This window comes from Rhipicephalus microplus, chromosome 4 (genome assembly GCF_043290135.1).
Source record: "Rhipicephalus microplus isolate Deutch F79 chromosome 4, USDA_Rmic, whole genome shotgun sequence".
NCBI lineage: Eukaryota > Metazoa > Arthropoda > Arachnida > Ixodida > Ixodidae > Rhipicephalus > Rhipicephalus microplus.
The window spans coordinates 85,815,383-86,103,740 of record NC_134703.1 but is presented as its reverse complement, the minus strand read 5'-3'; the positions used below and the strand labels follow the sequence as shown (position 1 = coordinate 86,103,740).

Below are 288,358 nucleotides of genomic sequence, written 5' to 3'. Positions count from 1 at the left end.
GCTGCATAGGATTCGTGGTTTCACGGTAAAATCCTGCGCAAACCTTCATGTGTGATGAGGAAAACTTGAAGTTAGGGTAGTTTAGCAGTTTGATCACTGTATAGTAGTTAAAGAGTTAGATTGATAAAAGAGTTTCATTCATACGCGCAGAGGGTGAGCTCAGCCTGTCGGATTTCTTGTGTGCATTGCTGAGACTACATTTTATTTTTATTTCTGCCCTATATCCTGGTTTCCTCAAGAATATCTGCAACCTAGGGTGCAATAATAGGACGGCAACGAATTTCAAATAACAAACCGTAAAGACGACAAGTCAAAAGAAATTTAATCTATCAGGGGTTAGTGCTACGGTTACGCGAAATCAAGTTTTACAAACTACTGTCTTCCAACGTAAATAATATAGCCTGCTATAAAGAAAACTACGAAAAAATTGGCCTGAATCTACATGTTACACTGTAAATGTCGTCGAAAGACGATAGTCGTGCGTCTGGAGAGAGTGACCAAAACGTTTATTTGATGTCCCGCGCAAGAAAATTGGTGAATCGTATTCTGAAGGCGCTGCGTTAGAGTGCCTCGAGCGTGAAACGGAGGCGAACAAACGCATCTAGGCACGTTAGACACGAGCGCCATCTTGCAGTTTTCTTGGAAAAGGTAGGCGTGCGTGACCGCGAAGAAAGATGCGTGCCAGTCACGAAGGTGATAAGGTGTAGAATGCAAAGCGACGGGCAGGTGCCACAACCGTGCTGTCGTGGCAATGCGTTGGAAACACCTTCTTGAGCATCGCGTTGCACTGTCAGCGTAGCGCGATAAACGCTCCAGTACTTAGTGTGTGCATCTTCTAGTATAAAGGCAGACATACAAATCATAGAGATGTTGTTATGGCGCCTCAGATATGCGCAATATTTGCTTTTTTATTGACAATCGCACAAATATGAACGCTAAACTTTGAGCATTATTGGTGGTTGCTGCGGATGATGTTCGCCGTTTGGTTCCGTTTGAGGTATCGTTAGGACAAACAAACAGACAAATGTACAGACAGACAGACCAAAATTTTTTCGTCTAAGGTCCCCAAAAAAGACTATCATCCTTAAAAACCAGCATGTCATGTGGTGTATCGGAATATTAAAATTAAAGCAGCTACGCACTAGTGACGAGAAAGCTGACACAGCAGGGTAGGTGGTGGCGTTTCTTTCCTCCTTTCCTTCATTCTTATCCTCAATTCGCTTTACCGCACTTTGATGAACTATAATTCATATGTGGGGTTTGACGTCCAAAAATCACCATATGCTTATGAGAGATGCCGTAGTGGAGGGCTCCAGAAATTTCGACCACCTCGGATTTTTTACCGTGTGCCCACATCAGAGCACACGGGTCTACAACATTTCCGCCTCCATCGGAAATGCGGCCGCCGCATCCGGCATTCAATCCCGCGACCTGCAGGTCCGCAGCCGAGTACCTTAGCCACTAGACCACCACAGTGGTGCTTTTCTGCACTTTACTATGCAACTCTGTTGTATGATTTACTTTCTCCTCTCAGCCCCTCCTTTTCATCCTCCTTATAATTCCTTTCATTTGCCATCCCGCATTATACTGTGATATATCACAATATAATAAACTAAACCATACTATACTAAATGGTTAGGGGAGCATGGCCAATCATTTCATGGGATTTAGGAGTTATTGATCAATTGTCGAATAGCTATTGAGTAATTACCAGAGCACGTTTGTCATGCATCGTTTAGTCTGGGTAAGATTATTGAAATATTTTGTAGAGCTTATATGTTAGTGATCGCTTATGAATAAGCAATAGACTGATTGCCAATTAGCTCTCCCTAGGCATGGAGAGCTATATATGTTTGAGTAAGACTTCTTGTTGGTCGAGCTGGTTATCTTCAAAGGGCACATGATAGCGCAAACTTGGAAAACACAGATCTGAGAAGAGAAATATGGAGAAAGCACAAAAGTCGGGTGCCTTTCTGCTCCCCCCCCCCATCTTCTTGTTTCCAATTAGTGTTTTCCGAGATTGCGCTACTATGTGCGCTGTATATGTTTGGAGCTGCTTGGCACATATTTGCTTTCAGTGGCACATACCCGCCCAAGCAAAGGTGGTGTTCTTGGATGAACTATGGGCCGGTATAAATAACTCCACTAGTAAATATTGTAGCAGCGCCCGAAATTACAATGCCCATTTTTGACAAACAACTTCAGTACTCATAATTCATGTTCCCGGGAATTTTTCTCAAAGTTGCCCACTCACAAGCAGTGAACAAAACAGCTTTTGATAGGTAACTTCATAGACCAGTGAAAGGTGAGCAAGAGAAAAGAAGAATAGTTTTAGTGAACGACAAATGAAAATCTATATAACAGGCCACTAGTATGTGGTTGCTAAAAATAGCTTATGCTTCAAATATAGCAGGCAAGCTGAAAGAAATTATGGTGATCGTGTTTGTACTAGAGTCACGAAAATCAAGATAATGCATTTTAGCAGAATTACTTGCTTTCGGTATGGCTATTGTTATACAACGGGTACTCTGACGGGTGTGAGCCAATCCAGTCGCATCTTCACATAGATCCTGCGACTGGTTGTTCCAGCATAATATGGTCCAGCTGCTTGGCCGATTTTCCCGTGACCCATATATAAGAAGTCTGTTCTTCGCCCTTTAAAAGGCAGTTGTAGTTTTGAACGGGACAACAACTGATATAGTGTGTGTGTATTCACATGAGGCGTACAATTTATATTGTTATGAATACATTGCCGTGCTCACAGATGGAAACACGAAAATTTAGAGATTAGTATTTGCGTCTTTCGTTGCCATCATGTTGTGTAATTTTTACATTTTTACGACATTAACCCTTACATAAGAGCCAGCATTGCCTTCAGCAGCCTGCACCATCATTCAGAAAAAATAGTCTCTTGCCCTAAACAATTTCGTGACAAAGTATATGTGCCAATCATAATGTGGGACATCTTATTAGCGAGGCTTGCTTCCAGATAGGAGAACGCAATTACAAAAGATAAGTGTTGTGAAACATTATTCGCGGTGAAATTATGCGGTTATATCGAGTAATCCCCCATACCATTGGTGTCTTTAGAAGTTTCCATGTTATGTTTTATTCCGCGAGTACTTTTTCTTACATACATAAATGACATATCTGACGTAGTTGACTCTAATTAGATTGTTCGCTGATTACTGTGTTCTGTAAAAAATAGTGACATGCTAACAAAATCAGGCTGATCAAATATTTGCATTACCGCATTTTAGTGAGTGGTGTACTCGGTCGTCAAAACACCTACGTGTGACAAGAAAAAGCAGCCATTCACGTTTACCTACGACGTTCAAAGAATGCCAGTACAGGAAGTAAAAGATATAAATACCTAGGAATAACCATTGTAAACAAAGTTTCTTGGTCCAAACATGTGGCAAATGCATGAGCATCAGCTTCTGGTAAGCTTGGTTTTCTGGGACACTAATCAAAAAAGCCGCTCCTAAATTAAAAATGCTCTCGTTCAAAGCGTATACTTTGCCTAAAATTTAGTATCCAAAGTGGCTTGAGACCCTTTTTAGAAAAAAATTCAGACTTGAAATGGCTCAAAGACACGCTGCACGTGTTATTTTCAATAAGTTTATATCAATGGGTCTTCCCACAAAATAATGAAAGACAACGACATCCCTGCGCTTGAAGAACGCTGCAGAATGGCACACATGAAATTTCGGAATTCAATTTATAACTGTAAGCTGAATAACCTTGCTGATAAACACATACAACCATTCTGTCCTCGCGCATGTAAGCATTGACAATGTATAACCTTCTCCCATACTCAAAATGAAATCTTTCAAAATTCCTTTTTTTCCCGAACAATTATTCAGTAAAATAGCTCACCACTTTATGTCATTTCATCTGTTGACTTCAAGAAACGTTGTTCGGAGCATCACAACCGCATTATAAGTGCACCTTTTCAGTACTTCGAGTGCTTATTATAATGTCTATATTCTTTCCTCGTTCAACTTTCCTTTTTCGGATTATACGTGCTCAGTAATTGTAATAGTTCAGTCGTTTCGATGTGTATCAATTGGTCTGTGTGTATGGTAATATTGCTTTTCTTCGTGGTTTCAGACATCACATCATTTCTGCCTTTGTTTATTCTTATATATACGTTTTATATATCTTTTTGTTATTTTTGTTGTATCCCACATTTTGTATTATTGCAAACTTTTTTATTTCGATGTTTTTTCTTGTGTTTGCATATACTATTTATTTTAATGTTCTGCGCCTGTCTGATCTTCAGTGACCACAATATTTTCTAAGTAAAACAAAATAAAAATAAATACTACTGGTCGACATGTAATGCACTGTGTGCGTGTGTGTACATTTGTAAGTAGACACGTCTATAGATGTGGCATATCTACGTAAAATTAAGGCACTAAATATTCTACCCATTTCACAAATTACGCTAAGTAATAATATGGCCCTACCGAAATAATGTGGTCCGAGCCAACCACAATGCTGAATGATGGCCTCCATCGGTCAATATCAGATTAGACTACCTGGTCAAACACTATGCTGTTGACAGAAACCATTGTTGACAGGTCATTTTGTAAGCTGTTTTTAAGAATTCCAATCTCGCAATTAACCCAAGGTTTGCGCTTATTCTGAGTATCGATAGCAAAAAAAGCATTCCGTAAACGCTGTTGCATTCTAAACGGGAACAACGTATCAAACACTATGTGTATTGACTGTCGTGTGTGCGCATATCGTTAAGTCCTCCTCAACACCGTGCTGTAAGCCAACGCTCAAAACAAACATGACGCTTTCTTGCTGTAGCCTTATATTTTTATGCGCCTGATAAACCACACGTCTTTCTTGCAGTCACACTTCGTTGTTTTTTTCGCTTGGTCACCATAGCAAAACGTATTCAGTATAACTTGTAACAAAGGGAAACATTGTGGTGAACAAGACTCATCCGGTTTGCAACTAAGACTGTCTCTCATGATATCAAGGGGACACGCTAAGCATTGAGGGAACTACAACAAAACTAGTTCATTAATCCATATTCTTAAAGCCAGTGAAGATGATTTTGTCAAGTGACAAGTACGCTATACGATTAAAATACAGTTCGCCAATTGTGGTAACTGGCTGTGAGAACCTTCTCACAGCTAATTGTCACAAAACTCGATCGTCATTGTATTCTCTGATGTCTAGCCGATTTCTACACGTCAAAAGCTTGCTGTCGAAAAAGAAACAAAAATGAAACCTCACAGGGTCTCAACCTCACAGTCGACTCAACTCAAAAACATGAGTCATGATTTGATTTTTTTTGCTTCTCAGTCGATGTGTTGATCCTACTCTACCAGCCTCCAAGGTTTACGGCTTCTTACCATGGTTACAAAATCACGGTAAGGGGCAGTAAACCCTGCAATGTTGCAAATCTTGCAATGTCTCCATGACTGGAGGCGTTGCAAGATTTCTGCACCTTATATTCTTTTGCGCTAGCTTTATGATCAGCCCACGTTTGACCAAGTGACAATGTCATGCGATGGCGGCATCACGTCACGTGATGGGAACGTCATAACGACGTCACATAGTGAGGTCTAACGCAGCGTATTACCACGTGGTGATTGGAAACAAGTTGTGAATGACCTACCATCGTATTCACAAACGCTCCTTTACTCGACTTTCACTCTTCACTTGACAGAGTTGAGCACTGCGCTACCACTCGGCTTAAAATGACGCTGCGCTACTGAAGAATCGTAGCATACTATCGCAGATATGCAGTGGCTTGCCGTACCTAGAGATGGCGCTCCCATCGGCTTTCTCAAGTGAAGGCGAAGCGTTGAGTGAAGGGAGGTTCTAAAATACGGGGGTTAGTACTCTTCCGCGGCCTACATGTTTACCTGTGAGCCATGAGACGAAGCTACACTTTCCAATGGGTAATTTGGATGCGAATTTTAACTTCAGAAATAGCCGTGTTCAATAATTAAAAGAAAAATATTCTTGCGCGACCACTGAAATTCTACTTTTCAGTAATATAAATATAGGATCTTGCCTGGTTCAATATGTATAAGCACTGTCTCTCTCAGCAAAGCTTCCAATGCATATGTAGTTTCAACATCTTTGGCTCTTTAGCTGCGACTTATTTCAGTGAACTAGAGTGCTCGGGTTATCGGCCTTAATCCCATCGCGCAATACCAATAATGAAACATTTTGGCCACGTATTTACCAGAAGAATTAAAAGTAGGTAAAAAAAGAAGACATGGGCACCATGCTCCTCGAGATCAGTGCAGAGGGATCAAAAAGTAAGCCGAGCGCAAGCGCTGTAGCGAGACAAATCTAAACTTCCCCGGCTTCTTTTGTCAGTCCAGTAGGGAAGGAGGATTTAGGATTCAATTTTGGCTAACCTCCGCTGCTTTTTCATACGCGCCAGCTGGTACAGCCATGATCAATTTACTGCTTATCTTCGCCCCCAGAAACTTGAGTGACCCTTTGTCAGTTTATTAGGACAAAAATTGAGTACGCTTCTATGATTGAAGAACATGATGCCAAAAGAAACTTTTAAAAACTTGGAATTCATTGGGAAAAAAACAATACAATTGTTTATCAGAAAATAATGAATTCAGACTCCAGCACTGCATTTATACTGAGAAATAATATAGACTTATCGAAAAGTAGAAGAAAAATGTTGGCTGCAGTTTCTCTCAAATAGTCTCGATCGTAAGATACCCTAAATGCATCATCAACATTCGTGTAGCGCTTGACAAGCAAATCCACTCCCTGCCTCTACTCTAGTTATCTGTCACATGTTTTTGCAAACACTGTCACTTTTCGAAACTTATCTTTCCTAATTGATTGATTGAATGTTATGATGGGTTTAACGTCCCAAAACCACCATATGATTTTGAGCGACGTTGTAGTGAAGGGCTTCGGAAATTTCGACCACCTGGAGTTCGACATGTGCCCAAATCTGGGCACTGTTGTGAAAGACGGCGACGCCAACACGGTCCCGAAGGCGCCACTGCTTCCAACTCCGCCGGGAAGGTCACCAGCCGTTTGGTAGCGTATGTTTCTCAGCTCGCGACTGCTTCTGCGCAGAGCTGATAAGACGAGCGGACGAGACGACGGTGAGTTAAACAAGGTTTATGTACAGCATATATACAGAGGCGTTACAAATTCGGCACTGGGGCCGACAGAGACTCGAAGAGCCGAACTCTCCTCTCTAACACATAGGTCTGCTCTCCAACGGGTCCGCTCTGACACACATGTCAGCTTTCACCTAGGACCGCCCGATCGCGACGCACCGCAGGGCTTCTTTTACATGCCGGGTCCAACCAAAATGTCCAATCAGAAGCGCCGCTGGTCGTCATGGCAGATTCCTCCAATGGGGTCGCCGCTGGGCCGCGTCAGACCCCCAGACATGAAGACGCCAGTTGTTTACTCGGCGGGCTCGCTTGCACGTGCGCTGACTCACTGCACGTGGCGACAGAAAGGCGCCGTGGCGTGCTGACGCCGTTGAGTTGTTGATCGCGTCAGGCGGGCTCGCGGCTGGCCTTGACACAGATTGCCTTTTTCAGAGGCACAGCCGTTCGCGGTGGACTCGCAGGCATAACAGCACACGGGCCTGCAGCAGTTTTGCCTCCATCGAAAGTGAAGCCACCACAGCCGGGATTCGATCCCGTGATCTGCGTGCCAGCAGCTAAGTACCTTATGCACGAGACCACCATAGCCGGGCGTCCTCTTTTGTAAGACAGCAGCTCAAACGAAGAAGTGAACTGAAGCGTTGCCGAAATGCCTGCGGCAAATTTTAGTGCCCTGTATAATATCTTTCTATAAATAATCTTCTCTTTCGACGGCTGTTAGCCTTGCTTGCGTTGTTAACGAGATGTTACCCTTTTTCATGTGACGTATAAAACTGAGTGAAAGTTGTGACAAGCGTAAAAAAATGAAAGAAAGAAAAAAACGAAAGGAAACTTTTCAGACATGTTGATTATATAAACAGCGCCGCCCGACACTCGGTTGTTCACGCATGCATCACAGTTCCAGGAAATATAAAGTCGAATCATTTTCTCAGTCATGGATGCAGCGGAGTTTTAGGAAATAATTCTGTATAGTACATCAATTCTGCAACTTCGGACACTCCCATGTTTTTATTGTTTAACTTTTTCTCTTTTTATTTCCTTCGGTACCTTTCTTTCCTCTCGATTTCGCTGCAGGATAGCAAACCAGAACGTTTTCTTCTGTCTAACAGGCCTGCCTATTACTAACCTTTCTCCCCTACTACTCTCTTTTCAGTTTACTTAGCAAAACGGCGATGCATTCCTTTCTGCACCACAGATTGAGAACCAGCTATGTAATGAAAAAAAGAACAGTTTATCAATAGCATAAAGATGCCCTTGTACTAATACGCACCGGTAAAAAGCTCATCAAGAATAAATTTATGCGAATGCAACAAATATTTATTTCGTCATGGGGGCTTTAAAAGAAATGGCCAAGAAAGTTCCCAGGTACGCCTGTTCACAACTGCACATTTGTTCGAAGATACCCTTCGACGTGTTCAGCATTGAAATATTATTAGTGTTGGCTCTAAAACTGTTATCGCCAGGGTAACTACAGAGTGAAACCTAATTAAATAATTCAAGTGCTTAAATAATATTCTGAGTGCTCCTCAATGTAGCGGCCAAAAAACACTGCTCATTCCATTCCGCTTTCGCGAAAGACGCCACTTCAAGTGGATAGGTTGAACAATTTTGTACACATGTTGCCAAAGGCTACGATTGTTTGGAAGCGGAAACAATGTGCTTAATGGGAATGGATACGGTGGAACACGGTCATTTTCCTAGACGCAGTTAAAGTGATTACGTTTTATGTACGATAGTGCAACAGCGGTTTAGTACTCGCCCTGAAGGAGCTACATTGAGCCCACTTTACTGAAAGCCTGTGCCTAGCGTACTTATCCTAAAACTTGCTGCAGCCCAGCTGTCACGCAATAACGTTTCCGCCCGTAATGAAGCAAGTTTCGCGAACCACCTCCTCAAAAGAGCAGAGCCTGTCAACATTCTTGGAATTGTTTTTTTATTTCTTTGGTATATATTAAAACTAAAGGTTTTATGAGATCACAGGAGCACCACTACCATCTTCGCTGCCACTACCACCACCGTTGACCGTGACCACTATGGTGCGATACAAAAAAACGAAATAAGAAAACATATACAGGATAGAATGGGGTTCGATACTGGGTCCTACTCATGCATGGTAGCCCAATATTGCACCGCAAAGTCACACTGGTGCTCAAAACATCTCTGCACGAAACACCTATGCAAGTGTCATGTCAGAAAGGAAGCATGTAGAGATACGTTATATAGCATGGTACAAGCGTAAAATAACAACCAGGCGTTACAGATTAAGAAATGTGTAACCAGATGTTACAAGGATGAATTGCTTAACGAGTGGGTCGTTGAATGCTTGCAACTTACTACAAATGGCTCAGGCATAATTCTAAATCATCATGAGCCACCACGTCATTCATGGCGTAGTAGATAGCTCGTACGGGCATTTGTATTAGCAGCCACAAGATAAATCATGGTGCTGTTTCTGTCGTATTTTGCCCAGTAACGTTTGTTATTTCTTGCATGCACATTTGGAATATCCAGCGTAATGCCACAAAAATTGATTATTGTGTTTTGTCGCTGGTTTCATTGGGTGCTTGACGTACTTTTGTGGTCTTCTCTTGTTTCTTTTTTGATTAGGTGAGCGTAATAAAATTGATTTTCCAGTAGCTATACATCTGCCTTTAACGGTTTTGTTCTCCGATCCCGAAGCACGACGAATTTTTATGTTTACTTATGTCGTGTTTCAACGCGACAGCGTTAGAGAGTTTGTGTCGCAGAAATCCCGCCGTCGGCGTCGGCACCATTGGGTGTGAGCTTAAGAGCAAGTTACAGAGATCGCCGTGGGAGGCCGCTACTTGTCCACGCGTGCGCGCGCGCATTGAGAAGCTGCGCATTCAAAAAAAAGTTCTCAAGGTCACGCGGCGCGGGTGACGTAGTTTCTTTGCCCTTGCCATCCCTCCCTGCTTAGCTTCCAGCGCTTTCGTCGGGACGAGAGAAGAGACAATGCAATTGCAGCATGCGACAAGTCTTTGTAACTCCACTCGCACAAGACGGATTCTTAAAATTTTTGCGGCGTTGAATTTGTGAGGTAATAAGATCTTGTAGTGAAATCATTCCATGATTACTTAAAAAGTGTTTCAGGGCCCTTTTAACGCATTTTGTTTGACAGGTGTTACGACGAAAACGAGCCCATTAGGCCATTTGAAGGCACATTCGGGAGGCGTCAAACTACGTCAAAAAAGGCCGGGATAGTGCAGCCATCACCGCTAAAAACACACACAAATTTTCAAACAGCTGTAAAAATGGACAACTATGTCCATCTAGCTCAAAACATATCATGCCTTTCCAGAGGCATTGATCAAGCAAACAGCAAACGCTAGATAATGTGCTGGTATCTGTGAGGCATTCTGAGACTCTTTATGGCCTCCTAGATGGTGAGCGAGTGGCGTATATCTTGGAGGCCATGCAACTCTTGCTTTATATCAAAAACCTGTATGCACCATTCGCAGGCGCGCGCTGGTACAATCTAATGTGTGCGTGTGTGTGTACGTGCGTGTGTATATATGTAACAAAATATAATAATAAGTATTCACTTAGTGGTTGAAGGCCGCACTAGGGGCCGGATTTCGCTATCGCGTACTCTTACCCCTAGTTCACACTGAAACATCCGCTTTCTACAGCGACCGAAATTATCCTGTCGCCAAAACGCAGCGTCGTTTCTCCAAGAACTCTGATATTATAGAAGAAGTTTACAAGGGCTATTTCGTTATTTGTTAGAATCTCTCGCTGTAATATTGTTCTATTAGTATGACAGGTGTTTCAATGATCGACTTGACGAATTATAAAAAAGGTGTGGCGTTAATTTTTCAAGCAATTGATTTATTTTATGAAGCGAATTCAAGACTACTTGAGGAACTGTTGTACTGCTTCTTTAGTGGAACGTCTCGCACACCCCTTCCCTATGCAGCGAAGAAAACCAGATGCTTGCTTTCCGGTCAATCTTGCTGCTTTTCTTCATATATCTCTCTTTCGTACACCACTTGGAAAGCCCGTTCAATTTAAAGAGAAACAGCTTATAGCATAAAAAAAATCTAGTCTTCGTACAATTTATCTGCAGTGAAAAGATGTCATATTACTTTAACTTCATGCGGTCATCGTAGTGACCCTGTTTGAGTAAAATCGTGCAGTTTTTCAATCAATACGTCAACAGGAGTAGTATCGCGTACACAATAAATACCAGTTGTGATAATTAAGGATTCTGTCAATTACTCATAAAGCGCAAGGGCTTCGGTTGTCATCTGGCGTCAGAAAGGTTCTTCAACTGGAACCAAAAAGATATATGATTGCACTTTAGCTGACAGCTAAATATTCTGCCGTGCCCAAAGGCTGTATATATTAGTCACGCTCAGAGGGGACTTCGTAATGCCACACCTTGCGGAGACGTCTGGATTAACCTTTGTTCAACCTTGTCTGGGTGTGATTGTCTGTCGTGTTGTGCCTCGCCACCAATCCTGCATCACATCCCGTCGGGTTGCAGTAACAATTAAGGCCGAATAGCTTCAATCGCTAAGAACAGAAGTAAAGCACAGAAAGCTTTTTGGAGCAATGGGAGGCGTTCTTTACTTGTCGAAACCGGAGGTGTAACTAGCGCCTCTGAACTACGTTTGGCTGGCAGCACAAGTCAGTACATAATTGTACATGGGGCCCCACTTGTCTGGCTTATAAACCCCTTCTTTTTCCCTCAGTAAAAGTTATTATTGTTTTTTTTTTCTGATGGAACAAGTTTGTAGATGAAGTCTAATATATCACTCAAAGCTTAATAATATCAGCTAGAAATTCACTGTGGAAGATTTGACAATTAGACCCGCATACATGAAGGGGTCTCTGAATAATATATCTGCACGTTTTCGCGATGAAAGATCACTGTTTTGTTGAGAAACTTTAAAAGAAGACGGGAATTATGCATTCATACTTCTCCATGCGTCTAAACTTCGAGTCATAAAAAGTCTACTGCAATACGAAAACACAAGAGCATAACCCCCAATGAGCGAAGAAGACGCAGAAATGGTTTTAAAAAAAGAGAGTGAGTACCATAGCCAAGCTCTTTTAGGCAACAAAACAAACCAGTCACCCCTATAACATTGTGATCTTTCGGATTTTCTGATTATGCACTCTCTTTTTTTCACTTTATTCCTGTTACTATCTATCATCTAGCCCAATGACCATTACTATAGGTATAAGGCGCTTCCTTTGCCCGAAAAAAATGCTGTGCGTGTTATTGTTAATTTCGTTCACCTGTCACAACAGCGACTTTCTGAGTCATGAAGCAGTTCAGAGAACCTATATCATAAGCCCGTGTAAGCCTAACTACAATTGCCAATCAATATGTACAAACACTACGTCCAAATGCCCCTTCTCCCCGAGATCACGTGCGTATAAGAAGAGAGCCACGGGAGGAATTGAAGGTAACCTCTGGAAAAATCTTCCCTCACATAGACGACACCAGCAACTCGGCTGCCACCGCTTCCTTTTCCATTAGGGAGGAAACCCGATAACCTTGTGCTCACGTGATAGATCTGGTACTGTGACAAAGAACTCCGCAGCCGGCTCAAGTTGCCGGCTGCTACATTATCAGAATGCGGTACAGGTTGAGAGCTGCCTTCACCCTGACAGAAACCAGCGTAAACGCTGATGATGAATTATTATCAGCTCTGTTCACGAACACCCCATCTCAAGAGTGATGTCACAAACAGCAATGCGTTGCTAATATAAGCCAGGTATGCTGCAATAATCAGGATATGTGGTAAAATGCCAGAAAGGTGTGTTTAGGAGTCAGCAAGACTTCATAAATATGAGGCGAAGCAATGTAACTTGTGAGATCAGTTAGCACTTATAGCTTTATTAAATGCTAGAAATACCTGACCCGGCAACGACATAACCTCTAAATACTCCATGCAGGCCCGTGAATCAAGGAACTCTGTCTTATCAGCCGAAGGTTCCTACTCTAAGTGCGGAAAGAAATGCATGCATGTGTAAAGTGAGCTCATATTGAGCTCTCTCATGAAGACAATCATTTATCTCTTTATTAATTTTTTCATCCCACAGTAACTTGCGCAACTTTTATAAAGAAAATAAGCATGATATAAAAGAGCGCGTAGTAGCATTAAAAAGTTTTGCCTGATCCATCCCCCCTGCAATAAGCTTCTGCACCGATCGCTCGTCGACTTTACGAGCCCATCAACAGGTCGGCACCCGCGACCTATAAAACTAACAGAACTGAAGGCTTCGTCGCTGCGAGCAGGGGCCGATAATGATCGAAAGGGGTACTGAGCCATGGCGTAGCTTAAGCAGTGTTTAATGTCAGGACAATGATTGCTAACCCGTTGTGTGATCCCAGCATTTCTCTCTTATGAAGCTATGCTCACTTCGTGTTCGCGACCGTACTCGGCTCATGTACGGATTCAAAATATTATGGTCACGTTACAGGGGCCGAATACATGGTGCCGCAGGGGTCATATTAGGTGCATCGCACGAGAATTCCTGGTACTTTTCAAGTAGGCAGATAGGAGTATGTGCAAAGCGAACAGCAATAAGGTAAACTTCGCCAATTTTAGAGGTGAAGCTTCTTATGGCGTGGCTTGTGCGTTCCTCGTTGTAGTGCGTAACCAAAGGTGCACATACCTGAAAGAGCGGTCCTTAGAATGTCTACTGGATGACGGCATTTGTATATGATGAATACATGGTGAAAATATGTGAGATGGTTGTACATGGAGCGTACACTAAACAGACGGACGGACGGATGGACAGTTACACAGAGGGACGGCCGCACGAACAGACGCACGGACGATGGACAGACCGACAGACGAACGAACGAGCGAACGGACAGATGGAAGAACGGACGTACGAATGGATACATGGACGGACGCATGGGCGGGCGGATGGAAGCATGGACGGACTGACGAACGTTTCAAACCAATCATCATCATTCACTTCGTGGATACGCCGTTATTTTTTTCCTGAAAGTGTAAATAGCAAAAATCTAATTTTGTTCTCGAAAAAATTTACTCTTGTTTGATTCTGTAAATGATATCAAATTACCATGGGAGAAAAGGCAATGCACAATACATTAGGATGTATCTACAGTACTCAAATGTGGGTATACAAGGTAGAGCTCTGTGCAAGTTAGTGACCATTCCGGGTCGTCTTCTTCCTTACTGTGTTCCTCTTAATCTTAATTCCCATCCCCTCGTAGCAATATCAGGCGGCCTCCTCATCTGTGTTTCAAAGCTGGGCATGTAACCTGGGACTCTATAACATGAAGCATGAGGTGGCAGCATAACATTGTCAGTCTGCTCAAAAGCCTATCACTTGCATGAGTTCATCAAACGAGGCCATCGTTTTGCTGAACTATCATATTGCTGATATTTTGTTCATTGTGTAGTGGCCTCGGCTAATTTCATTAGCCATTTCTGCACTTCTTTAGTGACAGCCTCTACAGCTATATATAGACAATTATATGTACTTCTGTCGCACATATCTTTATACAATGACTTCATGCCAAAAGTGCGAGCCCTAACAACATTCATAAGCTGAGAAGATTGTGTTTATTTCGTGCCACTGGAACCTCAAAGGCTTACCAATAATCCCACAACCTGTCACCAGCTTTCACATTCTCACACACCCCGGTCACATCATTCGGAACTGAACAAAAAGTTTCACGCGGAAAAGAAGTCACACATTTCCCGCAAGAATCAAGCAATCTATACGACAGCAACGAATTTTAACGTTATATGAACAGAGGCTGGCCGCTAACTCTTTTGGATCCGATATCACGTAACTCTACAAAACACTGGTGTATAGGGCTGCTACAGAGACACTTTTCGCGCACTGTCTTCGGGTGGAGAGAGCAGCACTTATAAGGAAATTGTAGCCGCCATTAGATGGGTGTCACAAGGTAGCGCGCGTGCCAGAGATAGTGATCGTGGCTGTAAAATCATGGTTCACGGTTGCTGCTTGAACACCTCCCACCCTAACGCCTTTTCATGCACAATATAGACGGGTGACTCCTTTCCTCTCTATTCGATCATTCAACAGCTCGTCTAACAGACCGGGGAATCTTATTGCATGCGCCCTCCGAGCCACGCAGATGCGTCGGCTTGTTTCATCTCTGCTTCAGCTGCGTTTGTCACCTCACTCGCGCACTATTGCTCGCAGTAAAACGTACAATGTGCTCGGGGATTGTATCAATTTGTACATTATATAAGACATGACGGCGACGGCAAAAAATGGTCGAGGCTGTTGATACCATTGCTATCGAAATATAAAAAAAAGCTATAGGCAACGCGCTCCAGGTGACGAATATGCTAAATGGGCATTCTTTTCGTTCCTTTTAAACACCAAACTCAGCCACTGATCAGGCGAAAATAGCTCTCACCGGAATAACTGACCTTCTTGCCTAACTTTCTATGAAGAATACGATGAAGACTATAACGTAATCATAATTCATGTCCTTCTGTGAGAACATGGTTTATTTTAGCTAGACCACTCAGCCCTCTCCTTATAGCACAAGGCCGGCTGTCCAAAGTATCCGCACATTCTTCATGTTCATACGCGTTTCTCTCTGGGGCTTTAGTGAATGTTTAGTTATGGCTGCTATCGAGGGCTTTCACGGCTGATTCACAGCCTGAAATGGACTGGGTGATGATATCCATATGTCATCACAATGATCTTATTAGGATAAGCAAGCAGCCCCGCTGTGGTGGTCTAGTGGCTAAAGTACTCGGCTGCTGACCCACAGGTCACTGGATCGAATGCCGGTTGCGGCAGCTGCATTTTCGATGGAGGCGAAAATGCCATAGGCCCATGTGCTCAGATTTAGATGCACGTTAAAGAACTCCAGGTGGTCGAACTTTGCAGATCCCTCCACTACGGCGTCTGTCAATCATAAGGTGGTTTTAGGACGCTAAACCCCACATGTCAATCATCCAGGATAAGCAAGCATGATTCAGACCTCTGGAATGCGATCAACTGAAGAGTATAAGAAAGGGTTTGGCTCGTTACATATTCAGGACGCCACCGCTCAGCCTTGTTTGTAATGTGCAAATAATATGCTATATGTAATGGGCGATGTCGCAATAAGAATTCGTATCACTGAAATATTGTGGGTAGTTACTTGAAATTGTTCTTTACATATTTAGTTTTTTTAATTTTCAATTACAATAAATATGTCACAGGGATCATTACCGGAATGCGAGTAAATTCATACATGAAATAGAAATTAGAGACAAAGTCAACAGAACAGGCACGGAACATATAAAGAAAAAATTTGCATATCTAGAGGAAAATTCGCAATATTTACACACAGCTAAAATCACGCTGGCTTCAAGTAGGTGTGGTAAGAAAGACTTGTTTTCTTCAGTGATCCTTTTCCCTTACGTAGGCAGCCTTCTCTTGTGTAACGTTGAATGCACGTTCGACAATGCCGTATCCCTCTACACATGACCCGCGTCGATGTTGACCACTGGTCAAGCCTTTGCGCTCTCCCACGCTGTATTTCTCTTGATCAGCTGCTAGATGAGACAACTCATTCGCACTGACGTCCTCGCTTCCGGCCTGTCAATGACTGGCTTCTATGTGTCCGTCTCAAATGCCCTGACCCAACCCTGTCTAGTTGGTGATTGCCTTATTGCAATGTCCGGAGGCTCACTTCCGATGCTAGGGAAGACTTCGCACACGAAGCTCCGAAGCAAAAACAAAAAGACAGAGAGGAAGCAAGAAAGAAACGAGCAGACAAACACAAAGCCCAATAAACAAGCTTATTCCAGCAGTGTTGCTTAAAAGGAAGAGAAGCGTGAAAAAGTAGCTATAGTAAAAGGATGAGAAGCGCGCGGGAGTTACGTAGCAGTGGTATTGAATAACACACTTACAAGTCCCTCGTAGCTTCAACCTATGTCGTGTGAATATAATACGTGTAATAAATTTCGATTTGCCTGAATTTCGATTCTTGTCATGCATTGTAATATTCTTTCCTATAGAGAGTAGCTTGAACAAATGGCCCTGTATCTGCATGTTTCACTGCAAATATCGTCGAAAGACAATTGTCTTGCGTCTGGAGAGAGTTGTCAAAACGTTGATTTGATGTTCTGCGCAAGAAAATAGGTAAATGGCTTACTGGAGGCGCTGTGTTAGAGTGCCTCAAGCATGCAGTGGAGGCAAAAGAGCGCATCAAGTCACGTCACACGTGAGACATGAGCGCTATCTGGCAGTTATCTTAGGAAATGAAGCGCGCGCGCCTTGCGCACCCGTCTCGGAGGTGATAAGGTGTAGAATGCATGGCGACGGGTAGATGCCGCCACCATGTCGTCTTTACAAAGCGTTGGAAGCACTTGCCTTTTCGTGCAAGCGTTGCCTTATCAGTGCAACGTGATAAACGCTACCGTCCTTATAATTACTTATGTTTGCTTTTTCTAGTAAGAGACACACAGAATATTCACGTGTAGTTAAGATGTCTCAGATATGCGCAATAATTGCTTTTAAAGACGATAGTCTTTCTTGGGGAACTTGGACGCAAAGGTTTTGTCTGTCTGTCTGTCTGTCTGTCTGTCTGTCTGTCTGTCTGTATGTATGTATGTATGTATGTATGTCTGTACAATTGTCTGTTTTTCCACTCTAAATGGCACCGGGTATTTGAAACGGCCGACCCTGTCCAAAGCACCCACCAATGTTGCTCAAAATTTAGCTCTCACTTGTGCAATCGTCAATTAACAAACAATTATTACGCATGTCTTGGGCACCGTAACAACGCGTATATATTCTGCATGTGCATCTTTTACTAGAAAAGGCATACATAAGTAATTTTAGGGACAGTAGCGCTTATCACGCTGCGCTGATCATGCAACGCTTGCACTAAAAGGCGAGTGTTACCAACCATTTGCTAAGACGAGACAGTGGTGGCACCTACCCGTCGCTTGGCGTTCAACACCTTATCACCTCTGAGACGGGCGCATACACCCGTCTCAGAGCCACGCGCTCCGTTTTCCAAGAAAAGTTCCAGATGGCAGTCATGTCTCATGTGTGACGTGACTTGATGCGCTCGTTTGCATCCGCTGCTCGCTCGAGGCACTCTAACGCAGCTTCTCAAGAGTACTATTCACCAATTTTTGCGCAGAACATCAAGTAAATTTTTCACTTTCTCCACACGCAAGACTATCGTCTTTCGATGACATTTGCAGATTAAAATGCAGATACGGGGCTAATTTTTTAAATTGACCATCACACAAGTATTCTTGAGCAGCATTGGTGGGCGCTGCGGATGGGGTCGGTCGTTTAAGGTATCGTTTGGCCACTTTGGTGCCGTTTAGGTTACCGTTAGGGCGGACAAACAGACAATTGTACAGACAGACAAATAAGCAGACAGACAGACCAAAATTTTTGCTTCGAAGGTCGCAAAGAAAAACTGTCGGCTTTAATACTATAATGACCCGTTGTGCAGATGAGGTTTGACGTCATCCGGCTGTGGTTCCATCTCAAAAAACACACAGTGAATTGTTGAACACAATGTGCTGGCTTACACAATAACTGTGAGACAGGAAAGGTGGCCAACATAACTGAAGCTGAGTTTTTGCTGAAGAAGACAAACAAATGGGGTGAGTTCGTGACGTTAAATGATAAAAATATGAAACAGTGATTATTTTAACGCAAGGCAAAATAAGCGTGACACACATACACACACTCCTGGACTTGTTGAACTTGTACTGTGTATAAACGCCACGTATGAATTAGTTGGTCATTTGAGGATCAGAGGGATGGAAGTGACACATGCCATGTCCCGTGGAAATCTTCGCAAGCCTACCCTGTGGGGGCCATATTCACTGAAGCAAACTGAATTACTTGCTCTGGTGCGTTTCGCCAGGCGCGCAAGACTAGATGACATGCGTTGTAGCCGCAAGATTTAAACTGATCCACCTAACTTCAAGACGAGATGCTAGGCAACCCTGACTAGTCATGCTCAAACCGAACCTTACTAAGAAGAACACATCATTTATTTTGCATATAGAAATATCACGTATTTTTGCAATATTATAAGGTGAAATGAAATGGCGCGCTATCGCATGCTTGCAAGTAACATAGAGTTTCCTAAAGTTACCTAGAGGGGCTCTGGCGCTGCGATCGTTCAGCGACCATGGGAATGATGGGTAGTACACACATTTGTCTAGACTTCGTACTTTCAGGCAGCGAATCGTACTTGCGGCTTCGTTTATTGCTGTGTTGCGGTTTTGTTTTGAAAAAAAAATTCAGCCCTTTTGAACTTCGTGACCCGATTTGGAAAGGTAAGTCTGAAAGAATAAAATGGTGAAGCGTAGCCGCTGAGCATTTGCTAATATTTGTTTCGTAAGAAAACAGCTCAAAGCCACACGAACAAACACAAAGCCAAAATCAGGCCAGAAGTACGAAGATGAGACAAATGTGTGTATTACCCATCATTCGAATGCTCGCTGAAGCGCCGTGCATTGAAGCTCCCATAGACACTAGCGCCAGAGTTCCGTCTAGTATTTATTAGGAAACTCTATGGCAAGTGACATGTGTCTTAACTGCACAGATACCTATTATCAAATGGCCCTACTGCCAGAGATGTGGATTGTTAGTTTAATACTCGGTGCAAACACACAAACCAAACCATCATCACCACCAAGAAACAGAAACAGAAATGAACCTAGGAGAGCTAGTGGCGCCGACGACACATCTGTTCTACGAACAACTCCTAGCACGCATTGGCCGACACAGCATTCCTGTCGACAGTGCCGGCGGTAATCCCCAGATGTAATCCCTGGTGCCACGCTGATGTGCAATCTAAAGGGATCACTGACAGGCGCTGGGAAACAAAACGTTCGCAGCTAACAGTGTTGTTATACAGCCATGCTCTTCTGTTTCCCTTTTAAAACACCGTGGTCCTGTCATCCGATGCAGAACGACGCAACGAACGTTCATTTTGTTGCGGCAGTGGAAGGACGCGTGGTACGCAAGGATGATGACTTGTCTGACGTAAAAAAGAATAAACCGACGTTGTAGACAATTAAGTAAAAACAATGAACAGCTTCTTTTGGTAGTTGCAAACTTCTCTGTAGGTGTATGAGAGCGAGGATAATGCCCGTGCATATGTGCCGCAAGATACATGACGCACAGAGTGTGACAGTATGCCGTCATTGGGATTCAAAAAAACATGTCATAGTGCATGCAATAGTAGGCACGTAACTAAAGAATGAAGATTTTCATAAGCTTCGAGTTCTTTATTTTCATGGCTTATAGTCCTGAGCAGTGGTGTCGCCACTCGGTTGAGATCAACAACAAAAAAGCTTTAGCGTATTTGCGTCTATAAATGAGGAACATGTGTTGCAAAAATTACGATGGCGATAACTGCACCACTCATAGGCTCTAAACTTTGCCTTCATGGTCTTGCCGCAATCAGTCAGCACTGCTGTAACGCTAATAACGAGGTAGCGGTCACGTCCTAAACGTCAAAAGCAAGTCGAATTCTGGCTTTAGTCAGGTTACAACTTCTTGGATATTATAGGCGCGCCCATGGACGGATTTGGCAAACCTCATGCTCTCTTAAGAACAATCCCGGCACAGGAGAGAAGAATAACCGTTTGTCGGTGGGGGAAGTATTCAGCCTAATGTTGCATAGGCTGTTGTGAAGCAAGGCTTTAACCTGGGCTCTGTCGATGGCAGTACCTGTAGTCTGGAGAGACGTTTATCACAAAAATGATATCTGCGCAAACATGACAAACAATCTAAGTTACTGGCAACTTTTCACATTGATTTACGAAAACAGAACAGAGCTGCAGCGCAGCAGAGAAAGAGGCATTGGCTGTTGTTCTAGAAATAAGGTACTTTTGATCTCACACCGAAGGCACACCATTAAATCTATTTACTGATTATCAAGCGTTTGCCCATTGGCCAAGCGTTTCTCAACCAAAATAAAAAGTATTGCCCACTGGAGCAGTGAAATGCAGCCGCTTGACTTTAGAGTTTCTACATACAAAACGATTGGAATAATCAAATGCTGATGCGCTTACTCGGCATCCAGTAATATGTGGCTGTGGAAAAGAGGAAAGTGCGAACTTACTCAAACTGCGGGAAGGTACAAAGTAATTCACGTCAATATAGAAAGACATTTACGTGTGTTTCAGCTACTTTGTAACAAAGATTCTTGAATTTCACCGTGACACAGTGAAAATAAGACATACGGACACAGCTTAGTGAGACTATACAGGCGCTACTTATAGAAGGTATTGTCTTTAAGTTTCACTTGCGAGTGTCTCTGTGTCCTATTTGTGCACTTCCAGAATGAATTCACACTAACTAGTTTAGCTTTTCTTACTACAAAAAGTTCTTGAGCTGTACCACGACAGTCATCATTCAAGGAGACACGGCAAGTTTGGGGAACCTACTACGAATTAGGGAAAAGGTTTACTTGGCAACACAAAACAAAGAATGCTGATAAACACATCATTTTTCTTGAATTAGCTTTTTCTTCATTTTTGGCGTCCCACCTTTTTGTTTTTTTTAATTGCCTTTAAATACCTTGCGCCTTTTGGTGTTGCTGGTTCTCTCACTTTCTTTTCTTTCTTTATTCTCGGGGGGTTCAGCTCTTCCATAACTGTCAGCGCAACGAGGCTAAATACAAGTAGAAAACAAACAATATGATACTCCCACTTCATGAAAATGTGCCATTCTAGGCAGTTTACGTGACTGTATCGCACTAAAAAAAGTGGAGCCATGGGGAAAGCGTAGCCTTTCTCAGTGTACATTGATTATTGTCTCATGTTTCATAGCTCACGATTCGGAGAGAAAGAATACAAAAACTGTCAGCGCTACTATATAGGAATGTTTAAAAGACTGAAATGCATTATGTCTGACAAGGGACCAGCGTGAACGAGTCAAGAACTAGCAAAGCGGGCCCAAGAAAATAATATTCTTCTGAAGTTTATACTGCTCCATGCCATCCCTCAGTCAAAGGGCTCGCAGAACAAGTCATGCCGATAGACAAAAGTATATGAGCATGTAGCCTGGACTCCCAACGGTGTGTGAATGTTGCGTACAAGGAGCAGTGTCACATCAAAATAGAATCGGTGCAAGTGCTTTTAGAATGCAGTGCTCGGGATGCCGCCTTCAGTGAGATTGCGTATCTGCCTACAGAAGGCACACCAGGAATAAATGAAAAAAAAATCATTTTGATGAGACCAAGAACACTGCAGAGAGTCAGAGAAAACACAGGGGTTACTTAGACAATTGTTTGACCAGTGCCATAAGAGTATGCTCGACAATGATGACATAGGTGCTCTGGTTTGACACAGCCAGGCCATGGTGGTCACAGGACAAAACGTTTGGAACCATTCAGAGTGACCAACACGGCTGCAAAAGACGGAATATCTAACTACATCTGCCACACGACAGAATATGGCGTCTAGTAAATTGCAGCCATCAGCAATGTAATTCTGTATATCAAGCGGAAGGGTAAAACAAAGCGAGAGAGAGTGAAGGAACCCGAATACGACGAATAACTGGCTTGGCGTGAACCTGGGGGAGGCGAAAGAGGAAGAATAAACTCTTCTGTCAGTGTCAATGTTGAAGTGTTGCATGTGTCAGGGACTGATATATTGTGAAGGCAACAAGCTCTCTTATCCTCCACTTTAAAGTATGGAGAAAAAGTAGCAAAGCATACATGAACGCGCTGGTCAGGCGGGTAGTTGCTGCCAATATCAACGCAAGTTCTATTGGTGGAACGCATAGGCTCCAGTGACATTCACTGTTCAACGATTCTTTCACTCCCTCAAGCTTCCATTATCTCCTCAACTTCTTGTCGTGTCAAGATTTAATTGCCTTGAGTGCTTAGGCTTTCTGGATAAAAGACGACACCTCGTTTTATGACTGCCTTATTTCACCTCGCATAATTTGTAGTCGTTCTCTGAGACATAGAAATAACGTTGAACTACTGGCGGTTTCCGCAGAAATACTCAATAAAGAGGACGAATACCAAGACGCATTTCCGTACAAGTCAATATAGTTACGTCACAAGATTCTTATTTTTTCTTGATCATATTTTTTACTTCACTTATCGGTGAGGACTTTAAGCCAAGTCAAGGATTTTTTCACCGTGTTTGTCGCTTAAATGTCTCCATGTATGAATTAATTAGTTGCTTTTATTTACCAGAGTACATCTTAGGAGCTTAGTGTGTCAAGACGTATGTATGTCAGTAAACAGACAAACGAGCAAACAAACAGACAAATAAATAAAAATAAACAAATAACTTATTAAATATTATAATATAGAGGAATACGCAGATGTGTTCTTCATTCGTTCTTGCAGGCGGATGAGGTTCAGCGGGAGTGCGGAGCATCCTTCGCACTGAAAGCAGGGGATGTAGAAGCGACGACTGAAGAAATACCCCCGAGGAGAGCAGAGCTCTCATCGGTGCATGTAAAGTGATTCGGCTGAAAGAAATGCGTTGCTTCGTTTTATTTTCTCTTAGTATCGCTGTTCAACCTAACGAATAACAAGTTGACGCCATCCTGCAATGCCTAATTGTTTTCGCTCTGTCTACCCAGCAGTGCATTAGTTTTCAAAGTTTTTTTTCTTTTCTTGATTGTTATTTTTAGCCTAAATGGATGGGCTCGCTGCTCGTTTTTGTTCATCTTGTGCTTCGTTTTTTTTTACACACTCTTTGTGTCGGAGATTCATATCTTCATTTTTCTATAAACAGACACACGTAACTTCCCAATGTCTGTATTTGCATTTCTTTTATCCGGGGCACTTGATTCTTCATGTTGGTTTTAGGAGGAGGTAGTTAACTGATGATATTGTGGTACTGAAGATGAGCCCCATATATAAGTAACAAGACCCCACTGCACTCTCCAAAACACAGCGCTGGTCAGCCAATCAAAGGGTTTCATTCGTGTTGAAAGAACAGTTTTCTCATCATGATTACTTCATTTGTTAAGATTCTGCACCATAACTGCAGGCGAACAGAAGCGAATGAGATTGCTGTCTTTGTTGATGAACCTATATGAATTGGTGTTACAACATATTTCTTTTTTTGTTGAACAATATCAGCCTTCCCAGGTGCTAAACAGTAAAAAGATACTGATAAATGTTTGTTATGTCTTATTCTTGCGAATATGTAGTTACATATTAAGACGCTTCCCTGCCAGCACTACCCAATCTGTCTGCTCTTTGTAATGCTACTACTTATTTACTCGCCAGCTGCCCTTCTTGCAGTTGCGAAGAAATGTTTGTCGTGACTGAATTATCGGACATTCATTTTCTTAAGTAAAAATACAATTAATTGTATGAAAATGACGAACGGTAATTTGGAACTTTCCGCCACGGCCCTTCATCGCAACACAAGCCTCACCATCATAAAAAACGAGCGTGCAGATTAATCGTAATGACTAAATTGTCTTATATCAGAGAAATATTCACTACTTCTTGCAACATTATTAAAAGTAAAAATGATTGACAATGAACACTACTTCAAATTTTCAGGCAAGTGCTGACTGGCGCGACATCGTTTCTAACGGTGACATCCCTGGTTGCTTACGGAGCAAAACATTCAAACTGTGAAAGGAAAACGTGGTGGAGATGGCGCCGACCGTCAGAATTCAAAGAAGGGGCTTTAGAAAAGATGGATCACGTGCGAAAGATAAATGGGCTTTTGCGAGGACACATAAAAAAAGCGGTACAGCTTGCGCTAGATTTGGATGATCGAGAAGAAGGTGCGAAGGACTACTGCCGATGAAGAGAGAGAGCTGCTTGCAAACAAAGCTGCATCAAAAGTACCGGTTAGAGAGGGAGATCTGTGTGTCTGCATCAAGGCACAGGCGACTCGCCGTATTGTTGTGTCGGCGTCGGCGCTCGCTTTTCCAAAACTACAGCTCACGCAGATGCCACAGGCAAGTCGCAAAAAGGCCCTTTCCTAGAACGCGTGCGACGCTGTAGAAAGGCTGACTCCTCATACCAGTGAGCTCGAAGGATGCTAGACTAATGACCCCGACATCCCATGGAAAGCGAAATCAAAAATCCATTAGGCAGTATTTCTCTTCTTAGAGCATCCCTGACTGCACGCGCACCCAACTCTTCAATCCTCTGTCTGTATTCTTCCCCATACCGTCAGCTACAGTCGTTCCTTGAATCGGCCACCGACCCCTGCTGGCCAGAGCACCCATCCCGCCACCCTCCTTGAACACGGATTTCTGTTATTCTCTTGGTTCGATGTATAACCCAACCCCCACTCTGTCGCGCCACGCTGTCTTGAACGAGCGCTTACCGGAGAGTGATGTACGTCTTCCTGTTTCGTGACCCACGCTCAGCTTTTTAAATTGCAAAGCTTAGAACAACGTGTACGCCAAGCTTTTTGTTTATATTTCGACATTTGCAACGCCTTCCTGCAATTTTAGCGAGCCGCACGGTTTCATGAACACGCGGCTATTATTTGTAACACGCTTTTATAATACTTTGTGTCCTACTAAAAGTAAACCTTCATGTCCAGAAACCTCTCCTTATTTCATACGTATGATCTCGTTACCGTACGGACCAGCTGCCTAACTCCTGGCTCTCTTATAGTAGTTTTTTTCTTCTAACCGTTGTCACGAAAAATGTTGATGCTGTGCGTTTTTTTAAAAGCACTGTGTTTTGTGAGTGCAAATAGATTGCTTGCTCGGAATAGTAAAATCAACTGATTGTTTCAATTTTGCGTGGTGCTTCGGACGCCCCTCAGTAAAGTATGCGTCAATGTGATTTACTTATCTATCATAGTTCCGGAGTTTGAAGTTTATTGCTAATAAATGCTTTGGGTTAAATGCCAAAACAGTTCAGAAAAAGGCAGTCAGTGCTTAAAAACCTTGTATTAGTTTTTCAAGTAGTGCATGCACTCAATTGCAATTATTTAAACTTTCCCCTCAAAAAAAAAGACTAGTAGCTCCAATACTCAATTATCATTATCACATGAAAAAAATGGCGTTTCGTAAGGTGACAATGAAGATGCTGTCATATAAAAAATTGCTCAGCCATATGTTCAATGAAGAAACAGGATGACAAAGTGACGTGAAGTCCTGAAAGTTAGGTGCGGGACGCTTCTATGCAAACATTGAAAGTGCTACTTGCAACCTCTCTGCTCTTACCCCTTCCTCTTGATATGCGTTTACTATATTTTGTTCTGAGCTCACACTTGAAGCAGTGAGGAAAAGCCAGCAGAAAACCCTCGTGAGGTAAAGTTAGTATAGGAGGTAGATAATTGACTTGTTGTTGAGGTTGAAGGTATTCGGTTGCTGCAAAGCGCAGAGCGAGCTCCCGTGTTCTGCGAACGGTACGTGGAAGACCCGCGCATGGGAAAGAAAGATGACTCCGTTGTTCGCACACTTGACGAGAGAGCCGCATTTGCCAGTCCCCGCTAGATGCAAAGGAAAAAGCCGGCGGAAAGTGCCGCTTGCAAGAACCAGGCGACCACATAGTTGCAGTATGCATACTCACCCTTGGGTGCCAATTCGGCTTTCGAATAATGGGAACGAGCTTGCCCCCCCCCCCTCTTCCCCGCCCACTACACGTCATTACCGAGTGTTCTTGGGAAGGCGGAGCACCTCGCTGTCGCATGCACACGTTGTCAGTGCACAGGGCGCGACAACGTTTTCAACGAGTTTGGGACGGCTTCTACGAAGTGACGTTTAGTGCTCGAGCTCATGGAGCACGAACCTGAGAGTGGTAAACGGCGGACGTCAGCCGATACAGGGGCCAACTTGGGAGAGAGCGTGACGACTTGCATTGCGCAGAGAACCTATCTGTTATGTGTGTCTGTTATATGTTATATGTGTGCCTGTTATGAAAGTGTTTCCGCATTTTCTTGTGGTGCTCATGATGCGAGTTCCCACGTGCGATTAGCTTATGTGAAGGCTCTTTGTTTGACCGAGGGTTGAAAAGAAGGCGTTTGGATGAAAGAACAAAGTGGAGCTTCGGGCTTAGATCCGGGCAAACGTCTTAGTGCTGCGATAAAGCGTCTCTTCATGGGCTCTTTCTTCGCGCTGCGACCGAGCACTCGAGTGATCGAGGGGCGCCCCTTGCGAACCACCTCAAACACTTTCCCTCGCATTAGCTAGCGTTGAAGCTAGTCGAGGAAGTGTAAATTGACTGCACAATTCGTGATAACAAATACATATTTATTATACCGCTTAGGCTTGACCTCTTTTCGAGCGTCAATGGAATAGCAGTTATGGCCATGACAGTACGCAGGAACAATAAAAAGTAAACCAGACAAAATGTTCATCAGTCGTCAGGGGTAAGAGATCAGCTAAAAACATGAAGTTTTACTGAACGTTTACTGTATATGCAGTTGGCTCTCTTAATTTCTTCTTCTTAAGCTTATGTGCCTTAGATATATGAGATTATGAAATATTTACAAGTTCGTAAATATATCTGGGTATTTCGGATTGAAACAGTTCATCGTTTATTGTTATCTTTTGTATAGTTTCACAAGTAGTAAAAGAAGTACTAATTGACAGCGAGTATTGACAAGGAAACAATACCTATGGCATTTTCTATCAATAAGAACAAACAAATCTTGCCACCCTCATCACCTCAGCCATTAGCATAGTTATCGAACGTGGCTGCTACATATTTTTTAACTATGTCGGCTGGGAAACGTTTCTCGTACTAAGGGTGATTTTGCAATAATGGTATTTGCTTTCTGTACACATGACATATACCCTTACTTGACAAGGCAGTTAGTTATCCCTCATCTACGTGAGCCGAAAGAAATAACTCTGCAGCTGCAGACAAGGAGAACAGAACGAAAAAAAAAAAGCACTGCTCCTCTTTCTTTTTTTTTCTGCGACAGCTGCTTTCAAAACTCTCCGCAACGTCTGACAGCCCTACCAAGTTAAACTTTCAACTTAAGCACGGTCGCGGTTTCCCTTTCGGAGTCTTGATTTATTGATCGCTCCCAGTCTGGGAACTCATTCCCTGGTTTCTTTGTTATTTGCCGAATCCCTACGTGTACTTTTCTGCGTCACAGCTTCTATCAGTGCTCTGATTAAGAATACATTTTTATGGAGTAACTTAGAGTAGAAGTCGAAACTGTCGTTATGAGAAAATTGCATTTTTTATATATCCGGTAAATTTTCTGTTGAGTTCCAAGGGCACAAATTATGGAATCGAAATATGTCAGACGGCTTAAATCCCGTGAACAATGATGCGCTAAATTTATTTTTTAATGTTTTCATTGCACGCTTACTAACTGGAAACTCCATGTTCATTCAGTGCTCCATGAGCGCGAAGTCTGTCCTCTTGTTTGTTTGTTCAGTACTTTACCCATTGATATTACCACTTTTTTTACATTGCACTGCGAAAATTATTAGAAGCTAATGACACCTTATACTGACTTTAATTGAAAACTTTTTTGTACAAGCCACAAAATTTTGGTAACATCCGTATGCCCTACCCCAAATAAACTAATCATAAGCATGAAAGCATTTTCGTTTGAGCATTCGACAATTCGTGGCCTTGTAAAAGCCACGGAGAGTCACTATTATTACTGTGAAGCGAAACATTGGTCACATATCTGCATTATTTGCTGCATATCTCATCGAAAGACAATACTCTCCAGCCGACCTTCTTTAATGCATAACATCGCATTTTCAGCGCAGCCTGAGAAATACAAGTTTTTTAGTATTATGTATCTATCTACCTTCTAGTATGGAAAGAAGGATTACTTTAAGGGCTTGTTTTTTTTTTGTCGGACACAATATTACTTAGAACTGACAGACAATACGACACTTACTTTTCTTGGCATATTTGTATGTCAGTTGTAATTTAATATTTTTAGTAAAGCAACACAGGTTCAAATATCTACGTGTTGACGTCGCGTCACCCATATTCGTAATGTTTATTTTTTTATTGACAATGTTAACAAGTTAGAACGCAGTCACCAGTTCGAGATGGCCGAGCGTTGACCAAATGCTTCAACTAAGGTCGACTGGCTCAATCGCGTGACAGACAGACAGACAGACCGACAGAAAATTAACACTTATCCAACCGTGGGTAGGTTCCACACGTCTAGCGGAGAAAGGTACACAACATACGCGACGCGATCGTGATAATGATTATGTCATGACAAGCGAGCCACATTATCGTCAAATTATCTTACCCTCCCTCACTAATTTTGGTTTACTCCAAGTCTAATTTAAGGGCGGTGATCACGAGAGCACCCAGACGTAGCGGCTGGCTACATAGATAGATAGATAAATAGATAGATAGATAGATAGATAGATAGATAGATAGATAGATAGATAGATAGATAGATAGATAGATAGATAGATAGATAGATAGATAGATAGATAGATAGATAGATAGATAGATAGATAGATAGATAGATAGATAGATAGATACTCAGAGTTTTTGCAGTACGTAAAGAAATGCTTAGTTTTGGAAAACGACTCTTCTTACTCACTCTTTGCTTTCTACTTTAGGTTTCAGTGCTTTCATCCGAACGAGAGATGAAGGAAAGTGTTTTAAGCGAACGACAACGTGCCTAAAGCTCCATTCTTTCGTGAATTATTAGTGGAATTTTACGGGCAATCGATTCCTGAAGCAATAAACACCAATCCTGCGGTACTTTAATGAGTACATGCAAAAATTAATCAGCAGAATTTCTTGGCGTGTGTGTGGGCTCAGGTAGCCAACTACCAGGCTACCAATGTACAATGCACATTGTATAGGTCATTGTATTGTACAGGACAACGTACAGAAAATGTGCGTTAGCTTGCTTTACTTAAGAAATTAGCACGCAGTAAGTCAGGTCAGGTATTTATGCACAATCAACGAAATATTGACCAATATAACTGAGCTGTTCTTTACTGGGCATAGGGAACGTCGGCTCACAACATCCCTAATACAAAAAGATAAGCTCTTCAGATTTGACGGGTGAAGTAACTTTTATAATTAACTTGAATAACACATTCTTTGTTTTCCTGCTTTTAACGAAAACCTTATTCATGTTTGGGACGAATTTTATGTTACAGAGCAAAAAAAAGCAATAAAAACAAGAAGAACAATATTCAGCGCAATTCGCTGTTATCTGCACTGCCTGAATGACACCGAAGTCGTAAATCACGCATTGATTTATTATGACATTGAAATGTAAGAACATTTCTTAGCCAGCTGTATATAACTTATTTGTGTGCATCTTTGGTGAAGTGAGTTGCTGGAATAAGATGAACATAGGTAACATCAACCTGTCATATTTGAAGCAAACATCATAACTTTTATGAAATAGGTGTTTTGTATGAATTATTGAAATACAACGAGAAATGGAAATACAAAGCAACGAGACATTGTTAACTCTGAGCTTCTTTTTTTCAAATTATGTGACTTGAAATAATACTCCCTATCGTAATTATATTCATCAATTCAAGCTACAATGCCAACCCTAGCTATTGAGGTATCGCAATGGATCCATCTGCTCATGGTTCAGTATGGTCACTATCATATTCCAGCTTCTGATTTGTTTCAGCAGCGGAACGTTGCAGGATTTTTTCTACAAGTAACGCTCAAGCCACTGACACCGAATTCTGTGCATTCCTAGAAATATATCACTGAAGGCACAAAGGACCTGAGTGAACTGCGCCCGAGAATCACGCTTGAAAAAATCTCGCAGAGATTTATGTGGCCCAAAGCTTGACAGTGCGTAAAACGTGACGAAGGGTCGCGGGTGACAGGTGAAATCGGAACAAACAGTGACACGGCAGTGTGCAGTTTTTTTTTTTATGCCAAAAATAGGAAGGAGGATGAATCCCGCAAGGAGCTAGAACTAAAATAAGTCAATCCCCGGATTCTGATAGACGCAAAGTAAAAATAAAAAGAACATTTATTGCTCTTTCAGCTGTGGTTTGTTGCATTGAAGCACTGTATCTGGTATTTCGGGGAAGCCGGTCGGTTGGTAGAAATTTATGGCCGCATAGCGCTCCGGTAGGTAGCTTTATGGGATGCTCTCGGGAAGCGGCGGCGCATCCACTCGAAAGTTATGCAAAGCTGTGCATCGAGCGCATCCCGAGTCGCTCACTCATCGCCAAGCGCTTTCGATGAATTCGCCAATGGTCTAAGTTTATTCGGAGTGACCTCCTTTTTTTTTTGAAGTATTGTTCTCTTTTCTCATAAGTCGGTTCGCTTGCTGGGTCACCGAGTGACCACACTCGGTTGCATAAGGGCCGCTTACGAATATAATGGATGCACACGGCTATGCGTGGTCGTTGCTATCCACAGCCTCTTGCACGTATCCTCGATTCGCGTTGAGTGCCGTGCATCCCGCAGGCGCTTTCAAGCACGTTCGATCTATTCTGCTCCATCTCTCACGTCTGTCGCGATGCGTGGCCGTTTTCCTAAACAAAGCGCGGAGTGCACACTGCGCTCTTTTTTTTTTAAATACAAATTTGATTCAAGTGCCCTCAGCAAGTTTAACCTGTTGGCTATGATACCTTTTCTTTCTTTTTTTCTTATTTTTTTACCTTCACTGAAATACTTCAATGCTGTTATGACATCAAATACTTTAAAATATATTCATACTGAAAATGAAAAAATAATAACATCTAGGGATTAACGAGTTGCATCTAGCATCGTAGGGGTTGTAGTGCAAAATATATTTGTTTTTGAAGGTTGTCGGTGAAAGGAACAACGATGCAAAGTCTGACGCTGCGGAAGCACAGTCACCATATTCCTGAAAAATGATACAATTTAAGATAATAGGGAAAGTCCTATAAAATACCATTCGATCGTAGGCTTTTGGCACTTTTTGGTCAAAACGACTCTTTTATATATTGGTGGAAGCACTGAGTGGTCCCCTGATCTTTAAGCATGGTCACGTAACAAACCTAGAGATTACCTGACTGACTCAAAGTGCGTATGAGTAACCGCTTTATACGTGCTAACGGTGTCAAACGATACGCAAACAACGGCAAAAATGTGCAGTGGTATATTGCCTGCCCTCCAGTCACCACCATTGACACGTGCGTGCACACGGTTTAGAAGCAGTGCGCATACGCGCGCGCGCCCCTGGTAACTGGACGGCGCGCTCTATACGATTGTAAATTCATTCATTCATTCACTTACCGCTGTTCGGGTTTCATTTGATTCCAACGGTACAGTGCATCTGCAGTAAATAAGGAAAAAGCGACGATTTGTCCGTATTTCATAAAAATCGTTCTCTGCTCGAATACAAAAGGTGTCTCCGTAGGCGCGTTTACACTACAGCAGCACGACACCGAAGCAGACAAGAATGCGCACGATGGCGTCAACGCCTTGAGAGAGAGCATGTCGTCGTATAGCGTAACATGACAGCAAGCTGAAAACACCGCCAAAACGCATCCGCAGATTTGTCGTCAGCAAATCGTCGAGAGATAAGTAGAAGTGATTGCAGCTCTGTTTGGATGATAAGAAGAATAAGTTGTATCAAGTGTATTCCTAATGGGCCTACACAGTAACTTTCGATTTGGCACAACATATGAACGGTGATCACAGTCCTGTCAGGAAAGATATGTGGATTTGACGTGCCCCCGCAGCGAAACATATTTTTGCTAGTCTTGTAGTACTCAATGCTAGGTATTCACGCTAAAATTACTAGTTGCAACAAAATGGTGGCTGTTGTGACAACTTTGCAAACGATGCCGAAAAATTTGTGACCTAAGTCTGGAATGCCTTAGAATACGTCCGAAGAACCTATATCTTCGCTGCCTCACGGACATTTTTTTAAACAACTTTTTTTTTCTACCTATACCATTCCCAGAAAATGAGTCTAAAATATATAAGAGCTCTGCGACATTCTTTGGCTGTGATACTTAATAGATGTCTTCATGCATCTTTCCGAAGTAAAATAAAATTTATTTTTATATGCTAACATCTGTGCATATTAAATATACGCGCTTGCGGGGAGTTTACTTCTTGCTGCGGAAAATAAAGATTCGTTAAGGGACACATTTTGTCGCGGCTAAAAAGTGACGTACTTTCTTCAAAGTGCCGAAATGGGTTACGAAAGCGCTGCATTACGCCATGGTTCTCGTTAGAGAGCCAGGCCTAATGAAATTTCGATTCAACGATATTCCCTCCGAAGCTCCGAGAGGTGCCGACCGGTCATCGGTAAGCCACACTTCATTGCAGGCAATGACAAATACGCCCTATTTCGTTCGCCTCACATGTTACCATCACTGTCTTGAATAACTTCTGGAGCATATTAGGGGCCTTGGAACTGGCGTGCAGAGGTTACGGACACGTTTTAATGCACCGCATGCATATCGTGCCAGGAGAACATGCTTTAGCGCGGACGTTCGACGATGTACCCAATGCTACGTAAGTGCTTATTACTGTATTATTATTCTGTCCCTTAATTACAGCCAACACTTTTTCGACACTGGGACTGAATCGTCCTGTAATGACTTACTGCGTCATTTTCTAGCTGCAATGCTCAAATTATGTAATGAGAGTAATGAAATCACGGTTTTAGGACCGTTCTTGCGAGTTTTCGCATTCACTGTATTAGGTGTGGTAGTTTGGAAATGATCCTACCTCGTGGAGTTGATTTTCTTGCGCTTTGCAGCTATTTGAGCTTCCATTAAACTTTTTGCATGCTGATGGAACTTTGCAGCTTTATTTTATATTTGACGAGGACTTCAAAATCAATATTTACCTCACAGAGTAGAACATTCTCCCTTATTCAGTATCTTCTCACCTTGTGCAATGTTGATACGAGGCTGGTACATATAACGCTCAAGTTGGTATGATCTATCTAAACCAAAAAAAAAGCTATTTTCGCCATTGTTGCTCTCGAGATGTATTTTCGTAGCATTGCACAAAAAAACTTGGAACATCATGATATTCGTTTTCTTGTCAGTGTTTCCACAAAACGGAACTGATGCCAAGAGGCCAGATTTTTAGTTCGCCTCTTGGCATCAAGAACAGCGTCTTAGGCACCAACAACAGGCAAGGAGAGATGCTTCAGCCATCCAGCGTCGTAAAGGTGGCCTCAACAAATTGCTGTGCAAATTTGAATATTTGTAAACGAAACACATGCAATACCTGTATTCGAAAGAGAAAATTATGAAATGGTATCGTTTATAATGACTTAACTCTTTAGTTGGCGCACGAAACTGGCTATTTTTCATATGTCTCAGGAAGATAGATTTTGCCAGTTTAAAAAGCACACCAACATGCATTGCAGCTTGCCAAACTTTTTACATTAAAATGCTCTAAAAAACATATGGCGTGGGCAACAGAATTATTTTGGAATCAATAAAAACGTGAAAAGTACAATTTTTGGTTGCCAGCTGGTAAACAGTGCAGTAAAAAACACTAATATATAAACATATTCAAAGCAGACAAAATTGACACTTTCACTATATTTTATGTATCCGTTTTCATTTTATACAAAACGTGCCATGAAAAAGTTTTATTTAAACTGTGCCCAAAGAGTTTCGTCTTATTGAGATAACCGTCAGTTTATTTTTCGTCTCTTCAGAACACGCGCTGAACACGCTAAGGAAATCTTTAGAATTACCAAAATGGTATGAGTCGCCACATTGCTCAAGCGGTCAGCGGACTTGAAAGAAGGCACGAGAGCATTCCGCTTGCTTGCGAATTGTAAAAGGAGGGCTTCTGCAACAACCCTCCTCCTTTCAAAATTTCTTCTTTTCTTCCTATTTGGTGACCCCACCAGTGAAATGAAATATTCTGTTCTTGATTTATTTCTAGTAGGATGCCCGACCACCGCCTGTTGTAAAAGGCGGCACTGCCACTGGGTATCAACATTCTCCCTTATTCAGTGTCTTCATACCTTGTGCAATGTAGATACGCATGAGAATATGGTAATAGAACAGAAGGCAGCAGAAAGGGGGGTGGTATCGGGGCATTCATTCATAAAAGTACAGACTGGCAAAAGGTCAAGCAGGAGTGCAAGGACCATTTATGGCTAAAAGGGAAAGTAGCAGGGCAGATGACGCCCCTGGGTTTTGTATACTTGTGGACAGATGCAAAATCCAGAGAGGAAAACAAACGATTGGTGCACTGCATATAAAATGACATTGATGAACAAGGAGGAGAGTGTGAGGTATTTATATTAGGAGATATGAATGCGCACATAGAAGATATAAATGGATATACTGACCCAACAGGCAGAATGCTAATAGATATGTGTGAAAAGCACGATTTAATAATTAACAACAGCACTGAGAAATGCGAAGGCAAGATAACGTGGGAAGTGGGAACGCCGCAGTCGACGATAGATTACGCAATAATGTCACATAGGATGTATGATCGGCTAAGGGGGTCAACCTAGATGACAATGGGTCCAGAAGCTTAGGTAATGATCACAAACGTATCAAGCTGAGTTTTGAAAGAGAAATTAAACTAGAAAGGGGACATTACGAGCAAACACACGGTAATATTTATTCAGAAAGGCAGATAGAAATAGCAACTAAAGAGATTGAGAAAATAATCACCGAGAATAATAAAACGAAGTGGACGTGCACAAACCTAACAAAATTGTTTGAGTTAGAGCTTGCTAAGGTACGAATCAAATGAACCGGGAAAAGCAGACGCAAACCCAAGATCTGGTGGGATGAGGAAGTTAAGAGAGCCATAGTAAGACGTCAAGAAGCCTTCAAGGAACACTGGTATGCTAAACAGAGAGGTGAACCGAAAGATTATGTCAAAAGAAAATCGGATAACGTTTTGAGCTGCAGAAAGAAAGCGTCATATTTGATCAGTGACAAGATTACAAGAAAGGGGGCCCGATGGATGGCAGAAGTAAAAAAGAGGGTAGAAAGGCAGCTGCAAAGTTTTAAAACCATCTCAATTTTCTGAGTAATAAGACAAGCATGAAACAGAGGTTTATAACTACAGTTCAAGGGGTCAGGCTAGAAGAGGATGAGTCAATGGAATATATAAAAACAACGATGACAAAGAAATTTCAACACCAAGAAAACACTGCATGCACAGTGCCAAATAAGGATAGATCAATTAGCTCAGTGGCTCTACTGGGACGACGAGAGTGAGAAAGGGCAGAGAAAAGGGTTCCTAATAGCACAACAGCAGGCCCTGACGGCATCCCAATCATGCTAATAAAGAAACTAAGACAAAACTCTAGGCAAACATTTAGAGAGGGTGCGAGCAAAGCAATAATGAATAGTGAAGCTCCCAATAGGTGGAAACTAAGCAGGATGAGCATGATCTATAAAGGAAAGGGGGACAAAGCCTATATAAACAACTACCGTCGTATAACAGTGAGCTCAGTAGTTTATCAGCTGGTGATGCAGCTAGTAAAGGAAAGACTACAGAGATGGGTGGAGAACAAGGGGGCTCTGAGAGAACCACAAAATGGGTTCCGTAAACGAAGAAGGTTGGAGGCCAATCTGTGTTCGTTGATCTAGTGTATTGAAAGAGCGGCAAAAGAGCACAAGCTCTTGTGGCTGGCATTTCTAGATATCAAGGGAGCTTACGATAGTGTGATTCCAGAAGACTTGATGGGAATACTGGACACATTAGGTGCAGAAGATGGAATAACTAATCTTCTAAAAGATATCTAGAAAAGTGACAAGGTGGGTATTAAATGGGAAGAACAGGTATCTGAACCTATAGAGATACAACGCGGGCTTCGACAGGGATGTCTCTTGTCACGTTTGTTATTTATGCTGTATCTCCTTGAACTAGAACCCAAATTCTAAATGAGTCGACTCGACTTCAACCTCTTTTTTCAAGCAAGAAAACGCACTGAACAGTCATTACCAGCATTGATGTATGCAGATAATGTAATAGCCGACAACAAGGAACACCTGACGGGGTTGATAGACATCTGTAGTAATGAGGGAGGCAAGATAAATTTGAAGTTCAGCAGGGACAAATCGGAAATCATAATTTTAGTGATAACAAAGACAGTGAGCATAAGGTACAGGAAAGCACGCTAGAAATAGCGGATAAATACAAATATTCGGGTGCATGGATAAATAACCGGGCGGAGTATCTAAGGGAGCACGAAAGAGGCGTAATGACTAAGGGCACCAGGAGAGCAGCTGGAATGAAAAATAATGCACTGTGGAACTACAATAGGTATGACGTTGTGAGAGGGATTTGAAAAGGCGTGATGTTCCCGGGTTTGACGTTCAGCAATGCGGTCTTGTGCATGAGATCAGAAGTTCAAGCAAGATTAGAAATTAAGCAACGTGGAATAGGTAGGCTTGCTTTAGGAGCTCACGGGAATACAGCAAATCAGGGAGTACAAGGTGATATGGGATGGACATCATTTGAGGGCAGGGAAGCTAGCAGCAAGATAAAATTCGAGAAACGGTTGAGAGAAATGGGGGAAGAGCGTTGGGCTAGGAAGGTTTTCAGCTACTTGTACATGAAGAATGTCGATACAAAATGGAGGAAGCGAACTAGGAAGTTGACTGGTAAATACTTAGAAAACAGCAGGTGGCCAAACCAAAAAGAACTATCGGTTAAGAAGAAAGTGAAGGAAACGGAGACTGACATGTGGAGAATGGGAATGCTTACGAAATTATCACTGGAGACCTTTCGAACATTTAAGCAGGAAATTGAAAGGGAAAAGATCTACGATAATTATCGGGGTAGTTCTCTGATCTTCGAGGCTAGAACGGAAGTATTGCGGACCGAGGCGTACCGAGCAAAATACGAAGGCATAGACGTGGAGTGTAGTGCGTGTGGATAGGAGGAGGAAACGACTGAACATTCGATAATGTTCTGTAAAGAGCTCCGCCCTGTAGTCGAAGATAATGGCGCCGAAGTTTTCAAAGCATTGGCGTTTAGGCACAGTGAAGGCAAAATAGACTTTAAATGGTTAGAAATAACCAGGAGGAGGCTAACTGATTGGTGGCTACAATCGAGGCGCGAGTGAAATTCAATCCTTAAACACACAGTGATAGTACTTAACTTTATGGCTAAGTGGCGTGAGTCCCCACCCGATCTAAAAGGCACAGCCGGATAGATCCATCGATCCATCCATCCATCCATCCATCCATCCATCCATCCATCCATCCATCCATCCATCCATCCATCCATCCATCCATCCATCCATCCATCCATCCATCCATCCATCCATCCATTAATCCATCCATCTATCCATCTATCTATCCATCCGTCCATCCATCCATCCATCCATCCATCCATCCATCCATCCATCCATCCATCCATCCATCCATCCATCCATCCATCCATCCATCCATCCATCCAGCATGAGAGAGTGATTTTATGGGAGCTATAGAGAGCTTCTACCATCTGGTTAAAATACTGACCCAAGCGTTCAAAATTTCCGGCACCCTTCATTACGCCATCTCCCATAAATATATTCTGGTGTGCTCATGTAAACCCGAAATATTATTATCATTGATATTATTGAAATGACAAAGGTTTATCTGAAAAGCTTACCTTAAACGACAAAGGCTTCCCTGATGTTTACTCGTAACATACTCTGACGTCAGAATGAAATTATTATTTTCGTTTATTTTGAAAGCACCACAACTAAATGAATTGAAATATTGTATAATATCATTCTAGCATTACTACTGTGCTGGACACTGAAATGGCACATAATTTTTTCTAGCTGAAACCATTACATTGCTGCACCATAAAAAAGTGGTGCAGACACTTGTTGGAGCATTACGAAAGAAAGTCTGCTTACACGAAACGTAACGCGAGTTATTACAACATAATGCAACTGCGCTAAGAAGCGCGTTGGAGTCATGCGTACTCTTAGCACTATCTCCTGCTCTTTAGCGAGATCGTCGGCCATCTCGTTTCCGGCGACTCAACATGGGTAGGAGGCCACGTGACAGCCTCGTCGTGCTTTGTAACCTGCCTCGCAGTGAAGAGGGAACCACCAATTCCATTCGGAAGTTTTCAGCGTCCATTGCTGCGCATCTTTGAAAGGCGACGAAGTCATGTCATGAAACAATAATATGATATCACGACATGAGATGACAAGATAATGTCTTGTGACGTGACTTCAGTGGCGTCTTCATTGTCATTGCTAAACTTACTTTTACTGAGACACGAGGAGGCCTTCACTTTTATGAATAGCAAGTCCACGTGCCACAAGAAGTGTGCCTGTGTAGTTGTGTGTAGGCAGATGAACCCGAAAATTGATTTGAGTTTTCATGTCCACACACCAAGCAACAAATATGTTTAAAAAACTTTTTTGCAAGCGCAACAATATACGATGAGTGCTTGTGCTGCCGAGTGTTAATTTTGGCTCCAATCCACGAACGCGAATCGCTGCTCTAAAGCAACTAGCACGTATTCATCTTCACTATCTTCATTTGTTGAAAACTCTCAGGGACCTCAGTTTGAAAAATGTGACCGACGCATTATAGGGTGACAGTTTTCAAGGTTGTGAGGCTGCGGTTGAGTGCTCCGAAGTTCTCGGAAATAAACGCTGTAACCAAAGTGTAAACGACTGCAAGATGAGATTTACAAGAAAAAGGTACAAAATTCCCAATAATAGAAAAAGTTGTGCTGAAGCTGGGGATTCCCGCTAATTGCGGGTGAGATATCCATCTCCCGAGTATAACCACGCGAAAGCCGAAAGAAGTTCCCACGAGACATCTGACGCTGCGTGTAGCACGAAGCGGACGAGAGAGAGAGAGAAAAAAAAAGGCACACGTCCCGGTGTTCGCTTGTAGACCTAATCAAGGTAGATTCTCCAGGGAACGCTGCACACGATATAATACTACAAGCGATTGGGGCAGTCCCCCTCATCAGTGCATTTTCACGTACAACTTTTATTACGGTGGATAGGCAGTGATTGCGAAGGCATACAAGTCCCCGATACCATTCTGCCACTTCAAGGAGTCAGAACAGCACGCTTTTTGATTTACTGGTTGCATACCGTAGACATTAGAGCAGATTTATTCAATGTTGTGACTCTTTTCCGTGGCAGTTTGTTTCACTTTGCTAAGTAGCTCAATCTCACTGCACTGTTTTCCTGCTTTCACAAAGGCTTCAGGAAAGAGAGAGAGAAAGATGAAGGGGAAGGTCTATTCATCCATGCTTCTGTCTATCCGTCTGCCTGTCCGTCCGTGCTTCCGTCCGTTCATCCGTGTTTGTCCGTGTTGCTCTCCACCAGTCCGGGTGGTCATCCGTCTGTCTGTCCATCCGTGCTTCCGCTCATTCATGCGTCCATCCGTCCACGCTTCCGTCCGTGCTGTCCATGAAATGGTCTGCATATACATTAATCTGCCCGTCTGCGCTTCTGTCCATTCTTCCATGCGTACGTCTGTCCGTACGTTCGTCCTTGCTTCCGTTCGTCCGTCAGTGCGTCTATGCCTCTGTCCGTTCGTCTAACCTGGCGCACGTACGGATGGACACACGGACAAAAGCACGCACGCACGGGTGGACTGATGTGGGACGAAAGCAAAAAAGAACGCAGTAATGGAAGCACGGACGGACGGACCGACGGACGTATGGATGGGCGGACAGAAGCACAGATGCACGGATGGACGCATGGATGCTCCGCCCCACTCATCATCATTCACTCCATGGATATGTGACTTTTTTTTCTGAATTCTCTCGTGTTTAAAATAATATTGTATGATCCCACCGTTCTTCTTCATACCCAATGAGCGAGGCCCGTGGTATGAGGGTTTGTGCCACACCTGGCTGGAGGAAGGGGTTTGACAACGTACGTGGCATAATTGTCGCGTTATTTATGCCATAATCACTCAAACATATTGGTGAGACTCTCGTTTGTTCTCCTATATATTTTGGTCTAAGGACTGAAACGAGAGCACCGGACATAGGTGGCTAGATGTACAGGGTGTCCCATTTAATTTGAGCCAGAGTTTAAAAATATGCCGCAACACGTAATAACGACACGAGAAAACGCATGTTGCTCACCGTTGCCTGGAGTTAGTCAGCCTATTTTTGTGTTCTCAAATATTGTTTAAATAAATATGTTTAATTAACTAACTTTTCAAGAAACAAGTATAGACCAAAAATTTCAATGAGACAGTGGTAGATCGGTTTGCAAAACGTCTGATTATCCAGTTTTGAAGTTTATATCTGTTAAGTATTAGTGTTTTTCTGCTAATTACAAATGCCCGTGAAATACAAAAAATACCACGTGACAAACCCGCTCGTGCGCCAGTGCGCGCAACAATTCTAGCGCTCCCTAACGTTCCTCTTACGAACGTTACATGTATGAAAGACAGCACTTGCCCCATTGTGCTGTCTCGGCAGGGCCGCAACGATGGTGGTGGCTTTACGATGAGCACGTTTTGCTATCAGCCACAGAAATGAATACCGCTGTGACTGCTTATGGCTGTCATGAACTGTTGCGAGGGAAATGTGTCGTTCATATGTGGAACGTTAGGGAGCACTAGAATCATTGTGCGCTATGACGCGCGAGCGGCTTTGTCACGTGGTATGTTTTTGTATTTCGCGGGCATTTGAAATTAGCAGAAAAACTCTCATAAGTAACAGATATAAAGTTCAAAACTGTCTAATCGGACGTTTTGCAAACCGATCTACAACTATCTCATAGACAGTTTTGTCTATATTCGTTTCTTGACAAGTTAGTTTACTACTCGTTACGCTAGTCGCATTGTGCAATGACCGCCTGTTTTTGCACTGTCTTAAAACGCTTTGTAAGTCGTATTAACGCGATTGCTTTCCCGACATCAAGTCTGCTGAAGGCAAGTTTGCAATTATTCCCAAGCTCTGGCGTGGCTCGAAAAAAAAAGAAGAATCGGGACACTATTTGCCATAGATAAAGGTGTTTTAGTCCCAATCCACCCTCACTGATTGGCTTGAATATATTATCACGACGCATGGGCTCAAAAGTCGAAGACCATATGAGAGTAGCGAAAATCCGATGAAAGCGTTGTATATAGAATCCTGCGCAATGAATAAGTTGCAATACATAGTAAAGCTTTGTCGCTAAAAAAGTATTGCAAGCTTCAGCTCTCCTGAATATCGAAAGTCGATAGGGAACAAATGTCTGGGCCTGTCGCTCAAGCTTAGGGACGCGTTCCTTCCAGTAATGCGCACTGAATCTATATGCATGCAATGGTACACCGAGGTATGTTGGAGGAGTTCTTGTCCAATTAATCCCTGCAAAGTGGTTCGGTGTGCTACCCCACAAGCCAAACCACAGTCCTAAACTTTTAGAGGCATTTAAACGAGCTCCCTATACTACGCCAAACTTTTCAATAGTATATACCACATTTTCGACACTTGGTTTATCTGTGCAAAAGAATGCGACATCGTCTGCATAAGCCAATACTTTAACTTCACTGCCTAATATACTAAAGCCACGAATGCAACTATACTATATTATGCTTAAGCACAGTGGTTTTAGATAAAGTGCAAATAAAAGAGGTGACGTCGGGCATCCCTGTTTTACAGAAGAGCGATTAGAAACTGGCTTGGAGAGTTGACCATTAACTATCAGACGAGTTGAGCACTCATTATAGCATAGTTTAACGCCTTTAAGAACAACTTTGCCAACATTAGCTTGTTCGAGAAGAGAAAAAGGGGAAGGAATGACGAACACGATCAAAAGCTTTTGCAAGGTCTACCTGTAGCATTGCAAGATGTTTTTGAGAACCATGACAGTATTGAAGCACTGTTCGAGCGACATGTATATTGGTTTGTATGGATCGACCTCTGATCCCACATGTCTGATGAGACCCAATGAGGATCGACATAGCAAATTGCAACCTATTTGTATAAGGACCTACTGAGTACACTCTTCCCACCTCCATTGTACCGTTCACGGTACTCCAATCTTCCAGGCCACGATGTGTTGAAGCGAGTGCGCAAAATGTACATTCCACCGAATTCAAAAACACTCTTCTATAAACTCCACTCTGAAACATTGACGGTAAACACATGGTTAGAAAGAAAAGGTATTTTCATTCCATCTGTTAACTGCCGTCTGTGTAAGGTGCCGGAAACGATTGAACATTGCTTTGTTAGCTGCAAAGATGCCATACTATTTTGGGATGTCCTTCAGCGAGCACTGAAAAAGCGTTTCGTCATTAATTCTCACACAATACGTTATCTTCTGCCAGCAGCGCTTGATGAAGTACCATATTATATGTTTTTCCTCATGGGTACGCACAGCTTGTGGAAGACACGAATGCAAGACCGCAATGCAGAGCCCACCACCTCTTCAAGCGCACACTTCATTCAAATGGCTATCCACCTAAAAAACATTTACGACGAGCTAGACTTTAGACCGGACTGGTACTCCGTCTTAGAGAGCTGTTTGACCTCACCCCTTTTTTCGTTTGTATAACACGATGTGAAGAACTCTTCATGTGAGGAACTCACGCTGTGTTAGCCATTTAGTGTTTATGAGTAACGCTTGAGCGCTTACTTTGGCGATTTGTTTTACTTTTGTTCGCTTGATTTTGTCTTTATTGCGCAAGTACTTTATTAAATACCATGAAAAAAAAAAAGCTCCGGCGTGGCTCAGTGATAGAGTACTGTGCTCGCACTCAGCGTACCCGGGTTCGAAGTCCGCTGTGTCACTGGTATTAGGCTTTTTTTTTTCTAATTTCGCGCAATGTGTTACAAACAGCGGCGGCGGCGGCTGACAGCTACGGTGTTGCAGCGATATGATCTCATAACAAGTTTTGCTGTAAAATAAATTATAAAATAAAAAATACGTTCAGTTTATTAAAGGCTATTGTCTTTCTTGGGGACCTTCGACGCAAAACGTTTGGTCTGTCTGTGTGTACATTTATCTGTTTGTCCAATCAGAACGGCACCAGGTACTTGAAACGGCCGACCTCATTCGCAGCGCTCACCAATGTTCCTCAAAGTTTAGCGCCCGTACTTGTGGACTTGCCAAATAAAAAGCAATAATTGAGCATGTCTGTGGCGCCAAAACAACATTTATATATTCAGCATGTGCATCTTTTACTCGAAAAGGCATACATAAGTTATTTTAAGGACCGTAGCGCTTATCCAGCTGCGCTGACCATGCAACGCTTGCACGAGAAGGCGAGTGTTTCCATCGCTTTGCTAAGACGAGACTGTGGTGGCATTTACCCGTCACCTTACGTTCTACACCTTATCACCTCTGAGACGGGCGTGCCAACCCGTCTCAGGGCCACGCGCTTCGTTTTCTAAGAAAACTGACAAATGGCGCTCATGTCTCTCGTGTGACGGAACTTGATGCGTTCGTTTGCCTCCGCTGCACGCTCGGGGCACTCTAACGCAGCGCCTCCAGAATACCATTCCCTGATTTTCTTGCACAGAACATGAAATAAGTGTTTTATTAACTCTTCCCAAACGCAAGACTATCGTCTTTCGACGACATTTCCAGATTAACATTCAGATAAGGGGCCAATTTTTGTACCGCTACCTAAAAGTGTAACCTGTTTTGCACGACAGGTGTCGTGACCTTATGTATACACAATGACAAAAGTGTATGCCTTTCAGAACGGCAAACGGTTGCTCATGAATGGAGCTTGCAGACTCTAGCCTGGTCGGGTAGTTGAAGGCGTCTATACGAAAGCCGCATCGCCACCATCGCATCTGCTTTGAAGCTTCAGCGTGAGCTTCGAGGTCGTTGACCTTGGCATGCTGTTTCATTTCGCACATTTGCATCAGATCTGAAGTATGGCAGCCCAAAGTGAGAAAGAAAATAGTTACTGAAACAGAAAGCAGTGAGACAAATGCAATCGCCTACGAATGAAAGAAAATACGGGCAAAGATCGCAAAATGTTTTTCTTGTCAGTGTCGACCTTTAGCGTAGACGTTGTTCGTACCCTATCTCCCACTGAAATTTTCGGAACGCCTCCGAGTCGTGGAGAAAACCGAGGAACTGTCTCTGCGGCATCTTCTTGGGTGCTTCCACATCCCTTCGAAAGGGGATGAAGACCACAGCCACTGCTTTCGAAAATCACAGGCTGTCACCTTGACTGTTTGTACGCCACTTATTTGGGCCGCCCCATGGAGGCAGTATCCCTTTGGGGAATCTTCGATAAGGTGCCCTCATTAAGGGCGGCATTATGACGTCCTGCGTTTCTGTTGAAAATGGTCTGGTGCGGTAAATTATTTTGCATAAATTATGAGCATAGACCGCGAAATCAATGAACTGAAACTATATATTTTTCCATCGCTTGCCAGAGATATTTCCATTCTTTCTTCTTGATACACTTGGTTATTTACCTCCCGAAAATACAAAGTGGCCATATTTCACTGATTTTGTGGTTCTGGGTAGCCCAGAATATTTCTCTATGAATAATGGCAAGATGCTTATAAAACCTCACGAGGGCATTAGCGTAGCATTTTTCTTCTTGTGCATTTTTAATGTGCCTTTCTACAGTTTAATGGGTTTTTTTTTATTTGGGTCGTGTGCACTTGCTGCGCTAGAAGAAAAGGAAATCAATTTCAGAAATGTTCTCTTCGCATTACAGACGGTAAAAAAGATTTTGTGAAGCCGACAATTATGCATTTTTTTTGTTACACCGTGGCCGTGACAGTAACATTCTCCCTTTTCTTATCTCGATATCTGCTTCGTATTTCTTGGAAACCGATGATGACCTCAAGCAAGACACAGTGCGCCATAAAGTTTGCGCTACAGCCTGAGCCATAAACTTTAACAGTAACTGGGGGGCAAGTTCTTATCGCTGGCTCTTTTGCCTTTTACCGTCACTCCATCAAGCTTGAGTTCTTTCAATCGCTCAATGGAACGTGCTTTCTTTCTAAGACATACATAAAAAAACTTGCAGATTATGCTAGTACATGCGGAGTTTGAGCAGTGTATGTATGTGTGTACAATTAAAAGGGCCTGCTCTTCAGAAAGCGAAGTAGGTACGTTTGGTACAGGAAGTCTCAGCCGAATAATACTAAGCACTGCCCTTTATTCTGAATCGCCACAAGGGATGTATATAACGCCACTGCTCTATCACTCACGCTTAGGTGGTCAAGACCCGTCAGAAAGCGACTCAGCGCATGCATGTGCAGCCGCTTCACTCAGTAACTAGAGTTTTTCCCTATACAACGATTAGAACATGATTAACACCATCGTTTTCCGACATCCACCTAGTAAGGCACAATATATCTGTATTAAAGAAATTTGATGCCCCGGCCCATGCAAGGCTGATGGGAGGCAGGAATGAAACGTGCTGCTGAGACAGCCCTTTCTCTGCTTGCGTTCGTGAGTAAAATCCAAGTTTAAAACGCGCCTCGCACTGATACAAAGTATGGGAAAGAAGCAGAGAGACGTCGGAGGAACAGCGCAATCAATAAAGCCGCTTCCGAGATAATGTCACAAAGTCGGGGGATGCGAGGGAAGGGTTTGAAAGCTGGCGGGGGCGGCGTTGGAAAGAAAAAGCTAGGAAGAGCGTCTCTGTGCTGAGGGACATCAATCTGACTGTCGTTTGTCTCCAAGCGTCCCTGAGTGCTACGCGCAGCAGAGTCGAGCGCGCTTGTTCGGCCAGTTGGCCCCACTATCTTGCATTTCAGACTCCAAGGGCCTCAAGGGAAGCGCTAGACGGCACTGAATACAAAAACTCACTCGAGCTGTGGTTCCTCTCAGAATGTGTTACCCGCTCAAGGAGGTGTAGTGGCTGTTTTCTAGTGTACAAGTAGAATACTACATGTTTGTTCCCTGCACGGAGCAATAAAGAATAAGAGAGATATACATTCAAATGTCTTTGAAGATTAGACTCTGATATTGAATGCGTTTTTCTCTTTGCACAAAACTGACATGTCCTTCATTTCTAAGGCATTTTATTTCCGGTGTTTATACAATTTTTTGATACAATATATATATATATATATGTATATATATATATATATATATATATATATATATATATATATATATATATATATATATATATATATATGTATATATATATATATATACATATATATAAATATATATATATATATATATATTATTATTATTATTATTATTATTCAGCTGACATCCTGCCTTTCGTTCACTTCTTCTGCTGGTTTAAAGATGGCTTTGCCCAACGTTCGGCCATATTTTCTCCGCAGGCCCTCATATGCAGGCATGTTTTCACGCCTCATACCGCATGATTGATTTACCGTAGGAAAAATGGCCTGCTTATTGTCTTCTACTTGAGCGTCGTGCTTACGATGAATGCTTTGAACATCTTTTGAATGGCGGTCGAACCCTGCATTCTCTCACGCTCGTCATGTAGAAAGTTAGCATCGCCGATTCGTAAATTAACAGGGAGCTTCTCATATTGTCTTCCTGGCCTCTGGATTTTGAGTTCGGTTATTTCTCCAAGCGTAACAGTGGAACTCCTCAATCAAGGAATATCGTAACTGTATCAAACCTCAGCAAAGATGCGCGAATGCGATCGGGTTCCTCATCACGAATGTAGTTAGCCTTCATTCCTTGATAGTGCTCTGTATATTGACACGATTCCTGCAAACAAGTTATGCCACACTACACTTTTCTGGCCACAAGCTTGTCTTATGTACGCGGAAGCGCTTGTCCTAAAAAATATGCCAAGCAGCCATGGTTTCAGACGGTGCCTTCATTTTCAAAGACGATGGTACACGCATTTTAAATTTTATTCCGTGCACACCTAATTAAAACAAATGCTATAGTTAAAATAACACTAAGAATGAATGTAAAGTTTGTATAGAAGTTAGCAAGCATTTTGCAAAGGATACAATCAGAATCATGGCGAATAATGAGCAAAAGTATTCTGAAAGGCGGGCTGTACATGTAAGCACAGCACAACGATAAGCCTAAATCGTTAATGCATTCATAACCTCAAATGTGCCTCCAATTTAGCAGAGAACTATTATGGGCAATGAAATTCATAAGAAAGGAAAGTGGCAGCCGAGCCTTATATATGTAAAGCGATGATGGCACGGAACGTCGAGACGGCACTTCCTCTTTTGCACATATCGGGTGCTTTATTTAGAGGCATGCGCACGTCCCTTCGACACACACTGAATAACGAGCACACAAAATCACGCTTTCGATGAACAGCAGGCGATACTCATCTGTCGTACAGCTCCACCACACCGCTGCTTTTGACAGGGCCCTAATAACGCAGGCCATGATGATTAACCCAGCGGTCGACGTGTCGTACGGCTCGATCGTGACCTTCCGCTCATTTAGCTTTCGGCAAATTCGTTTCCCGCAGTAACGCAATGTGTGTTATCACGGCAAAATTATGTACAGGGTAGAAAGATTATCGAGCGTATCCTGGGAACGTAAGAGCATGAGTTATATTCTAGGCAGGGGCTAGGGAATGCGTTACGGCAGTCGTAAAGAGACGCGAAAAGATGATAACGGCATTTTCACCAGCTTGAATTTCGCAAAAATTATCGAAGTCAGAAAATGCAAATGATGAAAAGGAAAGCCGTTTGCAAGAAACATCAAGAAAAAATAAACATTTGTAAGTCTGAATGGAAGAGTTTTTTCCATGATATTTCACGTGCACCTATAGTTACTGTAAGTATGAATATTGCACTGCATTCACATAAATTAGTGCGCAAGCTATGTGCGTTAAAATTATGTACTCTCTTTCTATAACTTTTCTCGATGGCAATGCTCATATAATTTTGTCTACTTTTAGGAGTTCATTATTTTGTGTTAGTGATATATTGAACTGTACATAATCATATTCAACTGCATCCTAGTACGAAAATCTTCATGTCTTTTTTGCGTTTTTATAACTTGCTCAAAGCTATTACAAAAATGTTTTTACTAAATTATTCCCCAATTGCCTTCATCATTATAGCTAAAGACTCGCTAGGGCTTTATCTAATCTGATATCTCCTATATAAATGTTTGTCCCTTCTTTTTAACACTCCATTGTTTCATATGCACGAATTTGACTAGATACTGGGTGTCATAATCCAGTAATAAAATTTCATTGGCTAAAAGGAGGTGAGGCTGAGGGACCATTGGCAAAGCGCATGCTAATGCATCATATATCTTTCATGAAGGCCATAATGCAGTAAGCATTGCTTGGCTAGTCGGTTAATGTTCAGCGACTAAACCCAAGTGTTTGGCTGTATTTCGCAAAGAAATAATGAGGAAGGGGATAAAAAGGAGTGCTTGCACCCTTTCCTTACTATTTTATTTTGTGGCTCAATTGAATCATACTCTTGAGGCTTAATGACTGAGCACAGTGCAGGTAGCGCACCGCAACAGATTCACTTTGAACATAATTTGTCAACCCCATCATTGCATCAGCCATTCTAGAACGTCGTATTCAGTGTTCTTTATTCATCATCATCACACACAGCTCATCAACGAGCAACAAAACGTGAAACACAAGAGACCCACAGTGCCTCCTAGCTACGCATGGCACCGTAGTGCACCGTAGCACCAGACAAATCATATGTCAGTGAATAATAGTAAACAATTTTCATAACGCTGATGAAAAATTACTCTTTTAATCATTATCCCAGGCTAGCATGCTTCCACGATGACTGATGGTATTCTTAATTCAACCATGGAGTTATTGCTAGGTCCCATGTTACCGGAAAATTCATTTTCATGGCCGGTAGGCTTCCCTCTCGCACTGCCTGCAGAAGAAAGAGTGGGCGAATGAATCTTTCTGCGTTCATATTTGTTTCGTTTTTGCTTGTAAAAAATCTTTGGTTCTCATTTCTATTTGTAGACGCTTTTTCTTCGCCTTCTTTTCTTTATAAGCAGGAAGACATATGGAAGTAATCAAGCAATGTCATTAAATGAAACGAAACTGAGGTCCTAACTTTCGTATTCACTTTTCCATCCGATTCTGGTGTGTTAAGAAAAAAAAATTTCCCCAAAGAAATGGGCTCGACGGCAGAACATTGCCGGCGTTAAGGAAGGAAGTCAGGAAATGGGATAGTCCGCAGAAAGGCCGCAGCGGCCGTAAACGAGATCATTTTGGGGCGTGTGCATGAAGCCATGCTTTCATTGAACTGAAATAATAGGGTCGTATAACGAGATGAGAAAAATAATATTTCCCTCACCTTTTTATTTCGGATTAAATGGATATCGGAAATCCTGTTATTGCAGGCGTCACGTCATCCTTAGAGCATAAAGTACGTGAATAAGAGAAAGATGTGGCGAGGGTTCATTTATAGAATATAGAAAACAAGAGAACGAAGACTGTCATTCGCTCTCGCGTCGAAGTCCTCGCCCTTTTAGCAGACATATGTTACAATTATAAAGTATGTTGTATTTTGTAGAAATTTTATGCGCACTGCCATTCAGCATTAGCTTACTTACAGTAGCATATTACTTCTTCCGGTGTTTCGCCAATCGCACCTTAAAACAGAAACCAGCCTGTGTGTTTTTGGGACGATGCGTAGTTTTTTGGTTGCCGAGGCAATTTCACTTGCTATCATTCAACAGGTACTTCACATATTTTATGCATAATGTTTAGTGTGGTGTCAGTCGCTATGTTTACCTCGTGTACGGTGAATGCAGGTTCATTGTGGGATCGTTGGTTACCAATGTCGCTCTACTCTAGTGTCCTACATGTGTTATCGGTATCGCTTCCTTCCTAAGCCTTTCTAGCGTATTGATACCCCGGTGCCTCCGGTGCTAATTATGAAAATACGTATTGAAACAGCGAATGCGTACAAATGAAGACAATGCAGGTAGCCGTAATGAAGAAAAGTATACACTTCGAAAACGCCATCTTCTTAGTCATTACGTTTCAAGAGACCTAGGTTATTCAAACACATGCTGTTCACTGTTATATTTGAATGTTAGACGCCAGTACCATTGCACGAGAACGCATCGTACTCTCTTTCCACGTAGAGGAGGTAATTGCCCTTATTGTTCGTTGTGTTTTAATTGTTTTCCTCTATAGTTAAGCCTTTCTTGCAACGGCAACATTCCTGGAGATTTCCTTCCCGCACTGAATCAAGTAAATTCTTTTTACTAAAGCTAGAAATACAACACTCAAGAAATGCAAAAAAAAAACGGGCTTTCTTTTGCTCGGTCTTTATTCTCAAAAACGCGACGCCTTATGCTCTCCTTCCGCTGCCTTGATTTTTAGGGAAGAAGTAATCCCCAAGTTCCCAATTATCTTCCTCGTCTGTAGCTATTTGCTTGTGCCATCTCCGTTGCTTCGGCGAAGCTCCTAGGCCCAGCCGGATTTTCTCTGTGACATTCGCGGTGTTTGTTCACGGCAGTACGGCGTCTTTCTTCTTGTTCTTCATTGTTGTGCCATTAGCTCGGACTCAATCTTTTCCACCCAGCTTGCTGTAGTGCTTGCTTTCTTTTTTTCTGGTCATTGTGTATCTGACGTGGACCGTTGCCGCAGGCTATTGTCTTTGGACAGTGCTCATTTTGTGTCCACACTCTTCCATCGCGGCATCGTTCTTTCAACATTGATGCTGTCATTTGCGCCTTCATTGTTTGAGCCATGGTCAGATTAAATGAAAAAGCTTCGTCTTTGTGGTCACTGCTTATCCCCGTGATTAACTGCCCGAGAAACATCGCAAAGCCTTAAGAACAAAGGCAAGGGAGATATTTTCTGTTGATGAACATAAAGTAGGAAATAGTTGGTGTACATGAGTTGTTAAAAACTGCAGGGGACTTGCGAAGCTTCATTGACTTGGAAAATGTATCCAACATGATCTTAAGCACATGGCCAGTTACCGTGCTATTGTGGCATTTTTCTTTCTTTCGATAATGTTTTATGTTATTGGTAACGAACGAAGCTTTTTGGCTAGACACAAAAATTTGTTTTGGCGTGACACATATGAAATAATTACCTTCCCAAGCGGTACTACAAGCAGCAAGGTGAGCTAAGTTTACTTGTTGCTACATCATAAGATTTTGCGCGATTGCTATGATTTTATAAAATAATTAATCGGTTCAGTGCTATAGTTTTTCTGTGTATTGTTTTCTTTGTATCTTGACCCATTCCCGTGTAGTTTCCTCAGCACCTCACTTCCAGAGTGCGCTGATATCAAAAGCAATCCGTAATACGTTTTTCATGACAGCTTTATCTGCTCGTAAATGTTTAGCGGGTAGATCGATCAGAAGTAATTAGCACATTCTAAAAACCGGGATTTCAGGGAATTGAGAGAACCAAAACTTCGAAATAATTTGTTTTAATTCAGCTCTATTTAGTGTATTCACTTAGGACTCACAGGGTAAAGGCTTTAATCGTCTGACGGAGGCCTCTGCCCCTTAAGTTTAAAACACGTGCTGTACAGGTGGCAAAATATCGTAAAAACGCGAAAAAAATTTGACTACGTTTAATTTGTCATCACTTCAACCGAAGAACGCCTGATTGAACGCCTTCGCGAGGTACGAACGCTGTTCTCTCAACAGAAAATTTCTCGAAAACTTCAACATTAACGTATTATAGAACGAAAGACCTTACGGAACCTTTTTTGCATGCGCAGATTTGATGCAGAGTAGCGCAAAAAGTGAGTTGCCTTTAAAAACGCAAAGCATTTCGCAGTGAAGTGCTGGCACTTAGAGCGTGTCTGTCTTACCTTCTACGTCTCAGTGCTCTCTGGATCGTCTTAACGTGGGGTAGACTAGAGCTAGTATGGGAGGGTAAGATGATGGTTTGTTGAATGTGCGGCTGGTTTGAAGTTTAAAGTTTATTTCGCAGTTTTGACAAAACATCAAACATCCATTGTCATATATATATATATATATATATATATATATATATATATATATATATATATATATATATATATATATATATATATATATATATATATATATATATATATATATATATATATATATATATATATATATATATATATATATATATATATATATATATATATATTTATATATATATATGTATATATATATATATATATATATATATATATATATATATATATATATATATATATATATATATATACATCGAACGCGTTATTCGAAGGTCGTAGGTTCGGTTCCTGCCAACGGCAAGCTATCTTCTCACCCACTTTTCTTCAGACTCACATTACAATTCAGTCTAATAACTTCCCCTATACTTTCCTTGGCGGTATTGTCTTTTAGATCTCTAAAATATTGTGTCAAAAACACGGAAAAATGAGCCTTTAAGTATACACTTCTTTCCCATATATATATATATATATATATATATATGTATATATATATATATATATATATATATATATATATATATATATATATATAGATAGATAGATAGATAGATAGATAGATAGATAGATAGATAGATAGATAGATAGATAGATAGATAGATAGATTGATAGATAGATAGATAGATAGATAGATAGATAGATAGATAGATAGATAGATAGATAGATAGATAGATAGATAGATAGATAGATAGATAGATAGATAGATAGATAGATAGATAGATAGATAGACTCTTCAATCATTGGTGACATTTTTTGCAATACAACAACAAACGCATAAATGAAAAGAATAACAACAGGTCAAAGCACTCTAACGAAGAAAGTAGTTTTCCAAAAAAGTACTGTTTTCATATTTTTACTGATTGCTGACGTAGTACTGGACGTTCCATAATATTGAACAACACAGGTTCATCATTGAGGTGATTGGGAGTTTGCTATTGTAATAGTTGGTTTTCTTATTTATTTTTTGTTTTTGCTTTAAGAAAGTTTCTGGGTCTTAACGTGTATTTGATTGTGGCATTAGCGCACGTCGAAAATAACTTCTCGCGCTCACTTTTGATGTTTAAAATTTTTTATGCCAATTTTTTGTTTTTTCATATTCCTGATGGGCGAAATATGAATCTGCTGAAAGTGCTCAGAAGTGTGCTCGCAAAGTGAAAGGTTATGGGACATACAAATACACCTTCTTGTCAGGTGGTCAAAATTTGCGGAGCCCTCCACTACGGCGTCTCTCATAATCATATAGTGGTTTTGGGACGTTAAACTCCACATATCAATCAATCAATACACCTTCTTGGTATTTCTAATACTGTTTTCATATTTGTATCAGAAGTCACTCTCCAGACAAGCAGGCAATAGTGGAGTCTCTAGTGAACAGTAAAAAAGTACAACTGACGCTTAGAGTTTGATTTCAAGAATATACGATATTTCTTTATTATGCAAATTGTAACTGCTATGCTTTGTTTAACGTAGTTAACGTGATGCGCCTATCACAAATTCCTCTGAAAATTAACTCCGGTACTCAGAAACTCTTTCAAGCGGTTGTGGCTGAAATAACAAAGGTGATACAAATTTTCACGTAGTCATGACATAAACCACGTGAAAATACTGTCTCGTACGTCGTCAAACTCGTTCCAACAAACACGTGCGGCATATACCAGCATGCCGTCGGCAATAACTGATTTTGTCACTCACTTCACTTCTCTCTGACTCGACAAAGCACGGGCACAGGAGTGAATTCAACTGAAGCGGATGCCCTAAGCAACATGTTTTCTATCATAACATTCATGTCCGTGCACTGTGGAGAAATCCGTGATGGTTAGCAATCGACTCTCGATCTGAGAGCGACGCTACTAAACATATTGTGACGCTGTCCGCTGAGTTGGTACTGCTCGAGTTGCAAGGCTGAGAATAAGAAAGAGTCCTTGCAAGAAAAGTGCAAAAGTTTAGTCACCTTAAACTATTGGCTAGAACTAAATCAGCAAGCGTAAACAAACTGGTCACTTTATGAATGCAGAAATACGTGCTTATAAGTAATTGGCCTCTATGAAAACCACCAATTTTTCTATTATTTGATTTTTGTAACCTGTTGGCATGTTAAGCATTGATTCATGCGGTGGCGGTCAAATTTATATGGAGTCGAAAAGGGGTAGATGCCCATTGTGGGACAGCAATACACGTTAAAAAGCACTCGCTTATTGATATTGCCGGAGATTTCCACAGCGGCGTTCCTCAAATATAATTTTAAATTTTGGACATGGTGTATACATTTTAGCAGCACGAACAGTAGTATGTGCGTTACATAGGATTCTTTGAGCTACTTTCTTTTGACTACATAAGACCTTATATCAGGTATTGATAATAAATATAGGTCTAAAGTATTGATAGGTGTATAGGTCCACACAGGAAGTAGTGCCTCTATTCTTCTTGTTCTTACGCTTAGACACGAAATCAACTTGTCGTTCAGAACCATTACTATAGCATCGTTATCACAGGCAATGTTGCAACGACTTGCATTCCGCCTTGTAGAACATACTAAGGAGAGCGTCTATATCGCCGCACATGTGCTCCGCAAGACTGTATTTTCTGGTGCATCTTTTCGTAAACGTAATAAGGTGAGGCAAGCGGGTTCTTTGGGGCTCCTTGGATGGCGCGACTAACAATACGGAGGCCCTTGTGTCACGAGTCTTGCTGTGAGTAATTACATCGGCCGCCTGCTCAAAGCTGTAACGAGAACAGGCCTGACCCTCATAAATCTCTCCGTACGGAAATGGGAGCTCGAGACTTATCTGCTAGTTGGCTGACAGCGACCGAGCGCCCAGCAAGTGAAGCGTTAGGCTGAGCAGCTTGAAGTGACGAAAACTGTGTGAATAGAATAGAAGTTACAAGCAAGCGAGGGTTCCGACCTGCTCGTCTTCTATTCACTTGGCTGTGGGACTAGAAGGTGTTGATTAAGGAACTTCGGGTGATAGCACTATTTTCTTCAGTCAGGCCTCCATTGTTACCGCCGCTTTATAGCGAAGGCTCTTTGTCCGGATAGAATGTCGGTAACCGGCTGAGAAAGCTTGAGTAGTTGTGTGTTTAATGCCGCAGGCTGTATTTAATCTGATGAGTGCGGCGAGTTGGGCGGGTTGGTAAAGATGCATGACTACGAAATCTTAGCGCCACAAAACGGAGACAAAAGAAAGAAACGTAGACAACACAACGTAGACAACAAACGTGTTGTCTACGTTTCTTTCTTTTGTCTCCGTTTTGTGGCGCTAAGATTTCGTAGTCATGTATTTAATCTGTCTTGCAAACAGACAAAAGGGCAAACGCCTTTATATCTCCCACACGCATGCACACATCTACTTTTACCCCACACACGTGTGTGCGTGCGCGCTTGTGTGTGTGTGTGTGTGTGTGTGTGTGTGTGTGTGTGTGTGTGTGTGTGTGTGTGTGTGTGTGTGTGTGTGTGTGTGTGTGTGTGTGTGTGTGTGTGTGTGTGTGTGTGTGTAGTCTGTTAGAGGAGCGTGTATACAAAATAAAAATTCGAGGTAAAATGATGTTGCTACTGGTGGCTTTTTCGCGTCAATGCAAATAATTTCTGGACCATGAGATCAATCGAGTCTTTTATAAAACACGCCAAGATTTAACGTCAAGTTACTCAGCAATTTTGATTGGTCAACGCCTAACAATTACCCTATTATATACAGTTGCGAATATTTGTGTGCTTTGAGTGCAAGGAAAAACATTTCCTAATGAGCTACAATGAGAAAGTATACAATTTTAATATTTTCATTTTTGAAGTTCCTAATAAAGCATTTCTGCTGCGACATGGGTCAGCTAACTTGCTTTCTGCTAAATGAGTCATATAAAATTTTACCAGCACCTAGACGTCTGCACAAATCTAATTGCAGAGTCTGAAATGTTTTAGGGTGCTTTGTCGTATGTAATACGCATCATCTTCAAGAACGCAAACAAAGGATTGACCCTGGCAGATGATTTAGACTCAAACCAAAAGTTTTGAAGAAACCCGACGTTTCGAAACCGACTTGGTTCCTTCCTCAGGGTTGACTGCGCAGGCTACGTAGCAGCAACGTCTTCAAAGCACTGGCGGGGTGGCTAATGACACCCCCCCTCTCTCTCTCTCGTTTTGCCGTGGAGCGTAGTCCGTGTGTATACACTGGGGAAGGGGTTCCGAGAGAGCGGTTGATGTTATGGGCTCTCTCGTTTTGCCGTGGAGCGCAGTCCGTGTCTATACATGGGGAAGAGGTTTCGAGAGAGCAGTTGATGTTATGGGCTGTCAGCCCATAACATCAACTGCTCTCTCGGAACCTCTTCCCCTTGTATACACACGGACTGCGCTCCTCGGAAAAACGAGAGAGAGAGAGAGGGGGTGTCATTAGCCACCCCGCCAGTGCTTTGAAGACGTTGCTGCTACGTAGCCTGCGCAGTCAACCCTGAGGAAGGAACCAAGTCGGTTTCGAAACGTCGGGTTTCTTCAAAACTTTTGGTTTGAGTCTAAATCATCTCCCAGTTTCATACCCAACGAGACAGACTACTGTCAAATGTTTACATTCAGCATTGACCCTGGCCAATCATTCTGCGGCTTTGAGAAAAAAAAACAAGACGACTATGATTACAAAGATAAAGCAGAATCGCTGACGACGTAAACATCGCGGATGAGTTTATCAAATGCTGTAGACACGTTCAACAACTCCAGTTCGACTAAGTGCCAATGCGATCAAAGTTTATAATGAACCACTCCTCTGGGAACTTTTTCATAGTGCTACAAGCTTGACAGAAAGCTTTCGAAGTAGTCAAAGTTGAGAAAACGGTTTTGTATAGCTGGTAAGGCAAAGAAAAATCAAAAGAGTATTAGAGGAAACATAACAAAGAAATTGATTGAGGTAACTCAATTTGCAGAGATCACGGCATTTCGACCTAGATGGAAACAGCTCTCTAGGAATGGGACAAAAATATCCTGAGAGATCAGCTCTTGGATGTTTTTTCACCCCGGGAGTCATTACCGCAAGCCGCAATCCATTTGAAGACAAAAGAAGAGGGGCGGCTGGGATTCTACAGAGAAGGGCGTATAGTGGAAAGCGACCACTGGTCTTGCGAATGACAAAAGATGGCGTTAGAAGAGAACCCGAAGAAAGACAAAGGAAGGGGGAGCTTTGGGCTTTGGCTTCGGTCTACGCCCAGGATACATAGGAAAAGAAGGGGCGATGGGATTCCGTATTGAGACGTTTCTCCGACTGGGTACACGTGTGACTCGCGGTGAAGCCCATCTATAAGGGCAGCGGGAAAGACCCCGACCATGCGACCAAAAAGGGGGCATCACTGGCACGGCTAGATATTCTTGGAATGCCACAATGTTTCCTGCTCGTAGCAAGCCGTCTGGTAGATGCGCCTACTCTAATACGGCGAAGTGTATCTTAAAAATGAAAAAAAGAAAGAAACAATGAGAATACTCTTAGAGGGCTGAAAAACGAGATGGCAGGCGCTGCCTCTGATCTCTCAGTGACATTCCGTTTCTACTCCTCTGCTATGCTTTCAATGCTGATGGATGCCCAGCCTGCACCCTCGCATCATTTTCTCGTCCTGCTCTGTTTCATTTGTGTGTGCTGCTTCCACAATGTTTGTCTAAGACTTATATTGTCTTTTCCCCAGAACCATGCAAGACCAAACGACTTTTTTTAGTTAAAAAAGTGAAATAAATGAGAACAAGAGAAAAAAAACTGTCTAGTGCCCAATCGGAGAGCTAAGCGATGACCCGTTATAGTCCAACCCTATAACTGAGAAGTGATTACCGAGTGCAGAAGTATTGTTTGGTTACCCGTAATTCTGCGTACACGCACAAAAACAGGCATGTACACGCGCAAACAGAGACACGGAGATATACAAAACAGAGATATTGACCACTTTTCTAAGTTTAAGTGTGTTTTAGTATACTGCCGTAAGCAGGATGCTGTTGGGACTGTGTTAATAAGCAGCTGATTATTTGAGAATATTTGCTGCATTTGCGGAAAAGGTTTCTTCTTGTTCTCATAAAAAATATAAAAATGGGCATACCTATGTTTATCAGTTTTGCATTTACTTAATCTTTCTGCGCTTTCGCTTTAGTTATTTCTCGCGAAGAAGTTGGTATCGCACCTTGACCCTGCATTGTACCTTCCCAAGCACTTCCACATGCAGCACAATGTCTAAGCGTGCATTTAGTATAACGTCTGTTTTATTCTTACATTCGCTATTAGGGCTCCTCTATGTCCACTTGCCGTTCACTCGTTTTTGGTAGAAGGTATTCAAGATCCGCAAATTTTTGTGTTCTGTGGAATCGACTAATAACTTCCCTCTGGCATTTCTAGTACCGACGCCATAATTTCCTACTGCCTAGTTTTCAGCCTACTTTTTCCCTACCATAGCATTCAAGTCACCCATCAGTATAGTATACTGTACTTTTACCTTACTCATTGTCGATTCAACGTCTTCATAAAAGCATTGAGCTAACCCGTCATCCTGGTTTGTTGACGGCGTTTAGGCCTGTACCACTTTCATCATGTATCTCTTATAAAATTTAATTACAATACCTACCACCCTTTCAGTATAGCTCTAGCTATATAATTGGGTTATATATATAATACCTCTATATGTTACCGGCTATATTTTTGTCGATAAAGAATACCGACCCCAGTTCTCTGCTGCCAGAAAAAGTGCGACAGCAAAGGACGTGCCCATTCTGCAGCACAGTGTTGGCCTCATTTGTTTACATAATCTCATTGAGCTCTATTACATCCCACTTAACGCCCTCTAGTTACTCGAATAGCACAGCTAGACTTACTTCACTAGATAATGCTCTAGCGTTGAATGTTGCCAAGTTCAGGTTCAAATGTTGGCCTGTCCGAATACAGCAATTTTTAGCTCCCAGTGCTGCAACGCAGGTCTGGCCACCACCTTGATCAGTTACTTCGCAGCCGCTGGGACTGAGGGCCGAGGGTTATTTGGCTTATCTATGAGGGAGGTGGTGGCCAGGTACTGAACGAAGGTAGCCAGCCTTTCTCTGGTGAGGGAGTGGGTTGCTGGCGGTGGTCACCCGCCAGCAACCCACTCGCGTGCCCGTCATAACTCATAACACCGGTAACCCATAGCACCCGATCACCGTTGGTGACGTGCTTATGCAGAGGCACAGACCACAAAAGAAGCGCAGGCGCTATCCGTCTTTCGAGTGCACGGCTTAGCGAAGCGTGTGGCAACAGTCTTGCTGCTCTACTTCTAGGTACACTAAGCCTCATCTGGACTTCTAGTATGACTTGAAAATATAGCGATAAATGATATCAAATGTTCTGCTCTGAATTGTCCGTAGTAAATGTGACACCAATTTAATACCGCCAAATTTGTTCAGGACCAACCTTCTCCACCCTTTTTTCATGCTCCCCCAACTTTAGTTCACAGTGTTCAGTTGATTTAGAAGAGCGCGTTCTATGTCGTTTGCAATTAAACAAGTGGCGCCGATCCCGTAGGTCTCCTTGCTGACTTGCCGTGCCGATAAAACATGCCCAAAACCCTGGTTCACTTACATCTGCTGTGACCGTCCTGTCCACTAAAGCAAACATGCATCGTTATTTAGGAAAAAAAAACATTAGATACCTCGACAAAAAGAAAATTTGAGAGTTAGAGGCGGCCGTTCCTCGGCAGTGGGGACGAGTGGTGGAAAAAAATTATCATGGGATCACACCACAGACCGCAAAAATATGTGACGTGATTATGACATTCCAAGTTCTGGTGTAGCTTTTTATGACGTAACTACACACTATGCTGCTGTAGCGCCCTTCTTTTGCGCCGAACAAAACTGGAGTACTCGCTACTTCAACTAAAGAAAGATAAGGCGGTGCTTGGCAGTGTCACGTGAATACATTGCTCCTGTTCCCTGCTCCCTCACAGATCAACTGAAAAGAAAAACAAGGTGGCTTTAAGCCTCAAGTCATTTTACTTTATTGCACTTGGCACATTATTCGCACATTATTTCAAAAGCTTTTAGAGGTTGACTGTAGGGCTAGTTTGCTTTCGATTATAACTAGGGTAACGTAGTGGAAGATCACGCGAAAGCACAAACGAACAATACTTGACGGCTCTATGCCACTCTGTAAAGTGGTGTATCATAGAAAGCAAAACATATATAAAGAAGTTCTTTAACTGGTTGGTAGTGATTGGGCGCTGTTTGTTGGCGATGACCTGGCTCAAACGCGGACTTCAAATGTGGTAGCGGAAAGTTGCGGTGCCACACACGGCATCAATTAGTGATATATTATGGTCATCTCTTATATTCTTCTATCACCCATGTACATTTGTAGCAGAAATTTTACACAAAGTTGATCGAGTAGAAGTTAATAGACAAAACAAAATGTATGTTTTCGAAAGCAAATTATTTTATAACTTAGCAAGTCTCACAAAATACATGCGGCTTCACATGGTTTCGTTATTCTCCGTGTTTTTTTTTTTTGCATTTACCTGCGGAGGCCATGATTCATATTGTGTTACATTTTATATCAAGCCACACCATCAATCCCCTTCCGTCACGCTAAAATTGTTGCCGGACTCCCCACAGATTTGGCCTCATCATAGGCAAAATAATCACCGATAGAAACTTTTTATGCCAGTGCAACACTCAGGAATACTTGAATACCAGCGTTAATTAGCCTATTTGCTATTGTGCGTCATCTCCACAAAGTCATACAGAAGTGTAAATAAGAAAGGGTGATATCTAAATGAACATAGCTCAAGGTGGCCTAGCTTGCACTCACCTAGCTGATACCTCTCAAACTTAATGACAGAATCAGCTTTCGTCATAATTTATGGCCGGACTCTCCCTATTATTAGGTCAAATGCATATTTTCCGCATAAATGCTCCGGCACGTGCGCCCTTCACACTAGTACAACTAATGAATCATCATCATCAATATCATCATCTTCATCATCGTCACCAGCCAGAATCCACCTACACGAGACTGCCTGATTTTACTCCAGTTTTTGAAGCGGAGCTCTTGGCGATTATTTTAGCTCTTCGAAAACTTCCATCAAATCAAAACAACGCAGTAATAATGACGGATTCTCTTTCAGTTTGTGCAGCTCTGACGGCTTCAGAGAACTCTCGAATTCTAAGCACATTCAAAACATTAGTACCCCCGCAGTTGAGACTCCTGAGATTACTATGGGTTCCGGGACACTGCGGATTAAGATTAAATGAATTGGCCGATTCCTTAGCACGAGCCGCACTTGATGGGCCAGTTTTGTCCATACTGCCAGATGTTGAATATATCACGGCAATAAGATATCGAAAATCAGCAATCTCCACTGATACGATAGAAAAAGTAACTACACGGACAGACTATAACCACCTCATGTTTCCATGGCAACCCCACTGGAGTCAGTCCAGAAAGCTCGAAGTCTTAATTACTAGATTTCGATGTCGTGTCCCCCCTCTAAACCTGTATCTACACAGAGATGGTCAGACAACATCACCCTTCTGCGCATTCTGCGGAGAAATGGAATCACTAGATCATTATTTTTTGTATTGTCGCCGCTACGAGATACTTAGAAAAGGGTTACTAATTATGCCATTTCGGAAAATAGGCCTTAGATTGACGGCGGAAACGGCGCTAAGCTTTGGCGCCTCAGCTTTGGGACATTGCCACAGGGATGCTTTCAATGCCGTTTGCGATTATATTAAGGCAACCAAGCGTATACCTTTGTGATCTTCAATCAAAAAAAAATTATTTATTACTCCCCAGGGCAGAGTGAAGTAAACGCAGCTGAGTGGTAATCATAACACCTCAAATCTCAAAATTCCTCAACTTGATTTTTTTTTTTCGTTTGCTCTTTTTATGTTGTTTTTATTTTTACATTAGTCTTATTATAATACCAATTCATTACACATAGTTAAAATGATCACAGAAAAACTGCACTACACTTTCTTGGCCAATCCCCCTGAGTGGGTATGAGCCAGCCTCCCAGGGAAACAAAACAAAACAAAACGAGGGCCAAGGTCTTTCCCATGTTCCTTGAAAAACCAGATCGTGTGCTTTCTGCCGCCACGTAATACCCGTACACTTCTTAACCTCATCCAGTCATTTAGATTTCCGTCTCCCCGTCGCACGTTCACCTAATCTCAGAATGCATTGTGTTTCTCTGAATGACCAGCAATTATCATGCCTATGCACTACACTCCCTCCCCAAGACATTTGTTCATTTTGACTACGATGTTCTTAACACCCGTTTTCCTCGTCCAGTTTCCTCTGTTCATGATCCTTAAGGTTACACATATATTTTCTTTCTATTTCACACTGTGTCATAATTATTTAGGTTACTAGCCCATAGGGTAAGTACCGGTAGTAAACAGTCCTTATGGACCCTCATCTTGAGAAATGATGGTGAACTACCTTTAATGATTTCAGAAATTATACCATCCCCCCAATTTTTATTCTTCAAGTTCAATCTGATAGTTCGGCTTCGCGGGCTCTACCTGTTCTAAGTAGGCGTTGTCTTTACCGAATACAGTGTCCTTGTATGCCTATAAACGGACTTATGCAACATTTTGTAACTTAACAATCTCGTCATTCGTGTAATCAGGTACTATAAAAGCGAATCATATCATGTAGCGTTAATATCATAAAAGCCGCTGAGGAAGCAAGATGTGTTTCATATCTGCGTACAACCATTTTTTTGCCGTGTGAAATTCTATGTAAGTGCTACGCAACACCTAGTGGTGTCTGACTAATAAAATAAATTAAGGGTTTTCTGCTTTTGTTTTTTTTTTTGCATTCCTTTTGGCCTGCATATCACATTACGCTAAACAACGATAGTCAATAGTAAACCTGACACATGTGTTTTAAATAGAAATAACATCAAAAACTACAGTTCTCACTCTTGCTTCAACAATACCAAGAAAAAAAAAACTTTGGCAAACATGGTGTAAGTGTTTCAACAAATAATGTAAAAACATCGTATTATTTGTTTACATTTTTCAGGAACCATGTGAACGAAGACATCTATTCAACACTAAAGGTATGGTTAAAGAAAAATTGATCGTTGCGTTGCGTTATTATTGTGTAGTTAGAAAATAATAGCTAGCCCTAAATTGCACAAGGCTTTGTCGCAGATAAGATGGTTGGTAATTGGCTAGTCCTCGCTCGGCTAGGCTTTTACTGTCACCTGGCTCTTACTTTACACAATGCTATATATATATATATATATATATATATATATATATATATATATATATATATATATATATATATATATATATATATATATATATATATATATATATGTATATATATATATATATATATATTGTGGAAGTAATAATTCAATGGGCCAGTTAGTCTTTGTGAAGGTATGGGATATGGCACAACGGGAGCGTTGTCAACAAGGATAAATATATTTATTTCCCAACAGTTTCGGGAGGGGTCCTCCCTTCATCAGGGGATAACTCATCCCCTGATGAAGGGAGGACCTCTCCCGAAACTGTTGGGAAATAAATATATTTATCCTTGTTGACAACGCTCCTGTTGTGCCATATCCCATACATATATATATATATATATATATATATATATATATATATATATATATATATATATATATATATATATATATATATACGTCTATTTCGTTCGCTGTCTGGCTATACTTTTCTTTTCTTACCTTTCTGTCTTTTGTCTTTTTTGTATCTTTTTATCTTCATGAAATTCCTTCCCTCTGTCTTTCTGTAGCCATTCTCTCGCCTTATATTTTTACATTGCATTTCCCTTTCCATTTCACGTGCTTTGTCTTTATTTATCTCTCTATTTCCCGGTTCTCCTTTTCCCGTCACTCTAACCTCCTTTTTCCACCATCTTGATATTGCCACGTTTGCCAAGTTCTGTCATAAAGTTTTGTTATCGCGCAGTTTCACTGTCAGTAATTCTAAGCGCAAGCCACGCCTATAGTGCAATGTTCGAGAAGCTTCTGGATGGCAGTACATTATTTTGCCAAGATTACGCTCACTTCGTGAACATGACAGATTATTTTGGTGCCTACATCACCCCTGGCGGTAACACTAGAATAATCGATGGCAAGTGTATAAATGCCGACACGCTTCGCCACTTGTCAGTAGCAGGGCCAGTCTGCTACTGTGATCCGACTTTCCATTTACCGGGCGCAGGTTCGCCCAAATAAATAGTTTAATCTTCAACTTACTGTCTGCTTCTTCGTCGACGACACGACCCCAAAACAATATACTATACTGTGCAAAACTGCTGTGTTCTGCCAGAGAGCCTGTATAGTCGAATGGTTATTACTATCACCCTAGAATCGTAGGAAGGCAGTTTCAAGTCCGGCATTTGCAAAATTTTTGTCATCAAGAATTTCTCTCTATTACTTTCTTTCGTTCTTTATTTTTTCCCTGCCCTCATTCGTTCTCCCCAAAACGTTATTGCATACCACACATGGCAAATTGGTGCACGTTTTCCTGGAGTGGAGTAGAAGGGGAAGGTGATGAAGAAGGGAGCAAAGAAATGTGCTCTGGTTTACGATGATATTTTTAGGCCTATGACACACGGCAAACCTTTACCATAAAAGCTTTGTTATAAAACTTACGAAGTACAAAAGTGGTTTGTAGTACAATGCCTGCAGGCCTTCCATGGCTGTCTATATATAGTACACAGACCATCGCAACTTTCTGTTTTAGCTGAGACAGATACTTGTTTGAAGTTTCGGACAAGGCTACAGGCCAAGGATTAGCATTTTTGTACAGTGTACTGTTAAGTCGCGCGCCTGACGCTCGGCAAACGTAATTGAGGTTCGTTGGTTAATCGCGTCAATCATACCTGGTACCTTGCTACCAGGCTTACAACGTACAACCTGTGTGAAATCAGTCTTGAGGTAATAAATTGTTTTGCGCACATGTCGAAAAGCTTTGCTGCCTAGTTTGACAGGCTTTCAAACCGCACTGAATTATGAAAAATGTTTTGAACACCAATTGTTAATGCAGTCAGCGTTTTTACAAGTGGTCTTGCATGTTTCAAATTAGCAATTGCATGGAAGAAGACAAGGCACATTTCAGCAATTAACCTGTACCACCAGTAAGAAAATCGTACTAACAGGCTCAATCTCAAACACTTTTGACGCGAATGTATTATCTGAAATGTTTATATTGCAATATACACTCGCCGTCTCTGAAAGCGTCAGGAGGCCATCTGCTGAAAAGCCATGACCCCTATTATATACGCGTTACCGTTAGTAATAATACATGTAACGCTTTTTACACATGCTACTCATAAACACTGACAGTTAGCGAAACAAACTATTTCGGCATGCAACTAACAACACCGGGAATAATTACAATATCCAAATTCTGGATGAGAAAAAAAAACTTCCAGTTTTCTGGATTCTTTTATACTATTCGCTTACTTATCATTCGAGGTGCAAAAACAGGGTACCCTTCGTGCAATGCTTTCCATAACTTTTATTTATTTATTTACAATTACTACTAGCCCTTCTCGGGCCCAAGCAGGAGTGAGAACATCAATAAAAACAATACCAACAATATTAATTACAAAAATTTCAAACGTATCAATATTTGTAATTATTATTGTCGGTATTGTTTTAGAATGCATGTAAACTACAATTAACAAGGCTAGACAGAAAGTTTTAATGAAGTACCAACTTTATTAAGAACTTTTGATTTTGTCTTTATTTATTATAGCCCCGCCGCGGGGGTCAAGTGGCTAAGGTATTCAGCTGCTGACCCAAAGTCGCGGGATCGAATCCCGGCTGCGGCGGCTGCATTTTCGGTAGGTGTGAAAATGCTTTAGGTCCGTGTGCTGAGATTCGGGTGCACGCTAAAGTACCACAGGTGGTCAAAAAGTCCGGAGCGCTCCGCTACGGCGTCTCTCATTATTACATGGTGGTTTTGGGATGTTAAACGTCACATATCAATCATCAATCAATCATTGATAATAGTGGTTTTGTTACAATAGTGCTTCAGGTATAGATCTTCAATTTTCCTTTTTGAACTTTACAGTGGCCCCGTTTCTAAGAAATTACGAGTCAATTATAAAATGTGCAGCAACTCTACATTTTAGAAACAAATGTCTTGCCTACTGTGTCTTAACGGAGTCCACTGCAATTTGGACTTGTGTACAACTTCCCTATAGTAGTCCCACAGAGCGTTTGCCAACCATGCTTTAGGTGTCCTGTGGAGACGTGGAGGCCTTGCCTCAGTGTTACTCGGTGGACTTGCTGGGTGGCCCAAACTTAGTCACCAAATAAGGGGCTGCGCAAGGTGGTGACCCACCATGGTGAAATTGTTCTAGTTGCAATTTGTTTTGCGTGGGTAAAATAGCTATGTCTACACCTGTTACCCTACTCATTCCTCTTCATATTGCTTTTATTGTCCATTTTTTTTCTGCCATACTCCAACAGTCAAAATTTTTTCGTTTAAAGGAGAAGTTCCTTGCAGATGCTAGTCACAGTGCTGGAAGACCTCCCTTTCTTTCGTAAAGAATGATCACTGTAAAAAACTTCTGCCTTAGAAAGAAATAAATTCAAACTTACTTGTTTACGAGAGTTGCTCCATGTTTGTACGACAGAGATTCACTGAGAACTCCACTATCTATACGCCTTCCAGTGTTGCCCGAGCTCTCAAATCATTCAAGAGCCATACCAGACAACAGTCAACTCTCCCACTTACATTCGTCCAAACAGCGTAATGTTTTAATCAGTCACACGACAAGAACTTCAGCGCGGCTTAGACAGCCGGTACAAAACAATGAGCACATACTTTTCTTAACCGTCCTCAAATACAAGCATATTTCAGACAGTGCACGGTCATAAAACTGCTGCTAGATATGAAATGTGCGTATTCTGCACAGTTGCTGTTAAAGAAGTGAAAAAAAAAACATGTAGTGCAGTCAACATCAAGAACAACCATCGCGCGTTAAAGTTCAGTGCGCACTTTATGTACACGCAGTGTCGAATGGTATTCGAAACACTCATTCGGTGCATGACTTGAAGATATGCACGTTGCAGGCCGCGTGAAGAAGTGTCTACGCTGCTGACACATTTGGAAAGCGTAACAGCTGAATGAACCTCAGTCCATGAAGTCCTTGCTTCGACAGTCGAGTTCTTTTTGGCCACGTGCATCGCAATAGGCAAGTAACGTAGGCACAGTTCGAAAAAGTTCAAAATTCTTCGCCATTGTCTCTCCTCCGACTTGCTGCCGTAACTGCACAGGGGAAGCACGACGGTTTCTCTCGGCCACACTGGTGTTTTCAGGGTGATTCAAACTTTCCTCGAAGAAGCCGAGAAGGTATCTCGTCCACGCAGAACTATGTACAAACTGAGTCACACTTCAGTCTTTTTACAGTCCGGATGGGATTCCTATTGAATTATCAGGAAGAAGGAACAAAAAAACCTACCATGTTGTAAATGCCAATTCCAGAAATCGTGTTCCATAAAATTGTATAATGCTTAACAACAAATGACCAATTGCTGAGAGTCGCGCTTACCAAATTTTGCGCACCATCTTAACAGGAAACTTTATTTTTTATGGAATTACACTTGAGACATGAGACAATTCATGTTTTGTATAGGACATTCGAATTCCCTATTTTAATGATGAAATAACGCTCAATCGCTTAGCCCTTTCGATAGCCTTTACAAACAGGTCGTTTCAAAGGAGCTTATCATTAGGTCAACATTGCGATGGCAGTATTGAATACTCGTGTTTCCACTTGAATGAATTGGTCTTCCACGTTAGTGACTTTCAGTTTCATGTGAGAGTGGTTTGCTCTGCATGCTATAAACGTTCGTTGTGGCGCCGTGTAAAAGAAATGTATCCGCCTTTTAAAAGGCCCGAACAAAAAAAAAGAACTGTACATAGCCGGAACTCCAATATTGCACTGACCCCGAGACTGTTCTCTGAGCCTTGTCAAACACCAGTGCGCACTCAATTTGTAGCCGGTTGGGAGGAGTTGCCGCGCAGGCCTTCCTCAATGTTCGGGGCGGAAAGGAAGTACGGTCATCACAATCACTCGATGACAATATCGCCTTGCGCAAGGCGCTGCTCCCGCTGTCAGGAGTAGACACCGTCATTGCTTTGTATTGAAAAATGCCGATACGAGATGTACTCCTGAGGAACTTCTTGCGCCTTGGCTGGACGCCGACGCCGGCGTCGCCGCCGAAACTTGAGCGCCGTGAGCAGCACAGCAAGCACGAGAATGAGCACGGCACTCACGCTACCGCCTAGGATCATGCCCAGCGTAGACAGAGTCACGCGTGTTCTGTCCGTGCGTGCCAGAGTCCGAACCTGCAAACAGCCAGTTGACGAGTAAAGAACGTGTATTCACAGCACATACCACCTAGAAAGCATAGCGTCTTTTTGGCTTTTTTTCTTACTTTTCTTAAGGTAGGAAATATTACGGAGAAAAAGTGGTAACTGAGTACTCAATTAGGATTTCGCCAAAAATACACTTGAAAGTCTACATCGTGATAACACAGTTCTAATCTTTTATATTAAACATTGCGTTCACGTAAGAACAACAAAACACACTACCACAGTGTTATTATGCAAGCCAAAGCGTTGTCTTTAAAATCAATGTCACAAGTTGACATTGCTTCAAAGTTTCATTAGCACATCTCTTTCTGACCACTGTAGTGAGAAAACAGCAGTAATTGCCCACAGACTCGCCTTTTCTTTTAATCCAACATCAATAGGTATCCCTGCATTGAAACAGCGATCCCATTTTTTGTGGAGCCTTTCATGTCCGGCATCCTGAATAATGATTTTGCTCTTCGTAAACAAGCATGATCTATGGAGCATTAGTAAATCCCAGTTTTCACCACTGATCCAATAAAAACGAAGGCAACAGCTAGCCCAACAAATGACGTGCGCCTTACCATAGTGACACCCCTGTCAGGTGATGCTTTGTCTTTGTAAAAATTGGGGCTGTACTACAACCTCAAAGTTTAAAAAATAAAAAATAGCCAATTCCACGTACAGGGAGAATTGATGATAAGCTAAACGCAAATGAGAAGGTTTGAATTGTCACCTTAGAATCAGAACAACGTTACGAGGCTGACGTAAATTATACAGTACATCACTTTTATGTGATGATTATCATGTTTGCGCCTGGCGTTTGTGTTTGTCGTCCATTCACGTCACGTATTACCAAATTTGGTATATGTGAAGCTAGCGAAACGGCCGCAAGCGCCGTCATGAGCGTGGTATGTAGTCATGTTCTTACCAGACATGCGTGTCATGATTTTCACGGGAGGGCATGTCACTTATGTTCGCCACGCAGTCATGCAATTCCATACCAGCTTTGCAATATGCCATGTGAATAAAACCACCGCAGAGGAAGCAAGACTATGACAAGTAAACTATAACATTCATGACATACATGTCGTGACTTTCATGTTATGACTAATTCGTAATGCTCTTCACACAGTCATGTTATGACATAACAATTTTGGTATATATCCCACTATCCAAACGGCCAGGTGAGCCAAACGTCATTGGCGGCTAGATAGATAGATAGATAGATAGATAGATAGATAGATAGATAGATAGATAGATAGATAGATAGATAGATAGATAGATAGATAGATAGATAGATAGATAGATAGATAGATAGATAGATAGATAGATAGATAGATAGATAGATAGATAGATAGATAGATAGATAGATAGATAGATAGATAGATAGATAGATAGATAGATAGATAGATAGATAGATAGATAGATAGATAGATAGATAGATAGATAGATAGATAGATAGATAGAGCTCACTGCCACGCGGTTGTGCTCAAAAAGTCTTCTGCAATAGGAAAAAATACGCCTTTTAAAAGTTGCGCTTAAATTGATTTACTTTACTCGAGATGCAGACGAAGTGATAAAGACATATATGCCATAACTTTCATCTTCCAGGATGATGTTAGAAGTGTTAAACATGAGGAAAAACGTGTTGAGAATTGCAATAATGAACAATGACGATGAACATACTGAAGCAGAGTTGTTAACAAGGAGGCGCCCCATGAATGATAATGGTGATTATCAAACTAATTGTGATCACGTATACCTTAAAATTACGGCGTTAATTACGACAAGCGATGAAGATGACAACAATCGCAAAAGCATGGCCTGCACAATTACATACGTCGGCTTTGAGTCGCACTGTACATACGTGGGATTTGAGTCGAATACACTGTTATTTAACAAGCAGTCTTTCCATGTTAGTGTAGAAAAAATTTTAAAGGTCTATGCCTTTGCGTGTTGAAGGAGCTTGAACCAAATTCACAAATTAATGAGGCGCTGCACAATAGGCACTAGCACACAAACATAAAATGACGGAAACACGCCACTTGTGTTTGCGTCATTGTAATTATATGATAGTTCCTGTGCCTTTAGTATACAGCTTCATTAATGCTATTGCTCACTTCCTTACTCATAATAGCATAGGCCCATATTAAACAACTGTAAAAACTGAAAGCGCACAGTGACCACTGTGTTGTAGGTGCGAAGCACGTTATGCGCTTGAGCTGTCGGTGTTTCCTGTTGTCATACGTCACGGAAGAGTTATTCGCAAAAGCTCGCAACAACACGCGCTCGCCTGCGAGAGACATCGCCACCTGTGCTTCTCCAAGTCACCAATAGGACGGTTCGTTGGCTCACGAATTGCTCTATTTCTGCGATGGACGCTGTTCGCGACCTTGTCTGTAGCATTGAGAGGGCACTGCCCGCAAATTGCTGTTGAGGTGTCTGTGTGGGAAACACTGGCGTTTCATGCCTCTTTAGGTTTCACGCTGATGGAGCTTTTTTCTGAAGAGCTCTGACGGTCATCGCGCTTTCGTGCTGAAGATACCGAGTACTAAACTGGCATGTGGATATAATGTTTTGTAACGATACGAGAATTCATCACTCCTAAAATTCGCTGCAATATCGCAAGATTTCTTTTTTTTTCACTTTCATCCACTAGCACAACTAAAAATTTCCCGATGTGGCCACGACGGAAGGCTCACACTGCTCATAGCCTGCTCGAGGGTTGACGCTGCAAGAGAGCTTTGCCACATCGCGCGTAATGCAACACTTACGCATTGGAATCTTCCGCTAAATTCGACTCAATGCCCACCACACCTCGGTTATTACTCTAAACACAGCTGCCACCAAAGACTTCACGATGTGACGCTATAATGCTGTGTCAGTTGAGGTTCGGCATAGTGTCTACCAATTCATTCACTTATCGCAATAGTATGGCTGACTCTCCCTACTGTGATAAGTGCAGTTGATTAGAGACTTTTGTCCGCGTCCTGTACTATTGTCTCGACATCGAAGAAGATAGGCGGACTGTCCAGCGTACCGTAAAGAGACTGGATGATTGACCGTTTACATTGGATAAGTTTTTGGGTGCGTGGCCTTCAAGTACATCAGCCCCGAAAGCCGCATTAACCGTTCTGCAATTCTTGAGGTCGACATCACTGAGCGACCACCTGTGAAACCCTGCATTTCGTGTGCGCTGTGTGAGTTGTGTGCAATGTCTATTTCCTGGTCTCTCTCTCTCTCTGTCCCTCTGTCTCTCTTTTACTTGCTAGTTTCTCTCTCCCCACATGTAGGATAGCAAACTGGATTTAGTCTCGTTAACCTACCTACCTATCCTATATTCTTTATCTCTCCCTCTCTCTCTCTCTCTGAAAAGGAGAAAATTCTCTGCATGGTAGATCCCTCAGTAGGGCGGCTTGAGGAACACATAAAAGTTTAGGAACAGTCGAACTTATGTCGTGTATATTCGTTCAAGCATTTACTTTAGTATGACATCTTCCCGAAGAATCATTAGCATAATCAGGTCTTGCTGCCAGAGACCTTTCTGCACCTGGACAGATCAGCAGTATCATATTCATGGCTCTCGTACAGGTCCCTAACTTTTTTTGCTTTGCTGCATAAATACTTTACATAATACCTCAGTTGATTTTTTTTTACTGCCCGTTTATAATAAAGTATAGTGTAAAACCCAACGTAAAAGTAGATAGACGAGTAACAGAAGATGTCGAACGGGCTGCCCAATCGTTCGAAAAGAACTTTCCTTCTTGCTATGCTACGGTCTCTGCACAGATAGCATGGAAAGCCATGCTTTATGAAGTATATAGTTACGGCTAAACAGCGCCCAATTTTGGTACAATTCACCTCGAACGACTATTGACCAACCTGTAGACACTTGCGGTTGTTGGTGGACATGTCGTAGGGCCGCTCCACGTCGGCAGTGTAGGGTGTGGGGCGACCGAGGCTTCGCAGGTACTTTCCGGTGGCGGTTACGCACACTGTGTACCAGGTTTCAGAGCGCAGACCATCCACTTCATAGCGACGCACGCCCGGCTCGAGTGAGGCGCCAGCTGAGGGCGCGGGCTCCGAGGTGGCGTGGTAAGTGACCAGGAAGCCTCCGATAAGTGTGCCGTTCTGGACGTCCCACTCGAGCTGAAGGCGGTCGTGGTCGAGGCGTCGCACCTCTGCGGACGTCATCAGGGGCGCCGGGCAGAAGTCGACCGGGTGTAGTGAGGCGACCGACTGGTTTGCCAGCTTGTCCGGCTGCGCGCAGCTCGGTCGCCGCGTGTTGAGGCGCGGGTGGTCTTGCAGCCACTCCCACAGACCTAGCAGACGGCAGTCGCAATGGAACGGGTTGCCTGCGGGAAATGCAGCAGCCGCGTTTCGCAACACTAGAAGCGTGTACAACTTGCTAAACACTCGCCTTTCTATATTTTTTTCGAAGTGGGTCTACTTTGCAATGTGTACTGTTTATGCTACAAAAAATAACGAACGAAAAGTTTGGCATATATCACGTACCTTTGGAATGGGTGTTTTGCGAAGCATCCAGATAAGGTGACAATGCTCTAAATTTTATTGATTGAAACTTTACGAAGTAGCGCTAAATATATTTACAAATGCACGCACAGACATACGTTAAATTGCGCGTATGTTTTATAATAGCAGTTATTTACAGTTACGTAACGATGCCTTCAGTAACATGGCTATTAGAACTCCAAAAGCGGTAATCTGATATGAAGCGCTGGTGCTCGCATGGGTGGTAGCCCAGAACCCCGGAACACGGCTACATAAATCAACTTCCTGTGATGGCGCCAAACTATAAATGATGGTAACCCGATGTTGCGGTTGCATCATAGGAGTACCTATATAATGTTTATAAATTCGATTAGCCAGTTCTACAACCACAGTTGACGTTGTAAAATAATTCCGAAGCTAGCATGGCTCTGTGATAGAATACTTGATTGCTACGCATAATGCTAGCGTTTGATTCCATACTGCGACACTGCCATTTGTTCTTGACATTCGTCCGGTCAGCGCTGCCGAGGTCAGCATTTTCTTGAAGTTCGACCGTTAAAATTACCCATGTGTCTTCTCGCCGTTCTTGGGTAGATATAAATTGTCAGTCACCTGTGGCACATACCCTCCCACGGGATTGTGACATAATTCACGTCATTTTCACCACAGTTATTTACGTAAGTGAAATTCAAAATTCAGCCCTTATATGTTGTGATCAGGCAAGCGTCTCGATTATCGAATGCTCATTATCCTTACGTTCTCTTGTCGTCTCGTTATTCAAGGCACAAATCATCTGACCATGGGGCACTGTTTGCCAAAAAAAGCGGCGTGCAATAAATCTCAAGGTCGTGACTCTCATGAAAGCGCCAACTCAACTTTTATTCTCGATAAACTTTTTCACTCTGCGTTCTTTACAAATAACCTTACTTTAATTAAGTTGTTACGTAACTGAGTAGCGTATACCTTACACTGTTCTTGTCATTACAGTAAATGATGCGTCTCTCATAATCATATGGTGGTTTTGGGACGTTAAACCCCACAAATCAATCAATTACAGTAAATGAAACACGTGATGATTTCTTACACGACAATAACAGTATCTGTGCAATGCAAGCTTTTGTTATTTGAAAAGACCTGCAAAAATTTATATCATCCTGTTCAAATTGCACTGACTTGTTCCTAATATCACCTAGCTACAGCATTAATGAGATCTAACAGATGATTATGTTAAGAAAAGCATAGGCGATGTTATTAAAAATAGGTGTAATGTTAGTGTGAAGAAAGAAAAGTGGACGAAAAGGTAACTTGCCGTGGGCAGAGACCGAACTTGAGAGCTTCGAATAACGTGTCCGAAGCTCTACAAACTGAGCTACCACAGGGGCTACCCCCTTGTCCACGTTGTGGAGTATATATGTGCACTAAACGTGGGAGCTCAGTCAGCGCCATCAGTAGCCATCCAGCGAGTGCGGAACGCTATTTTTCTGCCTGTTTGGAATAACGTAGCTATTTTGGTGCACGGTAAAGAACCCCATGTGGTCGAAATTTCCAGAGTCCCCCACTATGGCCTCTGTTATAATCATACGGTGGTTTTGGGACGTTACGTATCAGTCACGTCACGTCGCACATGAGCCGATTACTAGCTGTGAGCTGATAAATAATTCCTCGTATAATCCCTCCGAATACAGCGTGTTAGCTCAGTTGGTAGAATATGAGACGCGTTAGTGGAAGGTCACAAATTCGATTCCTGTGCACGACAAGTCAACATTGCGTCTACTTTTTCTTTATTTTTACATTACAATTACTTTTAGTAACATTCCCTATACTTTACGTGACATAGATTGTCTGTGAGATCTCATTATATAGTTTCTTAAAGAGAAAATGAGTCCTTCAATGTACACTTCTTCCTGGCTACAGCATTCTTTCTTTGATTCCAACGCAGTAAGCATACCAGAAAAACAAATAAATCACTTTGTCAGCCGCTTATTTCACGTTTAGTGAAATTCTTCCTAATATATCATCAGTACTCTCTTTCATCATCGATTGGACTGGAGATCAATCGCAATTCCTTTCGCAAGTTGAATTGCTTGCTGATTTCTTCATCCTGCCATGCCGGTTCAGGCGGGTATGCGGTACAAACTACATGGACGCCTGATCATTTTGCGTATTATGTACGTAGTCGTCATCTACGTAGTCGTCATCAGCCAGATTTACCGTTGGTTGGGTTCGAAAAGCACCAGAACTCAAGCTGAAAGTAGCCAAAATAGCCACACTATTTAGATACATTTGCATATTTTTAGCCAAGTTAAATGGAAAAAAAAATATTATGACTGATATTCTGATTATTCTACGATACAACCATTTTCAATGAGCAAGGACATACAAAGAAGAGCATTCAAAGTTTTTCCTTTTTCTATAGACATAGACCTGGAGACAATTTGAAAATAATTGATTAAAATGAAATAATATCGATGCACTTGTACATAACTTATATGAATATATGCAGTTCACGCCAGAGAAAAAAAAATGTTGGAGCATGCAAGCCAACAAGTAGGGGCACAAAACATCGAATACGTTTTTCTTTTAAGCCGCAAAGAATTAGACCAGCATGGGTTCAAATATTGCCAGTCCAGCTTCAAGTACTGCAATCTGGTTAGAGAGAAACAGCCCAGCTTCATTCAGTGGCGGGCCTCTGTTTTTGTTGAGTTCGCACTTGACCGTGTGATATGCACCAAAATCACAAACCTTCGAGTAGGGTGAGCCTACAAGGTGGGCAGGCAATATGCCAGGGACGCTTTTGCCCTCATCCGTGTAAATTCGCCACTCTATATTTGCATACATGCTGTATATTGCTTTGGAATGCCTCGAGGCGCACCAGCATGCTAGTGTGGTAAAAGAGTCCTCATGAATGAGATGCCACGGAAAGACCTAAGAAAGAGTGCATTTTATCAGCACACAATAAGAGAAGAAGTGGCTCAATGTGCTACAACCGAGGTTCGAAAATAGCCAGAAAAGAACCATGGCGTCCACCTGAAATTTTCGCGGCCACGTGGGTTCGTAAATTAACCAATTCAGTGCAAAGTAGCCACTACTGGCAAACCTAACGGCCATCCATAAATATCAAGTATCTCGGTTGGCCCTCTCTCACTTACCGTGAAGAAGCAACTCTCCGAGGCGCACCTCAATGGGTTGTAGCACTGAGCTGGACAGGTAAGCGAGCCGATTGTTGCGCAGGTCTAGGCTAACGAGTGCCGTGAGGTTTGCGAAGGCATTGACGGCTATCCAGACGATCTGGTTGTCTCGTAGCCACAATCCTTTCAGGCCATAGACGCTGCTGAACACGCCTTCGTGAATGCGGCTAACTTTGTTGAAGGACAGGTCCAGGTGCTCCAAACGTTGCAGGTCGGTGCCGAATCTGGACACGTCTGCGATGTTGTTCCTCGTGAGGTTGATCACCTACGCACAGTGAACGAGTGTGCTCGTTGCAGGAGTGCACCAAACTGGCTCAGTTAACACATTATTAAGAGAAGCAAGACAGTGTTAGACATTTCACAGTCATAGAAGGGCAGATTAGCACCCAGTCTGTCTTTTTGTGCCCAACTCGTATTTAGCTCTGTTTATTCGAATTGTAATGAAGTGCACTACTAACGCCTTTCTGATAATCTCAACTATAGTCTCGGAGTCTCTAACGCAAAATTATTGAGAAATTCAGCTTTTCTAAGGAGATGAAACTTAACCGATTATATGCTGAACTTGATGTTTTATGTTATACTCTGTATAAAAAGAATATTTTTATTTTCAGAAGGCAAAGAACAATTTTAGTGGCAACAGAAAATTCAGCCTTTGAATTCATCCATTGCCGCGGTGACCACATTTTCGATTTTGACGAAAGGGCTCAAGTTCTGTTCAGTTGGATTTCAGTGAACGTTAAATACCCCCCGGGTGGTTGAAAATTTCGGAGTACTCTACTGTGGCGTCTCTCATAATTATACCATGGTTGCGGTGCGTTAAACCAACAGTATAATAAATGTAAAAATAATAATAAATAAGAATAATATCGCATTATAATATTATACTTTTTATATTAGTGAGTCAACTGAGAAATTTACTTCAGTAGAAAACACTTCTTACGCCTTCTCTAAATCATGAATGTATTCATCGAACTACAGTACAAAGTAGAACCTCCCATATGCAGTAACTCCAGACTCATGTATACTGTCAACACCAAAGTTGGCGAGATGTGGAGTGTATGGCGGAATGGCGAAAAACCGCATTGCTGTGCCGTCTACCATGACATGCATCATGGTGTTGAGGTTCTCAGCCACAGCTTATGAGGTTAGATCTAAGAGCGATGCCTTGTCTAAACGTGCCGTTGCTGATCACCGAGGTCACGTACTAATCACCGAGGCTCCACCGTTGCTAATCGCCGAGGCCACGCCATTGCTAATCACCGTAGACACCACGCCGCGGCGCAGTTGGCGGTGCAGCAATGCAGTTGTCAGCCTCTCCGCCACGTGCTCCAGACACCGCAAACGTTTGCGGCTGACATTACGCCATGCATCCAGATATATGACACTACAAACAAGTGCAGACCATGTGGCGAGAGTGCCAAGCTCATCCTCATGCTGTGAGAGTCTCAGGGCTTTGTAAACAATTCAAACAGCACCAATTCATACGTCTCTTTCGTTGCCAGCTTGCTTTTACGCTGGAATGCCGCATTACCCAGATCGAAACTGAAAGCGCAATGCTGGGCTGGCCAGTTAGCGTGTCGTTGAAGCAGCTTTGAGACAAGCTCTTGGAATGGTGTTCAGGGCGCGTGGCCAGGTCCCCTAAAAGGACGATGTACTTGAATCTTTTGACTATAAGTTTACGCCTTTCTTTGATCACGATTTTGTCTTGTAAGATGAAATAATATTTTACGAAAGTCACTTTATAGCAGCCAATTGAGGTTTTCAGTGCAATTCACACGACAGCATAAAGGGGAAAAGAATAAAATAGACAAAATGAGACGCAGAGCCAGCTCAAAAAACAAATAGGAAGCCTTCAAAGAAATACGCGATCAAATTCAGTCTATTTTAGTTGTTTCGTTCTTTTACAAACAAAAAGCTATATGCTTAACGAAGTTCTAATGGCCACATTACATTAAATTTGTAATTTTGAAGGCTGCGCAAAAAAGCGTGATGTTTAACTAATTCAGTTTATTAAGAGCTCAAAGATCGTACAACTGATAAATGTTTCACCGTCTTGATTTAAAAAAAATTAAAAAAAGCTTGTCACGTACCTGCAGGTGGTCGATTCCCTGGAAGCGTTCCGATGGCAAGATTTCTATGACGTTGTATCCGAGATCAACCACCTGGAGCTTTTTCAAAGGTTTGAAGGCACCAGGCGACACTTTTACGATATTATTGTGCCGAAGGGAGAGCATGGACAGTGAAGGGAAGCCCAAAAAGTCATTGGACGCGATGATGGAAATATTGCCGTGATCTATGCTTAGAGTTCTCAGTGCGGGCAGACTTCCTTCAGTGGTAAAGTCTTCGCGAAATCTGATTAGAGGGTTCCGGTTGATAGTTAGCGTCGTGAGTTCTTCCATATTAGATGTTAGGAGAGCATTCGGAATGAATGTCAAGTTGTTTCCATCGAGGGACAATGACTGAAGTGTTCCAAGGTCATCGGTGATTGAGGAGTTGATTGATGAGAGCAAATTTTCGGTAAGATCCAGCGTCTTCAGGCTCGGCAAACCACGAAATGCTCCTTTGCTTATGCCAGAAATGATGTTGTCGGTGAGGTTTATTTTCGTAAGCTCGATGTTTCCTTTGAAAGCGTTGCTCGGTATTGAGGCTATCTTGTTCTCTGACAGTGACAAAAACTGCAAGTTCGGCAGTGACTCCGAAACCAATGGCAAATATCTCAGGTTGTTTCCGTCTAGATGTAGTTCCGTGACATTCACAAGACCTCGCAGATCTGCGCCCTCCAAAGAATCCAAGGCATTACCTTTGACGTTCAAGACCCTCAGTTGTGAAAGGGGCTCGAAAAGTTTACTAGTAATTGGGCCTATTTCTGTGTTCTCAACATTCAATGTCTCAAGTAAAGACAGGCCGTAAAAAATGTTATCATGTACTCCTGTAAGGTTATTACCCGAAAGATCAAGTTCTTTCACGCTAGGGAGATATAAGAAGTCAACCCTAGCACTAATTAGTTTGTTGTTACTAAGGTCTAGATGAGTTAATGATGAGAGGTCAAGGAATGATCCTGCTTCTACGTCTTCAGCCATCACGCTCGAAAGGAACAACTCCTGGAGGGGTATTTGGCCTTCAAACATGTACTTTCTTATCACGTAAATTTGGTTATGCGACATGTGTAGAACGCGCAATTTTTTCAGAGATTGAAACGTTTGTGGCTCAATATCCATGATGTTGTTATGGGATAAGTAAAGCTCTTCAAGGCTTTCGGCTCCTCGAAACATGTCCGTGTTCACGTGGCTCAACGTGTTGTACTCCAGGTACAGAGCTCTCAACTTCACCATCCTCTCAAATGAGCCGTCCTCAATGGCTATTATTTCGTTGTGGTTCAAGTGGAGTCGGTCCACTTCAATGAGGTCACGGAATATCTGCTTCTTTATCCTCTTGAGTTTGTTCCAATCTAGCCACAGAATATCTACTTTGTTTAGACCACTCATACTGTCCGTGTGCATGTTGCTGATTTCGTTTTGTGTCAGGATCAAAGAACGTAGGCTGGATGGGTACCGGCTCAAAATGTCGCCTACGTCGGTTAGCCTATTGCCGTGAAGATTAAGGTGCTGCAAGTTAGCGAGGCTCTGAAAAGCTTCATTTTCGATTGTCTCGATTCGGTTGAACTGGAGGTGCAGTTCTTGCAAATTCGGCAGCGAGTAAAAAACTCCTTTGCGTATTTTCTTCAACAAATTGTTTTCCAGTCTGAGGTCCCGTAGTTCCACGAGTTCTTGAAAGGTCCCCGGAAGGAGGTCGGCAATTAGATTGCTGTCTAGAGAGAGAGAACGCAGTTCGCGGTTGTTCTTGAACATGGTCGGATGTATCGAGCGCAGCTGGTTGTGAGAAAGATGCAGTTGAAACAAATGCGGCAGCGGATAAAAGGCAGCGATCTCAATCTGGGTGATGGCATTGTTCGCGAGAAAGAGAGCTGATATTTGCGACGAGTTCAAAAACGTATCGTTTGTTATTCTCAGGATGTTATTGTTAGTGAGAAGGACTTCACGAAGATGAGTCATGTTTCGGAATGTGCCACTTTCTATGCTGTGCAGGTGATTGGAACTCAGTTCGATGGTTCGTAGCCTTCTGAGAGGTGCCAGGACTTTGCGACCAAGAGTGTGAATGATGTTCTGACTGAGGTCCAGTGCTTCCAGCTCTAGAAGATGGATGAAGCACGAGTCATCTAAATCACTCAGCTGGTTCATGTGAAGCGACAGTGAATTGAGTCGCGGCATGGTCACAAAGCTTCTCTCGTTCAGTTCACGGATGCGATTTGAACTTAGGTCTAGGCGTTGTAATGCAGTGAACCTCGTGAAACCGTCATCTGGTATTTCTTTGATTTCATTTTCAGCGAGTCTGAGTGCTTTCAGGCTTCGAAGCCTTCTGAGGGCGTTTAATGGAAACTCTTTTTGACCACTGTCTATTAAATTCAGTTCCTCGAGGCTGTTCTCGAGCCCTCCGAATGCGTATTCCGTGACATCGGTAATGTTGTTCTTTGAAAGCTGTAGGTTTGTCAGCTGAAGTCCGTAGAACACATAGCTTTCGAGTGAAGCGATGTTGTTCGAACTTAGCTCCAGAGACCGAAGGGATCTGAGGTCTTTCAATGCTCCTTTTGGAACGTGCTTCAGTTTGCTCTGCGTTAGTGATAAGGTTTCCAGAAAGTCTTCCAGGCCCTCGAAAACGCCCTCTTCGACGTTCTCAAGCTGAGTATTTGACACGAACAATCGCGAAATAGTCCTGTTCACAAAGAATCCGGCTGGCAGAGTGGTGATGTTGGACTGCAGGTTGTATATGCTGAGCATCTTGACGGGGCTGTGAATTTCAAGCAGTGTACTCCGTATTTGGTCAGGCGTGACCGAGTTGCACTCGAGAAATACGTCGCTGTCGAACTCGTAGCACGGGCACCAAGGCTTCCTGTTCCAGGACGGGCACATCTCCTTAGCGTCCTCGGCACTGACAGGGGGCATCAGCAACAGCACCGCATTCAGCAGGGGCAGGATCCACTTTAGTACCCAGAGCCATCCTGACATAAGACAGCGATGCGGTGTGGCTCGGTGCAGGCCCAGAGTCCCGCGCAGCCGTAAAGGGACCATGTCACGTGGTCGGCATCTGCAATTAAAAAGAGAAAAATATTGAAGCATGACCTTGCGTGTTTGAGCTGACCAGTACTGAGTTCAGCGACCCATATCAAGAGGTAATGAATGACTCATTTTTATGCACATTCGCACTCAATATGAATTCGCACTCAATATGAGTTGCAATACGCCGGATGTGGTTAAAGTGAACCCAAACCTAAACAAGGACACCTAAAGATGTTAGGTTGGTTCAGAAAATACCACTAACTGGGACAGTTTAGTTCATCTTTTTTTTACTACGTAAGTGTCAATTTTCAGTGTTGGTGTCATTCTGAGTCCAGACTGCGTGTTGCGACTCATATTGAGCGTGACTGTACCTACCACAGTGTCGTGAAGAATTCGTGCAAGTGAGTGACGCGCTACGTCTTCATCGGCCATTCACAGTTATCGTGATTGTTCCGTTGTGATAAAATAAATGCTGTGTTCACAAAGGAGGCACATAAGCTTTTTCGTATACAAGTCCACCTATTATTTGAATAGAAAAGCATGGCCAACATAGATGCAGCCAGTTCAATCCATTTTATATTCAGCTTACATCAATACCGATACAAGCAATTTACGACGCTTGCCACGACTGAGTGTCTTTTTATATCGTGAGGAATTTGTAACTATACCAGTTTATCTTTATGAAATTTTACATGTACTCACGATATTTGTTTATCGCATCTAAGATCGATGTCAGTGCGATGCGAGATTTCTGAACACATCTCTCATAATTGGTGTACGTGTCCTAACACTAAAGTAGTATAAATTCGGCATAATTAGAACATTGCCCATGTACGCAAACTAAAATACTGAACAAAGCAGCGACAATCTAATCAGTCGGACGGTAGAAACTATTTTGAAGTAAAAATAAACTAAGTCATAGTTGAAGGCCGTGGCAACCTAATTGAAAAATTTCGCGATTCCTGGAAAGCTTCATGGTTCTGATATCATATGACGCAATTTCATCTCTTGCCTTACGTGAGGATAAACACAAAGTAACAAACAAACGTTGCACAAGCTTCGAGACCAGAAGCGTAGCTTTGTTATGAATATCTTAACCAATTTACATTTTCACTTGACGTAGCAAGGGGTAGCTCTTACAACAAACTGCGCTATCAAGGAAGAGAGAATAGTGCTTTTGGGTATAGGCAGAAAAAAGAATACAGAGAACATACTTAACATCTAGAAGTAAAAGAGATGAACAACAAGATAGTCAAAACAAGCTTCGTGCTACGGTATTGTCCAGAGATCTTTTTATAGGAATACAAACCAACAGAATTTCGTTCGCTCACAATAGAAGGGGGACGCATTGCACAATAGGTGTCGCAAACGGCAAGGCTTCTATTTTCTCCCCCACCATTCGCTCTCACTGTCAACTCAAAGGGAAGGAAAGGAGTGACAGGGGTTTCTTCGATTGAATCCGGTAAGCCTCGTATTGACCGTCCTCCATGGCTGCCCACCGGTGTCGTTGGCGCAAAGGAGGGCAAGCAGAAACAGTACAGTCCTTCTGCCTTGAGCAGGTAACCCCCCCCCCCCCCCTAAAAAGAAAACAAGAAGGAACAGAATGGGGGGTCAGCCGACGTTGAACCAAGAGTCGCTGGACCTGACATTCGTACAGAAGGTGCTGGGCACGCGAAAATGCCAGCTCGAGCAGGCTGAAGCTGACAGTGACGTCTGCTACGAGTATGCTTTTCGCTTTGATTGATCAGACATTCGTCGATTTTCCTCGCTCTCAGCATTCCATAAAACGAATGAAAAGCTTGGGGGAAGAGCCACTGACACACTTTGAGAAATTATGAATTACTTCGTAAAGGAAATGTGACATGATCAGCAAACATGCGCGTATGTACTATAAAACTGTAGAAAATAAGAATCATGGTCACATTGACCCCAGCTTTGACACCTCTCTCTTCTCATAATTCCTGAGAGTTTGGGTGCCTTCTAGAATAGCTGCGCAAAAGCAAAGCGCAGTGAACGGCCTAACAAAACCTTTGATCAGTGCGCTGCTAGAAACAATAAGTCTACCGAATGTACTGTAGTGATAGATAATGTAATACATGACATACGCGGCTCAGTGACTGCTGAAAAATTTCTCAAAAGTCAGAATGCGTCATTGAAAACAAGAAATTCTAGTTGCACAACAATGGAGCATGAAGCTAAAAATACAAATAATAGTTGTATTTAATAAAGGAGGTAAAAAGTTTTTCATCAAGCCCTCTCCTTCTGAATACTAAAAATCAGTAGGGGGCAGCAGCAAGCTGCTTTGAACTTCACTACTTCTAGCGAACAAATTGTTTGTGGATTATGTTTTTCTTCAGACTGATTGCTATATGTGCCGTTATTTTTTCCATCTCTAATATTATTGCTTTCATTGCTCATGACGACACCACTTCCTCACTGCTAATATGAAAACACTAACTTTCCTCCTATCTTTCTTTGATACTCATTCTTTCAGGTCTCCTCGCTGCAAGCATTTTCGGTCGTGGTGCTAGATTGCATAAGTTACCTCAGCTATACATTTGTTATCTCGAGCCCTTGCTTTTCTTTTGTTTATGTAGTAACTACTTTGTACTAGAACAAAAGAAAAACATGGAAAGAAACATATAGGCACGAACTTGTTGTCGCATCAAATATAGATTCGATATAGACTCGAGGCTTTCACGTCCTGCATTGAATTGTGAAGCCGAATTTATGTTGGTATCTTCATTGTTTTAATGATAGAAGAGAAAAGAGAAAAGAAGACAGAGGAAATACATCGATGTTAACGAGTTAAGCATAACTGCCATGCTACCCTCTACAAGGGAGAGAGATGGTTATTATTCAAAAAAAGAGACATAAAGATAGGTGGAATGCCCACACACACAAACACGCACACATGGGAACACACACAGGAACACACACGCACACGCACGGGCAAGCACACACACACACGCGCACATCCCGCTGCGGTGGTCTAGTGGTTAAGGTACTCGGCTGCTAACCCGCAGGTCGCGGGATCGAATCCCAGCTGCGGCGGCTGCATTTCCGATGGAGGCGGAAATGTTGTAGGCCCGTGTGCTCAGATTTGGGTGCACGTTGAAAAACCCCAGGTGGTCGAAATTTCTGGAGCCCTCCACTACGGCGCCTCTCATAATTATATGGTGGTTTTGGGACGTTAAACTCTACATATCAATCAATCAAATCAATCACACACATGCACACGCCTGCAAGGAGACACACACATGCACGCGCTCAGACAAGGGCACACACCACATGGGCACACATACACACACATACAGACAGGCACGCACGCACCCAAAGGAACGCTCGCACGGACAATTAACGTCACAGAGCAGAGAGCTAGTTTTGTGTGGTATGTGGTAGTATTGTGAATCTACAGCCGCTCTTGCGAGTATGTTGTCTTGAGGAGTTATGAAAGTTTCTAAAAATGGCGATAGAATGTGGTGAGTTAGTGTTATTTTGTAAATATAATTTATTTTTATGCTTTTCAAAGGCTGTGGTGAGTTAGTACTACTTCGTAAATATAATTTATTTTTATGCTTTCCAAATTCTGACGTTATGGCGTCTCCACGAACTGCAGGCATCAGTAAGTGCAAGCAGTCGTGATGAATTTTACGGTTCAGTAATTGACAAAAAGAACTCCTTTGTTGGAAAAAAAAAATGAGTAGCAGCTGAAAGGCCTCTTCTCGACGGTCTCGTCATTTAGGACTTTCACGGAGAAAATTGAAGGCACTGGCTCTACTTAGCTTCTGATGCGCGAACTCGCCTCTAAAATCAGCGTTCAATCTTATTAGCACGTCCAAACAAGACTACCTTTCAGTGTGGACAAGCTGCCTTCTCGAGTACATGCCAATAAAAATTCTGTTATACCGTCCGCATCCGCAGGACAGGGGTTATGTTGCTCAGAAACAGACTTTAAGGCGTGGGTTCTGTCCTGGAGGCTGTGATCGCATTTCGATGAAGGCGAAATGGTACAGGTCTTGTGCGATATGAGGGCACGTTAAATAACACTGTATGGCCAAAAGTTCTGGAGCCCTCCACTATGCGGCACCCGTCATATCTATTATTGTGGTTCTGGAACGCAATACCCGAGGTATAAGCGAAAGGAATATCTGAGGTTGAAACTTTTTCACGACATATTTTACAGTTGTACAGGTCTGGACCCTTCACGATACTTTTGCGAACCGGACTACGTTTTACAGCGACTAGATCATGCCAATAAGATAAGGGAAATGAGCTGCGTACTGACGCAGTTAAAATGTCATTTGTTCGCAGGACGATAGCGCGGTGGAATAGGTTGGCTTCTGAAGTAGCAGAAGTTACTTCAAATGAAGTATTTTCAAGATTACTTCAGGGTCTAGAGTAGTGTACTCGCGAGGATGTGTAGGGACGAGACGGTATACTGTGAAGCTGTTTTGTATTGTCTACTCCCACGTGCCACTACGCATAGTTGACAATGAATTGCGTTATTATTGTGTTGCAGAAGTGTGAGTATCTGTATTCAGTGTTGAAATTTTGTATTCTTTTTTCCCACTCTAATGCCCTTGGGTTCTGTGGGTGCTATAATAAATAAATAAATAAATAAATAAATAAATAAATAAATAAATAAATAATAAATAAATAAACAAAGGTTTGGTTACATCTGATTATAACATGAGAAATGCCTGAACTCAGTGAGGAACGCACCATATGTACTGGTATGCATCGGCTTCTATTCGTCGCGTGGCTCATGTTTGACACACGACGGCGATGCGTTTGCCCCGAGTCACGACGGAACTCGGGAGGATTTCGTCCCGCCGCAGCAGGGAGCAAGTACACACTGTAAGAATAAGTGCCTGGTCACTGTCTCGACTCGATGTTGGAGATCTCCACAAGTAGTATGGAGGAAGCTGCCGTGTCACTCTCCTGCACCTACTCGAATGCAAACAAGGCGTTGGAGCTGTGTAAATCATCCCCCGACCTCCCGCTGGCATTGATGGGTGGGCGGCACGCACCGCTTGTCGAAGGGTTTAACTGCGTTGGGCCCCGTCGTAAGGAATTATGCTGGGCAGCTTGCGTTTACGACTGTTTCGCTCTACGCCGTCTACTATTAGGCGTTGCATTAACCGAGCCATACGGTGAACATGGCAGTCAGGGTGAAAGTGAGAGGAAGAAAACGAGTGCATAGAGTAGAGCAAACAGTAAAAGTGTGGAAGTAATGAATCACAGAATTTTTTCTTTTTTTGTAGTCTACGCGCGACGACAACTAAACTCAAATTTTAGTGGAATACTTTCTTCGCTCCGTGGATATATATATATATATATATATATATATATATATTGTGTGTGTGTTTCGTTACTATCTTGTTTGTTGTTATTTGAGTTTTATATTGTGATAGGTGTCCACCGACGGTGACATTTTGGTTCTTTATTTTACTGAAATATTGTGATTTTTTATGACAGTAAATGCCCGTGGAAATTTTGTTCACCCACCTCTTTTTTGTCGCAAGTAGGTCGATTTCTCCGTTTCTGAATTTGAGCTTCGAATAATATAGTAATCCGGTCTCTTTATTCGTCTTGTATGAGTCATGATGCAGATATTTAGGTTTAAATCAAGTCTAAACTAAACAGAGACAAACACCCTTGACCCCATTGACATCGGAAAATGTCTCTACTTCCCGAAAAAATTGAAATTTCACCACTCAGCTGGCCATCAGCTTCTTCGCCTGCATTTGGATTACCTTCACATTCCTCGCGCATACAGTGTGGGGCCTAAATATTTACCTCGTTTACATATTATATCGACGTTGACAGTACCCAGACTCGTTCCTATACCGCAACAAAAACACAGCTGAAACTCTGTGCAAAGTTGAGAACGTGCGTGCCGCCGAATCGTCGCTACATCTGAGTGCGCCGTCAACTTCTAAGAGACAAGGTGACTGCTCGAGATGCATGCATGCACACAACGAAGACAAATGCAGCAATGCAAAGCCGCGCGGCACCCGTACCAGGGAAAAAGCTCCGGGCACCCGACTTCGCGAGCGACTACGCGACGAAAGAGCACACATCACACTCCCCTTTTCCTTCGCTACTTTCTATGCACACAACTGAACAACGCCTCGCTAGCCCAGACGGCAAGCTTTGCGTGGAAACGGTCCAGGTGTGGCAGCGACGCTTAGTATTCAGCTCGTTTGGCTTCGCAAACATGGCTTCCCAGGAGCGGCTACCTCGTGTGTGCTTTCACTTCTTTTCGCTCCCTGTGCCGCGGTGTCTCTCTCGTATTTTCGCGCTCCTATCCTCTCGCTCCTTCTCTTACCCTAAACTGACAGTCCACCTTTGGCTAGCCTCTTCCTCACTTCTGAGCAGAGTCCGCTGCTTAATTTTTACGTAGAAGCCCATCTAGTTGGAAGCCGGTCGACCCCCTTCTTCGCAAGCAGCCCTTCCGCACGCATTATGCAACTGGAGCGCTTCATTGCGCTGATGCTCGGAGTCCTGGAGGGGAAACCCTCGGCCCTGGTTAATGTCGGCTGGTACAAGGGTTCTCCTCTACTTTTCCTTTCCCCCAATGGCTGCACGTGCTCTGGCACTCTGAAAGCAATCCCGTAGTTTTCCGCAAATCCTAGAAAATGAGGACGTTACTGATTGATGTTTGATCGCGGAAATCACAAGAAAACCAAACGAAAAAATTGATGGCCATATCCACAAAGAGAAAGATGTTAGAGGACCTTGCTCGTAGATGATGCACGGGGCCGAGTCTGCTTGTGAGACCATTTCTGTAAAGAGGCTCGTTAACATGCCGGTGCCTGATGTTTACGTCAGAGACAGCGTTGCCAGCCACGTTCCACGGCCGGCACAGCAGAGGGTTGACCATCTCTATCGGCACGTTAACCACCTGCCCCTTTATGCCATACTGGCCGCTGCCATGAGTCAAATGCCTAACGCTCATAAATGGCAGACGTTGAACTATCAGGCGTTGTTGATCAGCCCTGTTGAGAGCAGACAGGTTAGGGGACTCGGGAGAGTATTTGTACCCGTGCGTAGCATTCATCGTAGAAACTTGTCACGTGCTGCCGTGGCTAGGAAGCGAAGAGAATGATCTGGACGAAGTCGCCATGAGGTGAGCGCGCGGACTATCGAAAAACGGACGCCTTGAACGCCTTGGGTGGCAGCATGTCATCCGGTGAGCATTGTTTGAATCACAGAAGAGGCATCCGTTGCGGTGACCTCGAGCGGCTACCGGAGAATACACTGTCAACACTGGTGTATGTACAGTATGGTCCACTGTTAAGTGGAACACTCGAATGCATGCCATCAATATTTCTGGCCCTCTAGGAACAAGTGTATTAAGAAACAGTCTTCATGCAAGTCAACAGTCTATCAAGAGAAGTCGGAACTTATAACCACCAGTAGCTTTATGCATATCTAAGCCACTATGATTCCGTAAGATAGCGAAATCTGAACATGCTGCTCTCGCAGGTGTTCCCTTTAAGAGTGGACCCATCTGTACATACCAGCGGCTGCCGGACAAGGCGCGGCCATAAGAAGCTTGCCGAACATCCTCCTAAAAAGAGATGGTGCAGCGTAACGCTGAAATAACGAGAGAGAAAATTTTCAACTACCCGCTAATAGTTTTCTTTATGTCAACCATCCCGCCACATTACGGAACTCCGCAAAACTGATTCGCACTGCGGTGTCAAATAAAATAAAAATATACTACAGAAGGGTTTACAAAGCCTCCAATTAGCCGCAAGCACCCGCTTCTTTCTTTTTACATTTTCTCTGGTTCAAATAACGAAGCTCTTAAAGCCGGAGTTGAATTGTCAGGTGTCTGCGAAATGCCTCCATGCCGTTCCTTAACAGGCACCGTTGCTTATCAGCCACGCCCACCAAAACAGACAGTCCGTGTAGCCCACGCACCAAGCTTGACTGTCACACGAGAAAAGTACGGCTAACGAAAGACCCATGTTTTTACCACGGGTGCCACTGCGGTCGGCTTTTGAATGTTTACTCTGAGACTGAATTAGAGATATTTGAGCAAAAAATACGCAGCATCAGCCAAGGCCACGCGCAGTCCCTAAGATCGACCAGCTTCGATGTTCTTTAGGCTTTACATGCAGCTACTGTAAACTTTTATTGTGTATTGGGTTAAGGTGAAGACCCCTTTATCTTTGATTGTTGATTATTCGCCCATGTCACACGTACTGGTTCGCCCATGGTGAAACACCCTCAGGATTAACCTTAGTGTTAAAGAAACATGACTTACACTTTTCAATGCCCACGTTTCTCGGGGAACGCCAATTTAAAGATGCTGTGTTCGGTGCTACGAGGCAGTTTTATCTGCTGTTTTATGTAACTCATTGCGTGTGCATACTTTTCCTTCTGAGCTTTGAAATAGCTTGTGTTGTAGAAATGACCATGCCAGTGTCAGCCCTAAAAGCTCGTTGAATCAAGTGTATTTCTGCCTTTGGTGGTGGTGGTGAAACTTTATTGCGCTAAAAGGGGTACTGAAGGATACTCGTCTAGGCGGAAAGCGTAGAGGGTATTTCCCATGTCAGTGCAGAGGGCTGGATCATCGTACCGAAATAAACTTCATTCCCATTTTACCTAGACTTCCTCTGTTTACAATGTTCTTAGAACTGATGTGGTTTGGGAGCTTCTTGCTTGCGCGCTTTTTTTCTTACTCTCTCCTTCACCTAATATATAGTTGCTTGAGTCTAGATATGTTTGCGTTTATAAGAATTCAAACGTTGGTAACGCTTGTAGCATTTGATGCCACGAGCAACATATAGTCATTGCTAATGTTAATATAGGTCAAAGGTATTGTATAATTGTAGCTCGAGTAGTGTGTTATTACCTGTTAATGCGATATCGTTGAAGAGCTTGTTTCGCAGTCAGTCCGGCGTCAGCGTCAGTGGTTTTGAACGAAAAATCACCGTTTTTTGCGTCCCCTAAATTTGAAAAAGATGCCAATAAAGTAAAAAAAAATACCATGGTCTGAGTGGGGATGGAGCCCGTGTCGTTTGCGTGCCAAATTTGTGTTCTACCACATAGCCATGCGTCCGCTTGTAGAAACAGAGAAAATAACTTCATCTTCTTAGATTGCAGTGAAATCGATTTTCACGCTTTTTAAACATATGCGTCCTCTATACATACTCCACAATACAACATTAAACATGACAGTAATAATGTATGGTACAAGTGTACATTGCCATCGGAAGCCAGAACATATGATTATCATAATGAGTTTGTTGTTTAACGACGGCCATCCACTACAAAAGGCAGGCACGTTACTGCGCCTGTTAACTTATAGACACACAGTCCATGGGTGCAGAGCAATTTTGAACAGAATTCATGACTAAGTGTTTGAAATACAAACTAGGGATAGGATATTGCTATCGCGTTTAACTCTTAAAGGCGAAGCTTAAGGATCCCGCAATTTCTAGATGGGCAACGATTCGACAGAATGAACCTTTGTGTATAATTTTGAATACGCCTCGTAATAAGACACTACCAGTTAAAAGTCGAGCTTCGTGGAAAAAAAGGCTGACTAATCTCCTGTCTTCCCGAGGGTCACGCAGCAATCGATACCTCAGTGGAACCACTGACTTGCCGAAAAGTAACCGCATGCTGGAATCGATATCAGCAGGATGCGATCCACCGTTATTCATTGTACATCTCAAATAGTCCCTGCAATTTGTTGAAGTGGAGAGAAGCTTACTGGGTGATTTGAAAGTAACAAAGGGGACGAGCACAATGCGAGCCCTTGTTGGTTTCTCTTGACCGATGAATGGAATTTGTATACCATTCGCGATTGCGACAGCCGCAGGGAGCCAGCCTTGCCTTCACTAATGCACTTGACAGAAAAGAAACATATATGTATTTGGCGACGCAGTCTGAAAGACCTTCGTGATTGGATCCATGAAGTAACTGAGGCAGGCTAAAAGTACCAAAGAAAACAAACGTAAATTGAGCTCTATCACCGGTCCTGACTTCTTCACTGCCTCTCACAGCTTCGGAAAGCGGCAGGCTCCGCGATAGATCTATCCCCACACGGCTGGCTCCCTGACTGGGAGGGAAACGTAAAGCTGTCTTCAAATGAAATCGACTCCAGATCTTTTGTTCCGTGACAGAAGAACGGTAGTAAAGATAGTAGGGTCCCCACACCGTCGTAGCGGATTGTTATAACGTCCCCCGACACCGAGGTCGGGATAGTGGAACATTTTTCTGTTGGCGCCAGCCCTTCTCAAAGCGCTCTTTGTCCTGCGTGGCCTTTTTTTGTATCCACAATCTCGGGCAGTTTTTTTATGCTATTTTCTTTTTTGCCTTTTGGACATACAAACTTGGCTGACTTTGTTTACTTCCACAAAGCGATTCCTTGATTGCGTCATGGGATTCGGCAGCGGGAATAAAAAATGATGGTTTCATAAACGGCCACCCAAAACCTTGTTCCAGCTATTCAACGTACGCTGGCCCTTCTACACAATTCAATGGTCGACCGACGCTGGCTTGCGTCTCCGACAGTAGCACACGCTCCTCCTGGGAGACAGTTACTGTTCCATCGTGGATTCAAGCACAGCCTTTAAGAGCTCAGTGATTTATTTGTTCGAAAGAAAAGGCATAGTAGTCCGTCGCGGTCATCGGACTGTGACTTTATTGGGAACTCCCGCCTGGCCGATACGACTGAGAGGATACGAGTGACGAAGAAAATGCGGTCGCATTAAGACTATAAGTGACATATACAAATTTTGATAAGCCTAAACACGTGGGCATGTTAGGCAGACATAAATCGCGGCACTTTTTAGCACTGCTTTGGAGCAACTATCGGCCATAACGGCGTCATTTCCATAGCTCTGAGCGTAAAAATCAGACATATACCTTTAAATTGGTTCAAGTCTAAAAGTTTTAGCTGCTCGAAAATAATTGGGGCACAAGTGGCTTATGCCTCTTGTGCACATCCTATCTTGTTTAGGTGTCATGCATTTCTAAATGAATACGTACTTTTCGAGAACGGGTAATCTCTAACCTAGACTATTCTTAGTTATACGAGTTTCGCGACGGGATACTTGAAGCACGTGCTCATCGTTTTCTTCTTCAAGCTCTTCCTGTCTTTCTGTTCGATGAAGGACCAAATAAAGTTCAGATTGAGGTTGAAAACTATCTGATCTTGCTCTTTATGCAGTTTTATATGTACTCTGAGCCAACACGGAAGTTTTAGATGCAGTAGTGTTTCTACAAAAGTGTATTTGTGTTCCGAGTACTTCAGTGTTAGTATATGGCATTGAACACCTTTCCTTGGGGCGCTATACACCTTTTCCTTAGTCTATAAAATTTCATAAACTTCCTTTTCACCGCTCAATAAGTTTTTCTCTCAGTTATTCATGTAGACTAAACGAACTTCAATAGAAAGTAGACAAATAGTTTAGTGGAAGAAACACTAACAGTAATTCAGATACACTTTTTATTTAGGATCCCTACAAAGGTCAAGGGCACTGATGTACGCGGACGACACTGTTTTAGTTTTCACAGGACACTCCTTAGCAGATTTACAAAATGACGCGATGACCGATTTATCGAACATTTCGGAATGGTTTGCCAGGAATCAGCTGACAGTTAACTGTACTAAAACAAAGTATATGGTGTTTCACTCTCGTACGAAACATATTGACGCTGAATCTCTTAACCTAACAATAAACAACACTCCTATTCAACAAGTTCCTTGTTTTAAATATTTAGGCGTCACTTTTGATGAACACTTACACTGGCATGAGCAAGTACAAAGTGTGTGCGCAAAGCTAGCCTATGGCTGCTATTCTCTAATAAAAGCTCGCCAATATTTTCCACAAGCTATACTCCGCACACTCTACTTTTCATTGTGTCATTGTCACATAGGTTACTGTCTGGAATCGTGGGGTGTGACGTACAACAGTTATCTAAAAACTCTTGAACGACTTCAAAAGCGTACACTGAAAATCATAAGCCAAGGTGAATCAGTAAGTAATATTTTCCAATCACAACGCATTCTCTCGGTTCCGATGTTGCGTGACTACAAAATTGCTGTTTCAGTAAATAACATAATTAATAGAAATTCACCTTTGCCTGCTGATCTTTTTTCAATTCCTAAACGCAATACGCGACATGCTTCGAATGGTAATTTCAATCTGCCCAAATGCTTTAATGTTTACGGAGAAAGACTGATACAGTTTAGTGGAACAAAAATATGGAACACGGTCCCCCTAGAGATTAAAACGGCACGTAATTTCAGCATGGCATGTAAATCATTTTTTCTGTGCAGTCAAGACATGTAAGCATGTGTGTGTGATTCGATTTTCATTGTATTTTTTTAATAAGTGCCTATGTATAGAAACTAGCTGCAAGCTAATAAGTATGCATATCTGCAAGAAAAAATGTATTACTGTGTTATCTGTATCACATGATTGTTTTTTTTATGTTGTTACCTCAGAGCTGACCTGTACACTTTTTTATGTTGCACATTGTATTGGACCGTCCACTAGCCACTTTAGGCTATCGGTCCAAATAATCCCTGTAATTGCATATATCTATTTATGAAAATAAAGCTTCATTGATTGATTGATTGATTGAAACCATGTGTTACAATGGCTCTTTCAGTTTTTTTATCGCTTTTAGGAAGCCAACAGCGGCGCAAAGTAAATTTCGCTTCTGTTTTTCTCCTCTCAAAAATGTTGCCTAAATTAGAAGTTACGGTATAAAAAAGTTACAGCATGACTTTTACATGTCTCAGCCTTTCACTAGACCATATTTCTTATCGCTGTCAGGCACACTTGCGCGTTCCTCAACTTTTTATTTAGGATCTACGAAAAAATATATTTTAAAGGATTGTATAGAAACAATAAAGAACATTGTTTCTTCTAACGACCTGAAAAACAAAGGAAGGAAAAAAAAACTCGAATCTTGAGGTGCTGTGAGCACTTAATTTAGGAGCCATTCATCACTCTATAGCGATAACAAAAAAAACGTCAAAGATCGATGGCTTCTTTTCTCTGGATTTTAATTACGGCATTGTCTTCGATTCTGGAACAGAAAAGATTGATCATCTTCGCCAATATGTGGTTCTGACGTTGAAAAAAATCCTGGCCTAAAAAATAACCTTCTTTGTCTCCGATTAATAACTCAGTACTTTTCATGAATTAAAAAATAATTATGAAGCGTTAGGTTCAATGTAAGACTTTATGAAGTATACTGGGCTATTTTTAGAGAACATTTTCCAAACATGTTTTGCTGGCACAACTTTGCGACACAATCGCTAAGCTTTTCGGCAATGCTTCGCCGGAGAGATGCGAAGTTCTTCTAGGTAACTGCATTTAGCGCCTGTCGTTTCTGCAGTAGGAATTACCATTTGTATATAACTTCGACTATTATTCTACTGAAACGAAAATTTCATTGTGCTGGCTTTACACTGAACTCGTAAAAAAAAGTCTAGAGTATTATGTGTCATAGTAAGTGAACGTGACGGGGAACACTGAGAGAAGGAGCAGAAAACTCGAATCCTCTAAAGATGTAGTTACCAAAGCGGAAATGGTCACCAAACATATTATTATTATTATTATTATTATTATTATTATTATTATTATTATTATTATTATTATTATTATTATTATACTAATAAAAATTGACAGGTCCTTAAGCTTCGCCTTTAAAAGTTGAAAGTGATAGTGAAATCCGGCCCCTAGTGCGCCTAACAACCGCTAAGTGCTTGCTTACAATATGTTTTGTTACCCACACAAAAAAAAAAACGTGGCCAAGCGCGAGCATGATGTATCTATAGTAATGGTACAGGTTTTCGATCTATTCAACAGCCCTTTTATAAAAACTTCATGATAATATTGTACAGTAATATAGCCACATGGTGGTGTATTATGAACTGCGTGTAGGCATGACACTTGTATTCGGAAAGGTCACATTCTGTCGTCCGTCTTGCGTTAGTTATCTGGCAATCGCTCGACTTATTCTTCTGGAGACCTCTTCCGGCCAACCGCAACAAGCATCGCCTTAACGTCGGTGAAATGTTGTTGTTGTTGTTGTTCACCCATTAATGGTGGCGCATAACCACTATGGGGGATGGGCCAAGAATCGAGTGGTTTTAAAAATTACTGTTCAAATTTGGAATAATGAAGGTTTAACAGAAAGATTACCGATAGCCTAGGAAAGTGTGGTGCTTAACGTAATGCATACAAATATTTACATAAACGAATTTATTCCTAAAATAGCGCAATAATTTGATTTTATACGTATATAACTATGTTGCCATTTGAAAATAGAACTGGTTAATTAGTCAACCTATTAGTTTCATCAATATATTCCCGGACGGCCGCGCATACTGTTGCATTAGATGGCAACTGCAGTAAAGAGTCTCACAATGTTTCACAGATTGCAGCACATAATCTAGCGTTTGCTGTTTGCTTGATCAACGCCTCTGAAAAGGAATGATATGTTTTCCGCGAGACAGACAATGTTGTCAATTTTTGAGCTGTTTGATAGTTCGTATGTGCTTTTAGCGACGATGGATACACTATCCCGGCCTTTTTTTTTACATAGTTTGATGGCCTCCAAAATGCGCTCAAGTCACCGAATGGGCTCGTTTTACTCGTGACACCTGTTGAACAAAATTCGTTAAAGAAACTCCTGCCACAGGGCATTTATGAAGTGTTTTTTTTCCCGAAGCAGCTGCAAGTCACATCGTTGCTCTCAATCCTCCATGGAACCTAAAATTTTATTCCATATGTTATTTCCTTCTTTCTCTATCTTTAGCTCACATACGATTTTTCGATCACAACCAACGGTGCCGATGCCATCGGCGGAATTTCTGTCACACGCGCTCTCTAACGCTATCGCGTTAACAATGACTTCAATGTAGTGTTCTTAAGGGTATACGACATTTAACATTTCAAAAAGCACACTTTCAAAAATGCTGATATCAGCATTAAGGAAGAGCTGTAGAAATATAAGTAACGAACGCTTGCAAATGTGAAGCGTCAGTAAGCTATGCCTTCTGCATCGCTGAAGCATGCGCACACCACTCTTACCCGCCATCGACAGGTACAACACAAACACGTGGTAGAACCCGAAGCCTGTTTTTACAGCCATGGCCAGCTAATACAACTAAATTCTCTATTTTATCACTTAGACAATTCAAGTGAATCACACATTATTTTTTCCGGCTATTTGCATAGCCTTACCCCTATAGGTGCATGCGTGTGACTCTGTACGTTGTAAGGAAGTGTCATTCGCACGTCTTCTTAAAACAGGCTAATGCGTTGCTTTATCACTTAATTGGTAAACACGATGCCTCCATCCTGTACAAATGCAGTCAATACCTTTTTTTTCATGTATATTGCTTCCTAGACAGTGTACTTCATTTACGCCCTTTTGCGCGATCGTTAGCTGTTTTCAAGAGTGGGCAGCAGCAGCAGTTGCATCCCAACAACAGACTAAGCTAAACAATCCCGAATTGGACAGTCATCCTAAATGTTCCGTCTTAAACGCCGTGAAGGCGTAGACGGGAAACAGTTCGAAAAAAAAAAGTAAGTAAAGTCGCATATTTGAGTCACTGTTCTTCAAAGATTCATAAGCTGCGGTGAACTTTCAAAAACGGCTCTATGAAACGGCCGGTATTCGGCCAGTATTCGGGAAGGAAGAAAAAAAACCTCAAACGAAGTAACATGAATCCTAAACTTATTTCAGCATTTTGAACGTGGCAAGCGCTCTTCGTCTCGCACGTTTGGGAACGAAAAGCTTTTTATCTGAATTCTAAACCACCAACCTGACGCATTCAGGAAGCCTCGATAGCCCGCGTTGACGTGAGAGTTTACTCGTTTACTCCCATAATGGAAAGAATCCTGGGCGGCGCAGTCACAAAATGTGCTCAAGATAATGTCACTCTCACATGAGAGTCATTTATAACTCTTCAAGCTCTTTCTAAAATTCAGGCGTTTTTTTTACAACCCGTTCTTTATGTCCCACCCTTTGGGCAAGATCTCTGGGAGAGTCTTTCCTGTCTGCTCGCTAAGTAGGAAAAATATGCATAAAAATTGGTGCGGTGCTGAAGCCTCGAGGAAGTGTTTTCGTGAGTTTGTGTCGACCTCACACATGATGGCTGTGCTTCCAAGGGCCTTCTTCCGGCTTCGACCCATTTCTGTCCATTCCCCACTCCGCTATCTGTAAACAAGGCCGTCTTGCATACGCTAACATGTTTCTTTTTTTTAAGCCCCTTCCCTTTATGCAATTTACCGTTAGGTTTCTACTGGCGTACAGCTCTCTTCTTTTCCGCCGCCTGATCGAAGTAACTAGATTCTTGCTCCTTAAGCTAATTAGAAGCCTTCTTCCTGAGTGCGGTACGAGATTGGCTGCCACTGCTCACTATCTTTTTCACTCTTTTTTCTTTCTCAAACATGTAAAAGAAAGTGAGAACGTCTAAAGAAACAAGCAGCTTCGTAGTCTGACCCGATTCTTAATGCTGCATCTGGTCCCTCGCTGAGAAGCATCGTGGCCTTTCAACCATCCCCTTTTCTCGTGCGCAGTAAACACAGAAATAACGTTGGCGGAGGAGGAGAGCAGGCACAAAATGCTTTCAATGAATGTAGGGGTTCCCCGTGGTGCCTCGCAGAAAGGGTGGAGGTGGAGGGGGTAGGTGCTAAAATGAGCGCCTCCTAGTCGCTGCTTCTCCTTCCACCCTTGCGCCGAACACGCAAGAAATTACCGCGCCAGCCTATCAGCCCGGCGTCTTCTCCACGCTTGCTGCCCCTACAGTTCTTTTTCTTCCATTTTTTTTCCCTTCTTGGATTTGTTTTATCTTTCTGTGGGCTAAGCACCTAAAACCTAAGCCGATGCATATTGCTTTGTTCTTTCAGAAGCTGTTATTCGTTCCTTTTTTGCTGTCGTACTTGAGGTCCCATTGGCATCAGCCTTGCTGCATCACTCATTACGCAAAACACGAGCGTGTTCTCACCGTAAATATATTTATGCCGTGAATGGCATGAAGGTCGTACGTATAACGTCGTTCTTAACAGGTATAGGAAAGTACGAAGCTTGAGGCGCATTCCGGCCGAGCTGGTGGTACGCTGATGGCAAAATTAGGCGTTGGGTTGGGCATACAGCGTGGTTTTGTATGCTACATTCAGCGAACGCTACCACAGTGTCTTGGGCTCTTCGATGCATCGCTTAGACAATAAGATTTCCCGGGTGCGTTGTCGAAGAGAAAGAGGAGTTTAATTATGCGGTTCTTTGTGAATTAGCATCGCTGATGTCGTTCTTTTCTTAAGCGGCAATGTCGAAGCCTTCGTTTCTGGCGGTTGTTTTTTATTAATGTGGAAAGGGTATAAGGCGGATGCACATCGTATGTCCGCCTCTTCTTAACATCTGTGCCTGCTGGCTATCCTATACTGCACTTGCCTATCCAAAAATTCCAGTATAACAGCATTTATTCATCAGACTGTCAACTATGTGTCAGCGGCGAAAGTATCATTTATGCAATCGCCTTGCGCCTGATGTATAACATTGTAGATGAGTGCTACATATAGAAATTGTCCTCTTTTTCTCCACCTCGTGTCCCTCATCTACTCTTTGCAGTAGTTTGATATAAAACAAATGTAACTGACCGGTCACTAACGACATCAGTGCCACCCGCTGTCGGCACACAGAAGCGGTAAATTTCCGAGGCATTCTATACTAAAGCGTTTATGGGGTGCTTTTTTTTTACCTTTATCTGATCTGTATGAGTAGCGTCAACGTTACTACGCAAGCGTGATTCTTCCCGGTATAAAAGAAACAAATGTGTTGCTAACGCGGTACTTCCGTCAACGTTATGTCACAATAGTTGCGAGCCTAACTTTCTTATTTCTCCATCCTTGCCTCTTCAATGTATTTCTACTTTTTAGAGGCAACAGCGACTCGAGGCCATTTTCGTAACGATGTTGTGATGTTCTGTGCTGAGAAATTGGTCTCGTGGCTACAACTTCAAATATACGGGGAGGAAAATTAAGTAAGGAAGTGACCAAAACAAAATATGCTATGTCGTTTGAAGGTTAGGACAGTTCTATGGAGGCTTCATAAAGGTGGAGAAAAAGAAGGGAAGGAATGAAGGCTGGTTTTCGTTGAACAACTCTGAATGCATGTTTTCAAGCACGAATATATTTCTTAGTCTGGCTATGTCACGCGTCCTTTGGAATCCGTCCACCACCCTCTCCAATAGCAACAGGTGCGGGCGCGCGCTTAACCTCGCCTCTAGCGACCGAAAAATGTGTGAGAGAGTGTAAGAGAGGATAGGCGCAGCGCTTCGCCGCTCCTTCTTTTGCCATTTACTCTCTCTCTCTCTCATCCTTGCGCCCCACTTTCCCGTCCACTGGCACCTCATTCTCGACCGTTCGCTCGCTTTGCGCCCCTCCAGAACATCCGGAAATGTGTTCTCGAGACGCCGCTGTGAAACGCCAACGCCGAGCCCTGAACGCTGTTTGCTTTGTTTACTTCGTAGTAGTTTTAACCATGCACGCTAGCTGCTAGACCTGGAGACGCATACCGCGTTTCTCGCGACAAAAAAAAAACGCCACGTGCGGCGAACGGTGCTATAGGCTGCTCAGTCCAAGAAAAAAAAATCACAGCATATCCGCGGAGTGCATGATAATGAGTGGGGCGAAGCATCCATCAGTCCGTCTGCGCAGCCGTCCGTCTGTTGATTCTTGTTTCCGTCCGTCCGTACGCCCATCTGTGTGACCATCCGTCCGTTCGCTTGTGCGTCCATCCGTCCATGCATCCATCCGTCCATCTGTGTATTCGTTCATCCATGCGCCCGTCCATCCATTCATGCGTTCGTCCGTCCGTGCATCTGTCTGTCTCTCCGTCCGCGCGTCTGTTGAGCCATACGTCCATCTATAGAACACTCCAAGTACCACCATTTTGCATCTTTTCATCATATATTCATCATATAGAAGTACCGCCATCCAGCTGACATCCCAAGAACTAAACGATAGGTGGCACGTCCGGACTAGAGGAACAGTACGCGTGCACTTTCTTACAGCCTACGATTCGTGTCTAGTTCACACCTTTCTCCGCCTCTAGCTCATGGAACTGCGACCCAACACTCCCAAAACCTTGCTTAAACCAAGGAATTTACGTCCGGTGGGTTCAACATGGCAACTAGATAGCGCTCCAAGTGCGTCCTTCTGATACTAGTTTTTCTTTAGTAAGCATCAAATTCAAGGCAAATTTTATTGCAGATTAAGTCACCGATACTCGTCTCTGTAGGTTATTTAATCATAAACAACTTTCTTTTCATTTATGATTAAGGTGCGTGGGTTTCCTCCTCAGTATATATGAGTTCGCGCGTGCCGCTTCGCTAGTCCGGCTGTGGAGGCAGCTCCGTACTACTACGACGACGATGACTACTACTACTACTACATACATCACGGACGCACGACTCACGGCTTAAGGAGCTTCGCGCCTAAAAAAAGGAAACTTTATTCTTCTAACGCTTGGTTCTCATGTGTGAAAAGCCGTTATGGATGCTACGCAGTGCACTTGAATTTCCTCACACGATTCCCTTCTGTGAAATGAGGCATTTTTATATGTCTCTCGCACCCGAATTTAGGTGCTCCAGAGGTTTGGCTAGTCAGCGGTACTTGTGTGCATCTTTCTTTTTTCTCGCTTAGCAAGCCATCTCACAACAGTAACATTGATTCCGCACTTCACCTCATGGCTGTGAAAATATTCACAATAAAGTAATAGTGAGTAATAACTATAACTACACAAATTGGTGATGGCAGAGGGGTTTAGATGATCTTCAGTAGAGAGCTAATGAACGCCTACACGCCTCTTCCACGTTTCATCGCTATAGTTCACACCAATCCTCTGCTTATTTTTCGTATAAGAAGAGGCGTTGGTGAACGTGTAGTGGCGTTTAATGTGAGTGCATGCGTTGTTTCCCGAGGACGCGATAAGTGTAACTAGTAGCTAATGTAGTTCCCCTCTCTCGTGGTGGCTTCTATCAAGTGCCAAAGGCCATGCATAAAATCACATTAGCATGACCGTACACATTAACGTACATACTTTGCATAGTATGGTTGCTGCATCTGGGCTTCATCTCAAAATGGCCGAATCTGCACTGGCTTGCTTTGTCCTGAGCGTGAAATAATCTGGAAACTGCTTTACTTTGATGTCAAGCTTTGTATCTAAGCAGTTATTGTAACAACATTGATTGCGTAAACGCATAGCAAATGCAAATTTTTGCAAGCCACTGTTATCCTCGAGGGAATCTTTACAGTCGTTCTCTTCGATTACATTGGGCTGTTCCCTAATGTGGACATTATATTACAATATAATTTTAACAATAAACTTGCTTCTTAATTTCTTCAATATACCACACTTGTTTGAGCAGGTATATGAAAATAAATAAGAAATATCTAAATACCTAATCCACGCGAGGACGCTCAAAACGCTTGCACGCAGAAAACTGCGCGGCGCGCCGGAAGGTGACACACTGGCGAGATAATTATTGAGATGGTTGGACTCTTCAACATGGAGTTCAGCTGTGTGCACAAATCGTAAAAAAATACTGTGCACTTCTTTCAAAAAAAACACAATGGAAAGTGGTCACTGTACAGGTACAATTTCGCACACTCAATCTAGTCTTCTAAAGAGAGACTGCTGAGTTTTCAAACCATTTCCTTTTTTTTCCACAGTCATTAACATGTGAACCGTATTCATTTTTTACGGGAGAAGCTCACTATAGCGGCACCCGTTCGTACCACGTAGTCGTAGTAGTAGTGTGTAACCAGTCTTACATTTTGACCTCCAAGGTGGTGCCGGTGGGAGATTTCTTCTGTGCGTTGTTGAATAATAAAAAATTCGCAGCGTGCGCGTTAGATAAAAGCTGAATTCTCCTGTCTCTCATTCCCCCTTAGCAGCCATTGGCATGTACATTGAACACTAACTGACAAGAAAGGGTTGCTACGTTTTACTCGCTGGGCGTAACCTCCTTGGTTTTAGAGAGGTTTAGCGAGCGTTGGGCCGCAGTGCCATGAATACAGTTTACTAGTATATGCCATGAACTCGAGGTGGTTAAAGGTGGGAAGTAGACAAGAAGCGCAAGCCGTAAGAAAGTGTTCGTGTGCTTCTTCTCATTCAGTCGTTGGAAGGTCCGCTGGATGGTGGTGCTTCTATATGAGGAATATATGATGAAAAGATGCGAGATGGTGGTACTTGGAGTGTTAAATAGGTGGACGAACGGACACACAGACACATGCATAGACGGACGCACGGATGGACGCATGGACGGTTGAACGCATGGAAGGACGCAGGAGCGGATGCATGGACGAACGCAGGGACGGACGCACAGATGGACGTGCGGACGCACGAACAGACACACGCACGGACGGGTGGATGGACGCACGGGTGGCCACACAGACGCATGCATGGACGGACGGATGCTTCGCCCACTCTCCATCATTCACTCCGTGGATATGCTGCCATTTTTTTCCGCTTAGCTTACCTACATGAAAGATTATCTCACTTTATTTCAGGCGGAGATATGCGAAACAGTGTTTAGGATAACAGCGACTACTGACCTGAAACACAGGTCTGGTTATTTATTGTTGCGTGCACTTAGGCCTAAATTAAGTGTCGAATGAAACCAAGCGCCATTCTCTATACGCCGTGTTTTTTTTAATGCTATTTTTTTCTAAATATTGAGAAAAAAATTTTCAGGATGACTCAGTAAACTCTGTCTTATTGCTTTAGTGCGTAATGCATACTCGGCCTTTTTAGTGGCACATCGAAATCATTTCGCTCGTTTGTTAAAAAATTTTTCATAATATTTGGCGCTCTCTGCTCGTCAGAAATTAGAAGTGCACAGAAGCAGAAGTAAAGGATTAAGGTTGGTTGAGACTAAGCCTAAACTTGGCCAAGAGCTCACCCCCTCTCCTGCTTTTTCGCTGCGTCTGCGATTCCAGGCAAGCCCGTAGAAGTTTCAGTCTGGATCTATCACTCTCTGCTGTCGGTTCCTTTCTGCGGTGGCGTGAGTCGATTTCGACAGCAATTCACGTATACAGCCGCAAGTAAATCAATCAGCTTCCAAGCAGTAGACTCACTGTATACGCCTCAGAGTCTTCCTTTTGAGGAGCGAAGAGAAATGAGTCAGAAAATAAAAGAAGTTGGCACACTACTGAGCATTCATCACACGCCTCAGATCGAGTATGAGAACGAAAGCTTCCCACAAGAACGAAGCAAGGCATCAAAACCAGTGTACAGCTTGAAGCCATTTCTTTTCTGGGCAAGCTCAACAGCACAGCACGAAGTTTTGGAAATGCGCATGGCTTTGTAACGGTTGTCTTTTTTTTTTCTGGAAGCGTATTTGTACTGTTCTTTTTTTCCGAGAAGCAACGATAGAGTCCAGAATTCATTGCATCTGAATGCGTGTGGTGATTTCTATGGACCCTGTATCAGAGCAAATCAAGCTTACCAACTTTAAAACAAATGCCTGCTGTTTTACGCAGTTTATTCAGAAAATTTAAACTCTGAAAAAAGTACTGTGCCACAGAAAGTTTCGAAATATTTTTGTGAGAACTCATTAAACAGTACATACGCCTAATGGTTGGTGCTTTGCTGAAAAAAAAAGGTACAGCATCTAACAGAGGAAATTTTCACGTTTTATATGGGAACACGTAAACAGTGTATGGGACGAGATTGCCTGTGCAAGTTCGTATCAACCTGACTCAAACGTATTGTCTTCACTCCCTACGTCCTCATCACTCACGTATTGAATTCTTCACAATTTGGAGAGATGTAATGAAAATACAGGTGTGAGCACGCCGACAGATACATATCGCAGGTCATACACAATAGCTTCACACTTTCACTCATTTCCCATAACCTAGTGAACGATAGCAACCGGGCGCACGCCTGGGTGACCTTCCTGTTTTTTTTTCTTTTCCTCTTCCTTCCTTCTTTCGTTCCTTCATGTCGTTTAAAAGACCTCTCGACCTGGTTGAAAGATTAGCGAGGATGAAAAATTAAAAATGTGACCTATTTTATCGCGCGCTTCCTTCTACATGTAGCAAAATAATTTTTGGCTTGCATGAACAAACATCACTATCGAATGATGTCAACCGTTTTTTTTCCTGGGGGGGGGGGGGGGGGCGCTCAGGCAGCGTAGCAACAAAAGCTTAGCATCGCTGTGAAATAAGAAAGTTTGTATTATAGGTCATCTGGATAATAAGCGTGATTTTTTTTAACATAGTGAGAAACTCCATCGCACAGGAAACAAGACTCATTATGCTATTTATGAATTGCAATGGTCGGGCGGTTAGCTAATGGACAAGTCATTTTTTGCTTAAAAATAGCGAATTTTGATAAATAGCTATTCGCCGAAAGCTTTAGCTGTTCACACCCTCGCTCTATCTTGTGGTTTCCACATTCAACTACTCATCTTGCTCATAGAAGAAGTGGCCGCGTATCTGCTCTTAGCTCGTCTTCGATCCGCTCTGTAAAGGTTCCGTGCCGTTGATAGCGTTTCTATAGCGTGAGAGAGGGGAGGGGTATAACCTGTGATAAGGATCGGTGACGGGAGCACAAGTCTACATGCCGTGGCAGAAAGAATGATTCGTACACCAGCAATCTTGATGAGGAGCCGAGAAATCAAAAATAGTCTGGATAGGCCAGGGTCCAGTCCTAGCTTCGCGTAGACAGACAAAAACAGCAGTCGCTTCAAGCTGTACCTGAAGAGCCCTGCACATTCATTGTTCCTACCGCTACTTGAGCGATATTTTCTGAAGATTTTCTTAAACACATTGTATTCATGTCTACCTTAGGAGATCTGCAGGGGAACCAGTCTCTATTATTTATCAGCTGTTACTGTTTGTATGCACGCGGTAAACGTTGATGTGCCTCTTTCTTAATCCCTATCTCTATGATTTTCCTTTTTTCCCCTCCCACTGCCCAGGGTAGCAAAGAGGGTGCAACCTGGTCAACTTCCCTGCATTTTCTTTGCTATTATCTCTCTCTCTCTCCAAGTAAACTATCGATACACGAGCGCTTTGTCAGACTGTGACACTGTCATTTGGTAAGTGAAAGACAGTGTTCCGGTGACGCTTGTTTGCAGCTACTTTTGTAAGTGTCTAGTGTCGCTTTATATAATGGGAAAGAGACATGACTTACGCTTCTGGAGCAAGTGGTTATGGTTTCGATGATCATGTAGCGGTGATACTTTATAACCCAATTTTTGCAATCTTCCACGCTGCATGCATGTACATCACATTTTTTTCTCCTCCTCCTCAATAGAGTGCACAAAAACAATTGGAACACACTTTGTCATGAATCGAACTTATTACGTACGAGAAGAAGGTCCTACAAAGAGTCATGGTTCTCAATATGATTCCTCACTATGCCTGGCGTCGTAGAAAAGTCATTGTATAACACGTAGCTTATTGAATGGATCACGTGAGAAACTGAAACCACGAAAGCGACAACAACAACAACATTTTTAAGTCTATATAGCCGCAACATTAGTCATTTCATACAAAATGAAACCCAACAAAACACGGGTTATTTATAAAACTTGCGATAACACCGCAATAAACCCGCCGTGGACAGAATTACGTGTTGGCAAAGGCTGAATTTCTGCGATAATTTTGAGAGAACCTAGCTCTTGAAGATATCAGTGCTTTTACCCTGAGGTCTCGTAATTTTCCTCCACATTAATAATTGCCGAAAGAAAATAGGTATTCTTCCACGTTCGGGAAATAGTGCGAGCTTGAAGAGATAATACAATATTGAACGTTGCTGTCGATGAAGCTAATGTTTCGACGATCGTGCACACTTGTCTTTGTCAAGGTGCAGTCCCGACAAAGACAAGGCTGCTTGTCGAAACATGGCCTGCATTGACACATCTGTTCAAGAATTCTTTTCACCTCTACGAAGCAGGAATAGAAGCACGTGGCGCCCTGTGCTAACAAAAAAAAAAAAAAAGAAATGGCAAGTTTGCAGTTGCCTCAGCAGCAGCATCCAACCTATTTTTCCTCGATACAATTTCTCACTTTTCTCAAAGTCAACAGCCTGAACTGACGCTCTCTTTTGACTCGCAAGCGTCGCCTCCAAACTCTCGCAACACTGTGCAGCAGCAGCTATCCCTGGATTTGAAGCCGACGATGCTGGACTAATGACATCGACGCCCCACGGAAAAGGAAATCAAAAACCCATTATGTCTGTTTCCTATGCCGTGGAGCCCCGGCTCTGAGCACCCGCCTCCGCATCGCGCGGGACAAGAAGCCAGCGTCGGATCCAGACGCTGCACTCTCAGCGACCTCCCCCGTCTCTGAAGCTTCCGCGTTGTCCCCGGATACCCCAGCTTCTTTTGCTTCCGCTTTGTAGCTTGTGAGCTCCGAACCCCCGACGATGTCTAGCGTGAGTGTCGAAGAGCGATGGGCTTCTTCCTATCTCTCGATAGACGCTCTGCCTTTCTAATCCGGTAATTCATCTCGAGCATCACTAGATTCCTTGCTCAATTCTACTTTTCAAGCCTCGCGGGATGTTGCTTCTCTTTCCAAATTTTAAACTTTTCGGAGCTTATACTAGTAAGTCTTTTTTTGAGATCTCTTTTGTCAAAACACGTCTCGCCCTGTGTTTGTTTTCAGTTTTCTTGCCAGAAAATCATACTCATAATTTTTTTGGCTTCACGTGAGAGACAGCACTGTAATCTAGAAATTGTGGGGTCTCAAACTGGTGGGCGAGCGCCACGCTTTTGGAGTGAAAGGACACAGCAGACGCGGTCGGAACAACTGTGATCTAGAAATTGTGGGGTCTCGAGTTTGCGGGCGAGCGCCACGCTCTTGAAGTAAAAAAACACAGCAGACGCGGTCGGAACAAACTCAACGACAGACACATATTTCACTGCCTTAGAATGACAATATAGTCAGCCGAAATAATATAAAACCAATCATCATCAACACTCTAGGGCATCCTTACACAAAATTACCATGCACTCCAAAACATGACAAACACAATAACACACCCAAGGTAGCGGCGCCGATGCTTGACTTACCACGAGGGCCCCCGACGCGCAACCCACGGTGCCACGCACCAGAGACACACGCTAGAGAAAACCGTTCATGGCAAACGCCACGCGCAGTAGAGACCAGCTTATTTCTTTCTCGCCGCTACCAAGGCTTGTCGCCGCCGGCGCTATACCATGATGAAGTTGATAGTGGTGATCAACGCTCGTGAACACAACGCCACCTACCGCCATGTAGTCGTAACCCGAAATGCGGCTTTTGGGCGAGACACGGGCGCCACGCAGCGCAAACACCTTTATAGGGAGGGTTCAGCCCCCCCCACAAAATGTAGTGGATGCATTACAATTTGTCTGATGTGGCCTAGCACTTACAATGCATCATGAGTGTACTCACACAGAACATTGGTCGACTAAACAGCGTCGTTAGGAAGGCACATAATGTAACTAGATACCCGATTAAGAGAATGGGCACATGTTGCTCGTCTTCATAAAACTATAGTGATAAGCAATGTGAATTCTAGGTACTCAATGCATGCGGATGTGGGCTATTTACCGACCAACAAAGTTAGTTTAGCCCGTGTAAATAGGTGGTTACGCAGCAGTTGTGAAAATGTATTTCCCGGTACGCTATAAACAGATGTTTCTATCATTCGTTGGAGCTAAATTAGCTGGCACCGGTGACCGAATCATTTTTTGGGAACTAGAGCTGTGGATAGTATTTGGTTTTCTTTACCGTGCTTATTTACATTTTGGTGACCTCATATATAAGCCTCGCATTCAGTTTGAAGAAAACGAAATGGCAGCAAAATTAATTAAATGCAGGAACGATGAAACAGCCAGGAAAAGAATAATGCACACGAAATAGACTACATAAATCATTCTCATTACGCACAAAAATAAAAACAATAAAAAATTTTATCGTCACTGAGGCTAGTATGGCGAAATGCTATAACTCAGAAAAGCGCAGGTACCGGCTCTGTTTCGTACACAGGCATTGAGCGGATGTTAGTGAAGTGTGGTAGTTGCTGGCGCAGTTGCACTGGATACTCTTCAATAGTGCAATTCCGGAAGAGTTTATAAGAGGTGAGCCACTGGTGAGGATAAGGTAACAATGGACGTTCTGAAAGATGGCAGATAAAGTGTGTTTGAAAAATTTGCCACCCTATATGCAAAGTGTATTTTCATGGGAAGGGTACCAGAATGTTGGAATAATGCCACCATCATCCTAATTTATAAGAAAAGAGACGTCATGGATTTCAAAAATTACAGGCCGATCAGCTTACTGTCCGTTCCCTACAAACTAACTCCAAAACTAATGCCTGATAAAATTAAGCCGATATTACAGTTCAGTCAACCAAAGGACCAAGCTGGATTTTGTAGCGGCTACTCTGCAATAGACCATAGTTATTTATACTATCAATCAGATAATAGAGAAATGCCCTGAATACAACCAACCCCCATACATAGCTTTCATAGATTACGAGAAGACGTCTGACGTAATCGAGACATCAGCAGTAATGCAGGCACTACGGAATCTGGGCATCGAGGAACCCTACATATACATGCTCAAAGAAATCTACAGAGGATCCACAGCCACCATAATTCTACATAAAGAGAGCGATAGAATTCCAATAAGAAAAGTGTAAGCGAGCGGGCCACGATCTTTTCAATGCTATTCACCACGTGTTTACAGCAGCTATTCAGGACCCTAGACTAGGAAGAGTTTTCGCGATAAGAGTTAACGAAGAGTACCTCAGTAACCTGCAGTTCGTTGATGACATTGCCTTGATGACAAATTCTGGGGACGAATTACAGCTCATGATTACTGAACTGGGCACGGAAAGCAGAAAGTTAAGCCTGAAATTTATTATGCACAAAACTGAAGTAACTTGCAACAGTATCGGCAGAAAACAGCATTTTACGATAGGTGGAGAGACGCTTGAAGTTGTAAAAGAATATGTCTACTTAGGACAGGTAATAACCACGGAGCAAAACTGTGAGAGTGAAATAGCTAAGAGAATAAGGATGGGGGTGGGGATCACATTCGGCAAGCATTCTCAAATCATGAATGGCAATCTGCCACTACCCCTCAAGAGAATGATATATAACAGCTGCATCTTGCCAGTACTTACCTACGGAGCAGAAACCTGGAAGCTTACAAAGAGTATTCTGCCTAAATTGAGGAAGACGCAGCGAGCGATGGAAAGTAAATTGCTAGGTGTAACCTTAAGAGACAAGAAGAGAGCAGAGTGTGTCAAGGAAAAAACCGGGAAGAAGAATATCATAGTTGAAATCAAGAAAATAATTGGCCCCGTATCTGCATGTTACACTGCAAATGTCGTCGAAAGATGGTAGTCTTGCATCTGGAGAGAGTGAACAAACAGTTTATTTGATGTTCTGTGCAAGAAAAATCGGTGAATGATATTCTGGAGGCGCCGCGTTAGAGTGCCTCGAGCAGGCAGCGGAAGCGAACGAGCGCATCAAGTCACGTCACACATGAGACATGAGCGCCATCTGGTAGTTATCCTGGAAAATGAAGCGCCCGGTCTGCACACCTGTCTCTAAGGTGATAAGGTGAGAACGCAAGGTGACGGGCAGGTGCCACCACCATGTCGTCTTAACAAAACGTTGGAAACATTTGCTTTTTCGTGCAAGTGTTACATTGTCAGCGAAGCTTGATAAACACTCTGGTCCTTAGAATTACTTATGTATGCATCTTCTAGTAAAAAAATACACACACACACTATTGGTGTGGTGTTATGGTGCATTATATATGCACAATAATTGCTTTTTAATCGACAATCGCACAAGTATGAATGCTGAACCTTGAGCAATATTGGTGGGCGCTGCGGATGGGGTCAGCCGTATGGAGTATCCTTAGGCCACTTTGGTGCTGTTTAGGGTACCGTTAATGGCAGACAAACAGACAAATGTACAGACAGACACACCAAAATTTTTGCGTCGAAGGTCTCCAAGAATGACTATCATCGTTAAAAGAAATGAACACGTAGCTGGACACGTAGCACGCTGGACACGTAGCACGCAGGCAGTATAACCGCTGGTCATTGAAGGTAGCTGATTGGATTCCCAGAGAAGGCAAACGCAAGAATGGGAAAAAAGTTTGGTGGGCCGATGAGATTGAAAAGTTTGCGAGTATAACGTGGCAACGGAAAGCACAATACCACGTTAATCAATGGATCATGGAAAAAAAAGTTAGGTGGAGATTGAAAAGTTTGCGAGTATAACGTGGCAACGGAAAGCACAATACCACGTTAATTAATGGATCATGGAAGAGGCCCTTGCCCTGCAGTGGGCGTAGTCAGGATGATAATGATGATGATGATGATGGTGGTGAAGAAGCTTTTCGACAACTAATCTCCTGGCCGTAAGTTGGATCCCCTAGCAAGTCTGAATGGCTCGCTGTAAAAGAAGTGAAAGAAAGCTTGGGAACTTATTATCCTGTCTTATCTTTTCTGGCATTCTGATAATCTCAAAACGAATAGTACAATTTTGTTTTTTGACTTTTTTATTTTGATCTGCCTTTCATTGAGTGCCGAAGCCCGACAATGCCATAACGCTACCTAACAATAAATATGATGGTAGTAAGATTAGCGGACTCCTTGAATAGTTCCCTGCTTTTGTGCCCTTGAAACTTCCTTCGCTTTGAGCCTGGGGAGGTAATTCTTTTGTAATAAAAAAACACAAGCTCCGATGAAAGTGTAAACTGAAATAGTTGACAAATTTTTGGCCAAGAAGTGTCCCCGGAATGAACGCTGCTTCTTGAAGCGGGTTGGTTTGGCTTACTTCAAAGCCTGTAACTTGCAGTCGCGAAAAAAAAAACACAATCGCTTAAAGTAATTCTGCGTCAGTGACACGCTGTGGGCACAATTTTTTTCATCCGTACGTATTGTGTCTTAACTGGAAATCTGGTGTTGCAATGACACACGACGTGCGTGCAAGCAACAGTTATAAAGTACATTTGACGATGCCGAGTATTGTGTACTCTACATCCCCTAGATTAAAAAAAAAGAAAAAGGTTTGACCCCTTCCATGGCATCTATGCCCAGAAAACAGCAGGAGCTGCCTAGTTGAACTTTTTGCCGCTGTGGCACCACGATACGTCTCGCTTAAAGATGCAGAGAACGCATGGTGTTTTAGTATTGCAGGCTTTTTTGTGGAGCCTCGAATATTGGCTAATAATAGTGGTGATCGCGTAGTCGATACACCTCTGGATATACTATTTTCTTTGGAAACCGCGATATTTCATGTATTACCATTAGGAGTTTAATTGTCGTTCAATGTCACACGAAAAGTCATGGTAACTGATCTTGATATTCTTTTTATTGTCATTAAAAGACACTACGAACCGCAGTGGCTGCTCGGCATGACCAGTTATGGCGGATTGCAAGCTCTCCATACACCACAACCATTTTTTTGTTTTTTTTCTTCTATATCTATGTGTCTGTACGTCTACTAGCCTCAACGTAGACAAACCTTTCATCACAGTATTCACCCTTGTACCAGTGTCTTTTAGAGCGGCACAGCAATCTACTACCTCTTCCTGAAAATTTATTTAACAACAGACAAAAAGAACATAGACAGGTGCAAACCGTTGTCCAGAATGTTTTGAGCAAAAAGCAATTGATCGAAGATTAACAACAGAATCGAACCCACACCTGGTTAAGCGACACAATAAGCCACTGTTTTTATTAAGGGGCAATAAATATGGTATTAGAGAACGTGTGGCAACCTAGAAATGTACATAGTGTCTTTATACACGATGTTTCAAAGCAAACCTGCCCTTTCTTCCTATGGTCCCTTTGCGTGTAAAGTATTACAATAATTAGAGATTTTCCCCTGTACAGCATTTTTTTCAAGATCTTGACCAACAATACGTGTTTTGTTTAACAAGGTCTTAAAGGGAGTGCTTAGTGTGCTCTTTAAAATGCGCTTGAGAGCACTTTTTGTGAGAAGAAGAACTAATGATGCGCTTTTAATGTCGTTATAATATATTCAAACAGCAGCAAAAAAAAACAATCCAAAAAGTCTCAGTTAAGGAGAGAAAGTTATCTGACACTCTGTTGTAAAGATTACACATAGAAAGCAGCTAATTAGACCACGGAGTATTTGGTATCAAACTCATAGTGTCTCTCAAGCTTTAAGGAAACATTTCGATACAAACATATTCGGGAATGGTATTCTTATAAATCACAACTTACGGCATAATCTTAATCGTCCTGCTAGCTGTGAACGAAGAAGCGTGAATATTACAGCTGGTTGAAATGCGTTGTTTTTGTGCAATAGGCAACTTTTCGAGAACACCAGTTTGCTAAGTTAGTGCGAATTTCCGAACATTCGCAGTCTTGGTGTTTCATATTTACGTGACAGCAACACATACATACAATACAGAGCCCTTACATCCGTGACAGACAACTGCAAAACGACGAGCTTTAAAAGACCGATGTTCATGACCCGATAAAAAGAAATATGGCAGGAGACATTGCTCCCTGTTTTACCAAATGGCTATCAAGGGCATGTGCAGGAACGGCGATACAAAAGCCGCGCGTAGTAAAGCTCAGTTTTTAGAGCAACGCCGAAACTGGTCCCCTATAAACAAAATCCATTACCCCGTTCCCGAATCCAGCAGATAACAACGCTCGTAACATAGGGTCTACATTTTTTTTCCTTTATGTTTTCTTTTCTATATTCTGACTTTCTTGTTTTCCATACTTTCTTTAGTCTCCCAGGCACCCCTTTGTTCGCGCGTACAATGTCAAGCTTACCGGGTAGCCAACGAAACTTTGATAAAAAAGCAGAACTAGTATTATGGGATTCTTAAAAAAGTTCGACGCAAATGGTCAAAAGTGAAGTATTTTCCAACAGAAAACGAAAAACTAAGACAGCTGACAGGTACCCGCATAAGATCACGAGAGTAAACGCGAGCAAAATGTTTCAGCGATTCCGCGGAGCTGAAATCGAAAAATCGATAATGACTCAAATCTTCTTTCTTAGCTTAACTATCGGCGTTGTGATGAGCACCCGCTCATTTTTGTTATGAGTGTGGCGGGCTGTGACATTTTCTTCTCAGGGGGGGGGGGGGGGGAGAGTTTTCACAGATTTAAGGGGAAGGGATGTCAAAGGAAAGGAACGAGGATTTCTGTAAAAGTACAGATGGCTTAAACTGCTGACGATGAGCTTTTCCGACGAGTTGTGTCGGGAGTCATCAATTCAGAATATGATGTTTTCGAGAATCGGTCATGAGCGTAGCACTTGTTCAGAATTGATGCACTGCCTAATGACGCGCGGTAACATAAAAAATTACGTCATGTTAAATAATATAGTTCGAGTAGAAAAGACGTGACACAAGACGTAAAATGATTTAGTTAAGGCTTCTGGCTGTTCACTAAATTCATCTGGGAAAAAAAGTCAGAACTTCAGAGCCTAATCTGCAAGAGTAAATGTGAAGAGGTCCAACTAAATTAGTGGATGCCTCATAAAAGCTGAGGGATACTTGTGTATTCTTCGTGTGGAAGTGTTAGTGGCAATCAAGGTTTTTCTCTGAGTGTAAGATTAATTTCCATGGTGATTGTAAAAGCTTTCATTACTAAAAACCGGTGTACAGTGCTCGAGCATTGCCAGACTGCGAACAGCTGACCGTTCTCTACAGTTCCTAAATGGCCCTCTCAAGTTTAAATGCCCTATGCATTGAGTCCTCATTCAGGGGTAGTTGCTGAACATTCCAAATTGAGCTTCAGAGAAAATCAGAACATACGTTTAACAATATAGCACCAAAACTGTGTGTTTGACTGTGTTATCAAAGTGTGGACAGAGTTTGAGTAAGATTATAGTGACAGCAACCTGATTTATTTTATGCTTGCAGCGTGCACTCAATACATTACGGATATTTGCCTGCAAACGTCCACCTGAGTAAGACGTGTCTGGTCCCAAAGAAGATACGAAGACGTCAAACACTACTCTTTGCATTTGTTCAATTTATTCATGCGAAAACTGTAGCTGTCTCGTCATACGCGAAGAATGGCCGTCTGCATCGAAATGAGTAATGCCAAAAAATCGTCATCACATAATAGCATGACGCTGTTACATAATTGTGATGTCGCATGTCATGAAGACTTTTAACGTCATCACGATGTCATACCACATGTCACAAATGTCCATAATTTTCACCTGCGTGATCTTCGTCGAGGAGAGGGGGCCTTTGCATTGGGAAAAGATTTCCGGCCATTAACCACTCGCAATCGCACCAGCACGTCTTTCCGGCACCTGTACGTGAAATGGTCACGATGTGTTTGGGGAAATTCACCTCAAGCAGCACGTGTACGCCCCGAAGAGAGCTTGAGTGCTTCGGCAGTTGACGTTCAACCACCGAGAAGCGCGGTCGGCAGTGTCATGACTCTCGCGTAGGCGTTGACCAAGGAGTGTCCCGCGCAACGTGTTGCGGCGGCTGGAACACCGGACGCTCTCCTCGTCTACTAAGCTGGCGAGGCCTCCAGCTTCAAATTCACCGTCAACGCCCTTACGTGAACCACGAGCTAGACTCGTTCATATAAAACTTTTTCTTGTGATTTTTTTTCGACCTTCATTGTGTTATACGCAGCTTTTAAATATTTTTAGAGTACACAAGGTCACATGAGAACCTCAGATTCAAGAGTTCGGCCTTTTTTATAGCTTGTTTTTTGTATCTATTTTCGTTTCATCATGTCCTTATGTTACAAACCTTCCGCTATGTGTCTACTTGTACCTTTAGTATATGTTCCTTTAGAGAATAGTTAGTTCCGTGGTTGTTCTTTTCATGGCGAGAAATTTTTTTTATTTTATCTTAGTTATTTTACTGTGTCGTATAATTACCCTTGTCCTAACTAAATGATTGTCTGTTTTTAATCAGTTGTTCACGTCTGTTCAAGAGTACGTCATACAGACCGAGACATCATTACACGTGCGAATCTCACAGGTCGATCAGCCTACAAAGATATCACAACATATCAAAGGAGTCAATGGTAATTAGTAGGGCGAAGCATCCGTCCATCCGTTCATGTGTTCATCCATCTGTCCGCTCGTGCCTCCGTTCGTCCATTCATCCGTCCACGCGCACGAACGGACGGACAGATGAAGCACTGATGGATGCACGGATGGACGGATGGAAGCAAGAACGGACAGACAGATGCACCGACGGACTGACGCACAGACGAACGATAGCATGGACGGACAGACAGACGGGCGGATGGATGAACAGAGGGATGAACGGAAGCATCAACGCACAGACAGATGGATGAACACACGGACGGGTGGAGGGACGCCTCTCCCCACTCACCATCATTCACTCTGTGGATATTTTGTGAAAACCACTAACCCAATCTAGTTATAGTATTTTCTAAGGACATATAAATACAACGCCATCTATCGAGCCATTTAAAAATTAGAGGTGGCTATATATTGCAAAGGAGGGAACGACCCGTTGTGTAAAGAGCTGCGCCCCTAAATATTTTAAATGTACCACTTGGAGGCTTTTCATGCGTCGCAGGCCGAAGCGTAAATTTGAAGCCTGCGAATCTGCCTCACGCTTCTGTTTGACCGGCGGGGCCTCACCAAAAGTGTGCTAGACCGTGTGACGCCATCAAATCACGTTATTGCACACCATCGCGACTTCGTTAAAGGCTGGTCACTAAAGAGGGCTCTGCAAGAGCATGTTATTCACAGAGAGCTTCCAAAACCACTGATCTCATAGGTAGTGCCAGTCTGTATTGGGGGCAGAGGGACGGTTCTGATCAAGGCAATTGGCCATAATCATCATAACCAGCGGCAGCATCAGTGGCAGCAGCAGCAGACAGCAGCAGACTGCCTGCGCCTACTGCAGGGCAAAGGCCTCTCCTTTTGTTCCACTAATCGATCCGGCCCCGTGCTTTCTGCTGCCACGTTATACACGCAAACATGGAGGAAGAAAAAGAAAGGAGGGAGCATTACGTAACACAATGGAGGCCCACGTGTCGGCCCAGCACGTGATGAAAACCTCAGAGCATGCGGTAGGTTTTAGTACTCTCGGTGGTGTTCGCTTATTGAAACTCTTGCGCGAGCCGGCCAATTTGTGCCAAGCAAGAACGTTTTGATTAAAATCTACCGGGCGCCATACTTCGAAGTATGGGCAAGTCTTCTTGCATGATCTTACGCAAAAGTTCATAAGTTGGGCCGACAATGCTAGCTTTGAAACGGCATGACTTGCCAAGGCAAGCTCCATGACGCCACGCTGTTTTCTTTCTTTTTTTTTTCTCTGTGCCCGCAAACTTGTATAATCTCAACTGTTCAACTGATTCTCTGTCTCCGTCTCGCCTTGGGTTGGAATGTAATTGGCTTTTTTTCTGAAATGCAATTATTTATGGACAACGTCTCAACGACCCCAACGGGGCTTTGAACAACGGGTCTCATCTGGGATAAAAGTGAAGATTGATTTCACCTTCAAGCCATCTTAGAAAATTGCATAAAAGACTCTGTGACCTTTTTATGATTTCCAAGGTGCAGTAGCATTAATGAGTATCAACAGAAGGAAGCAAGGAAGCATTAAACGACCGCAGGCCGCCAAAGCTTCCACGGGGTCATTGCCCTCGTTTGGTTTCCCCATCTGACCGCAGAAAACAGCCAGGAAATCACCGCAAATCTTTCTCAGATATTTGCGGGCTAAACGATCCGAACCGCGATGCGACCTCGCGATGGCTGGCGCACCAGAAATGACACAGGCATGACACTAATAAGTGTCGCATTTCATTCCTCGACTCAGAGCGTATACACAGACCGTGCCACCAATCGCGGGACGACACAGCAGCTGTGACCGCCCACAAGACTCATAGTTTATGCCTGCGACAGCTGTGCTGGCGCGCCGTCCTCTTGCCGAGTTTGAGTTTCCGGCTGTGGTTGCCGCGCCGTTCTAGAAATGTAACACTTTTTTTTTTCGTCTTGCGCTCTTGTGTAGATTCTTTAGCTGCTCAGTGATTCCGCAGACAGAAATCGATACTAGAAGCAAGATAATATATCTATTTCTTATTTCGCTCGGCCCGAACTTTTCTATAAAGAAAAAATTCGGTGGTGCGTACTTTCTTGGGTATGTGAACACGTGACTGTCAAATTGAAGAGAAAGAAAGAAAGAAAGAAGGAAGGAAGGAAAGAAAGAAAAAAAAAGAAACAAGAAAGGAAGAAACAAAGTAGCAAATGTGAATTTCCTATTTGGCCACCCTGCACTGGTTGAAACGAGGACAAGAGGGGAGAAAACAGAGAGGGGCGGAATAAAACATTTCGTACCCAAACGAAAGAGAGTAAAAAGCAAAACACGTCAACTTTCAGAAGGAAATGAACAGATTATCAGAAAGAAAGGGACAAGAATGATAGTGCAGTGCAGTTATACGTGTCAAAATATTACGTATACCCATTTGACTTGTATAAACGAACGCATTCAGACGTAGTTTGCTTTCTGTCACTTCGGTTGACATTTCAACAGCATAACTCCGTTCAACTTAGCGTTTCGTACTACCTGAGCTTACTTTCAAGCAACACCACACTGCTTTATTGCTGTTACAGCCTTTCTCAATTGAGCAATGTGCGAAGAAACATTATTCACACCAAGCACAGCGCACAGCGGGGTACGCAGTTTAGCGTGCCATGTGCGCTAGTTTTTAGGTCATCTGGAATGGAGTCAACATTCACACACGAGGTATGCTAGTAATAACGGAACGCACGAGCACTCGTACGACAGCATATTTTTCTTTCTTTTTTTTTGAAGCCTTTGGACCAAACCTTTCACGCCTATGAAGGCAAATCTTCTCGTCATACTGTTGACCTTTGCGACATTTATTCTTCAATAAATGCCTACGACTTCGGCGCTTCACGTTCCTCTCTTTTTCATCGTGTTTGGCAGCCCATGGTATGTAGCACATAATACGCTAAGTGATATCTAAATGCAAAAGCTTAGATTACTTACTTAAGCTTACCCAGCTGCGAAGCAACAATAATGAAATTCCGCCTGCATGTTCCCACGGGGAGAACTCGAGCAAATGCGCTGCAGAGTGGTGGGGGTGTAGCGTGAATGTTGCGTAATTGGGTATGGCTTGAAAATGCTTAACTGGTATTCCGCCTCAAATATTCATATTTATTGAATGATTTGATTGACTAGTTGATTGATATGTGGGGTTTAACGTCCCAAAACCTCTTTTTGATTATGAGAGACACCGTAGTGGATATGGATGGATGAAAAACGTTTATTGGGGTTTTGAAAGATTTCATCCCCGTTTTATAGGGGTAAGATCGCGGGCCGCTCCCACGTAAAGACTGGGAGTCCCAGCCTCACCGCCGCATCGTGGGCCTTCTGGACAGCCTTGAGTTGTAGGACAACCGGACTCGTGAGCATTAAATGAAAGGAGTTCTCGGAAAATTCTTCATTTTTTCTTTGTAAAGAGGGGCACCTCCAGAGCATGTGCTTAAAATCACTGCGATTGCGGAAGTCCGGACAAAGTTCTGAAGTATCGGAGTAATGGCAATAGGTTACAGAGCTTCGGAAATTTTCACCACCTGGGGTTCTTTAACGTGCAACCAAATCTGAATTTATTAAATGAAGGAGAAGCGTTGCCTTGAGCGAGTGGTGGGACGCTAAGTCATCCAGTGCCTACATATACGGATAGCCAGTGAACGGATGTGTAGCTGGAGCAGTTGTTTTTTACTATAGCGTAGGCTGCCTGCGTCGGCCCTGCGAAGCGAGAGAGAGGTGGGAAGCAAACAGTTAGCAATAGACGCAAGCGTGCGGCACGATACGCGAGGGGCGAGCATGCGCAGTTAAGGTGTGGACAATGCCGACGCGCGAAGCGTGGCATCGTGCGAATGAGAATTGCTACACACTTGAAATATAGTATTTGATAAAACATGATTTTTTTTACCTCTCGTCAAAGCAGAAACTGTGATAGTCGTTACATAGTGCAGTAAAAAAAGTGCCTCTGGCTTCTACAGGGTATACTTTGTTCCTCACTCGCTCCTGCTTATAACCAGCCATGTATATAATCGAAATGGGCTAACTGTAAGTATTTAGTTACCTTTTATAAATTATAGTAGGTAGTGCATGCTAGTCACAACCACAACAAGACATTACAGGAAAGCAGCTACCTAAATTTCGGATGGTTTCGGCGTCGCAATCACGGCGCCATCGCTCCTAAAGTTTCTAGCACGCTCAATTACGGCAATGCCACGGAATCTAGAGAAGAGGAGAGCGCGGGAGAGTGGCCAGACGAGGATATTCAATTAACACCGTCCCAATCGGCGATGAAGCGGTGTAGGCAACCATCGACGCACCTCGCCGAAGCTTGCGCCACGAAACGCTTGCGGAGATAGATGCTTGAGCACAAACCACTGGGTGAAACACTCGCATCTATTCGCAAACAGTCGCTTGCCTATATCAGTCGTCGTGGAGAAGGAGAAGAGAGAGAGAGGCCGTCACTCTGCCTACATCGCAGTTCTGTCGAAAAGAGACCCATCCATCGCCCGGGCGCTGGCCGGCTGCCAAAACAGCCTTTTCCCCTCGAGACTCGTTAGGGAGACCGTCTAATGGAATTTCGAAGTGCTCGACGGGGGACATTCCGTGGGCTCCGATAGAGGCTGCGGCCCGCAGTCGGTTTCCCGCGGCCGCCCATAGCCGATGACTGGCCTGGGTGCCATCTCCCTTTCGCCCTCTCGTTCATGCCCCCTCTTCGCCCTAAATTATTAGTCGGCGAGTCAATTAGCGCCCCAGTGAGAGGCCACCAACAAAGACCCGGAGAGAAGGTCGCACCCTTTCGAGACCTCGCAGCCGTACAGCGCAGACGTTTAACCTCTTCGGCGTTAAATCACGCTCCGGATGTGCTTATAAATTTTGTGCTTTAATTAGAGCATACTGACAACGGTCTTTTGTGTTGCTGGAGTTATAGTACGCGCAACGTTTTCGCTTGCTAGAGTCATGCGTAGAGCCAAGAGGGTGTTTGGCGAGGGGGTGAGGGTGGTCATAAATTTCGCGATGTTCCATGCAGACGCGGCGTGCATCTTATTCTGTCGCGGTAACGCAAATCATGGGGTGAAAGATTTAAAGTTCAGGGGTGGATGGGACATAGTGTAGTTGAGGACGTCAGCTGGCTACACTCGGAGCAGATATAGCGTCTTGTTTGTGGGGCAAATAAATTAATCGCAGCATCAGTGACGTGAACTTGTTTCTCTGTGAGAGAGTTCTAACGAGCTGTTGCGTAAACAATCACCAAAGAAAGGTGATCTCCTGTCATCCTTTTCTTTTATTTCTCTATTCGGGTTCTTCCAGTTGCATCTTGCGAAAGAGGTGAGGAGTTACGGCCACAGTAGAGTATTTGAACCTTTTTGTTGCATTGATTATCCATACTGTCTTTTCGAATGGCGAAACGTTTTATTCTACTTTCTTGGTTTCATAATCTCTAGACGTAATGTTTGCGGGCTGAAACAAGCACTGCAACAGCACGACTAGGTTTACTCACAGTCGTTATGTGGCATAAAACTAATTCACGTCAATTGCTAATAAAAATAAAAGGACGATGTCGCTCTTAGATGCTAATCTTGCTTTGTTCAGACGATAACCACGGACATAGTTTTGCAGCACATTGCCGAATTTCTCACGGATCTCACTTAAGTGGGTTTGACGAATACTTAGCCATTGACAGTTACTGATCTTAGGCTTCGTATAATATAAGGGATATTGCGGTTAATATTCATGATGTACGTTATAAGACAGCTCTCAGAGTTACAAACTCAGATTGCTAACAGAAGCTTCACAAGGTGCTTGAAAAGATCAGGTTCTCCACTGGCTCTTGTCTCTAGGCACGTTGCATGAGCTAGCAGCAGAAAGAGCTTAGCGCAAGACCAGAATTGTGCTACGCCTATTTCATTAGCCGTCCTAAAGATGGAGGCAAACAATTGTGACCGAGAACCTCCTGTAAACCTGTTGAAATATTTAGGCATACCTAATAGACTTTAGGCGGTATATATCTAACCAATACGTAATGAGTACGTAGTGTTGAATTCAGACACGATGTACTAAATTGAAGAACTCATTAACTTAGCTAATTAAATACTTTCATGGAGATACCAGAGTTGCTTTTCAGTCAGCAGTAATTAACTGGTGGCAAAACTGTTGTTAAGAGCAAGGTGACGGCCGCTAAAATGTTTCTAAGTGTGTACAAGATACAGCGAATTTCTGCTCTGTTTACGTGTTCTTGTATTAGTGCTATCAGTGTTGCCGTACTTCAAACCATTTGTAACATGTGCAGTGTGTAATGAACTACATCGTTTAAGTGCCAAAAACAATACATTTTAAATGAATTTTCTCGTCCTACTCTTCTGGCACGAAAACGCAGCATATGGGTCCATAAAAGTAATTCATGAAAATCGCCAGGTAAGCCTTCATCAAACTCCACAGTTTCCTAGCGTATAATTAAATTGTGGACGGCAGACACTTTACTGACTGCCACATATATTCCACCCACAGAATCTTTTCTTGACCCCTAATACCAGTTTTCCTAAAAATGCCACCGCGATCATTCTCGGTGTCAAGCCTAATATACCTGGAAAAATGAAACGCAAAATATAAGTCTCTTGTCGAGGATCGTACGATTCTCCAAATCACCTTGGCGCTTTTTCACGTTTCGGTTCAAATGGCGCAATTTTATAAAGTACAAGAAAAGTCGACGAATCATCAGAACTTTAACAGCGATATTGGACGCATCAAAATATATAAACATTGACAGTCAACGCTGGAGGTGACAGGATACATTGTCCATCGCCCTTGTCGCGGCTATAGATAGAGCCTAGCGGAAATCTCGGAAAATGAAGCTTGTTCTTTCGTTCACCCAAACGGCGTCGCGAGAAGCTATTCGGCTCCAAAGCCTCAAAAGCCGTGTAAGGCGAAATCGGCTTTCTGAGCTCGTCAGGGCGCGTTTTGCTCTTTAGGCATCAACAACCTGAAACGCTGCGGAAAAGGAGGTACAAGCTTTATCAACCAAAACAAAGAAAAATAGCGTAACAAACTCATCAAAAAACGAAAGCAAAAAAAACAGCTGAAGTCAAAACTAAGATTTCGTGACGACCTACAGGGGAGGTGGTGCCTACAACGACAGACCTGAAAAATCCTACATAAGCCTTCACCCGTTCATATAGTCAAGATATATGGTGTATGTCACTTATGAAGGTTTTTTTTTCTCACGCTTGATGTGTGCCATTGTTTTGGTGTCACAGTGTTTAAGTCGCTATCTTTCCACTTTCACTGGATTTTTTTTTTGTTCTTGTCACAGAGCAGGGAATGCCTGGCGGATACAGTAAAAGTATCGCAGCAGTTTTTGTCGCCCATTTGAAATGCTACTTTCAGGGCTCCGAGGCGCAGACAAAATGTAATATTAAAAGTATTGAGGTAGTTGCAATGCTCAGCGAATGCTACGTAAGCGGGTTCCACGTATATCTATCAAAAACTTTGCTGATCCCGCATTCTCAGCTTGTATGTTACATTTCTTGTCCAGAGCAACTTCAGGACACGTTTTCTTTTTTTTCCTTTTCGCGGTCTGTTTGAAACACTGTTACTCTGGCCATAATATTTCAAGTGATACTACCAGCCAGCTCACTTTCCGACTTCGAATCGCCAGAGGCGCAGAAACTGTAGGCCTCGAAGTTTACAAACAAGACAAAAGACAATGGTCACTATTCTTTGTTTGCGATAGTCAAAGAACTATTTTAGCATGTTCACTCCAGCCATGCAACTTTAATGTTATTAGCGTACACAAATTACGCTTTCTGTACTTTTTTTACCACTGCACGTATTTAGGCTGCCATGGCTGATCAGTGTTTATAGTGCTCGCCTTCCCGAACGTCATATGTTCAATTCGGACTGCACCGGACGCACTTTGCTGGAGGCGAAATAATTGATGTCCGTGTACTGTGTCATGCCAGTGCATGTTAAAGAACACCAGATGGTCAAAATTTCCGAAACCCTCCACAATGGCGTCTCACATATTCATATCGTGCTTTTGGGCAGACAAACCCCCCTTAATATTGTTTCGTACAAAACAGAAACATTACTCATTTACTTATGTTAACAATATTGATTACCTCACAACGCATGCTTAGGGACCGCCAAAATTAAATTAAGGTAACTATCGCTTACGTATGCCTTTATATTTGGCTTTAAATAGTTAAATATACGCAGAAGCTTTCTGTCCTACAATCGCCTTCATTTCATTTAGTGATGGCCACAGATTAAATTTCTGCAAACCTTTAATTTCGGCTAGTCCGTAGAAAACACTAATGTAGCAGCGCATGACCGAATAAGAACAAAAGGAACATGTAAAGTATGTGCGCGTGCCAATGCTATTTTTTATGTCCTTATATTTAGTCATCAGTGCATTTCACTCAGTGTTGCTGCATTAAAAGATCATAAAATGGCAATTATGCAGCAAAATGTTTCTATTTCTTACAGATATTGTCACCGCAGCTCGGTGACGGCGGCCCATTTTCACAAGGTCGTTAAGATATGATGATTTGCCCACAAGTATATCTCGATATATACACCTCTAATACCAACATTCATTATTGTCTTCCGATCTCTGTTATCATATTCCCACTTTAAAGAGCGTGTTGCTCTGATTTGTTGTTAGCCCCTGTGAAAGATAAGCCGCATCGGGCTTCTCTTTTTTAAATTCTGTGAGCAAAACAAAGCGTAAAAAGTGCACTCGCGTTAGAAAATTTTACCGTACGTTTCTCTTTGCAGAACAAATTGCTCTCTCACAATGGTGGTGCCCGAGCCACCCCGAACACTGCCCGCGCTAACCAAGCAAACCATTAGTTAGCCCTAGTAACGAAAAAAAAAACTACGTCCTGTTGCTTCACGTTTGTTATTCTATTCGACTAACACATTAGTTCAACATAGCCGCGTACTGGCTCTTATGCGGTATTGTTTCTGAGGCGAAGTGGAAACAAAGAGAAACACAACAGTGAAAATTCTATTCGTGGTCGCGAAAGAAAGTGCTCCTTGAGAAGTACTGGGGATGGTGGTTTCTACTACGCTCACTCGCCATTGTTGAAAACGGGTAAAAACCAGCTCTGCAGTGTCTAAACTCATAGCTCCAGCTCACCCACGCGTGCACCCTCGACTAATTGTTAATTTTGCTCTCAATACACGAATACAAATGAGCGACGAACGGGCGTCGAGAAAAATGAACCCGTCTTCACGGCGCGATAAATTTTATACTCGGGGGACAACCGGGGAGTCCGCGTTTAAACATTGAGCAGTGAAGAAAAAAAAAGATACACGAGGAAAAGAAAACCGAAGCGAACGTTGGTTTCTGTGGAACACGCCTGGGGAAAGTTGGAGAGTGGAATCGCAGGGTGAAGCGATATCCAGACCCACGGGATTTCCCCCTTAATTGCTGCTGAGACTTCGTTTCTCCGGTACCCACTCAAACGTGGTGCACGGTATGGTTCCCGCGGGAGTTGTAGTGACGCTGCATTATGAACCGGGCGAAATTACGCGGCATGCACAGGAGGCTACGAAAGAAGGCCGAGCAGACTTTCTTGAGCACTGGATTGCTTGGAGATAATGTGGCCGCGACTATATACGCCCCGTGATCCCCTGCTATTGTTTCAGACAATCTATTGTGAGTATAATATCGGACTGGCATTGACCACAACTAAGGTATACTGCGTGGTGTTCCTGATTGAGGCTTCATTAAGCCACTTGAGTTGTAAACATTTAAAAAAATGGAGAATGCGAGTCACTTGGTACGTATCTTCATAGTTCAAACTAGTGTGAAGTAGAGACAGACAATAATTCACGCAGCACAAGTTTTGCGTGAAGCAGTCGTAATGAAACAATTCAGAGCGGTACTTTCTGAGGCCCTCTAGGTATGCCCTAATGAGATTTTTTTTTTCAAAACTTTTCGGACTACAACAGAAAGAGTTGTAACTCAGTTGTATATCCCCGTATTATTTTTGGTCTCTATCTACGTTTTGATGTTTTTTGTGCGTTAAAAAAGTTGGAACTCAACTGAAGTAAGAAGGTTAGAAATGCTCCACACGATCTAAAGCGGCACGTCTCAGTGCTCTGCGAGGAGTTAACCCTTTGACAGCTCTATACTTGCCTTCACACAGACTGAGGCGATACATTAGCCTAGCTAGAGACACCTGTTGTTTAGTTATTCTTGGTCTTGTTCCTATCATTGCAATTTATTTGTCTTTCTTAGCCATGTCGCTTGACTCGCCATGGTTTAGTAGCCATGCCAAATTTTTCTGAAATAAAGAAAAATATAGTCATATGCAATAACACTACAGCACCAGTGCACCAAGAATACCGGGTTTAGGCTCACATTGCTCTTGATGCCTCTATTCTTACCCGAGGCTAATAATTGGCTCGCCAAGATTTCATAAAGACCAGCTGGGCTCTTTCAATAAGCAGCTCACATAGTTGTGCAAAGTAGCATTTGGGACGTTAAACCCCACAAATCTAATTTAATCAAAGTAGCATTTGAGTCGGCTAGTGTGATTTTGCTTCAATCGATTTAAAAGCCGCATCGACTTGGTCCAAAAAGCAATATATGAGGTACGTTCGCTGGTTTCCAGCTGCCTAGTTCATAAACGTAGCTCGCGGTTAGTCGAGGCAATGCACACGATATATACAGTGTTTTGGTATGCCATATCAAGAAAAATGAAACATGAGACGCTGGGAGCGATCGCCATTAGAAATAGGGCACTACATATGTTTCTTCGGCATTGTGTACATGACAATACCCTTTCCCAGGTTCTTTTTCACTTTATTGTTTACTTATATCTAGTCCTCCTGCATTCAAATTGTGTCAAGCGTTCTCGCAAACGCAAGAACCAAAACACAGCTAGTAGAAACACATCAGCCACGGCAAACTGTTTTTGAAGTGAACAGCCCGCTATGACGATCAGCGTCAATGCATATAGCTCACTAGATACGAAAAAGTATCTACACCTGGGTAACAAAACCTAAAAATCAATACATCTATGCCTTCGTCCCTGGAATCGGCGCGTCTCATCCAGGCCTTGATGTTATGAATCACACGCCAACTATCCGCCCAGAAGCCGGCTGGAAAGACGTCGTAGCGGCAGCAGTGGCCGCAATATCGCAGCCATCGTTCTCTTCCCGGCCAAGCCTTCATCTCACTTCGTCGCTCTCAGGGAGCGCTGAGGAAAGACGCCATCCCCGCAGAAGAGAGGGGAGGAGAACGGCGCTGTGTGAGTAGCCCGACAGAAGAGTATAAAGGGTTGGCCGAGAAAAATACAGCGCGAAGAGAAACACTTCGGGAGGCGTTCCGAAGCACGAGTGTGGACCGGCGCATCCATCCTTCTCGACTATGGGAGGCCGCCGGAAGTCGACGGCATGTGACAGAGAAAGAAGGTCACTCATCCATCCGGTGCCCCAAGAGGGGCCTGCTGGACGCCATCGACCGCCTCATATGGAAAGCCTGTGCCACTTGTCCTCGCATGCTTACCGAAACAGAGCAATGAACAAGGCGGGGGACCGTACTTCCACGCGCATCCTGAGCTTTCGAAACTTGACAGCATAGCGTGCAGAGTTCATTATTGCGAAGTACTCGATGCAGTTAATATTGAGCTAGGTGTGCGCGATTTCTGTAGGTCTGATTAAAACGATGGCCTTGATCTCTTCATTATGGAAGGCCTTAGTTTATTGCACGTTCAAATTCCTAGTAGTCATGGGTGGATTTTCGAAAGCTTGCTTTCGAAGATTAACGGTGCACACTGTGTCAACCAGTTTAAAAGAGTACTGACTCAAAATTTCGCGGCGGTGATGGTTTGCCGGAAAGCTTCCAAAACATGCGTAGATCTTATGTAAATATCAACAGTGAATATAACTTGGTAGGTATTTCAGATTAATTTTGCAGTTTGAATTTTGAAGGTGACCCCTTACTTCCCACACGTCACCACACTGCAGTAAAGAAAACAAGTTGTGGTGACGTCATAGCCACACTTTTTGTAGCCAAATTTGTTCCAGCAGTGTATACAGCTATAGAGTCTATAAATATCATTGGTCCGTGGCCGTGGCGCACGCGGTTAAAGTTTTCTGTTTTGTGACACTACTGTACCGTTTCCTGTTTGGAATAACGTCTTAATGTGGGCCGGTTGGAAATGAGACACAGTTCTGTGAGCGGACGGGGTCGAACACTGCACCCGCTATGTTGCGATAGCTTCACTCGATGGTTTTTCATTTTTGGAGCTCTGTTGAACCAAAACTCATTCGCCAACTAGCTCGCAAACCAAAGCTAGTTCACCTGTAAATAATTATCTGACGCACGCTGCAGAGAGCTATGTGGCGTGTTCTTACTAACAGGGCCCCAGCAACGCATTGCCACACAAAAAGTTGGCCGGGCCAGCATTTTTGTTTCAATACCTTTTTATATTAAACAACGTTTTTTATTTACGTGATGTAAAAAGTTGTTGGCGCGCAAATACGGTGACCACTACTCATTATTCCTTAGAAGTGTATAACAAAGTTCATGTACTGTCAAGTCTCCAAACGTAGCAAGTCCACAGCATATCCAATATGAAATTTAGCATAACTACACTACTTCTCGCTTCAAAAGAAAAACAATGGGTAGAATTGATACGGCAATAACATTAGGTTGGCAGATTGATTGATTGATTGATTGATTCGTGATTTAGATGAGCTGATGTATTGTAAAGAGGCCCCAGCTTTGTGAATGGTTATTTTGTTGAGTGTTATGGCTGTTTCCCCGGCAGTCGACAAGCAGTATTCGGACTTTTTGTGTAGTAAAGTGCCGAGATGTCCTGTCGGTTTCGCTAAACTCTCGCCACAAAGCCCCTGCCCTAGCGCTCAGTGCTCAGTGACCTTGTGTTTACTTATAAAGGCGCCAACGTGCTCAGTAAACCGGTTCTAATATCGAGCGGCCGGCGTATGCAAACTTCACCACGGGTCCTTTTAGATCACTTAACGCGGCTGTGCACGTCACGGCGTAATTCACAGTCGATTATTACCATGACTGCACTCGTCCTGTTCTTGCGCTCGGGGGTGTCACTTCAGTCGTCAATCCTGTGCACTTAACCGTGCTTTTCCTCCCGCGAACCATGTTCCTTAAGGGAAAAGGCAGACATGCAATAAAGCGACAAGTGGAGACTCGAGAAGAAATTGTCCTTTCACCAAATTAACGAAGCGCCCACACCACGTCACCCGAGAGTGGTAAAGAGTTTACTCTGACAGGCAAAGCAGCCGTAATGAACGGACCTCATCCCTGCTGCTGTCTCGAACGGAAGAAGCGTGCGTCTTCAACAGACGGGGTAAGTGGGGAAGGCAAGAGTGAGGAAATGTCTGGCAACCGAGAATGAGAGAAGAAAAGGGGTGGCCAGAAAGTCGAGGTAAGCATAGCTTGTTGACTCCTGGAAGACTTTAGAGATGTCTGATATATCCCAGCAATCTTTTCTTTGTCAGATAAAAAGCGAGGAAGACTGACTTAGTGCGACAGGTCTTTTCCACCAAGAGGTTGCCTTGTATAGGAATGCGCCCTCCCACCCCAATACCTCGGGCTCGACTTTGCCACTCTGAAAGCGCGTCGCTTAGCCCGCGGTAGCAGGCCTTGGTGAAAAGGATGCCATTGGTTCGACGTATTTTGTATAAGGTTGCTATTATGTTTGGAGATGGTATTTCGTTTGAAGTTAGTAGATGCAATTTGGTCTGCGTCCCCAAGACAAACTATTGTCGTCAGTCAAGGTGCATACCTTCTGAACTAAAGCTGTACTTCCAGTTTATGTTCCCCCGTAACGGCAACTTCTACAGGATATTGTTCGAAGACGTTCTCCGGTTGGCTGTGCTTGACGCAAATGTATACTCGAGAAAATTTACCGATGCGCCCGCCATCTTTCAATATAGGGGGGATTGTGTTCAGCCAGCAAATGACAGCATGGCAAACTCGGTCAACTGAAGGACTAAACTTCAGCTGAGCATTGTTTAAAATGTAAGGTATGCAAAGTTGATGGGTGGGATTCGAAGCGCGCAACATTTCAAAGTTTAGCATCATCTCTAAAATTATCGTCATCATACTGCATTGATTATTAGATGGATGTGAAGCATGGCTAAAGCCATGCTTCACATTCATCTAATATACTGCAGTCTGGAAATCGCTAATAAGTCTGTGTTGTTTTGTCTTTTTTAACATCAATTCAGAGCTTACTTTTTATTAAGCGCCGTTCTATCTAATCGAAATTTTCATTTTTACTTTTCGCAGCCTATAGGCACAGAATAACTGACGTGCGCTATTTGCTGCAGGTATTTCCCTCTCATTTATCGCCTTTAGAAACATTAGGGTATAAGTTGAACTCGTCGTTTGATAGTGTATTGATTCAGACGTACTTTTCGAAGTGCACACCAGTATTTCTCAATTTTCATGGTTTCTTTGCCAACAATGCAACCTTCGCGTGTCTCATTCATATCTGCGTAGGAGTGCGCACAGAGCATTCGGCGCGCAGTTCTCGATGTCTCTGTGTTACTTTTTATGCAGATGGATGCCTATCGTCTTTTCCAACAAAGCGTGAAGACTCTCTCCTACAATGAGAATCTTATAGCTGTCATTTGCTTTCAGAAACGTTCCCTAAATAACGACGTACCTAAGAATCTGCTGTAAAAAGATTGACAAACAAAAATTGCATCAACGTTCTAATCTGAACAAAACTGCGTTGGTGGCAAGTGGCCTCTACAAATACGAAGTAATTTTGTTCGTTTTCATTCTCGATGCTAGAAAAAATGTAAAAGTGATAATTTCTCCTGTGTAAGACGGCTGCTGCTTTCAAGCAAATAGGAATATCGACGTGCGAGAGCGTGGGCTTCAATGAACTCCTGCTTCTACGCAACAAAGTAAATAGAGGTGCGCAAAGGACGTTATCGGTGCTCTTTTGTTCGCACTGCCTGATACGTTTTCAGTACTTCGCAGTATGCTACAATATTCTCTGTAACTATTCACTCCTATAACATTGCCAAATTCAGGAGTGAGCAACAAGTGGCTCGCGAGGTATTATTATGTGGCTCATGGCACGACGTTTGAACCCTCTCTTCCCCTTAACACTCTTTATCTGAAGGCAGACTGGCATTTTTAAACTCAAGCAGGGTTCGCACTTGCAAAATTTGTTTTTTTTTAATTACAACCTTGGTGACATGCGTGCAGAAAGTAAACGTGTTTTTTTTTTTTTCAATTCATAGACCGTTGCCAATACGCCAACGTTGCCCCTCCCGTCGCCCTTGTGGCATCTTCGTGAAAACATTGTAGTTCCTCAGTCTAAATATTTTGACCCTTCAGGCGTTGGTTGCTAGTCATGGCTACCTGGAAAGAGGAAATGACCCACCTGCTAGCAAAGAGAAGGCGCGCCTTATCGGAGGTAAAGTGTAATTCTTTCTCGCTACGTGAAACGACCCTGTAATTAAATACCAATGCTTTTGCCTACTTGTTTGAATGGAAATTTATACTAGTGACAGTTTTTAGTTATCAAATTCTTCAGCTTCACTTTTGCCCGTGTGCCTTTTTGTATATGCTGCCGATAGTCTCAATAAAGGGCGCTACTACATATGCTTACGAATTTTTCTTAGAATTCGTTCGACACAACCAGAAAAGTTGCATGAAACATATTTTTGCCAAGCATTTTATTACATAGTAATTTTGCTTGAATAAACATCGCTTATTTAGAACAAAAATTGACGAGCTGAAGTAGTGCCATAGGAAAAATGTGTTGATTATAATCCACCACTGTACGTTGCTGTTTTTTAAAGGTGATAGTCTTTCTTGGGGACCTTCGACGCAAAAATTTTGGTCTATTTGTCTGTACAGTTTTCTGTTTGTCCACTTTCAACGGCATAGGGTACTTAAAATGGTCGACCCCATCCACAGCGCCCACCTATGTTGCTCAAGGTTGAGCGTTCAGGCTTGTGCAATTGTCAATTAAAAAGTAATTATTGCGCATGTGTGGGGCACCATAACAACACGTATATGTTCTGCATGCGTGTCTCTTACTAGAAAAGGCATACATAAGTATTTTTAAGGAACGTAGCGCTTATCACGTTGCGCTGATCATGCAACGCTTGTGCGGAGAGGCGAGTGTTTCCAACGCTTTGCTAAAACGATTGCCCCGCCGCGGTGGTCTAGTGGCTAAGGTACTCGGCTGCTGACCCGCAGGTCGCGGGTTTGATTCCCGGCTGCGGCGGCTGCAATTCCGATGGAGGCGGAAATGTTGTAGGCCCGTATGCTCAGATTTGGGCGCACGTTAAAGAACCCCAGGTGGTCAAAATTTCCGGAGCCCTCCACTACGGCGTCTCTCATAATCATATGGTGGTTTTGGGACGTTAAACCCCACAAATCAGCTTTGCTAAAACGAAATGGTGGTGACACCTACCCGTCGCCTTGCGTTCTACACCTTATCACCTCTGAGATGGGCGCGCACACCCGTCTCAGAGCCATGCACTTTGTTTTCTAAGACAACTGCCAGATGGCGCTTATTTTTCACGTGTGACGTGACTTGATGCGCTCGTTCGCCTCCGCTGCATGCTCGAGGCACTCTAACGCAGCGCCTCCAGAATACCAATCACCGATTTTCTTGCGCAGAACATCAAATAAACGTTTCGTTCACTCTCTCCAGACGCAAGATTATAGTCTTCCTATGACATTTGCAGAATACATGCAGATACGGGGCCAATCTATTATGCAATAGAACACGCCCAATCGCGGGTTGGTGTAGTTTCGAGTGTATATTTATTTTTCTCCGGTCAGCTGATGTAACACTTAACAATGTATATTGATGCTGTAGTGAAGAAAATGAGATAATTTCAATCAAACGCGGTAAAACGAAGCTCCTTCGGAATCTCATTTACAGCAACAGTGGCTTCTCGAGATAAGATACCCCATGTTTGTCTCAGAATGAAAGAACGATCACATGTACAGTGTGGTCCACTCTTGGAGGGAACACGGCAAGGCATGGCCTGCGGTCCGAGTGGCGCAAACCGGCGGAGAGGTTTGTAAACACAGCGCATGCGCATAGGTGCGAATGGGTGGGGCTTGCCGTGTTTCGTCTGCTAGTTTCCGCTCCGGGGCTTGCAGTGTGCTGGATACCACGTTCGCTTTTCCGCGATGCGATTAATGTCCCCGCCACTCTCCCTGCTCCACTCGGGGTAATCAGCGCGCAGGAAAAAAAAGTTCCGTTCCTTTGTTGTTGTGCTTTCTCGGCAGCTTTGTTGCGATTCCATTCATGGCCACAGCATCCAATTTCATAATACAGTCGAAATGCAAAACAAAAAAGCCATGTGCCTATAGTATTCAGAAAAACGTTAAGGAAGGAAGTGTTTGAAAGTACTCTAATGTATCCCACTACGGTGGGATACAAAATTATATCCTTATTGACACAAAATTATATACTTATAACCAGCAATTGTTAGTTATAACTCGCGTTACATATGGTTTTCTTCGTTGAAGCGAGAACACTAGAAGCTTCTTATTTGAAATATGCGATAGCGTTCACTTTTCCGAAAATCATTGCGTTTCACCAATACGCGCGCTGAAAAACGGTGTACATAGATTACTACAGAGTAAGCAAAGAAAATTTTATTCCTAAAACCTTTGTGACATGCAGGCCGAGTGAGGTCAGATCTGTAGCCTCGAAACATTTCAATAGTGCAAAGGTAATGAAACACATCTGGGCACTGCGAAACACAAAATAAAATGCATATCTGTGTAAGCAAAATAAGACTACGCGTGACAAAACTAGGCACTGAACAAAATTACACTCGTAATGCTGATGATTACGCTGGTAATGAGAAAGTGGCCTTTTCGCGATGGCAGGGACAGCACGCTGGCTCTATTCTTTTGTGTAGACTAGACTATTCGAAGCCTTTCGTCATCAGGTACTCTAGCCATGCCGCTAATAAGAACTAGTTCTGTGGAAAATGCGATCACCGAGAAGATACGCCCCCAGTTGTGGAATTCCGGGAAAGTGATAACGAATCACTCGCGTAGCCTGGTGTTTCTGTTCACGAAAAGTATAATTGTAAGCTTTCCAAACGCTGTTCGAACCAGCCAGCCGTTTTTGATAACAGACATGGAAATCGATGGTCGATGGAGCAAGCACAGCAATCTTGTCGCTAGTGCGCGCCGAACGTAGGGCGAGGAAGTAGCAGACGACGCGGGCAAGTACAGCCCTTGCGATTCAGCGCGCATGCTCCGCATTTCCAAATCTCTCCAACAGTTGGCACCCCGCGGAACGCCGGCCACGCGCTCGCGTATTCTCCTTAACAGTGGACCGTACTTTACATATCCCATCAGCAACTACATTCTAAATCAGAGACCCAACGGCAAAATATCTCCTGAGCTCGCAGGTGCCGTCTCGCTTGAGTACCTCACATGACTGCTGCACTTGAAAAATGCACGTACCTAACATATTTGTTTGCCCTATGAACGCCGATGACTCTCGGGTACTTTTACAGTATACCAAATTGCGTTGATATATCACTGCACAGACATGTCTCGTAGTGAAGTCAGTTGAATAGATGCATTTTTTTGCGTTACTTGTAAAGTGTGTGTTGATAACCACGACTAACTAAGCAACCGTACGAAGCATAAGCGAGCTAGGCACATAAATTTGGCAATTGGAAATGAATGTGGGAACATATAGGTGTGAATTGAACGGCTATCAGTCCTATGCGTAGTTCATACTAAGAAATAGAAATTGAAATTATCCAAGAAAATTGAAAACGCACTTTTCGTTAAAAAAGCACTGTTAGATCAACCTAGCCTAGAGGGCTTCAAATTTGCACTCTTCCCGTGAACTATTCTAACCCTCTGCACGATTATTCAAATTTATTTGCAGCGATGACAGAAAGAACGATAAGGTAGGCGGAGTGCGATAGTATACTTAGGGGTAAAACAAAGAAACTGTCGTTTTAACAGAGAGCTTCATAATTTGTTTATTATTCCTAGCTCTAAAAGCTTCCCTTCAGTTCCTTTTATTATCACTGTATATGCCTAAACTTTGTTTCAGAAGTTCCCTTCAGCACTGGGGAGGCTACAGGGTCCTTCAGCCAAAAGGATGCTTGATTAGCCCCATCACAAGTATTCATTGGCACTGTGTCGTATGCTCACCATCTTCACGGCGTCTGCTAGTATAATATATCTAGTATTAGGCATCAATATCTGGGACTATGTTTCGCTGAGCAAGGGTGTGGCTTGGTTACACCCTGTAGCTTTGGTAGTGCTGACGCAGTGGTGAAACAGAGTATAATTCTCCTGCATTTCAAAAGCTTTCAATTCCTGCCCTCGACTTCTCCACAAAGCACTTGCGGAGCGGCGGCTCTCAGAAGAAAGAGGTGGTTTGAGTGCCACTTCTTTCTTCTGAGAGAGGAGAAAAAAGTGAAAGGATCTAAGCAAACAAGGTGAACTCATTGCGACCACTGTATCGATATTTGAAAAAAAAACTCGTAAGAAGATCGACCCAACAAAGTAAAAATAATACCAAAATGCATTTTCCATTCGTGTCAACCAAATTAAGCAGCTTCAAACGTTTTTTTTTTCTTTTTTGCATCTGGTGTATCAAATTTCCGATCTGCTGTGCAAAAAGAGAGAATGAAAAACGAACTACGCACCACCAAATATTATCCTGCGGCAGCGACCATGATTGAATAGGCCCTTGGGGCCAAGAAAACGAAGGGAAAAGGTGGAAGAGAGAGGGCTGTGCCGAGCCGTATTTTGTGTGGCGCCCAGCACGCGATATCGCAAATTAAACAGCCTCGCCGGGAGAGTGCTCATATAGTGAGAGCACTGGAAATTCGATTTCCGTTTTCAGCCGTGTACACACAAACGCAAGGAGCCAGTCATTTGACACTCGACGCGAATGAAGTCCCAACAAGGTCCCCATGGCTAATATACTTATCTGCACGACTGCGCCCATACTCCTCTTGCAGTGTTGCCGATTGAGTCTGAAGACCCTGAAATATCATGAGCACCTTCATTGGATAACGAAAAAAAAAAAAGGCTTGTGCCTTCGGAAACCAAAAACGGATAATAACTCTAATGGTGTGGTTAGCAGAGTTGGGGTGCGCTATCGTCTGGAGTGCATACCTTAGCTGAGAGAGAGCGAGAGAGAGAAATAAATAAATAGAAGAGACGGGGAGGTCAACATAGAAGAACTGGTTTGCTAACCTGTACAGGGGTGGCAAAATAAGGGTCGGAAAGATGATATAGATATGGCGATATAAAATAAATTATAAAAAATTCACATGCACACACATGCAGGGCGTTTCGATCACAGTCGTTTGCATAGGCCGGTGGTGGTAAAACATTTTATTACAGAAAATGAACCAGAGAGTTGCGGCATATTGCATGATTGAGTGGCAAGAACCTATTCCGGGAGGCCAATGGAGTTGGCCACTGCTTGAGCGCGCCTCACCAAGGAGCGTTGAGCATTCAAGGTCGAGCAGCCGAGCAGGTACTCCTCCCAAGCCTCTCTAGTTTGGATGGGTAGAGGGGGTGAAAATGGAAGAAGGTTAGTTGGGCACGAAGCGACGACATGGTAGGTCTCGGCCAGGACCCGGCAGGTCGAGCAGGTGCCACTGATTTCCGGCAAAAAAAAATGCCTGCCGACCGCCGGACTGCGATAGGTGTTCGTCTGAAGGCGGCTTAGTATTCGCTCGTCCGCTTTCTCCTGACCACTTGCGGGGTCTGCGTACAGGTGGCGCAAAGCCTGGTAATAGGCAAGAATTTTGCGAAAGCGCGTCAAATTCGTATTGCCAGATTCCGACTCGGGACATGGAGGGGCAATGACCCGGGTGAGAGAAGCGCGGGCAGCGGCGTTCGCCGCCTCGTTGCCGGACAGGCCCGAGTGGCCTGGGGTCAATACTATACGAATGGGGTGAGGGTTGAAGCGCCAGGAGGCTGCCCGAAGAAGCTCAGCTACCAGCGGGGCGATAGAAACCTGAAGGTAATGAGAGCAGGCTGGGTGCGAGTACGTCAGGATGATGCGTGAGGTGGGATGCCAGGCGGCCAAAGCAATGGGAACCTCGTCAGCTTGCGTCACAGTGTTGGCTCTGAAGGAGAGGCCATCAACGTGTTTTCTCTCTGTGATCACGGTGGCCGTGATGTGACCTGAGGGTGAGGGGCCCGAGACGTCTACGTAGAAAATGCCAAGGCGGCCGGAGTGTCGCGTCTGAAGTGCCGCGGAACGTGCTAGTCTGCGGCCGGAATTTAGCTTGGGGTTCATGATGCGGGGTAGTGGTTCCACCAATAGATTTTGCTGCCAAAGTTCCGGTATGGGCATCGGAGTGTCTTGATCGGAGATCGTATTGATGTCGAGCCTGTGTAGTAGACGTCACTCTGAGGGCGTCTGCGACAGCCTATTATTTCGGCTAACACGATGAGCTTCCCACAGCTCTGCAAAGGAGTTATGTACCCTCAGTGCCACGAATCGGCTGTTGGAGGTGGAAATTGGAAGGTCGAGTGCACATTTGTATGCTGAACGAAGGAGGACGTCCAGCTGGTGCTCGTGGTGAAGACGCAGGCGAAGGAAAGTTGAGGCATACAGGACGCGACTGGTCACAAACGAATGGGCCAACCACATGGACTGGGTCCCAGGGAGGCCACCTGCCGTATCATACGGCTCACTTGTTCGCTGGTGCATCGGAGGCTTGCCATTGTGTCCTTGGAATCCAGAGACGATGTAATGTGGAGCCCAAGAACTCGAACTTTTTCGACTGATGGAACGGGACTGGACGGAAGAAAAACCTGGGGTGGAGGTAAGTCGGATACCAAGAGAATAGTCGATTTAGTTGGAGAGCACTCTAGGCCACAAGAAGCAGCGTAGGCGTTCACCAGAAGGGAGCCTTTTGTAGGCGCTTTTCGATTTGTGCTGGGCAGCCGGTGTTGGTCCAAATTGTAATATCGTCGGCGTATAGTGCGTGGTGTATTCCCTCGACCTCGCGCAGAAGAGAGGGGACGTTCTTCATGGCTAGGTTAAAGAGTAGGGGTGACAGGAATGCACCTTGGGGTGTACCCCTTGTGCCGAATAGGTACGGACTATGTTCAATAGAATCGAGGTGGATGAAAGCGGCGCGATGGGATGGAAAGGCTTGAATGTAATTGAAAGCCTTCTAGCTGCAGTTTGTGGTAGAGAGGCTAGAAAGTATACTACTGTGTTTGACGTTATCAAACACTCCGCTAAGATCGAGTGTGAGTACGGCTTTATCGTTACAGCGCATAGTGGTCGGTTCTATGGTGTCGTGTTGAAGCTGCAGCAGGATATTCTGCGCCGACTGACGTGGGTGAAAGCCAAACATCGCATAGAAGTGTGGCAGCTTGGGCTAGTTGGTATGGCATGACAATAGTTAAAGCGCGAGAACAAAACGACGACACAGAGACAAGAAGGACACGCGTCAGCAAAGGTCCCCCTTGGCCTCCAGGTAGATAGAAAGGCGTTCACGAACCATGGTTTCTATGAGCTTTCCGGCGCAGGGGGTTAGTGAGACTGGTCTCAGGGCCTCGATGCTAACCGCTTTGCCCTATTTGGGTATGAATGTGACGAGTGGTGTACATTCCGATGGGGGTGGGGAGCCATCCCATATCAAGTTTATAAGGTGGAGTAGCGAGCGGTGTGCCTCGTCGGAAAGGTTAGCCAGAAGCGACACTGTGATGCAATTCCACCCAGGGGTCGTGCCGCGTCGCATTTTCGCCAGTGCAGCCCGTAAATTTGAAATCGTGTATGGCGCATCGAGCTCAGCGTTAGGGGTGCCGGAATACGTGTATTCTGGGCCTCTGGGGTCAGTTGTACGACAGATGTTTCGGTCACACAATTCTCGCGCGAGTTAATCTGTAGTGCCCTGATAGGCATGCAGAGCACGGCGGAGCTGGCGTTGTGTTTCTGCCCGTGTGCTAGAGGGATTCAGAAGGCTACGAAATAGCCGCCACATGCCCTTTGAGCTCATCTGTTTCGCTGCCTTCGTGCAGGTGTAACCCCAATTGGAATCGGCAAGCTGCGCACTGTATGCCGCAGCCTCTGCAGTGAGCGCCTCAATGTGAGCGCGAAGTTTTTGATTGAGTTTGTAACGTTTCCAGCGCTTTATAAGCCCACGGCAAGCGTTCCAGAGATGTAAGAGGTGTGGGTCGATTGTAGGAGTCAAATTAGTTTTGAGGGTGTGGGTGTTTGCTCGCTGCATATGAAGGACGTCGGACGCCCACGCCGCGTATTCGCCCGAGCTGGGGATCATAGGAAATTACTGCATTCTAAATTTAGTCCAGTCTGTGAGACGAGCCAGACCCCAGTAATGGCGCAATTTCTGCCACGGTGTGAAGTAAATGTGAAGCAAAAAGTGGTCACTTCCCACAGTCTCGCCCTAGTTCCCCACGTAGCATCGCGAAGTTGCGAGTCAGGGAGAGGTCGGGGCATGCGTCACGTGTGACCGAACTGCCGGAACGCATGGGCTGTGCTGGATCGGTAAGCAGCGTGAGGCTAAGTGAGGAGATAAGCTTCTTGAGTTTTCTTCCCCGTGACATCTCATAGTGATAACCCCAGTGAGGGCTGTGGGCGTTGAAGTCCCCGACAGTCACCGGGGGTTGGCGGTCTGCCGTGCGCAGCGCCCTATGAAACAGATTCTTAAAGGAGGCCCTCGCAAGACGATGGGGACAATGCACGTTTAATATGTGAATCATTGGTTGGCCTCTACGTTGAGACAGCACTGAAATCATACAATAGTCTTATGGGATATCCAGATCTAGGTCGACCGGTATCGCCGTGTACGCGTTATGCACAAGAAGGCATGCAGTAGTGCTTCCCACATAGGAACAATACCCTGAAAAAGCTGGTGTTGTGCCAGATTCTTGAAGTGCCAACACGGCCGGCTCAGAACCATGTGAGTGGAGGAAGAAAGAGAGGTGTGATAGCTTCCACCTGTTCCCAAACCCTCTAGAGTTTCACTGTATGATCTCGAATTTTGATGACAAACTTGAAAGAGATGTACGGTTGATAGCCATCATGAATATCCTAGGTATTATATTTCACCCTCCATGTCTTGCTCCGCGCCCACAGAGGCGGGGACAGGTACGGATGCCGGATTGTCTGTCGGTGAAGTGGTGGTCACCACTTTACGACGACATCGGGAGCTGAGCCCATACTGCAAACCATAGAAGAGCGCGAACGCGATTCTTTGGATTGAAACTGAGCAATTGCCCACGCTTGAATGGCCAGAGTGACCTCTACTACTGTGCGTTGGACAGAGAAGTTATCAATGGGGTGACTGATCGACGCTTCGACGCGGGTAAGGCGATCCTCCATGCGAGTAACGTGTTCTTCACTGGGATATATTGGGTTAGTCGACAAGGGATCCTGAGGTGCTTCAGTAGCTACCGGAGCTTCCGGAGTGGATGCGTCGGCTAATAGAGCCGGAGGGTTATTCGTAGTCACAAGTTCAAATAAAGGAGCATTGACAGCGGGGGACAAAGAGGCTTGGAAGCAGCAATCACCACCCAACTGCTCACCTGAGGTGACGCCGCCGGTTCGAAGAGCGGTGGGTATACATGAGTCTTCGCCGGTTTTGAAGGAGCAGCCTGCTTCAGCCGGGTGCCTTCGTTCTGTTGTGACGAGGTAGAGTTAGGCCCTCAATGCGACGTCGAGGGCGACTTCGGATTTCAGTATTTTGTAGCACAGCCACTAGTCCCAGTCTCGTGGGCGCCGTGGCAGAGAAGGCACTTGGGGTGGCAATCATGTTCAGTGAGGCCTTTGGTGGCAAGGGTGCCACACTTGGTACATTGTGTCGGAGTGGGGTGAGGGCACTTTGGCGGCCAATTGCCGATAGTGCCGCACCTAGTGCAGGCCAGAATGGGTTTCTTGTAAGGCCGGCTAAACAAGGTCACGCAGTGGTAGAAGAGGAAGCGGGGCAACGTTGTGCCCTCAAAAGTCACTACCACCGCTGCGGAGTCTGCGAGTTTTCGGACCGCGAGGATGATTTCTCAAAGCCGATACAGTTCTGATTTGATCTTTTTTGTGGTTTCAGCAGGGTTGATGGTGGTGACATCCTTGCACGTGTCTCCTGACGTATAGGCGTGGCTTCGGACAGGCAGCTGCCGATCCCCCACATGCAGCTGGAAGTCACCTAGGAGCTTCTCTGCCATAGCCAGCACGGTAGTACTGCGGACCAAGATTTTTTGCTCTTAGATCGGCAACACTTGAACTAGTGTGGTGGTCCGGTCACCCAGGTAGCTCCGGATTGCGTCACCAGCGCGATCAGCCGGGACACATGAGTGCAGCTCGATGGTAACGCGTGGCTTTATGACCACGATGTAGTCATCTCGATAGAGAAGAACCATCTGGCGTGGACGCCACTTGCGTTGCTTCATCGGCAGCGATGAGGGAGCAGAGGTAGCCGAACTACCGGTGGGTCGGAGCACAGGCGTTCCTTGCCCAGCTGAGGAATGACGGCCAGCTGCGGCGTCTCGCTGTTGCTGGGACCCAGACTTGGAATGCACTTGCTTGCGTTTCCATATTCGCACCATATCCGTGAGATATTTGTCTTCTGACAGCATACCTTGTCCAGGAAAAGAAATGTCCATGGACAAGACTTGCGTTGAGACAGGGTCGTAACCACGTTCGCAGCCGCCATCGCTAGGCAGAGAGCCGCCACAAGGGGCTCTCCTAGCGAGGCGCCGTAGACGCCGCAGTGAAAATTGTCTCAAAGTGCCAATGCTGGGCTCATAAGGGCAGGAGTGGTGCCTAAGTGAAGCGTAGAACTTGCTGGTGAAGAGAAACCCAGAATTTAAGGGTGCAGAAGTGGCGATCCGCAGAACTTGAAGAAAGTCCATTTAGCCGATGTGGAGTGCGTCCGTCACCATTGAGCGCTCACAGCGCCCCCTTACATAGGCCGGTTGAATGCAGGAAGCGCAGGAGTGCCTTCACAGCCTTCTTTTGCGACATAAAGTCCTGTCGGTAGCGCACGATTCTTTCTTGCGAAAATGGTAATTCGCTAAGTAGGATGAAACTTCAAAGCTAATTAGGCTTCAGCTTTTGCTGCTGGTGGTTCTTGTACGCAAGAGCGCGCACAAAGTTATATACTGTAAGAGAATGTGGTGGTGTATGTTCCCACAGTTGAGTTGTACAGCAAGGGTTGGTTTGTGTTTAGAGATATTTATTCTCACAGACCACGAACATCGATTATAATTCAACAGAACATCGCGAGGGAACACTACATTCACAGGCATCCCGAAAATTGTTACAAAAATATATGTTTACATAAAAACGCGGAACAGAAGCTCCACAGACACACCAAAAATTGTTACAAAAAGATATGTTTAAATAGGTACGTTACATGGGCAACGAAGAATATGCAAAGGAAACGTAAATATCTATGTGTAAGGTATTTACATTATATTTACAAAGTATTTGTGCAAGTGCTAAATTAGCATTAACCTGCCAAAACCAGGCAGGCCTGAAAACAAGCTTTACACGTCTCTCACAGACGAAAACAAAAGGGCAGGAGCAGTGTCGAAGGAATTACTCCTCACCGAAAAAAAAGAGTTCCTCCGACAAAACAGGTAGTAGTTATCTGTACAGGCGCTCAAAAATCGGGAATATAGTGTGACGTTGACGACCTGCTGTAACCACCTCACAGCGAATCCACCAAAGACAGTAGGCACCAGCAATAATGAGAAGGCAGGTGAGGTGGCCTCGAGAACAACGCCCTGAATAAACAAAGCAATTCACTCCGAGGCCACGAAATTCAGCACGCACGGTCCTCCAAGAAACACGAGCAACGACGCATTGTCTCAAAACATGTTTATTCGTTTCCCGTAGGGAGCAGTTCGGGCATGTTTGTGACTGGGCCGTTCTCCAGCTTTCGATGTGGTCAAGGTTAGGAAGAACACCCCAACCCAGCCACCACATGAAGTTCCGGAGGTGGCCAGACAGAAATGATGCCGTCAGCGCGCTCCAAAACACACGACTAGAGCGGATGCAACGTGTCGGAGGAACTAACGGGAGCAACAAAGCGGCTGATGTGTCAAAGATAGGATTTTCCATCACATCTCCCTCAGGACAGGTCGACTGGATATGACGAAAAAGTGTGACAGCTGTTGGATAAAACGAAGGAAGTGTTACTGATTGTGGGCCCTGAATAAGGTGCACACAAGGCATTAAATACCGAAAGGGAGTGCTTAAACATATAATGCTAGAGTTTGCGTTGGGGATTCATCTCTTTGTACGAGGCGCTAAAAGAAGCGCAGGACCAGTAGCTGGCAGCGTATTGACATCGGAGGGAAAGCAAAGCCTCCCCGGGAACGCTGCTGTCCTAACGCCGCAGGAGAAACCAACTCAGTGCCACCGGATCGAAAGAAGGAACAGCAAAGCAAACAGCAATGATCTCACGATGCGTAAAGGTGGCTGCTCCACGTGAGAAAAGTACCAAATGCAACCGCAGAACACAATCTGCGCAAGGTACTTCCGCTCAAGAAGCGGCAAGGTTAAATCGCGTGCGTTCTTAATTTCTTGTTTTACTTCGTCGAGGGCGTTTGACCGAACAGAGTTACAAATGGCAAATGAATAGAATTCCCAAAATGCGAAAAGACGCAGCCGGCTGAAGAAGAGACGCGAAGCGAAGCCTGGAGATTGGACAACCGATGAACAAATACCTGTATTAAGAGAAGTTTAGTGTGGCGCATGAAATGTCACCATACTGAAAGAACAAATGCAAGCTATGTGAAAGAACATCTTCAACTGAAAGGTACAGGGTTATGTCGTCAACAAAAGCTGTGACTTTCATGGCAGTGTTGCCCGAAAACGCGAGACCCTGGACATTCGAATCCACTTGTAGAGCATACAAAATGGCTCCAGGCTCAGGACAAACTGAACATGAGACAATGACAAACCCACGTGTAACCCCTGACAAACCCCACGTGTAATTGAACAGGCAGCACTCTCCCCACCATCTAGAACTAGTGTTCTTTTTATACCAGAGTAGGCATTTCTAGTTATTCCACAAAAGAAACAGGAAAACCAAACACTGTGAGTACTTTAAAGATATACGTGTCCTCTAGTCGGTCAAATCTTCTCGATTGGTCCATATACAAAGAGACCATGCCCATATTGCGACAGAGCATAGACTATCATACCATGGATGGTAAAAAACAAGCTGTGTATTTCTCGTCCACGCATTGATGAAGCCTGGTGATGACCCACCAGAGTGTTCAACAGAGCCCTTACACGTTGAACGATCACTGTCACGAATACCTTATAGCCAACATTAAGAAACGTGATAGCTCTCCAAACTTCAGGACTAACAGAGGAAGCGCCAGCTTTTGAGATTAGCACAATACAGGTCATCACCGGATAAGCGCGGTCACGGCAGTACCAAGGTGATTGCAAAATGTCAAGTAAAATTCAACTGGAAAACTGCCTGGCACAGAGGCTGTTCCCAGTTTCATAGATTGTAGTGTAACCTTCACATCTTCGGGTGATGGAGAGACATGCAGAGAATCAGCAGCTTGTTGAGGAACGCCAGGCAAACCTCTAAGAATATGTGGTATTATATCACAGTTTGTACGCATGGCTGAACATGAAATCTCTTTGAAATGCGCCAAAGGCACCGTTCAGTGGACATTTCCAGTCTGACTGCAGTGTCAGAATACATAGCCTAGCGGATAAAAAAAAACTGATAGACTCCACGTACTGTGGGAACCGATTGTATGCGAAGCACGAATGAGAAATGTTGATATGTCAGTTTCAAATCAGCCTGACAACAGGAGGTAGAGTTAAATGATGTCGTACATGACGTCCATGTCATGATTATCGTGTTTGAATGTGTCGTTTACTTTCATCATGTATTCACGTCACGTGATACCAAATTTAGTATATGTGAAGCTAGTGAAATGGTAGCGAGCACGCTATGAACGTGGTATGTTGTCGTGTTCTTACATGACACGCGTGTCAGGATTATCATGTTTGCACCAGTCACATATTTCGCTATGCATTGACGTCACGTAACACCAAATTAGGTATATGTAGAGCTAGCAAAACTGCCGCGAGCGCATCATGAAGGACCCAATATACTCCAATGTAGTGTTGACGCAAGCACACGCAGGGCACAGCGACGCTACGTTGGCAACATGCGAGCACATTATAGTCTGACACCGGGCGCAACCGGCGCGACCAGCATCCGTCAGCGCAACTCGACGGCAAAAGACGCGAAATGCGACATGCTGCATCTCGTGCCAATGCATTACCCAGACAACACTGCGTCTCGCTCTTTTCGTGACGGAGGGACGCCGCACACCCTCAAACGCGCACGCGTCAAAGCAACCCAGCGTGGGGCGCGCCTGAGGGTATATGGCGGGACCAGCGCCTGGCGTGGCAATGCCGGCGTGACCTAACGAAATGAACGCCGGTGAGCACGCGCATCATGTCACGTCGAAATGTATTGGCGCCTGGACTGTGGCGTGTAGTCATGTTACCACATGACACGCATCTCGTGATTATCACGTTTGCACTAGTCACATACCTTCGTCATCCATTGACGTTACGTAATACCAAATTTGGCATATGTGAAGCTAGCGAAACGGCCGCGAGCGCATCATGAGTGTGGCATGTAGACATGTTGTTAAATGACACGCATGTCGGGATTATAATATTTGGATATGTCATTTACCTACGTCGTCCGTTCGCGTCGCGTGATACCGAGTTTGGTACATGTGACGCTAGCGAAACGGCCGCGAGCGCATCATGAGCGTGGCATGTAGTAATGTTGTTACATGACACGCATGTTTTGATTTTCATTTTAGGGTCTGTCGCTTCTGTTCGTCATGCAATCATGTCATACCATACAAGTATTGCAACATGCCATGTGACTAAAACCACCGCAAGCGCTGCAGGACCATTAATTGAAAATCATGACATTCATGACATGCATGTGATGATTTTCATGTTATGACTAGACAAATGTGTCCTTCATACAGTCATGTTATGCCATACCAAGGTTGGTATTGATTTCACAATCGAAACGTCCATCAGAGTTAAAATTCGTACGCGGCTACATAGATAGATAGATAGATAGATAGATAGATAGATAGATAGATAGATAGATAGATAGATAGATAGATAGATAGATAGATAGATAGATAGATAGATAGATAGATAGATAGATAGATAGATAGATACGCTCAAAGTGGCCGAAGTTCACTAAAAAATGCTTCGAAATTAACATTGACCCTGGGCAGTGTGAGCAACACAGCTCCCTCTGGTCAGGGTGCGGCGCCGCGTAGGAAGTGGCTGTGCAGGTGGTGCTTGCGATGTCAAAAAAAAAAAAAAAAGGTGATTGTGACTGCCCAAAACACGATTGCCTCACATAGCGTAGCACCTCAAGGTGTGCACAAGGGATGTGCCTACATCACCATGGAGCCGCCGCCAAAGACGAGGCGGCAATCAAACACTTGAAGCGTTCACGTAGTTTATGCTGCCAAGCTCACATCAAAGAATACAGCGTTTCGGCGCACAAGGCGATGCTTATCTTTGCCACAGTATCGGCCAGCTCTTCAAAAACGCGGCGATGAAGTTGACACCCTTCAACTGAGCCGTTGAGGCGCCACTGCATTTTTAGTGCATCCCAATCATATGCACCAGATTCGGGACAAATATGACCGAGAGCACGCGTCCTGGAGGACGCGAACATCAAGATGCCATGGTTTCTCCGGAAAAGAAAATCGAATTTTGAGTTCTAAGAGAATAACACTATAGTCAGAGATGTACACTGGCGAACGTGGGATAAGTGGGACACGTAGGTCGGAGAAAATTGCCTTTAAAGCTTGTGAAATATAAACCCAGTCGAGTCTGCTGGAGGATGGCGGCGGCACCTTTTCCAAACAAAAGTAATCCCTTGCATGACATTGTGCGCATCCAGCAATGAAAAATGCTGGACAAGGCATCGCAGCTCACGTGAATTCCAAAGTCTAATGGTTATAGTCTAATTTAAAAGTATATCCAGGGAGCCTTCAGTTCCTTGTTTTGAAGAATCCAACCTATTCCTTCAGGTTGTGGTGTTCTCGTTCGCTAACTTAGCGGAATAGCTAATTATCATAAATGTTCCTTTCATCATTGTGTGTAAGGAAATAGGAAATTTGTGACCTTGTTTATTGTAACTTCTGTTTGCTACCAGCAATGGGAATAGCTGAAACAAATACGGGTCATTGTTTATATTTTTCTAATGATCTTAAATGATGCCCTTTCCTATATCTGTTGTTCGGTAGTTTTTTTTATGGTACAGGGAGAGGGAGTTTTGTTCTCTATAACGTCACTAATTGTTTTGCCGTGCGCACGTCTTGGCACCCGAATCACAGTTATTTCATCATGTGGTATTTTAACATATTTTATCGTGTGCTTTATTGCGTAACAACACTGTTCATGGAAGCAGTCATTAAACAACTGTAGTGAAATTCTGTGCAGCGCTTCACTGCCGCTAATTAAACAGTCTTAGTAGCTTTAAAATGTCAAACGCCATAAACTAACGTTTATAATAACGATAACCAAATAAAATTAAGGTAAAAATGTAGAATTAACTGTCAGATACAATCATATAATAATTTTGGTGTCGTAAAATAGATAACAGCAATTGCTGTTAGATGCAACTTAACCCTGCCATTTAGCCTTGTCCTGAGATTCATTTATTGAAAAGGTCTATGACAGTAGCGGACCATCGGCCATCCTGGGCCCATAGCCAAAAATTGTTATGGGGGGAAGGGAGATAAAGAGGGTACGTGTTTTAAAAGTCTTGTAAAACACCTAATTTCATTATTTATTTTTGGTAATACACCACGTCTTTCCGAATTTCAGGAGGAGGGGGAAGGTGAACCCCTAGGTCACCCTCCCCCCCTGGCTATGGGCCGGGGCCTTCTTATACCTGAACAACGTCTACAACGGAAATGACCCTGTGCAGCCGGAAGCTAATAACTGAGACGTAATAACGTGGGCGCACTCTAGTAAGCAGTTACTCCGCGACGAAATACTGGGTCGTTGTCAGAGCTACCGAAATCTGCTATTCACGAAAACAGGAACCGCATTACAATTACGGAGTTGATCTCCCAGCCTGCAGCTCTGTACCACCATTGCTGACCAATGTAGCGTGATTGGCTCATTGCCATTTTTCCCATTTGTCTATCTGAACTGACCAACATCTAGACGAGATCCCCGTCTGCTCCGCAACAAGCTGGCCTAATGAACATAAGCCTCTTTTATGTTCGGCATGTCCATTATGGAGGAGCTTTCAGAATTAGCTTAGTTTTCTTTATTGCGCTGCAAACAACAATGAAAGGTAAAACTTATTTCGACAGCAATATGGACACTCTCGGCTGACGTTTTGCCGTCACCATGATGTCCCTCCACCCCAAAATATCTCTATCTATCTATCTATCTATCTATCTATCTATCTATCTATAAATAAATATATATATATATATAAATATATATATATATATATATATATATATATATATATATATATATATATATATATATATATATATATATATATATATATATATATATATATATATATATATATATATATATATATATATATATTTATATATATATATATATATATTTATATATATATATATATATTTATATATATATATATATATATATATATATATATATATATATATATATATATATATACATATGGCACAAATAAAATTCAACCAGAAGAAGAAATTCCAAGGCACCCACCAGGGAATCAAAACAAGTGACTATTTGCACCTCAACGCACTGCGTTAACCAACCAGGCTGTGCCGCTCCCCCCTCATGCTTGTATTTCAATAACAGTGAACTATAGATATATATATGACGCTTTGATGAATGGGTGACGTGGCCTGACTCATACGCCATGTTTATTTCATTGTCACGTCTTCCTCATGTAGTTCTCCTAACCATCTCTGCCTTCTTACGTCACAGGATTTCCCCTCCCCCCGAAAGAAGTCGTGTCAGGCGAACAGAAATTAAAAACTGAGCATTTATTGCTTAAGAGTGAACACTGTAAAAAAAGGGAAGATCGTTCCATGTCCAAGGAAGTAAACACACTTTAGCTTCACAGGAGAGTGCAGCAGTCCGGTAAGTGCTGGAGTTCTGGTGGGCGAGGCTGACTGTTGCGTACTGGAAAACACAAGTACACCTTTAACGTGGAAACTGCAGATGATGAAACTGATTGTATACTTGCAAAGATTGAACGTGGTGTGAAGGCTTTGGAGAACCAGCAGCATCATTTGTGTAGGTGTCGTGCTCCTTGCCTTGATTGGTACACATGCAGTTCCACCCATCTGTGTGTTTGATGACCAAGACTGATGCGGTGATTTCTGCGTCTTTCCGTAATACAGGGTGTGGTTTTGCGCCTTCTTCGTCGCTTTGTGTCCTGTTGTCTGAACAGGTTTGATTGTAGACTGAATCTTGATCTTTTCTGGAGAAAACTTGTGCGATGTTCCTTTTTGCGAAAATGTCTTGAATTAGAAGAATTGTTTGTCTTAAGCAAGACATATTTAATCTATCGTTGCCTCACTTGACCTGCTTGTAGATGCCTTTGTTTAATCCTTGCGTGTTCTTCCAAAGATTTTTCCGTTCGTAGTCATCCTTGCTGGTGTAACCCATGGAGACTCTGTTGTTCTTGGGCTTGCTTCTGCTGGCATTGATGGTGTTCATGTGGCAGGAGCTGAGGTGGCAGCCGTTTATGACCATGACACTGATTTTCTGGGCAACTTGATGTGGTGTCCAGTAGGCAGATGGTACTCAGTGGACTGTTATGCTACATTTCGGGTAATGAAGGTTGTGCGCTCGGATTTACCGGAGACTCTTCGGAGGCTCTTGTGACGCTGTTCCTAATGGACGCTTCTGGTTCTCGGCAACGTGTGCGAGTTGATGCTTCCGAGCCTCCTGTGTTGTTAAAACTCCCAGGTGTCCGTGCACTGGATGGTGACACCGCAGCAGACGTAGTTTGGTCAGATTTCAGTCGGAAATGTTTGTCTTTCTGTGTAACTAACGAGTTGAGCTGTTCCGATGCATGCACCTGCACAGAAGGGCCAGAGCCTGGCTGAGTATCTTCAGAGTTCCTCACCTCTATATCAACCGTAGTAAGCATGTGAGATGCGAGGTGAGCACTGTGAGCAACTGAAGAGCCAAGCGACGGAAATGTAGGAGGTGGTCGAAGTGCGCGAGACGGAAAGTACTGTGCACAGTGTGGCTCCCTAATGTGAGTGCTACGGTGCAGTGATGACGTAAAGATTGGTTTTCGATCGGGCAGTTGCAAAAGGCGGTGCGGTGGAGGGTACACTTTTCCTGCAAACAGATCTGGCTGCCTTTCATTGAGAGGGTGCTTTAATTGCTCTTGTTTCAAAGGCCGACTAACTTTTGGTGTCCCAATGCGTGAGCAGTGCATTTGACTGCGGCAACCAAGTGCGGTTGTCTGTGGATGGTCGGTTATAAGCGAATCTTCGTCGTAGTCGTCATTGTCTTCTTTAAACCAAACCATAAGTTCTTTTTTTTATCTTTTCCCGTGACTCGTCGTTTTGAAATATGTGGGTGAGGTAGAATTTAAAGCCTCACCGGAGATGTAGTCTGTAAAGTTGATGATCATCTCCCGTTCCGACCATGATGCAGCGGTAGCGTGGAGCTCGAACAGGTCGAACCAGTCCTGTACAGTTCCATCGTCCACTGCTCCAGTGTACTTAGGGATGGGAAGGTCAGCCGATGGTTCTGTCATGATGCCGGTAATTGCATGCGGCCGAGATCACCTCTTCTGTGGTCGATATTCAGTTGAAGCGTATTGCCGGTGGTTTCGTGAATGACGTGAGGCTGATAAGCGGCGAGCAGGTCTTCATCCTGTCGGCTCGTGTGACGCTATGGTGAATGGGTGACGTGGCCTGGCGCATGCGCCATGTTTATTTCATTGTCACTTCTTCCTCACCTACTTCTCCTAACCATCTCTGCCTTCTTACGTCATATATATATATATATATATATATATATATATATATATATATATATATATATATATATATATATATATATATATATATATATATATATATATATATTATATATATATATATATATATATATATATATATATATATATATATATATTTATATATATATATATATATATATATATATATATATATATATATATATATATTATATATATATATATATATATATATATATATATACACTGGGTACTCTAAATGAACTTAAAAGAACCATTCTTGAACAAAGCTTGTGTGTCTGACTTGTGGTTTTGCAGCACGAAAAAAAAGAGACAGCTTGTTCCGCCGAAAGGTTTCTGTCAGATTGGTTTATTTCTAGCGCCTTCTATGGATATTTAAAGCAGAAACACAAGCTCGTAATTTATGGCCTCTGTGATTTACCATCCTTTGTTGCATGTCCTTGTGGGCCCATGTTCCGCAAACATAGCCATTTCTGCCGAGATTCCCGAATCACGTAAGTGCAGTGGGTGGGAGCCACATATCAAGGAGCGAGCAAGCTTTTCCCACAATCCAGCTGCTTCCGGCATCGACGCCCACACTGAAATGTCTGAGACAATCTGAGGTTGACGTTTTCGTGAAATGCATTGGAACTGTACTTTCCATCACCGTACCCGGCTTCCTCGACGTCGCCTGACCCCAAGGAAGGAAACGCTGGGCAAACCCCGGCGAGAACACTATAGAGTTCGGCTTTTCTGGTGCCACTTCGAGTCGCTAGACCACCAGCGGAAGAGCTCCAACGAAACGCTAACGACGCTGAAGCAAGGCGGGTACGCACAGGGCACAGACACAGAGATAACGTGCAGCTGCGTGTGCGAGAAACACTGCAGCTCATCGCATATTCAGCCGTGTTCGATACATTTCATATGATTACTTAATCTCCTAGCCTTACTCCGACGTGTTGCTATCACATTCGTTGATTCCGCCGTGTGCTGAAACTGCGAACCCCCCACCCCTTTTTTTTTATTTTATGTCAGCGAAATGGTGTACCCATGGCTTGAAAAAAAAATTACGAATTCAGATCTGAAAACGTTGACTGCGATATTCAATTGCCTGCGGTGTCGCCAGTGCTGTAAGATGAGAAGAACAGAAGCCAGGCAAAATTTACTGCAGGGGTTCACAACATTTTTTGACACATCAGTGGCGCCTCAGTACAAGACACACAACCTGAGACAGCAATTCAGGTAGTTGCCAGCTTCTAGGCGGGCAGGCAACCAGTACAGTGGCTGTACGCAGCGATCTTATCAAATGATCCTATCCAGCTAGCCATCATCGAACGACCTAATTGCGAAGAAGTGTTCGGATACAACATGCAGTATTCCACGCTGGGTAGATAATCGGAACGAAACAAACAAGTTACACAGCGTCTGTTCATGCCAAATACCAGAAGATGTCTAGCAAAATTGTTCGCTCAGCCTTGCCAGCTTAAAGCCCGTCATTATCAGATCGTAGGTTCATTATGCCACCGAATATTAATGCGCGAAAATTCACAGGACTACAGAAGACACAGTTGCAACTTTTAGTGCACTTGCTAGTGCGTTTGTGTGATTTGACTCCCAGCAATAGACATGCTGTGTGCATTTTTCATTGGGGTTTTGGCTCATCGAAACACGGCGAACTGCCATAGAACTGCCCTTGAGTCAAATCAAGCCTAAGTTCTCGCATTAAAATTGTAAGACAGAGGTTTATTTATAACGATGTGGCTGAACTGCAGTGCTGATGGGCATCATAAAAATCGGTGAAGTGTCACAGCAAAGGGAATTTCAAAGTACGTTATCTCACGGAGCCCTAATGCTTTATAGATACAATCAATAAGAAACCACGTAAATGCTTATCTCGATGCGTTTGATAAGAAATCGTAATTGCGTAAAAGGTTGACGCCCCTACGTAACTATTCCCTTGATTTTTTTTTCAAAACACCTTGATGTCATCTAGCCAAAATATTCATTGCCGTCAGTGGCACCATTCGAGAATGCATATGACTCTGGTTGCCGCGAACTACCCCCTAAATAACACATGTCTGAAGGATGCAGAGGAAGTCAATGTGTAGAGCGTAGACTGCTGTAACGAGAAAATGTAGGCAGCCCGTTACGACGGAAGGCCCAGAGCAAGCCTGGATCGCGTGCCTAGCTTGTGAAAAGCCGCACCTGCCGGGCACCAACAGCCGCAAGCTTAGAAGGCGCTTCCTTCGATCTGTGAGCCGCCTTAATTTCTCCGGATCCAAGGCGTGCGAGGTGGCGGTATTCGCTCAGCGAACGCTGAGCACGCATTTTCAATAACGCAGCCGCCGTGTCTGCCGCCACCCGGGCTGGCACCGCGTGTTCTCAGTCCCCCGTTGCGCCAGCAATCGACCGCTTGCTGTGCGTAGCGCTGTACTCCCGCAGGGGCTGTTGTCGTGTCTTGTTCTCCGAAACATGTTCCCGTGTAGAGTACTCAAGTGTAGCGCTTTTCTTACGTTTCGCTTGTTGACGCTGAGATCGTTTACCTCTACACGACCTTGTCGTGTTTAGGTGACAATAGACCGAATGAACCTTTAAAGTCAAGGGCTACGACAGCTGCGTCGTAAAGGGTCACCTAAGGCTGTCTTACGCGGATTATCTAATGAAAAACGCAAGCCAGATGTTTCCACAGGTAGGCACTGATCAATGTTGGTGGATTCGAGAAAAGACAGCAAGTTGCTATCAAGAGGAGCCTAAATCGAGGCGGGCACAAACTAGGCGAGCCTTAGTGACGGAGACCTTCCGGTGCGCCGTGCTCGGAGGCATCTTTGCAGCAGCTGTGCTAGTTGTTACGTTGTCATGGAGGCTGACGACGAGCTTTAGTATGGGCGGAGCCTACACGCCCTGACGTCGGTACACAAGCACCTCAGTATGTCGATGGCGCCTACCGCTGTTTAAAACATAGAACAGTTCTATTGCGCATCGAAAACGTGACAATGCAAGGGACACATACAACACATTCACAGCTAGTTGAGCGGTTGATTGTGTAGTGTTAGCGCTGGGAAAGTTGTTTTACAGCTAAACCTGTTATGAGATCAGAACATGGGTCACGCTTGGCGTCTTAGTTGTCTGTCGCCACTACCGCCGAAGTTTGTAAGAAGTATTTAAAGAAAAAAGTCATTAAATAAAAGAACACTAAGGACACAGTGGGGCTCTAACTCGGGTCCACTGCCTGCCAGCTCTGTATTCTTCCACTGAGCCACGCCGGTGCTTGAGAACTGGTTGCAAGGTTGGGAAAAGAGTCTGGTTAATATGAGTAATAAAGTGTTCTAGAACAACAAAGAAGCATTCAGGTGTCATACACTGTGAATAGCGTAACAGGTGGGTTGTCGAACACTACAGCCCATTACGAAAGCTTCTTCTTGATCACCCATTAGCTGTGGCGCATACCCACTTGAGGCATAATTCCTCAACTACTTCAGTCCCTACATGAACAATTAGCACAAGATTCTCAGAAGGATAACAAAAAATATCACAGCGAATGCCGGCCTACTACACTAAAATATTTATTATTAGTGTCGCAGTGGGCTTGAAGCAAGTTTGCTTGCAACAGTTACCCAATGAGTGTTGAGAAAAGGCTCTGAAAGGCCACCCTTCTAGCTTTGGCTGTGACTGTGCTGCACCTTCCTCGCAGGCCTAGCTTTTTTTTTCTTTTTTTATACCTCGTTTTTTCTCGTCTTTGATGCGCTATGCTTTTCGAATTGCAAATTTTTCCCTCTGTGCGCTACCAGTCGAAAAAGAAATGTAAATTTCCCTCTGGTAGAGTGCTCTCTGCGCGCGCAGCCGAAGGAACGCCAAGATCGACGTTACAGCGTGATTGCAGGAAAGGAAAGTGTGTAATTTCCGAAGAAAGAGAAAAACGTGATTGCCGCTGTCTGGTTTTAGCGGTAGTGCCGCTAGACGGTGCTCGGGTCTCCCGAGGTCGGATGATTTCTAAAAATGCCCTGTCAAAATCTATGAGTACGTTGTAGATACGTTTATTTTTAAATACTTCCGTATATAAAACTATGTATGCCGTGCCCATGGCGATGTCTAGCTATGGGCAATGATTGTCTATTTGTGTGTGAACTGCTGCCTTGCGGCGACGTTGAAATTAATACTGGTTTTACTCTGACCGAAATGCTTAAGCAGTTAGTTGATGGGCAGGGTGCACTTCGTAATGACATACATGAACTGTAAATGCCTTTCATGAAAACGGAGGCACTGTTTCTAGAGTTCACGATATGTTCGCAAAAATGCAGACCCAGATCGCTAAGACAACGGATAACCCAGCAGCAAGTAACAATAGTTTACAATTCATTAAATGTAATATTACACTCCAGGTTCAAAAGCTAACAGATGTCGAGGATTATAGCCGGCGTCCGAACATAATAATCCATGGGATACCCAAACTTCCAAAAGAGACAGAAGATAAACTGAATAATAAACTAGTCAAGGGTGCACTTAATTACAAACTAAATGTACAGTGTCAATTCATTTGTTGTATTTATAGGCTAGGCAGACAAGGTCACCAGCAACGAATAATGTTATATCTTCCTAATATCAATTAAAAGAACAAAGAAATACTTCAGAATGCTAGAAAATTGAAGAGAACTTACAGTTTCATTTAAAACGACTATTCGCAGTCTACATCAAAGAAGCTCAAGCTTCTGTGGGAAAGTGCAAGAAATGATAAGCTTCAATGGAAGAAGCTGTCACATATACACGACAATTTCAAGGTCGACAAGCTTATCTATGTTTTGGGACAAATCGCAAAATAAACGCGTACAGGCTTCGCAAGGCACCCCTTGGCAAACAGAGGCATGAAATAACGTATATCGGCAAAATAAGTTTCTGCGAATATTTAATGTTGAAGCTCGAACTGTCTTGTTAAAAGCCGGAACCCAAACGTTCTAAAAACGTTACAATACCCCTAATTCATTTTTTTGTTGATATGGGGTAACTTCATCAAAATGTCTTGTTATAATATTTCGCACGACACTGTTGTTGTCACAATTACCGAGTGACTGAAGGACAGCCCACATTGCATCATTACATAAGAAGAGAGATCGCCTTCTTGTTGAAAATTACCTCCCTATTTCTGTAATCTCGTCATACTGCAAACTTATTGAACATATAATCGCAAAAAACATAAATACATATTTAGAGAAGCATTCTGTTTTAACTAAGTATCAGCATGAATTTAGGAGGGGGCATTCTACTGTCACACAGCTTATCACTGTTGTTGATTTTTCTGCGCCAACCCTTCACAAAAATGGATGAATTGACATAATTTTTCTAGACTTCTGAAAACCTTTCTATACTGTCCCCCACGATGAATAAATTTTGAAACTTGAAAGCGCAGGAATCCCAGGATTGTTAGTTTCTTGGCTTGCTGCATATCTGACAAACCACCATAAATTCGTGGAAATTAATCGTGAGAAATCGGGCTCACTTCCAGTAACATCATGTGTGCCGCAGGGCAGTGTCTTCGGCCCTCTCCTTTTTATTATATACATAAACGATTTTGCTAATATGGTTGAAGGTGATGTCCAGATTCGATTATTTGCCGATAATTGCGTGCTTTTAATTACATTATTTCTATCAATGATAAAGTTAGCTTACATAATAGTTTAAATAATATTTTTGAATGGTACATGCACTGGGGAATGACACTAAACACAAACAAGAGCGTACTAATGCGAACGACGCATAAGAAGTCACCTTTGTTTCATACATATAAATTAGGTTCATCACCCCTGCATGAAGTAACCCAATACAAGTATCTAGGAGTCACCTGTGATATTGCGTCAATATGGAATGACCACTTTAGTAATACTTGCTCCTCAGCCTTCAGGAGATTACGCCTCCTGAGGCACAAACTAAAGAAAGCACCATCCGACGTAAAACTGCCATGCTATAACACCTTATTCAGATCCAAACTAGAATATGCATGTATCGTTTGAGATACGTATACAATAACTAATATCAATAGCCTAGAGAGTGTAGCAAAAGGCAGTTAGATTTATATTTAACAAATTCTTAAGACAGGATTCACCCACAGAACTGATGAATAATAACGACATTGAACCGCTAAATATGAGAAGACAGAAACGCAGACTGGCATTTCTTAAACTAGTTTACACGAACAATTCACCCCTATAGACTCATCTCAATATCTGTCGCCCCTATTAACCCGAACCACTCGTCACTGTAGACAAGATGCGTTAACACGCTACTTCGCGAGTACGAACGCATTTACGAATTCTTTTTTTCCCTCGTACAATAACTGAATGGTATAGTGTAATCGAATTAACACCAAAATCATGAGTATTTTATTTGTTTGTATAGCGTTTCGCCAAACGTATTGACTCTATTACTGTATTAGTGTTCTTGTTTCGTATATTCTTTTTGTTTTCAACTTGTTCACCGTTGTAACATTTTACTTGCCCTCCCTGTTGAGACTACATGTCCGCAGTATTTGATAAATAAAAATAAATAAAAATATGCGCGAAAATCTCTGAGCCCCTCCGTTCAATTCGCAACGAGGAATATCTCGGACGTGACCCCTTGAGAGCAACACGCCGGAAGCCTGTCAGCCCGCCTCTGGCTCCATTCCGGAACCTCGGAACGCGAAGAAAGAACTCAATTTTACTATGAATACGGCTAACCAGTGCTGCATATTTCCGCAAGTGAAGGAGGTGCTAGGAAGACGATTAGTGAAGCCTGGTAGCATTATACTACGAAGGGTAGATGCCAACTCCGTCCCTCCCCCCATTTTTTTTTATCAGCCCACACTATTTCCTCATGACCACGACAAGCCGGCCATGCGTACCACCTCCTTCAATAGTCTGGTGTTATACTATGCCTAATAGGGTGGCTACGGCAGCGCACACCTATAAGCAGAATCTATATCGTCATAGGCACTGCGGTGTAACGCATTTTACGAAATGCATAAGAAGTGTTCAGTCTGTCGTTTTAGTATGCAAGTTGGTATTCTCTTTTAGGCTACAGGACGAAGGACAATGGTCTCCGACCTGCTCCGTCTGGTTTCATTTCGTCTACCCGCTATAGCTGTCTAGTGGATATGCTTCTCGGCTGCTGACCAGAAGGTCACTTGAAGTAACCGCAACCGAAATGATGGCATTTTAATGTAGACAAAATGCCAGAGGCCCGTGTACCTAAATTTATAAACACCACATCCTATAGCGAACAGCACATGGTCTAAATTTCTGGAGGCCTCCCATATCACATCCTTCAAACTCACATGCTCATTCGGTGACGTAAAACCTCTACACTTATCAATACCCGATTCATTGGGATCCTCGTAAGAACTCGTTATCCCTACATATCCGTTCTGTTACTCCGTTCGACCATCTGTTATCAGTTAATCTCAGGACATGACATTGTAGTGTTCACATTTCTTTGCCAGCGTCAACCAGACCATCTGCGACCCCAGTCTGCCCTTTGATTCACGCTCACATACTCCTCTCTGACAGCGCTATGCTTATAACTTTTGTTCTGTCACTCGCTATGTGATGCCCAACTCCTCGAGTTAGTTATTCTCTACATTTCTTTCCCGCACGTTGAAATGCACAAAATGCACTTACAGAATACTTTGCGATATCACGCATTGTAGAAAGCTGTGTGGCGGAAACAGCGCACTCGTATAATCTCTGACAACTTCAACAATGCGGGTTGTTGACCTACTGGGAGGTACTAGCGCCTTTAAAGAATCACACACGTTTCTGAAAAACCACTCTTGTCGTGTGAGCTTGAGGCGTGAGCGCTATCTGACAGTTATCCTGGAAAGCGGGGCGCGCACCGTGCACGGCCGTCTCTGAGGTGATAAAGTTTAGAACGCAGGGCGACGAGTAGGTGCCACCACCGTGTCGTCTTAGCAAAGCGTTGGAAACACTTGCCGTTTCGTGCAAGCGTTGCGTGGCCAGCGCTGCGTTATAAAGGCTACGATCCTTAAAATACTTTGTATGCCTTTTCCCGTAAAAAATACAAATACATAATGTTGACGTGTTGTTATGGCGTCTCAGATATGCGCAATAATTGCTTTTAAAGACGATAGTCTTTCTTGGGGACCTTCGACGCAAAAGTTTTGGTCTGTCTGTCAGTACATTTGTCTGTTTGTTCACCCTTAACAGTACTGGGTATTCTAAACGGCCTCAGCCGATACCCCAAACGGCCAACCCTATCCGCAGCGCCCACCAATGTTGCTCGAGATTCAGCGTTCATACATGTGCGATTTTCATTTAAAATGCAACTATTGCGCATATTGGAGGCACCATAACAACACGTATATATTCTGCATGCCCGTCTTTTACTAGAAAAGGCATACATAAGTAATTCTAAGGACCGTAGCGCTGACCATGCAACACTTGAACGAAAAGGCGAGCGTTTCCCACGCTTCGCTAAGACGACGCGTTGGTGGCACCTATCCGTCGCCTTGCATTCTACACGTTATCACCTCTGAGACGGGTGCACACGCCAACTTCAGATTCTCTCGTTTCCTTTTTTTTTTGAGAAAACTGCCAGATGGCGCTCATGCCTCACGTGTGATGTGACTTGATGCGCTCGTTCGCCTCTACTGCACACTCAAGGCACTCTAACGCAGCGCCTTTAGAATACCATTCACCAATTTTATTGCGAAAACATCAAACAAATCTTGTAATCACTCTCTCCGCACGCAAGACTTTCGTCTTTCGACGACATTTGCAGATTAACTTGCATTTAGGGGCCAATTTTTTCAATTGACAATCGCACAAGTATGAACGATGAACCTTGAGCATTATTGGTGGGCGCTGCAGATGGGGTCGGCCGTTTGAGGTATCGTTTTGTCACTTTGGTGCCGTTTATGGTACCGTTGAGGGTGGACAGACAGACAGACACACAGACAGACACAAAGACAGACAGACAGACAGACAGACAGACAGACAGACAGACATCAAAATTTTCGTCGTATGTCCCCAAAAAGACTCTCATCCTTAAAAAGAAAGCGAGACGTGATGGTCTGCTTGTCCAAACAATACCCCCCCCCCCCCGTATAAAGGTTAACGCTCGCAGACACTAAGTGCCCGAAACGAGAAGCGATCACAATGCAGTGAGGGCACACAAGCAGTAGCTGACGACATTCATGAATCTCGCCTTCAAAGTCTCATTTGGTCCGCCTGCCTTCACCTTCAACGCGCCCTTCCAAGCCGCGCCCCCGCAGTTGCATCTGCATCGAAGCATCGCACTCGGTGAACCTCCTGGTCATCGAACAAGGCACTCGGCGTGCGTGTGTGCGGTCCGGCGCACATGTTTATGCGACTGGGTATAAAGCGAGCAAAAAAAAAAAAATACTACCGGGAGGACATCTTGCGGATGAAGAAAGAATGAGCGAAGGCAGCAAGAGAAGTTTGCTAAAGCTCCGAGAGGGTCAGAAAATTCGCGGTAAACAAGGAGTATTTCGGGGAACGGTCGCGTCATGTTCTTCTCGTCAGCATCGACTTATTCGGTGGGCTCCGGCATTATTCGGTCTCTGTCCTCCCGACAACCTCAGTCGACTGACGAGTGCTGGCAAGCTGCGTGTTAGAGGTGCTTCAGACAGAAATAGTAAGCGCACTGCCGTGCGGTGCACATCGGGGCAGAGTTGGAAATCATGGGCCGACTCCATTGGGCGATTTGTGCTCGCGGATCTCGTAACGGACGCTGTCGTTGAGCGCCCTCTTGTTCGGAGTTTTCTTTTTTTTTTTGCACTCATTCTTTTTCCTGTCCCCTCCACGATCCTTCTTTGAGCGAAAAAAGTTTTTTCCGATGTCTGCCGTTCAATTCGTCATTTGAGGTCAAAATGAGCGCGGCTGTTTTCGTTGTTGAGAACGACCACCCCGTTTAGTTACACGGTGAACACTACAATAGAATGTTTGCGAGATTTATTATTTTATACGGTATTATTATTGAACTTCCTTAATGCATGGGAAGAAAATTAACTTCGTGAAAGTAAAAACACGTCGCTCGAAGCGCTAAACTTTTCTCAAGTTTTCTACCGAATCACAACGCATGGTGTTCTTTTATTTTTCTTGTCTCATCCTAAGTAACTCATTTATTTTTTATTTTATTTTTAGCTTGTCAAACTGAGAATCGAAAGCTGCAGAGGGAGAGTTTCTGCCTTGGATGCATAAATTACTTAAGTCTGTTCAAATTGACTCTGTAGGCGTGATGCGGTGGAGGTGCTGTGTTCCAAATGAGACTGCTCGGCAAAACGTTTACATTAAGGCACTAACACTGAGCATCACGCTAAGTTGGAGATGTTGCTTTGGTGCATACCATGCACACGTGCTATACATATGAAATTGAAATTCGCACGCAGATCAAATCTCTCCGGGAAATTCAATTAATTCACAAGCTCCAGATTTCATTCTTCTAGAATATTTGACAATCAGACAAGCGAAACTCTTGAATCGCACTAAGCTGCATCGAAACAGTTGTCGTCTAAGAATGTCCTTCGTGGAGTGGTCATTAAATAGCATTCATAGGACAGCCAGATTTCTTAACAAATTAAAGCAAGAGTTGTGAATTAGAGGTCATTTTTGTTTGGATGGCTTATTCAGCCATCATCCCTTACCCTTTGCCTTGCACCTTACTTTTTTTTGCGTCTACACTGTTGTCTAATTTACAATATTTTTGTGTGGTTTAATAGCATGAGAGCTAAAAAGCTGTTCCATATTGAGTTGGCTAAACGTGCTAGTTGTCTTTATATTGCACTTCAAAGTAAAACAAAATATATAATGAAATGGTTCCTATGTGATTCTTGTACTAAGTACCGGTGTCAGCAAGTACTATACAAGACCAACATTATGCTCTCGCATGCGTGGGACATTACGAGAAATTGCGCTCTAAAGACGAAATATTGACAACAAATTCAAACTTGAACGCCCAGAAAAATACCTATTCTAGCAAAACTTCACAAACCGAAGCGCATTTTATTTCACGTCATTTGTATAGAATGATAATGCAGTGCAGCTTTCAACCAATCGTTTTTTTTTATTTAGATGCTTAAATTTCAAGGGCTGGCTCAGAAAAGAATAAGAAAAAGAACTCTGGCTACTAGAAGAGAATGTCTGGCGTAAAGATTCTGCCCAGCATAACAGTAAAACGCAACTGCCGCTCGTGAACACAATTCTTTCAGAACTCTCCGCTAGCGTCTCACAGTGACTTCCATAAACGATATATCATGATTCAGTGCGACTGAAGGAAGCCAAGCCACCCACTTCCTAATATAGCCGTAGCAGACGGCCATAAAGAGTCGATAACGTTCTAGATTTATGTTTAGAACTGCCAGCGTAAATTCTTCGGCGCCGTTCTCTCTCGCACCCCGTTTGCGAAAAAAGTAGGAAGTGGCGAAGCTTTATGGTACTTGCTGGTATTCTTTTCATTGATGCGTGTCTGACGCCGACAAGCTTTTCAAGCAGGGCGGTTGACGTGTCTTGAGCAGCATTCACAATTTGAATTGGCACGCAAGTAACTGAGCATTCACTGCAGCAAGTGAACATTTTCTCTCCAAAAACTAGTTTCGTAACTCACCAGCGCAAATGACTGACGGAAGAAAAGAAAAATATGAATACATTTTGTTCAGTGTTCACTTTCCCTGAAGGTTTTGTGTTACGTCCCAGTTCCTGGTTAGATAACAGATATGGCAGAAAATGCAGAAGTAAGCTCTACACAGAGAGAAAGAGAAATATACGTATGCATAGGAAAGACTTAGTTTTCGCTTGGTAACCAGTATATTGGTAGTCCTGTAGAGCGTTTTATGACGCCACCTTGGGTCTCCCACGTAGGAATGTCGAGGCCTTGCCCACCAGTATATCTCGCGCACCTTCTGGATGGCCTAAAGTTGGTCACCAAGGTTGAGACTGTGCTCAACTATTTTTACAATGTGCGAAGCGAAGAGGACATGGTGCGAGAGCTACGTCATCATCATGATCGTCATCATAATTATCACCAGCCAGACTGCGTCCACACTGAGGCGAAAGCCATTCTTATGTTTAGCCGATTTACTCAACCCTGTACTACGAAGGGCTTAGATGAGGATAAAATAAAAGGATGAGTACATTACCTGTGCAACCAATAAATTTTGGCCACGATCTACGTGCTTCACTGCAAATGTCGTCGAAAGGCAATAGTCTTCTACCTGCCTTCTTTTGTGCATAGCGTCGCACGTTTTGCGCAGCCTCAGAAACGGTAGTATTCATAGAAATACGCATCTATCTATTTTCTAGAAAATGAACACACCACTTAAAACTGCCGTATTGATGTAGCGCTTCTGATATGCGTAATATTTGCTTTTTGATCGACAATGTTCACAAGTATGAAAACAGCCAGCAGTGCAAGATGGCTGGGTGTTCACCAGGCGCTTAAATTTTGACCGGGTGGCTGAATCGTGTAATATCCCGACTGGGGCACAAAGATTTCTGCATTCAATCATCGCAAGAAAGACCATCAACTTTAAAATAGATAAATGCGGATGAGAGGCGAAGGCGCAGCTGTGCTCACTAGCTACAACGCGCAGTTTTGAACTTTCAGGTAAACTCAAGGTAAACTGAGCAAAACGACTTCGGTACATTGGCTTTCTATTGTGAAATAGAAAAACGCAGAAGCAGGGAACCCTGCCGTCATTCATCTATTTCGTTTCTATACCATGAGCATTTACGCAATTCTTTTTTCGCAACAGAGAATGAGTACGCATGAGTAGGTTCAACGCCGTTGTGTAAGCTCTAGCGTGTATTGATGCATTCATTTCAGGGAACATCAGGGCCAAGTGTCTGGTAGAGTTGAATGAATGCAAGCGACAGATGGGGGAATACACTGTCATACTCACGTAACGACCTGCGGGTAAGTAAAATGCATAGTGCAGCAACACGGAAGCGAAATAATAGCTCACGTTGTAATACTATATTTTTTACAAAAGAGAGGCAGTCCCGAAGTCAGGAATCTTGTTTTCTGATATGATGACTTTATTCGAATCAAAGAAGACGTCGCGACTATCTGAAGAGCCAGAGCATACGCGGAGAAAACTGCCGGGAAACCACTCCGGTTTGCGAGCTTTCCACCCACCACGACTCACTTCCGCGGCAAGCTAGGAATTGGTGGTATTGCTCTGTCTCTCTCCTTCAAACCCTTTTCTCTCCCGATCTGAGCCAGCTGGCTCCTCGTGTGTGCTGGTCTTTCACCGAGGCGCGATGCTAAGCGGCCGATTACTCGCTCCGTTCTTAAGGCCACCAATACCGACGTAGCCAAGTGAGAAATTGCTTCCGAGCTTTCACCGCCTGGTGCCGCTAGAGGACGATTGCTCGCGAAACTCGGGAGGTGCTTGCCCAACCGCTTTATCCTCGTGAGCTTTTCCACAACACCAGTGATATGAATGAAGGCAAGAGTGCAGCGCACACTGGCGTCTGTAACTCGCCAGTATCAGGAAGCTAGGAAGGCACCAGTTGGCCGATGGCTTTACCGGCTCCATTTGACCCGCAGTTACGCTTCAGGGCACTGCTGGTCACAAGGTTAGTTTTTTTTTTTTAGTCAGTGTTCCTTTCTGTATAAACATCGATATATACATCGCAAGAACAACGCACAGGGTGCGAAAATTACGAGGCTGAGAAAAAAAAAGGCGTATTGTTTTTTTTTGCCTTTTATTATAACAAGGAGAGACCACTAACGCGCGCTATACCAGTTCATAGCAATTCTCCTATATTTATTTAGATTGTCTTTATAGCAAATACTGAAGCAGATCCTGTGCTTTATTTCGTGCTAGGTTTTTATCTTTATTCTTCATTTAGTTATATTCTCGCTAGGTTTTTATCTTTATTCTTCATTTAGTTATATTCTTCCTCTAATTCTACAAAATCATCTAACTTCATTTGTGATTTTCTTGGCTTTTACGACACCATCTGCCATACTGAGTAATACTTTACAAAAACAATACAGTTACCTTGCATTTTGTTTGTTATCCTTGACACCCTGCTGCTCTGTGACGCTAGAATTTTCCGAATATGGGTATTATTACACAGCACTACCTAATTTTTCAAAGAGTTGTGATATATAAACGAACAGAAGCAGTGCAATGTGTTACGTCTCTATACGCTGGCATGATTGCTTTTGCCCCATTGTCAATTAACGATACAAAGAGTTAAGTACATTTTACTATTTCCTTTCACGTTCCCCGAAAGGCAGATAAGGGGGCATAGACGAAATCATCAAAGTATTTCTCGTAATTTAGTACATACAATGCAAGAATTAATCACAGTACACTTTCGATTGTGGAATGAAGTATATACTTTTTATTCAGCAAGTGGACGCCTATAAAATAAATCTTCTCAGATACGCGTTGCATTATTAGGACATCCCACCTTGATGATACGCTGTGTTCAACATCGTCCTTTATATTGAGACAAAAAAAAAGTTTAGTACCCTGACAAGTTGAGAAGGATAATGGTAAAGATGAGGCACAGAGCTAAGTAGGCAGTTATAGTTCGGCTACTTTGGGCTGTGACAAAGGCAAAAAGACTGATAGTTATAGCTTCAACACAACTCACTCTAACCTAACAAAAAGAAGAAACTTATCTTCGCGCGTCACCAGTACCGATATAACCAGATACTAGAAAATTACCAGCCCGGCAACGTTTACTACCGTCCTCTATGAAAGGCTGACGACTGATTTACAAGAAGGATGCAAACTTATAAAAATGCTGCGCAGTTAATTTTTTCCCTTCATCTTTGTCGAAACTCAGAGAAATCCAGGATAATCGCACAAGAGACACACTCTCAAAAATTATTCAGAGCACGAAGTGTGCGACGATGCAATTTGGAGAACATTCTTACAAACCAGTTTGAACAGCGACGACAACTCAAGACGTACTTGACGAAAAGACACGGTGGACCTGGCGTATCTTTTTGGAACAGCAGCAACGATTAGATTTTTGTGCGTGCGGCGCGTAGACGCTGGTTAAATTATACAGTACTTGACATTTACGGCGACAACGTACGGAGAAGAGAAACTTGGCTCTACGCCCGAAGATTGAAAAAGATACCACACTGCAAACTCCGGGTGCTGCGAATGATGACAGCGTATAACCGATGCTATTGCGCAATACCACACCGAATACAGTTTTTTAATACCCTTATTACAGGCGGTCGTTATGTTACAGCGTAAAATGCACAAATTCTGGAGTTTCGCAATTTATTGCACGATAATTCCCTAACCAAAAAGTTATGATCTCCGTATAAGAAGAAAAATAACAAAGGACGAAGTTTTTATCGCCGAAGCTTTATGGTCACCCACCTGATCCGAGACAGCTATGCAAATTGCACCCGTCCTTGTATGCACCATAATTCAGGCGTATACATGAAGGCAGCGTGATGCAATAACTCCAATGAGGCCATGGTTTGCGAGAGGTGATAATTTGCGCCTAGACTATCTAATGATCCCCGTAAGGATTGAGTAAAATAAACTATACTCGAACAAGTTCATGGCGAAATATCAACTTTGTGGCGCCCACACATTGCTTTTTTGTTCCTGTCATGGAAATTCAGAAACGGAAAAATTAAGTTCATAGCCCCGTCACATTGCATTGCTCAAGCATGCTGTGCAGTAACCGATGGTTTTTGCGACGTAGGCACCAGCTGCATAGAAGACATGCACTTCCCCTGATTAGCTAATTTTGTGAAGATTCGTTTTATGGTCGCTTGTGACTAAAACGAATTGCTGAGCCTTTACCATCACGATGACGTCTGGGTAAGGCTTAGTTATTCAGTCTAGTCTTAGTAAATTCGGGAAACAACCATTCCGGGATGTTGCGTCATTGACAAATGAGTTGTTTCGTCTTCGTGCAAATCTTCGCGCAATTCATTGATGAGATGCAGACTGAAGGTACGACAATTAAAAGGAGGAATGGCAGTGATTTCGTGCGCCGATAATACTAGAGCGGTAGCACTTTTACAGGCCTCTCTTTATCACTAGCATCTGTAATTAAGGCTAGCTTGTGCTTGAACCTCTTACGAAACAGCAGTCCAATCAGTGGTGTTCGGGTTCAGGTAGGGACGTTTAATTATGTACAGCTCAGAAGAAAAGCAAAAGTACTTGCTGGAAGCACTTCGGAATGTGTTTGTTAACTTAGTCAAAAAAAGAGCGACTTGCTTGCGCTCAATTATTTAGAGAAGACAAAACGATGCACCCTTGGAAAAAAATTTTAGGACGTGTTACCCTATCGGGAAAATGAGAGTCGGTGAAACTTTGTGTGTGTGTTGGTGGGATGCATTTTGTTTATTTTTAATGAAATAGAAAACAAACGAAAGAGTTGTCGTCACCATTACTGAATTATGACGGCTTTCTTTTTCTACTTGATTGTTAGAAATAAAGAGTAGGAAAAACATGATTGATTTGTGGGGTTTAACGTCCCAAAACCACCATATGATTATGAGAGACGCCGTAGTGGAGGGCTCCGGAAATTTCGACCACCTGGGGTTCTTTAACGTGCGCCCAAATCTGAGCACACGGGCCTACAACATTTCCGCCTCCATCGGAAATGCAGCCGCCGCAGCCGGGAATCGAACCCGCGACCTGCGGGTCAGCAGCCGAGTACCTTAGCCACTAGACCACCGCGGCGGGGCGGAGAGTAGGAAAAACAAAATACCATATATAATTACAAACAGTCCTATAGGTGAGTGCAGAAATTTTCATAAAGGCAGAACAAACACGTAGCCGCCACGCTCACTTTCAACCATGGTCCGCTCAGTAGTGGTCAGGGATATTTGTTTTGTCGAAAAATCGTTGCAGCACCTTCATTTCTTCGGCCTTTATTTGAGATGACTATGCGCGTAGTATTTTAGCCGACGCAAATGGCCACTCGGGATATCCTCCCACGCAACTGCTTCCTTCCTCCACACCACGTATTTGACCTTCATCTACGTGCCTGTAAAAGAAGGACACTCCTCTTGCTACTGGTTACTATGGCTGTCGTGCGCGCAACACGAAAAAACGCCAGGCCTGCACAGAAGGAGCAGCACAGTCACAGCGAAAGCTAGAAGAGTGGCCTTTCAGAGCCTTTTCAAAACACTCATTGGGGACCACTAGGACATTAATAATAAATGTTTTGGGTAGTAGGCTGCCATTTGCTACGCTATTTTTGTCATTATTCTGAGAAGCGCGGTATCCGCAAAACACTTCCATGGAATTTTGCGCCAATTGTTCATGAAGTGGCTGACGACGATGAGGAATTATGGCTGAAGTGGGTATGCGCCACAGTTAATAGGAGAACAAGAACAATCTTTTGTAATAGGTTGGACAATTGGACGGTCCTCTCGTTACGCTGTTCTCATTGTGCGATGACTGGTTGTTCTTGCGTTGTCTTAAAAGGTTTTATAGGTCGTAATAACGCGATTGCTTTCCCGACATCAAACCTGCCTAAGGCAAGTTTGCCAAGAAGTCACAAGCACCGGCGTTGCTCAGAGGTATAATACTAAGCTGGCACCCAGTGGACCCGGATTCGAGCCACGCTGGGTCGTTGGTGCTGCAGGGGTATTTTTGTTTTCAAATTTCACGCGATGTGGTTATGGACGTCAGCGGTGGTGGTGGAAGTGGTGGCGGTGGAGGACAACTGCGTATGACCCGAGTTGTGATCTCATAACAAGGTTCGGTGTAATACAACAATACTACGTAATAACGGAATGCAATGTGCCACTACGTGAATTGGATAAGAAATCATACTGACACATCAGCAACGGCAATCATCGATTGAAAAACGATGCAAACACGCGTGAAAGTCACCAGTGCAGCTTCGAGGAAATTGCCCTCATGGTCGCCGGGAGTTTTAGTGGTGGAACTGTTTAGCAAGTTGTTTCTTATTCGACGAATCGAAAATATATCGAGTAAACAAATTCGAGGAAGAAGACGACGAAGCTGTTGCTGCTTGGCTAAGTAGCTCTGTCTGCTTTTATCGTTTATTTTTGTTTATGTTGTTTATGTTACGGCTCAGCACTGCTCAAGACGTCGGACGACTCGAAAAGGTACCTGCCGTATCGGCGACCGACGGGTGCTGCACAGCCCGCCGCGTCGAAAGGTGCTAGAAGAAACGAGACAAGCATCAGGGAGAGCACCGCCATGACCACAAGGTGTGACACCAGGTCAGAAGCATCAGCTGGTTTGCGCAAGCATACCTGACTGCAAGCGACAACACAGCGCTGAATCAGAGGACGAATCAACTGTCGTCGGGGACCACTACGGTGCGAACCTCACAGATCAAGACATGGACGAGGGTGGTTTCCGCCTTGTGCGACATCGGAAAGACAGGACGGTGGGCATTCCTGTGTTGATTGCTCCAACATTCGAAGGAGCTAACTTGAGGCAAGTGAATCCTATTCACCTATACTCGGAAATTGAAACGATTCTCGGTGGAGCCCCAGTTAAGAGCCGTTTCACAGCACAGGGAGCCCTGCTCTTGGATATAGAGACAGAACACCAAGCTAATATGCTTCTAGAGACCAACACTATCTGCGGCCTTGCCATATCTGCCCGTGTACCACACAGCTACATGAAAAATACCTGCATTATAAAAGGGGTCCCAAGATGGTACTCGGACGAAGAGCTGTTAACCTACCTGAGACCTCAGGGAGTACACCACGCAAGAAAAATTGTACGACGAGTCCAAACCTCATCCACCGAATGGGAATCAAGGCGCACTGACTCTGTAGTTCTCACATTCACTCCCATTCCGGAACGTCCAGAGAAGATTAACTTTGGCTTCACCAGACACGAGCTGGTAGACTACGTGGAGACGCCACCACGCTGTTTTAAATGTCAGCGTTTTGGACATGTTGCTAAGCACTGTCGTGGGGAACAAAGGTGTAAGCGCTGTGGGGGGTCTCATGACTTTAAGACGAGTACAAGTAAAAAAAAAACTTGTGTGTGCAAACTGTGGCGGCGACCACCCAGCTAGCTACGGCTGATGTCCAGCATGAGCAGCTGCGCAGCGAAGAAATAAAACGTTTGTCCTCGGCCCGGAGACTGTGAACGAACCATCGCTCACAAAGAAGACGTCCGGCGCGCCACAACATGGCGGTTCGGATAACGAGTACGCAGGAAATTTTCCGCGCCTAAATCTGACAAGAGCTGGTACTGAGTCAACGCAAGTGCTCAACGCTGATGAGAAATGTATCACGAAAGAGTCCGCCAAGCGCACCTACGCTGATGAACTGAGCCCATCTCAAGTACCATCTGAAAGCCAACAGCAAGAAAACCTCGAGCACGTTATTCGCGCTCTGTTCACCGCACTACGTTCACACGTCGCTAAGATGCCTGCGAGTTCAACGAAGGATATGTTGGAAGCAGTCCTGGCTCTAGAGTCAGTGTGACTTTGCTCTGCTTCCACAAACACACAGTAGAATAATGGCAATGTCTTGCCCACCTGGTCTATTTCGTCCTTCAAAAGTGCCCTTAATAATGCAATGGAACTGCGCCGGTCTTCTAAAACGCCTGTGCGAACTCAACCTTTTCCTGCGCGACATTCCAATACCGATTCTAGCCCTCTCCGAAGCCGGTCTACCGAATGCAAGGACGCTCCCAGGGTACACCCGACACGGCAACCCGAGCATAAGTCGTTTGCAAATGGAAGCGCAATGATATACATAAGGCGGGAAATACCTCACGTCACCTTACCAGTGCAAGACCTCTGTTCCAATTCACTGGAAGTCGCTGCTGTGCAAGTGTGCCTGGGAAACCGAAAACTGAGTGTGGTATCGGTGTACATAAGCCCACGAAAAAAGGTCTCTATGGAGACTTTCCTAAAGGACCTCTGCACTCGATGTCCCACTCCTCGAATATTCTGTGGTGAATTTAACGCGCACCATCCACTCTGGGGAGATAAGAGTGTAGATTTTCGAGGCAAGGAACTTCTAGCAGCTGCAGATGCTGCCAACTTATGTGTTGCGAATGATGGTAAACCTACATTTTTCAGGCCACCAGATTCATGGAGTGCAATAGACCTTGTACTTCACTCAACGGACCTTCTGGTATCATTGACCACGGCTCCAGACAATATGGGCAGCGACAATTTCCCCATCTTCACCAATATCCTGGAATTTCGAACTGCTGGTCGACAATTCTGCAATGTAACACGCTGGGACACCTATAGAGAAGTGTTGGACAAATCCACTGGGGAGCTGTTCGCAGATATGTTGCAAAGCAAACGATCAGCAACTTCATTGCTGAAACTGCCCGACCATTTTCCTGCTCCTGACTCGAAATTGAAGAACCTCTGCGCAGCACGTAGACGAGCGGAGCGGAAAATAATGAGAACAAAAGGAAATCCGTCTGCGAAAACCGAATATAACAGGATAAACGCTGCGATTCGTCGCCATACAAAAAAATTAAGACGAAATCAATGGGCCTCTTTCTGTGAGAGTTTATCAACATTTACGCCCTTGACAAAGATATGGGCAGTAGTAAATAGTCTTTCTGGGAAGATCTGAACACACAGGTCATTCGAAGCACTCGCTTTGAAACAAGGGATAGATTTGCAAACCCTTGCAGAGGATTTCGCAGACGTGCCCTGGTAGATCAGCAGGAGCGGCGATTCCTCTGTCACTCCAGTTTTTTCACACGATGGATACGCCATTCACCTTCCGAGAGCTGGATATGGCACTTAGCAAATTAAGAAGACGCTGTGCCGTGGGTCCCGATTTGATCAGCAATCAAATGCTGACAAATCTACCATATGAACGAAAAAGGGCCCTTTTGGACATATTTAATCATGTCTGGAGCACGGGAGAGATCCCATTTGTTTGGAAGACAGCATGGTTGGTGCCAGTCCTAAAGTCCGGAAAGGATCCTGCGAGCCTCGCGTCATATCGACCGGTATCTCTTACATCATGCGTATCTAAGTTGATGGAAAGATTAATATGTACAAGATTAACTTGGTACCTTGAACAAGGAAGACGATGGCCACCGTGTATGACCGGATTTCGCCCACGACTGAGTGCCCAGGACAGTGTTTTGGACCTATTAAGCCACATCTAACACCACCGCCTCAGCGGACTCTCGACATTCGCCGTCTTCATGGACGTTGCCAAGGCATATGATTGTGTGCTTCAGGCAGGCATCGTGAACGGGCTCCCAGCCATGGGTGTGTCGGGAAATACTCTTCGGTTCGTACATGAATTTCTCAGAGACCACTGTGTCCGTGTTAAGCTTGGAAATGTAACGAGCGAAGAGAGACGCGTTTCCCTCGGCGTCCCACAAGGAAGTGTTCTATCTCCCTTGCTTTTTAACGCTGCCATGGGCAGGCTTCCCGACACTCTGCACTCAGCTCTGAAAGCAGTTAAAATATCCATCTACGCCGATGAAATCTGCATTTGGATCTCAGGGTACCAGCACAAACGTTTGGCCCGGATAGCACAAAGCGCTATTTCAATCATCGAGCGTCACTTGTTGACACTTGGCCTATCTTTATCAGCGGAAAAGTCGGCCTTCATGCTCTTCCCGGGAGCGCGACGGAAGTCAACACGTCTGTCACTGAATATTCGAGGCCACTCAATTCGTTTTGCAACAAGTGTCCGTTTCCTGGGCATTACCATCGACAACAAGCTATTACGGCGACGTGCGGTTCATGGTATAGTCACTGCATCAGTGCAAAGGGTCAACGCTCTTCGTCACATGTCAGGGGTTCGTTGGGGCAACAATCCTATGTCCATGCTTAAATTGAATGATGCGCTTATAACAAGCCGCATTCTTTATCAGCTGCCCCTGATATCACCATCACCAAGCCAGTTCGAACGCCTAGAGACAGTGCACAGAAAGGGTCTTCGCTTGGCGATGAGAGTCCCTCAGGCGGCTTCAAACACGAAGGTCACCAATGAAGCCGAGTCTCTTCCGCTCCGCCTTTTGGCGTCTCAGGCCTTATTGGCGCAGCTGTCAAGACTGGGCGAGTCCTTCGCAGGCACGGCGCTTCTCCGGCGGCTAAGAGCAAGAACTGGCTCACATTTCAACGCGGCACTAAACACATTTCAATATTTAGGCTTGAAACTGCCTAAACAGCGCCCTATGGACCTGTCATGGTCTTTTGTGGATGTTGCGTGCAACTTCAGCGTACCCAATCTACCAGCGAAGTGCACCATTCCAGCCGCGGAAGCAAAATTTCTTGCGCTGGACCACTTGAGCACCATGTACCGCGGCCACCTACAAGTGTACACCGACGGATCAGTGTGCACACAGACGGATAGCTGCGCAGCGGCTTTCTGCATACCCAGCCTGGGCGTGTCATGGTCGGGCCGCCTGGATCGCGTGGTTTCGTCCACAACGGTAGAAAGCGCTGCAATTACGGCGGCTTTGCGAAAACTGCGATCCTTTTCTGCACGAGATGTTGTAGTGCTGACGGACTCCAAATCGGCGCTACAAAGACTGCATCGTGGCCTACCTCAAGAAAAGTTCACCAGGCAATCTCTGGCACTAATCAAACACCTAAATGGCAAGAGTTTTAATATAAAGTTCCAGTGGATCCCATACCACGTTGGCATTGACGGCAATGAAAAGGCTGATGCCCTTGCATGCGAAGCACGTACATCGTTTTCAAAAGTAAGAACTCCCAAGACTTACCAGAACAACAAAGAGGTGATACGCAATCATTTCAAGGCGATCTACAAGTTTCCACACCAAGCATGTGTAATTCATGGACTTTCTCGTGAAGAAGCGACGCTGTTGTACCACATTAGAACCGGCTCCGCATACACCCCGGCCTCGTCATTCAAGACTGGGAGATACGCTTCCCCGTTCTGTGCCTTCTGTGGTGACATCGGGGATATTGAACATTTCATTTGGCTTTGCCCACAGTTTGATGTGCAAAGAGCAGCGATGATCCGCACCTTGCGAAAAGGCTGTCATAGGCACCGGACAGTATGACATCATTTTTCCTGAAGGACCCGCGGCAACTAGAAAGAACGTGCAACGAATTTTGTTGGTCTTCCTGCGAGACACTGGGCTGTCTGACACGTGGTGAAATTTTCCAAATTCAGGAGATGCTCAGGCGGAACAATTGCCGGCCATGCAGGCCAGGCTAACCCCACCTGCTGCAACACCATCACCACCACCACCACCACCACCATCGAAAATATATTATCGTAAACGAGTATGTGCCCCTGAAGTTGAGAAAAGCCCACAACTCCTTCAAATCGATGAGGCTCCAGTTGGCCACACAACAAAGGGCGGCGAGGGGACGGCGCCGCCAAGAAGACCCCGAGTGCGCACAACGAGATAATACTACAGAGTACGAGAAAGGCAACGGCGGCTGCGAGAAGACCTCGAAGCGATGGAAGGCGCACGTTAACAACGATGTGCCCGTAATTGTCTCTGGTGTGTGAGCATCAGCATGGTGTCTGTGATTGTGCGCACGTGGTTTAGGTTGAGCTTTTCTGTGGTTGGAATCAACGTAGAAATGGCCTATTGTCACAGAGCTGAAGCCTAGCAACAACCTGGAAGCAATAATAATAGTCTTTAAAATCTCGAGACTTTTACTGTTTGAGGCCTTAGATGTCTTAGTGCAAGATTTGTTAGTTTTATTATGATTTTTTGAGATGCGAAGCAGTTCTTTGACTAATGTGTGTAAAGCCACACGCACGTGCGTCCGCACGGACGCGCCGCAACGCGTTTCCCCCGCTGCAGGTGTTGGAGCGGTGCCAAGTAGGCCACGCCACAGCTGTGTGCTGACGTCTTTTTCACCTCACACACTTCCATCACGGGGACGCGCTAACGTCACTCTCTCCTCACCCTCAGAACGCTCGCCGCTGCGCCCGCAACTGCTGGCTCCTCCGCTCACTCGCAACACGCACTTCTCGCTTCCCCCCTCCACCGCCCGGAGCGCTCGATTAGTCGTCGAGTGGAAACACTCTTTTAGCTAATTTCTCTACGATGAAATTTACGAGAAATCGAAACCACCTCTCGTCTTTTGGCGTTTCATACAAGCGTTTACTCGGGTGAACGCTACACCGAGTTTCACTTCAAATCATTCTTCCTGCAGCCGCGTCGACGCCCTTTTTCAGCCGCGTGTATGCCATGCGCACAGCTGCTGCTTCGCTTCCTATCATGCTTCCCTCCGAAGAAATTTCGTGTAAGTTGCCGTAATGAGTGAATTATAAAAGCTTAGCTTTAAAATGGTTAACGTTGATCTGGTCATCTCAGTGCGGTGTCAACGTTAAGAAGTAGCGAGGATTCGTCATTTCTGAGGGTCGCATTGCGACCGTTCACTAAATGACATCAAAGCCTCCATGGACGCGTTTCTCGTTGTTGCGTGCGCGTGACATCGCGGGGTGTTGGAGAGAAAGTGCTCTTGTCAAGGTTGCTGGGGTAAAAAGAATGAAAAGAAAGTGTATCAAGATACACAAGGAGTGATAAAACGGAAGGAGATAGATAGAGGAGAAAGAAAGGCAGTGAGAGAGAGAGAAAGAGAGAGACAAATGCGTCAAGAAAGCGTGTGTGAGAGGAAAAGCAATGTGAGCGTGCCACGGCCTTAGAGGGCAACGATAAATCACGCTATCGGTGCGAACGAACGGCTGTGCCTGGCGTTTCGACGGCGTGTGCAAGACGGACGGCTTGGGACACCGGACTTGGCATTCGCAGTGCGCCTCTCAGCTTCTACGTGCTTCCATCTCTCCCTCATAATTTTTTTTCAAGCAGCAACCTTGGGTAGACGCATCACTGTGCGCGAGATAAACGGACGGCATGCTCTCGATCAAGGTATACAGCGGTGGCGAAGAAGCGCAGGAATAAAGCAATAGCCCCCCTCTTTCTTCGTCGTTAAAGACTTGTTTCTCATGCGGTGTGATGGTGAAACGCTCCTTCAAGGAGCCATGCTTTTCAGAGATGATCGCCCACTACTTCGTTGGTTGCGCGGCAAAGTTTCTCGGTCGCTTCAAGCGTTTAAGCTTAGTCTGTGCATTTTATAGCCACTCAGCGGCATCTACTGTGTGTCGGGCCTCAGATATTTGAAGGCTCAATTCACACAAATAAGATTACCTTGCTTAGTCTATTTTGGTGGCATTCGAGCTTTTTTAAAAATTGGTTTCTCGCTGTAGTTATTTAGATTTATTTCCATCTTCTAAGCCACATTACTGACGCGTAAACAGTAGTTTACACTTTTGGAGGCATCTCTAGCAGAATTAGCTCGCTACAGTGACCTGCGAAAGATGCTGGAAAACTCTGCTATTGTATAACTTCTTTCGCTTCTTTTTTTAATTCGAAGCATTTCTTAGCGGACTTTGGTGACGTTGCCCGTATCTGTATATCTATCAATCTTTCTATCTAGCCGCCTACTACTTTTAACTCTCCTGGCTGTTTCAATACTGCTATCTATACTAAAATTGACATGGCACGACATGAATGTACGGTGAGCAAAGGTGACTAATCACAAGATGACAATCATGACAGGCTGTCATTAATGTCATGAATTACATTTCGTCGTCTTGCTGCGCATGTGGTGGTTTCGTTCACATGACTAATTGCAAAGCTGCTATAGTATGAGATGACTGCGTGGACAACGTAAGTGACAGACCCTGACATGGAAATCATGAAATGCATGTTATGCAAGCCATCACTAAACGCTCCGCTCATGGTGCACTCATGGTCATTTCGCCAGCTTCACATATACCAAATTTGGTATTACGTGACGTGAATGAATGACAACGATATATGCCTGGCGCAAACATGATAATCATGAAATGCGTGTCATGTAAGAACATAACTAAATGCTACGATCATGTGACAATTGTGGCCGCTTCGTTAGTTTTAGAGTCACCAAAATTGGCATTACGTGACGCGAACAGATGACGAGCGTAACTGACACGCCCAAACATGATTATCATGGCATGCGTGTCATGGACAAACGTGACTGCATGCTACGCTCATAGCGTGCTCGCGGCTGTTTCGCTAGTGTCACATATACCAAGTTTTGTATTACGTGAAAATAATGGACGACAAATGTAGATGACACGATAATCATGATGCGCGTGTTATGTGAAACATTACTACATGCTACGCTCATAGCGCGCTCATGGCCGTTTGGCTAGCTTCACATACACGAAACTTGGTATTACGTGACGGGAATAGATGACGGACAAAAATGTCAGGTCTAAACATGATAATCATGACATGTAAGTCATGTACGGCGTAATTTACGTCCGCCTCGTAACGTATTGCTGATTTGAAAGTGGCATGCATGTTAACCTTCCTCCTTCGTGCTTCACGTAGCATGAACTTCAACTGTACTTGGGATCTGTCTTCTTTTTTTTGTGACTAAAAACGTTGCAGAATTCAGAGCTTGTTAGATGAAACGTTATATTCATCAGTTGAGATCTGCAAAAGAATGTTCAATAGCTGGACCAAAAAGAGATTGTTATGTACTGGTGATTATATTGCTTGTGTGTGACATACGTGCATGTGGGGGGGGGGGGGGGGGGCTTGTAATTTATTTATTTCTAGTCTGTGTGACGTTAACCTACAACACAACAACCTTTCTTTTTGTATGGGCTCAATACCCTGATATACATTCTCTGGGCAGCCTTCGTAGCTTACTATTCCTTTTTCAGCTGTCTGAGTACATTTATATAGGGTCGCCAAAGAGTAACTGAGTAATGAAGATATATATATTAATGTTGAATTTTTACCTGAGAATCTAAATAAATGTCTGTTTAGTCATTCCTTGTAATTTCAAGTCTCGACTTTCATGACATTAAAAAGGAGCACGGGTGAAGTGGTTGGTGAAATGAACTATTCGAATTTAAATTGTCTTTAACTTATTAGGTCAGCAAACATCGCAAAATGTTTGGGGTTTCAATCATAACGGTGCGCCCGTACGACACTCAACAACTAATTCCCTTTCTTTCAGCCGTGAACTTCACTTTCATAGCCTCTTCAAATAGTAAAAAAAGACAGAGCTGAAAAAGCTTTTGTTTCTGGCGATCATTTGCGAAAAAGACCGCTACTTCGCATTCGCGATACACTTTGTCAAGACTTCAAGGGAACGTTGTTTAAACATACCTCCCATAGGAACCACGTGTACAAAAATACGTGTTTCTATCCCCGACTTCAAAGATTTCACCGAAGTCTGTGGGACGACGTGAGTAAACTGAACAATGGAAAAATTCAACACCGCACTCGCGCCAAAAACTCCGATCTGCTAAGAACCTTGTTAGTGGAAATATAAATGTCGACTAGCACCGTGCCATCCTGGGTGGCAGTCGCGGACAAAGACGTCTCCGATTGCTCGTTCGAATGTTGCACCTTATATAGTCGCGGTTGATCTGTAAGGAAAGCTGGCAAAGGCCGAGAACCAGAGTAGGGCGGCGACAAAGCGTTCCCCCAACAAAGAACCCTGTCTCTTTCGACCCCGCACCGGCACATTCGTTTCCATTAGCGAGGAAACACGATGGCGTGGGACGGCACGCAGTACGTATCCTACAAGTGTAACGGCTACGCGACAATGCTCACAAGGGCGCGTCTCGCGTTACTCGGCCGCTGGTTGCCTGGCGTTAGAGTAGCGCAGGCGAGACAGGCACCAATCTGTGCCTGTGGGTCGTTTCTCCGATTCCAACGGACTGCTGTACACGATGGGATGGACCACCCTCCCTTGTGAGCTGCTCTCCGCACCGAACTCGTGGTGTCGTGCTTTGCTGTATTGACGATTGACCAGCACCGTGGCCGGATTGTGTTCGTAAAAGTAACCCTAAGCTTCCGTCCTCTCCCTACACTGTTCCTGTCCTGTCATTGTTCGGCTGCTTCGTCATGTGACATATTCGTACGCCTTTTTCTTTTTTGCTCTGGTGTTCTATCAGTACCTTTACCAAGCGTCTTGGAATGAACTTCGAGGAGACATCGTTGTTGGCGGATAGATAAAACTTTGTTGTTCCATGGTTGATCAACAGGTGGCTTTGATCTAGAGTGTCCTCGGCTGCTGACCCGCAGGTCACAGGAACAAATCCCAGCTGCGGCGGCGGCATTTTTGATGGAGGCGAAACTTCTAGGTCCGCTTGCTTGAATTTAGGTGCGCGTTAAAGAACCCCAGGTGGTCGAAATTTCTGGAGCCCTCCACTACGGCGTCTATCATAATTATATGGTAGTTTAGGGGCGTTTAACACCACATATGAATCAATTATACAAATCAGTCTGGAGTGTGCTCACTGTTGGAAGCGATTCTTGTCATTGAAGGCTTAGAAGGTTATCTGTTGAATTATGTGAAGCGCACTCTATAGCACGTGAGTAGTTACGGCTGCCTCTGAAACACACGCGATGAGGATACACTTGTTGACGGGGGAGCGGAAGTCATCCAAGGGCCACAGCGTTCTGCAAACTCATATGAGCCTCACTGGTGGACTTAAGTTGCGTTAGCACTAACCGATCCTCCTGCACTGGATGCTTTGTTCGATATTCTAGTTCCCTTCTTAACACTTTTTTATTGCTATATTTCACGTTTTGGCGAACAGATACACCATGTTCACTACTTTCAGAGAGACTTGATACGAGGCTAAAAAGATGAGTCCATGTTTCGTCAACACGCAGTACGGCTGAGATTGCCCGTGCGATCAACTTAGCTGAGTGAGACTTGCTTTCGAAATACGCACAACCACACAGATACGTCAGTTTTGCCAAGAAGACTTAGCTGCCAACTCGAGCAGCTTTGAAATGCGTGGAGGTTCAGTTTTATTCTTACCCCCGCATTCTAGAATGTCCCTTCACTCAACGCTTCACCTTCACTTGAGACAGCCGATGGGAGCGCCATCTCTAGGCACGGCAAGTCACTGCATATCAGAGATAATCTGCTGTGATGCTGGTGTAGCGCAGCATCATTTTCAGCCGAGCAGCGGTGCAGTGCTGAACTCTGTCAAGTGAAGGGTGAAAATCGAGTCAACGAGCATTTCTGAATACGGGGCTGGGCTACTACAGAGCACTTTTTGCCTGAAGTTTCTTCTAAATTTCCTCAGTAAATGTTTGGTACTTTACTAAATAACATAGAAGGAAACAGACACCAATAAATATAAAAATTATTTCATAAACTTTTAATGTCTGTCTCGTAGTGCACCAATAATATTGTCAGAATTCGCATTCATGACGAATGTAAATGCTTGTGCAGAATTCACACAACCCTTTGCAGTACAATATGCCTTTACCTGTTTGTGAAATCAAATAATGTTTTTTTTTATAAGCAAATGGTGAAGCCTCCGTAACATGCGCACTACCCAAAATCTAAATTGTGTTGCTCCCAGTCAGAATCAATTGGAATATTTCGCTGCCACATAATTTCGTGTAGAACACCCATGATGCCTCTATTATTGCTGTGATACAAATGCATGACACCCAGTATTAATAATATTTTTTCTTGCACGTTTTTTCTTGGAAGTTTGCAATTTCATGTGGCTGACATCATCACATTTCTTACAGCTAAGCCTATCGCTGCAAGATTGCTCATTTTGTCGCATAGATTAATGCCTATTATATTACTAAAGAAGTCAAATAATATATTATTATGAAATAAATAATAAAATGTTGTTTTAGCTAGCCATTGTTGCCAAATAATCCGTTGTTGCTACAAGATCCAATCACATTGATTGATTGATTGATTGATTTATTGATTGATTTGTTGCCTCTCCATACGAACGTCGACGGGAAGTTACTCATTCGTCACAGAAATAAAGGGGTGTCGCAAAGGACGCACCAGAGATGCGCTCTTTATGGTGCGTTATTGCAAAAGAAAAACAGAACAAAAAAAATACAATGTCCCAGCGAATATAAAAGGCGGAACAAGAAGAACGATGGTATTCGAGGAAGCAGGGCAATCAATAAAGTCCATTTCTGAGATAGGAGCCGCTGCCACGGAAAAGAGAAGGAAGGACGTGCGGCTTTCCCTGTGCTGATGGACATCAATCTGACTATTCGTTGCTTTAAACTGTTCCTGTCTGCTTTTCCGAACCGCATGCTAGAAAAGCACCGTGCTTGGTCTCTGTGCGGCCTCCACGGGCTAGGGGAAAATGCGATACAGACGAGTCAGAAAATAGAGAAAAAGGAAAAAAGTGCCTGAGCTGCGAATTAATCGAAATTGCAAAAGGCACTTCGTGCGATGTGCAAGTACTTCACATTATCTCTTTTAGTGAATCGTGAAAGCATTGTACACCGTATGTTCCCACCAGACTCAGACACGCTGCGCGAACAGCTCTGAGACTGTGAGTTCACCATTTTCCTTACGATATACGGTGTCTGCCCAATTGCAACGGGCACCTTCTTTCGGGAAAATTAGGCAATCAATTTGCATGCTTGTTAGATTCGGGTGAAAACCGAAACTGCCAGCTTGTTTGTTGCTGGCAACAATGGTAGCACACTGTCGCTTAAGCTATTTGTGATCGGTGTATCGTGTCGTAACTTTGCGTCGTAAAATCTGACAATCACCTTCGTTCAAGAATGGATGCAGCAGCCACGAAGACGTGTCGTGTCCGCCACGAGAATATCCTTAAGCGTAAAGTTATTCAGGAAGAGAACTGCAACAGGAGTGCAGCCCTTATGTAATACCCCGTCAGGGGCCCTTAAGAGAAAATAAATGATGTTGATGATGATGATGACATGCTGGGGACCAGTGTACCCGACTGGCGAAAGCTGAATAGTCGATCTCCGAGAGCAAGACTTGAGCAATGGCCGCCGCTCTCCGCAAGCGGGGACAATTCCAGACGTGGAAGATGAGGTGGCGAAGGAATACAATGTGTGCACATGCTGGTCGTTCATGGAGATCGCAAGCACGTTAGAAACGGGACGTGTATACTTTATTACACCTCTTTTTTTCTTCCAGTCGAGCAGGCAGAACAAGTGCGTGTTGGAATCGGAGCTTGCAGTATTTTTTTAACGGGCCAGGCTAATTGAACGCGCCTTGGAAAGGGGGCGCATTAAAACTAGATAATTACGGTAGTTTTCGTACGGAAAGTTTCGCTGTGAACTAGAAACCTCAAATTTGTTTTTGTTTTGTCACGTTGTATCTAAGGATGAAGAGCACGCAGGAATCAATGCTTTTTTCACTCAGTGACATTACCCGATTTATATATAGCCCGGGTGTATATGTTCCTTTTCTGTCCCAAATATTGGACAGGTATCAGGTGGTTCACTGGAGGCACCTGCAAACTAGAACATGTGCAAATACGACAAAACAACCCCATGTTTTCGTAAATATATTTGAGGCCAGATGTAAATTATGTATCGATAGACTATCCACCCGACAGCATATCCTCTACGGTTGCAAAATTGGTTACAAGAAGATTGAAGGCTCTCCTGATGAACTGAGGGTACGGCGGAGAGCCGCTTTGGCAAGCTCGGATCACCAGTACTAATTTTAGGTGATCCAGAAAGCCCTGGGATCAACCTCAAGACAGGATCTAGTCACTGCCCCCGGTGGATTCTGGACCCGGGTCATTAATTTGCAGGATAATTAATAAAGTCGTCTGATTATATTTAATTTCACCAACAAGTGCAGACGTGCACGTGGTATCTCACTAGGTTAGTGCGTTACAATAAAACAAGCACAAGATGCAGATAACTTGGTAGTGATAACGTCGGAAGATGTTGAAAGAGTTCCCTTGTGTAAGAACCGGCGCATTAAGCACAGGAGCAGTGGTTGTTCCATCTGAAAATGTGTTGCTTCAGTACAAGTTTTCTCACACCACGACGTTGACAGCAGCAGAGCTCGCAGCACTTCAAGGTGCAGTAAAGTACATTCTTCACCAGGAACCTAACCAATTGGCCATCTTTTGCGACTCCAGGTCAGCCTTACAGTCTCTACGGTTTGTTCTGCAGCACGGGCTACATGAACAATCAGTATATCAGATAAAGCACGACTACCACGAAGAGCTCGCGGAAGGTCGCGATATTGTATTTCAGTGGTGGCCGAGTCATTGCGGAATCGTTGGCAATGACCGCGCAGATGAAGCTGCTCGATCGGCTCATGACCAAGACCAGCGCACGCCCATACCACTCTTGAGAACGGACGCTGCAAGGCTACTACAATCACTTGCTCGCCGTATATCTCTCCTACAATGGAATACGCAGGGTTTCTCCAACACGCACCTGTATTCGATCGACCCAAACTTGCAACTTCGTTTGCCATCCGGGTTCCCAGGATGCGCTGAAACTTTACTGTGTCGCATGAGGTTGGGCGTGGCATTTACGAATTCGTACTCTCGTCTCCTTGGAATGGCGAACACTTCGGCATGCAACATCTGCGCCTGCGAGGAAACGCTTGAGCACATTCTATGTCATTGCCCAGCATGCCAGACCGAACGACGTATTATGGAAGCCAAGCTCTGTCAGCTGGATTCACGGCCGCTTACAGAAGAGAAGATCCTGTGACCTTGGCCGACGGCTTCCCATACGCGCAAAGCCACGAAAGCCCTCTTGTACTTTTTAAGGAACACCAAACTTCACGACCGCTTGTGAAAGAACTGTGCGAGGCCGTGCTGTGTAGTTTCGAGCTGACTATTTATGCTTCTCTTTCTTACTCCTCTTCTTTTCTGTCTCTTTTCGTTCTATTATTCCCCTTTTCCCCCACCCCAAGTGTAGGGTAGCCAACCGAGCCAAGCTTGGTTAACCTCCCTGCCTTTTCTCTCCATTTATCTCTCTCTCTCTCTCCCTTGTGTAAGGAGTTCGAAATAAAAGAAAAAAAACTAAGTAAGACCGAGCATGAATAATCAAAAGCATTAACAAAATATGACAAATCAGCAGCTATAAATAAAGAAAATACATACTCATTTCTCTAAAGGTTGCTCACCGGTTTCATAGCTACTTTTTTGTTAGGTTTTCAGCACGCAGAACAGCTGTCAAAACATATTTATCTTAATCTCGATTCCGTTACAGAACTCACATGGATGGGCGCGCCCTCGAGAATTGTCAGTGAAATGACTCGGTACCTGTGACCTTCCTTCCGTTTTGTTTTCATTCTGCACCGCCTTCTTACGCTGTTCTCAGTGAAAGATTAAATGCGCACGCGCTTGGATTTCTCTAACTTTATTGTGCATGAAACGGTCAATGTAGTTTTTTTTATTCCTACACATACGTCTGGATTACCATTTCAATACGTTAAAGCTGTAAAGTGGCCCCGCCACGGTGGTCTAGTGGCTAAGGTACTTGGCTGCTGACCCGCAGGTCGTGGGATCGAATCCCGGCGGCGCGGCTGCATTTCCGATGGAGGCGGAAATGTTGTAGGCCCGTGTGCTCAGATTTGAGTGCACGTTAAAGAACCCCAGGTGGTCTAAATTTCTGGAGCCCTCCACTACGGCGTCTCTCATAATCATATTGTGGTTTTGGGATGTTAAACCCCACATATCAATCAATCAAAGCTGTAAAGTGGTATTTATGAATGGCGAACATTATTTTATCACATGTACTTACCATTAAGATATAATAGTTTATGTGTATAGTAGTATCAGATTTGCGCCGGGGTTTCGTATGAAACGCAGCAGTGTCTTTTGAAATCGGTTGTCTTGTATCCCACTGTCAAAGCTGTTCTTGATGAAACAGCGCTTTATTGAAGAACAAAAAAGCTGTACAAAGGACATGCATTGATATATGAAATGCGTGTGACTCAGCGCTTTATCCTTGCACTCTTTTGTCGCCCTTTACCCGCCAAAATGGTCTAGTGGTAACGGACCCCACGTGACCTGGCCGCGGCGGCCGCATTTTCGGTGGCGTCGAAAATTCTCGAGGCCCATGTGTACTTATAGGCTCAAGTGAACGTTTAAGAACTCTGGGTGGTGAAAATTTCCTCAGCTCTCCACTACCGCATCTTTGACATTGACATCGTGGTTTCGGGGCGTTGGACCACATCAACGGTTTCGAGACATTGGACCACATCAATTATTACAAATATTTCTCGTCCTTCGTTTACTAACACGTTTAGTTAGACGTACAGTTTTATCAAAAATGAAGTTCTACGAACTCATCTGATTTAACATCGTGTCATAAATGGTAGTGAAGGTAGGCTAGCCAGCATGATTAATTTATCATACTACTTCCGGCGATCAATCAATCACGACTTTTTTGTTTGTTTGTTTTTCAAATCCAGAGTTCTAAGTCGCCCACAACATTGCAGTCGTGAATGATTGCTTTTGAGATGGGATATCTTTTAAAAACCAAGAAAAAAATCGTTCATTTACATTCAGAGACGGGTTCGGTATTGTTGGCCCAGTTAATAAAAAAGTTTTCAGATGCAACAGTTATTAGGTTTCTTCACTTAGTAATATTTTTAATCAAGTCAGATTGCAGGGAAAAGTGTACGCTGCACACCGAGCGCCGCTCTTCAATAGACTCCTCCTCGGCAAGGCACATCGGTATTTTTACATTGCACGTCGAACTTTCCATGCAGCCTTTTCCCCGGTGGTGACTTAAGCTCCTGAACAAGCCTGACTGTTCGCGTCCTGCGCTCAATCTTGATAAATTGATCTACTACAATCGCGGAGTTCCTCGAACCCTGGTTCACACCGAGAACTTCTGACATTTTTGGTAGGTGCAAACCGAATACAGCAGCATCTAACTGAAAAACGTGCGTGGCGCAGTTGCTTTTCCTGTCTGTCTTTGTGTATTTGCGTTTGCAGGTCAAATAATAATAATAATAATAATAATAATAATAATAATAATAAACGGTTCAATGGTTTCTTTTTTTGACTTTTATCCCCCGCACGCATGCAGCCACGACCACTTGTGAAAAGCAGCTCTGCTTGACTCAGGTCAGCCCAAATTTATTTCTGTTTGAGTTAAAAATCCACCACTCATTATTAGACTCTAGTGCCCAACTCTGTTAGCGGAGATTTCGTTCGTACTTGTTTGCGCATGTGCACTTTCTGGACACGCTTGATTCATCATCATCAGCAGCAGCCTGACTACATCCACTGCAGGACAAAGGCCTCTCCCATGTTCCGCCAGTTAACCCGGTCCTGTGCTTGCTTCTGCCACTTTATACCCGCAAACTTCTTAATCTCATCTGCCCACCTAACCTTCTGTCTCCCCCTAACCCGCTTGCCTTCTCTGGGAATCCAGTTAGTTACCCTTAACGACCAGCGGTTATCCTGTCTACGCGCTACATGCCCGGCCCATGTCCATTTCTCCTTCTTGATTTCAGCTATGATATCCTTAACCCCCGTTTGTTCCCTAATCCACTCTGCTCTCTTCTTGTCTCTTAAGGTTACACCCACCATTTTTCTTTCCATTGCTTGCTGCGTTGTCCTCAATTGAAGCTGAACCCTCTTTGTAAGTCTCCAGGTTTCTGCTCCATAGCTAAGCACTGGCAAGATACAGCTGTTATATACCTTCCTCTTGAGGGATAGTAGCAATCTACCTGTCATAATTTGAGAGTGCTTGCCAAATGTACTCCACCCGATTCTTATTCTTCTAGTTACTTCAATCTCCTGGTTCGGCTCCGCTCGATTATAATGCTGTATATGGTGCGAATATTGAGGTTCGTGGTCTATGGTTGGAATCGTCGATGAGGCGTCTTTATTTTTCCGGTCACAGATTGCTCCACGTTGACCGCAATTCTGCTCAACGTTCTGTAAAAGTGGAATAAAAACCGAATAAAACAAAACTGCATTTCTCGCTGACCAGCGCACCCGCAGGTTCAAAATTATAGGACCTCATATTTCGAAATGAAAAAGGGGAAATAATAGGGGGCTGTAGGTGCTGGAGAAACAAAGGGCGACTTCTTTTGTAAGGAGATCCAGCGGACTATGTTTCCCGGCCGACAGGTGACAACGTTAATGGGAGCGCATGTGGCCTCCTCAGTGAGGTTTCGTTTGCTATTTTCGATTATGGTTTCACACGTTTGGCTTCCGCTTGACACTTGTGGTGAAACTGTTGTTAAAGGCCACGCCTTCTTTGCACTAACCTTCACCTCGCTGCTTGTCCCCCGTGTATGTTTAGTTGCAATACAAGCTCGCTAAAGTTTGCATTTGTTGCAGAATGAACCAAAAAAAAGTGAACAAAAATGAAGTTCTGAGAAGTGCACAAGCTGTAAGCAAGGATGAAAACGCACGCACGCTACCCACTGAAAGAACAATTGCTTTGTTCTTCCTATGCGAGGATTTCGTGGTCTCTCTTTGAAGAGACTGTAAAACGAAAATGAGCGGATGCGAAATGTACTCGAAGGAGCGCAAAGAGCTTGCAGAAGGACGAAAATTATACAAATTAAAAGCAAAATAAAAAAGTCACCTTGAATGATACGAGATCCGAGACCGTATTCACTTACCCTAAACTTCGTACGTGTTTGTTTATTTGTTTGTTTGTTTGTTTGTTTGTTTGTTTGTTGTCCAATAGTCGACCAGGTGCAAAGGACGGGCAGAGCGTCCCGATCAGCTGAACAGTTCTCTGTTTTCTGACTGGTTAAAAAGCTTCGCTGGTTAAACATCCGTACGAAATGTTTAAGCAGTAAGAGTACTAGGGCTCTCTCTCCCTCACACTTTCTCAGCAATCGCGTGATGGCACGGCGGCGCACGGCAAGACTCCTTTGTCTGACGTCCCGTTGCAGCATTCGAATTAGTTGGAGGGCTCTCACGTGCATGTCTTCCTTGTTGCCCAGTCACAATTCACCCATTCATGGAACAAGGTAGACAGGGCATCGCGATCTAGTCTGACCGATTCTATCTCACTGATAACAAGTTTTTACCGAACACACTTTGTAAACATCAAAGCGTCTTTCAAATTTTTTTTCGTTTGTAGATCTGAAACTATAGCCAGTTTACAAAGCAAAATATATATAGCACTCATTACCCGTTAGACTACATGACCAAGTTACAGATTTAAAAGAACTGTCAAATCGTCTTTTTGCAGCCATTAACCACCGAGGTTAAACGTTTTTAGGTCGTGGATTTTTAAATACGACGGTACCTTGTTATGCAAAAGGGAACGCACTGAATATACGTTGCTTTACCTTTTTCGTCCCTGGCGTCCTATAAAAAGGACATGAAGAAATTTCGCTGCCAAATATGACATAATGAAGTAAGAAATTGAAGAAAGTGTCTGAACTATCTTCAGTACACCTGCGAAAGCATAGGTAGTAATTATTTTATCGTCATCTTCTTTGAAACTCTGCAATGTAGAAAACATAATGGCGGGTTGCGATAACGATGGCACTCGTCACAACCACATAAAGAATTACACCTTACTGATTAACTATTAGATCAGTAGCTATCGTATATTTTGATGTTGTTTCTAAGATGTCTAACTTGCTATTTACAAAGTGGGTTTTCCCTAACACTAACGTATCGCCCGCAGCAGTGGACAATCTTCATGTCTTAAAGATAAGGCACTAGGGCTCAGTGGTTGTCAGAACTCTTATTGAATTCAGGCTAATCCAGATGTGTAGCTCTTTTAAAAACTCCCGATTTCTTGTTATTCTAGTCGAGAAACCTGCCCACATCAATTAAATAATATGTAAGAGGTGTCTAACAGTGAAATAGTACGTATTGAATTTTAATTTTTTTATGAAATACAGTAATGGTGCGTAATGACGCTAGAAGAAGATGACGATTAAGTGTTGTTCAATCAGCTTGCCCTTGCAAACGTGAATGGAATTGATTCTGGCTCTGCGAAGCAGGACTCGACAATTTTTAATAATGTTGGACGTTTCAAAGTATTCAGTAAGTAGATGGTGGTCATTCAAGTGAAATGAGGAGCTATCACTAGTGCAAAGCCTCACCATTGAACAGCTTAGGCACTGTGACTGATATGTAATTGCTGTATGTTAGTTTCACAACGATAACCTGCACTCAAAGGGTTAAATACATAGATGTACTTATGTTCGCCATATTTAATTTTACAACCACTAAGCTCTGGTGTCCAATATTTAGGACATGAATGCATATTTTTGTACACTTATAGAGTACTCAGAAAAAAATATTTTCGTGTTTTTCAGGTTGTAGTAACTCCAAATCAACGAGAAACAAAAATATCTGCCGGTTAAAACAATTCAGGGCTGAAAGGGTTAATGAGATGATTGTTATGTGCATCTCATATTTCATTATATTTATTATTTACTTCAAGCTAAATTAGTAAAGAAGGTACCCTTAATTTATTTCCATCGTTCGTCACCAGATAAATAACATTTGGAGCCTGGAGAGTGTTGGTTGTATTTCCATGCATCGCTTTTTTTTCTCTTCATAATAGGATCCGTGGCACAAAGTAAACACGTCTGTGCTTTGCTGTGTGCCCAAACTGAGTAAGTGGTTGTCCAAATAGAAGTAGTACAAAGCTAAATAGTAATAAATCTCAAGCGGGAAAAGGGCTAGAAGAAATTGTTCTCTTTAGTATATTGCTTCGCAAATAGCACCGCGGCCTCCCTTAGAGCTTCCTCTGGCTCCAATTCTTGGGAGTAGAATTAATCCCCAAGTTTCCAATTACCTCCCTTGCCCAATGCTCTTCGCCCACTCAGTTCTCCAGAGCTTTCGGCAAACTATCTGGCCATCGTCGCAGCTGGTTTGTCTTGGAAGTTCCCTGGATGGTTTCAAAATGCCCTTTTACTTGTCTTTTGTTTCATGGAGTAGATCACTGTCACTGTGTTTGCTTTGCCTGAATATGCTGTACCCTGCTTTCCTCTTTTGGCCTTTCTCTCTCTTCCCCTCCTTTTCGTTGATTCGACGTTTCATCCGGCCTGCGGCCGGCGTGATGGCGTGTGTCGCGCTTGTCCTCAATTCGGGGCACTCACTCATTTGTCAAAACATCCTCGCCCTTTTGATGATGAGAGCCGATTTCTTTTCTACTTGCGCCTCTGCCACCACACAACCGTGGCAGCGTTCAGGGATAGTTTCTCCTAATGGCCTTTGTTCTCGTCCAACTTGCTCAGAAGCAGCCGCGGAAAGCGAAGGTTGTGTATCTGGATTCTCTAATACGTTAAATCATTAATAGCAAGCCCAGACTAATCTGAACATTTTCGGATGGTAACAAACCCTGAGAAAATGAGCTCTTCTGCGATAACGCACTGAACTGAACTTTCAGGTACAGCCTCATGAAGTGACGCGAGGTCATCGAACCCTGTGCTGTTTTTCATTTTCTTTTTAACTCATTCCAGTCATATATTGTGAACAAAACTCGACCGCAACCTTCAAGTGGGTAGGCTGTGCATGGCCGTTCTAAATTTGCCAAGCCAAAGTGAATTTCCCTGTAAGATTTCCAGATTATCCTTTACTGAGATATGAAATACATCTATGGAACATATGGTTTGTTCGGAGGTAAGTCGCCGAGTGGAAGATGCTTGTTTTGCGTGCACGTCTTAAGGCAAAGAAACATTTTGAAGCTTCATCAAATGCGAAAAGTGACTGTCGGTGGCGTCATCAACAGTTATGCTACAAATGTTATGACATAATAGTGACATCACAGATCATCAATACGTGTGACGTCATGATGGCATCATCACATGGCATCGTAGCTGGGACAAAGGTGGCCAATCTCGGAGGCAATGCAAGACTACGGGAAGAGGAGAAAGTTGTCAATCTATAAAAGCCTTTTGGTCCAAAAGTTTATGGTGGGGTGGGACGTAATATAATCAATGGAGTAGAAAAAACAGTTTGCAGTGAAAGAAGGGGTCATGTGACTTTTATTTGCGCCTTTGTGTGCTCGATAATTGCAGCAATCTGGCCGAGTAGGTAATTGAACAACCTGGGAAACGACCAGCATGACTCGAGCAAAAGACAGAAAGAAAGACTAGACAAGCATTTATTATGAAGTTGAGTGTAAGAAAGCCTCGACATAAACCTTGACATAGATGGAGTCGACCAACGCAATGTTTCTGCTGCGCCATTAAACTGGACGCCAGGCAGCGTGACATTTCACACGAAGGAAGTTGTCACCACGGCACTTTTTTTCGTGTTCGCAACATTGCACTTTGCTTCACTGACCAGCCGCCACCAAACTTACCACGCGTGTGAATTCCGCGCGCTCTGGCGCTCAGTACAAGATACTTTCGGTACGTCGACTCTATATCTCGCGTATGCGAACAGGAGCGGACGAAGCTGTCGTGACAGTTTCGGCGCACAAGCAAACACGTCGCGCAAATTTTATATTTGCACAGCGGCGCCAGCTTCACTACGCGTGTAACGACCGAAACAAACGTTTCAGTCAGGCACGGGCGAGTTCAATTGTTTTGCTGTTGCGCGCGAAAGCAATGTCCGTAAAAAAGAAAAAAAAACAGACCTCGAAACACGTCCCGAGGCAACGCAAAAGCCCACCGAGCGTAATATCTCGGCAAGTCTGGCCGAGCTGCAATTCATCATCCCCTTGCCCACCAAGCAAACAAATAAAAAAGTGACAAAAAGGTAATGTGGGCTCCGGGCAAGTAGATTGCCGCGAACGTATTCACATACTGTCACCAATTAGGATCTAGCTGGAAAACATCGTTTTCTGTTCCGATAAATCAACAAAAACAACAAAATTGAATCTCTCTGACCACTTCATTCCCCGGAAACTTAGTAATTATTGGTATTTAGTACAGGCTATGAGCATGAAAAAATCGGGTGGTCATGTGCTATTCAACTGGGGCAGCCTTCGTTCTTATTTAACTGACATTCTCATTATTTTGGCCGTAGAAAGATTCACGCTGCAAGCTAGGTCAGCAACGAAAGAAAACACGGAATATTTATTTACAAAATTGATGTCAACAACGACTCGTTGCAACACTGCCATGTCACCAACAAAGCAAAAGTTGCATGTCCTCGTATTTCACAGACAAACGAGTTTAATCGCGAATGAGCCGCAAAGTCTCGCTGGTTCTCAAGATCTCAAGATCTAGGCCCTGGGACTATAGGACTCTATTAGCCATAGTGTTCAGATAGGCACTACCCGCGCCTTGCGTGGCCGGTGACTTCCCGCACGCCGGATGCGTAAATAAATGTTCTTTCTCTCTCTCTCTTTCTTTCTCTAGCTGGTTATGCCCTACCACTGCTTATAGGGAGGCCGCGTGTTCAGTTTACTGCTGCCACGGCATCGTGTCGCTCGGCGAGAAGCAATAAAAAAAGCACTTATTTAGTTAAACTAAGCTTCCCTTCAAATAAGGAATATCGTCATTTTGATTGATGGAATGCCAGTATTGTGATGAATGCCAGCCTTAGGCATGGCGTTGAAGTCCGGTGATGTGTCTGTGCGAGAAAATGTCAAAACATCCTTTCTTAATGTTACGGTTTATTCAAACATCAAAACTCACGAGGGAAGATAATGACTTTGTTCTCCATCAGTATGACGTTAGCGTTTTGTAGAAATTGTAACCATTGTGTTGTAAAGTGCTGCTGCTACTTTACACGAGGACCTCTATACGATGCACCTATTCACACGTACCGCGTGCTTAAGTTCCTTGATTTCTTTCCTGGCTCGCAGGGGTACTTCACGTCAAAACCACGAATCTCAAGCTTTGTTGAAAAGCATTGCCCAATAATCATCATAGCTAATCAGTTGTTTTTCTATCACGGCATATCTCTTTGCTAAGCACTCTATCGCGAAAGGACAGAGGAGGCAAGCCGTTTTGTACGTATAAAATGTGGGAGTTGCATCTTAACATAAAAATGAAATACCAAGGTCTATGCCGTGCTTCATCGATATTCGCTTAAAACATTGATAAGCAAACGCGTTCACAACAGAGAACGACCCAACGTGGCGTCGAGCCAAGAACAGCGAAACTACCAGAATGCCTCCAAGGATCCGAGAATATGTCATCGACGTCCTCCAGAGCGCAGGACAAGTGTGTGTGTGCCCCAAAGTGGTCATTATCGCCGTAGCGTCCCGTTCCCGGATGCTCGCACTCCACAGTTCGTTGCCGCCACCATCGGCTTCCTTCCCCGCTGCGCCGGCGTCGCTTTCAATGATGATGTAGAACCCTGCGGCTATGCTCTAGCGCGAGGCACTCGAGCCGCCTGCGCCAAATTGTTGCCAGTTTGGCTTTTTCGCCCTCTCCAGCATATCTCTCCTCTTCGGTGTCCATGAGCTGATCGTTGTGACGCCCTTTTCACCCCCCCCCCCCCCACTCTACTTCTAACCCACTCGTGTGCTCCCGTTTCTCTAACACCTCCATTCCAAACGAAGAGGTGTCGATTTTGTTGCATTCACTACTGCTTGTCCGGTATCTCTCCGCGGAGAAACACAGTGCCACTGTATGGTTTACCCGTAATTCTAAAGCTAATGTTTCTTAGGTCAGTGGCATCTTTAAAGAAGAAGCATATAAACTACAATTTAAAAAAATATAGTAAGTGCCCCATAGCGTGCATTTGGTAAACATCTGTAAGTTGGCTTTTTTGCAAGAAAATTTTCTGCGTGAAATCTCTCGTTCTCACGCCACTTTTCTCGTTTGTAGACCATTTACTTTTCAACGTTCTAGCGAAGATGTGTGAGTAAAAATTACTGCGCAATTGACGTGCTTCGGAGTATGCTCTATAGTGTAGACGGATAATGAAACTCAAGAAAGCAAAGACAGAAACGAGTGTTGAATGACGAAAATTGTTTGCCTGCTGATCTGTGGCCAAGCATATACCTGTGGAATGGAGATCTGCTCGCGCAAGCACAGTTTCTGTAGTGCTAAAGTTCAATTTTCTTGTTGCACTTGCACGTGCTATTCGATTGAAATCAATTGGACACAGTTTGAGCGTAAACGTCCAGGGCGTCACATCACTAACAAAAACCCCGCTAATATATATAGTCAGTGATTTTTATTAGCAGGTTCTAGAATATATAAAGATCGTCGTTTCACGCACGTCTCACTTTAACAGCTCTGCGACGGAACGTAATTTGCCCTCGTTACACAGTCTAAGAAAAAAAGGGTACCCATTAGCACTTACTTTTCACAATGCGACTCTTCCATGTGTAACTTGAAAAAGTCACGTTGACTCTCTTAGGAAAAGTTGTGGGATGTATGACTCTCTTTAAAAATGCATGTTAACTCTCGTGTTGAGTCGTGTGTCCAATGACTCTCCTTAAGAAAGTTGACGATTCTCCTAAAAAAGAGTTACAGATGGGAGAGTGACATATGTGCGGAAAAGAAGTGTCAGCGTACACTTTTCTTGTAGTGTGTCTTATGAGGCGCTTCGTATATAAGGTCTTGGAATAACCTTGTAAGAACGCCAACATAATTTTAATTTATAAGATGGGAGACGTGAAGGACTTCAACATTAACAGGCCAATCAGCTAACTGTACATTCTCTAGAAACTATACAAAAATAAAAGCTAATGCAGTTGAGGTGACATTAGAGTTCAATCAACCAAAGGACCAAGCAGGATTTCACAAAGACTACTAAATACCACCCTCTATCTTCATTATGGTGAAAGGGTGGCAAGTATCATAATTAGGTTTAACAAAAGGTACAAGATAAAGGTGGTAAGGGCCTACGCGCACACATTTCGCCATGATGATTATTTGTTTGAACGCTTCTATGAAGACGTAGTGTCAACCATTAATGAAGTGAAGACAGAGTATACTATTATGATGGGTGACTTCAATGCCATTGTAGGCAAGAAACAGGCCCAAGGCCATGCAGTGGGGGAATGTGGCATCGGCCCTAGAAATGCAAGAGGGAAGTTGTTTGTAGAGTTCGCAGAACGTAATAGTTTACCGTTCTATAATTCCTTAATAAGAAAACGGGCTAACCGTAAGTGTACATGGCGAAGTCATAATGTTGAACATAAAATTGAAATGAACATTTCTGTGTACCACCCAGGATCTGTACATGACGTAGAAGTAGTTGGGAAGATCTCTTGCAGTGACCATCGAATGATAAGAACTCGTATTCAATTAAATTAAAAAAAGCAAAGGCATTAACTTATACGCAAGAGGACAATTATTGAGCTAGAGGTGGGAGAGAAAGTACAGATATTCAGAGTTTTGCTTCATAATAGATCCGAGTCTCTAAACGTGGTAACCGACATTATCATTGACACAATTAACGATAATCTTACTAGTATCGTCAAAGAGTGTGCAATGAAAGTCGGAGGTGCTGTCACTAGACAGGACACTGCCAAGCTATCTCATTTAGAGACAACAAAGCATGAAGACCTGATATTCAACCAACAAAGCAGAGGCAGTGGAGCTTTCGAGGGTAATCAGTAGGCGTAAGGTAGCCAACATCAGAAGATATGACATGTAGAGAATTGAGCAGGCTGTAAAAAACTGCAGAAACCTAAAAACTGCGAAGGAAAGCTTGTGCATTGGCAAAAATCGCATGTATGCATTAAGGGACAAGGAAAGCAGTGTCATAACCAATAGAGATGGGATAGTTGATCTGGCGGAGGAGTTTTCTAGAGAGCTTTACAGGAGCTGAAACCAGCAGGATAATATTGTAAGAAGCAATATTAGCCCAGGGGAATATGACATCCTACTACTAACGACAGAGGAAGTAAGTAAAGCCCAAGAAGGAATGCAAAGAGGCAAAGCTGCTGGTGAGAATAATGTAACAACGGACCTACTGAAAGATGGCACAGAAATTGTGATAGAAAAACTGGAACCTTATATACAAAGTGTCTCTTCATGGGGAGGGTACCAGAATCTTGTAAGAACTCCAACATCAGATTAATCCATAAGAAAGGAGACATAAAGGACACGAAAAACTACAGTCCTATCAGCTTACTGTCCGTTCATTTCAAACCTCTTACACAAATATTGGGAAATATAATTAAAGCTACATTAAGGGTCTAATCAACAAGGGTTCACTCCAGCAAAGGACCAAGCAGAATTTTGTAAAAGCTATTCCACAATATACCTTATTTATAGTATTAATCACGTAATGGAGAAATGCGTGGAATAAGACCAACCTTTATACATAGCTTTCATAGATTACAAGAAGGCGTTTGACTCAATCAAGACATCTGCAGTAATTCAGGCACTACGAAATCAGGGGATCAATGAACCCTACATAAACGTACAGAAAGAAACATACACTGGACTCACAGACAGCTCTCTATAACTCTCTTTAAAGATAGCGACAGAATCCCAGTATAGAAGGGCGTAAGGCAGGGAAACACGATCACTCCAATGTTATTCCCCACGTGCTTAAATGAAGTTTTCAAGCCGTTAGATGGAGAAGAGCTATGGATAAGAGTTAATGTAGATTATCTTAGTAACCTGTGATTCGCAGATGACAATGCCTTGATGAGTAACTCAGGGAATCAGCTACAGCTCATAAATACTGAACTGGACACGGAAAGCAAAATAGTAGTTCTGAACATTATTATGCACGAAACTAAAGTAATGCGAAACACTCTCGGCAGACAACAGCATTTTGCGATTGGTGGGGAGACGCTGGAAGTTGTAAAAGAATATATCTACTTAGGACAGGATGTAAACATGGAGCCGAACCATGAGTGTGAAATGGCTAGACAAATAAGGATGGGGTGGATCATACTCCGCAAGCATTCTCAAATCATTAATGTAATCTACCACTAAACCTAAAGAGGAAGGTACGTGACAGCTGCGTCTTGTCGGTACTTACCTACGGAGCAGAAACCTGGAGGGTTGCAAAAAGGGTTCAGCTTAAATTGAGGACAAAGGAGCGAGCAATGAAAAGGAAAATGATAGGTGCAACAGAAGAGAGCACAGTGGGTTAGAGAACAAGCCGGGGTGAAATATATAGTTGAAATAAAGAAGAAATGGACAAAGGCCGGGCACCTAGCACGTCCGCAAGACAACCGTTAGTCAATAAAGTAACAGACTGGATTCCGAGAGAAGGAAAACACACGAAGGTAAGACAGGGGGCTAAATGGGCAATGATATAAAAAAGTTTGCAGGTATAAGATGACAACAGAAAGCGCCAGACTGGGTTGCTTGACGGATCGTGTGAGAAGCCTTTGCTCTGTATTCGGCGTAGTCAAGCTGGTGATGATGATGATGTCTTATGAAAGTGCCGGGCTAAGCAGGCAAGTAGTCATTTCGGGTGCTTTCTAAAATTTTGCGCAACCAATAAGTGGCATACTTATAATCGTTGAATAATGACGAGAACAAGTTAGCAGCAGAAGCGATAGCTTCGTTTCCTATGAAAACGCGTGTTTTGTAGACATGACAAGACTCTTCTTAGATGATGTGTATATTGAGACGTAGATATGATATTCATAGTGTCTGGGGTTTACATCCCAATACTACAATATGATTAGAGAGATGCCTTTGCAGACGGCTCCGGAAACATTAACCGTGTGGGGTTCTCTAACGTGTACTGTCAACGCACAGCACACGGGATTTCACTATTTCGTCTCCACCGAAATGCGACCTCTGGGGCCTGAATCTAACCTGCAACCTTCGTGTCAGCAGCCGAAAGATAAAAATTAGTTTTACTTTATGTTCGGGCTAATCTTGTATTCACACTATACTGTATAATTTTATGAGCTGCGAGAGCCAACCTTGAAACCATCATAATTTAGAGCTCGTATACTTAGAAATAACATTTCACGTATTCTTCCAAAATTAGTACTCAGCCTCATTGCTATAATCATTGCGGATTTCAGCTACAGCCTCATTTATTGTATTTTTAAAGTAAACTGTAACTGGGTTAACAAGCAGTGAACGTGTTCTATTATAGGAAAAATTTCGACAAAATGCGAAGCGGGTGCTTCTGTAATCTACACAACGGCATAAATTGGTTGAGCTCCCTATAATTTTTTTCACTTAACGGGCCCACAATAAATTGCATATGGCAGCTTTGGTCAAGCGTAGATTTTTTTATATACACTGAACTAAAGCGATATAGAGGAGCTACTCTTTTTGGCTATCTATAAAAGCCAAAAAAATGCGTGCTTTTAAAAATGTAGTCGTATGCTCTTTGGGCTCAAAACCACATTTCCACTGTTATTCTAAACCACTAAATGGTTGACAAGTTCCGCGCTCACCAATATTGCAATAAACTGCTGGCGCCGTCTAGCGAGAAAATTGCGGCTCCAGCTTGGTGATAAAGTACCACGACTCCCTGAATTCAACAAGCGTATCGCTTCGGAGACAACCATCTAAAAGAGCTAAGCCAGACAAAGCAGCTGTAGATGGCAGGTTCTGAAAAGAACGCCTCGGGTCATCAAAAGAGCCCGGTACGTCGAGCTGAACTCAGCAACGCTCAATCTCGTCTTAAACGTAAGCTACAAAACAAAACGCAAAACAATTATATGGTGACAAAGTCCCGTTCAAAAGCACAAGACGAAACCGGCTGTGATAAATTCTACGGCTAATAGACTCGAAGAAGAAAGGCACACACAGAAAGCAGGGCAGAGGTAAAAAGCATGGAGGAGCCCAAACAAGAGCACTGACACTTCCCGTGCGTGTGCAGGCCGCCTCGACACGGTCGCTGGTACAGCGGTAATCCCTGGACGTAATCCCGGTTCCCCTGTGGTCACGCAATCGAAAAGGATCAAGGGAAGCGTGGCTGAAGGCAAAACGTTAGCGCTCCCGCGATCTGATGTGGCTGCTAGGTCTTCTCTGCAACGGCGGAGATGGTAACTCCCAGCGAAGATGAGCACTGTTATCTTTTTTTTTTTACTAATCGGCTCCGGGGCACCTAGAATCGTTTTCAGGAACCTGCGGGAGAAGTAACGTCTCTGAAGCTGTTCTATCGAGAGGAATTTGCTGCTCATACTGGCACGAACAATGAACGCACCTCACTAGACAAACATTAATCACAAATTTACTTCGTTCTTAGGCTGAAAGGGTTTTGCGAAAACGCAAACTTTGAGGCAGTAAAGGAAAAGTTGAGCCCATGAATCAGTCACAGAGTATAGCTGAACAGTGAAATCATGCAAGTTTCTTTTGTTCGAGAGTTCCGCAGAAGACCGACATTAGGTGGTAGACTCTTCAGTTTATGTGCCACTTTTCGCGACTTATTCTGTGGTATAATTGTTCAGATTATCAAACTATGTGTTTGTAATTGACAGGAGAGACAAGTTTATTATGTGGTATTAATTTTAAGGCACTTGTCAAACTTGGTTTACCTTGTAATTTGTTCCGTCATGTTAGTGAGTTTATGCGTTTGAAAAAAAAAACGAAAGAGCGCACAACGTCAGTTGCATCAAATAATGTGCCACCTTTAACGTGGTCTCATACAAATGCGAAGGAACACGAGAGCATCATCCAAAATTCTAATGCTATTACGCGTAACAGGAAAATCGTCGAAAAGTGCCGTCTTCTTTTACCAATTTCGAGGCACGCCCAGGAAGAGAAACCGGACGGCTAACGATAGGGGAGAACAAGATAGGCAGAAAACGGGATCAAGAGGGACAAAGGGCGTAACCAGATAACGCGATCCAAGAGGGATGAGAACGGAGTGGGTGGGGAGAGTGCTCCTGATTTCAGCCCAGTGAAAAGCGTCGCGAAGGGAAAGACCGGGAGGGGCGAGAAGGGATCGGCTCTCGGGCAACCATTTTACCCCAAGACCCATTACCGCAAATCGAAGACGGTCGAAGACAAAAGAGCAAGGATGAGAAGGAAGGCCTAGCGGAAGAGGAGTAAAAAAAGAAGACAGAGACAATGCCATGCGCTCGGACAAAAGATGCCAGATAAAAGGTCAAAGTGGTCAACGCAGAAGAAAGGACATCGAGCTTATCCCGAAACGACTAGAGATAAACAGAAGAAGAAAGAGTGACAGGATCTCGAATTGAGACGTTTTCGCCCCGGCCTGATGGGGTAAGCGCGGGGGCTCGCAGTGAAGCCCGACGATAAGGGAGGCTGGCTGAGCAGAGCCTCGGCCTTGCGACGAAGAGCGGGTGCCAGCCAAGCCGAACGCGCGACCGCGTGGCTTGGAAACGCGAGGAATGCGAATGGGTGCCGTGCGAAGCCAACCGTGTGGCTAACGGCTCCCGGTCGTCGCGGCGCGCTGACGCGACCCGTGGCTGAGAGTAACTGGAAAGGGTGACCTTTTTTCCCTCGAAGGAGATCCCGACCCGGGGATGCCGCTACACGCTACTCGACCTCCCGAAACTACTCCCCTTCCCCCCCTGTCGGTGTTGTCCCTACTAAGGGTATGCCTACGTCTCTCTCCATCGGAGTATAGTTGTTTCCTACGGCTGTTGCCCTCCGGGCGAGTCGGTTCTTCGGTCGGCAACAACCGTGAAGTAGGCAACGGCGCCTCCACCCCATCCCCTTCCTCGGTGGCGTAGGCGTGAGAAAGCGTCGTGTGCTACGCTACTTCGGCCGAAGATGTACAAAAGAGAAGAATGAAGAAGAAAACGAGGTTGTCGGAGGTCGACATTCCGAGAGCTGTGCCTGCACCCCGGACAGGCGCCATTTACCGGCACCGAGAAAAAGGGGGGCCACCCCAGGGCCGCAACCCAGTGGCACCCCCCTTCTTTCGAGTTCCCTAAACGGCTGGTGCAGAGGAAGGAAAAAAAGGGGGAGTCAACGAAAGCCAGCCGCTGCTGGTGATCCATGTATATATATATATGGCGTTGCCGTGGCAACTACAATCAGGCCGTATCCCCATCCGCTCCCGCCAGATCGACACATTGATGTGCTTTCTCGGGGAAAGAAAATATGGACGCTGTTGCGTTATTGCGCGTGTATACGAGTCTCTGGTGATAGGGAACGACGGGGCTCACGCTTCGCTGCGCGACGCCTCAGAAACGACTCGCAACGATCACGTGAGCCCGTTGAAAAAAAAACGTGTCAAAGAAAAAATGTTACGATTTTTTAGAAGTCCTTAAGTCGTATAGTCCTGTGTGTCTTTTTTCTGTCGCAAAATGACTTTTTTTTTTTTTTCAGAACGTACCACGTGCTCGCACAAAACTGCAGGTTGTCGCTAGTAAAACTGCGTGTTATCGATACTAATATTCGCATAATGCTTACAATTAGGATTCTGGTTAACCTCCCTGCCTTCTCCCGTTTGTTGCTTCCTTCCTTCCTTCCTTCCTTCCTTCCTTCCTTCCTTCCTTCCTTCCTTCCTTCCTTCCTTCCTTCCTTCCTTCCTTCCTTCCTTCCTTCCTTCCTTCCTTCCTTCCTTCCTTCCTTCCTTCCTTCCTTCCTTCCTTCCTTCCTTCCTTCCTTCCTTCCTACAATAAGTATTTGTGCAGCCGGAACGAATCTCATGTATTATATTTGTGCTACTAACTACAGTACCTTTAGTATCATCGGGGTAATGTAATCGTACCTTGCAAAGGGTAATGTAATCGTACCCTGCCACACTCTGTGTGTACCCCCTCTCTCTCTTTCTCACTCTTTCTTTGCTCTCAGCTTTCAGCCTTCTTCATCTATGACCTCAATGCAAGTGTATCATAATGGTTATTCGAAACTGGCTGAGATCCGTTTCTTTCCTGTCTCTCCTGTCCTTCTCTTCATTTGGTAGGACGTGTAACTGCAATCTCGGCTAAGTATAATTAACATTACTTGAACAATTACATAACAAGAAAACAGCACCAGTGGGTAAAATAAGCATTGAGCTAAGCGAAAACTCTGTATGATATAAATATTTAAGGCCGCATGGTTTCCTTCGGGCTGCGTTACGCTCCGAACATTTTGTTTCTTTATTCGAGATCAGCTAAACATGACAGCAAGATTTAATAAACAAGATGGAATGAGAGAGAAAGGGGGCACCTAAAGGTAAGGTAAAATGTGTCTTTATATGTGGCGCCCTTTGCGTAATTTCGCGCAGTTCGCAGTCGACTGTCTAAAACGTTGAGGTTTGTATCAATTTCATTCATTCACTCGTTCATTCATTCATTCATTCATTCATTCATTCATTCATTCATTCATTCATTCCAGCAAGTCTTTTACAACCAGTTGGGGGCTTTCTCAGGCAAAAAGCGGTTTAAAAACCACTTGAGAGTGCCTGAGGCCCCACGTACATGGCAGCAGATTCAAAATTAAAGATCCTAAAAGAAATTGCTGTAATGTAAGTAGGCAATTAGAACAAAAATTTGACGAATATTCTACAAATAGAACAGTAGAACAAATAGACACAAACGGCCCCGCCACGGTGGTCTAGTGGCTAAGGTACTCGGCTGCTGACCCGCAGGTCGCGGGATCAAATCCCGGCTGTGGCGGCTGCATTTCCGATGGAGGCGGAAATGTTGTAGGCCCGTGTACTCAGATTTGGGTGCACATTAAAGAACCCCAGGCGGTCAAAATTTCCGGAGCCCTCCACTACGGCGTCTCTCATAATCATATAGTGGTTTTGGGACGTTAAACCCCACAAATCAATCAATATACTCAAACGAAACTAAAAACCTTGTATCTGCACTCATGAATACACTGAACAGTATCAAAATAAACATGACAGATACTAAAAAATGCGATACATCGAGTAATGATAACATAGCATGTTAAAAAGAAAGATACTAGGCCAGAGTGAAGAAATATTTTCGCATTTCTCTTTTTGTGAACATTAAAAAGTCGGGCTCACCATTTATATATTTATTATCTAGGGGTCGTAATGTATATCTAAGAGACTGTAGAAAATAATTCGTGCGAGAACGAGGATAGGGGTCGTAATGTATATCTAAGAGACTGTAGAAAATAATTCGTGCGAGAACGAGGAACGAGCTACCTGTCTATGTTTCTGGTTCGTGAATCCGTGTGTTGATGACTTATGTTTGATAAGTCTTTAAGAAATGTTCGGAAGTGTTCCTTCGCTATGAAGTAGTTGTTAATGAGTCGAAAATTATGCATGTGTTGCATTCTGATTATTTTGTAACGGTGAAACAAAGTACGAGTGGAAGTACTGCGTGGGACATTTGCAATGGAGCTCAGTGGCCTTTTTTGCATAATGTGAATAGTTTTTACGTTGCCTAAGGTAGTGGTGCCCAGGCAAGAAGGCAGTAGTTTATGTGCGAGGAAAACAAAGCATCGTAGATTTGCGCTTTAGCTTTTTCCGGAAGAAAGGGCCGACCTCGTGACAATACTCCAGCAGCAGGCGATTATGATTTAGTCAGTGATTCCACATGACATGGCCATGTCATATGAGCGGGAAAAGTTACACCTAGAAGTTAATGTTTCTCCACTACATCTACGAGTTTTCTCCCAAGCGTTAACGATTGGGGAAGATTAGTTTCCGTGCCCCTGGATTTGAAAAAGACAGCTGTCGTTTTTTTTCGCATTTATTCGCAGGTCCTTAGTAGTAGACCACCGCAGTACATCTGATAATACGCTTTGGGCTTTGACAATAATCTCAGCTGAATTTTTCCCGAAACAAAAAGACTGGTGATCCAGGTACAGTAGAAATTCAGCATCTTTATTTTTGTCGCCAATATATCATTTATGTAGATATTGAAGAGCATTGGCCCTAAGATTCTTCCTTGAGGCACACCAAAAGAAACGGTTTTATAGGAGGAAAAACAGTTAGCGATTGAAACGCACTGTTTCCTCTCGTACAAATATGAACAAAATAAGGAATTAGCTACACTACGTACCCCATAGGCGTCTAACTTGCCGAGTACAATGTGATGATTAAGGGCATCGAATGCCTTGCTAGTCAATGAAGACACGCACAGTAAGCTTTTTCTTTCTTCGATGTTTTCGATCATCAATTCATTTCGGGTTAACAACGCAGTCTGTGTGGATTTGCCACGCTGAAAACCATGCTGCTTTTTAAAAGTATGTTGTGCTTGTTAAGAAAACTACTCAGGCGGCAGCAATTTATTTTTCATAATGCCTTCGAAAATACAGGTATAATTGAAATTGGTCGGTAAATATTAGCATCATTAACATCTCCATTTTTATAAATGACGGATACTTTGACATTTTATGAGATTTGGAAAGTATCCAGACTGGAGAACTAGATTAAACACGTAAGCTAAACATGAAGCAAGGAGGTCAATTATGTGTTTAATCACTTAAACCTGAAATCCGTCGACATCAATAGCTTTGCTGTTTTTTTTTTTAAGGTAAGAATGTGCGCACTATTTTTGCTTCATCTGTGGGTGCGAAAAAACATTGTGTCAGAATTGTGGTATGGAATCTGAGTATGGGCAGTGCTTCTCAGTGGTTGTACCGCATTAGCAAAGTGCTCACTGAAATGCTCCGCTAAAGGAACACCGGTTAGAATATACCCATTTACAGTTGTTTCCGTTAAAGTATTCTGAACAGCATTGCGGTTCAGGGCCTGATTGATTGCTTTCCAAACGTGGTTGGGGCACCGTAGATAAATCTCAGAAAACATGTGGTCGTAGTAATAGGTTTTTTTTTTCTTTAATGACGCAGTTAGTTTATTCCTGCAGGCTTTAAAGGCATCAAAGTTTGCAGTCAGTATAATCAATAGTCAGTAAAACCGCGAAGCATATGCTATCTGAGGTTGACAACATCGAACTTATCTATTTTGAAGGCAATTAAAGAAATCCCTGTAAGAATATTAGTAATATTTTTTTAGAGGCAAAACTGCTTCGGCCGTGGGTCGATCCCTTCTCCGTAGGTAGTATGTAGCCGTATATGGTTGATGACTTGATGAATAAATGGCATTTTATGTATATGTCCTTGGGAATAATATAACTGGATGGTGTTAGTGGTTTTCACAGCATATCCATGGATTGAATGACGGTGAGTGGGGTGAAGCGTTCTTCAGTTCATCCGTGTGTCCAACCATCCGTCCGTCCATCCATTAGCCAATCCATCTATCCGTCCGTGCTTCCGTCCATGTGTCCATTCATTCGCCCGTGCGTCCGTTCTTCTCTCCATCCGTCTGTGAGACCGTCCTTGCGTCCGTCCGTCGGTCTGTCCGTGCATGCTTAGGGCTGTTCTTGTTTTCATTCGTCCATCCTGCGTTCGTGCTTCGGTCTGTCCGCCCACCCGTTCATGCTTCCGTCCGTGCGTCCGTGCTTCTGTCCATGCGTCTGTCTGTCCATCCGTGCTTCTGTCCGTCTGTCAGTCTGATTGTCTGTCCATGCGTCCGTCCATCCATGCGTCTGTGCTTCCGTCCGTCCATCTATGCATCCGTCAGTCCGTCCGTGCTTTCGTCCATCCGAGCGTCCGTGCCTCTGTCCATCCGCCTGAACGCACGGATAAATGAACACATGAAGGGCGCTTCGCCCCACTAATCAATTTTCACTCTTTGAATATGCTGTGATTTTTTTATATTAAGTACAATTTTATATGCCAATAGCAATGAAACACGAGATTTATTCACCTGCTCACGCATGCACTGGCTGTAGTCGACGAGAAGAAAAAACAGAAACAAAATAAAATTATCGCGACACGTGGTAACGGTAAAAAAATGACTAACTTTTTCTAATGCACTGGTGCTCCGGAGCACAAATTTAGAGAGAGAGAATCAAATGAGAGAAAATCAGGGAGGTTAACCAGAAATTGGAGCATCCGGTTTGCGACCCGACACTAAGGGAAGGGAGAATTGGGATAAAAGATGAGAAAGAAAGCGAAAAGCGGAATATACGCGCAAAAAAGAGAAAAAAAGAAAATGAGCTGGGGGGCTATAGCCTATTCAATAGGCTACCAGCACAAATTTAAGTAGCAGCAGAAGTCAATAAACGGAATATGGAAAGCCAGCCTGTGTTATGATAACATACGGTTGGTTTAACTGGAGACTTTGTATGAGGTAAAGGCACCCGGCACAGTAACGCATTTATGAATTCTCCTCTTCGCGACTCATAAAATGGGCATTTAGCTGCAAGTGCACGTATATTTTAATTTGTGACGGTTGCGTTACGGAAGTGCTTCTCCGTGTGCAGCACGCTGGAAACGCGCCAAAAAGAGCCCGAAGAAGTCTGCGTAAGCGAATTCGCTGAAATGAGAAAAGGGCTATCTGGCATCTACACAGACAAAAAAATAAAAGAAGACACCAAGCATGACCCGCTTCTAGTTTCGTCACGGTTTCGGGTTCGCTGCCACCACGATCCATCCATCATAGCCGATGTGAACGAAACGCGCTTCTTTCCCGACGTTCGACCGGTCATCCGAAGGACGAGCGATGGAAAAGTGACAAAGGAACTTCGGGATCACGGAAAGACACCGATAAAAAAAGAAGTTTTAGCTGTGGTTAAAAGAAAATAGTGATGTTTATGACAAAGAAGTTGAAAGGGGTGTGAAAGCTAGCTGTAGGCTGCATAGCACTCCCTCAAAGAATGAAATGAGGAGGAAACAAACCATAAACCACGTACCAGAATAGGGAAGAGGGTTGCGAGAAAGTGGAAGAATGAGAGCGAGAAGACATGTCAAAGTAAGAAGCATTTTTCCGACGCCAGGAAGGATGTTCCGAAGTCGTGTCGCTTCTTCTAATGATGCAAAGTCTGCGCGGAAAGCGTCAAAAAAAAAAAAGAAGCTGATGATGAAATCATGCAATACAGAATAAAGCGAAGTAAATAAATAAATATAAGCTGTATAAATCTTCCTCGACATCGAGGCACGACCTCTACAGTGGCAAGAATCGCAACTTCGTTGTTAGAAAACCTATGAGAGAGCGTTACTAGTTGTCTCTTTTATTTTATTTTTATTTAAATAAGAGTCTCACTTTGAAAAGAAAGCTTGCCAAGATGCGCGTTCATATACGGGAAATGTCTTCTTTCATTTTTCGTTTCTTCATTCGTTTCTTTCGTTTCTCTTCGTTTTGTCGTGAATACATACATAAGACGATTGTAGCTAGCGCACTCGTCTGTAGCAACCACTTCGCAGCAACCAGGCCGAATACATCACCACCGATATTCGGAGGCGTTCATTCGGTGGTAATATACATTTCCCGCGAGATGACAGCTTTATCCTGCAACACGGATACACAAGAAAAAAAAAGGAAGCCGAGAGGGAGAGACAATGGTGAGAAGCTGAGGAGGAGAAAGTGATCCCGGTCACGGACGCTTGAAGACTGCTCCTATAAATAGCTAGGCATCGTGTTTTACATGTGAAGGGTGTCTCGCAGCACGATAAGCCACGCATTCGTACTGAGATGCTGAGGCTCCCGCAGAAGGGTTCGAATACGGAAAGTTACAAACGTGAACGACGCTTGCGCGTGGCATACAAAACGAAAGCTGTTCTTTTTTTTCTCTCTCTCTCTCTCGTGACGGCTTTGAGGGCACGCCGCGCACTGAATATGAAAGAGTGTCCGGACCGTTTCCTTCCGGCGTTCCTTGTCTTTGCGCCGCGATGATCACATCGTCTTATTTGCTTACAGCTCGCATGAAGAGAAAAGCCTCTTCTAGTATACGTGAGCACCCTCGACTTTATCGAATTGCCCGCGAGAGGTTCTCGCGGCGTTCGAAGCTAGAAAATGTTCTCTGTATAGAGCATTCGATACGGCACGACAACGTCGCAGAAAGGAAATAAAAGTGATAAGCTTGTCTATATGACAGCTCAACCAAAAGGTTAGGTGCTCTTTGTTTTTATCTGAAAAGTACGATGCCGTTTATGTGAACTGCGACACGTGCCTCTACTGCACGCTTCACACTCAAAACAGATTGAAGGAGTGAAGTAATGCGACATACCTAACTAAAAACCTTATAGTTTTGTTATTAGTTTTCGATCCTTCTTTCAAGAACAGAAAAAAACGTTTTTCTTTTATGTATAACAACATGCTGGGCTCCTCTTCACTTGAAGAGTTCACTAACTATAAATATCTAGGTGTCACCATTAGCTACAACTTCTCCTAGAACTTTCCTGCGAAAAACATATACTCATCTGCCTAATACCAACTTGGACGTGCTCCAGCCTTTGCTAATCTTTTCGCGTAGCATTACTTAATTCGGCCGACGCTCGAGTACGCCTACATTGCATTGGAGCCCTACAATGTAACGTTCAGAAACTTGAGTGAATCCAAAGACAGGCTATACGTTTTGCTTACAATGGGTTTTCAACATTCAACTCACCAGCTGAACTAATGCAGACGAAAAATATTCCAACCCTTGAATCGCGTCGAAAAAAGTACGGCTTGATTTTCTTTCATAGTTACTTTCAAACTCATCTAGCCTGCAGCGTATTTAGGTTCACTATTGATCAAATTATCTAACCATCTATTTTGTTTCTTCAAATACTGAAATAATCAAGTACATGTCAGAAAGGCCTTCTAGTTTTCAAAATACGTAGTTCCTACTGGAATATCTGCAGATAAATTACCGATAAATGTTTGGATGAATAGGCTTACATATATATACCTCGTTTCACATGCTGGGGCTTACCGTCCCTGTGTTTGACCTTGTTTTTGTGTTTGCACATTTCATGTTTTTCTTAACTTTATTGTCTTTACGGTTGTATACTTTAGTGCATAATAGAATTTTTTCGGGGTATACCTTATGTACTCTATGTATTTCTTGCTTAATTTTTCCCATAATGTTGAGAGTTTTAGGACGTACAAAATGCTTGATAGGTGAGGAAGCGATTCTTTTCATTGTTTTATTTTATTTAATCAGAAATTCTGCAGTGCTCGGCAACAATTCATGGTCCTGCGCTTAGGAAGCAAGCACAATAGCACTAACTAAAGTAACAAGGAAAGAAATTCTGATAATTGAAATATAAAAGAGTGTTAAATGATTGTGACATGGAAAAGGACTGCAAGGATGAGGAAAAAGCTGGGAGGATAACGATGAATGCCCCTGATAGGCTACTTTAGACGGGTCGAGGAGGACAGGGTTTGAGGAGTACTGAGAGGTCACTGTTGGCTCCAGTCTAGCAGTAGCTCCGTGCTTGAACGCAGATGGCAAATCTTTCGGATATCTTTAATAGGTCAAAAATCACGTTTGTTGCCTTTGCCGCGATTTTAGAGACATGATTTTGGAGACATTCGCAGCGATGCGTCCAGAGAATACGGTCGATAGTATGTGAACTGTTATGTTTGCCACTTTCGGAGTGTTATGCTCGAAGCCAGCTTACCTAAATGTCAAGTCATGCCACTTTTTGATAAACGTATGGCAACGAGGTTTGTTTCTGAGTGCGCTTATCTGGCAGCTTCATCAATGATGTCGTTGTTAGAGGTATACCACGGGGTTCTGCTATCCACTGAATTAAAACGTGGTGTACTCTTTCGATCACACGGTCTTTCTTGTATATCTGGCACAAATCGCTAGCAGTATCTGCCGCGAAGTGCTCACAAAAATTATTAAAAGGTCCCCTTTAAGGTCGCACAATGCTCCTCGTCTTAACCAGTTCTTGGTTTTAACGGGCTCTTGGGATAACAAGCTCCTAACTAGAAGATGCGATGAGTGACGATCGTCGCTGATCACTTCTTCTGGTTAGGAGGTGAGGTTGATGGGCTGTAATGCTGGTCAAGAGGTAGAGCCATTCATGTAGGCTTGAATTCTCTCAAAACATTTTGGTTTGTTTTGAAGGCAGATTTACGTAACTACATTCATTATTTGCCATTTTGATATCCTGCGCGCAGGTCTCGACGGACGCACTTTGATGGGCATTCATTGTGACACGCGGAGGTCGGCTAATCACCAATGCCTACAGCTAAATACAGACAGGTACGGCCTTCCTGATGACATTGCATTTATGCCTAATTTTGAAGCTTTCCATGATAACCTGATATAATTGCAGGTTAGTATTGTATAACGCTGTCTCACTTTGCTGTTCTGAATCTTTGTTTTGTAGTATTTTGCTTTTCTGGTGGGACTTCTGTCTAAGCATTACTGAATCTCTGGTTACTGAAGCGCTCAAGAGAGACTGTAAGCATTCTGAATGAACAAGCAAACATAAAAAGTGTGCGAACAATCTAGAGGTGCTTGCTTCAAGGGCAAATTCCTAAAGTATAGCTGTCTTATTTTTTTTTCTCAATTTATGGTACGAAAAGCGCATTTCGGACAAAATCGGGAAATACAAAATGAGCCATAGCGGGGAGCGCAAGAAGAAAAAGAAATGAAAGGAATGCATAATGGTAGAAAAAAGAAATATAATGAAAAACTGTATTTGGCATTTGCTAAGTCGTTCGTGTTTCGAAAACCTAACCGAGATTGCAGGCTTCGTCATCACAAAGAAAATTGTGTTATTGACTTTCGATTACGAACAAAGATAAAGTTGCTGGCGGCTCTCAAACGGGTCGATTTATTTTTTAACCTCGTCAGCCGGCTAGTAAAACTATAGGCGCGCACACACGCAGCGTTGTTTTTATTTTCGATTTTTTTTTCTCTGTGCTATCATTGTACCGCTTCTTTCCCTAGAACAGATTTATTGACGTTTCCATCGCCTCCGCTAAACCTGTCTCTGCTGGAACTGCTACGCACGTGAGTCCATTGATCTTCATTTGAATAGGGTGAATAAAACTCGAGTTATTTCTTTTACTCGGCGAATTTGATTTCGCACAGAAATGGAATACTCAACTTGGAAACCATTTTTCATCAGCTTCTCTCTTTTCTGTTTATCTTGCAGTAGCAGAAATAGCTACTGCTCTTCCATTACAACGAGAAGTGTCTTTCGAGTTAAACGACAACGGAGAAAATGGCTTATATTGATGGTACATTTTGAAAAAAGTTGTGCGGGACAAAACTAGTTGCAACTAAGGTGGTACAGGAAGTCGTTAACTATACTGTTTGGGCCTGTGTGACGCATGAGATCTGATAGTAAGCAGAGCTCCCGTGACAGCAAATGAATTAGCAAAAGCATCTCTTTACGTAAACTAAAATTTTATAGACTTGTTTACCTTTTCTATTGCAGTATTAGAAACAAATTTTGCCGTAATGGCGATGCAATGCATGCGACAGCAGCAAATCGAGATTAAATACGATTTAAGGGGTCCCTCACCACTATCAAGTTCAAAGATGAGGGAGTGGCTTTCTTCTTGCTTTCACAATGCCATTCTTATGGACGACATTTGCTCTTCGCCACGTATTTCCTAAACACGCTTGTACAACGCTATCACATACTGTGGAGCCTATCAGCATTTCGCGCTTGTCAACTACACGTCGTTGTCTCTGCTTGCGCAGTCGAAAGCACATAAAATGAAGTGAAATCAGCTGATCGCGCACAATAGTCACGCGAAACAAGGAACAACCAGAGGGCGCTTGCGTGGCAATTTAGTGTTAAAGACAATTCAGCACCAATGTTTCGCGTATATATGCAGCCGTCGAGAATAAGCACCGCAATGAAAACGCGTGAATCGCTGTTCATGCGTCACGAAATGCGCCTTAAAGGACTGGAAACGTCTAGAGAGAATAACATGCTCAGCTTTTGTATTTTCAAAGGCTGGTGGGGAGCCCTTTATGTCCAACCACTCACTAGCTTAGCATCCAACTTGACTCATCACGATGGTGGTGTCAGGAAACGCGGGTGCTATAGTGAACAAAGAAATTTTAACGCAAACCCAGTACGTGCGCAGGCATGAACCGCCTACGGATCCCTGTCAATGAAGACAGTGTGAACGCAATTGAAAAACATTCACAGCATATATATGGATTGAAACGCAGTTCATGGAGTGAAACGCAATTCTTAAATTAACTAGAAGGACAGCATACAGTTAGAGAGGAGGGAACGACCCACAAGCTAAATATCTTCGCCCCTAAAAAATTTTGGAGGGGACCATAGTCCTTGAATCTTGGCATAGCTGTCTGGTCGTACGTGACACTGTAACCTTGGTGCTCGTGTGCTTTGATGTATTCCTTAGTTAACCTCGTGTTTCGCGCACGGCTGAAGTGAATCTCAGGGGCCACGTAGCAAGAAGGACGTGGTTGAGATCAGCCCCGCCAGGTGTCACGACCACCCTAGCTGCTCACAATAATTCAATGAACTCAATAAATTATTTCCATTAAGTGCCCTGGCAGTTATCGCTCCTATGTTATGTCGAGTCAGGCTCCGATTTCGTTCGCATGAATTGTTAGTTAACTACTGTAAAAGCGGTAAATGTTTGTTTTATTTTATCGAAGACTGTACTCATGAATATTTTTATGAATATTCGGAAAAATAGAACAAAGAGACTGACCGGTTGTGTTAGGAAGTAAAACAGTGGTGTTACTCGGTTTTCGTGTTGCCGAAAAACGCAAGCTTCTGCTATATATGTTAGTTAGTTGAAAATGCCATAGATTTTCCTAATACACTAAAGAGAGCTCTGGCGCTGATGTTTATAGGAGCCGCAATGCATGGAGCTTCAGCCAGCACGAGAATGATTGGTAGCACATGGATTTGACTAAACTTCGTTCTTTCGGCTCCTCTTGAGGCCGCGTGGCCTGAAGACGCTTTTTTGAAAGATGAAAATAAGTAAATGATTGGCAGTTCAACTTCACCACTTTAACATTTTAGGCTCGTCAATTTGAATCAGTTGGCGAGGTTCACAATCATTCATTCTTTCATCTAAAACAAGTGCCTAAACACAAAATAATCGACGCCACAAGTGAGTTCGAAGCTACGAACACAAAGAACAGGCAAATGCGTGTACTATTCATCATTCCCATGGTGGGTGAATGATCGCAGCGCCAGGGTGCCCTGCAGTAAGTTTTTGGAAACTCTATTTAATAGGAGATTAACTTTTGAGAGAGTTGACGAACAGTGCCCGTGTGGTATCTAGCAGATAGAGCGGCAGGTGCGAATTTCAAACGACAAGACGATTGCTTGTCTTACGTGCGCTCTCATCTGGTGGAGATTCAGTAACGCCAAGTCTACACAACTCTTGGAAGCGACAGGCATTTGTTCGGCGTGTGCTTTTTTTTTTCTTTTAGATTTACAGCATTATACCAAAAAATATCGGGGGTCATGAATTCATATTCCTTCAAGTTGAGCTGTGCGCGTGGTAGCAAAGTTGCTGATTCCGTTCGTGAGCGATTAGCCACAACAGTTAATAAAAGTTATAACAATATGACAGTTAGAACCGTCGTGTAGGTTTCGCGGCATGTTTATCCTATAGTCTGTGCTTAAGCTCCTGTTAAAGAACTGACTAGTTTTTATTACAGACCAATTCGTATGTCAGTCGGCGCCTCTACGCACTAGATGGCATTGGTAAGCGTTTATCCCGGCCCCAAGTGCAATGAGGCATTTCGTGAGTTACAAGAGATGTTTTCTTCACAACCAAGAACTATCACACAATAAAGAGTAGTGCTGTAACGACACTTTTGAAACGATACACAGCTTGTACACATAAATAAGAGGTAAATATGGGCAAGTTTTAAGAGAGCTGAAGCAAATTACACAAAAGAAAAGTAACGAAAGCAATGAAAATCTCCCAGTTATTCCTTGTGCGAATACAACCGATGAGCCAGGCTCCTTAGCAATGGGACACAATCGACTATGCGCCTGATCTCGATACTGGCCGTCATGAATTCGGTAGTGTGGAAAGGGGTTGCTGAGAGCGTTTGCTGCGCTCGGCGGCGGGAACAACTGAGCGAGTGAGTGTTGCGGCGCGCGCGGCAAAGCGCGAGCCAGTCCACGCAACGAACCAACCACTGGGCCAAGTGGAAACCCAAGAATGCCACGGGGTTGAAGACGACATCACCAAGTGATAGTTTCGTGCTTATTTTGGTTTGAGGGGAGAGTACAGAGACGAAGAAAGAGGGAGACAGATAAGAGAAGGGTGCGAGCGGTGTTGCGCTGGGAAGGTTCGACGGCGATGGTGGCGACGGTGCGCTGCAAGCTTAAGGAGCTTCGCTCCAGAGGAAATGCAGAGTCCAACTAACACTACGGTGACGGAATCCAGCGAAACCAGCGGCAGTGGCATTACGTCATTCTCGCGCCAATCCACACATTTTGTGCGCATTGGCACTTCTTAAACTGCCACTCTTCTTCCAATGGAAGGAAAGCCGTCAGTCCCACAGAGAGTCCAAAAGGACCACAGCGCTAATGAAATCTCTACGCGCTATGACAAAGGTACACGATGCGTGGTGGGAAGTACAACCGCTGAACAACGCGACACGTGTGAAGGATGCACCGGCGGTGCATGCAAGGGGCAAGCGACTGCAGCAGCGAGGAGCGCGGACGACTCTTGTTTTAAGTGTTGCTTTGTCTGTGGACGCCGTATAGTCGTATGAACTATAGTCATAGAAAACTTATTATGGTAAGGAATCGGAGGCATCAGCATAGTTGAGAAAACTGCCACCAGATGCCACTACAAAAGCTGATACCCCGCATCCGCTGCCCGAACCAGTGGCGAGGTGGACTCATTGAGACATTGCAGCGCTCTCGTCATCTCGCACTCCTGCACACACTCCAGAGCATGTCCCCAATTTAGAAACTTCGTCAGCAACGCGAGCTGTTCCGACAAGCCACGATACAATGCAGGAGCAAATGTGAGGTTAATATTCAATAAAAGTAATGCCTATAAAGACGACCGAGCAAATTACAAAGCTTTAACTCAACATATCGTATTAATTGAATTAGCATGTCTTAGCCCATCCGAAACAGGGAGTTGTTTTGAAACCACTTCTCTGAGTTTGGTCATCGGCGTGGAAAGAAGCCACAATGGGTCTAAATTGAGCAGCTCTTATAGGCTTTGTGACAAAATTCTTTAATTGGCCTGAGAAGGCATCGGCACTTTACGGTACATCATTAGAGTTACGCCTAAGATGGGGCAATGGTTCCCTACTATATAAAACAGAGAGTCGTTTTCAATATCGTATCTTGTTGGTGTGATGCAACTTTTTTGTGTGTGTCTGTGTGTGTGTGCTTCCCAATCACTTACTGCGAGGCATGTCCAGCTACCACCAAGAGATAGTGTGACATATACATGCACCGCATTGTATGGAATGCCACATAATGCTTTGTTGTAGAAATTGCTTTTATCACTACACAATGGTGGCTGTGAACCCATGGCCAACTGCCTCTTTGTCGTCAAGGAGACAATCACTCGGTGGCAAGTAAAATGGCGTGGATGACGCCGGGCTGACATATTTATGTTATTTGTGTCTGTCACGCCCTCTCTTCACGTCATGAAATGTAATATATACCGAAATCGGAATATTCTCCAGTTAAAGAGGCAATTGGCTTCACATGCAGTTGCCTGCGAAGAGATTATTCTCATTTAACTCGCCAACGACAATTCAACACGCTTACACAAACATGCTGTCTAGCGTTTAAAGAACAAAGTGCTGTACATTGCGGGGTTTGGGGACAGAAAGCTACCAGCTGAGTAGGAGAAAACGTGTTGTTCCTGTTGGCTTGCTTGCCCTCAATTTGTGATATGGCAGATGGTAATTTAAGTTAACGTTACTGCGGCGAAACCATTGATCCACACTACCTCTCACTGAGCTGTGCAACCACGCTAAATTTTTCAGCTGTCTTATATTTAAAAAAAAAGCGTTCGAAGAAACAGGCGCACTGACTATGGTGCGTATAATTGATAACAAAAATTTTACCAATCATCAGGAAGCAAACCGTTTGTTTTACCTGCACCATCCCAAATTTTGTGACATTCCCAACAGGAAAATATAATGTCGCATAAAGGCATGCGTTGTTTCATTCTCGCAGAGGAGCTAATGATTCTCCGGGCCATTGGGCTCTTTGTGCATGACATTCCGCAGGGGAACAACTGCGTAGGTGGATGATGGAATAAAGTGGAAAGAGCATCGGACGCGGTAATCAAAAGTCGCAGGTTCAGACCATGCCATCGGCAAATTATTTTTTCGTCCGTCCTTCTTTCTTTCCATTTCATTACAATAAAATAACGTCTCCTATAAGAATACGTTCACTTAATATTATCTAGAAACGTCTTCTATGGTTACCTTGGCATCATTTTTTGTCTGTTAGTTCTCACTAACACGTAAATGGATGGCTTTTCTGATGTTCCAGAGGTTGCCTCAATAGCGAGGCCATCTTTAGAAACGTGGGCAAGGACAAACGTGGGCAATAGGACAATAGGACAAACCTGGACAAATAGTTAACCAGTGAAAGCTGAAACGTGCAGCTTCGGTGTTTAGCAGTGGGTTCAACCCGACGTGGCACTGATGTCATTCGCAATTATTGGTTACATTTCCGTTCTTCGTAATGAGTTTAGACGTACGATTGGCTTAAGTTTACCACAGTGTATATTTCACATGCCACACATAGTGCCTTGTATGATCAGGGTAATGGAAGAGTGTAATGAGTGGTTAAATGCTTTTCGCACTGCGTTAATCATAGTAGTTGTTCTCGAACCACATGCGGTCACAGATGTCGCAGCCGAAGTCAATGTACCGCTGGATAAACTCCCGTCGAAAGTCGGAGTTCGCCCTGGTATAAGTGCTCCCGCAATCAGCACGTTGACGCTGCAACGACGTTGCAAGTGTTTGACATCGCGAGCGAACTCGGCGGCGTGTATTGCGGGATCCGCCCGCCAGGGGCGCCTGCATTCCCGTTTGCGATTTAGCGCTGTTTGGAAGGCTGCCGGATCAACGGTACGCAGTTTCTGTCGGCACTTGGCCCCCTGTGCTTGTTTTTTTTTTTTGTGCTCGGATTGCACTACAGGCCAGGAAAATGCGAGTGCTTTCACGTTTTCACTTTCGGTGGTCTTCTAGAGTTGTCCGGGGCATACCCACCTGGAATGTTCCAAGAGAAACTGTAGCACGCATGCTGGGCTCCATGGTTGTGACGAGATGGACGACATCACTCACAACGCAGCCAAAGGAGTGCGTGCTCGGGTACGACGCTGTAAACAGCGTAACTGATAACACAGCCAGTGGAGACCACTCGTGACACCGCTGCCGGGCGGATTTTGGTTTCTTTTAAGCATATACAGCTTTCGCTAGAGAACAAAACCAAGGGTAAACCACGTGATGAGTGCTTTATTAAAAGGGCACCAACCAGTTCAGATTTCTAGGCCACTGAACATTTTAGTATTTCTCCCGGGACGGTTTCACGCGTGCCAATAAACGTCTGGAGGTCTTACATTTATCTACAGGTTTTCTCATTCGATCATTTCATGTCAAAGCTCTACAGCATGATCTTTATTTCTTTCAGTATGCATCGACTACATTATGTCCTCCTTTATGACAAACTCTCGCGCCCAGCTCTTATCAATATCGCTAACTACGCGGTCTTGTTTGGGGAAGCCAAGCCAGTCTGCAGGCCTCACGTTATTTTCGAAACGGCTCCTCTATTTCTGTCTATCACACGGAGTGTATTTGCACTTACTCTTTGTTTGTGTGCTCGATGGGCTCATCATCGAGGGGGATTGGGTCCAACAGACTCGCATGAGGGAAAGCGTCAGACACTGACGTGCAATCTGGTCTTCTCTATTAGCAACGGCCGGCGTTCTTCGAGTGAGGCGGCAAAGACAGCGTTGGCGAGTGAGATCCGCGTCCTGTTAATCAGCGCCGTTGGTGGTGCGCCGCATTGTTAGGCGGGTGGTCGAGTTGTGTACGTGTGAGGTTGAGGGAGAGAGAAAGAGTGGAGTGATTCAGGCCTGGCCGAAGCCGAGACTCATCTTCCCTTCACCCGTGGCCTGTCTCTCGCCTTCTTTTGCTTTTCCCGGGGACTCTCTCGTTTAGGAGCATGCCTCGCCACATTTCCCTTATCTTTTTTTCTTTTCGTTTCCTTATTTCACGCAGCCATCCTCGCCCTTTAGCGCCTTCCTCAATGATCAACTTTTAGAGAGTGCGAAAAAGTAACTATAGTGTGTGTACACAGTCTTCGAGACGGCGCGCCTCTTCCTCGTCCATTGTCCACGTCCCGTCGGTAGTTGTCGCTTGAAGTACGTCTCAAGCCTGTCTCGGATGCAAATCTTTACAGTGAAGTACGGTGGGCGTCGATTATTATGGCAGTGCACCACAACCGCCTTCCCAAGTACGGAGATGCGGCTCGTCTTTTGCGTGTCTTGAAGCGCGAAGATAAGGACTATACATGGCGACAAAGAGAACAGACACCAGACTATAATTGCGAAACGAGACCGTGAATAAAGGGATAACAGATTATGAGGATATGTGCAGGGCTTTCGCGTACTTCCGTATATTTGCGGAACGACGTGGTCGGGTGGTCACTGCTGCTTGGCTGTTTTGTACTGCCGGATTCAGATGAAAATTTTCGATGAACAAAAGAACGATTTTGGGATGATAATTTATGCCTATATCTGAATGTAACAAATGTTTCATGGGCCATATATAATGTGTAGACTGTGTGGCAAGTGTTCAAAGCAAAGCACTTTAATATAGGGATTACGTTTGCTGGCAAGGGAGACGTAGTTATAATTACTAAGTAGTTGTTCACTCAGCAATCATTTGTTTTGTTCTCTGTTGTGCGTGTACGTGCGTGCGTGTGTGTTTCTTACTTGCCGCACAATTTGAAGCTACGAAGCCAAATTTGTAGCTCGATAAAAATCCGCACAGATACAAACTAAGCCCTAAAGCATCTATATTGTTGAACCATCATACGTATTACGTGGATTTTCCAAAACTGCAATACTGTTACAATAACCCAGCTCACAGGGTCCTTTGGGCATTCGGCTAAAACTTCAATATTTTTATAAATATGGCCTGTAAGGAGATGTTGGCACACAAGTAAGACGCCATCTACATTTTGGTTATCCAGTATGGCTATTATGCACTACACGTATGTCACGCGAAGACTAATTTTTTGGGGGCTTTTAGGAGAGAAGCGCCTTAAGCCGTGGCTTAGAAGTGGGGTAGCTTGGGCTAGTTGGTATGGCATGAGGATAGTTTATAGCGCGAGAACAAAACGACGACACAGAGACAAGTACGACAAGAAGGTGTATTCTTTCGTGTCCTTCTTGTCTCTGTGTCGTCGTTTTGTTCTCGCGCTATAACTATCGTCTTAAGCCGTGGGTCGTGCGTCTGCAATAAATGTAGTAGTAGTCGTCGTAGTAGTAGTAGTTGTAGCAGGTAGCCAACTACACGGCCGGACTAGGGAAGCGGCACGCACGCACTCTTTTGAATTGAGGAGGAAACCCGCGCACGTTATTTAAAAACGAAAAAGATAGTTGTTTTTGATGAAATAGCCTACAGAGACGAGTATTGATGACTTAATCTCCAATAGAACTTGCTCTAAACATGATCCTTGCTAAAAAAAACCAGTAACAGAAAGACGCACTTTGAGCACTATATGACCAGAAAGGTTGCCAAGTTACACTCGCTGGGCGTAACCTCCTTCGTTTTAGCAAGGTTTAGCGAGGGTTGGACCGCAGTGCCATGAACTAGCGGTAGTGAAAGGTGGGAACTAGACACGAAGCGCAAGCCGTAAGAGAGTGCGCGCGTGCCACTCCTCTAGTTCCGGCATGCCACCTCTCTTTTAGTCCTTGGAATGTCCGCTGGATGGCGGTACTTCTTATGATGAATCTATGATGAAAAGATGCGATTGATTGATATGTGCGGTTTAACGTCGCAAAAACACCTTATAAGTATGAGAGACGCCGTAGTGGAGGGCTCCAGAAATTGCGACCACCTGGGGTTCTTTAACGTGCACCCAAATCTGAGCACACGGGCCTACAACATTTCCGCCTCCATCGAAAATGCAGCCGCCGCAGCCGGGATTCGAACACGCGACCTGCGGGTCAGCAGCCGAGTACCTTAACCACTAGACCACGACGGCGGGGCAGGAAAAGATGTGAGATAGCGGTACTTGGAGTGTTCACTAGATCGACGGACGGATAGACAGACGCACGCACGGACGGGCAGATGGACGCATGGAACGATGGATGGACGGACGCACGGGCGAATGGACGGACGCATGGACGGATGCACGGAGAGATGCGTGGATGGACGGACGCACGGAAGGACCCAAGGACGGACGCACGGGCGCATGGACAGATGAACGGTCGGAAGCAAGAACGAACGGACGGACGGTAGCGCGGACGGACTGACGAATGCTTCGGCCCACTCATCATCATGCACTCCGTGGATATGCTGCAGTATCTTTTTCGGTCATGCAAACCCGCAAACACAAAGTGAACGCGCAGCTCGTGCATCGTCGGCCACATGACACAATGCGGGTGATGTGTCTTTTCCCTCGGTATCGCGCCGACACCGGCTATTTTCTCAATGTCACATTCGCATGAGAGGCGCTTGGCGTTCGCCCTAACAATCGTCGCACCTAACAATGCAACATCGTAACCTGCTTCTACATTAGGTTCGCAGTGAATGAACTTACGAGAGCGAAATAATTTACGCAATGCCTATCGTATACCCGTCCCAACGCGGTATGAGCACGCAGCGCGCTCGTCGCGCCTTTCAGGACAGATAATAAAGTTTTACCAACCAACCATCTTGAATGCTGAAGAAAGCAGTGTTTTTGTTACTACGAAACATCAACGTTACGGAAACTGGATATATCTGCAGTGAGTATAACATGAGGCCATTTAATCTTCCATTATAGCTTCCAAACGCGAATGGGCCCAAGACACCACACTGACATTCTACATAATCTATTTTGCATTTTTGCAATGGCATTCTACATTATCCACCATGCATTTTTTTAAGATGGCTTGGAGGCGCCAAAGCCATTTCTTATAAATGCGGAGCCCTTTAGGGGGCCGGGCTATCGTAGGCTGTGATCGTACGCTGTCGTAATCACTTGACGTCACGTAGGCAAATATACATATAAAAATCGAAGAAAGGACACAAGCAATAAATAGAAACAAAGAGGGAAAAAAATAGGAAACCCATTAGAAATAACCAGGAATAAAGAGAAAAAAAATTAATAGAACTGTAAGAGAGCAAAAAGAAAGTGAGGAGGAAAGAAAGAGAAATTCGAGAAGAAATGAAGAAGGCTGACTATCTCCGCACTTATATTCCTGACGCTTGGCACAACTAACGCGAAACTGCCTTAATTATTTTCTTTGTGTTGCATTCATACAGCACTAAGTTCTTCTGTAGGAAAAGTAATGCTACAGTGAAAGGTAGTACTTTTTCTGCGTCTTTGGTATTGATACCGTCCCCCTCCTACCGAAAGGCGTCTGTATTTAACATGATTTTTGTAGTGCGTCCAACATCGGAGGAAATAAATGCTTTCACACTCACATGATTTCGAAACACCTCATGCATCTACTCACCTTTCCGAATAGCATGGTCTCATGCAATGGTGGCAACAAGGACGCCATAATAACGATGATGATGTTTTTCATGCTATTGTGCTGACAATAACGCTCCCTTTAAGTGCATTATGATGCGTCTAAAGCTTTCGCCTTAATAACACGATACGTCAATTCTACGAAGTATAGCAACATTTGAAGCAAACTGGGAGACGCACATCTCTGTGACTTAGTTCTTCCACTTAGAAGTTATTTTGCGCATACTTTTGGTTTTTGTTTTTGAGTGAATTTGTGGCATTTATGATAGCTCGCGTTGTTTCTATTTCAGTTTTTCTTTGAATAAAGTGCACGCGGTAGTTTTCTTCACTTACAACGTCCTGAATTTGTATTTTTGCGATAAACTACATTTCCATCCTCAGTAAAATATTCCTTCTTGTATTTCCCTTTTCTTTCGTGTTTTGCTGGTATATAATTAATTATGTGAATAAACGTAAGTTTCAGCCTGTGCTTGTCAGTCTTCTCTTTTAGCTTCCCGTTAATTTGCGAATTGTTAAGCATGAATCAACACATTCTAGCTCACTTTTCAATCTTTCTACTTTCTACTCTATTCGTTCGGATTTTTTTCTACGTGCATTAGCATGTTTGACAGCATCAAGCCCAAAGCGTCTTCATGCCAGAGCATTCTAACGTCATCGACATGTCGGCACCACATCGTCAATTACTGAACTAGTAGTAATATGTTCTAAATATGCTTGCCAGCACAAGCGCTAACCAATAATAGTTACGGCGTGACTTATTAGGAGCATACAGCGGGTAGTGTGTTCTTTGAAAAAACAGCCATTTCTTTTGCGATACACACAGCATAACATTCGTTTTGAAGCCTCTTGCTTGTCGTGTACAATTTACAAAATACAAGTGCTACTGACATTATCCCGATAGCGCGAATAAGACGTAAGGTCGCCGCCAGTTACCAATGGAGTGTGTTGGAAGTTGCGATAGATAGATGAGTTACTAACAAAAAATATATGCAACTTTTGAAAGTGTTGATTGACAGGTCTTGTACCTGTTTCTTTTTTTTCACTTTTTAACGAAAAAACTCAGATCTGTCTCGGAACCAAGTAGGGCGCCATCAGGACTACGTAATCATCGTCATCGTAGCAGGACAAATGGTCAGACAGATACGCCAAAGCACCCCATCGATATCACAGAAAAATAAACAAAAACAACCAAATGAATACATGCGACAAATCACGCTACATGCTAAAAGGGGGACAGTTGTGAGTTGTTATTTAGATTGTAGTATTTTACGAGCCAACTATTTGCACAGTAAAAAGTCTTATGAATAAGTGCGGTTGGCTTGCGTCTCAATACATATTGGGTTGATAAAAAAAGAAAAATAATTTGTGAAACATTATGTCCAGCGTGACGTGGAATGACAAACAAATGTGTCATTTTTTTATGCAGTGCATTATTGGACTGTGACAAGTGTTCAGCAATGAAGATCACCCAAGTTTATTCATGCAGTAAGAAGGTGGCGCCATCCGTGGTCAGGTAACGTCTACATTTCAATACATTTCATGAAGTTCATGCTGTACAATGTTTTCGGTCTGCTTCGCTCACGGTCTTCGAGTGGCACCTTTTACTCGAAAGCAGCAGTACAGATTTGCCATTGAACATCAAGTGAGTTGATGCAAAATATATCATATGAGAATAGACTATACTATTCATTTTTTCTCACCACTGGCATTGTCTAAATTCTCCTCGAAAGAACATTCATTGTTTGTTTTGTGTTTTCAACAAAGCAGTGCAATCGCACTATTTCAATTTGTCTTTCTCAACGCAGCGAATTGCGCCGCGAAACGGCGATAGCAAGGACGAAAATACGCCTCTTTGCGCTGACCTTTGTGCCAAAAATGGTTGCCTTTCTCACATAAATAAATAAAAAAGGTACACACTTCTGAAACTCGAAGCAAATGTACACAGCGAACATTGCACCTGCCGTTCACAAGTTATACAAAAGGGTGCACTTATTGGTTAAAAAAGAACTCATACAACGTGTGCTGGCCTTCTTAAAAAGAACGTGCGTCACGGCAGTGATACCATAATAAATTCAGAGTAACTTGGTGTTTTACCCCAAGAAAAAACGAATGTTTCAAGAAGATGAAAGCCACAGCATTGTAGTCACCGCCGTTTTGTTTATTCGTACGCGATTTGTTTTTGTTTCTTTTTGCATTTTTTTACAAAATGTGTCTATTTTGTATATAGAGTCATGTGCCATGATACTGAAAACACCTAAGTATGAAAATAGTCGTGCACACAGTTGAGGAGGGGGGGGGGGGGAGAGCGGCGTATTTCTTCAGCTTTGTCAGAGGCAATCGGGAAGTTGAGTACGAGAAGAAGGGAGGGGAGAAGGGAGGTCGCACGCCTGTGCGTCGGAAACTACACATTAGGGTGTCCCTCGAAAGCCCGCCAAGGTGGTTCAGCGGCGAGATGAAAATCTGTCAAGATCGACAACGCTATTTAAACTCCTGTCCTTAGCAGCCACATTACCATGAGGAATATATAGGAATGCACAACCGTACTTTGATTCAAAAAGAATGAAACTCTTTGCTTCTCCATTTACTCTGTTTAAGGTTTATTTGCATGCTCGTTCCTGTTGTGTTATGTCTAATTCGCAAGCAACATCTATGCTCAGTCGTGCAATGTCTCGCATAAAGACAAGGGCGTGGAAGCAAAATAAAATAAAATGCACCTCGCAAAATCACCGCACTCCAACAATGTTTCGAAGTCGCCGACTGCGTAGTGTCTTATAGCGGTAACTTCTCTTGGCATGTTAAATGTAAAATTATAATTGTATAACAAAAGAACTGTAACAAAAGCCACTGCTTCACTTTTACATGGCCGATCCAGCTACTTTAAACAATTTATCGATGGCTATATAGTTAAGCATTGTTAGATTAGGTGATTTAATTGTTAAATATAGGGGATTTGTGCGTCTCGATTCTGTGTTCAGTGCTGTTATACCAGGACTTCAGAACCAGTTCTTTCAGAAACAGGGCCGTTTAACTAGTAACTCTAAGCGCATTCTTCAATTCGTGGCATCACAAGGTATTCGCGCCAAAGCAACGTTTTTGGACATTTTCCACCCGGCTTTATTTGTACGCTCGTATGCGTAACACTCATGGTCGAACACCTATCGTACCATTTGCAACTGACATTTTTTTTTCACTAAACACTATTGTATTTTGCCAATGGTTATATTCAGAACGTCTAAGCCACAACAAGCTAGCCAAACAAGCTCTAGTTAGATTAAACAAGGCTTCAGCTTGACTCATGAAAAAGAACAATATGTCGCATGAGACTACCTCTTCCATAATTGGGCATATGCTACATGAATGAACACTACGTTCTTTACAAGATAAATTTTCGAAGATAGGGTTGCATATAATACAGACGTTTTCTTCACAAGATTTCGTTTCTTTATTATATTGACCAGCGTTTTCCCCGCCTGGGCGATGGACTATACAAAATAGGCTCTCGCATGAAGGCGCCATATTTCAACGAGGCCAGCCCCCATTTTATTGGTAATTTGTTTCTCGCATGCAGTGTATAAGGTCTAAAGTACTTAAGTACTTCCCTGGACATATATATTCAATACGATGCTTCCTTTTTTTATTTCTCTCTCTATACAGGTATTAAGGTATACAGACATACAGGTATACCCTTTACAGGTATTAAGAAAAACTTGAGATTCATTGATAAGCTGTAAGTGCTGATGCTAATTTGGCTAAATATCACCACCAAAGAAATAATGAGAACATTTAGTTTTCGCAATTTTAAACGGCGTAATGAGTCACCAAACGCTTTTTTTCACAAAAATGCCTGTATTTTAAGTAAAAAGGCCGTAAAAAGGGGTCCAATCATTTAGTTTTTTTTTATATTTGCCACAACAATTTATTAATTTTTTCTGAATTTCCTTGAATACGCTTTTTGTTAGCGTGCGATTCACTAACACCATCGTTTTAGCCTCTACAGCATCACATCGCCATTGTAGTCCTGTTTAAATACTGCCCTTGGTGACTATTACAAGACAGATAATTACAAATACAAATCCTGAGAAGCTTACCCTTTCGCCTTTGGGAAGAAAAAAGTGCCCCCTGGAAGGTGGTTGTGCGGCGTGATCTCCTGGCAGGTGATGAAATTCCACTTGGCCAATACAGTCCAGTTTTTGCTTATCCTCCTAAAAAAATCCCTCTTGGAAGCTCACGGTTAGAAAAAGTCACTATGCTTTCTAGTTAGTTGTACAAAACTACGCACGACTGTCTTCGAGAAAACTTCTGTCGAAGTTCACTGAACTCGATCGATGCGTTTATCCCAAGCAGCGCAGGCCTTTGATGCCGCAGTTGGAACGCAGGCTTGTTGGAACGCAGACAGAGGAGATGGGGCGGATCAGTTCGCCGATGCTATTTTCTACAGGAAAGCACCTCTTGCGAAAATTTTGAAGTAAGAAGTAGCAAAAAGATATAGCTGCTTAACGTTAACAATCTTGACTTGGTTGAAGTTCTTGGTATAAAAAAATTACTCAAAATAGAGTAGCTTTAGCTGCGAAAGAAAGCAGTCTAGAAGGGAACAAACAGTTCGCGGCGCGCTTCACAACGCCGTTAAGGGAACACTGGGCGTCCGGGCACGGAATTTGCGGCCGCTTCTCTTCTCTCCACTCAGCGCCGTTTCTCGGCTCGCCACCGCCTCAACCGCCGCTCTTCGTCGCGTAGCATCCGGAGCAAAGCGCGGGTCTGGGCGCCGCGCGCCTCCGGCTGGTGCCACCAGCGACACCATCGGCCGCTGAGCGCCCCCCTACAACTTTCGCCGATGCCGATGCCACCGAACGGCGGCTGCCGCCGCCTGGGTCGACGACGGGGGGGTTCCTTTTTTTCCCTACAACCTACATCCCCTCAGTTTTGTATAGCTTTTATTTTTCTCGCCTCCAGCGGGAGCCGCGGGAGAGGACGGTGGCTTTACTTCGACTCCTTTTCCTAGCCCTCTCCCTTCTATCCTTTCTTGTTCCTGTTCTTCATTCCCCATCCTGCGTCTTTTCTCACTGCTTCTCTGTGACTTTCCCTTCATCTCGAAGCCTGATCCCCAAGAACCTCTTTCCTTCCCCATTCACCAACGTTTTCCATCTTCCCTATCGTCTCTCCCTGCTGTATTTGCCTATATCCTTCCCCGCCATGTTTTCGTGCAGTCTCGCGCAGTAATTCTCTCTTCTCCATTGCGTTCCTCACACTTACCTTCCTCTTGTTACTCGCCCTCATCGCTTTGAACAGCTTCAACCATACAGTGCGCCTCCTACGTGGTTCTCTCTAGTGCAGCCATGCTGTTTCGGTTTCCCCTTTCTGTGCCCAGTGCACCGATTCTGCTGAGTTTCGTTTTCGTTTCATTGTGTTCCCCCTTTGTCTGGTTTTCTACACTCCTTCTTTTTACTTGTTTTTTAACTGCATCTCTTTATTCGTCGCGTTCAATTCAAACTTTGTTTTTATGACTATCCATTTCTTCGACAGTGTGACATGAAAAACGTGGAGCGACTTCGAACGACGAATGAGTGGGCACCTCTTTTCCTTTCCAGGCATCTCGTGAACGGTGGACTCTTCCCTCTCTCTTTCCTAGAGGTGTTGGTGATCCGGTCCTTTTAATTTTTCTGGTCATTCATGTTTCTGATTTCCACGCTTTAGTCATTTCTGAAGACGGCTTCCGTGTTGGCAGCCATCGGTCTCAACTTGCGAAACATTTCCACTTGCACTTCTGAGACCTCTTCTTCAGCGTTGCAACATGTTTAAAAATTATTTCACGCTTTTTCGTGCCTTTGTTTGGCTTTCACTTGCCGCCATTGCCGGTACTACTGACAACCAAGTTGCATGTGGTTCTCTTCGTATCCATGATTTTTCTTTCCGTCTTAGCCTGTGCATCGAGCACTGTTGTTCACGCCGTTTAATTCATCAGATTGTCCTTGCCATGTACCTCCATCCATCTGCCCATAAAGTAGCGTTTGGCTCAATAAACCCTTCCAATACCAACATGGCTCTCAGATTGCACTTGATGCCTGGGGCACTTTAGCCGTTCTCGCAAATAAGTTTTCTGAACAAGAAAATAACGGATTCTTAGGATTGTGACAACGTTTGTAACTATAGATGTACAGGCTTGATGGTAAAAGATAGGAGCAAACTAATGTAGACAATAAAAGCAGTCCGCATATAGAAAGTGATAAAGTGCAACAGTGCGAGAGGAAGAGAGGCAAGTGACAAAAGAAAAGAGGGTATCCAACTACCTGCTCTACTATCTGTCCTACTTATCAGCAGCTTGAAGACACGAAAGAAGAAAATTTTGAGCCAGAAAACTGATAAATTATTCTCACATGACATTATTAGGCGCTAGTAGGACCACCACAACAAATACAGTGTTATTGCCTCCGTTAAAGCAAAAAAAGCACTGCGTTTGCTTCCGATAAATTATGTTAAATGAGGGTCAAAGACCATAAAGAAGCCAATGCACGCAAAATTGTTGGAGTTTATAGAGCGAAATGCAAGTGTAACACATAATGTCTAGTATGAAACGTGAAATACCACCAACAATTACTCAATGCGCATATTTTCTGCACGTGACATAGTTCCTTCGCAAGCTGTACGAAACCGATATGCAAAAACCCCTTCACCATGTGTACAGTATTGATTATGTTTATTTCTTGTCTGATTCGCAAGCCACACTCACATATGCCAGGTCGAGCCTTCAATTCCCTTTATGCGTGCGCGCGTGTGCTTGTGTGTGTGTGTGTGTGTGTCTGTGTGTGTGTGTGTGTGCGTGTGTGTGTGCGTGTGCGTGTGCGTGCGTGCGTGTGTGTGTGTGTGTGTGTGTGTGTGTGTGTGTGTGGGTGGGTGGGTGGGTGTGTGTGTGTGTGTGTGTGTAAAGACGCAGTGGCTTGTTGTTCTCTCGTTCTAGCACTCTTCTGACCATTCACTTTAGTAGGTTTGAAGACATGGTTATCTATTTAAAAGAGCTTCAACTTTTTATGTGGGCGCATATTTTGAAGCTATGTATCTAAAGCCCTAATGAAGCTTGCTGTTGTTATTAAATACATGTTGAAACAATAATAAGGCTTTGCATTCCGAATGGAACACTTTATCGTTAAAATTAACACATTTTTCACGCGATTGGCCCAAAGTGAAATTCTGGCATAAATTCTAGAGTTGTGCCACTGTCAGTTGTAAGCAACAATGAGTGCTACTCGAGAGCAATAAATTTTAATGAATGCAAATAATAATCACCAGTTGAAATAGAAATCAAACACAGGTCTTCGGCATAGCAAGCAGGTTTTCTAACAAAATTATGCGCATACTTGAAAAAAAAATTCCGCCATATCCACGAAGTGAATGATGATGAGTGGGCGAAGCTCCGGAGGTAAACCTGGTAAACCATGAATCCTCTGTACATTTTGCCCACTCGATTTTATTACATCGCTCCCCCTAGCATACGTCGCCGCACTAAATCGAACAATTGCCTTCAACCAATGACACGCGCCATATGTGACATCATTCCTATTTTATAAGATCTCGCGTCTTTCATCAACTACAAGTACCGCTTTCTAGTTTATAACATCTTGCATCTTTTCATCATCAGCTACAAGTACCACCATCTAGTAAACACTACAAGAACTAAACGAGACGTGGCTACATACAGGAGACGGTACCGCCATCTAGTGAACACTGCAAGAACTAAACTAGAGGTGGCTACATACAGAGGACGGTACCGCCATCTAGTGAACACTGCAAGAACTAAACTAGATGTGGCTACATACAGGCTACAGGGGACGCACAGCCCACGCCCTAAGGAGCTTCGCCCCTAAAACACTTCATGAGTGTTAGGTAGGGAAAGGAGTGTCGTTACCGCAAGTTTTAGTATAAGCGTGGCGGAAGCGTATAGTCAAGCCAGGCGTCAAAACATATAGGTAGGGCAACAAGAAGTTGGTTTAACGTTTCGCACATGAGAAAGCGCTAAGGCATCAATATTTATCATTATAAGCTACAACATACAAACTAATGGTGATGATGGTGATGATGATGATTCGTTGCGATTTATGACGCAAGGGCCATCAAACGGCCCTTGCGTCATAAAACACCACAAATGGCCAAAGAGCGCAAGGCCAAGAGACAAGTGATGTGTATAATAATTATGGTAGGTGGTTGTATATGGCCATTAAAATTCCTCGTGCTGACTCGTCGAGTTATCGAATCTCAAAAAAGTCGTTCTCCGTTTTTTAATACACATCTTCTGCATACTCGTCACGTGAATATGTTATCACTCAATTAGTTCATTTAACCGTAGCTATAATATGTACTTTTTACTCTCCGCAACAAAATATCAGTTTGTTTCTTTATTACGTGAAACATATATCCCTAATCAACTCCCATTACCATAGGAGCTCTGATTAGCACAGCACAAATAATTAAAAAGAACTGTAACTACAGCACGGCTACTGTGAAAGCCGACAAAACGCGTGGCATGGTCCGCTAGTGACTGCAGTTTAAACAGTTTTCACTACGCGGTTAACCACACTGACGAAGGCATTTATGGTCGAGCTAAGCTTCCCTGGGGCAAATACAATCGTCTTAAGAAAATACGCAAACTTGGTTTGACGAGCGCGCTATACTTTTTGATGCGCTTTATTGACTTCTAGCTTCATATGCGAGTCGACATACGTATAATCTGCAGCGAGCACCGTAAACTTGTTTCCCGCTTCAGTTGAAGCAATCAAGTGCCATTGAAGCGCACTTGGGTGCTTTTCGAGGTGGCGGCGCGATTTCTCGTGCTTTGAGGAAGTTAGGCGTGCGTTCTCCCAGCGTTTTAATAATTTTACGTTAATACTGCAATTATCCCTTGGTTATTTATGTTAATTTTATTATTTCAGACCTTGTTCATTCGCTTGAACTTGGTTTTGAGATTTGCTAGCTTTGTTATAGCCAGTAATGAGTACTTTACAATCAGCGTGATCACGCTACATAAGATGCATCTATAGACGACAAGCGGGATCGCCTGGAGGCTCCGCAGTTAGTACCCTTCATCAAAAGAACCAATAAAAATCTAATCACTGTGTACACTACTTCAAAGTAGCAATAGTAACCCCGCGCGCCCTCACTAAAATATGTGAAAAAAATTGACAGATCCCAAGCACAGTGAAAATCGATAATATGCGAAGCAAGAAGGAGAAACGATTATATGTCACTTTAAAATCAACACAACGCTACGAGGTGGAGGTAAATGATGCCATACATAACTCACGTGTCACCATCTGATTCTTCTCGTCACCGAGAATCCGAAAAGACCGTATTATAAGGTGGGTGATCATTTTTCGAGATTTTATGACCAAAAACCCTACTCCCGCCAAGAAGCGTCTACTATTTCTACGATCGGCGCTCCACGTCCACTGGAGCCCCGCCGTGGTGGCTTAGTGGCTAAGGTACTCGGCTGCTGACCCGCAGGTCGCGGGTTGGAATCCCGGCTGCGGCGGCTGCATTTCCGATGAAGGCGGAAATGTTGTAGGCCGTTGTGCTCAGATTTGGGTGCACGTTAAAGAACCCCAGGTGGTCGAAATTTACTGAGCCCTCCTCTAAGGCGTCTCTCTCATAATCATATGGTGGTTTTGGGACGTTAAACCCCACATATCAAATCAAATCAATCCACGTCCACCTGGGCGGCCTCACGATAGCCAGGGCTCGGCGTTCACGTCATACAGGCCGTAATCATCAATAAGGAGGTAATGTACCAGAATTAAGACGCCACCCAACGGGAAGACGAAGACGTCACCGAACGGAAAGATGACATAGGCAACGGATGGACAGAAGTTCGAAACAGAAAACGTGCTAAGGAAGGTAGCCAGCAACGACGTGGTAGCCCTAACCCTACCCGAACGCCCGGTGCAAATCTGATATCCCGGTTAACCAGAGCTAGCAGAATGTCAAGGCTGCCGACAGGCGACTACAAGATTGTTAGAAGGCGGGTGGAGGACTGCAGCTATCCAAGCTCAGCTTAACGGAGTTAGACAAAGCTGTGTACGAAGCAGCCGAGATCCGTTATGAAGAAACAGACACGCACACAATTTCTCCAAATAACTTTTAGAACATCTCAGTCGTCAGCACTCCAAACCAATGCCATGCAGACAATTACCGAAGTACCAAGCACATCAAAGTTGTATGATGTAGGAGCATACGAGATGGCCCCGGAACTCACTGCCAAATGTGTAATCAAAGGAGTTCCCTTGAACGAAACCCCACGGGGCATCACCGCAGCAATTATTACAGCCCGAAATCCTACGACAATCGCAGTCAAACGTCTTAGAAACATCATGAGAGCGATAGTCCTTTTAACGGTAGCAGAGTCCCGATGCACGTCATGTACAGAGAAGTGCTCATGCATTGTTCCGTATACAGGAAACAAGTGGACTTTTGCAAACAGTGAAACAGACTTGAGCACAGGAGTATAAAAGGCCAAACGACAAGCTATGTGCGGGCTGTGGAACGCCTGATCCGAGCGACGACCACCACTGTCAGCCACGATGTCAGCTGTGCGGCAAGGATCGTCCAACGGCCGACAAACTCTGCAAGACCAAGTTCAAGACACCCTACATTGTAAAACAATGCCAGTGGTTCCAACAACTGCAACAGACGCACGAGAAAAACTGGCCTTCTACCACCAAGCCAACCGAACGCGGGAGGTCCAAATTCCGGACGAGGGCAACGCCTGGGTCCAGATCAAAATCTTTGTTCGCACAACGCCACGCGGCCACACCTCACAGCCTGCGGGACGAGAAGGCGCACTCCATCTTGCTCCATATTCTGGTCTAAGCCAAATAGTGGCAACGGCCACCAAGAGAACCCGATATTTACGGTAAGCTCGTGAGACGTGGTTAAAGGGACGCGCCCTGAGCCTTCGGGGGAGACTGCGCATAATTTCAGTGATATAACCGAGCTGAAAAAAATAAAACGCTTAGCTTAGAGAATTGATATCACAGCTTACTAGGTAATGTAGAAGTCTTAAAAACTTCACAGACACAACTTCTTGTCAAATGCGTTCCGCGGGCCAAGAGCGCCTCGAAGATGTGCCAGATAACCAAATGAACAAGGACAGTGCCCCACCACCTCCTAAAAAAAGCTCAGGTGTCTAATGACAAAACTACGGCGCAAACCTCAACCCTTAATCAAACAATGGCTCAAATACAGAAAACAGTTAAAGAACAGGCAGAGGAAACCAACAACCTTGCACTTGCAATATCCGTGATCATGAATAGACTAGATGAACTCGAAGCTAACGTTGACTCAACCAAAAGATATCTCTGGTACTTCCAGCTACCAAATACCCGATGAGCACTGAAGGCAAATCACACTTATCTCAGGGCACCATATCAATGGCTATATCAGTTCATTTCATGAGGCCTGCCTCCTTTCATCCCACTCCCTCTTTGATAGCCAACTCAAAATAGAGAAGCCCAGAAAAAGATACATAGTTATTTTGCAGTGGAATTGCAGGAGCTATGATGTGAAGAGAACAGTCCTGAAACAACACATTAGGGACACAGCCAAACCGGATGCTCTAATTTTGCAGGAAACACATGGTTTAGCTAAGCTACCGGAATATCAGGCGATTGGCCCCACAACAGGGAATACCAGAACACTAACCACTCATGTAAGGAGGGGACTCTTAGTAATCTGTCATGACACCCGCATCACAGAAATTGAGCATATACTTGTAGAACTTGCCTCTACAAAAAAAAAAACTCCGAGCATATTTATTCTGAATTTGTACAGCAATGCCACAGACATACGACAACGCTTCCTTCTTTAAGAAGGCCGTAGAAAGTGCGCGACCGAATCCACTCGTCATAGGTGGAGACTCCAAAGCTCCACACGGTGCTTGGGGATACAGACAAAAAAGAGCCAAAGGAAAAACGCCATGGCAGGATATTCAAGAAACAGGCTTGACTCTCATCACCGACCCCTACTTTCCTACACGTACGGGAACTGGGCTTGCGAGAGACACCACTCCCCACCTAACGTTAGTTCGTAACGCAGGGACTGCTAAATAGAAAAACACATTCGATGATCTGGGGAGTGATCATCGAATATTAGAAATCATAATAGAAACCATGGCCACCTCAGAAATTCAGAGACAGATTAATTGGACTGAATGGGATAAGTTTCGGAAAGTCAGAAAAACGAAAAAACAAGACCCTGTCAAAATATTGAAGATTGGGTCAAAGATGTCAATAATGACGTCAGTGCGGCAACGCGAACTATCACTTAAAATCCACCCCTAGCCCAGGTTTGTAGTCGTCTCGCACGCATGTGGAAGGCCAAACAATCACTGCATAATAGATAGCGGGGACAGAGGCACGACAGACCCACAGCAGCAGATTATAAACAACAAAACAAGATCTACCTGAGTGATCTTAGGAGTCGACAAAGCATCGCATACTGCAATATTACATTAGATCTGCCAATTAAGTTTAGGATCAAGAGTGTATAACTATGTCATGGACTTCCTAACATACAGAATGGCACCCATCGTAATGGGAGAACTGAGATCTGAGGAAAAACGTTTGGGCAGTGCTGGTACCCCACAGGGTTCAGTCATATCGACAGTGCTGTTTAATCTCATAATGACAGGACTCCCGGTGCAGCTTAACTCAATATACGGAATACACCATTCAATACATGCAGATGACATCACCATCTGGGCGTGTGAAGGTAGTGACGGAGAGATAGAGCAGAGGCTACAGGAGGCCGTCGCCACTACCGAGGAGTATCTTGAAGGTACTGACCTTGAGTGCTGGCCAGATAAATCCGAACTCCTCCTCTATCGCCCCACGCTGAAAGGCCAACCACCCAAGAAATACAACCGGGACCATACTTATGAAGATATCCTAATTCACACCGAAAAGGGCAGAACTATTCCTATAGTGCAACAAATCAGAGTCCTTGGACTCCTCATCGAGCCTAACGGTACAAATGGCAAAACCATCAAGAGATTAGTAACGAAAGTCTCCAATGCAATATGGCTAATCAAGAGAGACACAAACACCAGGGCATGAAAGTGGATAGCGTTATCAGGCTTACTTATTCATTCGCCATAGGTCATAATATATACACAGTGGCATATCTAAACTGGTATACAGCCAAAAAACTCAAGATCAACGCACTCATACGAAAGGCGTACAAGCAAGTTTTAGGCCTCCCAGATGGCACCACCACCGAGAAACTGTTTCAACTGGGTTCACCTAATACTTTAGAAGAGCTGATGGAAGCGCAACAGATTGTCCAGTTGGAGAGACTAGCCAGCACGCGCACAGGACGGGGTATCCTCGACAAGTTAGGGATATATTAACATAGCAAACAATAAAGTAAAGTGTCGGTTCTGAAGGTGATCAGGGAAAAGATCCAGGTCCCCACTCTGCTCAAAAACATGCAACCCGAACTTAATCAGGGCAGAAGAGAAAGCCGAGCTTGAACTCTACTCAAGGCCTACGGCAGATACAAGGAGACGTTGTTCGTAGACGCAGCGGAATACCCTGGTCACAAATCCTACGTTGCGGCAGTAATAAACACCGTTCGTAAATGCGTAAGCGCACGCTCCATACGCTCTGATAATTCAGAAATCGCGGAAGAGGTGGCTATAGCACAGGTCATAATTTCCCCCTAGTGTAGAGATGTCATCAGCGACTCGCAGTGGGCAATCCGTATCTGTACACGAGGAAGAATATCTCCCGAGGCAACTAACATACTCCTCCGCAAGGCAAAGTGCATATCATCTGAGGAATTCGAAAAAAGGTATATTATATGTTGCCCCGCCCACACCCCGTGGGCATCCCCCATTCCCAACCTGAACGAGGAAGCTCACTGCGAAGCGCGAGGTCTCACTTACCGCACTCGCAATGGAGCTTCACAAGAGGTTCCGAGAGGAGAGGAGTGATGGAAGATGGACAGAATGTTAGTTTCAGCGACATTATCCAATTCAACAAAAAGTCGAGGCGCAGATTTCCACCACCTAGCTCCACATAAGACAGAACTCAGGAGGTTGATTGGAGGCTACTTCAAACTAGAACATTTGCCAACCCGAAGCACCTAAATCTCATCTACCCCGAACTATACCCAGATGACTCGTGTATGCTATGTAGCATGAGACACGCAACATTAGAGCATATTTTATGGGAATGCGCACAGATACAGGACGCCAATGCAGTCTCCCTAGGGCAGCTTGGGGCATGGTAGAGAGCCGCGCTGATCAGCTCAAATATGGGCCATCCAGCGAGCACGGGGGAGGCTGAGAGAAAGGGTTTCTCCATCGCCCCTGGCACGGCTTAGGCCCACTCCTTCATCCGCTGGTTAAATAAAGTTTGTTCACTCACACACTTGACTGTGGCTGGTGGTCATGTTCTTGCATGACACACATTAGTCACTTGCAGACACATTAGTCACTTGCAGATTTTTCCAGTCATTTGTCAGGTTCACGACACTCATTATCATTATTTCTGCAAGTGAATTGTTTTGCAACTCATCATGGTCTCTAAGCGCGTTATTCAATGACTGGCAGTTAAGCATTGGAATAAAGTACACTTTGGCGGTGACAACGAGTGACGTCATTTATGCACTGACAAATATAGACTCAACGAAAGGCACACAATCCTGGAGACCAAGCTTAATAGCAAATACGACCTTTTGTTCGAAGTTGCGTGAATTTTCACCGTGTAAAAATAATTGAAGCTATTTTTTTTTACCTTTCTTTCGTATTTGCGCCATTTCTTTATATGTATTGAAATTGTTTTTAAGATGATAAAATTTATTGAGATTTTGCTTGTTTTGGACTGTGTGGGGTGGTTTTTTTGCTTGCTACCTGCGCATCATCTGACAACTCTGATCAGTTTCTCTATATTTGCGTGCATATACTTCAACCTGCCTATTTTCGATTGCGTAACACGCGAACCAGATAAGATACTTTTTTTCGTGCGTGTACGCGGTTGCTTTATTATTCGTACGAGACACGAAATCATACGTATGCATGTATGGTAGGCCTAAATATGACGCGCGACACAATTTACTTGAAGCAGTTTTATCTATTAAACTCCGGAATGGGACACTTAAAAGGCAAGATTTGTGCACTGAAGGTAATTGCGCATTACTGAAAGCGTGCTTCTCCTTGTGCAACCAGCGCCTGTGGCAAAGCGATGCTTCTTTTTTACGTATTCATAGGAGGACCCGGAAGGACAACGGGTGGTTTCAAGTTGAAATGCCAGGCGACGTTCAGTCGACTATGGCACTCCAGAGACCACTTGGCACCCCAAAAACAACAGTACAGAACAAGGCAAGAAAACAAAATCACAGCATATCCACGGAGTGAATGAGGATTGGTGAAGCAAAGCGTTCGTCCGTTGGTCCATGCTTCTGCTCGCCCATTCGTTCTTGCTTGTTTGCGTCCGTCCGTGCATCTGTGTGTGCTTTTGTTCATCCGTGTGACCATCGGTGCGTCCATTCATCCGTGAGTTCGTCCATGCGTCTATCAGTACATCCGTTCTTCCGTCCTTCCGTTCGTTCGTCTGCCTGTCTGTCAGTCCGTCCGTGCATCTGTTCGTGCAGTCGTCCCTCTGTCTGGCCATCCGTCCGTCCATCCCTCTTTCAGTCTGTCAGTCGGTACGTCTCTCACTTCGCCCGTCTATCTGTATGTCCATCCATCCATCCGTCTATCTAGTGAACATTTCAAATACCGCCATCTCACATAATGTCATCATGTACTCATCATATACAAGTACCACCATCCAGCGGACATTTTAAGGGCCGCTCTTTCGGGTATGTACCACCGGTGGTTACGCACTACACTGAGGAACGCACAAGTCATGCCATAAGGAGCTTCGCCCCTAAAAGGAAATCTTAATTGAGCTACACGCATGCGCAGTTTGCTACTACGCTCACTGGGAAAACGACTACGGAAACATGTTCGACATCCCCTCATGTGACAAGAAAAGCATGCAGCAATGTCAAATAAATTTCAAATTCACATGTTTCATGAAAGCTTTTTTTTTTTCATAAGTGCTGTAACAGGCATGTCTTTCTCTGGAACCTTGTAGCAAACGGACATAATCAATGTGTCTGTCTTTGTTTTCTCCGTTATAGCTTTTTTTTACTAGAGCGGCTCGTAAGGCCATGAAAATTCATTTAGGGGTCTAAAGACTAAATCCTGAACTAAAAACGCGCAACACCAACCAAGAAGCTGCAGTAAAAAAAAGTTTTTGTTTCTACCACACGCTTACGTCCCGAGTGCACGAGATTTCGTCCGATTCTTGATTTTAGCCAAGGTCAACTTGCTAACCTTTGTCACTGCATTGCCTGGGTGGATTCACAGCAATGCATTACCTTTGTCGCTGCGTTACCTGGGTGAATTCACATCAACTTACATGCTCTCCTGCAAGCATAAGTATAGCATGAATCAATTCTTTTTTCCCTAACGTTCCGTACATTTCTCGTTCTTGTGATTTTGTCTGTTTCTGTGCAGTCGAAATATCGAAAATAACTCCAAAATACATGTACACCTCCTTTCTGAATATTGTCTTTATGTATTAATTATTATTATTATTATTATAGTGCAGCTCTGATTCTTATAGTCTCTTTAGAATCAAGACCTAGCTTTCTGAGTGAACACCAATTTACCCTGTCTTGCGCAAGCTTATTCAATAAAACGCCTGCAGCTCATTATACACTTGCAGCTCACGCCACCTTCTTGTAATTTCACTCTCTTTCACGGTGCTTCTATTCTCTTGGTACCCATCCCAGGCTTGACTGAACCAAAAATAACCTGTATTGTGCATCACATGACATTCTTAGCCTAATGATTTACTAATACCATATATATTACTCAGTACCCCTGTTTGTTACTACCGTCTTTCTGCCTCGCCTAATTTACCCGCTGTAGTTAATAAGTTATGACCTTATAATGGCAATGTTTCTTCCCAATACAAAACATCGCCTTTTATACTAGCATACCAAGGAGGATGTAGAGAACGATAAACACTGGCGGCCACCTAAAGGCTTATTTCTGTTTGCAGAAAGTGCTTATAAAAATATCTTTCAGTTGTCAGTCAACGCTTTTCTTATTGCATTTGTCCTTCTGCGTACTTGCACGAGTCATGCTACTTTCTCTTTAGCGCCAAACGTCATGCTCCGGTAAATTCTGCTGTACAACACCTAGGCGGAAAGGATCTTGTCGACAAAATGTTTGGATTGTGGTATTGCTCGTCACAGTTCCGAAAGCAACTCAACACTGCAACAATTAACGAATGCCGGACTAATTCACGGTTTGGGATGTCAAGCACGGAAGTTTTATTACGTCGGTCGTGACAGGGCCTCTTCCTCATCCTCCTAGCTTTCCTCCTTACTCACCCATCTGCTGTTAAGGATACGTAGCCCTGGTTAACCACCTTGCCTTCTCATTATCCTTCTCGTCTTCCTGAAGTTAGATATCCTCAAGATTTATACCCCCTATCATAGCATCAGTAAGCCGTAATGATTGTGTCCTTCCATATTCACGGGCAGACGTAACCTACCGCTTAAATTTCGGGAATGTCTATCGTATGTGTTGCAATATATTCTAAATATACGATGAATTCCCCTTTCAATAGTAAATCAATTTTTTTCTCAGCAATATTGGAGATATCAATACGCTTCTAAATAGATTTAGGGCCAATGTCCATCTTTTATTTCTTGTTGTCTCGCCAGGTTACCGAGCCTTAGCTTTGTTCTCTGCATATATGCAGTACGTATGTGGCTATATGTATATGCTACGGAGCACTTGTTGAACGTAGTTAATATTATAACAGCCTAATATCACTAATACAACTTTGCACGTGTTCACATTTCTGCTAAGAAATCGCAGGCGACGTGCTATGGAAACTTATGCTTGTAGTAGTATTTAATAACTCTCGTAAGGAATACCACAGTTACAATTATTATTCATAACTTCTGGGATTTCTTGGGCCAAAACCACAATAAAAAGAAAAGGCACGCCATAGACACCTGCAGGCTTCTTTAAGGAGCACCTATGTCGAGGCACTCGGCTGCTGTTTCTTTTATGCCTCCCAAAAAAAAAAAAACAGAGCCACCGTGGCCGGAAATCAAACCCGTGCCCTTGTGCTTAGCAAGGCCAGACTTCACCAGTTTGCAAACGCCAGTGCATCAGCACCACCATTAATTATAAGGTGCCAATAAACCAGCGAAGTGAATGCAATGAAGAAGTTTAGCCCCTAGAAGTGCTAATTGGAGCGATTTTTTCAAGCGATGATTATTTCGTCTCTTACCTTCCATAAACTTAATACAAAAGGCAATTGAAACAAGCAAACAAAGATAGTGACCTGCGAATGGACTTGTTAACGCTTTGCTGCATTTTTAGAAATGTTTGATGAACGCCACAGCTATTGCCTCTCTCAATGGCAAATATTTTCAATCGTCTCACGAGATGAAAGACTGATTAGTTCTTCAGTCATGGTAACCTATGTTAGCAGTATTCTATTTCGAGCTTGATACACAGATTTATAAAAGCAGTAGTGCTAAAGGTTGATATTTTTTTTCTTTTGAAATGGCAAAAATAGTAGCTGGTTTTCTCAATTTCAGCAGATTTAGTTTCTATCTTCGAACTGCCAATTGCACAACGTTCGACCATGTATTGCGCAATACACGATCGTGCAACACTCGACAGTCGTCGCAGCACCCGAATCAATGAACTAAATGAAAAAAATGAAAAAAAAGCACCGAAGCTGTCAATTCGGGAAACATAATGAGGCGGGCGTGATGTGGCGGCAAAGGTTTATCTTCAAGTCCGTTACTAGCGTGTGACGGACTGTATTCATGGTTTCGCTTTCCCCGACTGCTGTTCTGTTAATTTCATGCGAGAACACTTCGCAATACGTTTGCTCCGATGCGCTGAGTAAGCGCTACAGCCGTCGAGCTTGGTGCCTGTGACAAGACCTGTGAGAGGAATACTGTGCGAGAAGGAAAAGGGCGAGGATGCATAAGAGAATTTCCGAAGCAAGGACGAACGAAAAATGAAAATGGTACCCGCATTCGGTGGAATAGAAGGCAGAAACAAAAATAAGGCGAGAAAAGTGGTGCTGTCCCAGAAAACAAGAATACAGATTCTCAAGAAAGATGCGAGCTTTGCTCGGCAAACAACCTGCCAGACTCCGCTGCCCCCTTCACGAGCTCCAGCGTCTAAGTGCTTCGCATGCCCGTCTGTGCAGAATGGTGGCTTGAGTTGCGCTCAATTTACAAGTTTAATCAGGAGCAGGAACTGACGCCGGCTGCCTTGCTGCCACACACCTTTCTTCTTGCCGCCTCTTCTCTCTCTACACTCTCGCTCTCTCCACCACACCTTCCGCTTTTATCTCCTCTCTCCGTCCACTCGTCTTTTCTACCCACGTTTCTCTCTCGCCGTTCCTCTCGCCTTTCACCTCAGGTTCCGTTCTTAAGGCCCGTAAAGTCAAAGTTCCCTCATTGTCGACCTTTCTCACCTCTCCGAATCCACTCATCCCCCCCACTCTCCGCACCTATCTCAGCTTTTACAATGACGCTTCCCCCCCAACAAACGTATGTGTACACAAACCGTGGCAATCTGTTTGAGCCTCAAGGCAAAGCTGCTGGAGATGGGAAATTGAGCCCGACTCAATGGGGAGCGCTACGACTGCGTTTGAAAAAAAAAATGCGGAGGAACACGGAGGGGGTGAAAGCGAAGCGAGCTCAAACAATCCAAGAAAACGAAATGAGAGGAGTGCCGGTGTGAAGAGAGCTGATAGAGCGCATTTCCATCGTAACTAACTTCGTAATTAAAAGGTGTGTGGCGTGCGAGTCTTCAACCTTCTCCTCTTCGTCCACTCCCCCCCTCACCCACGCTCTCGTCGTCGTCGTCAAGAGCGGAGCTCATTTCACCGGTGAAGCAGGCACCGTGGGACTCGGGCCTCGCGTTATCTTGAGGCAGGCAAATTTCGCAGTCACCGCTCCTCGCAGAGAGATGCTGACTGGGACTTCGCCCGCTGAGATTGTCACTCACCGCGGGACACACACCCTCTTTGCAGCGCTGGCTTGGAACACGCGAGACGAAGTTATCACGCGCGCGAGGCCCCCAATAAAGCACCGGACAGTTGGTAGCGTGCGTACGTCCGTCTCCTCTTCATGATTTCTCTGCCTTCTTTTTTGAGTGCAAGAGACGGGCTCTATATTATTGGGACGGAGCCTCTTTAAGCTGAAACTAGCGACAGCCTTCGGGATGACAGTCGAGGTGTTCTTAGTTAGACAACTCAGTATAGGCGGTGTTCTGAGCATAGCATGGTGAATTAATTGTTATCGTTCTTGCGCGCGAGCACACGCGCCGAGATAATTATAGAGGCAGGTAATGATACGAAGCATATATTTTGAAAATGCTTTAGAAGGGTCTGGGTTTCGCATTAAGAAATAGAGCTCCTTGAAAACTTAACGACTTGAAGAATCATAGTTTTTTTTGTGCCATAAATTCTGTGGAAATGCTTTCCTCTCTATCTCTTTCCTTTCTACTATTCTCCCTTTTCCCTACCACAAATGTAGGGTAGCCAACCGAGCATAGCTTGAGTAACTTCCCTGCCTTTCATTTCTATCTCTCTTTCTTTCGCAACAGTGATGTGCACATATGATGAACCGTAAATTATGAGTGCAGCACATAATGGCTTACACCCTAAAACGCAAACTTGTATAAAGATGGACTGACTAGAAAAAGTGAAGCGCAAACAATCATGTTACTCTGTTCATTTTTTACTATGTTTACGCCCTCTCACGAATGGTAATGAAATATAACCAGATTGCCCTAACTTCAGCGCTTGTAGTTTGCACCTGATGTTTCTTAAATTAAGAAACTTTTCTCTCTTATTGTGTTTTGCTGTATAAAAGAAATACTTAAGCACTTTTTCTGACAGGACTATAAAAATAGGCCATAATAACGAGATAGTGTAACCTATTTGGCTACAAGATGCCTTAAAATAAAGGTATATGCACCCCAATCATCTAAAAAAAAGGTTATTAGCGGCAAAAATAAAATAAAAAGAATCTTTGTTCGCGCGTACGTGCAATTGAATTGTTTATTCTTCATTGACAATAGTCACGTGGGCTGATTATTTCGTAATTACGCCTGTTTTTCTTCTATACCTACCATGCAGTGCTTCCAAGTGATTGCCAGCAAAAGTGTTTTCTCCTAATAACCGGGCTAGAATAACTAAAGGCGTTAAGTTAAACTAACTAGACGTGACTGAACGCATTACGTGCCCACCATGATTTCTTAGGAGCCGCACGTACTGCTGTAAGCAGTGTATCATGTTTTAACTAAGCGCTGAGACTCGCAAGATTTGCTAAATTACACGGCACAAGTAAGAAGTTTTCGAGAGCCGAACAGCGACCGAAGCTTTGATGTTTCTTCTGCGCTAACTGATGGTGGTTGGAATGACACAGACGTTGGAGCATTTGTATCGTTTTATGCGGAGAATGGGTTTATGGTTCCTAATGATTCGAAACTAACTCGATTGCTTCCTTCGGCGAACGTTACAACCGACTTACACCTCTGCATGCTGTGCATCATACACTGCTTCGCTTCCCTTCCACCAGAACAAGAAGACGAGTTTCAAAAAGTCATCAACAGTTAAAGTATGCCAGAGCCACTGGAACGTCACGATTACTCACCCAACCGGACAGTATATAGACGAGTAGTGTTTAGTTGAAAATGGTTTCCAAATACAGTAAATTTTATCTCAGTAAAGTCCGTCTATTTGTCTGACTTGGTGTTTACTTTAAGTTACTCATTGTCATTTTTTGCTGGGAAGGCGAGGGTCTGACTCCTCTGTCATGTTTAGCAATAACAAACGAATTCGGCAACCGCATAGTTTAATACATCTCGCATTACGCATTGTATACGCATGCACAATAGGCGGCTCTCAGTCATGATGCGTTTATTTCCATGAGACACTTATGGCGCAGCGGCACCCAGAGTTGGGCTGCCGGACTTTGTAGGCTCTGTGGTGCGTGTTTATTGCGCGTACAAACAGGATAACCTTAAAGAATTACTTATTTTTAAACGTGTGCCGGTAAGGAAAAATCGGCAAAAACGGTGTCTTGGAGAGTCAGTTGCTGCATGGTACTGCGTGGGAACAGCGCAGGAACGACAGAAGTGTTTTAACGCAATAGCTTTAAAGAGCTCGTCTCGCAGAAATTATGGCGTCGGTATCGGCGTCGTTGGTTGTGTATGAAAAATATTCTACTTATGTGTGACCGATATAGTTGGAACGATGCAAATAAACTAAATATTATATAGATAGTAGGTCAGAGTGGGGATTGAACCCGGGTCATTTGCATGGCGAGCGGATGTTACCCCGCATAGCCACGCGTCTTCTTGTGAATGCACTGAAAATAACTTCCTGTTCTACATGCTTTACAAACACACGAGTCCCGTATACGTGCTTCACTCTTGGTACAAGCGCGCATGGTCATCGGGCATCAGAACGTGGCATTACCATAGTGATTTCGTGGATTAGAGCCAGTAACTCAATACAAAAGGCACACACGCTACTGCGCCTATTCTCTTAAGGCCACGTATAGTGGGGCCACAGCAAATTCGAAAAGGTTTCATGCCCCAAGTGTTTGAAGTACGCACTAGGGACAGGATATCGCTATGGCGTTGAAGTCTTAAAGGTGAAGCTTCAGGGTCGCCTAATTTTTCGTTGTGTGATATCTCTACTTGTCTCTTTACTAAGCGGTTGCTAAGCAATATCGACGAAAACGTTCAAAGAGAGCACAACAATTTCCACTTGTGGAGCAAGTCCTGCAAGCTTCATTTATTTGTTTAGTTAGTGATTAGTTGGTTAGTTAGTTTGTTTGTTCTTTAGTTAATTAGTCAACGACCTAAATAGTTAGTTAGTTAGGTAGGTAAATATACAGTTATTTATTTATTTATTTATTTAGTTAGTTAGTTAGTTAGTCAGTTAGTTAGTTAGTTAGTTAGCTAGTTAGTTAGTTAGTTAGTTAGTTAGTTAGTTAGTTAGTTAGTTAGTTAGTTAGTTAGTTAGTTAGTTAGTTAGTTAGTTAGTTAGTTAGTTAGTTAGTTAGTTAGTTAGTTAGTTAGTTGAGAGACGCAGAATGAAGAGAAACCGTGACCGAAAACATCACTGCATTCTGAATCAAGCCACAGAAACACGGTGACAGATCGCAGTGGCAAAAAAAAAGCAAGCTACTATCGCCAAAATTGATCACAACAAATAAATTAAAGGCTAAAAAAAGGCTGTGTTGGTTCACTTGCACTTCTAGTTAACACGCACCGTGTTTAGGCTTACCTATATTGCTAAGCAAAAAAGACCTGCACAAAAACAAACTATGTAATAATTGTAAGTCATTCAATGCTACTGTATATGTTCCCCACAAATGTTCAATAGAGAATTCCGATATCTGAAACAGTTGAAGACAGGAATGTGTTGAATACTGGAATAATCGTGAATAAACAAAAGACAATAACCAAATTCAAGATGCCTTAAAAAATTTCTGGGCAACACTTTTCAAAAGCAGGTGTTTCATCGGAAGTATTGCAAATAAGTTGAAAAAGAAGATGACTTAAGCATAAAAAGTAATATTCACACCAAGGACGTCAATTTAACATTCGCACTCGAAACTTTCTTGATGTTTTTTTTTCTTATGTTTGTGAATTTTCGCATTTACTGGAAAATTTGGCCCTTCATTATGCGCACACGCAGTCCTCGTTTGTTCTGATTTCGGTTCAGTTTATTCGCCTTCCATAAAACGCGTTTTTTTTTCGCACGATGTTTAGGCGCAAATCAATGGTAGCGGCTTTTTCAATAAAGCATCATTCATTGCGTTTTGATAGGCTCCTGTAAATATTCAATAAATGTATGCCCCGTAATGATGAAACAAGTGTAATAAGTTACTTTTAATAACAATGATATTAATACAGAAACACTTTTCACGAGAGAACAGAAAGAACTCTTGCGTGAACAGATGGCTCTGTAGCAGGGTAATATTACCTAAATTGATCTTGCTTCAACCTTTCTTTGTTTTCTTATTTTTTTTCTGAACAAGAAAATGTTAAGGTACAATTCAATGTTATTTCGTATTTTTAGTGGTTGCATCTAGAAAAAGAAAGTGAGCCTTTTTCTTTTAGAAGTTTTGGAATGGTCAAAGCTCAGGCTGCCTTTTATAGAAATAAGCGTTCGTGTTTTTTACCAGGAGTTCTATAATCTCTTTTATCCTATGCATTTTCAAGTGAAGCCACACAGATGTCACGCTAAACTCGCACCAGTTCCGATGAGCTAACTGAGCCGGAAATTTCTACCACTCTGATTAGAAGGGCCCAGACAGACGAAGCCCACTTGCGTCGGTACCCGCCTCAACCAGTGAAGTCGTACAAGTGATAAATTCGAAGCCATCCATGGATCTATCTCGATTAGGGAAATTGAGCTGCGTGGTGCGCACGAGTTAAAAAGGTCACGGCGTCCAGATATCCAAACTCTGCCGAAAGGTACGAGCTGGGCTAACGTTTTCTCAAGTCGCTGCTAGAGGAAAGTCTAGGTACAGTGCGTTTAAAATAGACTCAGTAGAATGCCCCTAAACTTCCTGAAGACGATAGTCAGGATATATTGGGCTATATTAATTAGGTATGATTCCCGCCAGGCCCCTTTTCGGCACACCACGTCATTCTCCAAAACTCATAAGCTATATTGGGCTGTACAGGAGATGAAAAATATTGGGGCTGTTCTTCGCAAAGCCGCAATGCCAAATTCAGAGGGTCGCATGGACCGACACAGAAATCAGTCAGCGTAGCGCTCTATTTAATAGGTCGAAGAGTGTGAGTCATATAAATGACTGCTGTCTGCGTGCACCAACGAGAAAGGAAACAGTGAGAGAGTGAGAAAGAAAAACAGGGAGAGGAAAAGCAGGGAGCTTAACCAGATGAGGGCTTGTTTGCTGCGCTGTACCAGGGAGAAGAAAATGCAGATTCGAATGCCTAATGCAGCAACACCAAACGGTTGATACAATTGACCTGCTTTCGTCAAGAAGCCTATACTTCTGGAAAGTTTCGTTCCAGACACATTCTCTATTTTACCATTTCTCGACAATTCTAGCACCTATCTGCACTAGAAGTTTGATCTTCTTTTAGACTATAGGCATATGAATTGTCCTAAAATGATATTAGAATTTATAGGGCCAATTTACTACGCAAACATTCCTTGTGTGGCGCTATGAAAATTATGCTTTCCTCGAATGTGAAACTCTAAGCAGGAACGTTTTAGCTTTGACAGCAGGGGCTGAAATTCACAGCAATTGTAAGTTAGAACACTTTAGGCTAAGCCGATGGCGGCTAAAATACAGCGTAATGGCGCTTGGCATCAAACGAGTGAAATGCTGCAGATTGTAATGAAAGAAAAATTCCTTGCAAGGAACTGTAACATAAATAACCAACATCAGGTAAAAAACAGCATGGTATATCACCTATGTCAGAAGCGCAGCGCACAGTAAGCTCATTCCGATCGCTGCACACACCGAAACAGACGCCATAGTATAGCCCAGGTCCTACGTATTCACGAGTTTGGTGTTCCCCTGCATACGTTAGCGGCTCCACGAAATCAAGGTTGTCTCGAATAAGCGATACGTTGAGGCAACTACACTATATTTCTGGTCGTGTACACCTCAATACAAAATCATAATTGAAGTTGCAAAAGATTTTGTGCACTAATGCTTCAAGAATGCTACAATGAATCAGTACATTCCTACAAGTACGGCCCTTAAGTTAGACTTCTGTTGCACAAAGGGTAAATAAGAAATTTCAAGCATTAAAGCCATCATACGTTAAACAAATATACCTCTGTGGCTGTGCACATACGTGCGTGTGTTTAACAATATACCTATAGTTGCCAGTCGAGTCTTTAATGACGCTTGTAGCAAGACATAGTGATGCAAATGTTACGATGCTGGACAGCTTGGCCAAATATGTGCGGTTAACGTTGGTGGAGGCGAAGCGGTAGAGGCCTGTACACTTACATTAAGAGCTCCTTGAAGAATCCCAGGGAATTGGAATTTCCGGAGCTCTCCAGGATGACGTGTCTTATAATCATGTCATGGTTTTGTTATCTAAAACAACGAAAACCATTACTTTTTTTAATGGTATCTATATGGTGCATATGTAGTTGTGGTTCACGCGCAAAACGTTGTTCAATGCGCAGCGCATTAGTAAAGACATTCATTCATTCATTAAATCTAAAGAAAGCGCTCGTATTGCTTTCAAATTCAAAATTTTCTAGATATTCTTGCGCATTGCATATATCGCACTTTTAACAGTAAACGCGATAGGTTAGTTCTCGTTTATAAATTACACATTTTGTGTTACATATAAACCATCAATTCACACGTATTTGTACAGTGCGGCGTATTTGTCTTCGTAGGGTGACATATTGTTGAGCGAGCGGGAGGGTAAGCTCTCTGGGCTATTCACCTTCGTAGCCCACATCGTTATATGACGCACTGTCGGATCACACCAACGGTTATGATCCGCTCACCAACGCTCCCCGTATTTGTGAGTGATACTTCATTACAGTGTAGAGATCCACAACTGCAACAGTAGTGTCGACCAAGACTTCAAGGCGTTTCCAAGATCACAAGACAGTATCCGTGTGGAGCAAAAGTGCTGCGCACGCCTTCAGCTCGAAAGGGAAAGCCGCGGACAAGTGAGGGGCTCGCCCCGGACATCGTGCCGTTTTTCCACGCGCAGTTCGGGAGAAGGCGCGGTTTGGGAAACTCGGAGTCGAGATCTATCAAAGGGCGGCAAGAAACCAAAGAGGGCTGACAACGCGGGGCGGGACTGCGCGCTTCCCAATCGCTTCTCTTTTCGCGGCACGTTCGAATCGATCTGCAGACATCGAACAACTTCTATCAGGAAGATCTGGGAGACGAAGGCTGCTCTTTGGGCTCTGGTGTTCCCCCGCGATTTCGTTGCCGGCATTCTCTTTTTTTTCCTCTTCACAACCCTTCACGTGTATTGTTTCTTTTTTTTCTTTCATTAATATCCTTCGCCGGCCCGTGGTCCTCTTCGTTCCGGTATTCTGCCTCTCGTTCTTTTCATCAGAGACCAGTTTTGTTTTCATCGCGTCCACCGTCCGCCCCCAGCTCTTGTTCTGGACCCATCCTCTGGCTCCCGCTTGCCATCCATCTGCACCCCTCCTACCCCCCGAGTGCAGACATGGCTTCTCAGCTCGTTGAACTCTCTGGGACTCGTAGGCATTTCCCTGCGAGCTCAGTTGTGTGGAGACGGTAGTGCTGGCCTTTTAGCCCGGGCAGTTAGTTCTTTGTCGAAGCACTCGAACTGTTCTACACATACATTTCTTTTCTTTTCTTTTTCACTTTTACTTTCGGTGGCTATAATGATTCGTCTAATGATCTTCTTGATTATCTGAGCCAAGTTACGCAATTTTGTTACTCCGTCTAATTCAAAGCTCATCTTAAATTCAAGGACTCTTGCGAGAGGTAATCTTTTTAACCGCCTACACTGCTTTGCGAGCGTTGTACGCCTGCATTTTCTACTGCTGCATTGAAAAATCTCAGCTTGCCGCATTCATCTAGGAGTTCATTTTTAGGTTACTGGCTGTGTCTACGTCTCTCGTTTCTCTAATGACGTTTTCTTGCTATTACAATCACGCATTCAGTTTACAACGACACTGTGTCATCGAGACCTGAAGAGTCGTGCGTTCTATGTTCGATGCAACCTCAAGGCAAATAATACTTATTGATGCCTTGCAATGCATTAGCCCTGAGAATGTAGCTTTCGCAGCGCGCCTTGGCAGGCGTGTGTGTCTGTGCAAAACAGGAGGTTGAAGGCAAGTGTGACGTTTGCAATTTTGCTGTTTACAATATTATAAAAAATTGACGTCCGGCTACCTATTGCGAGTAGGCTTTAACATTTATATTCACTTCACGCGTGTGTATTTTCCCTCCGGCATAGCCTCGACGTCATGTGTGCTCTATTTATTGTTGTTTTTTTGCTTTCTACAGAAATGCTTTATCACCTTCCATTCGAAACATATCATGGTGTCTACGTTACTCGTTATGACGATCGCTTTCAAGCTTATTTTCATTTATTTAAAGGCTATAACGCTCAGCTCCTTCCTAACCTCATAGCACACGCCTGCGTCTTGTGGCTTAAGACAAGAGACAAAATAATTTCCCTGCGGTCGTTACATGATGTCAGTTGGCATTTCAGGTATCGGTCGAAAACATCGTTTACCGAGGGCCACTGTAGAGTTTCAAGAGCAGGTCGGCCTACATGCGGAATACAATGGGCTTACTGTTCGAACGGAAAGAGAAGAGACAGGACCAGAGAAATGAAATTGCAGGGCGCTGGAATCATAACAAACGGGACGCGACGGTACACAAAGGAATGCCGGCGTATAGCAAGTTTACCGCAGGAACGGGAGCGCTTGATTTATAGTGCAAACTTTTTTCGTACGGGAAGAACAGTGCATAAACTGAGGTTGATATGTATGTGTGTCCCGGTCTTTCTTTCTCGCGTGTGCGAGGTCTTTCTCTCTCGCGTTTGCGATGTCAGTTCATCTCGGTTTTTCTCCACTTCATCCAATACATGTCGTGAAGATATACTGGAATTTTCTACTTCATCCATCTTCGTCAACAAAGATTCCAAGCAATCTAGCCTCGCGAGCGAAAGCTCAGTGTGCGTATATCTATTTTGCTCGCCTTCGCGTGACTTCGGTGGAACTACGTTGAGCCATACTTTGCGATTCGCGCGCTCGCAATTCTTCGGATCCGGACGAACCGGAGTCGGCTGGCTCCGTACGATGTGTTCTCGGCGCCAGCACTTCCCGGTAGTGGCACGACGGGGGAGTTGAGGAGGATTGGACTTTTCGTCGTCCCCGTCGAGGAGATAGTGCTGATGGTGGAGGCGCCACGAGGGGAAGCCTCTCTTCTGCAACCGAAACCGCTTCTCGGCTCAAGTTTTTCGTTACCCTGCGCGGACACGCTGCGGGGAAGATGAAAATGAGGTGCTACTTTGGAAGGAGAGCGACATCTTTAGCGACCCCCTTTTGCGTCGTTGTCATCGCGGTACGGAGGGTGAAGCTTGCATACAATGCTTAAATTCTGGGTGCGGGAAAGCAAGCGCGTGTAATGATGTCATTTATCGCTACTCATCATCTTAGAAGAACAGGATACAATAGTAGTGCGTGAGGGAGAAGCTTTAACGAACCCTCATTACGTGGCTTTCCTGACCCGCCTTTTCCTACGCGCGAGCTAGCGATTTGAAGCCGGGCTTCTTGTATTCGCCTCGCTCGGGCAGCCGTAGTCGATCGCGCTGCAGCTCGCCACGTTGTTCGGAGGCGCGTGCAACGCGTCGATATGCGCGAAACGCCGTGTATTTTTCACGCGCGAAGCACTCCGAGCGTTCCACTTTTTCGAGAACGAGAGTATCTCGCCAGTGACGAAGCGTATAGAGGAATACTTTTGTGGCGTCTCCGACTACTCGCCAGCTGTCTGATGAGCAGCCATTTCCGGGCGGGGGCACTCAACGTCTTGTGTGTGTGTTGTCTTGGGCGGCTGATTGCTGGCCGCCTCTTGCGTTTTCTTAAAGAAACGTTCTCGAAAAATCTTGTGTAGTGGTTATCTTCTCCACGGTACGTACACATCCCCATAGCACAAGCAATATATCTCTCTATTTATTTTTTTTTCTGAAGATCATTCACTAGTTATTTATGGGCTGTATCTCCGTGAAATATATGGGTCACCAGAAAATAGCCATTGTCTCTTCCACCGCAACCCGTTGTTAGGGCTCATCAGCCGGATACTCGTCTTTCCTAACACATTACGTCTCATTTATATAGCTAGTGTAATCTTTGTAATATTCCTTATCAACTGAGAAAGCAACGAAATGAATCTCAGAGGTCACGGAGCTCCGTGTGCTTTGTGATTTAGTTAATAAGTGCCCAAAGTAAGCCTTCGTGACAATTGGAGGTAATATGATATGACAGATGTAATCGTTAAACGGAGGAGTGCGGTATTATGCGCCGTCTTCTTCCTTTCTTTAACAGCTGTTCTTGATTGAATATCGTTTGAAATGTGTTCCAGTATGTTCATGCCTTAATCATGATTACTCACAGAAGCAATAGTGCAGCACAAAAATGAAATGATGCACACAAAAGAAAACATGAGTAAACGAACACTAATGTGGTTTCGAAATGTAAGGTCACCTCGTTCACCTTCAGGTCCGGTTGTTCCAAGTTACAAGGTATCTCTAGAATATTTTAACGTAGAAAAACTTTATGACAAGAAAGAAGGCTTTTTTTCATAATAGTTTGGGATTCAGCATAAGTTTTTTTGTGTGTGTTTTTGTGATTATGAAAGGCTGTTGAAGCCATGGAGAATACAAAAAACAAAGATATATAGTCTATGACTGTGTACTTTAGGGAACCGGAAGGTTGGTTGGGATCAACGATCATAAAGAGAAGGCAGTGAAGAATTCTCAAAGGAGTATAATATTCAGAACAATTTCATTCAGTGAGCTGAAAGGTAACTGAATAAAGAGATATAATCACCCACCGGAAATGCTGTTATGAGTTGCATCAACAAATGACTGGGCATTATGCACGCAACACATCAAAATGAAGAAAGACTAGACGGAAGAACGGAAGAGAAGAATGGAGCAGGTGGCTGACAGCAATGATACCACATTTAAAATGTTTAGCATGGGTACGCTGTGTCGGGTCAGTGTTCCATTACAATATATATTTTAAATAAAAAATAAATGAGATTGTTACTAAAAAAATTGGCTGATCTTCGTACCTCGGGAATTGGTGTTATGCGAAGCATGGGAATGAAATGTGAGTATGTGTCAATTTTTTATTGAGCGAGATGTTATGAAGTGGCACTAAAAATGTATACAATTCTCGCACACGCTTATTTTAAACAGCCGCATATGTTTCATTTAGCAGCTGTTTACAGTCGCGTAACGATGTCAACAGCAACATGGATATTTGCAACACCAGACGCGTTAGGCTGATATGAAGCGCTGGTGTTAGCGCTGGTTCGCGTGAGGATGATAGCCCTTAACAGTGCTTAACAAACTTCAGCGAATGGCACTAACTATTTACGTTAACCCGACATGACGCCTGCATTATATGAGTACATAGGTAATGTTTATAAAATCTGGAGACCAGTGTTGCCACCAAAATGGACGTTACACGAACACGAGGCTCTCTTTGAAATGTTCATCCTTGGCCTGATGTGGCTCAGTGGCAGAATACAGCATTGCCGCGAAGAATGCTAGTGTTCGATTCCTGCTGGGGTACTTAAATTCCTTGCATTCGCCCAGTTAATGTTGCCTATGGAAACTTTTTTTCTTAAGCTACCCGTGTGTGTTCTCGCTGCTCCTGGATAGATAAAAATTGGCAGCATAACCACGGGGCTAACGATGGAGAGTGGGGCGAAGCATGCGTCCGTCCATTAGTTCTTGCTTCCGTCTGTCCATGCGTCCGTCTGTGTGACCATCCATGCGTCCTTCACAGCGTTCGTTCATGCATCCGCCACTGCGTCCGTTCATGCGTCCATCCGTCCGTGCAGCCATCTATGCATCCGTCCATGCATCTGCTTGTGTGTCCGTTCGTCCATCTAGTCAACACTCCAAGTACCACCATCTGACATCGTTTCATCATATATTCCGCATATAGAAGCACCGCCATCCAGTGGACATTCCAAGGAATAAACGAGGAGTGGCACACGTACACTTTCTTACGGCTTGCGCTTCGTGCGTACTTCCCACCTTTAACCACCTCGAGTTCATGGTATCTACTCGTTCACTGTTTTCAAGGCACTGTGGCCGAACGCTCGCTAAGCCTTTCTAAAACCAAGGAGGCTATGCCCAGCGAGTATAACGTAACAACCCTCTCTTGTCAGATAGTGCTCAATGTACATGCCAATGGCTGCTAATCGGGAACAACGCACAGGAGAAATCTCCCACCGGCACCACCTTGCAGGTCAAAGCGTAAGACATGTTACGCACTACTACGAGGGACTAACGCGTGCCGCTCTAAGGAGCTTCGACCCTGAAAATGGCTACCAACTGTGGCACGCAGCCGCATGCTAGTGGCACATAACCGCCACAGGGTATGTGCCACCATTTCATGGAATGTGTTTGATGACATACGCGATGAGATCGTGACATTATTCATGTTATTACCAGCAAGTCGTATTTGTGAAATCATCTTACCCTCTCTTACTATTTTTTGTGTACCCCAAGTTAGCGGATGATCATGAGAACACCCAGACATAGGCGGATAGATAGATAAATAGATAGATAGATAGATAGATAGATAGATAGATAGATAGATAGATAGATAGATAGATAGATAGATAGATAGATAGATAGATAGATAGATAGATAGATAGACAAATAGATAGATGGACAGATAGATAGATAGATAGATAGATAGATAGATAGATAGATAGATAGATAGATAGATAGATAGATAGATAGATAGATAGATAGATAGATAGATAGATAGATAGATAGATAGATAGATAGATAGATAGATAGATAGATAGATAGATAGATAGATAGATAGATAGATAGATAGATAGATAGATAGATAGATAGATAGATAGATAGATAGATAGATAGATAGATAGATAGATAGATAGATAGATAGATAGATAGATAGATAGATAGATAGATAGATAGGCTCCAAACGTTCTTGCTAACTAAGCAAATACGCGTACGTGATCAATTCAATTTTTTATGAAAGGGTGGCTAGCAAGCGTTCTGACTTATTCAAATTTTTTGTGAGCTCCGAGTAAAAGCTAATGACAAATTGAGCCTTACGTTTCTGCGAGCGGCGGATGTCTGAAAGCTTGTTTTTGTAGGAAGAGTATTAAACTACATGTCTGTTCTCTTCTGTTCTGTTTTAACTGTTTTGCTGTGGAGAGGTTGAGGTGCCTATTGCCTCGGCTACTCCATATCACAAAGTTCTGCAGCGAAAAATAAAATAATAATACAAAACGGTACCCAAAAATTAACAATACGGAAAAGAAAAAAAAACAAAATAGCACACTGAAACCAGTTCAAATATCATGTCAATACACAGTTTTCTTCGCGCAGTTCACACAGTCATAAACTACTTACACGCACACCTTACTATTCTAATGTCAGTATATACATGACCACATTTTATATAATACCCATCTCTAGCTGTCTGTCATAGGCGCTTGCCCAGTCCGGTCTCCACTAAAAAGTCTGTCAGGAAGATTATTGCCCTTTCTCGAGATGCATCCAAGTAGTTTCTTTATTGTGAGGGGCCGTCTGTCCAAACTTGCTAATTTGTCCTTTAATTTTTCTCTTTCATTCGCGTATATAAGGCACTCCGAAAGCATGTGGCGAACATTTTCTTCTGCATGACCACAATGGCATTCCGGTGAGTTGGATCGATGTATCTTGTGCAGGAAGCTGTTTGCGTATGCTACTTCCAATCTAAGTCGGTGGATCAATGTCTCTAGGTGTCGTGGGAGGTCTGTCGCTATGGAAAATTTTCTGTGTGGATCAACTTCATAAAGTACCGTTTCCTTTGATTTAGGGCTCTCAAACCACTTCTCCATCAAACAATGGTTAGCTCCTTGCGATATAAAATGCCGAATATCCGCCCCAGACATAGGGATTGCGCAATCCCGTCCTTCCTTCAATGCTTTCTTCGCGAGGCCATCAGCATCTTCATTTCCCTTTATTCCAATGTGGCTGGGTATCCTTTGGAATACCATGTTGTGACCCTGCAATGAGGCATATTCCACAGATTCTGCGATACATTGTGCTATTTCACCATTTTTATAAGGTGATCTCGCGTTTCTGATTAGCTGAAGAGCAGGTTTGATATCAGTGAATATCACCCATTTTCGTGGCTCAGGATTCTCGCAGATAAGCTTAACTGCTTCAAAGATAGCCACCAATTTTGCTGTCGTCGATGAAGGTTTGGGCGATAGTTTGTTTGTTTGTTTGTGTCCTCTAATCTATGGCTCGTACCCACTCAGGGGGATTGGCCAAGAGAACATTTGGGCGATAATTTGTACATCTTCTTTTTCTGAATTTTGGGTGTAAAGACCGCACAGGCTGACGCTTCTTCTGTGCATGATTCGTCTGTATATTTCTACACGTCTTATATGTAAAACTTTTAAAGTATGTTGAACGAAAATACGCTGTTTATGTCGTTCGTGGTTTGTTTTTCTACGAGTGTGCCATCTATTTGGCTATTAAATCAAACTTTTGATTTCCAATGCAAATTTCAAGCTTGCTCATACTGAATCCCGGAAGCATTCACGTTTGGAAAGCTGCCTGGTCTGCGATGATAGGAAGTGTCGTTGGCATGACGCGCATGACATATAGCTGAAAAAGACAAAGTAAACGAAAATTTATTTTGGTTTCGAAGGAAACTCCTGATCAGCGAAAAGTTACGCTCTTTGCTTTGAAAGAAAACTGTTCATAGAAAAAAAATTGTCGTGTAAACTTAATTTGCATTCCTCGTATTCAATTTTTGATGCCAGGCCAGATCTTGGCATGGAATCCACGAGATTCAAAAACTCAAGGTTCACGAAACACATTCATTCTTACCGTGTGTGGTTGCTCATTCCGAATACCACCGTGAAGTTTTCAAAAGTACTGATGCCCTTTTTTTCTATTTTTCGTATTTAAAAAAAAACAAAAATTTGGCGGGTGCGTTCGCGAATAATGGTAGTTGCCTGCTCGACGTCGCGGTCTCTTTAAACGGGCCTCTTATCTCACCGCCAAAGAGAGGATCCCACCCTCCTCTCGCCCACCTCGCTCCGAGACCCCGTGGAGATGCCGAAAGCACCTCAATAAACTGGCATGGTGCAAAAGCGGCCATCCCCTTCCCACTCCCGCTTATATGGCGTCCTGTATTTTTTTTTATTGCGTTCTACGGGCTCCTTCACTTGTCGCTTGCTTTGAGAATCGAGAACTACACTTACGCCTGGGAGGATCACCGTGTAAGTGATAAATGCGCTGGAAGTAAGGGGATGGCTCACGCGAGTGCGAGAATAAACTTGCATAATATTTAGGCTGGCACGAAATAATATATACCGTATATATATATATATATATATATATATATATATATATATATATATATATATATATATATATATATATATATATATATATATATATATATATCTGTGTGTGTGTGTGTGTGTGTGTGGGGAGTAACACAAAGTGGGAAATAAAAGGAAGCGGGGTTGAAGCATGTCTGAGAGGCCGGCATTTCCGAATCGTCATAATTATATATTTACCGGTTTCTCTACTCAGAAAAATGTCTGTAGCATTTTTAAGATTTTGTCATATGTAGTTGTAGCTGCTGCGCCAGTTGCATTAAAAGAAAGCACTTTCCTCCCTGCCGCTAGGATCACTGGCTCTGATGAGCCACTCGGCCTATTTAAATACTTGTGCATTTTACATCATGATCATTAGTCGTAGATTCCACGTCCGTAGACTACACTACATGTATCTCACATACACATACAGATTCAGAGAGTTTCGTCAATTTGTTGAACTTGTATTGCACATGTAATTTAATTGCACATTTTAAATAACAGTTTCCCGCTATAAACACCTAACACCTGCGCGTAGTGATTGGTTTTATGGCGACTCTTGAGCAATGCACATGCAACTCGATCATCCTAAACTAACTGGTCAGCAATTATAGCGATTTATTGGGTCACACCTGGTCCTTGCACCAATAAGTGCCTTCACTTTAACAAACTGGTAAAAAAAACCTAGATAACAAAGCTAAATTGACAAGCATGGCTTAGCTTCAGTGTACTTCATGACTGAAATTAATGGGTGGGACTGCAGTATTAAAAAAGAAATAAAATCGCCACAGCCCATTGTTGTTTTCAATCAACGCTAAAGAAGACAATCAAGTTAAATATTACGCGCAACCATCACTGGGGTTTCACTATGTAGTTTGCTGTTTTTTGGCAGTTAAGATTCATCATGGCTTTTAATATTCATACAAGGTCTTATATAAATTAGCTTTATTAATATCATATTTGTGACTATACTGTGCGTTGTCAGTGCCCTTTAAAGAACACAATATAGTCGAAATTTCTGGAGCCCTCCTCTACGGCGTCTCTGATCATATTTTGGTTTCGGGACATTAAATCTCGGTCATGAATAACATCATAACTTTTTCAGCGAAACACCCGTTTCGATATGTTATAATGTGTATGGAGAATAAAATAAAAATGCTAAATCACCCCTCACAATTTTTTTGCATACTGTCACAAACGTTTCTCAATTTTCTTGAACCCCGTTTTCTATTCTCAAGTGCCAGTTAGCAAGCCAGAGTGTTCCTTTTGTTAAACTCCCAGTCTTTCCTTTATCTCTATCTCTCTCTCTCACTCAGAGCACTAAATAAAATTTATTGTGTGCTTTCAGTGAAGGCTGACTCTATTGTTGGTCACCGAGACATATCTCTCTCGGACGACAGTTGGTCAATTTATTCATTTACGTCACGAGGACGCGCTCTCACAAAACTAAAGGGAGCTATCGAATGCATAAATGACTTTTTGAGCTATCAGTCACACCTTAAGTTAAATTTTCTGAAGGGAATAAAACTGTCCATCAATACAAGCGAAAGATCATACGCAGAATGACTTGCTTGACTCTATAGACTAATAAGACCAGAACGTGGTGAAACCAAGCAAAAGTTTTTCGCTGCAGGGTGCAGCTGTTGACCCACATTCATCTTAAATGGGCCCTAATTTCAAGCAGACTAACTTTTCTTGATGTTACCAGACGGAATTCATTAGTCAACGGCTTACAAGTGACGTCATTTTTTTAACTACACGAAAAATGAATTGTCAGACTCAACGTCTCTTCTTTGTTATTTAAACTATGAATAAGAGAGACATATGTGTTTATGATGGTACCGGCTACTCCTTCTGACTTGACTAACAGAACATACTATACTAGAAATAAATAACATTTTCAAATTGGCACAAAATACAGCATACGAAAAAACGGGAGATGAGTGAATTGATTAGCGCACGAGTCACATATATTTCAACATGATTTCAGGCGATTGATGTAAGTTCACTTTCACACGTACAAATTCGGATGTTCCGCCTGGCTTGACATACGCAAGTAAAGACATAAAAAGGGAAACAGAGAGAATAAATTGAAATGCTGGCAAGTTAACCTGGTAAAAGTGACTGGTTTGCTACGCTGCATGGGGTGTGGGGAAACAGGTGTTGTACAGCAGACAAAGATAGATTGATGAATTAAATCAAAAAAGGAGACACGCACTTACATGGACTCACACAAGAATGCGTAAACTACTCCAGTGTTATTTGCTTCGATCACATTTTCACAACTACCAGTGGAAGTTATTCAGTCACACGTGCCAAACCATGAAAATAAAGATGTATTATTTCTCATTTTCTTTTGTTGCGGAAGTTCGTCTTTCAGACTTGCATAGTTTATGAGCAAGGCTCTACCACATCGCTCCGTACTAGGAGGATGCAGAAAAAAAATACTTTTAAAGAAGCTACGACGTCTCTGTGAATGCTGACGTTCCCGAAGCGACCATTCGTCAGCCGAAACCTGCTTTTATTCGCGCCCCTTTTTGCTGGACAGCGTAGCGTTTTGCTCCAATTGTCGGAAAGCTCGAGTTTGTACTTTTTTTTTGTTCAAACGAATTCCCGCTTCATTAGTCTTTTTAGATGCTGTCTCTTATTTTTCGTCTGGTTTGCCTCGTGCATGCCGTTTACTTCCGGGGGCCCCGCGTTCACTTCTGTTGACGGTAATTGCATCACAGGCGACGGTCCCAGGCTGCATGCTCCCTCAAAGCGCCCGTGTCACACCGACGATTCAATTTTAAACGGGCTCTCGCATGGTGGGCCATGCAAGACGAATCTGTTCTCGCCTGAAAATAATGAAAAAAAAAAAACCTCTTACGGCTCCACCCATTTGGTGCCTCGGGGAATGCATATGCGTGTTACTATTTTTTTTCTTGGCCACCTTTGGAGTCGCGAAGCTGCGGGAAAAACTTAACAAGGTGAAAAACACTGAAGCAAACACACAAAAAGCCTGTCCTTCTTACTGGTTGGCTTTTTCACGGTTTTATATATAACGAGCCATTTTTCACGATGCCTGCGTACTTTGAGCGCGCTCACGACTTATGCTTTGGGGGGCAACGTGCTTTTGTTTGACGCTTGCTTTGTCACGCTAAAAACGGACGCTATCGCAAAGGCTGATGCATGCAAAATAGTTTTTTTTTCTTTTCCTTATATCTATCTTTCCTCACTTTGATGCCTACTGATTACCTCCGTATCAACGACTCTTGGCTTTATTTTTTATTTTTTATTTTATCTTTCCTCTTACCTCTGTTCTGAGCGCGCTTCTTGCAGCGGTTTGCATCGTCCTTTTTTTTTCTAAGGAGGTCTTCCTCACGTATTTTTCCCTCAGCCCGCGCAGCCCGACAATGTTTCTACGATATGCCACGGAGGCACACACCCGATTTCCTTATTTTTGCTCTTTCAACATTACTGAGCACATGGAGTTTTGTTATTTTCCTCAAGACGAGAAAGGCTATGTCGATGTAACGATGGAAAGACAGATACTTACGGGATTTCGGGAGCAGACTTCCCCCAGCCTTGAAACAATGCAGCAGCGAGTAAAATCGATGAAAAATAAGGCAAAAAGAGGAAGGCCATCCACCTTCTAGGTTCTGCAGAAAAGGCAAAAAAAAAGAAAGCTGGAACAGTGCAAGGGAAGGAGAGAATCTCAGAAGAAGGAAACCCTCCTTTTTGTGTGGCATGCTTCAATGCATTTTTATATGTATATACGTATATACAATGACCAACCAGTAGTGGTTGTGGAACCCACGATGAAACAATAGTTGGAGACCCAAGCCTGTGCCTGGGCTGTAAGGCGGCGTCGTCATCTGCAACGTCTACTACCCACTGGGTGTTTCCTCAGGCTCACCGTTCCACCCTTATATATTATCGTGCTAGTTTGCTTCACTATCATTGTTTGTTTTATTTAATGCATTTTCACAAGCCTGGAGCTTCACCCGTGTGGGGTTCCTCAGAGCCCGCCACGTGCTCGGATTGCAAAGCGGTCGATTTTCTTCCGAACCTCATCGTTCTTGTGTTAGAGAGCGCTTAGCGCAACGATGCTCTTTTTTGTTGTGTGTGTGTTTCTTTATGTTATCATTATGGTTATTACCTTACAGCGAGATTGCCCCGACATACAGAAGTGTCAGCGGGCGTTACACGATGACGCCGTTTCGTGAGGTAAAGTGCCACATTTAGGGATTAGTGTATAACCAGCTTTATCGAGGGAGCTCGGCGGGAAAGAATCGTTCGTTTCATCGCCAAAAGAGCTCTGAGCGATCAGTTTTCGGGGAAGGCGTATTGGGTGTACCACAAAAGTCGCTTATCCAACTTTGCCAGATTCCTTGCCATTTTTCAATATACTGAGTTTGTGTTTTTAGTTCTTTAGAGCCAAAAAATTTACAGTCTTTGATAGTCCATACTGCGTGTTTCTTCTTTTATATGGCGTAGAAGTTTATGGTCATAGATAGTAAATATATGACGTCTTGTTCAAATAATACAGATGCAACGAAGACGCAAAATCACTTGAGCGAGTAGGTCTTTATTGGATAGGCTCAGCGCACAGAGGCTCGTCTGTGTTCTGTGTGTCTCCTATGGCCTTTGTCTATGTTGCGCTGAGGCCTATTCAAAGATGCAAAATTTTGTGCTTGCTAACCACGTCAACTACGTCAAGTGGTATTTGCTACTAGTTATACGGCTTTTCGCAGTAATTTGCTATAACTGGTGTCCTCTCCACCATCGTTCCTCTCGCTGTTCTTGCTGCTGCGTTGTTTTTTTCTACTGGTTCCGCAGACTATGTACATATGACCCCAAAGAGTTCCAGCTGAGTGGTTATTGTTTCAAGGTGTTGTTTAGATATGGCAGCTCTTTAAGGAGTGTCTTTTTCAGTGGCTCTACCATGCTGATGATCCGGGCGGTGTCGAAGTTTATGCGATGGACTGAAGTTGGCTGGATATGAGAGAGTTTTAGTACTGCGTACGTTGCGTACGTGGCGGCGTTGCGTACTTAAGGACGCCACGTTCTGCGTAGTGCGCATGCGCAGACCGCAACGCGCACGTATCACATTACGTACGCAGCCGCTACGTACGCACGCATGAGATGCGTGCGTGCGTACGTATGAGGTGATCGCGCCGCTCTCGAACAAGTTCGCGACAGCGCGAGACTTCGTTTCGCAAAATGGCGGCATCGAAGGCAAGCGCCGACCTACAGAGGCTACAACGCCTCTCTAACCGACCGGCTCTGTGGCTTAAAATATGGCCATAATCTGGCTATAACACTTGGATTGGCTCACATTGGCTGTCAACAACACGTGCTTCTATTTTGATCTACCAGATGGCGCAACACGCTTCACGCTCGTTACGTACGCGGGTACTACGGCGTACTAAAAGCCGATTAGTGGCAAATGACGCTACGTAACGCAAGGCGCTTGCGTGATGCGTACGTAGCACCATTCCGCTGTACTAAAACTCTCTATTTTGTTTTATTCGCAACATAGCTAGACGATTGGAAAACGCCAACTTATACCTCGGCGGCGTCTTTTACGTGCCATTCGTGAAAGTCAGTTGAAGACCTCATTTTTTTGTTGTTTTTTTTTTTCATTTCGGATGCGAAAGTATCAAAGAGCTCCTCTCAGGAATTCCGGTGCTGCTTCCAGCGTCGGTGTCGCTTTTGCTGTCGTTGGTTCTGAGCGAAAAATGATTATCTTGTCTGTGACGAAAAAATTGAGAAAGTTGCAAATAAAATAGATGATAAAAATGTTTTGTTCTAGTGCTAATTGAAACCAGGCTGCCTCTGCAGCGTGCAGATGCCCTACCACAAAGCCACGTTATTGCTTGAAACCGCTTCAAGAAAAAAAACACTACATGAATGTCCTGTAATGGAAGGAAGCAAAACGAGTAATAAATAACTAAGGTTCGATTGAAAAGTGAACACAGTTCGTTTCCGTCGCAAGCAGGTGTCTTAAAACAGAGCCGCGGTATTGCTTGAAACTGTTTCGGAAAGAAACATGATACCGTGTCATGTAGTAGCAAGTATCATGTAGCGCAAAAAAGATCTTTTTAGTGCTTGTAAGATTATGTGCCAGGGACAGGAGAGCAGAAAGGTAAATCATAAAGTTAGTCAAAAGAAAACAAATTAGTATAGAGCACCCTTGGAAGAGAATAGCGCTGCCAGGTAGGTAACAATTGTGTGCCAGGGAGAGGAGAGCAGAAAGGTAGATCCTAAAATTAGTCAAAAGAAAACAAATTAGTATACAACACCCTTGGAAGATAATAGCGCTGCCAGGTAGGTAGCAGTGCACTTGAGGTTCTAAAAGAGTAAGTCTACTTAGGGACGTAGAAACCGCGGAGCCTCTTCACGGCCTTGAAATAAATAGAAGAATAAGAGGGGGGTGTAGCACAGTCAGTAAGCTTTCTGAAATCATAAATGGCACACTGCCACTTTCCCTCAAGAGGAAGGTATATAACAGGTGCATCTTGCCCGTAGTTACCTACAGAGCTTAAATTGAGAACGACTCAGCGAGAGATGGAAAGGAAAATGATAGGGGCAGGCTTAAGAGACAAGAAGAGAGCAGATTGAATGAGAGAAAAAACCGTGGTTAAGGACATCGTAGTTATAATCGATAAGAAGAAATGGACATGGGCCGGGCACGTAGCGCTTAGGCAGGACAACCACTGAGGGGTAACTGACTAGACCCCAAAAGAAGACAAGCGGGTGAGGGGGAGACAGAAAAATAGATGGGCAATCGACATTAGGAAGTCTGCGGGTATAAAGTGGTGGCAGCAAGACCAGGACTGAGTTGCCTGGCGAAAAATTGAAGAGGCCTTTGTGCTGCAGTGGGTATAGTCAGGCCGATGATGATGAAGATTGTGTGCCAGAAGCTTAGAATCGCGCCAGAGGTCGTTCATTTCCTTACGGTATGGTTGACGCATGAACCGAGAATTGAAATGAGGCTAGCAATAGGGAACGCGATGCGGACGAGGCCCGATTACGCTATCGGGTTCTGCTCTTGATCGCGAAGCTCAAGTTCTTGTTTTGTCTCGTGAAGAATGCCATTAAACAATGGACGTGTTGTCTTAACGAAGTGAAAAAACAGCGCGTAACACAGGACACAGGACAGAGAAGAGACGGACGAGGCGCTGACTTACAACCAAAATTTATTTCGTACAGGGGTGTATATATAGCACACGAAACTTGAAAAAAGAGAGGGAGAGAAGTCGAGTGACATGAAAGAGTAATTTTTGTTATGATTGTATGCGTATAACAAATAAACTGTGATTGCGCAATCATTCGCTTGTCAAATACGCCAATTCCCTGGTGAGGAGCGTTATCGAAGGTGCACTGACACACATATCGCCTTTCTTGATTATGCAGAATGCCTCATAAATCTCACGTGTCCTTTTATCTCTGTAGCGTCGAAGTATCTTGCATTTGTCAAACAATGCACGGCATCCACAAATGGAGCTGTGCGCAGCTAAGTGGCTGCCAACAGAACCCCGCATTAGATTGCGGTGTTCCCTGAGGCGGTCATTTATACAGCGGCCAGAATGCCCGATGTAACAGCGGCCGCAAGAGAGGGGAATTTCATAAATGGCACAAAAACAACATTCAACAAACTTGATTGCGTGTTTTTTATCACACACGCGAGGCCCTCTGTCCTCTCTGTTCACCTGATGGCACATACTAGAGAACTTATTTCTGGCTGAAAAAACAACTCTGATTCCAGCTTTTTGTGCTACCTTTTTTAAACAATGTGACACCTTATGCAAGTAAGGAATGACTGCTGTTCTTGAAAAAGAACTTTTTTCTTGACCACTAGTCGGTTCGGTTAGCTGTTTGATGTCTTTTAAGATACTTTCAGCTATGGAACACAGTATGTTATCCGGGTACCCTGCCTTGCGCAATCTGCGCACCTGTGACTCAAAACTAGTACACAATGTGTGATGGCAAGACCGCATCAGGGCCGCCTTTAGACAGGATTTTGCAATCGCTCGCTTTACAAGTTTTGAATGCGCAGAACTGTAGGGTAGCAAACTTTTTTTGGAGCGGGGGGCATACTGCCAGCACACGTGGTCGGATAAAAAAACTTCAATGTCAAGGAACCGGAGTTTGTTAGCAATGGGGAATTCAGTGGTTAGTTGCAGTGAGCCCAAGCAAGTGCGAAACACATCAACAATTTGATCAGCACGTTGCTGAGCTTCAGAGTGGTTGGACCGGTACAAAATCAAGAAGTCATCAACAAATCTAAACACTTTCACGGCGCTCGTCAGTTGTAGGCAATTAATGAGAGATCTGTCATATTTGGCTAAAAGAATGTCACTTAGGATCGGGGCGAGACAGGAACCTATGCAAACACCTTCTTTTTGAATATAAAGTTTGTCATCATGCTTTATAAATGTAGAACGTAAATAAAAGGTCAACATTTCTAAAAAGTTTCTGACGCTAATTCCGCACGAGTCCTGAAATTTGACGTTCCCATAGCGGTCTATGCAGTCGCTCACCTCTGCGCACACCTGGTCCATCGGCAGGGAATAGTATAAGTCTTTTACGTCCACAGAAAAGAAGCTCACTTCTGAAGGGCACTCTTGTTGAAGAAATTCGGATACTATTTGAGGCTTTCTGATGAGGCAAGGGTCTTCCACAGGAAGGACAGATAGGGAACGCTGCAGGTACCTTCCCACCAGGCGCTGCCATGTGCCCTGTTCCGAGACAATGACGCGGAAGGGAACTTCCGGCTTGTGCGTCTTTGCTGAAAAGAACACTGAAAGGTTCACACCCCTCGCTGCTCTCACTGATGACGCCAGTTTTTGAAGGCCAGCCTCTTCACAAAGTTTGCTAGCTGTTGCCTTGACCTTGGAAGGTTTTACATTCGCGACTTGGAAGTTTTCGGTGACAGCAGCGTCCGCCTTTTCTTTGTAGACGGTTGTCGGGGCAAGGACAAAACCGCCTTCTTTGTCCGCCTGAAGGAGCTTGAGATCTGCAGCGCGTAGCGACTTAATCACGGAAGGCTGACGTGATGTTCCGGTTTGCTTTGTTGGCAACAAACAATCCACGCCTTCTTGAATGCACCTGTCTCTATTATCAACAGAGGCTCGTGCCGCCGTGCTCCTTACTAAGCTCAAAAGCTCTACTTGGTCCAATTTTGGTGGCTCGCAAAATTTTGGGCCCTTTTCCAATGCGCTTTTTACTCCAGGAGGGATGCTTGCGTTCCCTAGAGTCACAACTTCTTGTCCAGATTGGCATGTTTGCTTCTTTCTTCTTGGCAGGCTGGCAAATATCATCTTCCAAAGAAAATCCGCTGTCCGGGATGCAATACCCATTTCTTTGGAAGATGATATTTGCCAGCCTGCCAAGAAGAAAGAAGCAAACATGCCAATCTGGACAAGAAGTTGTGACTCTAGGGAACGCAAGCATCCCTCCTGGAGTAAAAAGCGCATTGGAAAAGGGCCCAAAATTTTGCGAGCCACCAAAATTGGACCAAGTAGAGCTTTTGAGCTTAGTAAGGAGCACGGCGGCACGAGCCTCTGTTGATAATAGAGACAGGTGCATTCAAGAAGGCGTGGATTGTTTGTTGCCAACAAAGCAAACCGGAACATCACGTCAGCCTTCCGTGATTAAGTCGCTACGCGCTGCAGATCTCAAGCTCCTTCAGGCGGACAAAGAAGGCGGTTTTGTCCTTGCCCCGACAACCGTCTACAAAGAAAAGGCGGACGCTGCTGTCACCGAAAACTTCCAAGTCGCGAATGTAAAACCTTCCAAGGTCAAGGCAACAGCTAGCAAACTTTGTGAAGAGGCTGGCCTTCAAAAACTGGCGTCATCAGTGAGAGCAGCGAGGGGTGTGAACCTTTCAGTGTTCTTTTCAGCAAAGACGCACAAGCCGGAAGTTCCCTTCCGCGTCATTGTCTCGGAACAGGGCACATGGCAGCGCCTGGTGGGAAGGTACCTGCAGCGTTCCCTATCTGTCCTTCCTGTGGAAGACCCTTGCCTCATCAGAAAGCCTCAAATAGTATCCGAATTTCTTCAACAAGAGTGCCCTTCAGAAGTGAGCTTCTTTTCTGTGGACGTAAAAGACTTATACTATTCCCTGCCGATGGACCAGGTGTGCGCAGAGGTGAGCGACTGCATAGACCGCTATGGGAACGTCAAATTTCAGGACTCGTGCGGAATTAGCGTCAGAAACTTTTTAGAAATGTTGACCTTTTATTTACGTTCTACATTTATAAAGCATGATGACAAACTTTATACTCAAAAAGAAGGTGTTTGCATAGGTTCCTGTCTCGCCCCGATCCTAAGTGACATTCTTTTAGCCAAATATGACAGATCTCTCATTAATTGCCTACAACTGACGAGCGCCGTGAAAGTGTTTAGATTTGTTGATGACTTCTTGATTTTGTACCGGTCCAACCACTCTGAAGCTCAGCAACGTGCTGATCAAATTGTTGATGTGTTTCGCACTTGCTTGGGCTCACTGCAACTAACCACTGAATTCCCCATTGCTAACAAACTCCGGTTCCTTGACATTGAAGTTTTTTTATCCGACCACGTGTGCTGGCAGTATGCCCCCCGCTCCAAAAAAAGTTTGCTACCCTACAGTTCTGCGCATTCAAAACTTGTAAAGCGAGCGATTGCAAAATCCTGTCTAAAGGCGGCCCTGATGCGGTCTTGCCATCACACATTGTGTACTAGTTTTGAGTCACAGGTGCGCAGATTGCGCAAGGCAGGGTACCCGGATAACATACTGTGTTCCATAGCTGAAAGTATCTTAAAAGACATCAAACAGCTAACCGAACCGACTAGTGGTCAAGAAAAAAGTTCTTTTTCAAGAACAGCAGTCATTCCTTACTTGCATAAGGTGTCACATTGTTTAAAAAAGGTAGCACAAAAAGCTGGAATCAGAGTTGTTTTTTCAGCCAGAAATAAGTTCTCTAGTATGTGCCATCAGGTGAACAGAGAGGACAGAGGGCCTCGCGTGTGTGATAAAAAACACGCAATCAAGTTTGTTGAATGTTGTTTTTGTGCCATTTATGAAATTCCCCTCTCTTGCGGCCGCTGTTACATCGGGCATTCTGGCCGCTGTATAAATGACCGCCTCAGGGAACACCGCAATCTAATGCGGGGTTCTGTTGGCAGCCACTTAGCTGCGCACAGCTCCATTTGTGGATGCCGTGCATTGTTTGACAAATGCAAGATACTTCGACGCTACAGAGATAAAAGGACACGTGAGATTTATGAGGCATTCTGCATAATCAAGAAAGGCGATATGTGTGTCAGTGCACCTTCGATAACGCTCCTCACCAGGGAATTGGCGTATTTGACAAGCGAATGATTGCGCAATCACAGTTTATTTGTTATACGCATACAATCATAACAAAAATTACTCTTTCATGTCACTCGACTTCTCTCCCTCTCTTTTTTCAAGTTTCGTGTGCTATATATACACCCCTGTACGAAATAAATTTTGGTTGTAAGTCAGCGCCTCGTCCGTCTCTTCTCTGTCCTGTGTCCTGTGTTACGCGCTGTTTTTTCACTTCGTTGACCATGTACCAACCGGCCCAAATAAGCACTTTAGTAGTGTTGTCTTAATCCTTTTTCTTAAACACAATTCATTTCCTATCTCTACGTATGGGTCCTAATAGTTTGACGTTGGTGGCGGCGTTTGCAGTTGCAAGTTCTCACGCTCTTCTCATGTACTTCATCTTGAAGAAAAGAAGTACCCTTTTTCTGCATGTTTTATATGGTTGTTATTTAGAAGTGCTACGAGAATTTATGCATATAGGCTCCAGAGCAAGTATGTTTGCTGTGTTGATAAAAATTTTACGTCGTCATTGATCTTCAAAACAAGCTTCATTCCCCGATAGGAATAACAAAGCAAATATTGAGTACCGTTAATGTTTTTTATCTAAGTATTCGTGTTCGTGAAACATAAAAAAGAATTCAAGAGCTTATCTTAGGATAACTGTAGAGCACGTAAAGTTGAATGTGTTCAGGCGTATTCTGCCTGATTACTACTGGGTCGTGTTGAAGTTTTTGTGCCCCCATTTGGTCTATTATGACAAGAGGGCGCAATAGCAATGCCGTCTAGCCGAGGAAATATGCGGGCGTCACCTGTTTAAATGATAAAATCGAAACGCATACTTTCTCTCTCTTTTTTTCGTATTGTCACACGCGTCCCCGTTCAAGAATTGGCAGTTCTCGAGTAGTATATCGCGCATTCTATTACTAAACTAGAAAACAAGAAATGAGTATGCGCCTCTCGTGCGTCCTGAACGATCAGGGCATACGATGGACACGTTTGGCACCGACTGCAAGTCATTAAACGGAACGTAAGAGACAAACATGAAGCACCACTATAGTATAAAATTACTTAATAACGTGAGGGTTGAGAGAAGAAGAAAACAAAAACAGAAAAGCTATGAACAAATACTCTCACTCACCACGACCTTCGTACGGAATCATACATTGTGAAGGGTCACCACTTTAGCAGAATATATTTGTTGTGATCTGAAAGGGTCTGGGTAGGCGAGCATATATATCTTGGGAGAACGAAGAAGCCGAGAGGGAAAAGCCAATGGTTCATGTGGCCCCTGTAAGTGTCACGGGTTTAATTTTCAGCCACATTTTTACTGGCTTAATTACTGGCTTAGTGGGCAGCATACCATTCAGTGCACTTAAACCATTCTTCAGTCATATAAAAAATGTTTATAAAAACTAAACCGTCGAAAAATTGCTATTTCGAGCTAGGACGTTGCAAGAACAGTTATTATCTCAATATGCTCATAAACATTTCATTCCATCCCTCTAATTGATCTTATTTGGAGCACAGAAACGAGGGCTACAGTATGTCCTTTGTCAGAAGTCGGCATCTACGAATGATTTCTGAACGCGTTCAGAAAACTTCGGTATATAGAGTATGGTTAGTTGCGAAGAATTGCATTCGCCAAATGGTGAAATCATTGTTGTGTGATGGATTTCATTTGCCACCCGGGGTTCACCAAAGTGTCATGCCAAAACAGGCCCCCAGAACACTGGCCGCATAGAGTAACTGAAAAGGCGCCACGCTCAAGCCACATCACTGACAGCGCAAAACGACTTGAAATTGTTGGCGTCGCTCAGTCGCTATTTCAAAGTAAAATAATAACAATAAAAGTTCCTCTTGGCAACTTCTACACGGAAGCACACCCACACTGTGTGTGTACGTGTGTTCGCGCAACAACGAACAAGGCTTCAAAGCGTACAGCGCGTCATTGTGATTGGGTCTCGACTTTTTGACGGCATTAGCATGACAATGCGTTGGCGGCCTCCGCGGAACGCGTAGCCGCTTGTTCTCTCGCGGGAACGTTGGGGCGGGGCAACTTGGCGCGCTTGGACGACGCCCAAGGGACCTCAACTTCATCCTCCCACCTTCCCTTCGTAGACACCATACCCCTCCACCCCGCCAACCCCAACATCTAACCGCGCTGTCTTCGTGTCTAGGTTCTGCTTGCCTCGACTCTTCTACTCTGACGCCTACATTCCCCACTCATTCCCTGCATCTCGGGAAAAAAAAAAACTTGACTTGATCGCGAGCGGCAACATTTCGGGAGGCATTGACGAATCTGTTTTTACGGTGTTCTTTTACGTTGCTTGCGAGAGATTTTTCTTCCGACACACCCTGACAGTCCGTCTTCTCGGAGGCATTTCTGCTGCAGATCTCTTGGTGATTTCAAGTTTTTACTCGTCTCGCTTTTCCCAACGAGTCGGAAGTGAAGTTCTATTACTTTGTGCGCACCCTCTCCTTTTAGAAGTGCGCTAGAACCCCCCCCCCCTCTTTTTTTTTTAGCTTTTCTGCTGACGCTTATTACGCTGCCACTTTCATCTTATTTTTCGCGACACTGAAGGTAGTCAGTGTCAACCGCTTTGTAGTTGGGTCGATCTTGGGGAAATTGTCGGTGCCAGGAATTTTAAAACTTCTCGAATCAATTTCGGAAGTGAGGTTGCAGCAAAAAACAATACAAAAATAGATTGGTACTGTGTGAACATGGAAAGGAAGAAAACAAGTTCGAAACTTAGTGAGGTCAACCAAAAAAGCTTGTTGTTGGCTATCCTACGCAGTGGATTTCGGAAGTGAAATAGGAAGATGAAAGGAGGCGAATAAAACATTACATTGACTGACACGAGTGGCACTGCACTAACAGTCGGTCTACAAAATCAGCCTACAATGCAGTGAATTCACTCCTGTGCTCTTTGAGGACCACAAACTCACGCAAGCTGCTCAAGCTTGCGGTGCAGCAGCGGCACGCTGGTGAACAATAACAAGAACAAATGGTGAAAACTTCAGGCCTAACTAAGTTGGACCACAAATCACGGAAAAGACAAGCACCGGCACTTTCGAAGCGACAGTGCTTATCTCTTCTATCCTTTTCTGGTTTGTCTTTGTTTGCGCAGTAGTTTTCGCCTTATACGCTGTTTACCAACTAGGCCCAGCAAAACTTGTATTCACTAACGTAGACATGACCAAACTATACGAAAAAAAAAACAGCACGTGGCAGGTAATAAGGCAATTTTTCTGGCCGCTTTTGTTCATCTTATGTTGTCTCGATGTCGACATGCAGGAGAATTGAGAATGCACAAATGGTGTTCTTTTTATGAGCCAGAGATTTATTTTCAGCCGGAACAGATATAAAATCAATAACGTACAAGTATATTGAATTCAATTGCTTGTATTCAAGTTCAAAAAATACACTTTGGAAAGAGAGGGCTAAAGACATTAATGCCTGTCGAGGTCCTCCCACCAGAAACAACAGTATGAACATTAGCAATGACAACAAAAACCAGAAGCAAATGAAAAACTTCAATAAAGGAAGTAGTATTTCACGAACAACGTTGAATTTTACAAGTATATATAAATATAACCAACACAACATTCACTTTCCTACAGTGTACTCGGATAGAGAACAATGAACTACAGAACCGAGAATTGGAAACTTTTCATCGTCTTGGCTTCGGAGGTTCTCAAAACTTGTCAATTCCGAAGCTGTAGTAAATAAACCAAGACACCACGAAAAGCTCGTACAAGTACCCGGGAAAGCCAGTTTTACGCATAGACACGAAATCCTCTTTCAACTATCATCACAATAATAATCAAAATTATCTCAACGAAGCATTAAAGGGGTACTGATGCAATATTTCGTGGCCGAGATGGCCTGCCGGAGCAATTCCTGCGTGAACAAGCGCATACCATCTCCAAAATATCAACAGCGAATGTAACTTCGAAGGTATTTTAAATTTGAAGTTGGTGTGAGCACTCCACTCCCTTACGCTATTGACGCCCTCAAAGGTGACCCTTTATCCCCCCCCCCCTACTTTTCCCACGTGACCTCACTGCAACAAGTTATGATGACGTCATAACCATCTTTTTTTCTTTTTCCCATTTGTTCCGGCAATCTCAACGGCTACTCGTGAGTTCGTGGCCGCGACGCATTTGTGAAAATTTTCTCTTTGGCGACACTGCTATCCTGTTTCGATTTTGAAAGGACTTCATGATGCGGACCATGTAAACGTGCGACACAGTTCTGTATTCTTACGTGGTTCAGAGTTGCACGCACTGGGTGATGATAGTTGCACTCAGCGGCCTGTCGTTTCAAAGCTTTCGCAAACCGATACTGAAGCTGGTCGGTAATGAGAAACCTGTAAGTAAGTATCTGTTGCAAACTGCAGCAAACGAAGTGCCATGTTTTGACTGACAGACATCCTGCAATACATTGCAGAAAAAAGCGTGAGGCCAAATTTTTTTGTGTCAGCACTTCTTTCAAATACACAGCTTGCAAGGAGCATACACACCAATGGTGTCTAAGACCGTAAGTAACGCGTATCTAGCATTTATAAAGTACAACTTGGCAAAGAATCAAGGCCATGATGCGAGCTAGCTGACTATGCTGACTGGAATTCATTTCAGTAGCGCAGAAAAATTACTCACACCGACGCAAAAGACAAACTCGTAGACAGGACGAAGACGTCAACAATTGATGTCTCGTCCAGTGCATGTGTCCTCTCCAGTGCCTGTGACACTTTTTAGGGGCGAAGCTCCTTTTAACGGCACTCTTTCATCCCTCGTAGCCATTGTAGTGTGTAACAACTATAACATTTTGACCTCCAAGGGAGTGCCCGTGAGAGATTTCTTCTGTGCGTTGTTGAACAATAAAAGATATAGCTCAATGTACATGCTGATAGCTGTTAAGAAGGAATGAGAGACAGGAGCATTCGGCTTTTAGTTAACGCGCACGCATTGATCCCCATTAGCAGCCATTGGCATGTACATTGAGCACTATCTGACAAGAAATAGTTGCTACGTTATACTCGCTGGGCGTAACCTCCTTGGTTTCAGAAAGGTTTAGCGAGCGTTGGGCCACAGTGCCATGAATACAGTGAACTAGTATATACCATGAACTCGAGGTGGTTAAAGGTGGAAAGAAGACCCGATGCGCAAGCCATAAGAAAGTGTCGTGTGCCACCTCTCGTTTAGTTCTTGGAATGTCCACTGGATGGCGGTGCTTTTATATGGGGAATTTATGATGAAAAGATGCGAGATAGTGGTACTTGGAGTGTTGAATAGATGGACGAACGGACACACAGACAGATGCATGGATGGACGCAAGAACGGATGTAGGGGCGGATGCATGGACGAACGCAGGGACGGACGCACGAACAGACGCACGCATGGACGGGCAGATGGACGCATGGACGGACGGAAGCAAGAACGAATGGACGGACAAATGCTTCGCCCTACTCTCCATCATTCACTCCGTGGATGTGCTGCCATTTTTTTTTTCATTACCTTAATGAATGTCGGCACAGAGTTTCATACTTGAATCTCGGTTTATCATTACACAGAATTCCACCCGGTGGTTAGGTCAACGAAAAATGTTGCTTTGTCATAGTCTCGAGCCACAGTGAAAATTTGTGCCATTGATGTGGGAAGCCTTTATGTACTTATACAAACTTGCATAATGTTAGATCTGATGGTCTTAAATTCTTCTTGCCAAAAGAATTCAGCCACACTTCTCATCGAACAAGTCAACGGCGCTCCCTGTAGAGGTGCGAACATGAAAAAAATCGAGAGAGAGACGGGTTTGAAGCGGCCCGTTCGATCGCTTGGCGCACTTTTTTTTTATAAAGCAAAAGCAGAATGCACTTTCAGAATTTCCGATGGGCATGAGGAGACAGCACTGTGCCGAAGGGAGTGGGTGTGAAAGAGAACGGTAACATCGTCAAACACGACTAGTGTTCCTGACTGTTACTTTTGCCAAAGCGAAAAATATATATACGTACGTCCTACAACGCCGCAGCACCACATGCGCGCGGCGAAGTGCTGAGGGAGAGCATACCGAATGGGTGCAATCGAGTGCACTGGCCCGTCCCTCGAAAGCGAGCGTATCGCGTCCGATACGTCGGCTGCGGCCCAACCTCGTTCTTCTTTGAAAGCTCCCCCCTTTGGCTCCCGCTTTTAGCACGTTCGTTCAGCGTGCAACGCGTTTACGTGTCGAACCCGCGTTTCGGTGAAGCGTGGGAGAACATTGTCGCGTCAGCGATACAGCACCGTAAAGCATTCCTCCGTGAGCCTAAGAGACCGCATCTCGGGCTCCTTCGCAGTTCCGAGCTATGCGTGCTGCCTTCGGAATCGCGCAATCACCTCCTTTTTGTGCCGGCCCTGTGCCTAATGCGGCGAGTAGCCCCAGTCGTAAAACAAGGAACACATGGTCAGCTCTCTGTGTTATTGCCATTTTGTGCCGATCTGCATATGCGGGAATGCTGAGGAAGTCTTTCTGTGTTGACGGCTCGGGATGTTGTACGCGTGGTGTGGTATGAGCAGTGTGGCACGTGGTGTGGTTTCTGCTGCTGTGAGGGCGTGGAGTTTTTCTTTGCGAACAGAAATTTTGCTGAACACTTCAATATAGTGCGGTTCTAAGAAACAAAGTGAAGTGAACCTTTGAACTAACCTAATGAATATGATAATATTATTGATAATATTTTTAATAATAAGAAGAGTAACGTGAAACAGAATAGCAAGAAGAGGAAATAAATGTAAATGTTTTCACGCCCCAAAACCGGAATCTCATAATGAGAGACCCCGCCGTAAAAGTCTCTGAGAACTTCGACCATCTGGTGTTCTTGAACGTGCACAGACAACGCACTGTACACATGTTTGGTGCTAAAGGTTATGTAATAGAAAAAGTTGGCAACGCATAGACAAACGAGATACGGAATCTAGCAAGGCACATTGCGTTGCAGACGGACGGGCAGACGTTTATAACGAGCTTCACAGTGCTTAGGGCATGGTAGATTCTCGGATAATAGAAGAGTTTAGAATAAATGAGTATTATAGGGCTGTTTACAAGCAGATTATAGAGTTACTCCTACCCTGTTTTTGCTTAACGCTTTTTTTATATGGAACAAGAATATACCCACTGGAACTGAATGGTAGTATATCATACTGTGGCTATACCAAATGGTCAATGTAAGGCTGTGTAGCGCGGGCACTGTGTGCGTCGCAATATGCTATGTTGTGTCTAAGGTTATCCCCTTTGTAGAGTAGCAGGCTAGAGCGAACTAGCTCAAGCCGACCTCTCTGCCCTCTAATAAATTCTCACTCACTCACTCAAGGTTGATCGTTTGTGGGCACCTTCTATGTTGTTAGCCTTCCTCGATCGAAGATGACCGTTTTCTGCCGCATGTCACCTGGGGTGTCTTCCACGAATGTCTTCGATTGCCGCATCTATGGGCTAACAGTGTTGCATGTGAAGATTGCAGTATGGGTGAAGCCATTAAACATGCTTTATGTAAGTGCCCTCCGTACAGCTCTCAGAGACAGTCCCTTGCCCCGCCGCGGTGGTCTAGTGGCTAAGGTACTCGGCTGCTGACCCGCACGGCGCGGGTTCGAATCCCGGCTGCGGCGGCTGCATTTCCGATGGAGGCGGAAATGTTGTAGGCCCGTGTGCTCAGATTTGGGTGCACGTTAAAGAACCCCAGGTGGTCTAAATTTCCGGAGCCCTCCACTACGGCGTCTCTCATAATCATAGAGTGGTTTTGGGACGTTAAACCCCACATATCAATCAATCAGAGACAGTCTCTTGCAGCAGTGTTTTCGTGCCTTGACGACCAGCTGTTTTCCTTTCTGAGAACGCAGTCTTGGAATGCCAGAAAGACCAAGCTTCCGGCCGGAAAGCGGCGAAGGCGCTGTTGAAATTCCGGTGAGGGACCTGCCTCGTTGAAAGATTGAAAAACTCCAGTGTGTTTGTTTCTACTTCTATCTCTCCTTCTGTCATTCCTCTACCTTAGTTTTTTATGTCTCCTTAACCCTTCACCAGTGCACGGTAGTCACCTATATATATGTTTACCGGTTAGCATCTCTGCTTTTCCGCATCACACCTCTCTGTATGCGTTCTTCTCTGTTCTGATGCCATCTGTATATACATGTTCCGAGGATGGTTGACTGTTCTATTTATGTGGGGTTGTGCCCCACTACTGGTTGAATGTGCTGTTGCTTCCATGGCATCTACCCGAGAGTAAAATATAGGTTCTTTTCGACGTAGTAGAAAGCAACCCTCACTACTCGGCGCCCGAGACGCACCACCCGTGGTGGTATAGCAGAGTGGGAGACGTAACTAGCTGCCACTATTCCAATAGCGGTGATTGACTTGCTGGTCGCTTGAAGATGAAGCAAAAACCCTAGAGAAGTTCTACTAGGCTGAGAAACACTTGTATTTACAGACTGTACAAAAATTACAGAAGTGTGGACTTCACCGTTACAAAAAAAAAACTTTGGAAATGAAACGCCTTCTGTAGAGTGACCCTACGGAATTCGGCAGAGCCGATGATGCATAACACCGCAAGCCTGGTTCAGAACGCTTGGCAGAGCTTCAGGGCCTCTTATTACCTCAGTGTTCTGCCCTTACACAACTCTCGGTGAATCGTCGCCTGCTTGTCCTCTGACAGAACAGCACTTGGTCGATCAAAAACCCGCCACGAAGACGCAACCTTCGTGCATGTGCGAAGGCTCATACCTTCAACCCAAATAACACAACAACCAAAAGGTAAATAAAGCATAACTAGAAAAAGGCATAGAGGGAAGGGCCAGCTGAGCGGTGCTCTAGGCTTCGAGCTACACGTGCTGCGTTTCGCGGCCAAAGGAAAGGCTTCCTTAGGAACACGTCAACCTCTTGCCGACGGAGCAATAATCCGCCATTCCCCTGTGCGCTGTAAGAGGAACCACTCGCTGACCGCATTTAGCTTCACTTACAACCTCATTTGTAAGAATCAATGCGGGAGCAGTCGAACACATGCCACTGCGACAATACGCGCCATATTGTTCAGCGGGTGCCCGATTGCCGTGACATCAGCCACACTTTCACGTGTCCCCAGCCCACCGCTTCTGAGAGCTACCGGAGCTAAGCCGGACCGGGACAAAAGGTTGTCGGTGGCCTCCGAGATTTCGCAACGCGCGATGCCTTGAAACGGCGTGCGTGAACACAGCATGCAACTGGGCTTCAGCTGTACTGAAGTGAGGAGTCAACGCGCCGCTCTGGCTCTCGAAAGAGGCCCATTGATGCGCCGACTGCCAGTGCCGTTAGACATTGGGGGCGTCGTCAAAATGACGTTTTTAATTTCTGTTGCCCATGCGATCGCTTTCTTTTTTCTGAGTTAACAAGAAGTTGTAATGCTCGGCCATCTCTAGTGCTGCAGAACTATGCGGAGTAACACGCTGGCGCCGTACTGTCTGCGTTCATGGCAAATCCGGTAGGGCATGCTTCGACCGAGTGCAACTAAATTAATGCTGCCTGCCATCGGCTGACGTGCCTCCCCAAGCTTACTAAGCAAACTAATCGAAGTAATCTAACGGCTACGCAACGAATTTTAACCGCGGTCCTACACCAAGTCAACCAAACCGTCAAGTCAAGTGAAAGCCAAGTAAAGACGTCTTTCACTGAATTCTGAACGCGCGCTGCGCCGTTTATATACACACCACCCACGTTCCAGGAAAAGGAGGACGGGGAGAGGTCTCCAACCTCACTGCGCACGCTCGGCTTGCTGAACACCCGGTGGTGTCTTGGTGAGCCCTTTACTGGCTCCAAGAACTCGCTCGCTGGGTTCTGTACCGACTGATTGTGCCCTTGCGATCTCCGACGTCAGCGTAGCTCTGGCCGCCTGGGCTCGCCCTACGTCATCTCCTGACGCCGATCTCCGACGACAGCGTAGCTGTGACTTACTGGACTTGCTCTACGCCATCTCCTGACGCCGTCAAGAGCTCTCGCAAGTGGTGCCCCGTCCTCGTACTACTGTGACCGTGTTTCCATCTTTCCTATCTCTCATATCCCCTTGATATGTCGTCGCTCGCTGGCTTAACTCATCTCTCTTTCTCTCTCTCTCTCTACACCTTTATTCTTATCCTTTTAATCTCTCGTCACCCCCATCCCTTGTGAGCTACTGCTGAGGTGTCGCGCCCTGATGCAGACAGATGCGGGGCTCACTTTTTTCTTCTTTTCCTTCTTATACATAAACACTTCCCAGAGTGAACGTTTTGCGGGTGTCTTCCTGGGCCGGCACTAGATGCGAGCATGCGCAGTGGGGATGTGGACGGCACGCCGACTCCGAAGCACGACATCGTGAAGAAATGCTCCGCATTTAAAACGCCACCGAGTGGTTGACGCCTGCCCTTTGTAGCTACAATATTTAGGCTAAGCAGCTTTTGTTCGGTTCTGTGTCCATCCTTCCTTCAGGTGTCCGCTCCCTCATTGCTCATCTCTCCTCTTCTCTCCTATGCTCCCGCTCTTTCTCTTGAGGTGGCGGGAAAGGCAACGAGGCGCTTTCTCGGTATACACGGTCACTTCGTAGCCTTTTTCGTCGGTCTTGTGACGTTCCACGTTTCCGTGAGACAGAATCACGTTCTATGTTTCTACGTGTGCATTGAAGGACCGGCTCTTTTGGCAGCGGTGCCCGGTATCTAACGATGGTCACCGGCAGCGTTAGTCAGGCAGAGGTTCTGAATGGTGGGGCACCTGCTTATGGTCACACAGACGAGCATATGTGGGTGCCATTCACCATTTCCCCGCAGCTTCACATCTACACATGGTTCCCTTAAGCGGGAGATGGCGTAGTTTTGTCCTCTTCCTCTCTCTTTCCTCTTTAGTAGAGTACCAAAAACAGCACCGTTTACTCCAATTTAACCTACTTCTTCTTTCTTTATTTTTCGCACTCTCTTTTCTTCAATGAATAATCGCCATGTATACTTCGGTCTGCTTTCCTACTGTCATTATGTTTATTTTGTACCCTTTCTGTTTTAAAAGATAACAGAACATATAGGTGCGCTTCGTGTACGTACCTACCTTCATTCTTATATATACTTTTCTATGCCTATCTAATCTTTGCGCTATCTTTCTCGCTTTTCCACTTGTTGATCGGTTTCTTCCCATATATTTCTTGCGCAACTTATAATGAGGACTTTCGAACTATGTTCAATTTACCCTCCATACATTTACAGAGTTTTCATTGAGCGTGCTTGATAAGAAACAGATGATTTATGTTATGAGTTTTTTATCGAGGTCCATCCTTTACCTCAACGCTTAGATAGGCTTTCAAGTTTAATGATGTCTAATGTGATTAAGCTCATGTATAGTGTTAAGAGTTAATAACTTTCTCCGAAACGCGTGCACAAGATAATTGAAGCCATTGATCATGACGCTAGATGCAAAGAAGTATTCCACTTTTTTTTCACAGTTGTCGAAACAGATGAAACGCCCTTAAAGGGAGGCAGAAGAAAAACAAGCTGACTTTATTTTTTTTGTATCCAAGGATATAGTTTATTTTTCGGTGTGTAATTTCGACAGTTTGGTAAGCAGTAAGTAGAAAAAAAAGCGAACAAGTGTTTCTCTTCACTTTTGTCATTCATATAGTTTCTAGAAGATCATCATTACCATCATTATTAGCAGCCGCACCTTGTCATGTTACATATGAATTATTAAAATAAATATAGCGAAATAGGGGAAAGCTGGAACCCATTCCATTTAACCCACACTTTCTCTGTTCTACCCACGTTTAAAAAAAGTACCGAAAAGCGTAGATAAATACAGTGAGAATAACATGTGTCCCTAACCAAACGTAAATACGAAAACGATACCGAAATCAGGCGCATAACTTTTTCCACCATTGACATAATATAAGCCATGAACACACAACAGTATCAAGTATGAGTACGCACACAGATATGCAGCGTACGTATGCAAGCAATATTGCATCAGGAAATGGCTTGGTGTGTTCACTGATCAGCGTTTAGCGTCTGTCTCCGATATTTGTCTTTTCTGAAAACATTCCGCATGATGCACGGGGCTCTTTCTGCATGTCCAGTATTATCTACTGGCCGCGTACCCTATTACTAAAGTGCTTGGTATATGACCCAGAAAAATGGTCATGTTTTTTGTATACCTCATAGTATCACCCTGTGCGAGGAAAATGAACTGATTAATACGATCTCTAACGCCTTCAAGACCCGGCGTGTGATTGTTGAAAGTGCTCGTTTTCAAAAAGGATTATGTGCGGGAATAAGATTATGCATAGATATAAATAAGGAAAGCGGGTAAGGGGGAGGCAGAAGGTTAGGTGGGCAGATGAAATTAAGAAGTTTGCGGTTATAAACTGGCAGCAGCAAGCACAGGACCGAGTTGACTGGCGGAACATGGGATAGGCCTTTGTCCTGCAGTGGACGTAGTCATGATGATGATGATGATAATGATGATGATGATTAGAGAGACAGTATGAAGATAAAATCATTTTCCTTCGCTGCGTTTTACAGTTATCTGACACGCCCTTTGGTCATGCTCTTTAGGAAAACTTGAAGAAATAACTTCAGCTGATTCTAGTTTTTTCATCGTACCCCGAAGCTGGAAGGAATGCTAGTTCTTATTTAAAACTTGTTTTCTTTTAAACCATGCTTGAGCTTTACACAAATTACAATGGTGGAGCTTCGTGGTATTGACACTGCAGATCATTCCGGACCCCAAATCTGCACAAAGCAAGCTTTAGCGCGAATATTCCGAAGCCCCCACCAATGATGCCAGGAAACCTACTTCTCCGAAAACTCGTGCGAGGCTGCGCGTTATCCTCGTTTCACAGCACCAGTTCCTATCTTCATGCGTTTGCCCACCTTCTTCATAAACTCTGTTAAGCTACGCCACAGACAGCCGCATTCTTTAAGCACCCCACAATGCGCACCTGATCAGGCAAAATAGTGCGCTGCTTCTTTCCAGGAAAAAGGATGCTGCATGTACCACTACCCCGAATAACGAAACAGCGGTGCTAGCTTCAGACGCGGCATCGTAAACGCGATCTTCATAGAAGAAGCTCGCGTGCTTCGAGCTAATTCCCGGACACCACCGGTATCGTTGATAACGCTCGCTACGAGGAAAAACATAGCAAACGGAAATATGCCTACGGCAGATAACCTGCTCGCAAGCAGCATAGGCAGCACGCGCGAAGAAGCGGGCGAAATATAACTCGACTGGGCGGACGATCGAAGAAAAACTTGTTTAGGGCTCTCCCACTCCTTCCAGAGGAACAGAGTCCCAACTCCATTCTTTTCTTTTCCCCGAACCTGAGAGCATACCTTCCTCACTCTATCCCTCTTTCCTGCTCGGAATGCAGGAAGACAAACGGACGGCCACTTCCATTTTTCGGGGAGGAGTGAACTCATTTGGATGCAAATATTTTGGTTGCCTAGCGGGGGACTGTCCTCCCACTTTGCGAGCGCGGCCACCTTGCCATCATTTTATCCTCGGAATCGAGCCATCTATCGCATCCGAGGGTGCCACCCTTTCGCCCATTTTTCGGTTTGTAGCGGTTTCAGCCCGGGGAGCTTGGGGAACCGCGCCAGTAAAAAGGCATCTGTTTTAGCTGCAACCCGGTGCCCCCTGCGGAGCTTCGCGAAAATTTTCTCCCGCTCGCAAAACTGGCCATAAATTTCTGCGTTCTCGCCGCCTGGGGCGACGGAAGGAGCCGGGCCTGTTATATCCTCTGTTCTTGTTGCACCCAGGGGCACGCGCGTACGCTACGTGCGGTAGTCGCAGTACCACGCGTCGCTCGATGCCTGAGGAGAAGGAGATGCACGTGCGAGTAAGCACCGGCTGTAGGAGTTGGTGCGGAGTTGTCTGCGCATCGCCGTTTGGGCAAATGACGGACTGCTTTTTTTTTGTTTCACGCTTGATTTGTGTGAGCGTGCGACAGTGTAATATGCTAAAGCCCCGTCGCATCTTTTCCAGTGCACAGGCATTCGTAACAAAGCCCTACTTGTATCCAAATGATCGAATTAACGCCGCGAAGTGATAGAACTGTTATGAAGTGCTAGCCGTGGTGAGCCATCGTCATTAATCCTTGAGTAATTCCTATAAAATATTATTTGCAACAAATTGCCATGGTGCTATATTAACGTATTAGAGACACCACTAATAATACTAATAATTTTGTTAGGGTTAAACGTCCCAAAACCATGCTATTACTACGAGAGACGCCGTAGTGGAAGGTTTCGGAAATTTTGACCAGCTAGGTTTCTTTAATGTGCATCCGAAACTGAGCACATCAGCCTCATGCATTTTCACCTCCGTGGTAACTCTTGCCGTGGCAGCCGGGATTCGATCCGGTGACCTGCGGGTCAGCAGCCTAGTACCTTAGCCACTATATACAATGCGGCGGGTGTACTGTGGCATCACTGCACGGATACTAACCTTCTGACTGTTATCTTACTGACCGGTCGTGGTGGTCACATTTTGATTGAGGCGAAACGTGAGTGGCGCGTACTGTGGGATGTCAGGGGACGTTAGGCAACAGCAGTCGGTCGAAATTTTCGGAAATCTCCACTATGGCGTCCCTCATAAGGATATCGTGTTTTTGGGATGTTAAACTCTGGATAATAATTAAACGGCGTATTACCGTATTATTTTCAGAGAATATATTTTAGTGAAATAACTTCTTTTTTACTTCTTCCTTGAGTTCACTACGTTTCGGCGTATTGCATTCACACCTCTTCAATACTTCACCACTTTGCCGTCGAGCTTGAATGGTGTGCAGCTTACTGCGTTTATCATTATAATCTCACTGGCGCACATGTGGCGCTTATTGTTGATGCTCGGGACACTCCACACTTATCAGTAATTTTTATGCGGTAAAACTCTGCGAATGGTTGTGCGTGCCCAGTAAATAACCAAATGCTTAGAAAAAAAAAACTTGATGGTAGCCAAACTGTCTGCTATGTTCAATTCCTTTAGAGGTGTTCTCTTGCAAACCACATCAACGCTCCATTTTCTGCTCGTGGAAAGCTTATTGTCCTGATATCGCCAATCAAAAAAGGTTCGTCTACACTGTCTTCATTCACAATTAATGAATGACCGATGCTCTCAGAAATGCACAGCTGTTTGTGCGTTGTGCTAGGCATCCATCGTATATACCTGAGACGTTAGGGGTTGGCGTACGATGAAAAGCTTGCACCATGATCATTACTAGAATTTTCGAATAGTAAACTTTTTGATGCTAAGCTTTGCTTTTCTGGAGGTAATGTGAAACTGTGAAACACAACTCTGTCTTGCCATGAATGATACGAGCCACGTGACAAAGCATCAAATAAATAAGGTAGAAGGGTGTAATAACATAACCTACAGTATATGTTTCTTTGCTTTCTCACTCTCCCATGTGCCTTCTTATTTAAAAGGTAAAGGGGCGCGATGGTTTATAGGTGTGCTATCGATCCCTCGCAGCTGGGTCTGAAATGATTCTGGAGACCTGAGCCCTCGTTACGCCTTGGTTTATGGTTGTGGTTCTCTTAACTGCACAACACATTTCGCGCATGTTTTGTTTCTTGCACAGCACTAATGTGACTCCAAGAAGCCCGCTACATGAAACCAACCGCTTTATTTGTCATCTCCGAAACACTTGCCATAACGACGGGCACTTTTTAAATAAATGTTTAGCAAGCACGCAAAAGAAGAACGAGTCATTGTAAGACAGCTGTATTTAGAATACTCGAAGATGTAAAACATAGCTACAGGACTATTAACATATGAGATTTTCCATGCGAAAATCACATGATTATATAAGGCATGCCGAAGTCGAAGGCTCTGCAACTTATGACAAAGTAGTGCTTTTTTTTTCGTTTAACAATCATGGATGTCACACAGTACGATGGCTTGTAGACATTCATCTATATCGCGATTCGACAACCGTTATTACATCGAACCCACGACTTCCAGTTCTGCAGCCGAGCACCGTAACCAATGTACCGTCGTGATGGAGGACCTCAACCGCAGGAAAAGCGTAGTGATACCCCAGCAGTGGGTACACAGCAACGTGTTTAAACACGTGCCGTTTATGCATCTCTATTTTGAGGGAGACGGTGTCAATGAGAGGTTCGTTTCTTCTCTAGCTACAGGAAAGTCTTTACGCATCATATTCAAGTATTCCCTCGAAAAAAAAAACATTGTCGTGTGGTTTTTCAAACATTCAAATTTTGCCCCATTTTTTCCCTTTTCCTATCTTTTATCTGCCTTTTTTCTTCCCCTCCTCAATGTAGACTGTTTAGCTAAGACGTGTGGTCGCTGCCATGTTGGGTTAACATTATGTTTTCTTGCGTCTGCAGGTTGCGATGTGAATAAATGAGACCATGAAACATGGTACCCAACAACTCCACCGTTTTTATCTGTATGCATCTGTAACACTTTTCGTTTAGCTGTTGAAATGCAAAACACGAAGATGCCCCAAATTGCCACACCCTCCGTAAAATAGTCTATAGTGCAGCAAGCCAGGTGCGACCAGGTTAACTTGCCTGATTCTTCCTTGCCTCTCTACCTCTGTTTCACTTAAAGGTCTGTCGTTGCGAAGAAATACTAGGAAATGAACCCGGGGGGCGAATATAAGCGGTTTTTTTTTTCTTTTTGCGCTATGCGATAGTCACTTCTTGAATAAGCCTGCAACAAAACGCGTCACATTTTTTTAACGAAAGAATATTTTTTTTCTCAGTTTCTTTATGCCTCCGCGTGCCGATGTCTGCCTCCCAGTCTCTTCCTCGTCGTCCTTGGCTCTTTCACGCGTTGTTCAAAATTTTCGCTCACCTGGGTGCTTTCCTCTAGCCCAGCCTCGTCCTCAACTCCTACGCTTCTTTTCAACGTGGGTGAAGGGGTACTTTACTTTTACTTCATGACTCTACAGTTTTGCACGCCACTGTGATTGCACCCTTTCTCTATATATACATTTTGGTTACACGTTCACTTTTGTCAACTCATACTTTTCCCCGGCACGAGACGAAAGAAAATAATATATTGTCCCTGAAGGAGACACTTGGCCATTTTTTAACGCTTAAATCGGGGACTCTCCTCACTCGTCCATGACCCTCTCCCCTCCTTCCTCTCCTTCCACTTATCTATTCCCCCAGTTCTCCAGCCACATTTTTATCTCGGTATCTTCTCATTTAAACATATTAGCTTTTATTTTGCGTTCGAGCGAAGTCGGAATCTAAGCTTTTAAATCCTTTGTAAGTAGCGCGATGGGTAGAAGAAAGTGAGAACAAGAACTGACCAAGCCCTTTTCCTGTGTCGGCATACGAGGAAAAAAAAAAGTAAACGGAAGAGGTAGTGAAGCCTAATGGCAAATAATATACGAAATCTGAGAAGAGGACTAACTTATATAGCCTCTTATTGAAGGAGCACGAGTGTGGAACAGTGCCTTCGCAGAAGAGTAGATGGGCTGGGACCGAATGCGTAATGCCCGCACTCGGTAATGCGCTGCTGCATTTGGGTGCTTGTATAAAAGCACATTTTTGTATGCCTGCGATCTGCTCGTCCACAGTGCTATTAATTTGACACAAACATGAACGCTCTTTTCATCACTGATGTGACTCGTCTGCGTTCTATCAAAACGACATTCTCGATGAGCACTCTCTGGAGCACGAGGCATAGTGTCACTTTTTGGTGGCATTTTTTTCTCCATCTCGATTTGACTAGTGACAATGTTTTGCTTTGAGAATGTTAACTGACACCTAATAGAAGGGCCGCACTGTTTAGGTAGCACTGTTGCGTTTTAATTGCCAAGTGCAGCGACGCCACTGTGTGGGTCCGAGGGCTGTCCGGTTTAGCAGCAATTTCTAAAGCATACATGTCGGGTGAAGTTTCTCTTTGTTCTTTATATGTAGCACGAATGATTATAAAAGAGGCAAATAAGTAGTTTACGAAGCCGTTTTGGGTGGTCCACAAAGCTTATTCTCACAAAACAAAACAAAAAACGCGCTTTTTTTGTGAGGTACACCACGTTCCGTGAAATAAGCCCGTCTCATTTTTCTATACTTTGCTGCTTAACATTCTTTTATTGCGGCAAAGCTGACTTATTTTTGCCTTTCTTCGTGACGTGGTTGTAAAGATTCTCTTGCAGTTTCATACTCGATATTGACGCCAGTATAATTCCTCTAAGTTTGCCTTTTTCACAAGCATACCTATCTAGAAACCGATTTGATGTGACCGCAGGCAGCCCAACCTATCGACAAGCTTTGAGATCGAATTGGTGTCCTACTTTAGTTTGACCATACTTTGTCACGGATGAAAACAACTTTCACGCATTGCACCACTGCATAATTTGTTAATTTATGATGACCCCCCCCCCCTCTTTTTTTACGACAAGTGGTCTATCATCACTTACACTGGTCCACAAAGGGTTCCCGAAAAATCCAAAAAGATCCACTATTTCAAATTTACAAAGAAAAAGAATAGACAAGAACAAACACCAATACGTGCTTGTGTCTCCTTCTTTAGGCGTCTGTGTCGAGCGCTCGCACTTTGCCACAAATACCATATGCAACACACAATTAGTTCAGTGCAATATCTTGCCAGGATCAATGAATATTGGTTGCACCTAATTACGTTCCACTGATATTTTTATGTTGTGAACATTTATCAAGTCAGGCACAAAAGCTGTGACTCATCACATACAAATACCATCTAATTGACAGCATCTAACCAGACATTGGCAATTACGCATTAGGTCAGACCAGGTTCTTCGCCATCAGAGCTAGATGAATAGGGTGCGCCTGTGAGGCGTCCTGACCTTGTGAAAAGAACACATGCATCCGCTTCGAACTTAGCAGAGTGTGGAAACAGTTCGTATAAACTAATGGATAAAATAGGCTTTCGATTGTAACTGCGATGTGCTTGACTTGATGTAGTATCGCAGTCGATATCTTGTTAGCTACTGCCTACAAGTAAATCTATTTTCCAAGCTCTCCAATTTGACAGAAAGTAACTTAAGCACACTGCCTAGTCTCTTAGAAGATGTAGTAGTGTCAGCCATCTCAATTTTAGCTCGCGCAGCACAGGTGCAGTGACACTGAAAGACACAGAGCTGCTACAATGACAGTGAACTGCTCCATGCTTTGTGAACGCGAAATACTTTCATAACGTTTACTAGGGCTCAAATGGTGCAGCAAGTTCTTAAATGATCCTGTCTTTATCAATACTCACCAGCACAAAAATTTTCAAATTTATTTATTGTTACAATTCTTTGTTTGTTTATTTATTAATTTATTCATTGCTGCACATGCAAGCTATGCGCAAATTGGGAGAACGTATCTTTTAACGTTTTGAGGTGAACGTTATTTTTTCTTTAGGTGTAACTAACCTAATCTTATTCCTCAGGTTGAATGATGGAATACGAAAGTGTGCGTTCTCGGTAACAAACGTGCTTGCTGCAAATAAAGTTTTTTTTTCTGCACTATACACTGTGAATATTGATCACTGCCTATTGGTCGAAGCTTCTGTTCGACGCCACTGTCTGTGCAAATGTAATGAGCCGTGCGAAAACAATTGAGCTCCAGCAATTGCCTAGCGCCATAAACTTTGGACGCCCCGGCGCAAACATAATGAGGTCTTCTCCTCAACAAATTTTGTTTGCAAACAAACGAAAGCGGGAAAAAATAAATTCGGTACAGGAAGCTTGAAAGAAAAGGGCCATGGCAAAGCTTGCCGACGAACTTCAGGGCGTCGAGAATGACAAGCGCGTTCTCTTGTCCAATGAGGCAAAGCAGTCCTAACAAGAAGCTTCAAGCAGCTCCTCGATAAAGATGAGCGACGCGCCGTGAACGGCAAGGCCTTCGTCGTGGCTGCCAAAAGCCGGCAGCAGAGAGCGGCGTCGAGCGCAATCGTGAGAGCTGTACACACTCCCCTTTCCCTTACTCGAGCGTTTCGAAAGCGGGTGGTAGGTGCCGTTTCTTCAGGGGATCGAATAAGTCCATCGTGAAGATTGTGGCCTCAGAAAAAAAAATCCCGAGCGTTCGTGCGACGGCTATTCGAAGCACGTTTCTCTACTTGTGCGCTCCCTGCGTGCCGTAGCTTTCCTTTTTAGCTCTCTCTCTCTCTCTCTCTCTCTTTCTACCGCCTTTCAGTTCTCTATCGGTTATGTTACTTTTTTTATTACTGGGATTCTGAATCGGTGGTAACGAGGAGCCAACGAACGAGCGAATGATTCGCGGTACGTGTCCTCTTCCCGGGACGAAGAAGAACGCCAGGCCGTCTTTTCTTCGGAAACGCTACGTTGGCTTCCCTGCAGGTCCAACGCTGGCATGCCTATATAGACGTTGGCGGCGTTTCACCCTAGGCAACAAAACGTGCGCGACGTGTTACATCTCGCGGTGGCGCCATTCTCGTTAGAGAAAACACGTCACGTGAGCAGCTCGCTCGTGCGTGAAAGCTCGCATGGTTTGAACCGTGGGTGCCAACAGCGGGCTTCGGGGCGGGCGCCGGGCCTGCACTTTTAGTGGTTTGTGAAATTACAGCCATGTTCTGCGCGCACATCGGTCATGCCGAGAAACAGAACGACGACCGGGGATCGGATGGGAAGGAAAAATTAGTGGCGTGCGTGCTTTCTTTTTGATGCTCCCCCCTCTCTCTACCTCCTCGTGTTTTTTTATGCTTAATGCGAGCATATGCCCGACACTTTTAAAGCGAGGAATAATTTCTCACCATTCGACATAATAAAGGTCACTGAATTCGACCAACAGAACATTGCGAATCGTAATCCAACGACCCATTTTAGCGAAACATTAATTGCTACGACATCCGCTGTGGCAGGGTCGCGGTCAGTGAGAAAGTCCTGTCATGCATATTTGAAAAAAGAAAGGAAGAATGGAAGGAATAAGAAAAGAATGAAGGGAGGAAAGAGAGAAATAATCAAGGAAAGAAGGTGGGAAAGAAAAAAGTTAAGTGTCTTGTTGGCAATCATAGTTTACCGAAATGGAACAGTGACC

General features: G+C 43.8%; 1 protein-coding gene across 1 annotated transcript; it reads right to left on the bottom strand.

Moving 5' to 3' along the window:
* Window positions 1-67,464: 67,464 nt before the first annotated feature.
* Window positions 67,465-225,635, bottom strand: LOC119172768 (uncharacterized). The gene is made up of 5 exons (XM_075893227.1): window positions 224,919-225,635; window positions 78,876-81,927; window positions 76,747-77,050; window positions 72,968-73,440; window positions 67,465-69,076 (listed from the first exon to the last, which is right to left on the bottom strand). Exons 2-5 carry the CDS (start codon window positions 81,909-81,911, stop codon window positions 68,843-68,845), a joined length of 4,047 nt encoding a protein of 1,348 aa, XP_075749342.1. The 5' UTR covers window positions 81,912-81,927; window positions 224,919-225,635; the 3' UTR covers window positions 67,465-68,842.
* Between the last annotated feature and the right edge of the window lie 62,723 nt (window positions 225,636-288,358).

Coding starts and splice junctions, on each gene's coding strand:
- LOC119172768 (XM_075893227.1), bottom strand. CDS start 81,911: ATGGTCCCTTTACGGCTGCGCGGGACTCTGGGCCTGCACCGAGCCACA. Junction 77,051..78,875: donor AGGGAATCGACCACCTGCAG/GTACGTGACAAG, acceptor CACTGTGCGTAG/GTGATCAACCTCACGAGGAA. Junction 73,441..76,746: donor CGGAGAGTTGCTTCTTCACG/GTAAGTGAGAGA, acceptor CATTTCCCGCAG/GCAACCCGTTCCATTGCGAC.